At 39.9% G+C, this 260,224-nt stretch overlaps 1 protein-coding gene and 1 non-coding gene across 2 annotated transcripts; both read right to left on the reverse strand.

Annotated features, from left to right (window-relative positions):
• Window positions 1-59,019: 59,019 nt before the first annotated feature.
• LOC126100209 (merlin) lies at window positions 59,020-229,612 on the reverse strand. Its single transcript, XM_049910771.1, has 12 exons — window positions 229,368-229,612; window positions 199,449-199,578; window positions 193,266-193,471; window positions 181,352-181,579; window positions 170,520-170,729; window positions 163,811-163,917; window positions 151,683-151,812; window positions 137,195-137,326; window positions 131,855-132,055; window positions 122,075-122,367; window positions 91,202-91,361; window positions 59,020-60,274 (listed from the first exon to the last, which is right to left on the reverse strand). The coding sequence occupies exons 1-12, from the start codon at window positions 229,509-229,511 to the stop codon at window positions 60,224-60,226; spliced, it is 1,992 nt and encodes a 663-aa protein (XP_049766728.1). The 5' UTR covers window positions 229,512-229,612; the 3' UTR covers window positions 59,020-60,223.
• Trnai-gau (transfer RNA isoleucine (anticodon GAU)) lies at window positions 141,692-141,764 on the reverse strand. The gene has a single exon. It is a non-coding gene; the product is annotated as a tRNA-Ile (tRNA).
• Window positions 229,613-260,224: the final 30,612 nt, after the last annotated feature.

Consider the following 260,224-nt stretch of genomic DNA (forward strand, 5'->3'; position numbering starts at 1 on the left):
TGATGGAGCCATGGACCACAATGGGAGAACGGTTGGCGGCGATCAAGGTGAGGTAGAAGGGGATAGCGCATTGCCAGCATGCTTGGCCGGGATGACACTAACATTGGTGCCAGAATTGACAAGAAAGCGGATGTCGGTCGAGATATCTGTGGTACAGAGGCGTCGCGTCGCTGAAGTGGGTGGTGCAGCATCAGAAAATAGGTGTGGTGAAGGTACGTGGTGGGATGTGGCACCTAAATGTGCCCGACAGTCATGTTTGGGTAGGTGCAGGGCGCACGGCAGTTGTTGGCGGTGTCCCTGTAAGTAGTGTGGAACCAGCACAGTGGGAAGGCTGGGTGGTGGGCCAGCGCAGAGTGGGTGGGGTTAGCAGCTGACTGTGGTGGGGCCGGTAACCAATCGGGCTGCTGCTCGCGTGAGGTCAGTGGCTGTCGGGAGGCCGCTGGCAGTACATCTTGTAGCCCACTAGGTGGAAGCTCCTGACGGGCAGCTGAGGCGCCGAGATGAGCGCACCTTCCTCTGTGGCAGGGCATGGAACCGGAAGTGCAGGTGTGCCAACTGAGTGGGATGGTGGAGATGTCGGTCGTGACAGGTGGTGTCGGTGATAGATGATGGCGTAAGCCTGATCTGCAATACGTAATCGTGTGTCAGCAACATGAGACAGGAGAGGAATCTGCAGATTCAAAGTAATTTTGACCATCCACAACGTCCAAAGAGCGATGTCAAGCAATGCATGGATGTCCATTAAAGCACATACATGCTGTCAAAGTTGCGAAGGAGTGCGGCCATCGAGATGCTCCTCATGTGTAATGTGATGTATGGCTTCCACCGGAGGGCAGGAAAGGTGCTCGATGAGCAGTGATATGGCCGTCAAATATTTGTGCGAGGCAGGTCGTGAGAGGAGCAAGTCACTGATGAGGTCCGTATGTGTGTGGAGATGGCTCACCAGGCAGACAAAAGGGGCGCTGTGGATGTCCAGGAGAGAGCCCACTAAGGCGAACCAAGTTTTTAGGTTGTCTTTTTGCAATGCAGGTAGCTCAGGGAACCTGCCTGGTAACACATGTTGAGTCTGCACCAGCAGCTGGAGATTGGTGCGGGCGGAGCAGGACGCCTCCAATGCCGAAAGTGCAGTAGTGGTGAACAGTGCATCGCCTCAGGTCTGAGTGGGGCGGTGGCCGCATGCAGCACACAATACGAATGGAGCAGAGGTGGGGGTAAGCGTATAAGCCGGCAAGGTTTAATGTGCTGCGAATACATAGAAAGATAGATCCCTTATCATTTAGCTACAAAATAGCAGGTCAGCAACTGGAAGCAGTTAATTCCATAAATTATCTGGGAGTACTCATTAGGAGTGATTTAAAATGGAATGATCATATAAAGTTGACCGTCGGTAAAGCAGATGCCAGACTGAGATTCATTGGAAGAATCCTAAGGAAACGCAATCCGAAAACAATGTATGTAGGTTACAGTACGCTTGTTCGCCCACTGCTTGAATACTGCTCAGCAGTGTGGGATCCGTACCAGATAGGGTTGATAGAAGAGATAGAAAAGATCCAACGGAGAGCAGTGCGCTTCGTTACAGGATCATTTAGTAATCGTGAAAGTGTTACAGAGATGATAGATAAACTCCAGTGGAAGACTCTGCAGGAGAGACGCTCAGTAGCTCGGTACGGGCTTTTGTTAAAGTTTCGAGAACATACCTTCACCGAAGAGTCAAGCAGTATATTGCTCCCTCGTACGTATATCTCGCGAAGAGACCATGAGGATAAAATCAGAGAGATTAGAGCCCACACAGAAGCATACCGACAATCCTTCTTTCCACGAACAATACGAGACTGGAATAGAAGGGAGAACCGATAGAGGTACTCAAGGTACCCTCCGCCACACACCGTCAGGTGGCTTTAGGAGTATGGATGTAGATGTAGATAGAAGGTGTGTTTGGCCAGCAAACCTGATGATGAACGTGGCAGAGGCGTAAGGGCTGATGCCGTTGCAACAGCAGGCAGGGGGTGGTCGTGGTGGAACCATGGGGCAGCGGACCAGGGAACCAGCATGGGTGGAATGGCCAGCACCATTATGAAAGCGAGCAGAAGGTGGTCACGATGCAACCACAGTGCGATGGTTGTGGAAACCAGCGTGGTCGAGGTGACTGGCATCGTCGAAACGGTATGCTGGGTGGGGGATGCTGCAACACTGTAAATGAGAATGTGGTATCCCATGAATTGTAATGTTCGATTCACAGTCCAGGAAATGTGCTGGCATGCCAAGCCATCCTGAAGGTAACATTGTACATGAAGGATAGACTGCAATGTCTTAAACTGGAATGTCCTCCATGTTGCAGTTAGGCGGTGGGCACTGTCCATGTTGTGACTGTTGTTGTGCTTCCACGCTAGGCGGTAGCCATGTTGAATCGGGTAAGGTTAAGTGGCCGCCGACATGGACACATTTTACCAAGTTCAAAGGAGGTACACTTGTCCACTCATGGTTGCAACCGGCAGAGTTAATGGGGCCCATTATACTTGCACCGAAAGTCACAGGTGGATGCATTGTGTTTTAAATAATGCAGTCTGGCTCGCAATGTGAGTAAATGACGAAAACAAGCCCAAATATTGCTAGATGAGACGTCGACAGTGTTAGGGTCATCACTGTGGTTATCACGGGAAATTAGTCGAGAGGTAACTCACTTCAGTATGAAATATACATTTATTGAACACTTTGTACATACGACAGTTATGGCTTTTACACATATCACGAGCAGAAAGTTCAATCCAATCTAGTTAGTCCAAAGAAAAAGGTTCCCAAAGATAGAGCAATCTGCACCAGAGACACCACATATGTAATTTGAATGAACAACTCCGAAATACAGCCAGCTTTTCAACACACTGAGTGAAACTTAGCATTTTAGAGCAATATATCCATGGCACAGTCTTGCATATGCACAAAGCTTTTCATTCGTAATAGGTTTATCAAAGAATTTTTTTAAAATTAAATTGAAACAGAAAAATCCATCAAAAAAAGGCCCAGTTTTAATTATATCCACCAAGAAATCCTTACTCGTCACACAATATGAAATTCTGTCGAATTTTAAGGGAAATCCATGAAGTTGACAGGGCTTTTTCTAGAAGACTGTGGCAGTTGTTCATGAAGATATAGTATTCTCTATCTCTTTGGTTCTCCAACATTGTAAAACTACTATCGAATTATTTTACTCACTGCAGAAGCATTCTGAAGTGCGATTCACAGTAGATTGTAGAATGTACGTCACGTCAACTTCGGAGAGTATTCACAATGGACGCCGTGTAACGTCATGTCACGTCACGTCAAATCAATTCGCTTTTAGCCCTGTAAAGAAGACTCCTCTTTTTGGGAACAAATAAACACCGACATGGTTAGGACACGGGGTCTGGCTAAAGACACACAACACAGTGTTCAACTCGTTTTGCAAAAGAAAAAGTCATTTGTAAAACCTAAATTATACAAAGTAGATTAATATGTGTGTGCAGTGCCCTCAGAATGCAAAAGAAGGAGGATCAGTCACAACAAAACATGATAAGCCATCAGTGCAGGACTTCATACAGATTGTTCTACAAAACCATATAATGTGAAATCACCTTTTCAATTAACAAAACATGCCGTCACAGAGGTGCCGAAACATGTTTGGGTAACAAGAGAAGAAAACAGTGTTTTTGCATGAAAGTCGGAACTTGTATCCAATAAAAGACTCCTATGATTCACACATCACAGAATAAAACGGGACGAAACACAACTCCAATCATCCACAAGACACTTTAAATAGCGACTGGTGATAGGCTTGCCCTTACAAAACCAGCAGCCCATCAGATAACAGGTAACTTGCAACTCACCTGTCTGCCAGACCAAGCGAGTATTAGCATCTGTTTTATGTGAGACATGAACCAAGGACTCAGAGTTTGTGAATTAAGTAGTGGTTCCGACACATCACTCCTTGGTACTTGTGTCTGAAGTGGTAAGTGGGCGTGAATGCTTGCAGTTGCATGTACAGGGTCCTTTACCCTGAGGTGAAAAAAGTCATGGAATAGTGATATATACATATACAAATGGCGATAGTACCACGTACACAAGGTGGAAAACAGCAGTGCATTGGTGGAGCTGTCATTTGTAATCAGGTGATTCATATGAAAAGGTTCCTGACGTGATTATGGCCGCACAATGGGAATTGACAGACTGAACGTGGAGCATACCAGAAGCTGTTAGGGAATTCAGTATTCCAATATAGTGTCAAGAGTGTGCTGAGAATACCAAATTTTAGGCAATACCTTTCACCAATGACAAATTAATGACTGACAGTGTTCATTTAAGAACCAAGAGCAGCGAAGTTTGCGTAAAGTTGTCAGTACTATCAGACAAGTACACTGTGTGAAATAACCACAGAAATCAATGTGGGACATACAACGACCATATCCTTTAGGACAGTCCGGCGAAATCTGCCATTAATTGGCTATGGCAGTAGATGACCAATGTGAGTGTGTTTGTTAACAGCACGAGATCACCTGCTTTACCTCTCCTGGGCTCATAACCATATTGGTTGGATTGTAGATGACTGGAAAACTGGGCCTTGTCAGATGAGTCCCAATTTTAGTTGGTAAGAGCTGATGGTTGGACCCGAATGTGGTGCAGACCCCACGAAGCCATGGACCCAAGTTGTCAATAAGGCATTGTGCAAGCTAGTGGTGGTTCCATAATGGTGTGAGTTCCATGGAATGGTCTTGGTCCATTGTACAACTGAACCAGTCATTCACTGGAAATGGTTATGTTTCGCTACTTGGAGACCATTTGCAGCCATTCATGGACTTCATGTTCCATGTCAACAGGGTGCAATTGGTTTGAGGAACATTCTTGACAATTCAAGTGAATTATTTGGCCACTCATTTCACCCAGTATGAATCTGATTGAACATTTATGGGACGTAATTGAGAGGTCAGATCGTGCACAAAATCCCACTCTGGCAACAATTTCACTTGTTGAGTCCATGTCACATCGAGCTGCAGCACTACACTGGGCAAAAGGAGCTCCAACACAATACTAGGAGGTATCCCATGACTTTTGTCACCTCAGTGTATACATGTTGGTTTGAAGTCTTCAATTGGAACAGTTTCTAGCTTGCTGTTTTTTTCTGTTGTGAACATTTTATCACTTCCTTTAGTGACCCTAAAGGATCTGGCAAATGGTGGAGTGAGTGGAGGTCTTATGGCCATCATCCCTCAGTCACACACAGTCACACTCAAATAAGCACTTAAAAAGAAAAATTTTCTTTCTCTGTGCCCTACAGGGATATACAGCACAAGAAGACACACATGTGAACATAACTGGTGTAGGAATGCTGCTAAATAATGATGGGGAAGCTGAGGAACAGGTGTGGTCAAGAAGAATTCTTCCGTTACTTGTGGGCCCATCTGTTCACCATACGCAAGATGTGCAGCTGAACAACACAATCTTTTTTCATCTCCATGTGCAGTCCCAATAGCACCAAATGCAGTGTGTCTGACCACACTCCTTGAACAACTGGGCCGCAAGTTGTCTGCCTCTGTCCATAGTGATTACCTACAGAATTTCAAATCTCCCAAAGCAACAATGCAATAGAGAATGGGCGACTGATTCCATAGAAATGTCTGGAACAGATAATACTTCAGACCAACTGGTAAATCTATGATTCACAGTAAAATAGAATCAAAATCCGTCAGAATATGGATGGGCCCACAATATCTATATGGATCTGCAAAAATCTTCTGTAGGTGGGGAAAGGCTCCACAGGTGGAAGGACATGCCTGGAAACTTTGCAGCTTTGACATTTCCTGCAAGCACACGACTATCGCCAGTAGTCCTTTTGAACCCTTCATCAGATGACCTTATCTACAACCAGCTTTGTGGATGTTTTAATGCCAGGATGTGATGGTTTGTGGTAACCATTTTAAATGCTGTCTCACCATCTCTTAGGAACGAAGGGATGTACTCTGTTACTCGATGTGTCACAACGAACCCCTCAATGTGTGTTTTGCATCAGAATGTGTTCTAGCCATAACACAGTAGAATCTGGGTCAACTATAATCTGCTGGAGGAAAGCATCTGTTTCTTTTTACGCTGCCAACTCTGCCCAGTCAACTACATTAAGGCATGCTCTGTTCCAGGACAGATAGTCTGTTACAACACTGTTTTCATGTGCAGTGTGATGAAAGTCAGTCACAAATTGTGTGATGAACTCAGTGTGTCTGCACTGGCAAGGCAAATTGAGTTCTGTCACTTATTGAAAGATCTGGGCCAGAGGCTTGAGATCCATAAAAACTATGAAATTCTAGCCCTCAATCCAAGGTCTAAAATGTTTCACTGCCAAGTACATTGTGAGTAATATTGATCAAATGCACTTTATTTTTGTTGTTGAGCCAGCAGATTTTTAGAAATGAAGGGTAGTGGTTGCCAGTTTGCAGAAACAAATTCTGGCAATATTGCACCCACAGCTGTCTGGCTCACATTAGCCACCAATGCCATGGCAGCACCTGCAACTGTATGTGCTATAGTGGTAGCACTTGACAGTGCTGTTTGTAGGTCATGAAATGCACCTTCAGCCTCTGTTGTTCGAGGAACCTTCCTACTGGCAGCTGAGTTTTTACAGATGAACAGTCTGTTTAGAGGTTTCTGTATGCCTGCCAAATGTGGTAGATGTCATCTATAATATCTCAGCATTCCTAAAAATCTTAACAGGCCTCTGAACGCAGGAGGCAGGGGCATCTGTATAATATTGTCCACCTTCTCAGGAAGAGCTGAGTTACCTGTGTAAGATACTGCACAGCCCAAACACTACACTTCATTTGTAGCAAAGACACACTTATCGCAACTGATCATCATCCCATAATTCTCTAGTCTTTAAAACAGCATCTGTAAATGCTAAATGTGCCACTTCCTAGTTTCAGTAAACACCAAGATCATACATGCAGCAAATAAATGAAGGCAAAGCCATGCAGCACTTTGTGCATGAAATGCTACTGTGTCTGGGCTGTGTTCCTTAGGGTGAATGGCATAGTATTATATTCAAATAACTTGAGTGCAGTGGTGACTTCAGTTTTGTGCTTAGCAGCCTTTGCTACTAGTTTTTGTGAGGATACCTTCACACAATCTATCATCCTAAAAATACCTACATCAGACACATTATTGTTAAAATCAGCTACATTTGGAACTGGATATCTGTCCAGAATGGTATGTACATTTAAGTCTCTATACTCTTTGCACATTCTCCATGAGCCACTATTTTTCTTTACAATTTGAAGAGGTGATGCCCAAGCACTGCCAGACCTTGTGACTGTCCTCTCCAAAAGCATACTGTCGAAATCTAACTGTGCAGCATGTAATTTATTTGGTTGTAAATGCTGGGCTGCAGTAGCCACAGGTTGCCCCACAGTGGACTGGATGTGATGTTGTGTGGAACAGCACCATTTGCTCTTAGCCAATACTGAGTACATGAATGCAGGAAAATCTTGGAGCAGCTGTTGACAGTCATCATCTATGTCCAGCATGACCTTGGTAGCCACCATAGGGGTATCCATATAGCTCCAATCATGTGACTCAACAGAGCGGTGAAATCACTGCAGTAATTCCCATTGTCCAACCCTGCCTGTGTAGTAGCCACTTTAGCTCTAACTCCAGCATTGCTCTTTTGTAACTCCTCTGTGATCACATGCACCTTGGTGTGCTTCTCTGCAATCTCACAGATGCTTGCATTTAGTATGAGGCAAGTTTCTCTCCATGTTGAAGTTTCTTTAACACTGGCTGTTGTCATTCTGAGTGTTCTCATGTAACGCATGTGAGTGTATTCTGCACTGTGACAAGTGTGGCAATGAGTCATGTAGAATGGCGCGGAAGCTGTGGGCTGTTTGGAAATCAACATATGGTGTGTGTTGGTGCCATCACACACTTCGCTGCCTGGCATGAAAGAGAGGTATGGATGGTATGGCATATAGATTAAATAGTGGTTTGTGAGGTCTGGCACCATGGAGAAATGACAAAGGAAGTCTTCTCCAATAATCACACCACTCAATTCTGCTGTCATAAAAGTCCACATGGGGCAGAAATATGTATATAAATCTAATGCAGAATTATTCATTGCTGTAAGTAAGGGAAGTGTTGGAGATGTAAGGTGTTCATATGGGCCCTTAGGATACAAACTGATTTCTGATCCTGTGTAGATCAGAAAATGGTCACCAGTTGTACTGTCTTGTAAAAATGGCATCCAGAGCTGATAACTATGGATACCATGGCATTTGTATAGCGAGAAAGGCAATTTGTCTTTCTTGGATGAACATGCATTTCTACTGGCACCTTTCATTGGAGTTTGGGTAGCGGCATGGGGTTGCGGATTTCCTGGCAGCATCACCAAAGTTCTCTCATTTAGAACTGTGGGGAGGTGAAGTTTTCCTTCATCCATACATCTCTCCAGCTTCACACTCAGTCTTACAAGTTCAGTGATCAGTCGGCTAACAGATGGTTCTGTCTGCTTATGTCAATAGCTGGTATGGCAGAGCAGTGCATGGTTCCAGGCTGCCTGATGTGGTAAGTGTTGGGAATTGTGATTCAGCTCCTTCTGCCATAACCTCTCTAATCGATGCACATGAACTGTCATCCTTACAAGCAACAGTGACACCATCTGCTTTGCATGTCAGATCATCAGTTGGAAAGTCTGCAAAAGTGGACATAATTACACTAATACTTGCAGGTGATCCACAAAGCCAAAACATCTGTAGTGTCTGTTCTGACAGTAGTTCATTGCCAGACAACTAGCACAGTGATCAAAGTATCTCAGAAAGAGAACCACTGATTTAAGTTTCACTTTCAGTAAAATTATACAGGAGAGGTTCAGGTGTAACAAAAATCATTTCAACAGAGTCTTTTTAAGAGCTGTATAAGACTGCTGTTGTAGTAAATCATTGATTTGTTTGATTACAGGTCCAACTGTGACACACCAATGGTCTGCATCAGCATTGATCCCATGTACATGAAAGATGGCCCCCATTGGTGTGTGGCACAGCTGTTTTTGGTGTGTCAGAAAGGTTACTGTTCTGTTCCAGTAGCCTACATTGTTGTTGTCGTTCGGTGTAGGTAGTGGTGTCATGACGTTACTAGTCAAGGGAAAAACCCACTGTTCTTGTTTTGTTGTGGTGTTGTTACCAGGATCCATTGTTCCATGCACACACAAAATAACATGGTACATCTATTCGCAAACAGTTCAGTATAGGGTAACCACTGTTGGGATATGCTTGCCCCAGATCTTTTACATGTACACCGCAAAATTGTTTAATACACTTTATTCATATTAATTACATTCACTACATGAAATCTCTGGAATTACACAGTAATAATACACTGAAGCGCCAAAGAAACTGGTATAGGCATGCATATTCAAATACAGAGATGTGTAAACACGCAGAATACGGCATTGTGGTTGGCAACGCCTATATAAGACAACAAGTGTCTGGCACAGTTGTTAGACTGGTTACTGCTGCTACAATGGCAGCTTATCAAGATTTAAGTGAGTTGGAATGTGGTGTTACAGTCAGCACATGACCAATGGGGGACAGAATCTCTGAGGTACCGATGAAGTGGGGATTTTCCCGTGTGACCGTTTCACGAGTATACCATGTATATCAGGAATCCGGTAAAACATCAAATCTCCTACATTTCTGTGGCTGGAGAATGATCCTGTAAGAATGGGAACCATCAAAAACTGAAAAGCATCATTCAACATGACAGAAGTGCAACCCTTCTGCAAATTGCCTGCACTAAATAAAGTCTTATGCTTTGCCTGGGCCTGTCAACATGAGCATTGGATGGTTGATGACTGGAAACATGCTGCCTGGGTCGGATGAGTCTCATTTCAAATTGTATTGAGTGGATGGACGTTTACGGGTATGGAGACAATCTCATGAATCCATGGGCCCTGCATGTTAGCAGGCGACTGTTCAAGCTGGTGGAGGATCTGTAATTGGGTGGAGCATGTGCAGTTGGAGTGCTATTGGGTCTCTGATACGTCTAGATATGACTGACTGGTGATCACCTGCCTCCATTCATGTCCATTCTGCATTATGCATTCCGATGGACTTGGGCAATTCCAGCAGGACAGTACAACATGCTACACATCCAGAATTGCTACAGAGCGGCTTGAGGAACACTCTTCTGAGTTTAAACACTTCCGGTGGCCACCAAACTCCCCAGACATGAACATTATTGAGCATATCTGGGATGCCTTGCAACATGCTCTTCAGAAGAGATTTCCACCCCATCATACTCTTACAGAGCCTTGCAGGATTCATCGTGTCAGTTCCCTTCAGCACTACTTCAGACATTAGTTAAGTCCATGCCACATTGTGTTGCGGCACTTCTGCATGCTCATGGGTGTCCTACATGATATTAGGCAGATGCACCAGTTTCTTTGGCTCTTCAGTGTATAACCATTATCGAACACAAAAAACACAAACAAGAGAGATAATTTTATACCATTATGATATTAAAGATAAGTCATTGCTTGAATAATTGCACCTGGACTTGTATCGACCCATTCTCTATTGATGTTGCCTCAGTGGCATTCATGTAGGCCACCAGTGGAATGGAGTGGGACATCAAAGTTTCTTGGAAAGAAAGTTTTACCATTGATGTTGGTGAGAGTGGGCAGATGTGTCATTAACATCAGAAAATGGCCTCTTTTTGCTGTGCTCAATAATTTACCGTAATGGATTTCATGCTTTAGAGCCTCCTCAGCCTTTGTTTTATGATTTCGCTTTTTTTGTGATGCATTGCAGATGTGACATTTGTACTATTAACTGTTACAGCAGTAGTTCTGTTTAAATTAAAATGATCAGCTGCTTTTCTGTGATGTAGTCATTGCTTAACGAATGAAATTTTGAATCAAAAAATTAAGTTCTCAACTGTCTGAGTACGAATATTCCTCCATGAAAGTATGCTGCATCAAAGTACATACTCAGGTGTGACTGTCAATTTAGCAGCTTAACCAGAGAGTGGCAGTTTCACACCTGGTTTTGAGGGAGAAACACTTGTTTTGGTCTCAACAAGATGACAGATCGCCCTGCCTCCTGGCTTCAGCCAATGCTTGTTCTCAGCCCCAACGAGCTGGTCTCTCAAGGCTTTGGATCCCTCAGTGTGCCCAGTTGGCAAATATTGTACTACACTATGAACCAGGGAACTTTGTGCCACTTTTGAAGGTTTTCTTCAAAAAACCTTTTTTCTAAAGAAGAGTTTATGATAAATTCTGAGAGTGTATATGTCACAGTCAAAACCCGTTTTTAGTTAGAATGCGTTCTTACTAGTTAAAACTAGTTCATACTGAGCCACTTCATCAAAATGTGTTTTGCCTTCTTAAAACTAGTTTTAACTGAATTTCGCTTTTGACCAGCAGTAAATTCTAGTTGAAACTAAAGCTATCAGTATCAACTAGTTTCAACTAGTAAGAATGTGTTCTAACTAAACTAGACAGAACTAGTTTTCACTAAATTTATTTAGTGGCAAATATTAAAATTAAGAGCAACTACATGTTAACTGAAATAAAAAACAGCATTTTTGTATTGTGCAATGCAATATTTATTGAGAATATTGATCATACATCTAAGTTATTAATATTAACTACAGCAATACAAAAATAACCATACACTGAAGGAAGATTTTAACAAACATTACAGAGCCATATTAACAGTATTAGTCATACAGTAAAACTATATTAATTACTCATACATATGACAAAAGTTGCTACAGTCTTAATGAAAGAGAAATGTACCAAAAAATTTAACAATTAAATTTTGATTATTTGTTATAGCAAGGCAAACTGTTGTGACATTTTGAGTTACAAAGGTTTCCTTTTTTCCTACAAAAGCACTTTTTTGAACTACATGTCTTCTTACACACACAGCGAACAAATCCTTGTCCTTGGCAGCAGTTCTTAATGATACCTTTGTCTCTGGCACATCTTCCAGCAGCAAGAATTTATCTTTGGACACATTGAATTTGGATCTGGAAGAGAACTTTTAATTAGCTTGTTTGAAAGGTGATTAGGTACTTAATACATATTATAAAATATATTACAATGCAAGTATTAAAACCTTAGCTCGAATGGAAGAGGGCAACGCGCAGAGTACCGGTAGGGCACTTAGAGGGAAAACATCCTGTGGGGAGACCGAAGCATAGATGGGAGGACAATGTGGAGGCTGATTTGAGGAGCCCAGGTACTGAAGGTGTATGGAAGGAAATAGCCCAAGACAGGGACAGATGGCGAAAATACGTTGCTGCGGTAATGGACTCTCAAGTCCGGTATGACCAATCTGAGTGTAAGTATTAAAACTTAAAATATTAATTAATTGAATAATTAGCAACATTTTCAGAGTATTAAATCAATGAAGTAATCTATATTCTGACATTTGTCCTTAATTATTGAAATAAATTGAGAAATACATACCTGCAATACAATTTGTTGAGTATCCCATGTCTCATTCCATTCTTGTGCAAGCCCTGTTCATCTTTCTGAAGAACAACCCCAATAATATTGGAGTAATCTGTTTTTGCTCTGTCAATAACAAGAATCAGTATAATTATATTGTCACTGATTTCTGCAGTGGAGTGTATTGAATCTGAAGCCATCTTCATTCTTTTGGCCTGTTTCGTCAGGTTTTCATGAGTGTTTTCTCTAGCTGTTCATATTTGAGATTGTTGTTTTGTAGTAGCTTCAGCTTCTGGATCTTTGTGGCAAGCTGGAGATATTGGAGGCTCAGCACTCATACTAACTATGGCTTCTGAATCCTCTTGATTGGCTGCTGCTGTTGTTGGAGACTGTATACTTGTACTGGGCGAAGCATCTGCATTTTCTTGTCTGGCTGCAGCTGCAATCTGTCCATTGCTACTAGTCATAACTGCTATCTCCTCTGAGTCGTGAAATAGTTCCAGTTCATCAGGTGTCTCATTTACTGCATCTACCACATTAATTTTATTTAAAGCCTCTTTAAGATCATCTTCATCTTGTATCTCCTTAATAACATCTAGAGGCAAACTCGAAGTCATAAGCGCTACAAGCACTACTCGTGGTTCTTTGCCAAACATAGCTTTGTAAGGTGTTTTCTTGATACCAGAATGATATCCCTTATTTTTCATAACCTGTACAAAGTGAAGACCATTTGACCAGTTGGTGGTAATGTTGTCTTGCATCCATGAAGCCAATATTTTTTCAACTCCTTGGTCAGTGCGTTCAACAGAATGTTGGCTTTGGCTGTGCCTCGGTTTTTTGTGAACCAGTTTAAACTCAGGCCAAAATACAGCTAGCTCATTTATGATAGAATTAACAAATTCTCTGCCATTGTCAGAGTTTAATATACAAGGAGCACCAAATGTCAAAAATATATCTGCTAAATGATGTGGCACTTCCTCTGGCCTTTTGCTTTGCAGTGCAAGTAATAAAACAAATTTTGTCAAGTGGTCCTGATACACCATTATATACTTAAATCCATGATCTTCTTGAGTTTGCATGTTGATCAGATCAACTTGGCAACGACTGTTCATTGCTGAATGAAGTATAGGTTTCGAAACATGCCCCCTTTTCTTAATGCTCCTTTTGCGCTAACAAGTTTTACACATAGACAGATGAATGTTTATCATCTCCACTGTTATGTTTGCATATTTTTTTGAAGTTTCAACCTTTAATCTGTCTCGACCTCCATGACCAACGACCTGATGAACTGCTTCAATAATGTTGAAAATTTCTTCGACACATAAGTAGTACTTCACAGGCTCTTTTCTTGTCTCTAACTTCCTGGTCCCACAAATATTAATAACCTTGAATCAATTTAATCTTCTGTAATGCTTCTGTGTCTCTTTCTCAGCTGATTGTGCTTCTTCAATTTCGTCCACTAATTTATCGTAAGATTCTTTTGTCATAACATTATAGTGGTTTTCTCTTTTGTCGTGTTCTTCAATCTGTAACATCCTTCTCACAAATTCTTCTTTCCATTGCCTTTCTTGATTTAGACCTGCCATGATAAATACGTACAAGCTGATCTGCACATGCTTAACCCCTCGACCGTGTTGTTTGTTGTGGGGAAAAGTGCCCAGTGGCAGGCTATTGTCGGCCATTGCAGCGCTGCTCAGGCAGGGAGTTTTGGCAACTAGAACTGTTCCTGTGCATATAATTTTTTCCGTGCCTCTAGTACTTATGGTGGCGGCACGTATTTGACACGCTTATGTGCGATTGTTGTGGAGGCAAGTGATTATCTGACACTGAATCTGACAACAACAATTCGAAGGTTTTTGCAGTAGCAACGCTGTTGCAGAATTAAAAATTATTTATTATTAATTTTTATTTAGTTGTAGATCTAATGGAAACACAGTTTCTTGAAGAATATTTATTAGAAATGACTCTTTGTATGGTATAGCTCAAAGCATGGTATTGCATCCAATCCGACATCGCACTCTTCACAATACACACACATTTCTCTTCTTACGTTTTTCCCATTGTCATCCAGTTTGCAGCAACACTCACCATTTTCATGTCAGTGCCTCCTTGTTTTCACTATCTGAAATGTGTTTGGATGTATGATCACTATTCCAATAAATATTCCATTGCACAATACAAAAATGCTGTTTTTTATTTCAACCAACATGTAGTTGCACTTAATTTTAATATTTGCCCCTAAATAAATTTAGTGAAAACTAGTTCTGTCTAGTTTAATTAGAAAGCGGTCTTACTAGTTGAAACTAGTTGATACTGATAGCCTTAGTTACAACTAGAATTTACTGCTGGTCAAAAGTAAAAGTCAGTAAAACTAGTTTTAAGTAGGCAAAATGTGTTTTGTCGAAGTGGCTCCGTAAAAACTAGTTTTAACTAGTAGGAATGTGTTCTAACTAAAAATGGGTTTTGACTGTAACATATATAAGTTGAACAAATGTGCCATACAATAAACTTATTACTTATTTCCTGGAGTTAGGTTGGTTGGTTTGGGGAAGGAGACCAGACAGCGTGGTCATCAGTCTCATCGGATTAGGGAAGGATGGGGAAGGAAGTCGGCCGTGCCCTTTCAGAGGAACCATCCCGGCATTGGCCTGGAGTGATTTAGGGAAATCATGGAAAACCTAAATCAGGATGGCCGGACGCGGGATTGAACCGTCGTCCTCCCGAATGCGAGTCCAGTGTCTAACCAGTGTGCCACTTCGCTCGGTCCTGGAGTTACCTGCCAGGTTAGCCGAGGGTGCTAATGTACTGCTTCCTGGACTCGGATCAGTGTACTGGCCCTGGATCGAATCTGCCCAGCAGATTATCAACAAGGGCCAGTGTGCCGGCCAATCTGGATGTGGTTTTTATGCGTTTTTCTACATCCCACTAGGTGAGTACTGGGCTGGTCCACATGTCCCGCCTCAGTTACATGACTCACAGACATTTGAAAACGTTCATACTATTTCACGGATTACTCTAGACGCAGACAGCTGGGGTACACTGATTACGTCCCAGGGGGGGTACAGGGTGGTGACAGGAAGGGCATCCGGTCACCCTCTGACACTAACTTCACCACATCCATAGTTACAGGGCCAACCCTGCATTGAAGTGGGACAAAGGCCCAAGGAAATGATGATGACTTATTTCCTGGAGTACACTTTCTACAAAAAATGTTGTCGGAAACTTGGCACAAAGTCACTTCGCGGGGGGAGGAGTGACTTTGTGCCTCCGGCTTGTTCTTGGGTTTTTCAATGCTAAACAGCATGTTGCTTAATGGTAACCACCTAAAAACTAACTATATGACATTAAAAGGCAACAATTCCAAAATAATTATATTTTTTGAGTATTTAATGCAATCATGTCATTGTGCATCCAGTCAGTGTTCTATAGGGGCACAGGCATGAATCCAAAAACTAACAAGGTATCTTTTCCTTTTAGGTGTGCCTGTCAATGACCCAACACTTCTGCTCTTAGGTGAGTGATCTCCATTACTCCTAAATTGTTCACAGTCTACTGGAACTTTCCTACCATATCTATTCTCTTCTGACGTATTTTTAGCACTACTCTTAATCTTCTCTCCTTCCCTCCTCAGTTAGTTGGTTTCCACATGAAAAGTTGACCAGGTGCAAGAAGGACTTGTGTGCTGAGAGTTTTCTTCAAACTTAATTATGTATGTAGACCATTCACTATTCTAGGAACCGAGAATCTCAATCATTTTTGCCTGTTATCGACAATGGTACTGGCAAGATATTGGTCCTAGGTATACCAAGACTTTTGAGAATATTTTAATTTCAATAATATAAATGTGATATAAAGTTATGCAGTAGGTAGGTGACCATTATTATAATAATCAGCAATTCTCAATTCAGGATGACTGGATTACCACGGCAAAAATCAAACATCTTGCAAGGAATGACTTTATTGCTCATATGATATGTTCCAGAATTTATCCATCATCTGATATCTGGGAAAGATTACTGCATGTAGATATGGCATTTCAAGTTGTATGCAAAACAAACACTCCCAGACTAATATGTGACATAAATTTCAATGTGGTATGTGTTCCCATTCTTGAGAAAAAGGGGTCTTAACAGATCGACGGATGGACAATCAGATAATAAATGACCAAATAATTTTTTTCATTTGATGTAATTACAAATTTACAATTTTCAGATTTTTGCTTAGGTAGTACTGTGAAACATTGCTTTTTGTGAAATTTCATGATTCTAGTCCAATGGGAAGTATCCTATAGGTTCTTATGCGTGATTTTCTGTCCTACTCAGTTCCAAGTTGGTAAACCCTTGGAACCTGAGCAACCCTGTGGAAGACTGGGCTGGGTACCCAGCCTCAATGGGAAACAGGGAAGGGGAGATGAGAGTATGAGAAACGGTCCTCTGAAGAATATGTGTTGGGCTATGGGCTGATAACCCATACCCGGAAAAAAGTCTTATTACGGAAGCTCAAGGAAATACAGCCAGACAGATACTCAGGCAAAGACATGGCAAAGGAACGAGAAATATGAGAATTGGATCATGGAATGTACAGAAGTTACACTATGTGATCAAAACTATCTGGACACCTGGCTGAAAATGACTTACAAATTCTTAGCACCCTCTATTGGATATGCTGGAATTCAATATAGTGTTGGTCCACCCTTAGCCTTGATGACAGCTTCCACTCTTGCAGGCATATGTGCAGTCAGGTGCTGGAAGATTTCTTGGGGAATGGCAGCCCATTCTTCACAGAGTGTTGCAATAAGGAGAGGTATTGATGTCGGTCGGTGAGGCCTGGTGCAAAGTCGGCATTCCAAAACATACCAGAGGGGTTCTATAGGATTCAGGTCAGGACTCTGTGCAGGCCAGTCCATTACAGGGATGTTACTGTCGTGTAACCACTCTGCCACAGGCCGTGCATTATGAACAGGTGCTCGATAGTGTTGAAAGATTTCATGGAGCACCCGAATATGCTCTTTCACGATGTCTAATGACTACTGAGGCTGCTGATGTGGAGCACCTGGCAGTAGGTGGCAGCACATTGCACCTAATATGAAAAACCTATGTTCTTGGGGTTGTCTGGATACTTTTGATCACATAATGTATATAGAATTTGAGCCTTTGGAAGACTGATTGAATTAATGAAAACATAAAAGATAGATATCAAGGCCTTACAAAAAATAAGGTGAGTGGAAAGGGTACCTTCCAGAAACAGCTGTCTGCTATGTACTACAGTGGCCACAATAGTAAACACATACACTGAAGAGCCAAAACATTATGACCACCAGCTTAACAGCTTGTTTGTCTGTCTTTGGAAAGAAATACATCACTGATTCTGCATATCAGGAATCTGACAATTTATTGGTAGGATTGCAGAAGTATGTGGCATTAGATGTCTATGCATAGGCCACATAATTTGCATGAATAAGTGGCTGCTGATTTGCATCTGCAGTGATGACGCCCAATAGTGACCCAGATGGGTTCAATAGGATTTGCATCACAATAATTTGGTTTTCAAGTCTCTGTAAAGTTCCTCAAACCACTACAGCCTGGTTCTGGCTCTGAGAGATGTACAATTATACTGCTGAAAGATGACATCACTGTCAGGGATGACATCAAGCACAAGAGATACAGGCTATTCACAGTTGTTAGTATGTCTTCGATTACTAGAACAGGTCCAGTGCAAGCAGGGGAGAATGTTTCCCATAGCATAATACTGCTCCCATCAGCCTGTTTCCATGGTGTGCTGCATGTTTCAAGCCATTTACCTCGATGATGTCATTTGTGGAGACAACCACCAACCTAGTGTAGCAAAAATCTGATTCAGCCAAAGAGCCAACATGTTTCCATTGATCAACAGTCAAATCCTGATGGTCTTGTGCCAACTGGAATCATAACTGACAATGTTATTGGATCAACATGTGAACACATAGGGGTGGTCTGCTGTGGAGCTCCAGGTTCAACAGTGTACTATGAATGGTGTGCTCTGAAACACTTGTGCATGTTCCAGTATTCTTCTCTTTCAGGGGAGATGCCACATATCACCATCTATCATACTTTACAGAGCAGACAAGCCTCCAAACCACATGTTTTGTGAAGAGTAATGGATATACAACCATTTAGCGCCTAGTGGTAGTTTCACTATCCTCCTACCTCTTTTTGTAGATGCTCACAACAGAAGCATGTGATCATTTGACCAACTTTGCTGTTTTCAACATACTCGTCCACAGGCTCAGTGTAGTAAAAATCTGATCTGCTGGTTTCAAAGTCACTTATCTCAGTGGATTTCCCCATTTTCAGCCTGTATCTTCGCTAGCGTAACCCCCATCTGTGTCTGGTCTGCTTACATACTTTTGTTACTGTGTCATGTGACACCAGGCAGCATCCAATGCTGCAGTGGGCAGTGGTCATAATGTTTTGGCTTATCTGTGTATTTGATGTAAGATTTACAGTCAACCAAAGCACTGAACAACTAGTGATAGTATTTAAACCAATAAGTCTGTGGAAATCGAGATGTTATGTACGGTAATATCAAACCCAACATTAAGTATTCGCTCATTTATAATGAATTAACTTTATTTTGATCATGTCGGTACAAACACATCTGCTCAAATACAGAGTTCGGAACACACTGAGATCAACAGTTTTCAAAGAAGTTCGTTCTCAAAGATGAGGCAGTCAACTCTTGCAGTCGATAACCACCACAGAGCCCCCGCCAGCAGTGCGGAGCTTGGTAAGGATGATGAGAGGCGTGTGTGCACCCGGCAGGCTGATGGCGCAGGTGCGCGTGACCGATCGTGTCGTGGCAGGCACTACCGCAAGGCGCGATTGTACCGTTTCTCGATGTCTTGGTAGGCATGACCAGCGGAGAGAAGGAGGCGCGGAAGGCTTCCACAGGCTGACCGTGCCATGCTGCACGGTGGAAGCAGAAGGCAGCGGCGTGTCAATGGGGAGAACATCGTCGTGCTGAGGCCGTGCGGGGCAGCGGGGTTTTGATCCGATCAAAGGCGCGGAGTGTGTCGAAGATGCGTTGTGATGTATTGCCAAAGTATTTGCCGGCGAGCACCACAGTAAGTGCAACGTGTCTGGTAACAGTTTGTTATTGGCCATATGACAGAAAGGAGCAAGCATACTGTGGCTTAACAGGTTGCGTAGGAGATGCCAGATGAGCAACATTCGCGGTAATGACGGAGTTATAGAGACACTTGATGTCGCTACAGGAGAGAAAACAGCAAGCTGCACATGACTGACCTTGGCAGCGGATGACTTTGGTGTAGACGGAAGCGGCACCTCAGAGTCCGTGGACGGTGAGTGTGTTACAGTGGTAGATGGCAGGATGTTCCAAGCGGAGTTGACAGTGTCGATGTTTTGATGTGTGAAACAGCCATGATCGAAGGTTGGGGAGCGTGGCCGTGAGCCCTGTGCATGAGGCATGGCGACGGCGAAAGGTGATGGAAGGCGGATGTGGTCGGCGAAACCCTGGCCAGAGCAGGAAGGCGATGAGACGTAACGTGAACGTGAAGAAGTCGAATCGATGGATGAACTACTGGTCCATGGTGGAGAGGCGACACAGTTCGATGGAACTGGAGCTGCATGTACGCTGTTGCTGTCGGCTCTGCAGTCGAGTCGTAAGGCTGCAAGCTGCTCGCGTGAAACTGCTGCACGGTCGTGTGTCAGAGCGGAAAGGTGCTCACTCGTCGAAGCAGAAACGGCAGATGTGTTGGTCGTACATTGCGGAGGTAGTGAAGAGGGTGGCTTAGCAAGTGGCACTGGAATGCGGCTGGTTATGCCATGGTACAGAAATGAAGTTTCTGGAACTACCAAGGAAAGGTAGCAGCAGTGTAAATAAGTTGCTTGTATCACATCAGCAACGTAGAATTTCCACTTGAGGCGACGTGATGATCACAGTTGTGACATCTGGGACATGGATCCATGTAGCGTGATCATCAGGGTATTAGTTGCAGCTGGTACTAACGGCAAAGGATCATCAGCAGTCAGAGGCGGAACAATGACAGGAGATCTCGTTGCATGTCGTGCTCGGTTGGTGTCGGCTGCAACATGTGTAACTGATCTTGTACAAACAAGTTCTATGTCGCAATTTGCTCACATAGCTGTCGCAGTTGTTCAGGTGAAAATGTATGTCGTGAAACAGTCTGCTGTGTATCACTGAGTAAGATGGGGTCGAAATCAGAATCTGTCTCTATCAAAGGGTAATCTGGCGTACAAGGCAAGGTCGGCGGCACAGTATTGACGTAACAGTTCGAGTAGAAGAGATCGTGTGTGCGATCGCGTATGTGAAACTCAGTACTCAGTGGCGGCGGAGTGAGAACACGTTCACTGCTGTATGAAGCATTGATATGGCTGAAATCATTCTCTGGGGTGGGTGAACAAGTTGCAGGCGTGATCAAGTAGTGAACGACCGGGCGGTAAGCGTGCATAGTGTCAGCAAGTTGTTGACAAGATGCGGGTGCGGTAGCCGTGGCAGGATCGTATGATGCGCAGCTGTTTGTTTTGACTGGGCCGAGGTCAGTGAGCCAGCAGGCGGTGGCCGTGACGCCGCTGTCGGTAGCGGTCGAGCAGAGTCGGTGCGGCTCGGGTGCTGTGTAGAGGGAGGCATGGCACATCCAGTGTTTCACTGAGAAACAGCCATCATTGTCGTTAGTGTAATTGGCGCATTGTCATTGATCGGTAGGATGTCCTTGATGAAATTGTTCCTGTGAATTTGACCAGGCATGTGATTTAGCCGTAGTTTGGAGTTCGTGTGAACTGGGATTTGCAACATAGTCCCTGTTTGTTGCAGTCCATTGTTTGGCATGATTGTCCGATGTCGAAGCACTGCACAAAGTTAATGCATTACACAAAAGCAAGTCAAAATTGTCCAAATTAATCGGCGAAGGAGCACTGCACTGTCCGGAAGTGAAATTACCGACACGTTGAGCGGGTTTCGACGGATGACGTGTGCGCCTCGGTCACATTGTCGATGCGTGAGAAGGTGACGGAAGTTACCAAAAAGCATGATTCACACAAGAGTTGGGAATTTACACACTAATTACACTTCCTGTACGCTGCATCCAGATGCGGTGCGATGCGAAGTCGATGGACATAGAAATCTGACAAAGGGTTGCTGCATTGTTTGTCCATGGCAATGTTCCAGTACACATTTCTGGCATTGTAAGCGGCGTTCATGAGCGTCGGGGTCACCAGTGTGGGCATCAAGATGTTACATATGGTAATATCAAACCCAACATTAAGTATTCGCTCGTTTATAATGAATTAACTTGATTTTGGTCATGTCAGTACAAACACATCCGCTCGAATACAGTGTTCGGAACACACTGAGATCAACAGTTTTCAAAGAAGTTCGTTCTCAAAGATGAGGCAGTTGACTCTTGCAGTCGATAATCGCCACAAGTTCAAGGATATGTTATATGCAAATAAAAGGGAAATTCCAAACTGCAGTCTCCTAAATCAACATGCCCCTACTGGAGAGAAGACAGCAGAAGAGAAGGAGATCTTCTATGAGGAACTGGGGCAAGCTTATCGACAAAATGATATAAAAATGGTGGTAGGAGATATGAATGTTAAGATAGAGAGAGAGGGTTGTTTCCTCTGCCATTGGTATATACGGCCTCCATAAAGAGAATAACAGTGCACTCCACGTGAAAAATTTCGTAGCACCACTTCACATGACAGTATCCACCACATGGTTCCAGCATAAGAATATATGTAAAATGACCTGGGTGTCACCAGACAACAATACTAGAAATCAAATTAATCATATATTAATAGATACCAGGTATGGTTCTGATATACTACCCTGCTGCAGTTTCATAGGTGCTAATTTGGGATCTGATGATTAACCTGCTCATAGAAAAAGTTAGAGGGAGAATTTCAATTGTACATAATGTTAAAGGAGAAAGACAAAATAAGTGTAATATCTCAGAACTTAAAGACCCGAAAGACAAAATAAGTGTAATATCTCAGAACTTAAAGACCCAAGGAAGGCTAAAGACGTAGCTGTTAATTTGGAAAATAGATTGACAGAAATCCTGCAGAACTATACTCATAATGTAAATGAGCAGTGGAATAAAATCAGAAATTAAATTCAGGTCATTGCAGAGGAAGTGATTGGTATGGAGCAACAGACCAGAAGGAATGAACATTGTGATGAAGAGTGTGATGAGGCAACAAGAATGAAGAAAGAAACAGCAGATTCTGAAAGCAAAGAAGAGTAGCCTTTTAGAAAGACAGTTGCAGGACACTGAATCACTGCATAACACTATTGAAAGCAAGAAATTCTACAGAAAGGTCAATAACCTTAGAAAGGAATTTAAACCAAAACAACACAACATAGAGGAAATAATGGTAAACTAATAGCATCACTGGAAGGAGTGTTACATTGTTGGGCAGAGTACTTTAAGGAAATATTATACTTTGAGAATGCTCAAAAGTGGGAACTAACTGAAAACCAACACGTGGAAGAAGAGGAAAATGAGATTCCCTTGATGCAGAGATTTAGCTAGCAGTAAAGAAACTAGCCAACAATAAGTCACCTGGCAATGACAACCTGCCAATATGAGCTTATTAAGAGTGGTGGAGAATGTCTGGTTAGATTCATGCATGCCCTGATCTCAGATATATGGACGCAAAAATTCATCCAAGACAATTGGAATATTTGTGTGACATGTGCTATACACAAGGAAGGGGACATCCTGGAATGTACAGACTGTAAAGGAATTACATTATTGAGCACCTCATATAAAATATTCAACTCCCTGCTTTGTGCCCTTGTGAAACATTCTGCAGAAAAAGCAATTGGGAGATATCAGTCATGCTTTAGATCTAGTAAATCAACTATTGCTGGATATTCACCCTGAGGCAGATATTGGAAAAAACAAGGGAATACATCATACAAACACATTGTATATTTGTTGATTTTAAAGCAGCATATGACACCATAATAAGAAATAAGCTTATTGAAGCCATGAATGAACTGGGCATACCTCAACATTTAATACGCCTCATAAATCAAATAATAGAAACTCCAGGTAGCAATATCAACAATGTAGGAAAAGACAGATTGCCACTTACCATAAAAAAGATACATCAAGTTGCAGACAGGCACAATTAAAAGACATTTAAATAAAGTTCTCGCCACAGCCTTTATCAGTAAAAGAAAGACACACACACAAACAAGCACACCTCATGCACCTCTCTTTTCCTGATGAAGGCTGTGGCCGAAAACTTAATGTAAATGTCTCTTAATTGTGCCTGTCTGCAACCTGACATGTCTTCTTTATGGTAAGTAGCAATCTGTCTTTTCCTACATTGTTAATACACCTCATAAGTTTGAATATGGAAAAAGTAGTATATAATGTACAGATACAAGGAAATCTAACACCAAGTTTTGAATCTAATTGTGGGTTGATGCAAGGGGATATACTATCATGTATGCTTTTTAACGCAGAATTAGAGAAGATAATAAGGACATAACAGGCACAATGTACAACAGAATGGTGCACCTTCCGGCCTATGCAGATGATGTAGATATAGCAAGAACAGAACTGGCTGCTAAAGAAACATTTAGGGCACTGGTGGTAGCAGCAATAGAAATGGGACTGGAAGTGAACATCAATAATACCAAATACATGTGAATAATTCAACCAGAACTAAATACAATGCTAGAAACTGACCAGGCACAAATAGAATCTCTGAGTGACTTTGTCTGTCTAGGAACACTGGTAATATCACAGAATGATATTAGTATGGAAATAAATCAGCACATCCACATAGCTAATAAAAGCTATTATGAGCTGGCCCAACAACTTAAGAGCAGAAATCTGCCCAGAACAACAAAGTGACTGCTGTATAACACTTTAATACATATCCAGTATTAACATATGTCTCAGAAACCTGGACCTGACACACCAGTGTGAAGAGCTAACAAAAAGTTTTGAACTAAAGGTATTACGCAAAATTTTTGGGGCAACTAGTGAAGATGGAGCATGGCGCAGATGATATAATTTTGAACTTTACAGATTATATAAACATCTTGAAATCATTAAGTCCACTAAAATAAACTACCTAAAATGGGTTGACCGTATTTTTTGCATGGAACATGAGAAGCTTTTACAAAACCCAGTGAGATGAAGAAGCAGGGGAAGACCAAGACCTTAATACTTGGATGACATACAAGAAGATTGAAAAATTATTGGTGTCAGAAGATAGAGATGTAAGACACTGAACAGGGACAAATGAAATGATGTCCTAGAGTTGGCATCAAGACCCATCAAGGGCTGTAGAGCCAGGAAGAAGAAATCCAATGGGAAACCCTACAAATTTTGATGAGTGACTTTGAGAGTATCAAAATATGTGACATAAATTGCCATATATTTTGATTGCATTGACTCCAAAGTTTCAAATTTTTACACCACCAAGGGACCACAGCCCTTAGTATGTGATGTAAATGTTAATTTGGTACACCCACTCGTTCCTAGGAAAAATGAGTCTTAGCAGGTGGATGAACAGTCAGTCAGACAATAAACGACAAAAAATTTCTTTTGTGTGATGTAATTACAAATTTAAAGTTTTCAGATTTTTTCTTCGCTTGTACTGTGAAACCTTCCTTTTTACCAGATTTTGTGATTATATGCCAACAGTGTGTACCCTATGGGTTTTGGAGAGTGAGTTTGCAAATATTAAAATATGAGATGTAAATGGCCATGTCCTTTTGTTGCACTGACTTAGAAACTTCAATATTTTACACCACCAAGGGACCATAGACCTCATTATGAGACATAAATTTCAACATGACACATTTCCTCATTCCTGAAAAAAATTGTTTTTAATCATTGGACAGACAGAAAGACGAACAACAAATTGATCCTATAAGGTTCCGTTTTTACTGACTGAGGTACAGAACCATAAAAAAGTGCTTTACATTATTCCAATTTAAAATTTACCTTTGTTTTACGAATTTGTCTGCAAGCATTGCTTCACTTTACACCAACATCCAGAGATGAGATTCTTCTTCAATTTTCTTTTGAAGTTGTTCAGCTCCCTTATGCTCTTTATACTAAGTGGCAATCTGTTACAAAATAAACTTCCTGCATTTCTACAGTCTCTATCTGTCATTTTCATCCTTCTACTGAAGATATGGTAATTTTCCCTACTTTGTGTATTGTGCTAGTGTAAATCTTTGTTTAGAGGTGTTGTACGATTCACCATCAAGAGGAATACTGTTTCATATATGGACAAACTAGGTACAGTGTTATCTCTGACGCCTTCATGTGTACTTCATGGTTTTGTATCCAGTGGTTTCAGTTCTCTCATTGACTCACCTTGATGATGGCTGTATGGTTATCAGCCAAAATATCAAAAAAGGATTTAATACTGCCACAGATGCATGCTAGTAAAATGATTTAATATTCCATCCACTGTGAAAACTCCAAGAAAAATGTATGCTGGTGGTAGTAGGATCATTCTGCAGTCTGTTGCAAATAACAGTTCTCTGAACTTTCTCAATAGTGTTTCATGAAAAGAACATCAGATTTCCTTCAGGGCTTCTCATTTCAATGGTGGAGCATTTATGTAATATTTGCATTCTGATGGACTGCATTGGTATCAAATCTCGTAGACCAACTCTGAAGTGCTTTGATTTCTTCCTTTAATCTGACATGTTGGTGACCCCAAACACTCAGGCAGTACTCGAGAATGGGTCATACAAGTGTTCTTACACAGTATCCTTTATAGATGAGCTACACTTTCCTCGAATTCTCCCAATAAATTGAAGTTGAGCACTTGAATTAGCCATTGTTATACCTAGATATGTAATTACTGTGTCTGTGCACCACTAATACTATATTAGAACATTACAAGATTACTTTTCCTATTCGTCTGTATTAACTTATATTTTTCCACAATTAGAGCAAGTTGCCATTCAACATACCAAATAGAAATTCTATTCAAGTTATCCTGCATCCTACTGCAGCCCCTTAATGCTGACACTTTCCAATGCACTACAGTCTCAGCAGCCAACTCTTGCACATTCCTGTTCACACTATCCATCAGTTGGTTTATATACACAGAGAACAAGAATGGCACTACCACAGTGCACACACAATCGATAGACATTGGTTCTGAGGGGCACTTTTCACAGGTGCACACATTTCATTCTGGAATCCCCTGAGCCAAAATTCTACAGCTGTGATTGCATGTGTGGGTTTTCTGGCTATAATGACTAACTGCATACAGAAAACTCCAACTTGCTTCGATCAGGCACTTTTATTAAGGTTCATATAATTACACAAAACACAAGAAAAACAATACAGAAACTCACAACATGCACATCGTAACCTCTGTTCCACGAGACCCAAACAAAGAACAACAAGTCCTCCAAAGACCTTTTACTCTGCACTTCATAGATGGCAGTTACTGGCAGTCGATGGTTGCCACAGAGCCACTCCCCCCCCCTTCCACCCGCCCCACCTCCCTTGGGAGAGCAGAGCACTGGGAGAAGGACGTGGGCGTGGCGTCTTTCTGTGTAGTGGTGTTTTGGGATGCTTGCTGGTTGATAGAGGCGTGTGCGAAGAGTCCATGCTGTCAGTGCAGGGTGGACTAGCGCTGGTATAGTCCACCATCCAGTGGGGGTTATGGACTGGTCGACCTGCACGTGTGAACTGGACTGGCACGGAAGATGTCGGTGTTGCAGTACAGGCAGAGAGGGGGATGCGAATCTTGAGCATCCTGTAGGTGCTGAAAGTTGCAGCTATACCAGCCGTGTCCATCCCATTTGGGATGGGGACTGTGAGCAGGATGGTGATACGTGACGTGGGAGTGGACTCGCACGTAGTGTCCCCTATGTGGAAGACAAAGATGGATCTCTCGTGGAGCTGCAAGGAAAGCTCATCATGTGGGCACTCAGAGGTGCTGATTGAGATGCAAATTTTGTCAACAGTGGACATAAGGGGCACTAGGGAAGGTGGTGGGGAAAAATAATGTAGTTCAGGAGAAACACTGAAACACTCTGTGGTGGCACTGGGTGGCCGCCACTTGCCATGGGGTAATGTCACATGCAACATGTTGTTGGGCCTGAGGTTGTAGATTGTCACATGCAGAGCTTGAGTGAAAAGAAGGTAGAGTATCGTTACACGCAACAACTGAGTTGCCCTCAGGTGTAGGCTGGGTGCACATATGATAACAGTGGGGCACAGGGGAGTGTCCCATCTGTGTGAGGTCAGAGTTGTCACCTGATGGAGGAACACTTGATTCGAGAGGGTGTGGTACAGATTCCTCGATCATCCAGGCTGGTTTCATGCATTGAAGGGAAACTGTGTACTGACGGCCACTGACGAGAATATCCATAGCATTGTCTGTGCGAGCCACTACTTGATGTGGGCCAGAGTAAGGTGGCTGTAATGCCAGTTTGACGGTGTCATCCTGTAACATAATGAACTCGCAACAGTCCAGTGCCAAATACAGAAAGACCTGAGGACAGGTATGTGGTCATGGAGGGGGACTGCGGATCGCAGAAATGTGTCTCTGGACACGCTCAACTAGAGTGTGGAGGTTGGACAGGTTGATGATTGACTCATCATTGATGAATTCTGTGGGGAGAACTAGGGTCTCACCACACAGGAGCCCTGCAAGTGAAGCATGGAGAACTGTCTTGTAAGCCATGCGTATTCCTAACATAACCCAGGGAAGGGAGTTGGACCACTCACCGCCATGGCACATGAGGGCCTCTTTCAGAGTCCTGTGCCACTGACCAGTCCGTTGCTCTGTGGGTGGTAAACCATAGTGCAGAATATATCCATGCCACAGAGTTTGTTAAACAGCAGGGATTCAAACTTCCTTCCCTGGTTGGTGGTGATGGATGTAGGGTAGCCGAATCGAGCTATATAGGAGGACACGAATGTGCTTGCTACAGAATCTGCTGTGATGTCCTGCAGGGGTATTGCCTCCACACAACGGGTAACACAGTCAATGACAGATGGGATATACCTGAACCCATCAGACACGGGTAATGGTCCTACGAGGTCCAGATGCACATGTCAGAAGTGCCCTTACGGGATGTCGAATTTACCTAGGTGGGGTTATGTTTGCCTGCCGACTTTGCTGCACTGGCACTGTAGACAAGCACTAGCCAAAGTACGACAATCCCTCTTCACACCTGGCCACACCAAGCATTCTGTAACAAGGTGCGTAGTAGCCTTAGCACGGGGATGTGAAAGGTTATGTAATGTAGTGAATACTTTATGACGCAGTGCAGGGGGAACAATAGGCTGCACGGCACCCATTGATGTGTCGCACCACAGTGGCCTGACCGAGCCTGGTAGGTTGCAGGAAATGATCTAGAGGGAAGTATCTGGGTTCTGTTGTAGGTTGTGCAATTCGGTATCATTGTCCTTTAAGCGGGCCAATTCATCAAAATTAATGGGAGCCGAAACAGCAGTGATACATGATAGGTAGTCAGCCACCACATTTTTTGAACCTTGGATGTAACAGATGTCTGTTGGGGATTGGCAAATTAAGTCCATCTGCCGAAACCTACCTGGGGGAAGGTCAACAGCAGGGTTATGGATAGCCTCTGGCAGGGGGTGACGATCTGTGAAAATTGTTATGTTCCTTCCCTCGATGTCTGTGCAGAAATATTTTACAGCTTCATAAACTGCAAGCAATTCTCTATTGAATGCTGACCATTTACATTGAGCCATAGATATTTTTTTGGAAAAAAAACAGAGTGGTTGTGTCATGCCACCAACGTGCTATTGTAGTACTGCACCGATTGCAAAATCACTTGCACCTGCTGTAATAGAGATGCAGGCTTCTAGCAAAGGGTGGGCGAGAGTGACACCATGTGCTAATGCTGACTTAAGGTCTTCGAAAGCTCTCACCGTGTTGTCAGACCACTGTACTCGGCAATTGCCCGAGATTGGTTTCCCAGCCAATGCGTCAGTCAAAGGGCTTGAACTGCTGCCACCATCAGCAGGTTACAAAGATTGAAATTGATAGTTCCTAAAAACCAGCGTAATTCACGGAACAACACTGGGAGAGGTAGATTGCAAATGCAGTCAACCCGCTCCTGAGGGGGGTTTATACCTTCCGAGGAGATAGTGTATCCCAGAAAACTGACTGCGGTGCAGCGAAGTTGTGACTTGTCATTATTGATCTTGACTCTGTTACGTGTGAATAAGTCCTGTATTGTGGCCAGGTGGAGTTCATGTTCTCTGTCAGAGGAGGAAAAAATGGGTATGCTGTCAAGGTATGCGTAACAATATACTTCGATCAGGCACTTTTATTAAGGTTCATATAATTACACAAAACACAAGAAAAACAATACAGAAACTCACAACACGCACATCATAACCTCGGTTATACAAGACCAAACCGAAGAACACTGAGTCCCCCAAAGACCGTTTACTCTGCACTGTGTAGGTGGCAGTTACTGGCAGTCAATGGTCGCCACATATGTAACACATTCTGATCCATTATCTCCTCTGCCGGCTTGTAGTTGCCTTGTCATTGGCGCAATGCTTTGACTACTCCTGCGTCTTCTGTAACTGAGGAGTTTGTGATAGTTATCCTGTTGTCTCATTCAGTGTTCCGTGCTATGAGCATGTTGAACTTAGTACAGAACTTGCGTTCTTGTCAATAGTCAGTGTTAGAGCAAGTGTCATCAGCAGGGCTTGGCAATGCTCTGAGACTCATCCCCTTATTAGGGTGTTCAGTCTGTTCCAGGCAGGGTCCAAGTCTGGGCTGTTAGTGAGATGAAGTTTTGTATGAAGTCGTCTTTCTTCCCACATGTGTAACAGTACATCATGGGGGGGAGGTCATAAATTTCCAGTTATGTGTAGTTTTATTGGTATGACAGATGATAATTGTTCTGTGTCTTCCTTGTGTAGTTTAAGTCTTTGTAATCAGTTATCATCAAATGAGTGCAGAATTTGTCATTAATTATTGCCTGGCTTTTCAACCGCTCTGCAGTTGAGATGAGATATAAGGTCCTTGTAACCAGCGGTGTTGATGGAATCATTAGTAACCACCATCTTGAATACAATGTGGACACAGTCACTTGTAATGCTGTCCATCACTGTCTCAGATGTGTAATCAGCTAGTTTTGGGCTGTGTAGTGGGTAGTCACGATAGGAGTCACCAAGGTGACTAATGAAAGTGTAAATCATCAAGTGGCAGTTTGATTATGTTCTCTCCTGTTTAAGTTTGTTGTCATGTCATCCATTAGTATGTATTAAAGAATAATAAAGCATTGTAGGAAGACAGTAGGCTGGAATTCATTAGAGGGCATACAAGCTGTTTAAAAGAAAATTGTGTCATACTCTTACAGGAGACAGCACTGGTCAGAACCAGGCAAAAAGTCCTGTAAACACATGTCCAGAAATAAATACTTGTTCAGATATAGGTCATGGTAACTGTATTGAGAATTGTCAATATTCTATGGTGTTCACTGTTTGCTTTCTCTAACATTCTGTCTGTGTTATTTATAATAATCAAATGTCCTGTTACTGTTTGGCATAGCCCAAGTCTCTGCTATGCCTTCAATTTCAGTATATTGTTTAGGTGTGTCTAGCACAGTGGATATGTCTGCCTTAAATAGATTGCACTTGTCTATTTCTCCTGCTCCATATTTTGGACATGCTTTCTCTTTACTTGCTAAGGAGTGTGATATTTAATCATGTAGAGTGTGGATGAAAGGACATTCTCTGGCAGCAGAAGGGGACATTTCTTGTACCTCAACTCTCAATGATCTGCTGTTAGCGTCTTGAAAAGAGGTAGAGGATTTGTCAATCAGTGGTGGGTATTTGATCAGCACTAAATGACTCTTCAATCGATAGTGGGTGAGGCATCTGCTACTGTCTACCCATTTCAGTACATTTTACCGACAGTAAACAGGACAGTAGTTTGCTCTTTTTTATGTACATGATGGCCTACTTGACCAACGGTGCAGCAACAGGTTTGACAAGAAGCACCTCTCAGGACCACACCACCTCTAAAGTGCTACTGCTGTTGACCTTCATCTCTGGAATTGATCTTTCCAGGCTGTGGAGTTCAAATCCTTCTGTTGTGCATCGAGCATTCAAAAGTGATATTGTGATTTCAGTTGTCTGTCATCTGCTTTTGTTCTTCTTGGATACTGTTGGTGGCATGCATTTATTTAAAGCAAATTTCGTCTCTCAGTGTCTCACTATGTCCTTTATTTAATTGGATAGATAAAAAAATCTACTCAGCAAATGGTGGCAGAACACACACATAAAAGACTGTTGTGATTGGCAATCTTTCGGAGCCAGTGGGTCCTTCTTCAGGCAGAAGCATTGAAGGGGAAGGAAGATTGTTGTGGAATGCAATGGACAAGATTTGAAAACATGAGAGATTGAAGGTGGAAGACAGGGTAATATACATATTACACAGTCCCCAACAATCTGTCTTTCCTTCTCATCCCATACGGTAAGTCTTCCCTGACCCACGGTTCTGGGTGACTTTCACGAAATCTACCCCTTTTCCTAGACCTTTTGAGTCCTTTTCCTTCACCCTTCTTCCTTCCCCTTCAACCCTTCTGCCTGAAGGAGCCACTGGCTCTGAAAGCTTGCCAATCACAACGGTCTTTTATGTGTGAATTCTGCCACTGCTTGGTGAGTAGATTTTTTTTTATCTACCAACTAAATAATTTATCAATAATTGATTGTTTTCATTATGTTCTTTGATGAATATTTGTTTTCTTGACCTTTGTCACTATCCCATGAAAACCACATCACATTATTTGCTGGCTCTGATGGATGAGATTATCTCTGGGATATTAATAAAGTGAGTGCTGGATCCCAAACATTCCTTACATTGAAACCTCTGCCTCTGGTTATAAGATCTCACACATCCTTATTTCAATAGTCTTTAATTCTTATGACCCAGAAACATGGATTCTACACCACACTATCTCACTTCTAGATCATGTCCCAGGCAGTGCTTGGTGACAGACAGTCTGCTTGCTGTGTTGGCTGGTTGTGTTGCTAATATCCCTTGCACTTCTAAATTGTTCTGATGGGCTTCACACTTATGACCAGCAGCATTCACATCCAATGCACTGCACTTCTGCTTTTCTTATGCCTAAATCACCTGTAAAATATACACTGTTCACTCACATTTATGTGACCACCTGTCAAAAGCCTAAATAGCCACCTTTTGCAGCATGGATCACTGCGAGACATGCATAAAGAGAATCAGTGAGGACCTGCAAGGTACCGATAAGGATGTGGAACCATGCTGATTCCAATGCTCTGGCCACCTGAACTACGTTTCTTGGTTGAGGACTCATGGTACAGCCCAATTGAGTTGGTTCCACAGATTCTTGACTGGGTCAAGTCCAGGGATTTTTGTGGCCAAGGGACACTTTGCACTGTTATGCTGGTAGAAGCCAAACTGCATGTAAGGGAATACCATGAAAATATTCCCCAGACCATAATGCTCCCTCCTCTGGCCTGCACCCTTCTGATGATTGTTGCAGGGTGTTTTCTTTCAGCTGTTTCACACCATACACACCAATGACCATTTGACTGACAGAGCATAAAATGCGATTCATCGGAAAAGGTCACGAGCCACTGCTCGGTGTCCAGTTGCGGTACGATCACGTGAATTCCAGCCTTCGTCACTCATGAACAGCAGTCAGCATGGATGCATGAACCAGAGCCTGCTGTGGAGACCCATATGCATCAACATTGGCTGAATGGTCATTGCGGAGACACTGTTGGTAGCCCATGTTTCGCTTGGCCAGTCAGTTGCTCGACAATTGCATGTCTGTTTGCCTGAACACATCTCTGCAGCCATCATGCACCCCCATCATCTATGGCCCAAGATGCACCACAGTTGCCTTGGTGCTGATTTTGTATAGCTCCATTTTGCCATGTATGAACCGTGGACTTTGCCACTGGTGGGGAGGCTTGTGTGCCTCTGCGATACAGTTAGCTGTACTGTAGGTGCAACCACAATGGAGGGATACCTGTTCAGAGGCCAGAAAAATGTGTGGTTCCTGAACAGGGGCAACAGCCTTTTCAGTAGTTGTAAGGGAAACAGTCTACATCATTCACTGATCTGGCCTTGTAACATGAACCAAAACAGCCTTGCTGTGCTGGTATTGCACTTGGCTGAAGGCAAGGGAAAACTACAGCCATAATTTTTTCTGAGGGCATGCAGCTCTATGGGTAATTGAGGATAGCATCCTCTCGGGTAAAATATTCTGGATGTAAAATAATCCCCCATTTGGATCTCCGGGCAGGGACTATTTAGAAGGAGATCGTTATCAGGAGAAACAAAACTAGCATTCTAAGGATCAGATTTTGGAATGTTGGATCACTAAATCAGGCAGGTAGGTTAGAAAATTTAAAAAGGGAAATGGATACAATAAAGTTAGATATAGTGAGAATCAGTGAAGTTCAGTGGCAGGAGGAACACAACTTCTGGTCACATGAACACAGGATATAAATACAAAATTAAATAGGGATAATGCACGAGTAGGTTTAATAATGAATAAAGAAACAGGAACTTTGATTAGTTGCTATGAACAGCATAATGAATGCATTATTGTAGCCAAGATAGACACAAAGAATGCACCCACCATAGTTGCACAAGTTTATTTGCTAACTAGCCCCGCAGATGAGGAGGAAATTGAGGAAATGTATGATGAGATAAAAGAAGTTACTCAGATATTTAAGAGAGGCGAAAATTTAATATTCATGGGGGACTGGAATTCAACAGTAGGAAAAGGAAGAGAAGGAAAAGTAGTAGGTGAATACAGACTGGGGTAAAGGAATGAAAGAGGAAGCCGCCTGGCAGAATTTTGCACAGAGCATAATTTAATCACAGCTAACATTTGGTTTGAGAGCCATGAAAGAAGGTTGTATACATGGAAGAGACCTGGAGACACCAGAAGGTTCCAGATTGATTATGTGAAGGTAAGACAGATATTTTGGAACCAGATTTTAAATTGTAAGACATTTCCAGGTGCAGATGTGGACTCTGACCACAATTTATTGGTTATGAACTGCAGATTAAAACTGAAGAAATTGCAAAAAGGCAGGAATTTAACAAGATGGGACCTAGGTAAACAGAAAGAACCAGAGGTTGTAGAGAGTTTCGGAGGGAGCATTAGGGAAAGATTGATGAGAACAGGGGAAAGGAATACAGTAAAAGAAGAGAGATGAAATGGTGAAGGCAACAGAGAATCAAGTAGGTAAAAAGATGGGGGCTAGTAGAAATCCTTGGTTAACACAAAATATATTGAATTTAATCAATGAAAGAAGAAAATATAAAAATGAAATAAATGAAGGAGGTGAAAGAGAATATGTCTAAAAAATGAGTTCAACAGGAAGTGGAAAATGGCTACGCAGGAATGGTTAGAGGACAAATGTAACGATGCAGAAGAACATATCACTAGGGACAAGACAGATGCTGCCTACAGGAAAGTTACAGAGACCTTTGGAGAAAAGAAAACAACCTGTATGAAAATCAAGAGTTCAGATGAAAAACCAGTCCTAAGCATAGAAGGGAAAGCAGAAAGGTGAAAGGAGCATATAGATGGTCTATACAAGGGAGATGTACTTGAGAAAAATATGATCAAAATGGAGAGGTCACAGATGAAGATGAGAAGGGAGATATGATGCTGTGTGAAGAATTTGACAAAGCACTGAAAGACTTAAGGCTAAACAAGGCCCCAGGGGTTGACAATGTTCTGTTAGAACTACTGGTAGTCTCGAGAGAGCCAGCCACGACAAAAGTCTTGCATCTGGCGAGCAAGATGTATGAGACAGGCAAAACCCTCAGACTTCAAGAAGAATGTAATAATTCCAATTCCAAAGAAAGCAGGTGCTGACACAAGTGAAAATTACCGAACTATCAGTTTAATAAGTTATGGTTGCAAAATAATAACATGACTCCTTTACAGAAAAATGGAAAAATTGTTAGAAACCAATCTCAAGGAAGAATAGTTTGGATTCCAGAGAAATGTGGGAACACACGAGATGATACTGACCCTACAACTTCTTATAGAAGGTAGGTTAAGGAAAGACAAACATACATTTATAGCATTCGTAGACTTACAGAAAGCTTTTGACAATGTTGACTAGAATTCTAAAGGTGGTGGTAGGGGGGTAAAATACAGGAAGTGATAGGCTACTTACAATGTATACAGAAACCAGGTGGCAGTTCTGAGAGTCAAGGGGCATGAAAGGGAAGCAGTGGTTGTGAAGGAGGGTAGACAAGCTTGTAGAATATCTCTGATGTTATTTAATCTGTATATTGAGCAAGCAGTGAAGGGAAAAAAAGAAAAATCTGGAGTATGAATTAAAGTCCAGGGAGAAGAAATAAAAAGCTTGAAGTTTGCTGATGACATTGTAATTCTGTCAGAGACAGCAAGGGAGCAGCAGTTGAGCAGAATGAACTGTGTCTTGAAAGGAGGATAAGAGAAGAACATCGACAAAAGCATGATGAGAATAATGGAATGTAGTTGAATTAAATCAGGCGATGCTGAGGGAATTAGATTAGGAAATGAGATACTTAAAGTACTAGGTGAGTTTTGCTGTTTGGGAAGCAAATTAACTGATGATGGGCAAAGTAGACTGGTGATGGCAAGAAAATTGTTTCTGAAGAAGAGGGATTTGTTAACATTGATTATAGATCTAAGCGTCAGAAAGTCCTTTCTGAAAGTTTTTGTATGGAGTGTAGCCATGTATCGAAGTAAAACAAGTGCAATAAATAGTTTAGACAAGAACAGAATAGCAACTTTTGATATGTGGTGCTACAGGAGAATGCTGAAGATTAGATGGGTAGACATAACTAATGAGGAAATATTGAATAGAATTGGGGAAAAGAGAAATTTGTGGTACAAGCTGACTGGAAGACGGGATCGATTGATAGGACACGTTCTGAGGCATTAGGGGGTCACCACCAATTTAGTATTGGAGGGAAATGTGCGGGAGGGGGGGGGGGGGGGGGGTTAAAATCATTGAGGGAGACCAAGAGGTCAATATAGTAAGCAGATTCGGAAGGATATAGGTTTCAATAGTTACTCAGAGATGAAGAATCTTGCACAGTATAGAAGTAGCATGAAGAGCTGCATCAAACCAATCTCTGGACTGAACACAACAACAACGATATACTTTAAGCACAGCAGCAAATAGACAATTTACAAACTTAGCCATTTCGGAAATGATTCCACCCTTGGCCTAAAAGCAAGTCATTGTGCCCGTTTGGATGTCAGATAAAGTGTTCTGTTTCCACATTATGACACCAACAGCACTGTTTTCCATGTCCCCTTGACAAGCTTTGTACACCCTCCATTGTTGTCACCTGCCATCTGTGACTGGTTATTGCATGTTGATGACAAACAGAGGCGGTGGTCACATTAATGTGGCTGGACCTGTATCACTTCATTGCATGTGTTTCAAGATACTGTAAAATTTTTGCTATGACTAAGAAGTGTGTGAACTGTCATAGGTTACTGAGTTGCAGATGGAGACATGCTATGTGCAGTTAGCCCACTGCAGACTGCCACAAGCCTGCAACTGTTTACTGCGCTAGCCATCCAGGGGCTGTGAGGCTGCTCATTAGGCCACCTGTTTACCTCAGTCTGGTGAGTCTGTGAATACTCCGGGCTGGCCCATAGCTCGCCCAGACACAAGCTGCAATGCTCGCTCCATGTGCTGCATCTCATTTACATGCTGAAGACCCATAGTAAAAGCTATTTTTCTATAGGATAAGCAGGCACATGTATTTTTACATTTCCATTCATGAGAGTCAATGATACATAATTAAAAATACATACATTATGAAGATAGCTACCACAAAATAAATCACCTAGGTAGGACGCAGTCTCAAAAAGTAGGGAGCTTTTTTTCTTGTTAGCTCTCTGCATCAGTTTCAGCTTGACAAAATAATTATTAATGCATTCTGTACACAAAAGAAAGCTATGCAGTTTTACAGTCAACAATTGTGTTGAGAACCTTAACAAATAATTGTGTCTAAGTAGAATGTCACTGATATTTTGAGCACTTAATAATACTCTTTCTCTCTGAAACAACAAGTCTTGAACTATTGAAATTATGTTCTGTCAAGGAACTAGTAGCAGGAATGACTAAAATACTGCATTCAGTCCACAAAGATTTAGAAAGCAATGCTGCTGTAGTTTCCACCAGCAAAAACAACATATTTGGGTCTTCACTGTCAGGCTCCTCTCTCATTAAGTACAGTCTGAGAGTGCCCTCAAAACACATACTGACCTTCTCAGAATCCCAGTCCCCAAATCTGCTCATCTTGGATGATAGGCTTTTATTCTCTGACACAGTTTCATTCTGTACATCTAAACATAAAACCAGGTATCTGTATTTACAAGAAATCATTGTCAAGGGATTATTGTAAGAGTTAAAACTTCAAAGCTTGAGATTGCATTCTAGTGTGATGCATAAAGTTAACTGAGAACTTTGATCTCTCCCTCCTGATGTATTTCCTTGAGTACTTTTCCCCTTTTACTGTCTAAAAGTTCACATATTGACACACTGAGACAGAGTCAATAACTCGTAATTATTTTATTTGTGTAAGTGTTTCCAAAGCATTCATACATTATCACTCGGTGATTGCCCTTGCTCTCATTAGGTAAAGTTCACATCAAAGCAGACAAACAATAGCAATTCAAAGAAGGCATCAGTTCCATTTGTTCAATAATAGTAGATACATAACTGTATAGTAGCTGCCCTTTTATTTACTGATCAGATCCTTCAACTGTAATGGATAAAAAATCTGTGGATGTGCTGCTTTCTCTGCGGCTCAGAACATACAATTTCCAGCAACTTCCTGGGATGATTGTTGGAGGACTCTGCTTCTGTGCTGGACCAAGTAGTAGTTTCATATCACTGGTCCGAGATGTTCTCCTTGTTTCTGCCCCTCAAAACTGCATCATCTATCGTGCTGTGCAAGGCACGTTTACGGCAATTATTACTTTACTTTTCAAACAGTTAATTTCATTGCCATTAACAATTAAATTTACCAAACATTCAAATATTGTGCTAGGTGCACATACTGCAGTTAGGGATGACAAATCAAATGAAATACCCAGCTGGATTGCCATAAATTCCTTCTAATAAGGGACAGCTAAAAAACGTGAGCAATAGCAGTTTATCATAAAAGAATCAAAAGAAAAACTTAATTCTTAATTATCAATAATGAAAAGTCAGTGTACACACTGGGGATCACCCCAACTTGAGATGACAGGTGACATCAGCTCTGCAGACTATTGAGGAGGTTGGAAAGTTCACGTGAGCTGACTGTTCAGAGTGCCCTGGTACAGCAGGGCCTGGTGACACCGCTGTGGTCTGAGCCGATATACACTGTGCAAACCACCACATCTGGGGAAGCTAGTTCAGGCTGGCAGTGCACGATGCACGCCTCTCCGGTTGTCAGGCATTGTGAGTTATGGGGCGAGGGGTTACACTGGGACGAATATGGAGGGGAGCTAGTGGGGAATGTAATGAGGCCCACTCCTGGGGCTGGAGGACATGTAGTAAGAACAGATTAGTGGTGAAGTAGGAAGTCAGAGTCTGTGACCTGTAGGCAGAGTTAGAGGAATCTCGATGAGAGCTGGAGAATCTACAGAGGGAGAAGATGGGGCATACAGTGTGTACATATAGGTGAGAAAAAAAATTCCTGAATTTTTCCCAGTTAAAAATACACTTTATTCTGGGTGAAAATATACAATACTTTGGGTGAAAGTACAATTATTCTGTGCTCCCTTGGCGCTGTAAAACTTACCAGTCTTTGGAATGGTGAAGGTTTTAAGGGTTTCATACACAGGCATAGAACTTCCTGGCACATTAGAGGAAGGGGTGGGGGAAAGCGTTTTGGGAAGACCTTTGATGCACGGCAGCATATGCACTGCATTATTTTCACATTAAGAAAGTATAAATATGAATTCCATCAAATACAGCACACTAGCTTCCCCAGAACCGAAATCGAGTTCAACTCGTGTCACACGATCTTGGCAGCCAGTGACAACAGAGATTCTGCATATGGTACATGATGTAGTCAGCCAGTAGCAACATTAAAGTAGCTCGAACACACAATTAGGAAAAGATAATCATTTAGATTAAGATACATACAGTACAGCGTACCAAGTCACCAGCATTTTTAAATCAAGTGTAAAGCTGAGTGAAGTGACATAGTACTTGTTGGCTTTGTATAGGGCCTTCACCAAAGACATTCAGGTAGCGATTTTAGGAGGAACTTGGCACAACTGTAGTAGGAACCAGGCTTGTGATACAGGTGGTGAACTGGGCACAATTGCTACTCATACCAAGACCGTTACTGTTCACTTTGTACAGCTGGTCCAGCATAATGATGAGCCCCATCTTGGCAGTGCTGTGAGGCAAATTAAATATAAGACTTGAGCTAGGGTGGTTCCAGATCAGCAAAGTATTCAAAGTTCAAGTTGTACTGTACACAGCCTACATTCAAATAGAAGTGTGAGGTGATGCTTGGTTAAGCTTATTAGTGACAGTATAGTGAGTGGCTTTGTGTTCACGCACGGCTGAATTCGTGTGATAATGTGTAGAAGGACTCGAGCCTTTTTAGGATGAACTCGTGTACAGGGGTATTTCTTCTAGAGGAGGAACAACAATATGGGAAGCAAAGACCATCACTCAGCATGTAGAAGAGGTGTTGAGTCACAGACAGACATAATGAAAAAGAATGCTAGAAATATTTAGCTATAGGGCTAAGTCCTTCTTCAGGTCTAAAAGACTGACACACATTTACATAAGCGCAAAACACACACACACACACACACACACACACACAGAGCCATGACCACTGCTATCTCTGGTGTCAGGCCTAGTGCCCAGAAACGACAGTGACCACGTGTATGTTAGTTGTGCTTGTGTGAGAGTCTTTTATGTTTGAAGAAGGAATTAGTTCAATAGCTGAACATATCTAGAATTATTTTTCATTATGCTTGACTGTGACTCAATGCCTTCTCTACGTGGTGAGCAGCAACATATTCTTTCCATTGTTAACAATGTAGGAAACGACTGATTTCTACTTACCATAAAGAAGACATGTTAAGTTACAGACAGGTACAATTAAAAGGCACTTACATAAAGCATTTGGCCACAGCCTTCATCAGTGAATGAGGGACATACACCATTCATATACAGAAGCAAGCACACCTCATGCACACAACTAACAATTCCAGCATCTCAGGCCAGAATGCAACTATCACGTGGGTACAAGCACTGATCTAGAGGCAGCAGAAAAGGGGAAAGGATAGTAGTGTACGGTTGGTGGGAGAGAGAAACGTTGTCTGGTGGAGTGTGCAGGGACTAGAATGCCAACAGGTGGAGCGTCAGAAGATTGTGGGGCAGGGAAATGGGGAAAAAAGAAGAAAGGGAGAGGAGCAGGGAAAGATGGGTGGATATGTTGGAAGAGGACAGCAAATAAGCAGGATGGGAGATGAGAATGGGGAGGAGATGATAGGACTCGATTGGGAGTGGCATAGGGATGGACTAGGATGCTGTGGAGGTTGGGTGGGTGACGGAACACCACTTTAGGAGGGGTGGGAAGTAATTTGGGTATGATGTCCCTAATTTCAGGGCACGATGATAGGCAATAAAAAGCCCTGGTGAATTATGTGGTTCAGTTTTTCCAGTCTGGAGTGGTCTGAGTGATGAAGAGGACATTCCTTTGTGGCTGGTTCTTGGAGGTGGTGGGATGATTTGGGGCAATGAGCAGGAATGGCAGGGGAGATCTGTTCACGGGCTAGGTCCGTGGGATAGTGCCTGTCTGTGAAGACCTCAGTAAGACCCTCAGCATACTGAGCAAGGAGTTTTTGTCACTGTAGACACACCGTCCCAGATAGCCAGGCTGTACCAGAGGGATTTTTTGGTGTGAAAGGGATGACAGCTATCAAAATGAAGGTGCTGTTGGTGGTTGGTGAGTTTAATGTGGACAGAGCTGCAGATGGAGCCATCAGAGGGGCAAACGCAACTTGCACACACATGACCACATTCTCTGGCACCTGACACCAGACTAGGTTCAGCTGCCAGAGAATATGGTCATATATGTGTGTTCGTTGTCTATTTTTGACGAAGGTCTTGTGGGCCGAAAGTTTATTGTGTGACAGTCTTTTTGTTGTGCCTATCTGGAACTCAGCATCTCCACAATATGGTGAATAGCAACTATCCTTTTCAATATTGTTAGGTTAAAGTTAGTAAGTTGTTTGAGGAAGGAGGTAGTGTGTTTGGAGTCTGAAGGACAATGGGAAAGGTAGTGTTCAATAGTCGTAAGACCATGGGGATAAGGGATTTTGATGTATAGGGAGGTGGTGTTAACAGTGACGAGTACGGACGCAGGAGGTGAAGGGATGGGTATGATTTTGAGTCCTCCCACCACCCCCAAGAACTAGCCACAAAATAGTGTCCTCTTCATCACCCAGTACCACCCCATACTGAAAAGACTGAACCACATCATTTGCCAGGTCTTTGATTACCTTTCATCATGCCCTGAAATGAGGGTCATTCCACACAAGATACTTCCCAACCCCCCTAAAGTGATGTCCCGTCGCCCACCCAGCCACCACTACATCCTGGTGTGTCCCTATGCCACTCCCAATCCCAGATTCAGATTTAGATTCTTTATTGGTCATTCAACATTATTACATAAAATACACTGTCAGTTAACTTAACCTATTAATTTTACAAAATAAATTTTTAAATATTTAAGTTGATATTGGGCATTTCTAAAAATTCTTCTAATGAATAGAATGGATTAGTTAACAAGATGTTATGTACATTTTCTTTAAATAATTTGTCAGGCTTGATTGACACATTCTTAAACAATTTGTTATATATTTTAATTGCCATATCCTTATGACTATTGTTAGTTTTAGCTAATCTATTTTGTGGCAACAGCAGAGAAATACGGGTTCTTGTATAGTAGTCATGCCTTTGATTTGTTGAACTTAAATTAGGTAGTTCAGCAAGTATGTAGTTAACGCTGTCAAGAATATATAAATTAATAACTGTTAAAATTCTATATGTAGTGAACAATGGTTTATAATGAGTCCTATTACCTACCTTAGCCATTGCTCTGATTGGATTCTTATGGATCACCATAATTTCATTTATGTTTCTGCTGTTTCCCCAGAGTATTAACCCGTACCTTAAAACAGATTGAAAAAAGGCAAAGTATGCTGCCCTTACATACTTAAATGTCACACAACACATCAGTCTCTTCAACAAATATATAACTGGAGGAGATTAGTGTTTAACATCTCGTCGACAACGAGGTCATTAGAGACGGAGCGCAAGCTCGGGTTAGGGAAGGACGGGGAAGGAAATCAGCCGTGCCCTTTCAAAGGAACCATCCCGGCATTTGCACTGAAAGGATTTAGGGAAATCACGGAAAACCTAAATCAGGGTGGCCGGAGATGGGATTGAACCGTCGTCCTCCCGAATGCGAGTCCAGTGTGCTAACCACTGTGCTACCTCACTCGGTAACAAATATATAACTCTTGACAACCTAACCACTATGTGATCAACATGAGAGTTCCAAGTTAGACTGTTGTCAATTATGATACCTAAAAACTTTGACTTTTGTTTTTCTATTTTTGTAGTCTTTGATAGACTGAACCACATATTCTGTGTCTTTTCCTCATTTAATAGTAGACCATTTGCATTAAACCATGATGTTGCATTTTCTTTTGCCACTTTCATACCACTTACAAGGTTATCAAATACATGGTTTACTGATAGAAAAGTTGTATCATCTGCATACATATACGTCTTTACATCTATATTTCCTGGTAAGTCATTTATGTGTACAAGGAAGAGAAGTGGTCCCAATTTAGATCCCTGCGGTTCTCTGTGTTGAACCTTGAGTGTGTTTGACAGGTGACTTCCTGAACTCACCACCTGTTTCCTTTTATTGAAGTACGATTTGATGAGTTTTAAATTTTTATCACATATTCCATAGTACTCAAGTTTAGAGAGAAAAAGTGAGTGGTCAACACATTTTTATCACATATTCCATAGTACTCAAGTTTAGAGAGAAAAATTGAGTGGTCAACACAGTCAAAGGCTTTGCTCAGATCACATAAGGTTACCTCTGGGTGAGCATGGTCCTTGAATGCTGCTGACCTTCTTTTCTGTAACCAAACTGTGATGCACTTAACATATCATTTAGTTCTAGGTACTCACACATCTGCTGATATTTCCTAGTACTGGAATTAGTGAAATTGGTCTGTAGTTTGCAGGATCTGGTTTGATACCCTTCTTAAAGACTGGAGTCACCTTGGATAGTTTGAGAGGATCAGGGGAAAAACCTCTTCTATGAGGCACAGGTTTGTCGAATATGTTAATGGTGCTGCAATGTAATGTATGATTTCTTTCAGTAGACAGTTTGACATATTAAAAATATCTGTACTGTATGAATTTTTCATTTCTTTGACTGTTTTAAGAACTTCATATTAGCGTACCTCTTTAAAGTGTTTCAATGATGATCTGGCCCTATTATTATTTAGGTTTGGACTCTTAAGATAACCTATATATGTAACATTGGGTTTACTGGTCAACTTTTTGATATCATCAGCACAGATCACAAAATATTTATTGAATGTATCTGCTGGTATTGGGACTGTCTTGTCAAAGTTTCTGACTTCATCTTTAACAATATTAATTAAGGACCAGGCTGTTTTGCATTGGTTTTTACAATTTTTTATGAGATTTGTGTTGTATCTTTGTTTCGCCAATTGTAACTCTTTCTTATACAGTTTCTTAGTGGTTTTTTGAGATCCTTAATTTCATTAGAATTATTTCCTTTTCCACGGCACTTCAACAGCAGTAGCTTATTTTTTAGATTCTCCAGTTCTTTGGTGTACCACAATTTACCCTTTCTAGTTTTATGATATTCCTTTTGAACAAGATGGGCTTTTAAAGTACCTATTAAGTAATTGTGGAATGTTTCATAAACTGTTTGGGCACTGGAATCACAGTTTCAAAATAATTTGTCCCAGTTAGTTATGCTCAGCTGGTGTGTTAGTTTTCTGAAATTGTGTTTTGATAATATTAAGGTATTGGATTTTGTTAACTTTTGTGCAGCCTTGCTCTCATCCCCTTTTATAAAAGTCTTAATGCTACCGTTAACATGGAGTGGTCTGAGAAAACAAATTCCTTTATCTTGGTGGAGTACATATCATGAGCACAGTTGACAAAAGCATTATACAAGTAGGCTTTTAGTCTTGTTGGTTCTGAATTTACATGATGGAAGTTGTGCTGCCTTAGCATATTCAGTAACTAATTTACACTGGGTTTGTTACATGTTACATCAAAGCTTGAATTAAAGTCTCCCCCAATTACAGTTACATATTGTTTCCACTTCATTATGTAGCAGAGTATACTGTCTAAATTATCTAAAAAAGTTTTATCATCTGAGTCAGGGGAATGGTAGATACATACTATGATAAGTTTCATTATATCCCATATGATCCCGGTAATTTCAAAGTGTTTCTCTACACATGCTTAACTAAGATCTAGTGCTGTACACTCTATTTCATTTGAAACGTAGATAACAGTACCACCATTACGGTACTGAGGCCTGCAAAAACTGTTTCCATGTTTATTACCTTTTGGTTGGTACATAGTATTGCATTTGTTCTGGTTTAAGCCAATGTTCAGATAGACATAAGAAAGAATACTTATTCTGTGGCAATGACTCCTCCAGAATTCCAACTTTACTTTCAAGACCCTGAATGTTTAAAAATAAGATGTTGCTGTGACTTACCTGTGAGTTAGCAGGCTGGTTTTTCACATTTTTATATTCTTCTTGGCTTGAAAGGAAAAAAAAAAATCACTGAATGACACAGATGTATTTTTCCTTTGGCTCCTTCTTAAGCATTGCAGTGTTGCTGCTCCAGTTGTTGTTGGTTCTGCTACTGCTGCTGCTGTTTTAGTTGCCGTTGCTGTTGTTGCTGCTTCTGATGATAATGATGGAGTTGCTGCTGTTTCACTTATTTCTGGTGTTTGTTGTTCCACAACTGCTGTGCCTTTCTGTGAATTGTTAACATTTGGGGTGTTCACTTGCATTAATAAAATTTCACATTTGTCTTCGAGAGATGCAGCTTCACTGACAGCAGATTTCACATTTGAGTCTCCAGGTAACACACACTTCCTGTCCATGAGAAGTATGACTTTTCTATCATCACACTGCACATTTGAGATTTTATTTACTAGTTCTAAAATTTTTGTTACCATTACGTTTTTTCCAAGTACATTTAGATGAGAACTGGGTGTTGTGTGAAATCTTTTCCCTAAATTGCTGATGTTCACTAATGTTACATTTTCAAACCGGTTGCAAATATTTTGCATCTCTTTATTTGCAGTTTCAATTTCTTTATTTACACAGGACCATTCTATCAAGTTGTAACAGTGTGGTACTGAAAAAACAGTAAGATTTGTGCCTCTCAGCTCATACAGTTTTCTTTTTAGCGAGATTAAGAGATCGTTTTTTTCGTTCCTAGTGACATCATTTGATCCCGCCAGGAAGATGGAAAAGTCCTTTTTGCTCAATGAGGAAATTTTTTCTTGACTCGTTGACGTAGCAGCACTGAATTTTGCTCCTGGTTTTATTGTACAATTAAAATTACAATTCTGACTGCTTGTATGCCAAAATTCAGTGGCTATATTTTGTCCTTGACTGTCAGCATACAGTTCAATTTTACCAGTACTTGCTGTTCCGAGATTACCTGTTTTCTGCCTACCTTTGCAGTAAGCAAAGTCTTGTTTGGCACTATTTATTATGTCTTTTTTGTTAACACACATCGATATTGTCTCAGCAGAACAGCTTAATGGTGGAAGATTTTTTGTGAACACTTTTGAATATGATCTTTTACTTAACTGTTGCTGAAATATTCCATGTTTTACCTCATTCACAAAGTCGTTTGGTTTTCCACATGGTAAACTCAAACTGTTAACAACACTGTCACAATCTGTAGTCGAAAGAGATTGAAAGTAATTTTCGTTCACTATATTTATGTTTCTTTCACCGTTTTCTGTATCTTGTATTATCTGTTTGCGTCTTTTGTACTTCACTTCCATCCAATTCTCCGACATATTCGTACTTTCATGGCACGATTTTGTCATGTTCCATTCACTTTTTTCTTCTTTATGTTTCTTGATTTCCATCTTCAAGGAACTGATAATAAATTGTAAACTAGACACACGTTTACTGATCTTTGTAATTTGATCCTTACAACTGTCACAATTTTTCTTTTTCACAGCAAAATTCACACTTTTTCTCGGAGACACACATCGAATTTTTACACTAGCCGCCATCTTGTTAAGAGAAAAATGAGGGTAATTTAGAGAGACCTAAAATACCTGTAGGAGTTTTGCTACCAGTTTCTAATAATCGATGCAATAATAATCAAGGTGAGGGTGGTATTAGCTATGAAGAAGTTGAGAATAATATGTTATTTGAAAAAGAAGGTCAAGACGATGGCGCATCACAGGGGAGTCCTTACATCTTTGTTTATGCCCATGCCACAAGGCTCATATCCCTGTGGAAGACCCAGGTGCAAAACCTGCCCAGTCCACCCACTCAGCACTTCCTATTCCAGTCCTGTCACAGGTTTATCCTACCCCATCAGGGGCTGGGTCACCTGTGAAAGCAGTTATGTCATTTATCAGTTCTGCTGCAACCACTGCAAAGCTTTTTGTATTGGTATGACTACCAAGAAGCTGTCCACCATGGTGGCACAACACGCAGCCGAACATAACATACCTGATTTAATGGTTGGTTCACTTCTTGAGCCAATCCGTTCCTCCACCACCAGGTTTTCTGAACTGGCAGATTAGATTAGATTTGTTTTTCGTTCCATAGATCCGGCTAAGGATATCCGCGTGAATGTGGAAACAATACTAATAGTATGAATTATACAATACATCATTTGTTTCTGTTTAAAAAATCGTCAATGGAGTAGAAGGAGTTGGCCACTAGTAAGTCTTTCAGGCTCCTTTTAAACTGATCTTTATTTGTAACTAAATTTTTTATGTTTGCTGGCAAATTATTGAAGATGAGTGTTCCTGAGTAGTGGGCTCCTTTTTGAACTAAAGTAAGGGCTTTTTAAGTCCTTGTGCAGATCATTTTTGTTCCTGGTATTGTATGTACGAACTGAGCTGTTTGTTGGAAAAAGAGATATATTATTTAGGACAAATTTCATTAAAGAGTAAATATACTGAGAGGCAGTAGTTAGTATACCCAGTTCTTTGAAGAGGTTCCATGAATTTACTCCACAAATAATATGTATTACACGCTTTTGGACTCTGAAAACTTTTGTTTGACTTGAAGAGTTACCCCAAAATATCATACCATATGAGATTATGGAATGAAAGGAGGCAAAGTATGCAAGCTTTTTCATTTTTATGTCACCTATGTCTGCTAACACTTGAATTGCAAATACAGATTTGTTAAGCCATTTCTGCAGTTCTGTGGTGTGCTCCTCCCAACTGAATTTATTATCAAGTTGTAATCCCAGGAATGTAAGACTGTCAACCTCCTCTATCTGCTCTTCTTCATACTTTATGCATATGCTGGGTGGAAACCTCTTACAGGTTCTGAATTGCATGTAGTGAGTCTTTTCGAAGTTTAATGTCAGTGAGTTGGCTTTAAACCATTTATTAATATCCATGAAAATATCATTAGCAGATCTTTCTAGAACTACACTTGACATACTATTTATTGCAATACTTGTGTCATCTGCAAACAAAACGAACTCTGCTTCTGGCAATGTAACTGATGAGAGATCATTAATGTACGCAAGAAAAAGCAATGGCCCTAAGATGGATCCTTGTGAGACACCACATGTAAGATCTTCCCATTCTGATGATGACTTAATGCACTAGTCCCTTGCACTGACACCCTTTGTTTCCTGTTCGTGAGGTACAACTTGAACCATTTTGCAGCACTGTCCGTGACACCATAGAATTCTTATTTATTTAAAAGGATGTTGTGATTCACACAATCAAATGCCTTTGACAAATCACAGAAAATCCCTGCTGCTCGTAATTTGTTATTTAATGAACTAAGGACATTTGCACTGCAGGTGTAAATAGACTTCTCAATAGCAGAACCCTTCAGAAATCCAAACTGTGTTCTTGGTAATATGTTATTTGTGGTCAGATGGTTAAGAAGCTGCCTGTACATTACTTTTTCTAAAAATTTTGAGAATGCTGGCAAAAGTGAAATTGGTCTGTATTTTGATGGAATCTCTTTATCCCCTTTCTTGAATAGAGGCTTAACATCTGCATATTTTAGCGTCAGGAAATGTCCCAGTTATAATTGACTGGTTACACAAGTAACTTAGAATTGTATTTAACTCACAAGAACATGCCTTAATTAACTTTGTTGATATTTCATCGTAACCACTAGAATGCTTTGTTTTTAAAGATTTTATTATGGAAGTTATTTCTTTTGGTGAAGTGAGTGACATATTCATGTGCTGGAAGCTATTTGTAAAGTCTAGTTTAAGATATTCAAGGGCATTATTTACTGATCCTGACAATCCCTTTCTATCAGTAATGGATATAACGTACTTGTTAAATAGATTTGCCACACTATGCGCATCGGTTTCTAATGTGTCATCTACCCTTAATGCTATTTACTCCTGTTCCTTTCTGGTTTTACCAGTATCCTCTTTCACTATATCCCATACTGTTTTTATTTTGTTCCCTGACATTGCTATCTTCTTCTTGTAGTGCATTTGTTTAGATGTTGGATTACGTTTTTTTCAATATTTTACAGCATTCCTTGTACTTAGCTAAATCATCAGCATTGGAACTATTCTTGGTCGACAGACACATTTTCGTTTTTGTCTTACAGGAAATCCTTATTCCTTGTGTAATCCATGGTTTTATTATAGGCTTCTGTTTAATTTGAGTAACTTTTGGAGGAAAACAGTTTTCAAACATGGTACTGACATTGTTCATGAATGTGTTATATTTTTCATTCATTCATGAGCACTATAAACATATTTCCGGTTCATATCTTTGAGCAGTTTTCTAAAACACTCAATTTTTGGTTGATTGACTACTCTCCTGTACTCAAATTTAGCAGTCTTGATAATCTGCTTAGAATTTACATCTAAAACGAGGAGCTGCATGTCATGATCTGATAGTCCATTTATAAGAGGTTTTATGGTATGATTTTGTTCCTTTGATTTGTCTATAAAAATGTTATCAATGACTGTCCTTGAGGATTTAGTGATCCTAGTTGGAAAGTTTACAGTGTGAGTTAGATTGAAATACAACATTACCAACTGCAGTAAATGTTTACTGGAAGATTGCATTAGAAAATCAGTATTAAAGTCACCAGCAATCAAAATTTCTTTGTTTCTTCCTGTTAAATAACCCAAAAGAGCTTCTAGATGATTTATGAATAGATTATAATTTCCTGCAGGTGCTCGGTAAATAGTTACTATTATATAGGATCTGTTATGGAACTCTTCTTCTGTTGCACATGCTTCTAGATGCTGCTCTAAACAGAATTTATTAATGTCAATGTTCTTGAATTTATGGCAGTTTTTAATAAATGGAGTTATCCTTGCAACACATTCTCCACTCCCATAATTATCCCGGCCTCAACCTATAGCAACATACTGTCCCTACACCTTCCATCCAACAGTTTCCACCCTCATTGTCCTATCATCTCCTCTCCATTCCCATCTCCCGCCCTGTTTATTTACTGCTCTCTGCCAACACATCCGCCCGTCTTTCTCCACTACTCTAGTTTTTCCCCACTTTCCTGCCCCACAAAGTCCTGATGCTGTGCCTGTTGATATTCTAGTCTCTGCACACTCCACCAGACGGCATTTCTCTCTCTCCCCACCCGTACGCTACTATCCCTTCCTCTTCCCTGCCCCTTCCAGATTGCTGCTTGCATCCCACACGATAGTTGCATTCTGGCCTGAGATGCAGGTGTTGGTGGTTGTATGCATGAGGTGTGCTTGCTTATGTGTATGAATGTTGTGTGTCTCTCTTTTATAGATGAAGGCTGTGGCTGAAAGCTTTATGTGAGAGTCTTTTCATTGTGCCTGACTGCAACTTAATGTGTCTTCTTTACAGTAAGTGGCAATCTGTCTTTTCCTACACTGTTGATATTCCTACCTGGAGTCTCCATTGTTTGACTTTCCATATTGTTGTTATTCCATCCTGGATTTTCCTTCTTGAGGGGGGGAGGGGGTCTTTCAGCACTGGAAGTTAGTTCAGTAAATTGGGAATGCCGAATAGAAGGCTCAGTAAGCTTATTTCATCAATATGTCAGGCCCAGTTCTTAATAAACTTAAGAAAATTTGGTGTGGACATTTAAACATAAACTTTCTGACTCAATCTCTAGAGGAGAGAATGTTTATGGATTTATCTGAATCTTACAACCTGCTACAGTCTACTTTTCAGCTGGAGTTCAGAGAAACTGCAACACAATGATAGACATTATCTTCATTGCTTGGTCTCTTGTCGGTGCACACAGTGTGAGAAAAATTAGAAATGGTATGTTACATCATGAGGCACAGACAGTAATGCTGAAAGGAATGTTTGGACTACTCAGTGATGAAAGAAATGTGTTTAAGTTGTTTTACACTGTGTAGTCATTAACAAATATATATTATTAATCTGAAACATAAAGTTCTTTCACTATTTAATTCTCTCAATAACCTCACTGAATTTATGAATACACACCTTGGAGTCACATTATAAATATAATTAGTCATTACACACATCTGGCATATATAATCTTGATTTAATGTAATTTCTTCATGTCAACCATTGAAATGGCAGAATATATTAACAAAACTATTTATTTGCATATGTAAAACATGATGCATAAGTATTACATTCAGTCTACATCATGGGCTAATCTGTGATGAACAAATGCCACTGGTGAGGCACTTTCTGTCAAATTCTAGAGACCACAGCTTACAAGACAAAAATGAAACACTTTTAGTTTAAATGATAGCATTCAGACCTACCAAATGTACAGAGATGTTAAAAGCAATTTTAACAACAAAATTACAAATACCAATACAGTAATGAAATCATTCAACTCAGCTAAAAGCTATGTAGAAAATTTATAGCATTTTGAAATAAGGTGTGAAAAGCAAAGGACAAGTTAAATATGTATTATGATTGTTGTCTTCAATCACACTGCAAATACTGTACATTATGCAGTGCACAAAATGACATCAATAACAAATGTAATGGAATAATAGATGCAGAATGTAAATCATATTCAAATATAAATAATTTATTTATCAATGAAACATTAATCCACTGCAAATAATTTATTTCCTATAAACTGCACATAAATAAAATAGTTTCTTCAGGAATAAAATAATTAACACAAAAACAGGAAAAAGTATGTAATTGTGACAACGCAGGGAATGTTTTTATAAGCGTAAAGGAAATATGGTTCAATGAATACGAAGTTCACTATCTGTGGCACATAACAGTGTGAGTAAATATGTAAAGATGTCACAGCATGAACTTAACACCAGACATAAATAATGCTTCAAGACAAAAACACATAGTATTTAATTTGAGGAGAGTTACACATGACCTTTGCAGTTTATGAGATAAGTTCAGAATAAATCATGTCAGTTCCATACAATACCACAAAATAAACAACTACCAGTTAACTATTCATCTTACATGAATGTTGTGCTGCTTGTATATGCAAAATTGTATGTGATTAACAAAATATTGAAAAATGTCTGTATATCCACTGTAGTTCTTTTTATGTAGATTGGACAGCAAGTAACTGGAACTATCAGCTGTGAAAGCTTGTATTGTATGATTAGTACACATAACTGTTACAGTGCCTCTCTCATTGGTTCATTCCAACATTTCTCTACTGTAATTATTAATATCTAAAAAACATTTTTAAATATTTGGCAACAGTTACAATTGGTGATTACTAAACAAATGCACACATTATCAACTTGAAAAGAAGTTCATTACATTTTTTAAGTTATCAAATAATAAGGTGAAAACAACTGCTAACAATTTTGTTCATGAGAATACATGAGGGCTTTTTTCTTTTAATGATAAGTGCACACAAGAAAATTATTTTCACAACAGTTCCAATGCTCCATTTGTACAAGGAAGTAAAACTAGTGTGAAATACTATTACTTTTTCCTTGATGAAGCTCCAGTTACACAATAAGTAACAGATACGCCTGAGAAGTGTTTTACAGAGCCACAAGTGGAACCCATTAACCAAATAAAAAAGTCAAAACTGAAGATATTGTCTTTTACAAAGATTAAAAAAGTATGCATAAATAATATTTACATGTACAAGGTTTACAATATGTACACAGCTGAGTATAAAGTAATGAATGGACTTGTGACAAAAAACAATGCTTTTAAAATAATTCTTTTCTACAACGAAGCACCAGTCATCACTTAGACATTAATAATAAGAACTGATAACTCTGAAGACAGAGATGACATGTGTAAATAAAATAACATATTTCATTTACTTGTAGCTTACTATGTGGACTATACAATGTACTACTGATGACAGTAAACTACAACAACTTTTATCTATGTGGCATAAAATAGTAAAAATAAGAATTATATTTTGGGAAGGGAAAGATAGACCGAAAGTATATACAACAGTAAATTCAGTGTGATTCAATACTTCAGCATACATACATTTCATCAACTTGAAGAAGCCATATACAACAAACAAGTATTTAAAATGATTCCAGATGATAATATAATAGTTGAGAGAAATTTGAAAGATTGTGAGATAGAGACAGCGTTCCTTGACAGGATGCACTTTTTTACAACCAAAAACCAAAGGAAATGGGTCGGAGGGGCAGTGTGAGCAGGTATTTGTAGTAAAACAAGAGTAATGTGTGTAGATAATAGTACAGATGGTGAACAAATGCACAAAGCTCATAAGTACTATCTAGCATGAGTAATATATGAGAAATTTTTCAGCTAAGGAAAAAATCAAGGAAATTAGAGAAATTTATGAATACAAATACTAGAATACTTAGAAACTTAATTAATGAAAGGGCAGTTTGGTCAAAGAAACAATAATATAGTGACAGCAATAAAAATGAGATTAATCATCCAAATTCAATTGGAAAACTGAGAAAATATGTACAAAATGCACATTACAACGATAACAATAATATGAAAAGGAAAATTGCTACTCACCATGTAGCAGAGATGCTGAATCACAGATAGGCACAACAAAAAAACTGTCACAAATTGAGCTTTTGGGCAGTAAGGCCTTTGTCAAAAATAGACAACTTCTTTTTGGTTGTGCCAATCTGTGGCTAACCATCTCCACTATATGGTGAGTAGTGACTTTCCTTTTCATAATATTGTTACATTCCATCTTGGATTTTCCATTGTTTGACTATAACAATAATATGCACATGAGTTGCAGAAGGAAGGAACACAATAATATGAAAGCAAAAATAGTTGAAACACAACTAAATATAAAGCAAAAATAAAAAAGATGTAAAACAAAAGAAAAAAAAAACATTATGATAAGGTAGTTCTACAACACAGTCAAATGGCTGTAAATGTAAATTGGAAGGACGAGAAAAAAGAATAAAAGGAGTGGTACGTGACATGGAAGATGTTGACGCATGAACACTTGGGAACATTTGGAATCTTGGACTTGTTTTATTAAGTTGATTTGGGCACCAAGAGTATGAGGTTATCTTACACAGATAGCAGCACAGACAAAACAAAAATTAATCATAAAGGAGCATTACTTCCAATTTTGTTAGAAAAGTATTATGGCCTCGTGTATTATCTATCACACAAAGTCTATGACACATTCAAGACAAAGTGCAGGATGACTTACTTTAAATGTACTTCCACAAAAGAAGTGAGGCAGACTATGAGTAAATCTACATGCTGAAGAAATAATCATATTAGTTAACCTTTGAGTAAAAGAAGAGCATCCACTTACATAAAGCACTAAGTCTAGTATCACACCTTTCCCTTTGGATAGGAACGGAGAGATAGCTTGCATTTTCCAGAGTCAAGACAAGAATTCAGTCAAGTGGGGAAAAAAGCACAATCGGTGTTAAGAGTGTGTCAAGCTCAACAGATCATCAATTATGGGGAATAGTAGGTGGAAAACAGATGATTCATAAAGAAGATGGAAATACTCCATTTTCAAGATTAGTAAGCCCCTTCATCTGGAGCAATACGATGAACTCAAGAATAAACAAAAGAATAGGTGATGGTAAATAAGACAAAAATGGCACTGTTATTCAATGTTAAAAATCAATGAGTGTAGAGGGTGAAGGGCATCTGTCACATAGAGGGTGCTTCAAATATGCTAGTCTACTGTTTGCCATTCACATACAACTGATCATTAATGCATTAAAGGTATATCACACTGATTTTCTCCTTACGTGTGGGTGCTGATAAAGAATAACACATAAATATGTTTGTGAAAATCACATTTAATATTACACATCCAAGAGCAGTGTACATGAGATCACTGGCGATCAGGGCATAATACCATGTTACCAAGCCTAATGCAAACAATGTAGCCTGGGTTGTAACAAAACAAGCACTTTTACCAAAGTCCTTTCAGTTGGTTGTAGATGCTAACACGAGTGATTTCACATGACAAAAAATATGTATTTACTGGCAATTTTATATTACATACTGTGGGAACAGTTTATCTTAACTACACAGGCATTCCAGTCAGAATTCATAGTTATCAGGAAAGAACATGATTTTGTGGAAACACTAAAACAAACACAAACAGGCTTTTTTTACACTGTATGTGCATTTCCTCTAAAATTGCACATGTGAATATGCCAATGTCCCAAAATAATGTTGAAAGATAATACCATCCTTCAACACTATAAATACAAGAGACTACAATGACAAGTCAGATACTCTATGGCTTTCTTTCACTTCTGATGGTAATAGAACACTTCAGATGTATGCACAGTTGAGGAACAATTTTTATGTGATTCCATCTCATTCCATAACAGTGCAATGAAATACTGTTTTTCTTGATTATTTGAGCATTTTTTCCAGCAATGTTAATATATGGACAATATGTATAAAGTTCTTAATGTTAAAGGTTCAGAATACATTCATGCCAAGATTTTTGTCTTTACTTAACTGGAGGGACCATTGTTGTACATATACAGAGCTTTCAGCACTGCTATCATACCAATTACAAGGCTCAAATTAGAGGACAACAGCATAGTTTCAATGGTGAACAATTTAAATTTCCTTGCATTCAACAATGTCCCATTACAGTTAAGTATTTAATTCTTATTTCCAGCTTTGAGTTATAATCTTCAAATCTCAACTGATTCTTTTCATAAGTCTTTCAAATAATACTGTAATAGCACACCTAAGAAATGTAATACTTATCCTAATTCCTTATCCATTATACATCATGCTCTTGCATATGCATGTCATCCTCACTGCCTTGTATATAAAAGTAAAGTATTTTCAGCAACTGTAATAGTTTGATGATTCACAACGGCCAATTAAACTGCCAGTAACAGTTCCATGTCACAGAACAGAAAATTTTGCATTATGGAAATATACCTTTCTAAATGGAGATATCAGAGTGTAATCATCTCAGACTTGCACAGACTAAAATGTCCATGAAAAGGTCCCCCCCCCCCCCCCCCCCCCCAAAATATAGGCAATAAAATTCTACTAGTAATTATTCATTCACTCAGTCCCAATTTTTACCTAATAGTATGCATGAAAGTCATTTCTTTTCTTTGGCACTATCAAACTTATTTCTTCAAAGGCTACCCAAAACAGCTTTAAGACTGCATTTTGTTTTATGCACTGTCAGAACAAGGATAGCATCAAGTACCAAATGAATTCCATTAGTTTCATACAGTGCCCCCCCCCCCCCCCCCCCACTGACCCTGTGAGAGGTCACTAAAGCTCAAGCCAAGTTCTCAGCATCTGAGTGTATGGTACATCCTGATATTCAAGAGAATGTAGCAGCTGACAGTGTATTCAAACTGCCAAACTTCTTAAAAACTTAGCTTTATTCAAGGTTGCTTGTTCCCTTACAACAATTTACAATGGAAGATTCATCATTCTGTGCATATCTTGCATGACAATAATAAAAATTTCTGGATGGAGCAATGCATAGAATAAGGGAAAGGCAACCACTAACACACATAGGATCAATGTATGGAGCACAGAAACATATAACAGAAAACACACTAGCTTTCGAGCACTACCTCCTTTTCTAGCAATAGTACATACATTCCCACACACAACCACACAGACGCCCTAAACACACTCCCATGGCCACTTGCAGTCTTGCCTTGGCCACAGGAGTGTGCATTTGGGTATCTGTCTGCAAATGTGTCCGCGATTATTAGAAAAAGAGCTAGTGCCCAAAAGCTAGTGTGAATGCTGTTCTCTGTTGACATAGCACCAATATATTACACATTGAGAGATTTTGAGGGTGTGTGGGTGGGAATGTATTCTGTCATTGTTTGTTTCCGTTCTGTTTGGCACAACATTTATTCAAGGAAAATGGAGATATGTTGTTTGGGCTCAAGATTTTTTTAAAGCTGTTTCAATGTCCTCTTTTTCTGAATGGAGAAAAAAGGTAACAGGTACGGTATGCAAGGCTAAGTATGGTTGGTACTCAAATAGTTTATGGAGGTTTTAATACTGAAAATCACAAAACACTGTTTAGTAAAATGACCTGTAGTAATACTTGTCATAAAGTTACTTAACTGGACCAAGAATGGGAATATGACAGACAGAGACTATTCTTCAGATTCTGTGGATCACCTTTCAGTGAGTAAAGCCACAATAACACAATCAGATAATTAAATAATCAGATTCCTTTTTACATTGCATACATGAAATGGTAGAGATTCAAAAAATCAGGTACCCTGCACAATATACTTAATCACAAATATGAAACATATGCTATTATACTTTATAATTATAAAGAAAGATAGTTGTAATTATGAATTATTGACACAATTATTCATATGTTCAGTTTCTTATAAAGAAGAAGTTCATTCACAGTCACAACTGCTACCACATTTTATGTGGAGGATCTGCACACATATAAAGAAACCTAACAGCACACTTATGATCGCTCAAATGTATTTAATTATTTCTCACTGGCTGTTATCATAAATACAGTTTAATTGAGAAAAGTAAGTGTTTTGTATAATGACTATATCGGAAAGCACTAGGAGGAATGCAAAGAATGGAAGGAGTAAAGGTAACCATTCACTATGTAGCTGAGGTATTTTTGTATAATGGCTATATCGAAAAGCACTTGGTGGAATGCAAAGAATGGAAGGAGTAAAGGTAACCATTCACTATGAGGCTGAGGTATTGAGCTGAAGACATGTACATAAACAAGACTGAAATCTTAGCTAAGTCTCTGGCTAATATTCTCTCTTGGAGCACACAATTAGAGTGCAGTGTGTGTGTGTGTGTGTGTGTGTGTGTGGGGGGGGGGGGTGGAAGGAAGGGGGATGCACACCTCTAAACTATAGAATAAATGATTACCTTTATTTCTTCCATTGCTTGTGTTTTATTTAGTCAATCTTTTCGTGAGAGCAGCAGAGAGTAAATGAAAATCTGTTTGAAATTCAAGTCAGTGAATATTTTACATAAAATGTAAACCTTATGAAAATTGCCTCAGCTCATTCATACTGTGCGTTCTTTATAACAATTACCACAGTTCATATTTTCATGTATCAATGAACTACAAGATCTGCATTTTTTAAATATTCAATCCAGCTGCTTATCCAAAATTACAAAACACAGGTACAAGCTCAGATAAAATGCCAGTAAGTTATGCAAATCAAATGTTTACGTAGTTGTTCCGAAACATTGTCATTTCCTTCTCAGCCCCTAGCCTTGCATATATCTGCCATTAATGATTCTCACATAATGGCAATACATTTATGTACTTTATGCAAATTTGTTTTTGCTTTATCTGAAAGTACCCATGAGCACGCATAACCAAAAATCATTAACTGATCAATTATCAAACATGAGTGTCCTGACAGGTTTACACCTTGCATCCAAAAAGTTCTTTGACTGGTTTTATTCCTGACATAAAAGCAATGTCAGTCAGGAACTACAGTGGCAGTTCAAACTAACAACTGCAGTGGGCAAAATTTGTCCTGCACACATTAACTCCTGAACAAAAATGACAACACTCAGATGTGTGCTACAGCTTTATTGAAATGAAAAATGCGGAAAAGTCTTTTCTTGAAAAAAATTTTTTGCAGGTGATGTGACTTGGTGTTATCAATATGAACCTAACACAAAGCAACAAAGTGGAGAAATTCACAGAGAGGGTCAACAATTTGATGATATAATCAACATTCAAGTCAGTGTGATATGCAAGTTGAACAACATCTCAAAGAAAGGTATTTCTGACAGTTTCACATGCTTGTATGAATGTTGTGTGTTAATACCACCATCTTAATGTTTATCTAGTTTTTATTAGTCCAGTCTCGAAACTTTTTGGACTGACAGGGTACACATGTGCCAGACTGGAATTCGAACCAGTATCTTTTCGTTTTGCCACCAATTGAGCCATACAGCCCACATAAATATCAATATGACAGTATGTCCCTTTTGACTCCAAAACAGTTATTTTCATTCCAGATATGATGCTCTTATATTGTACTGTGTGGGGGAAAAAAAAAATTATACCAGTAACTATAGATGGCAGTGAACTCAGATTTGCAAATTTCTCCCTGGAGCATTCTATTCTTTGTTTAGTTACAATGGCTACCTACAGAAAACTGACTTGATGATTTTCTTTCAGCTAGAAAAGCTAGTATTTCTTGGAGATCCCAGATGGAGAGAGAGGAAAATATTACAAAGTTTGAACATTTGTCAATGCAGAACAGTAAAGTAAATGTAGATATATTTGCAACCACATATTATAGACAGCTAGATGAAATTAAATGTTATATTCAAAATAAAACTACAGTGCAAATAGATTGCACACCACGCCGGTGTTACTAAATACTGATGACCACCAATGCTGACTGCCTCCAACAAAATATTCTGTCATGAAGAGAATGAGATAGGGGACAGAAAAGGTATCAGAACCAACATGATAGATCCTGTCCTTCAACAAAGTGAGGAACATTCATAATGATTTTTAATACCTTAATCATTAGGCAATGAATTTTGAATTATACGTGTATGGTGATGACAATATAAAAATGTATATAATAGCAACACACTCTTTATAAACATTGCTCAAGTGGTGCAGTTATGATAATTTCCTTTTTGTCCCACCCTCTCTTTCTCATGAACTACGTTGTGTGTGAACACACAAGTTCCCTCTTCTTCTCTGACACACAAACACACACGCGCGCACACACACACACACACACACACACACACACACACACACACACACACACGAGTATTTTTTTGTACACCAAATGAGGCAGAATATTACAATTTTTTCACAAAAATAGTGTTTTTCATATAATGTAAGTCAATAGAGAATATAAAAAAATAACATTTCTACAACATCTTCAGATGCCACTGTGATGTGAAGTCTGTGAGCACAACACACAGTTTAATGTCATCCTATTCAACATTTGGCTAAATTAACATACACTGAAGTGCTTACTATGCACATTTGGCATCTCTTCTTAGAGTTCTTCAAAGAAGGCCACGCGAGCTTTTGTTGAACCTGACTTGACCTGTAAAAGGAATAGATATCAAAAGTAATACACAAGTACATCAACAAATCAGAATTTTGATACTTTTAATGTACCAAATAATAACAACAACAGTAATAATTATAAGACTTGTAGACATGTTCACTGATTCTTGGAAAAATATAACGTTACAGTACTTCCAGTTAAAAGAGACTTTTTAGTGGAAATGCAATCAGTCTGCTCCTCCCAGTACTACCTTACCATGAAAACAAACTGATTGTAAGACGCAGTAAACAAAACTAAAGGTAGGTAGAACAGAATTAAATTCCGTGACATTAAACTGTCTCTTTGTTGTGTATACAACAAGAGTGGTGTATTGTCTTTTGTATTATCCTATGTGTCTCCTATTCTGTGTTTCCCTTTTTAATGTGAAACATGAGTGTTTATAAGAAGGGACATATCATGATGAGTTCAATAGATTATGTGACAGAATCACTTTGAAGGATTCCTAAATCATTTCACAATAAAATTGACATCAGCAATACCTAAAAAAAAAAATTGTACATAAATTAATATATGACTCAGAAATGGCCCCCCCCCCCCCTGCTCCAAGATGCTCTCCTTCTCCTCTTATTATTATTATTTAATGGGATGACACAATAAACTAATTGGGCAGAAACTATGACAGGAATGGTTTCAGTGAAGGTACCATCTCGACATGCATATGAAGTTTCTCAGGAAAAACATCAACAACTTGAATCAGAATGATTTTAGTTGGATTTTACTGTATCATCTCCTGAAAAGGGTTCTAGTGACTCGACAGCAACCACAACTCATTGAGAAATATGTGAGCAGCTGTTGACACAGCAATTACCAATATCTCTTCATAAGTTATGAGGATCCTGTATCTTCAAATGTATGTTTATTTGCTCTTTTTTATAATTCCATTCACTTAGTCTTTTGTTTGCCTACACATCAAGCTGCAGAATATTGATAGTGAGTTAGTAATACCACATTAAATATATTCCAAGAGTTGAAAGAATGGGGTAAACTCCTCGTGCTGCATGATTTTTTAAAATTACATTTCTGAAAACAATACGCATTAACATTTGTATGCCTACTGTTAGTAGCGAGCTCCCACAACACGCATAGAAATATGGTGTGTGTTGTGATATATCATAAAAATCATCACTCTTTCTGACAGGATGCAATGGATTAAACTTATCATTTGCACGACGTTTTCCACAGATACGTCTGTATGAAAAAATTGAATATTTAGGCAACAGCCATTTTCCAGAAGAATATATTAGTTATTGGTGTTCATGTATAAACACAGAAATAAATGAGAAGTTTTTTCCCCATAGTTAGCTGTTCTAGTTTGTAACCTTCTTTATTGGCCTCAGTACCTGACCCCATGTAGATTCTCACAGTATTATTAAAATTAATGCAATCTGTTTCACAGTGAATAATAGTTTTCACCCTGTGCCTAGGGAAAGGTAAGCCAGGCTTGGAACTGCAGATTGGAAGATAAGAGGGATTAGGGGGTGTAAAGAGGCATATAGACAGTCAGTTTTCTCCTCATTCAATATGAAAATGGAATAGGACAGAACATTTATAATACTTGTATGATGCAATGCCCAATAGTTTTTCAGGGTACACTTTTATACACAGGTGCAAATGTAGATTTAAGTGTAGAAGGGAACTAATGTACTGCCATTTCATTGGGTGTGTTACGAGGCTTTTTTCTGTTTGTACAAGATGAAATAGTGAAGGCAGCAGAGGATCAAATAGGTAAAAAGACAAGGGTTAGTAGAAATCCTTGGGTAACAAAGAGATATTGAATTTAATTGATGAAAGAAGAAAATATATTTAAAAAAGCAGTAAATGATGCAGGCAAAAAGGAGTATAAACATCTCAAAAAAGAGATCGACAGGAAATGCAAAATGGCTAAACAGGGATGGCTAGAGGACAAATGTAGTTGACTAGGGGTAAAATAGATACTGCCTGCAGGAAAATTAAAGAGACAACCTATATGAATATAAAGAGCTTGGAGAGGACACAGATGAAGATGGGAAGGGAGATATGATGCTGTGTGAAGAATTCGACAAAGCACTGAAAGACTTAAGTCTAAACAAGGCCCCAGGAGGTGACAACATTCCATTAGAGCTACTGATAGCCTTGGGAGAGCCAGCTATGACAAATGTCTTGCATCTGGTGAGCAAGATGTATGAGACAAGCAAAACCCTCAGACTTCAATAAGAATACAATAATTCCAATTCCAAAGAAAGCAGGTGTTTACGCTTGTGAAAATTACTGAACTATGAGTTGCATAAGTCATTGTTGCAAAATACTAAAATGGCTCTGAGCACTATGGGACTTTGCAAAATAGTAACATGAATCCTTTACAGAAGAATGGAAAAACTGGTAGAAGCCAATCTCAAGGAAGAGCAGTTTGGATTCCGGAGAAATATAGGAACACGCAAGGCAAAACTGACCCTACAACTTATCTTAGAAGATAGATTAAGGAAAGGCAAACCTACGATTCTAGCATTTGTAGATTTAGAAAAAGCTTTTGACAATGTTGACTGGAATACTCTCTTTCAAATTCTGAAGGTGGCAGATGTAAAATACAAGACAGCAAAGGTCCTGGAAAAGCAGTTGAGCGGAATGGACAGTTTCTTGAAAGGAGGATATAAAATAAACATCAACAAAAGCAAAATGAGGATAATGGAATGTAATCAAATTAAACCAGGTAATGCTGAGGGAATTAGATCAGGAAATGAGATACTTAAACTAGTAGATGAGTTTCGCTGTTTGGGGAGCAAAATAACTGAAGATGGTCAAAGTAGCAAGGATATAAAATGTAGATTGACCATGTCAAGGAAAGCGTTTCTGAAGAAGAGAAATTTGTTAATGTCGAATATAGATTTAAGTGTCAGGAAGTATTTTCTGAAAGTATTTGTATGGACTGTAGCCATGTAGGGAAGTGAAACATGGAAGATACACAGTGTAGACAAGAAGAGAATAGAAACTTTCAAAATGTGGTGCTACAGAAGAATGCTGAAGATTAGATGGGTAGATCACGTAACTAATGAGGAGGTATTGAATAGAATAGGGGAGAAGAGGAGTTTATGGCACAACTTGACTAGAAGAAGGGATTGTTTGGTAGGACATGTTCTGAGGCATCAAGGGATCACTCTAAAGTGTAGCGTGCACTGGTATGAAACTTCCTGGAAGATTAAAACCGTGTGCCAGGTTGGGACTCGAACCCAGAAGCTTTGCCTTTCATGGGCAAGGGCTCTACCAAGCACAAACACTGATAGAGCACTTTCCCTTGAAAGGAAAAGGTACCAGGTTTGAGTCCAGATCAGGCACACAGTTTTAATCTGTCAGGAAGTTTCAAAGCGAACACCAGTTGATGCTTCATTGTGTAATTTTGATTAATTGTTAATCCATTGCTTCTTTTTCTTTATATATAACTTCATGCTTGGTCACATTTAAATAACTTATTTTTTAATTTCTCTTAGCAAAATATGAAGCAGAAGAACACAAATAATATGCATTTAACAGTAGAAAATAGTGCATCTTCTAAATTCATGCAATGGTGTTTGTTGAAATCATTACAAAAAACTAATGAAATTTTCTTGGAAAGTCAGCCAACTAAGGTAATTAATGAGGTGATATATTTCAGAAAGTTGCTGTTTTCTGTGCATTGCTTTCTAATGAAGAATAAGACCCTTTCTGGAATGTCACATTTCATCAACAACTGCACTATGGTAAGTTAACGGTTTAAGGAGATTGAATCAAAAGTGGAAACTACCTGGCAGGCTGTATGCGAAGATATTTGAGCCACTGATAATCCACATTAAGCACATTCAATTAGGATTTTTACCACAAACTACTTACAACATAATTCAGGAAAATGCTATACCTGGTCAAAATTGAAAGTGTAACAAAGATATTCTGAACTGGAGAAATGATCAGTAATGGTGAAGCTCTCAACTAAAAATTTAATATATAAACCAGTAATGAAGTATGGCAAAATATTGACAATGGCCTTACAGAGAGGGAAAAGAGTGTAACAAATGGTAGATTACATGAAATAGGACTACTATAAAGGAAGCCACTGGCTATTAATGTAGAGTTTTATGAGCAGAAAAACTGGCATAACATTTATTCACAGGAAATGTCAGATAACTTATTGGATATGGTTGAAGGCAAAATGTAAATAATGAGAAACTGAAGATTCTAAAATCTCTACATATCTGCCTACTGAAACAAAGAACTGACCACAGCATCACTTAATAAAAAACCACAGACTTCTCAGGTGCAATTCACAATGACAAAGAAAAAGTTTAATCATAAAGCCTAAAATGCAAAGAATATTAACAATGTAGGAAAAAACAGGTGCTACTAATCGTAAAGAAGACAAATCAAGTTACAGACAGGAACAATTAAAAGACACTCACGTAAAGGTTTTGGCCACAGCCTTCATCAGTAAAAGAGAGACAGACAGACAGACAGACAGACAGACAGACACACACACACACACACACACACACACACACACACACACACAACTGCCAACTCCAGCATCTCAGGCAAGAGCAAAGTAAATTTAAATGGCCACTTCACCACCCGAGCCATCAGGATCATTCCAATCTTCGCCAGCTTTTCCAAATGGCGCAGATGGGTGTTATCCTTATAACACATTCTCCGCTCCCATAATTATCCTGACCTTTAACATATGGTAACATACTGTCCCCACACCCTACTTTCAACAGTTTCCACCCCTTCCGCCCTATCATCTCCTCCTCATTCTCATCTCCCACCCTGTTTATTTGCAGCTCTCTGCCAACACATCCACCTTTCTTTTCCTGCTCCTCTCCTTTTTTCCCCCCACTTCCCTGCCCTACAATCTCCTGACGCTGCGTTTGTTGGCAGTCTAGTTCCTGCACACTCCACAAGACAGTGTTTGCTCTCTCCCCATCCATACACTACTATTCCTTCCCCTTCTCTGCCCCCTACATATTGCTGCTTGCATCCCCATGATGTTGCATTCTAGCACAAGATGTTGGAGTTGGCAGTCGAGTTCATGAGGTGTGTGTGTGTGTGTGTGTGTGTGTGTGTGTGTGTGTGTGTGTGTGTCTTTTACTGACAAAGGCTGTGGCCGAAAGCTTTATGTGAATGTCTTTTAATTATGCCTGCCTGCAAGCTGACATGTCTTCTTTACTGTAAGTAGCGATCTGTCTTTTCCTATGTTGTTGATATTCCTACCTGGAGTTTCCATTGTCTACTTGTTCCATTACACTTCATTAATGGGCTGTTCTATTCTGTGTCATGCAATTATCATTTATTCTCAGCCAGTTCAGACTTCAAGTACAACTACATTTCAAAAGTGCACAATTTTCCAATACCTATACATCAGCATCACATGAAAAGATGATCTCTTTTGCAAAATAAATAACAAAAACTGACAAGTAAGACACAAGAAAAAAATGGAATCAAATTAATTGCTGATGGCAAAAGTAAATAGTGGGAAACTGTTACTGAAAACAGCATGCAGAAATAAAATTTCAAAATTACAATACACATACAAATTCAGTAAGTAAGTAAACAGTACAGTGCAAGTTTCACGCAAAAGTAAAAAATATCCATTAAATGGTATACCAACATTTCTGAAAATCCAAAAGTGGCATGACTGGAAAATAACATACAATACTTAAATCTTCAAATAATACACTATGCTTAAATTTGCACACAAGTAAGGATAGCAAAAATATCACTGTAAAAGCAGAAGTGAAAATGAAATATCAATGAACAAGATCGCTTTGAGGGACAAAATCTGATGGTGCAGTATAAAATGCCTACTAACTAAAAAAAGTATTTAGAACATAAGAATGAGGTTGTTTTGTGACATTACACTTGGCAACATAACATGAAACTCAATAAACAGATTCTGCATTTGGTACATAATGAATAAATGGACAACTGTACAGACAGGGTTTTCTTAATTTTGATTTTAGGGTCATCACAGATAAAACAAGAATAAGAATTCCACAAGACACATTCCATCCAGCACATCCAGCACCCCTCACAAGCTTATTGCAGATAATAGCTGCTACCATGTATGTGAAGTATAAACACAAAGGCATACTTGCAACAAAGTCACACTTAAGTAAGTAAGCTATGATACATGAACCTTCTAGAATTAGTGGAGATGATTCAGGCAAATCATTACACACTGACTAAAATAGTCAATTGGGAATTCTACAGCGCTGCTGATTATAGCCAAATAAGAATTATACACTGAGAGGTTGTATGAAAGCTCATAAGACCTTCTCTCAGTTGCAACCAGTTTGTAAACACAAAGCCAACTGTGCTGCCTGTTGTTTACGCTGCAGGTTCAGTAGTGATGTCACAGTCTGTTGCGCACTCACTTTTGGAGCTGCTGAAGAAAGCACTATGCTTTTGGAGATATTGGGGTTTTTCGTGTTTATGGCCATTACCGAATGGCATCAGAGAGTTGTAATTCAACACAAAAGTTTATTTCATATACAGAAAGCATGCACCATGCTCATTTAGAAATATCTTTTAACTTGTATGTTATTATGTAATTAATGATTTCCACAAAAATTATAAAACCTGTTTAGATTAACTACCCTTCGTTTTAAGGCCCTGATATATATATTTTGATGTGTTGCATTGTACTGAAATTCATACAGGTGTGTTGTCTTGGAGCACTATAAAATTATTACGCCAGCTAAAACGAAGTCTTTAAGAGTTCCTTCAGAGACCACAGCCTACTATGTCATATCTTTAAATATTCCTCCGTCTTTGTTTTTCAAACTACAGTGACACTTTTCGCTGGTTTTCACTCAACAAAATGCTTCAAAATGTTATATAATTATCAAGCCATAGGAGAGATCCATTCGCAAATGCTATGATTGATACAGTTGGTCTGATGGAGCATATTTTCCTCAGGTGAAACCAGTCACTAATGAGTTGTGGGCATATGTGGATGAGACTACCAAGGCTGCACCCCTCGCCAGGCAGAGAAAAGTCACAGTGGTACACAGATGCTGTCATGACACTAATCTGCACTCTGCCTTGGATACTGTGTTGTCTGTAAATTTAAAAGATTCTTCATCCTGACAGGTGGTGGTCTTATGACGAACCTACTTGATTTCTGACTAAATTCTGTGGAGTGGGTGAAGTGCTGTAAATATTACAAATAGTTTCTTGTGTAATGTCAACATATACTATGACATGGCAAGTATCTTCCTTTCATATTAAGGTCCTATAACTGAAATTTATGTGTTTAAGAATCCGTTTCAGGACAACCTGTCTGAATGAATTTTGCTGTCATGACTTGCAATTTCTCCATCAGTTTATAAAGTTACGGCAAATGCAGGCTCTGAATGTCAACAGCAAGAGGAGAACTCTGTTGTATTTTTTCATAATATATCTAATGATCTACAGAGTGTGTTTTTTTTTAAATTCTATATAGTAAGTTGCCACCACACCCACTCCCCCAATCCCAAAAACCTACAAAAAGGTGCAAATAGTTAGTCACTTTGTAATGTGTTTAGTGGACTAACATTTACTGGTATCGTTTGACAGTTCAAACTGCTCCCTAATGCCTGCAGCGCTCTACTGGCCTCCGTATCTAAGTGTTCTCCTCTAAACACCTCCACATCTGTGTGTTCTCCTCTAAAACTTACATCTTTGCATATTATTTAGACCTATCATTCTGTTTAAATTTCCTGTTATTCTACTTACTAAATAGTGTCCAATAACTTTCAAGTTACCAGCAGAATATCATTTTCAAGTTTATAATATAACTTAACTGCCAAGGCCACAATTCTATAAACTTAATATGAAAGAGACATGTATCAAGTTATCAGGCATCATCCAACTGGGAACTAAATACATGTGGAGTCCCACAAGGTTACAATTTAGGGCCCTTACTTTTTCTTGTGTATATCAATGACCTTTCATCAGTAACATTACCAGAAGCCAAGTTCGTTTCGTTTGCCGATGATACAAACATTGCAATAAATAGCAAATCAAGTGTAGTCTTAGAAAGGTCAGCTAGTAAAATATTTGTGGACATTAATCACTGGTTTCTAGCCAATTCTTTGTCACTAAAACTTGAAAAAACATACTACATGCAGTTCAGAACTTGTAAGGGGTGTCCCATGAGTATATGCCTAACATACGATGACAAGCAGATAGAAGTAGTGGACAGTGTTAAATTCTTGGGATTACAGCTTGATCATAAATTCAACTGGGAGGAGCACACCACAGAACTGCTGAAGCGTCTTAACAAATCTCTATTTGCAATGCGAATTGTGTCAGACATAGGGGACATAAAAATGAAAAAGCTGGCATACTATGCTTACTTTCACCCCATAATGTCATATGGGATTAGTTTTTGGCGTACTTCATCAAGCCAAGCTAAAGTTTTCCAGGCACAAAAACGTGCAGTAAGAGTTATATGTGGTGTGAACTCAAGAACATCCTGCAGAAGCCTGTTTATGGAACTAGGGATACTAACTACTGCTTCCCAATATATTTTTTCCTTAATGAAATTTATCATTAAAAATATATCACTTTTTCAAATCAGCAGCTCAATTCATGGAATCAATACTAGAAATAAGAATAATCTTCACAAGGATTTAAAGTCACGTAGTCTTGTAGAAAAAGGTGTGCATTATTCAGGAACACACATTTTCAATAACTTGCCAGCAGCCATAAAAAGTTTAACAACCAATGAAATTCAGTTTAAGAGAAGCCTAAAGGATTTATTGGTGGCCAACTCCTTCTACTCCATTGATGAATTTCTCAGCAAAACCAACTGATATATATATATATGGTTATAATAGAAGGAAACATTCCACGAAGGAAAAATATACCTAAAAACAAAGATGATGTGACTTACCAAATGAAAGTGCTGGCAGGTCGACAGACACACAAACGAACACAAACATACACACAAAATTCAAGCTTTCGCAACAAACTGTTGCCTCATCAGGAAAGAGGGAAGGAGAGGGAAAGACAAAAGGATGTGGGTTTTAAGGGAGAGGGTAAGGAGTCATTCCAGTCCCGGGAGCGGAAAGACTTACCTTAGGGGGAAAAAAGGACGGGTATACACTCGCACACACACACATATCCATCCACACATATACAGACACAAGCAGACATATTTAAATATGTCTATCGATCTGCCAGCGCTTTTGTTTGGTAAGTCTCATCATCTTTCTTTTTATATATATATATATATATATATATATATATATATATATATATATATATATATATATATAATAGAGGGAAACATTCCACGTGGGAAAAATATATTTAAAAAGAAAGATGATGAGACTTACCCAACAAAAGCGCTGGCAGGTCGATAGACACACAAATAAACACAAACATACACACAAAACTCTAGCTTTCGCAACCAAAGGTATATTTTAAAGAAAGATGATGAGACTTACCAAACAAAAGCGCTGGCAGATCGATAGACACACAAACAAACACAAACATACACACAAAATTCAAGCTTTCGCAACCAACGGTTGCCTCATCAGGAAAGAGGGAAGGAGAGGGAAAGACGAAAGGATTTGGGTTTTAAGGGAGAGGGTAAGGAGTCATTCCAATCCCGGGAGCGGAAAGACTTACCTTAGGGGGAAAAAAAGGACAGGTATACACTCGCACACACACACACACATATATCCATCCACATATACACAGACACAAGCAGACATTTGTAAAGGCAAAGAGTTTGGGCGGAGATGTCAGTCGAGGCGGAAGTACAGAGGCAAAGATGTTGTTGAAAGACAGGTGAGGTATGAGCGGTGGCAAATTGAAATTAGAAATTAGCAGAGATTGAGGCCTGGTCGATAGCAAGAAGAGAGGATACGCTGAAGGGCAAGTTCCCATCTCTGGAGTTTTGACAGGTTGGTGTTAGAGGGAAGTATCCAGATAACCCGGACAGTGTAATACTGTGCCAAGATGTGCTGGCTGTGCACCAAGGCATGTTTAGCCACAGGGTGATCCTCATTACCAACAAACACTGTCTGCCTGTGTCCATTCATGTGAATGGACAGTTTGTTGCTGGTCATTCCCACATAGAACGCTTCACAGTGTAGGCAGGTCAGTTGGTAAATCACGTGGGTGCTTTCACACGTGGCTCTGCCTTTGATCGTGTACACCTTCCGGGTTACAGGACTGGAATAGGTGGTGGTGGGAGGGTGCATGGGACAGGTTTTACACCGGGGGCGGTTACAAGGGTAGGAGCCAGAGGGTAGGGAAGGTGGTTTGGGGATTTCATAGGGATGAACTAAGAGGTTACGAAGGTTAGGTGGACGGCGGAAAGACACCCTTGGTGGACTGGGGAGGATTTCATGAAGGATGGATCTCATTTCAGGGCAGGATTTACATTCCCTCCCAGATTCAACCAAACAGCCCTTGTCAAAGATTTACTGTCCTACACCCGTACTCTCTGCTGGAAATATCAATATCACTTTGCCACGAAGAAAAATGATCCTAATCCTACTCCTAATGATCCAACTCCCCAAGACACTATCAAATTGAACCCAGCCTGGAACAGTCCGTCACAGCGGGACCCACCTCCTCTTCCTCAAAATCACCCTCTCCAAACTTTCCAGGAATTTCTGACTTCCAGCCTTGCCTCTCAATCCTTCTTAAAAAAACCTTAATCCTACTCCCAACATCACCACTGCTGAAGCCCAGGCTATCCGTGATCTGAAGGCTGACCGATCCATCGTTATTCTTCCGGCGGACAAGCGTTCCACGACCGTGGTACTTGATTGTTGAGAGTATGTGGCTGAGGGACTGCGTCAGCTTCCAGACAACACTACTTACAAAGTTTGCCAAGGTAATCCCATTCCTGATGTCCAGGCGGAGCTTCCAGGACTCCTCAGAACCTTAGGCCCCCTACAAAACCTTTCACCTGACTCCATCAACCTCCTGACCCAATCAACACCCTGCACCCCTACCTTTTACCTTCTTCCTAAAATTCACAAACCCAATCATCCCGGCCGTTCCCTTGTAGCTGGTTACCAAGCCCCCACAGAACGTATCTCTGCCTACGTAGATCAACCCCTTCAATCCATTACATGCAGTCTCCCATCCTTCATCAAAGACACCAACCACTTTCTCGAACGCCTGGAATTCTTACCCAGTCTGTTACCCCCAGAAACCATCCTTGTAACCATTGATGCCACTTCCTTATACACAAATATTCCACACGTACAGGGCCTCGCTGTGATGGAGCACTTCCTTTCACGCCGATCACCTGCCACCCTACCTAAAACCTCTTTCCTCATTACCTTAGCCAGCTTCATCCTGACCCACAGCTTCTTCACTTTCAAAGGCCAGACATACCAACAATTAAAGGGAACAGCCATGGGTACCAGGATGGCCCCCTCGTATGCCAACCTATTCATGGGTCGCTTAGAGGAAGCCTTCTTGGTTACCCAGGCCTGCCAACCCAAAGTTTGGTACAGATTTAAGGATGACATCTTCATGATCTGGACTCACAGTGAAGAAGAACTCCAGAATTTCCTCTCCAACCTCAACTCCTTTGGTTCCATCAGATTCACCTGGTCCTACTCTAAATCCCATGCCACTTTCCTTGACGTTGACCTCCACCTGTCCAATGGCCAGCTTCACACGTCCGTCCACATCAAACCCATCAGCAAGCAACAGGACCTCCATTATGACAGCTGCCACCCATTCCACATCATACGCTCCCTTCCCTACAGCCTAGGTCTTCGTGGCAAACGAATCTGCTCCAGTCCGGAATCCCTGAACCATTACACCAACAACCAGAAAACAGCTTTCGCATCCCGCAACTACCCTCCCGACCTGGTACAGAAGCAAATAACCAGAGCCACTTCCTCATCTCCTCAAACCCAGAACCTCCCACAGAAGAACACCAAAAGTGCCCCACTTGTGACAGGATACTTTCAGGGACTCTGAATGTGGCTCTCCAGCACTTCCTCAAATCCTGCCCTGAAATGAGATCCATCCTTCATGAAATCCTCCCCACTCCACCAAGGGTGTCTTTCCACCGTCCACCTAACCTTCGTAACCTCTTAGTTCATCCCTATGAAATCCCCAAACCACCTTCCCTACCCTCTGGCTCCTACCCTTGTAACCGCCCCTGGTGTAAAACCTGTCCCATGCACCCTCCCACCACCACCTACTCCAGTCCTGTAACCCGGAAGGTGTACACGATCAAAGGCAGAGCCACGTGTGAAAGCACCCACGTGATTTAACAACTGACCTGCCTACACTGTGAAGCTTTCTATGTGGGAATGACCAGCAACAAACTGTCCATTCGCATGAATGGACATAGGCAGACAGTGTTTGTTGGTAATGAGGATCACCCTGTGGCTAAACATGCCTTGGTGCACGGCCAGCACATCTTGGCACAGTGTTACACCGTCCGGGTTATCTGGATACTTCCCACTAACACCAACCTATCCGAACTCCGGAGATGGGAACTTGCCCTTCAGTATATCCTCTCTTCTCGTTATCCGCCAGGCCTCAATCTCTGCTAATTTCTAATTTCAATTTGCCGCTGCTCATACCTCACCTGTCTTTCAACAACATCTTTGCCTCTGTACTTCCGCCTCGACTGACATCTCTGCCCAAACTCTTTGCCTTTACCAATGTCTGCTTGTGTCTGTGTATGTGCGGATGGATATGTGTGTGTGTGCGAGTGTATACCCGTCCTTTTTTCCCCCTAAGGTAAGTCTTTCCGCTCCCGGGATTGGAATGACTCCTTACCCTCTCCCTTAAAACCCACATCCTTTCGTCTTTCCCTCTCCTTCCCTCTTTCCTGACGAAGCAACCGTTGGTTGCGAAAGCTAGAATTTTGTGTGTATGTTTGTGTGTCTATCGACGTGCCAGCGCTTTCATTTGGTAAGTGACATCATCTTAGTAATGTGTTCATTGTAAATGTGTGTGTGTGTGTGTGTGTGTGTGTGTGTGTGTGTATGTGTGTGTGTGTAAAATGATTCTTTCATATATGTTCATTAAAAAATGACGAACATTCCACTTGTGACCTGTGGAATGGTACATTAGCTTATTTGTTTTAGTTGTAAATATTTGTCATGTATTGTTGTTTTTCTGACAGTTCCACATCCTGGAGGACCTCCTCACTATGGATCACTTGGAATGAATCTAATCTGGCCTAGGAAAACAGCCATTTGCAACACATGCCATGACTAGACAACTTTGGAATGATTCAGGTGAGTGCTGATAATTCTTTAAAAATGTCTGGAGCCATATGGGATTATTTTTTGGGGTAATTCATCAAGCCAAGCTAAAATTTTACGGGCACAAAAACGTGCAGTAAGAGTTATATGTGGTGTGAACTCAAGAACATCCTGCAGAAGCCTGTTTAGGGAACTAGGGATACTAACTACTGCTTCCCAATATATTTATTCCTTAATGAATTTTGTCATTAAAAATATATCACTTTTTCAAATCAGCAGCTCAATTCATGGAATCAATACTAGAAATAAGAATAATCTTCACAAGGATTTAAAGTCACTTAGTCTTGTACAAAAAGGTGTGCTTAATTCAGGAAGACACATTTTCAATACCTTGCCAGCAGCCATAAAAAGCTTAACAACCAATGAAATTCAGTTTAAGAGAAGCCTAAAGGATGTATTGGTGGCCATCTCCTTCTACTCTATTGACTAATTTCTCAATAGGACCAACTGATTTGTGTGTCTTCTGCACAATTTCAGTGCAGTAATGTGTTCATTGTAAATAAGTATTTAGTAGTTGTATTTATTACCTTATAAATAAATAAAAAACTTTTTTATTTTAAAATCAGTGCATTAGTATTTGTAGAATGATTCTTTCATACAGCGTTCATTAAAAAATGACAACCATGGCACTTGGGACCTGTGGAATAGTACATTAGCTTATTTGTTTGAGTTGTAAATATCTGTCATGTATTGTTGTTTTTTTGACATGTTCTACATCCTGGAGGACCTCCTCACTATGGATCAATTGGAATGAAAGTAAATCTAATCTAATCTAGCCTAGGAAAACAGCCATTTGCAACACATGCCATGACTAGACAACTTAGGAATGATTCAGGTGAGTGCTGATAATTCTTTAAAAATGTCTGGACCCATACTGTCTGCTCTGTTTCACACAGCTAAACAAGATGGCCCAGTGAATGATTTACACAGTAATCACCATGGATAAAAAAAGTTTCACAGATATTCAACTGAGTTAGTATTCAAGCAATTTGAGCACCAGGAAACTACTTTTATGTCCTTTCTCGATGTTATAACCATTTATCACCGTTTATAGCCATGTTGTAAGGTCTCTTACCCTTCTGAAAGAGCCCACCTTTCCTAGACAAGACAATCATCATGCAATCTTCATTCATAACAAAATTGGTCATGAACGGCTTCCACACCCATCAGTAATTAATGATCCTATAGAATGAAAATATCCACCAGATCATGATGCTACCTCGTATTCTTAAAGAAATGGTTGTATAGTGGTTGTTTTACAATATTTCCTTATCAATATGTTGATGCCCTCTTGGTTTATACATAAAAATATGCAACCCATCAGAGAAGGGCATCTGTTGCAAAATGGTAACAGTTTTTAAAAAATTTCAACACTTCACGCAAATTCCATTAGTTTTTGTGGATACCCCATCATTAGTGTGGGTGCCAATGTCATATGCTTGGTTTGTAATTTCATATGAACACGGGAAATGTCAAATAAATGTGGGAAGAAAGTAATATGTATAGATGAGGGGAAGAAATTTTGGATGGATTGTATGGAAGAGTTATACAGTGCAGAAATCAAACAATGGAAACTCCAGGTAAGAATATGAACAACGTAGGAAAAGACAGATTGCTATTTACCATAAAGAAGACATGTCAAGTTGCAGATAGGTGCACTTAAAAGACACTCACATAAAGCTTTCAGCCATAGCCTTCGTCACTAAAAACACAACACAACCCACCCACCCACCCACACCCACACCCACACACACACACACACACACACACACACACACACACAACCAACTTCAGCATGGCATTCCGGCCCAAGATGCTAGAGTTGGCAGTTGTGTGCATGTGAAATGTGCTTGCGCGCGCGCACGTGTGTGTGTGTGTGTGTGTGTGTGTGTGTGTGTGTGTGTGTGTGCGTCTTGTCCTACATTGTTTATACAGTGCAGAGGCAGACAACACCAGACTGGTTTGGGATATGAAAGGGGAATGGAATGAAGAAGACTGAGGTCTTAAAATATTGAGATGGCAATTGGAGAAAGCAATTCAGAAGCTCCAGGAAAAGAAAGCATTGGACTTTGACAGAATACCTTCTGAGCCACTAAAAGTTATAGGTCCAAATTCAACAGCCAGACTGATTGAGATAATAAAAAAGAATTTACGACACATGAATCCAACCCCAAGATCTACTTAAGACCTTTCTAGTACCTTTAGCTAAAAAGTGCAGTGCAAAAGAATGCAAAGCCTACAGGACAATTAGTTATGATAGTTAAGTTACAAAAGGTGTAGTTGGAGATACTAGGGAGAACTGAAAAGAAAATTGAAGAAAATCTGGGCAAGAGCAGTCCTAGTTCAGAAAGCTTGCTACAGGATGTCTGGGGTTGATTGGAGAAAGAATCAAAGAAATGAACAAGGAGGTATACATTTGTTTTATTGATGGGGAGAAGGATTCAATCGAGTCAACTAGAGTACACCGCTGAGAGTTTATAAGATGTTGGTATGGACTTTTTTTAAAGATAGAAGGTTACAAAAGGAGCTGAATGCAAAGCAGGAAGTGACATACTAGAGAATGCGGAGATGGAAGAGATGAGCATTGGAAGGGATGTAAGGCAAGGTTTCCCACTATCACCAAAGCTGTTCAACATATACGGAGAATTGCTAAGATACACCATACAGGCCATAATCGGAGGAGAAAGGATAAAGAGTATAAATTTGCGGATGATCAAGCAATGCTGGCAGAATCAGAAGATGAATAGCAGCTGTTGAAAAGTACTGCACAAATGGATGAGGAAGCAGGGAAAAATATAAATACAAGAAAGACAAAAATGATGATAATAACCAAAAGAAGTGCCAGTTAACATATTCTTAGATAGAAAACAAGACAGAACAAGTGAAATCCTTTGTGGGCATGATGAGAATAACCAAAATAAGTACCAGTTAACATATTCTTAGATAGAAAACAAGACAGTACAAGTGAAATCCTTTGTACACATGTTAAGTTTAATGACACGTAATGGAAGGTGTACAGAAGAAATAAGGAGGAGGATACCTATGGGAAAGAGAGCTTTTGAAAAGGTGAAGCAGTTACTAACATCTAGAAGAATTCACATGGTGCTGAGGGAATCATCTGCTAAATGTTATCATGGGAATGTAGTGTTATATAGCAGTAAATCATGGACAATTAAAAAGAAAGAAAGATGTATAGAAAGTTAGAAATGTGGCTATGGAGAACAATGATTAGAGTTAAGAGTCATAAAGTAACGAAGAAAATATAACAGGAAGAAAGAAGACTATACAAAGTGATCCACAAGAGGAAAAAGCCTTGACTGGGACATCAAGTGCATAGAAATTGTCTGCAACAAAGAATGAAGAAATGAGAAGAAGAAGTAAAAAGAGAATTGGAATCATGGATGACATTAGAAATGGATGAGCTCACAAACAGAGGAAGGTTCATGCTCAGAATTGAACACAAAGAAGGAGGAGGAGGAGGAGGAGAACAACAACAATATAATTGGCTGAACTGTTGTAATGGATGAGTGAAGTGTTCCAACAAAGCATGTCATTCGGCCTTTATGCACTAGCAACCAGCATTCACCTTAAACATCAATGAGCCACTGATATTGCAGTTTCCATTTACACACTGCAATATAAGTTTACTACTGAGACACATAAACAGCGCATCATCCATGTCATTTCAGAAATTCCACACCCTCTTGACCCAAATATTGATGATCGTCCTTTTTAGCAACTTGCACATATTCTTCCTTCTACCCATAACAGCAGTGAGCAAACTGCTTCTGGACTATCAGGCCCATTATCTAGAATTTTCTAGTCACAAGACTTATAATGTACTACAGATGTCTTGTCTAAGGGACTTTTTCATAATTTGATTATATCACAAATAGGTGGTATTCATAACAATATAAATGGTGTACACCACTGGTGATTGATACAGATGTAGTAATATATGTGGCTTTACACCAACTCCACCTATAAATTATAAAGCATAGAAATAACCCACAATGTTTCATTATTGTTCTAAATTAAATTTAAAAAATTACTACAAATAGCTCTGTGACACTTTGTACATCTACATATATACTCCAAAAACCACCACACAGTGTGTGACAGAGGGTATTTCATACCAATGTTTTTTATTTTTTGTTCGATTCCATTAGCACATTGTGCCTGGGAAAAACTACTGTTTATGTGCCTCTCTATGTACATTATTTTCTCTTACTTATTCTGATAATCCATAGATAAGATACACAATGGTGGCAACGTAAGAGTTCTTCGAATACAGGTATGCTCCATTTACCCAACAAGGCTCACGAGAACTACGTCATCTTTCTCCCATAGCACATCATCTCAGGATTTTTTTTATATACACGATGTTCGGAGCATACGTACAGATATTTTTATTGGTATCTGAGGACAGAGCACTGAACAACATTACACAGTATTCACTTCATTTCTAGACTAATAATTCTAGCTATTAGCAGTAGCATGTTTTTAGGTTGGTTAGTAAGTCAAAGTACGTGTGGCAACAGCAAGCCATTAATGCTCATTTTTCCCAGGGCAGCATGTCAGGTGTTGAAGAGTGGACACAAAATGGTTAGTCTGTAATGATGTGCGTAGTCCACTTAATGGTGCAGTTACGACCATGAAGAAAACATAATTTAATATATTATGTGATATGTTTGCAGGAAGACTAATTAGATACAGAGAGAAAACAACTAATGCACTGAACTGGGTACATATTAAGGTACCAATGAACACAATATCTGCACTTAAATCCCTCACACACTGTATATTCAAATAAAAATATGTGGTTCCAGAGACCTTTTCAAGTCTCAAACACCTAAGATATATGGGGCGTTCAGTTTATCTGAAGACAATGAAATATCTCAAAAACAACACATTGGATCCAAAACATTTATAATGAAAATTTGTGTGCCTCAGAGGGGACATCCAATGACACCAAACTGAACAAGGTGAAGCCTCCCATGGTGCAGATGATGCAGAATTTGCATGAATAGAGGAAGAATGAAACAGTCTGAATCAGTCAACTACAGAGGTAGGCGTTAGTCCAGTTAAGAAACAGTGGTCAGTGAAGTCGAGTCATAAGCTCTATGCATCAAGAAAGTGCAGAGAAATTACTAAAGCTATAGATGAATACACTACAGCAAAAGTGACCACAATCTTCAAAGTAGAATTTCCATCTTCAGAAGAAAATGAACCAAAGCACTCTTGCATCTCTTGATAGGAATTTTTCACAAATATCAATTCAGCTGTTGCATACTGTGCATCTTACAGTGAAAAGGTGCAAGTTTTAACTATTATTCCAAAGACATTTTCAAAGAAAACAATCTTGAACCACATTCCATCACTATCGAAGTAAATGATAAACAAATCAAGAAATGTGAGGTCTGTAAAAGGAGTCTTTGGAAGACCAAATCCTTACTATGGTCATCCTGTAGAAACAGCTCAGGTTCAAATAGTGCAGTCATTTTATCTTCTGGGAGATAAATGGGACTGTTCTTGCCAGAGTGCCAACAAAAAAGACACTATAACTGTAACAGTTGAAGAACAAAAAGTTGTGAAAGTTAAGAGGTACATGACTTGCAGTATTAAAGAAACTTTTGCAGTTAATAAGGGCAACTATACAACTTCACATATTGGAAGATCAAAATTTTATGCACTAAGACCTAAGTGGGTAGTTCCATACCCACCTAGAGAAGTCTGTTTACGTGTGTACTGTGCAAATTTTGAACTCTTGTGTGGTAACTTTGAAGAACTTACTGGAGCATGTGACATATGGCACCTTGGTTGGGTGTGTGAAGTCATTAGTAGTCTGTGATGTAAAGCGAGAGATTTCTTTGTTTCAAGCATGTGGTGACTGCCCTGGAAAGGGAGGACTGTCTTTACAGACAATTGGCCTGGAAAACGTAGCATAAAACTCTGCAGAAATTACATATGCAACATGGGAAGAAAATAAACTAATTAAGGAAACTGCTGTCTTTGACAGTTTCATTGATGAACTTTGTAAATGGTCAATGAAAGCAGTAACACGCCAGCATCTGAAGAAATTGCAACAACAGCACATTGCAGAAGTGAAAGGTTGTGTACAGGCTGAAGAACTATGTTTAGTGCTTCACTGTGATTTTCCTGAGAACTGTTCTGTAATTCTCCAACAAGAATTACAAGGGTATCACTGGAGTAATGACCAGGTTTCAATTTTTACAGGAGTGACATATTTTCAAAACAAGACCACAAGTGTTGTAGTTAAAAGTGATGACACAGGACGTGACTCAGCACATGCTTTGCTAGCAATGCGCAAAATTCTTCAACTGCAAACAGAGGCAGAGAAGATCATCATTATTTCTGATGGTGCTCCTAGTCATTTTAAAAATCGTTACCAGCTGTTTCAATTGAGTAAGCTGCTTGTGCCAGTTGACTGGGTATACAGTGCTACTGGTCACGGGAAGGGGCCTTGTGATGGTTTAAGAGGCCTGCTGAAGTACCATGCTACAAAACATAATCTTTCCAGAACAAATACAGCTGCGATTCAGAATGCTGAGTATTTTACGAGAGTCATGAAATCTTACACATCGGCAGCCCTCATTCTTTTGTCCAAAGACGAAATTGAAGAATTCTGTGTGCAGAAATAAGAAGAATGGTCCAAACAAACTACCCCTTTGTCAGGAACTCTGAAGACACATTTTTGGATTCAAAGTGATGGATGAACTCATAGTGTACGCACTTTAAAGAGCAAGAAAGAAGAAATTTTGTTCTTTCGGCCAGCTCCTCAGAAACAGCAGGATAATATTCAGATTCACAACCTGAGAAGGGGGATGTTTGTGGCGTGTGTGTATATGACTGTGACTGGTGGATTGCAGAGATTACAGACACCATTTATAAGTTAAACAAAACTGTAGTGAACTTTATGCTATCACATGGACCAGCTGCTAGATATAGGTTTCCAGCCGAAGGACAGCAACAAAGCCATCAGTGCTCACTTCCTGTTCACAATGTTTTGAAGACTGTAAGTGCTCCAGATCCTATTGGTTCAAAGGAAGGCATCACTCTATATCAAAGGAAGATACTGAAGCAGTGGAACACATTTTTAGTTCAGTGAGTGGCTAATTTCAGTACAAAACGAAGTGCACAGAAGTTGTATAAATTTAAACCTTACATTTTACAACCATTTAAAATGCTTGCAAAATGAGTCTCTTACTCATCTTTCAAAACTAAAATTATGTTAAATCAGGCTAGGTTTCAATTTTTATGAGCCTGTTATGTGATAATGGGGTAATAAAACAGGTTTTATGTATGGCAAAAATTTCAACTGTTTATAAAAGCCTGTTCAATGTGAAAGTGGAAGCTGTCCTTTTCAGGGAATGTAGAACTATGTGGTACTAATCAACAGAAAAAAAATATTAAAATTTTATGCACTGGCATTTTTGAAAAAATAAATAAATAAATAAAATAAAATTTTTCCCCAAATTATAAAAAGTTCAGAACTTGTACATATAAGTCCAAATGGAGGATTTCTTTGTAATCATAAAGCAATTATCTTTGAAATAAAAAAACCAAGAAAATATCAACAACTGTTCCAGAGATATGGCATTTTAAAATATTTTACCAAAAATCCTATCTCCAAAATGGTAAACGCAGTGGCATCTTTGGAGGGCTGTACCTCTAAGCAGAATTTTTTTTGGAGAAAATAAAAAAAATGTGTGCTCTTTACTTAGTCCTTCATTTTAACATATGCTAAATTCAATAGCAACCGGAACTATGAATGTAAGATTTTTTCCTAGCCTACCTGAATTGATATGGACTGTGCCTGTTATGCTTTCTTGGGGAACACTTGGTGTGACCTTCATTTCTGCAGAACATTGGTCCAAACAGACATCAACTCAATTACATACATGTGAAGATATGCCTTCTACTATATCTAGTAGTTGATGCTACTGTCCACCTGCACCTACTGTTTGCAAGATGGCATGTATGAATGAAGCAAGGCATGTTCCACATGAGTAGCTTTTCCTGAATGAGTAGCTTTTCTGAGAGAAGCTTCTTTCCTCCAGGAAATTCATAATGTCGGGTTTTAGAATATGCCCTAGGATCTTGCAAGAGATGAAAATCAGTGATATTGATCCATAATTTCATGTGTTCTGTCTCTCATCCTCTTTGTAAACAGGAGTCAATTGTGTTCTTTTCCAGCCACACTAGCCTATCTGTAGTGCATGAGGTTCTTGATAAATGGTTCAAATGGCTCTAAGCACTATGGGATTTAACATCTGAGGTCATCAGTACCCTAGACTTAGAACTACTTAAACACATACATCCATGCCCGAGGCAGGATTCGAACCTGTAACCATAGCAGCAAGGCGGTTCCAGACTGAAGCGCCTAGAACCACTCGGCCACAGCGGCTGGCTCTTGGTGAAGCAAGGAAAGGAGTTAATTCTGCAATGTATTTAATGTAAAATCTAACTGGAATTCTGTCGCGGCATGGTGCTTTGTTCATTTTAAGTAGTCTCAGTTTTTTTTCAATAGTTGGATCACTAATATTGATGTTTCTCATTTGTGAGCCAGTGTTGTGGTCGTAGATTGGTACTGTTTTATCATCATGTATGAATACATTTTAAATATGCAATTTAATATTTGCACTTCCTGTCATTTGTCTTCAGTTCCAACATTAGACAAATCTTCTATGGGTGAATGGAAGGTTTGAACTCATTCATTGACTTTATGCATGAACAGAACTTCCTAGAATTTTCTGATAGATCTTTAGCGAGGCTTCGACTGTGAAAATGATTGTTGATTTCATACATGGTTCTTCTTATGGATGCACAAGTTGCTATTAATTTATCAGTTTCCTTGCAGTCTCTTTTGTGACAAGAGTGTAGCAGTTATAAGTCTTTGGAACAGTGTCTGAATGGTACCATTAAACCAGGATCAGGGTGTCTACGTGGACAAGGAAAAAAAATTCCCGGATTTTTCCCGGATTTCCTGGTTAAAAACACACTTTCTCCCGGATGACAGTATATTTTCCCCTATCACTCCTTTGAATGGTTATGGTTTTGTACACGGGCGTACAATCTCCCGGCACTTTAGAAAACGAAACTCAGAGAAAAAGACACGTTTTGGAAATATCTTTGATGTGCAGCAACATGTACGCTGCGTATTTTCGTATTACAAAAACATACATTAGAAAATCCACCAAACACCGCATGTTACTTTCCGAACGATTGAAACCGAGATTTCGATGCGCTTTTGTAAGCAGTTCGCAACTCATGTCACGTGATCTCACCAGCCGATGACAGAGGATATTCAGAGCATAGGACACGTGATGTAGTCAGCCAATAGCAACTTCAGTGTTAAGTAGCGCGCCAAACAGGGAAAGTTAACAGTTTAAATTAATATACATAGTGTTGTTACAAGAAAAGCAAAGCTTTCACATAAAATATTGGTCTCAAGCTGCAAGAGAAGCTAAGCTTTCGCATATATTGTTGATCTTTTTTTGCGCGTGTTACACTTTAAGAGATATCGTACAAATGTGCCTGTAAAATTTTTAATAATGACATAAATGTCTGATCTTCAGGGTTCGAGGGTTCGAAATGCTTCTAAATGGCTCGTCATCAGACACCTGATTTTTAAATGAGAGTCAAACGCTTTGTGATTTAATAAATTCACGGTCCATTCTTGTACGTAGTTCAACTTACGTAAAAGGATATTTACTTTGAAAGTAACGCTTTTCAAACCACCAATCGTAATATTTTCCCGCGACCTGTTACAAATAGGTTCGTTTCAGCAGTTGCCAGAGAGCTCAGGTAACAGGCGACACCGTGCTTGGGTAGGTATCATGACGTAGCAAGCCCGTATGTACGTACGTGTAAAAGATCATCAATGAAAGATGATACTGCAAGAGCATCGGAATTTCGTGAACCATATTAAAATGTGCACATCTAAAGTGCATACTTAAAGGCACACTCGTATTTCCAGATTCCCAATGAAGTACTGTAGACCCCGACCTGATATTAAGCTTTTAAGTGTGGTTTTCAGGATGTAAATTTTCTTGGAGCACCAGTACTGTATTATATCATGTTTGGTTCTTTATTATGGCATAATGCCATACGTGCTAGAAAATGAAAATGTGAACTTGAAATGCAGCGAACAGTTGAAACTACCCAGTACTGTGGAGTTAAACATTTCGTTTCAGATACACTGACTGCCTCTGCGGAAAAGATTAGTAAAGGTCAAATTTCTTTAGCAAACAGACAAAAATAACTTCATTGTTCCGCAAGGCGATTAATGCTTGACTGTCAGAAAGGTGGAAATAAAATAAAATCTGAAACTAATGACATATTTCAGCCTTTAGTAATTATGTGAATGTGTTTTAATTCACTTGATAGCTCCCGGCTACGGATATCCGTTTTGTTTTCATTTGACATGAGAGTAAACGAAGGGGAAACAGCAAAAACACTGAACGTAAACACGGGTCACGTGGAGACTACCCACTATAGCTCAGATTGCTCTGCGCATCAGCCCCGGATCTACGACATTTGCGAACCGGTCAATACTAAAAAAAATCGAATTTTCAAAATATGTTCATCTTCTAGCACACATCTTTCTGAAAAGTCTGAAACATAAAACGTATGTATTCGAGGAAATGTAAGACATATTATTTGGTCTTAAGTATGCCCAAGTGCACTTCCATGCCTCTTCATAAAGCATTTTTCTACTGCACGTCCAAACTATATTCAGGAGAGTGGAAATTGAAATGTCCTGTGGTGCCTCTCCTGCTCCCAGTCGGCCGGTTTGGCAGCCCGCCTCTCTTAAAAAAAATCTCGCAATTAATAGCGGATGGGATTATTTGTAATCGAGAGAACAAGAACTCTTCGGAAAATCTGAACTCTTCATTGCCCATTAGTTAATAACTTGCTGTTCTGCGTGTCATAAAATTAAATATAGGATATGTAAAACCAGTACTGACAAGAGATAAGCAAGAAATTACATATTTCTTCAAACCTTAGCTCCTAGCATTTTTTTCTTTCTAATCTTTCTACAGCTTTACATGGCGTGTTTTCCTTTCTGTGAAAGAATCTTTTACCTCATCAAAGTTTGTCAAACGTTTTGTTACATGGAAAATCGAAATGTAGTTATCTAATACTGAAAAAGCTGTTAATACAAATAATACCCAAGACTTGTGTGGTTTCTCGATCTGATTACGTCTATTTTGTCACTGTCTGCTAGATAAAACAAAATAGGCCTTTCTAATACAGCAGCAATTTTATAACACACCAAAAAAACGAGACTGTTTTGGCACAAATGGTCATTTTTATAACACGACAGAATATAATCCAATAAGTATCAATATCAAATGCCTATTAGGCCTACTACAAGCGAAAAGCTTTATGTTAGGAAATAGTTTCACGTTTCATTCATATGCACCAGCTTCTCTAGCATGACATCGAAAACTAGTATTACGAAATTTTTATATAAGTTTGGAATCGTCTTATTCTTCCATAATTTGTGTGATGTCCTCGTTTCTTCTCCGTCCTCGTTCTAACAAACAATCCTGTTATCACCAATTCTGTAGCTATTGCTGCCACTGTCAAAATTTGTTCGCCGATTAACTTCACTAACCCTGCCAGAATCAATGGTTTAGTTCTCCCGCAATTATTCTCCGGTTAGGCGTTCTTACGTGTTCGTACAACACGTTTTCCGCGTTTCTTCCATAATAGAACTTAAGCGGCTGGTAGCCGGGGACTGTACTACTGGTCCTTACTAGTGCAGCGATTTGGCCAAACATTTTCTGTCAAAACTTCATTTTCTTGGACACACCGAGAAGATAATACATAATCTTTCTCACCTGTTATTCCTGTCAGTCGTTTATTTCCATTCTGATAGTATGAATCTATGGATTTCGCTAGTAATTAAAACAACGCTGATCATTCCCACACCCAATCAGCTACATAATCAGACAGCGATTGCCATTCATCCATTCGGCTTTACTCCACTCAGCTCGTATAGCCCCGTCCCCTTTTGTCTGTGGAAAGTTTATTTCTAGAATCGACGAGGATTCTCTTGACAGACACATCACGTAGACTATGCATGCATTCAAAAGTCAGCTTATGATTCATTCAGAAATCAACTTAAAATGTGTTCAAATACCAACAGAGAAGCGTTTCAAAATCATATGACTAATTGATAGGCAAATGTGCGCTGGATGCTAGGTGCTTTGTGAAACAAGTTTTTTTCCCCTCAAGAATATGAATTAGGCGCCCCCTTTTCCCGGAAGTATCTAGCTGCTTGCTGTGACTGCTTGCACAGCCAACAGCCACATTCCTGTTGACAGAAGCGGGAGAATCTACTACTCAAACGTGACTCTACTGCGCATGCGCATGAGCTTGCGCGTTAACTGCTAAAACCAATCGAATGTAAACAGTTACGACTTCACACTCATTGGAGGCAACATGTTGCTATGAAGCACTGCATAGTCTTCCTAAAGCCTTTGACACATTTTGAGTCGGCAGACGCTTGCATGAGCACTTGTGTCGTCGTTGTATATGGCGCGTTTCCTTTGCAATTTAAGTTATTTTCGTTTTTTTCCCTCGTTTATGTTTTATTGTTGAAGTATTATTCTGCAGTAGCGGGATACAGTAATATCCCTTGTTAGTGTGTCGGTTCTTACTAGTCACAATTACAAAAATTTAACTGAAAACTAAAACAATGAAAAATTCCCGGAATTCCAAAAATATCCCGGGTTTTTCCCGGTTTTCTCCCGGATGAAAAAAATCCCGGGTTTTTCCCGGATCTCCCGGTTGTCCCGGGTCGTAGACACCCTGCAGGATACGTCTGTCACTTTTTTAAACTTTACTTGGGATGTATTTATCCAGGCCATGGTTTGTAACATTTTTTAGCTTTAACCATAATTGTTCTGTGCTTGCCAGATCTGAACTACATGTTCTCAGTCATCCTTTAATAAACTGATAGTGACTCACTCACACAGTCTGACCGAATGCAAACACTCACCTAGCCTTGTTGACGACCTATTTGCCTTTGGTGAACCTCTCAAAAAAGACTGGCCTGTTTGTAACTAGGAGGTCTAAAATATTTCTCTTGTGTGAATAATCAGATTGTTGTTCTTGGAAGTTGTTAGACAATGTATTCAGAATTACTTTGCCAATAATGTATGATTACTTTCCCCAGTTGATACTGAATACGTTAATGTCACAACTTGCTACTACATTATGTTCCGAGTATTTCTCAGCTACTGACTTTGGCTCTCCTTGAATGAATGTATGACCAATGCGCTGAATCTGGCAGTTAGCAGAAACATCTATCTGGTAATCGAAGTCCACCAATCCTAGTTACTCTTGTCCATACTAGTCCACAATTGGAATTGTTTGCAGCTCGCTTGGGCTCAGGCTTGTGGTGGTTGCTACAAATAATCCTCCTCCTTGAGTCAAATCTACACACATAAAAAAAAAAAAAAAAAAAAAAAAAAATTGCATCACCCCAGTTCCCAGAACTCCTGAAGATAGATGTTGACTGTGGATATTGTATCAAAGACACAGTCCCTTTGACTCTTCAGAGATGCCACTAAACCTGCCCAAAGATGTAAACAATCATGCATGAGCAGCGCGTATTAGATGGAGGGGGTCCAACAGCCGATCAGTTGCAGTCATTCCACCAGGAAGGAGGTACACGGCTCGTCTCGTCTGTAGTTCAACCATGCCTAAATGGTCAATACTGCAGTTCGATCGTGTCTGCATTGTTACTTTTTGTGCCAAGAAGGGCTCTCAACAAGGAAGTGTCCAGGCATCTTGGAGTGAACCAAAGCGATGTTGTTCGGACATGGAGGAGATACAGAGAGACAGGAACTGTCAATGGCATGCCTCACTCAGACCACGCCAGGGCTACTACTGCAGTGGATGACCGCTACCAATGGATTGTGGCTCAGAGGAACCCTGACAGCAACACCACCATGTTGAATAATGCATTTTGTGCAGCCACAGATTGTTTTGTTATGACTCAAACTGCATAATAGCTGCATGATGCATAACTTCACTCCCGACATCCATGGCGAGGTCCATCTTTGCAATCACGACACCATGCAGCACGGTACAGATGGGCCCAACAACATGCCGGATGGACCATTCAGGATTGGCAACACGTTGTCTTCACCGATGAGTATCGCATATGCCCTCAACCAGATAATCATCGTAGATGGAACCCGGTCAGGCTGAATGCCTTAGACACACTGTCCAGCATGTGCAGCAAGGTGAAGGTTCTCCGTTGTTTTGGGCTGGCATTATGTGAGGCTGACGTACGCTGCAGGTGGTCATAGAAGGTGCCGTAATGGCAGTATGATACGTGAATGCCATCCTGTGATCGATAGTGCAACCAAGGTGGAGGTTCTCTGTTGTTTTGGGCTGGCATTATGTGGGGCTGACGTACGCTGCAGGTGGTCATAAAAGGTGCCGTAATGGCAGTATGATACGTGAATGACATCCTCTGATCGATAGTGCAATCATATCGGCAGCATATTGGTGAGGCATTCATCCTTCATGGATGACAATTCACACCCCTATCGTGCACATCTTGTGAATGACTTCTTTCATGATAACGATATCGGTCAACTAGAATGGCCAGAAGTTTTCCAGATGTGAACCCTATCAAACATGCCTGGGATAGATTGAAAAGGGCTGTTTATGGATGACGTGACCCACCAACCCCTCTGAGGGATCTACGCCGAATTGCTGTTGAGGAGTGAGACAATCTGGACTAGCAGTGCCTTGATGAACTTGTGGATAGTATGCCACGACAAATACAGGCATGCATCAATGCAACAGGATGTGCTACTGGGTATCAGAGGTACCGGTGTGTACAGCAATCTGGACCACCACCTCTGAAGGTCTCGCTTTATGGTGATACAACATGCAATGTGTGGTTTTCATGAGCAATAAAAAGGGAAGAAATGATGTTTATGTTGATCTCTATTACAATTTTCTGTACAGATTCCAGAACTCTTGGAACCGAGGTGATGCAAAACTTTTTTTGATGTGTGTATCTAATCAATATACAGTGCCTGGGTGTCAACCAACTCTCTTGTCCTAGTGTGATGTGGAAGTGACTGCTTTCTATAAGAAATGTTTGTTCTGAAACTTAGCTGCAAATTCTCTGGCAGTTAACAATTAATATTTTAAGATTCTCATGCTCTGCGTATACTATCCAGTCTGTTGAAATAATTGTTGATATTATACTGGTTTTCATATTTGGTGTATTGGTGTTTGAAACTGGTATATCAGAATTTTGAAGTTTAAATTATAGCCATACAAATGAAGATTTATTACCAATATGATTTGCAACTATCCAGCAAACAGTATTTCTTAATCTGTTGTGACTACCTAGTATTTCCAGTGTTCTTGGTGTTACAACTGTACAAAGGACACAGTACTATATGTTCATGGATGACAACATCTGCCAAGCTGTATATGCCAGCAATTTTCTAGCCACTGCCCTACCCAGAAATTCAGGTGGTGGGCTCAGTACATTGACTGCCTGTTAAACCATTTACAATTTCCAAAATGAGATTTTCACTCTGCAGCGGAGTGTGCGCTGATATGAAACTTCCTGGCAGAGCTGTGAGTATTGGGCGTGAGTCGTGCTTGAGTAGCTCAGATGGTAGAGCACTTGCCCGCGAAAGGCACAGGTCCCGAGTTCGAGTCTCGGTCGGGCACACAGTTTTAATCTGCCAGGAAGTTTCATATCAGCGCACACTCCGCTGCAGAGTGAAAATCTCATTCTGGAAACATCCCCCAGGCTGTGGCTAAGCCATGTCTCCGCTATATCCTTTCTTTCAGGAGTGCTAGTTCTGCAAGGTTCGCAGGAGAGCTTCTGTAAAGTTTGGAAGGTAGGAGACGAGATACTGGCAGAAGTAAAGCTGTGAGTACCGGGAGTGAGTCGTGCTTTGGTAGCTCAGATGGTAGAGCACTTGCTCGCGAAAGGCAAAGGTCCCCGAGTTCGAGTCTCGGTCGGGCACACAGTTTTAATCTGCCAGGAAGTTTCATTTACAATTTATTGTTAATACAGTGAAATAGAGTTGTAATAATTAAGCTGGCTGCAGGCAGAATTTTGTTGAAGATGGAGGATGGGTTGTGTCTACTAGTTGCAACAGAGGTGAAAAAGTACTGATTAGACTGACTTCTGTTAGGAGTTATGGCAGACTGCATTAATGTCATTTCAAAACAACTACTCAAGAGTAAAAGCTAAACCTTACTAAATTTTGCTGTTGTTTTTGATATGTGGCATTATTCCAGTAATTATTAACTTTCTAATAGTAACTAATATCTGATGTCAGCCTTGTGCAAATGAAGCTCAGTAATTTCTTTAATAAAGCAATCTGATGTTACAAATGGCAACAATCACAGTTCATTGGACTTCAGAAATGTGTTTACCTTGTATCATTTTTTATTACTGATTGTAAGTGTGGTACAATATGAAATTGTTAATAACAATGTGCAAGTGTGAGTGTGGTTTTATTCCAGGCATCCTCTATAGTCCGTTCATGACTGTATTTGCTACAGCACACTTTGTTGCTGTTGTTGAATCATATTATCTGTCTTATGCTAAACCCTGACTTTCTTAGGGAACTATAAGAGAATATTTCATGATATTTTTGGGTTAGTAAATGTTTTTCAGATATCTAGCTTCAGGTTATTTGAGTGTTTTGGGAAGAAATTTGAATTAATTAACGGAATTATGAACGTTTCTTCGTTGTCTGAAAATGAAAATCTGTCTGATGCAAACAAAAGTGTTTCGCCTGGCAGAATCTCATATCTCAATTCTCGCCCTACTTATAAGTGAGTTAAGCTCTAGTTTTTCAACCACTGCTCTGCAAATTAAAAATTATAGGGTGATATATCATGATAATGTTCAATTATGACACTGACATTAGTTATATCAATTGATTAAATCAGTTAAATTAAAAAGTTGAGCCTATTTGGCAATTACCTTGACATGACTTGGTAAAAGTGACTGTTGCCTTACATTGCATATAGTGACCATTATGTTACATGTTGTCTTGACAACGCCAGTTGTCATATAGCAAAATCTATTGTGGACTGTCTAACAGAATATAAAATTATCATACTTTGCTGCCACAAGAAGTCTTTACTTTCTTTCTTTAAAAATAAAAGAAGGAAAAAACAAACAAATCACATTATGGCTCAACTCTGCAGGAAAGATAGATTGTCCTCTCTGTAGTGATGATGAGAAGCTTTATAGTGCAAATTGTCTGGCTCTTTATTTAATGTCTCACTAAAGCCAAGGAAGTTATCTAGTGACATTTATATAAAACATGATGAAATATATTAAATGTAGATATTAGTGATGACATATGGCAAATGCCTTTGTTGCACAATATTGGCACTTACTAAAGATGACATATTAGCTATGATAATAACCCTAAAAAGCAGATGTTAAATAGTAACCATGAATGATATGCTATGAAACAGAATAGTTTATAGTCTCATCTTTGCTCACATATGTCGTCAGAAAATCATGACTAATAATGCTGAACATTGTTTAATGGAAAGAAAGATTATTACCAAATTCTGGAATACAACTAAGACACATGTTTGACACACTTACCTTACGTAAAGTTGAATACTTGGTTTCACCAAGCCGGACTTGCTCATCATGCAGTTGGTCAAGCTGGCTTTGCTTCTCCCCAACCTTGAGAACTTCTATCTCTGAACGTAACTCTCGTAGCTGCTCTTGCAGATGCTTACTCTTTTCAAGGTACTCAACCCTGCAAGTAAATCAGTACTACTGGTCAGATATGTCTGTTTCATAATACCACAAACATTAAACTGTGTGTCAGTGCCACATACGACCACAGATGGGAGATTACATTTCCTTGTCAGACAGTCAGTGACAATCCGAATAGCAAGTAGCACATATACTGTACAATATTGAATGTCATAGCTAAAAAATACAGAAAGAGCATTCTCCCGAAATACAAAACACACACATATTCACACAAGGACAATTCACGCATATGTGGCCACTGTCTACGGGCACTGGAGCCGAACTATGACTGCGTCTGACATGAGCAGCAATCAGGTGGCAGGGGTAAGGAGGAGGCATGTAGACTGTGTGTCTGAGATATGTTTCAGTGAATGTGTGTGTGTGTTTTCTACTTCTCAAGACGACTTGACCTGAAAGCTGAAATATTTCTAGCACGAATGACCTGAAAGCTGAAATATTTCTAGCACGAATGGCCTGAAAGCTGAAATATTTCTAGCATTATTTTTCATTGTGCCTGTCTGCGATCCAATGGCTGCTCTTGTGGTAAGTAGCAATCTATCCTTTCCATATTCTTGTCAAAGGAAAAGTGTTACGAGAAACCTAAAACATTTTTAGGAAAGGCTACTTAATATTGTCTGTCATATGTGAGCTAGTGCATACACTGTTAATGAAATTAGATGAGATAGAAAGGATGGCATGTTTATTTCTAGATATATCACACGCATTTGGCAAAGTATTTTATTAGCTGATACTTGATAAACTGGAATCTTATGGTATTAGAGGAGTAGCTAAAGTCTCTTACAATCATGTCTGCAAAACAGCTACTAGGTAACACTAGTCACACACAATTCATTATTACGTATAATTATTACGGGGTACAACTCAAATCTAGCCACTTTAAAGTGTGGTGTGTGTCCCAGGGGTCAGTTCTGGGGCCTTTATTGTTCATGTTGTATATTAACACACGAACTGCTACAAGTGTAGTGATAGGTGTTTCACTGCCAGGCCAGACAAGAACAGGCCTTGGCGTGAGGCTCTGCTGTGGCCAGCGATGTGCACATGGCCTGAGGTGTAAGGCTCTGCTGTGAGCAGCAGCAACCTCATGGCAGTCAATATGTTAATGATCTACCCACAATGCACAATAGCAAGGTACTTAACTAAGCATATGACATAAAAGTCTGGCCTTTAAATGTTTCTGATGTCTTACTTGGCTTGAATAAGTACTTCCAAAATAACCGCTTAAGCTTAAACTTTGGTAAAACAAGTTCAAATACACCACCAGGCTGACGGAGTGCAATGGAATATTGTGTCTGATGATGGTTCAGAAATGAAACTGAACTATACGCTGACATTATGTTAGGCAGAAATCTTTCGTGGGAAGCCAAAAATAAGAAAATCAATTTGCTCAATGAGGACAATGGCACAAGTTCTGAATTATGAGCCAATGGATATGATCTACTATTCTTTACCATACCAATACCTTGCATATGGAAAAATGGCACTGTGCTGCTGCCAAGCATGCAAATAAGAAACAGGGTAGTCATCCATAACAAAAAGGCACTTAGGATTCTGTGCAAGCTTATTTATTATGGGTAGTGAAAAGCGATGTTCAAAAGTAAGACTTCACTAATAAGTTTATAAAAATGCTAAACTAATTTTATAATACAAGCCATACAATGGTGTAGATATGTACACATTTATAATACTACAAGGCATTGCAATTATTCTCTGGAAAGGCATAAGACAAAAGCTGCAAACACAGTCCCTATTAGATAGGGATCAAATTTTGTAACAAACTTCCAAAGATCATACAATGTAAGCTTTCATGGCCGGTATTCTCTTCACTTAAAACTTTTGGGCTGATAGGCCACGGTCGAAGTATAAGACTCTCCCCTGACGTTTCGTCTCCGACTGCGGGAGACGAAATGTCAGGGGAGAGTTTTATACTTCGACAACGGCCTATCAGCCCAGAAGTTTTAAGTGAAGAAACTTCCAAAGAATTTAAAAAGATCTAGTGGAAGCAGCATTGAAATGGCTTTGAAGGAGTTTCTTTCAATAAATGTTTTATACTATTAAGCAATTCCTTTCAGAGTGGTAGAATACTTTCATTTGTACCACAAAGTTATGATAGGTAAAATATGTCCACAGTCCAAAACAAATCCTGTATTTGTCCATGGAGAATAAATGAAAGTACACATGGAGTTTCACTTTCTTATGCTTTTTCAAGGATATACCTTCTTTCGTACATTCATCTGTTACAGCCTCATACAATATAATTGTTCAGTTTGCAAAAATTGTAGTCTGTTCCTAAGCTATTTACTTGTCATCTTTCTTCTTTCAGTGGCTCGTCTTTCGCCTTTCTTGCTGGATTGTCATCACAGTATTTCCCATAAGACATTAAAAACATACTTTTCACCTGGGCAACATAATATAACTGCTTTTTCCGATATGCAAATCACTTATGTTCTGGGATTTTTCAGGAAGAAAAACTGCTGTTATGTTACAAACTACCAGATTCAACTACTGTTTGCAATAAAGTATTGATGACAGTGATAACTGCCAATTAATAATGGACAAATAAGGCATAGTGCATCAAATCACTCACAAATAATACGCTACTGGATGACAACCAATAAGCGACCGTACCTCCCAGGACAAACACCTAACTATGTGGTACACATGTGAACCTCTGCTCACTTTATGTTACAGGGCAGATTAGCAAAGGTATAGGAATCCTGGCACTAGACACTCCAGTCACAGAAAAGTATTACCTAGAATGCTCTCCATACACATACACAAGCTAAATAATTTAGGAGTGAAGGAAACTGCTCACTGAATAGCAGAAGCAGTGAGTCGTTGAAAGGCATACATAAAAGAGAATGACTGTAACAGAATTCTTGGAAAATGTAGGTCACCTATAAGGGAGGCTGTGTACAGAACATTTGTGTCATCCATTCTTGAGTACTGCTTGAGTGTTTGGGATTCCCACCAGATCAGGTTAAAGGGAGATATTGAAGCAATTCGGAGGTGTGCTGCTAAACTTGTATCCCGTAGGTTTGATCAAGTGAACTCAAAAGAGAATCCCCGAGGGCAAGAAGACTGTTTTCATGAAACAATATTGAAAAAGTTTAGAGAACCCACATTTGTGGCAGACTGCAGAATGTTTCCTACTGCCATCAACATACATCTCATGCAAGTAATTGACGATAAGATAAAAGAGAAATCAGTGCTCATACAGAAGCACAGAGACAGTCACTTTTCCTTCATTCATTTTGTCAGTTTAACATGAAGGGGGAGACTAACAGTGGCACAATGTACTCTCTGTCATGATGGACATATCCATTCTTTTCTGCACATCCCCATCTGTTCTGACATGAAGGGATTGTATAAAATTCCAAAAGCTAGAGATTCCATTGTGTTTTTAAACTTGTTCGGGTCACCTGGTGCTCTGGTTGATGTCGTTTTGACGGCTGCTTAAGAAGACTCTTTTCTTGTATCAACAATGTTATTAGTACTCATTTTAATGAGCTTAATAATTAGATATGATGCATTGGGGAAAAAATATCATCTTTGCTGCAAAGCAAACGGTGAGAAAAGCAATTTTTTTTTTGTTTTTACGCTGTGGAAAATTTGCTACATAGTGTATGATCTGCAGCTATTGTGGTAGTGTCTAGACTGTCATAAATAACAATGCAGTTACACACGTAGTATTCCTATAACAACTAATATCAGTACAGAGGAGGGGGGGGGGCGGGGGAGGGGGGGGAGAGAGAGAGAGAGAGAGAGAGAGAGAGAGAGAGAACACTTCTGAAGAAGTTGTACCTTTTGTGTTGAATAGGATTAAATAACTTATGAATTTGTTTATGGTCACGTTAACTCATAATCGCTTAGTACATGGGCACTGCTCTGATTTGTGATTGACATGCTCAGAGCTTCAGTATATCAGAAGACATACATTTTGGGAGATGGAAGAACATATCTAAAATCAAAAAGTTTCTCTTTGAGGACACTGCTGCAGCATGTATGCAATATAGCGTAACTTTGATGCAGGTGTACAAGCACCAACAGGTAGGCAAGGGATTAATGTGGCATTCGTGTCTTTCTGATGTGGGTGCAGTAAATGCAGAAATGTGAATTATGGTGACATATTACCAAATGTGTCCAACAAAGACCAACGTTCTTTTCTCGGCTGCCGAAGGACAAACACTGGTAGACATCCACTAGAGAATGAAGAACGTATGTGGGGCAGCATTACTGTTGTGGACAAGAGTTACTGCTGTTTCATGATTTCATGTTTCCCTTTATAGCAAATGTCGTAACACAAAAGTTATGCCAACTCGAGGGGGAGACACTAGAGCACCCACCCTATAGTCCTGATCTCTCCTTATGTGATTATCAGACCTTCAGTGCCTTAAAAAAGGCCTAGGAAGGTTGACAATTCCCACTGGATGAGGATATGCAGCAGGCAGTTACAGACTTCTTCATGAAGCACGACACACTGTTTAAAGAAACGGGTATCTTCAACCTGCTGCGTCACTTGGATGATTGCCTCAATGCTCATGGTGCTTTTGTCTGATGGGATACTGTTTCTGGACCCTACAGTCTTTGAACAGAAACTTTTTTGTCGCCCCTTATACTATAGAGAAGTCACAGAAAGGCTGAAATGCAAAAGACTTAACTTTTCTTTAACAGAATTAATTTAATAGAATTTTTTCCACTTGATACAGCTTGTTTAGTTCTAACTCGAACATAAAGCCATTCCTGTACCTGTTCACAGTTAGCACAATAATAAGGCCTCAGACAACCCACTGATCCATTGGATAAATCATCATCAAACAATGTCACATGCACTCACTTCTGGAGACACTGTGAACACAATGGCACAAAGCCTAGATATGTTAGCTATGTGTGTTGTGTCTAGACAAGACAGTCTAGACACAGGGTGAGGTTACCGAAAGGGCACACGCCAACTCACGCCGACTGGCGTGAAGTCTGGAACAGGATAAGTTGTGAATGCTATAGAGAAAAGTATGCAGCTTAGGTTATACTTAACTTTTATTCCATCATTGTGGTACATCGCTATTGACGATACAAATTAGACTCTCTCCAGATAGGGTTAATGGCGCCTTGCTAGGTCGTAGTCATGGACTTAGCTGAAGGCTATTCTAACTGTCTCTCGGCAAATGAGAGAAAGGTTTCGTCAGTGTAGTCGCTAGCAAAGTCGTCGTACAACTGGGGCGAGTGCTAGTCCGTCTCTCTAGACCTGCCATGTGGTGGCGCTAGGTCTGCAATTACTGACAGTGGCGACACGCGGGTCCGACATGTACTAATGGACCGCGGCCGATTTAAAGCTACCATCTAGCAAGTGTGGTGTCTGGCAGTGACACCACAATGTGAGTACATACATTTGATTGATACAGGTTATCAATCTTTAGAGAAAAATGTTGGTAAGTCCTATGGGTGGAGAAACTTTAGTTAAAGTTACTGATGCCTAATTTAATTTGTTGTACGAAAAATTTACAAGTGCCCTTATATGTTAATTCATAAAAATAGAAAGCCCTAAAGTGACATTCATATCTAGAACTATTCTGCATGTGTGAAAAATTCCAAATCACACAATTACTAAGATTCCCGTCCAAACTCTTAGGTTCCTCTTCATAACTGACTTGGTGAATGGGTTTTCAAGTGCCAAGAAGGCAAGAGTTGCCAATTTCTCATATGACCACGCCTAATAAAGTTTTGTAATGAAATGAACAAATATTGTGAATCATGGTTTATTTGTCTCATAATGCACATAATCTAAATCATTTGATTCAGGTACAGGAGACACAGCAAATTGCGGTAAAATTTCACTATAAACAAAGAATAGCTGATCTTGACAGACAGCATAATAACAACAATAATAATACAATTTTGCTAGACATAAATGCAATAAAATCTAACACTTAATTACCCGTTGCTCAAATTATCATTTCATCCTCCATGAATTCTTCTTTTGAATAGCAGCTTTTCTATCGCAAAATCAGCTGTGGCCTTGTTTTTAAAATTTCTGGCTTCATATTAAATATTTTTTTGCCCATTAACTTGTTATGTATTGTCATCCCCATATACTGTGGAGTCCATGCATATAATTTCAACTGGTGTGTAGGTAGCATAAAATTATTTTTATTTCTTGTGTTATATGTATGGTTAAAATGATTCTCTTCAACTAACGTTTGTCTGCCATGTAGGAAGATTATAATTTCATAAATGTATATGGAGGGAACATTTAGCATTTCCAGTTTCTGAAATAATGGGCAACAAAACTCTGTTTGCTGTGCAGTACACGTGTATCGGATAATTTGTTTTTGCAGTTTCAGTATTCAAGATGCACTACTTAAACTTCCCCAGAAAATTATCTTGTATCTAATGACAGATTCAAGTCAGTGGAACTAGCTAGTACTTGCATTACAAATGCAAAACTGCTTAGTTTTTTTGAGAGGAAGTCAATATGTTTATTCCAGCTTAAGTTCTTGTCCACATTTACACACATATAAAATCTTCTCAGTTACTGTTTCACATGCCATTTGATTACTGTGGCATTTTTACAGTACTCACACTGAAACTGGTCACACATTCTGGTGGAGCTTTAAAAAATCAAACACTCAACTTCATTAGCTTCGAAAATTATAAGAGGAGCTTACAAAGTGGTACTAATAAGCAAAAAATTAAAAACAGACAAAATATAATCAAAATCTACTTCAAACAGAAGTGTAACATTCTTTGTCCAAATGAAAAACACACACTGTGTCATTAAAATATTTATCAGAAATTGTGGGAGAGAATTTTATTATTTTCTGTTTTGTCAAAAGAGAAAAGCAAGAAGAAATGGTTCTGGAAATTTCTTTCTAAGTCATAATAATGAAGCTTTTTTGTGTGGCTTGTGCCTACATTAAATCCTCTCTAGTTTAGAATGCTTGGGCAGTTTGCATGTGATATGTCGTAATTGTGATTGTCTTCAATAGCTGACTGATGAGAACATGTGTAGTGTGGTGTCATGTTTTTGTTGTTGTTGTAGTTGTTAGAAGAGAAGAGAAGCTGTGAAAGCCAGTACTGGCACACTGCCTGCTTTCCAAAAATAGCACCAAGGAGGCTATATAGCTTAACATCCCTATCAGATGAATGGACCACTATCAAACCCCATGCACTCATTTCTCGAGACCCTGGGAACATAATGGAAGAAAGTCTAGATATCTAAACTTAAGAGTATGTGAAAATTCCATTTTAAAATGAACATGTTGAAGAATACCAACTGTCTCACACAGTGATGAATATTTTCATTTGTTTTTTCAGACATCATTTGCATGTAAGATTGGGGAATGTAGTTTATTATCAGATTCCACTGTAATGAATCTGAGGAGTGAGAGACCTGATAGTTGATGGCTGAAAGTACAACTCTTATCTTTTTCAAGAATCAAAGGCAGAACTGTCAATTTCCTCCAACAAGTACTACTATATGTTCAGAGAGTGTAGTTTATGCAGCATTATTAGTGTACAGGGTATGTCAAACAGAATCGCCTGATTTTAAAAAAATCATAATTATTATGTTATTTGATATATGTGCGTGAACAATGTACTGTTAGAAAGAGCAAACTTCCACTAGGTAGCACACTGGCATCTAGAAGTGCGGGAATTTTTAAATCAAAGGATTATTGAACGATGGATTGGTCACACTGGACCAAATGATTCAGCCTTACATTACTGGCCTCCAAGGTCACCGGACCTGACTGTATGTGGTTATACCTTGTGGGGGTTTATAAAAGACGATTTATGTGCCTCCGTTACCAACAACAATGAATTAACTGAGGCATCGCATAACAGCAGCTGTGGAAGCTGTAACTCAAGACAGTGTGAGAACAACTGAATACCGCACTGACACATGCCGAGCATCTCAAGGGGACATATTCAACACTTATGAAAAGGTATGAAAAAAAAATTTGTTTGTTTCCTGTTCATCAAATAACAAAAATTCATTGTACATGTTTATTAAGTTCAGAAATATAGATGTGTCAAATTAGATGTTTCATTTTGATACACCCTGTACGTTCTCCACAATTGGAAAAAAAGGGAGGGGGGGGGGGGGGAACCACATCAACAATTTTCTCATTTTGGTTGCTTTAAAGTGCACCACTGTCATTATGTATCATGATAGTATTTTTATTTTCTTTGTGATGTGAAACTGCCTGCTGAGTCATTTTCTTAAGAAATGCAATAAAAGTGAACAATTAAGAATACAAGCACAACTCCATTAAGAGAAACAAGAAATGCTTTATTTCTCAAAACTGAGATGATGACAATGTGTCTGTAGGAAGACTACACATCAAGAAGATACACATAGATCCTGCAGAAATACATGCTGATGTGATGCTGTCGGTTCCTAAAGTTGAGGACTTGTTATTGTCAGGCAGTTTTGGAGTGGAGGGGGTGGGGGAGGGAGAGGTGTGCTAGACTTCCACTGTTTCCAGGGGGGAAAAGTATTTGTGGGCAAGTGCTGGTTACTGAAGAGAAATTAGCTACACAGCTCAAGAAACAAGTTCCTCACTTTTTATTAAGTTAAGCATCACAATTTCAGTAAACTTGTCAGAATTATAATCAGTGAGCATGAGGTGTTACAGCTGCTGTGACTCTGTTAACATTAATCTTACAGAACAAGTTAATAGATAATGCTATCATCACATGTACAGAGATGCAGCTGTGTAAGCATGTAACAGACATAACACACAAACTTCTCAGAAGCACTTGACTGAAAGATCACAAAGGTTGACACAAATAACTAGATCAAAAGAAGAATGTTACCCTAGTTTATACTACTGTGTGCTTTTAGGTTAAATCAGCAATCCTCATTGTGCATCCATTTACTTGAGCGCACAAATCTACTTATGTGCAAAATGATTTCAGTGGCATGCAACAATCATCAAAGCAATTCTTTCTACATATTACTACAGGGGTAGTAATAACTGAACTACTGATTAAAGTGTTGCACTACATCTGCACATCTTCACTTCAGGCTTTCATGTTTATGTTTTACACAAACAGCTGGTTATGCAAAACTGACTGCCATTGAAAACTGTACACTATCATCAAGTTAACTGCAAGAAAAACAAAAAAAGATGATCCTATATTGATTTGGAACCACTGTATTAGCATTTTGTGTAAGTTTTGTAGCATTTTATGTATAGCCTGTGTTTTCCATCACATAATGCCTGCCACTCTTCTTTTACTTCCCATTAACAGCACCTAAAACTAGAGCATTGATGAATACTCATTTTAAGAATCATGTTTTTATACCATTTACTTCCATTACCACAACAGCATTTACCATTTATGTTTATTTCACAGATCATCATCCTGAGTGCATTTTGCAAAAGAAATCTCACATATCTTTAATTTTTTTGGTGCATGGGAATCCTGTGTAGTTTCTAGTCACTGAACTGCTATCAAGTCTTTCTACCTACTTCACAACCAAAAAAAGGTAACATATGAGGAGATCTGCTTACCAATGATCAAATCAGGAAAAATGGCGGACCAACTGTGTCAAACACTTGAATTGATATTTATCTTTATCAGAACAAAGGTTGATAACAGGAGAAGCAATTGGTAGATGCACAAGTGCAATTTTTGCTTCTAACCATTTCCTTGTGTCCTTCCTGACTAACGATTTGAAGAGCACGTTTTATTTCCCATCAGTAGCTGTGCATGTAGCTTTCCTTCTTTTTCTGTTTTACCACATTTATCCTGATTTAAAAAACTGATTATTTCTAAAGCCATAGATTTAATCATATTTTATGGTCATACCTCTCACAAACACCAAGTTACTTTGAAATATATTTGCCTGAGGAGTTCTGATTTTTTATAATACCAGTAAGAGCTTTGAAAAAAGCAGTGAGTATGTATTTTGTATTTTTATGAATACTTTGCTATACAGAGCTACTATAAATGAGTCACTCATTTTCAAAGCTATATATTTTTCAAAATATTACATGAACAAATATTGATGTATGTATAGAACTGTAAATTCACCAAGTTTGCTTTGTGCCCACCAGTTCGCATTACGAGTGCAGTGCCTTGACAAAATGGTGACAAAGCAAGAAAAGAGGTTTTGTGTTAGGAATTGGTGAGATGTTTATCTGTTACTACAGCACAGTGTGCATTCACAAGGAATTGTGGAAAAGATCTGCCATTTAAACAGAGTGTATCCACAGTTTAGGGATGCAGGTTGCCTTTGTAAACAGAAAAGTTACTGATCAACCCAGTATGCCAGGTGGAACTGTGGTGAGGGTGAGGGAAAATTTGGTGTGCAGGGTATTTAAAAACAGTCCATGGTTGTTTTCATTATCACTACCCAAATGACGAACTTCTGCATCACTGGATTGGGAGTAATGCAGTTCCCTTTGCCTATCAGGTCGTCTGACCTAATGCCCTGTGACATTTTCCTTTGGGGGGTACATTGAAGATCATGCTTACATATCTCCATTGCCAAGAACTCTGGAAAAGCTCAGAAAACACACCAATGCTGCCAATACAAAACAAGGATGATTCTCATGTGCAAATTTCAGTGAAAAAAGATGCAGAGGACTTACCGAGTGGAAAATGTGTAAACAAATACACTTGGAAAACAGTTACGTACAAGAAAAAGAACAAACTCGAAAATACCGGGATCTCATCAAAACGGGTTGACGAAAATGAATTTCTCGTTATTGGCGACTCCATACTGAAAAATGTGGTAGTTCCGAACTGTGATATCGATGTTCGCCCTGGCATTCAACCTCAACAACTCGCAAAATATTTTAAAAATATCAAAATGCATGATTCTAACACCAGAAATAATGGTGGTCCTATGACAAATTTCAAAGCTGTTATAATACATGCAGGGACAAATTCATTACGAAGCAACAGTCAGTAAGAAATAATAAATGAAACACGAAACATAATTCGCTGTGCTAAAAATCTTTATACAGGCTCAAGACTGGTAATCAGTGGAATTTTACAAAGAATATTGGTGAGTAATACTCACATAAACAATTGAAACAGTGGCATTAAGGAACAGTGCGATGAACTTGGTGCAGTTTTCGTTGACCCAAACAAATTCCTGAGTGACAAATGTCTGGGTAGGTATGGTGTTCATTTAAATAGACTTGGGTCAGTGACTTTTAGTAAAATGCTTGTTGACATGTGTAAAATAATTGACAATAAGGGAAACTGATACTGTCTGTAGGGGGTGACAAATCAAAAATATCTTCTCTAAGTAAAAATTGTGAAAGTAATCGAAATGTAGAAGCTTCTCAAGGATTTTTGGAGCCTCACCAGGACACAGAACAGGACATGACACAGAATATGACTAAAAAACTTTCTCATATTAACAAAACACTAACTGTGATGCAAGTGAATTTATGTAGCATTAGGAATAAATTGGAACTGGAGCATTTCTGCATTGATAAGAAAGTAGACATTGTTTGGCACTGGCTGAGGAGTAATGAGGTAGATTGCTTTATTCCTCAGGGATATGTTGCTGCAGATGTAATGTGTCGGGAAGTGGAGAGAGAGAGGGGGGGGGGGGGGGGGGAAGGGGGGGGGGGGGGCAGGCATTTTTTGTTAAAGAGGGGACAATATTCAGAAAAATTGATATTAGCCCATACTGTTCCGATATGGATGGGGAATTCACCTGTGTAAATCTTGTAAATCTGTGTAAATTCGGAGTAGGTATTAAAATTCATGGAGAAGTAGTAAAAACTTTGAGGTTCGCCGATGACATTGTAATTCTGTCAGAGACAGCAAAGGACTTGGAAGAGCAGTTGAACAGAATGGACAGTGTCTTGAAAGGAGGATATAAGATGAACATCAACAAAAGCAAAATGAGGATAATGGAATGTAGTCAAATTAAGTCGGGTGATGCTGAGGGAATTAGATTAGGAAATGAGACACTTAAAGTAGTAAAGGAGTTTTGCTATTTAGGGAGTAAAATAACCGATGATGGTCGAAGTAGAGAGGATATAAAATGTAGACTGGCAATGGCAAGGAAAGCGTTTCTCAAGAAGAGGAATTTGTTAACATCGAGTATAGATTTAAGTGTCAGGAAGTCGTTTCTGAAAGTATTTGTATGGAGTGTAGCCATGTATGGAAGTGAAACATGGACGATAACTAGTTTGGACAAGAAGAGAATAGAAGCTTTCGAAATGTGGTGCTACAGAAGAATGCTGAAGATAAGGTGGGTAGATCACGTAACTAATGAGGAGGTATTGAATAGGATTGGGGAGAAGAGAAGTTTGTGGCACAACTTGACTAGAAGAAGGGATCGGTTGGTAGGACATGTTTTGAGGCATCAAGGGATCACAATTTTAGCATTGGATGGCAGTGTGGAGGGTAAAAATCGTAGAGGGAGACCAAGAGATGAATACACTAAGCAGATTCAGAAGGATGTAGGTTGCAGTAGATACTGGGCGATGAAGAAGCTTGCACAGGATAGAGTAGCATGGAGAGCTGCATCAAACCAGTCTCAGGACTGAAGACCACAACAACAACAAAATCTTGTGGATCATAACCTAATTATTAAGTCTCTACAAATCACCAAGTGGTGACGTGTGTTTTCTTTGTGAAATTTGAATTAATAATGGAAAAGTTGTTAAAATCTAAATAAAAAATTGCTACCTGTGGGGACTTCAATATAGAAATGGGAAATGATTGCAAGCACGACACAAAGTATTTTTTTAACCTCCTCAGAATGTTCAATCTGTATTGTATCAATAGAAATGCCACACATGATGGAGCATGTATAGATAACATCATTGTTAACTCTGATAGGGATTTGTACACTTGTCAGTATTGTAGGTGGGGGATTTGCAGACCATGATCCAATACTCCTCACACTGAACCAAAACAAAACTGAAGGACTCCCCTCCAACACAGGTGCCAATGCTAACGAAAAGGTAACGTGGGTTAGAGGGCAGAAGGAAGAAGTAGTAAACCAGTTCATTCAGAAACTCGGAGATATTAAGTGGACTGTATATATAACTGTCAAGTGGGAATAAGTAAAACAAACTGCTTTTGTGAACTTCATTAAAATTTATTTAGATTTATGGTATTATTGTTCTCCTCTTACAAAAATCAGTCATAAAATCCAACCTATAAAGAAAAACATCAAGTGGTACACAGATGAACTTACCAATATGAGGGAAAATACGTTATTGTTGTAAAAATTCTCTTAAATATGGAATGGAGCAGAAAGATGAATTGTACAAAGTGTATCTTGAATGTAAGAGAACCTACAGAACTAAGTTTAGAATGGCAAAAAGAACAGCATGCGAAAGATACATTGAAGGGGCTCCTAATAAGTGCAAAGCTGCATGGAATGCTGTTGCACAAGAGCATTGCAGGAATGATGAACATAGCATAGCTCTTGACCCAGATAAAGTTAATCATTTTTTCATGGACTCTGTAAGTGATATTAGGAAAAAAATTGAAACAACAAACACTAATGCAAATGATCTACTTGAGCAACAGCAACCTGCAAACAATACCTTTAAATGGAGGACAATCACACCCACTGAGATTACAAAAGTAGTGGCAAAGTTCTCAAACTCCAAGAGCATGGACTACTCTTGGTTGTCCAATTACATAATTAAAAAAAACAGTGCACATAATTATTGAACCATTGGCCTTTCTGTTTAATAGGTGTCTAGAGTTTGGAGTCTATCCTACAACTCTAAAAATATCATAAGTTATCCCATTGTATAAAAAAGGGGACAAACATGATTTCAAAAATTACTGACCAGTTTCAATAGTTCCCATTTTCTCGAAAATATTTGGATCTATTATTTATAACCAACTAAACTACTACTTTGAGTCGCGTAACTTACTCTCTAATAGTCAATTTGGCTTCCGCAAGGGAAGAAATACCGCCACTGCTGTTCTTTCAATTGTGAATGAAGTAATAACAGCCTTCGAGAATAAAAATAAAGCCTCACTTCTTTTATGTGATTTAAGTAAGGCATTTGACTGCATTTCTCATGATATCTTACTTGCTAAACTCAAATTCTATGGTGTACAAGTCTCTGCATTGGCAGTAATTGAATCATACCTAAACAATAGGAAGCAGTTTGCCTCTGTCAGAAACAAAGACTCACAATTGCTAGAAGTTAAGACATGAGTCGCACAAGGTTTTGTCATTGGGCCCTTCTTTTTTATAATTGCAGTCAATGATTTACCCCATTGTATCCCCAATACTGTTATTTGTTATGCTGATGACACAACTTTGCTTGCTCAGCATGAGAACATATCAGTTCTGCAAGATATGATGCAAGATGGCCTGGAAGAAGCACTAAAATGGTTCTCATCAAATACACTGCTTTGCAATCCTGATAAAAACCAACAGATTATACTAGGATTGTCAAAAGAGGTAGAGGTGAAAGCAATTAAATTATAGGAATCCATGTAGACTCTAAGTTAACGTGGGAAACACCCGTCGACCATACCTGCACAAAATTGTCTCGAGTTACGTTTTTAATGTGGAAACTGAGAAGCCTGGTGACAAAAGAATATTTAAGAGTTATTTATTTTGGACTCTTTCAGTACAGACTGCTGATATGGGGACACTCTCTTCACATCACTGAAGTTCTAACATTCAGAAGAAAGCGATACGGGCAATGAGCAATTCTGGTAGATCAGAGCACTGCCGGCCACTGTTCATTCAGCTGAAAATTTAACAGTTATTAATCTTTATATATACGGCTCAGCACTGTATGCAAAAAACAATCTAGCAGATTTTGAAATGAGGGAAAACATACACCACCATAATACCAGAGGCAAAACGAAATTAGACATACCTAGGCACTGGCTGACAAGAACAGGGAATTCCCAACTAATCAATACTCTAAAAATATTTAATAAACTTCCATTTTCTTCTCGGTCAGCTCACATAAGTAGCTTCAGGAGCAAGCTATTAAACTGGTTACTAATCAATCCTTTTTACAATATAACAGAATTTATGAATATAAAATCAATTGACATTAATTTTTACAGATTTCATTACGTGATGTCACTGAATGTATTTATCTTATGTTATGGTGTATGTTATCATCTATGGGCACTATTTGCAATTCTCATTTAGTTTTAAGGTACTATTCAAGGAGAATGTTATATGATATCCATGTAAATTGCCTATTCCACATCAGGTGGTCAATGGTGAATAAAGAATCTGAATCTGATGACCACTGATAGGATGTTGCTACAAAAGGTGTTGAACAAACTTGACTACCAATATGGACGTGTGTCATGTGACCAGAGGGGGCACTCATAGAACATTTGTAGAGTTGAGAATGCGAACTGGGCGAGCCTATGGTTCTATTCATGCATCAGTCATACTGGTACATATAATATGTTGAAAAATATAGACCTTTGAAAACAAGTGAATCATTTATACTAGCCATGTACTGAGGAGTTTTAACATGTCTACAACTCTGCAGGAGCCTTCATTTTTGGTAGTTTAATTTACATCCAGTAGTTTGCAACGGTCTGCTATGGCAAATAGGAATAGCAGACTTCAACAGTTGTAGCTGGCACTATGCAGAGCAATTCGAGAATCGTTTTAAGAAAAGCAGACTTTATTCCTTTCATCTACATCTTTTTTGACACAGGAATTAAGTGTTATAGAAAATTTGTGAATAAAAAGATGGAAAAGTTCAATACTAATGATTGAAACACATGCAGCACAAACTCAGAAATCCATTAGTGGTTTTAAACATGTAAGAAGTGACACAGATTACGATAAGAAAAATGAGCAATCTTGTACGTCTAGACTCCTGTAGTAGGAAAATTCTGGTAGAATGTAAATACTTTAGGAGTACAGGGAAATCACTCACCAAATAGAAGAAGCACTAAGTCGGCAACAGGCTCACACGAAAACAAAAGAAAACCTGCTAGCTTTAGAGCTAGAATGCAAATATGAACACTATGAACACGTGTGCACCCACCCACCCACCCACTCACCCACACCCACACCCACACCCACACACACACACACACACACACACACACACACACACACACACACACACACACACGTGCTTTTGTCCCTACATCATGCCAGTGCCCAGGCAGGAACCTGGGGGGGAGGGGGGGGGGATGTGTGTGTGTGTGTGTGTGTGTGTGTGTGTGTGTGTGTGTGTGTGTGTGTGTGTCCCTTATACTCTAGCTTCTTTCCTTTTCATGTGTACCCTTATCGACAACTCTACACTTCTGCTTTTTTGGCAACCGGTTTCCTTTACTCCTGAAGTGATTACATCTACACTGTGTAAGCCACCTAATAGTGTGAGGTGGAGGGTACTTCTGGCAGTGGCATAATTTTCCATCATCCTTGTTTCACTTGTTAATGGTGTATGGGAAGAACGACTGTCAGTACACTTCCATATAAGCACTAATTTCGATGAGTTTCACATCATGTCATTCCATGAGACGTTAAGTGGGAGAACGTAATGTTACTTGACACTCCTTGGAAAGTAAGCTTCAGAATTGTAACAGTAAATCCCTTTGTGATGCAAAACTCCTCTCTTCACCCTGGCTCATCAGTGATGTTTTCCCTCAACTGAGTTTGAAATGTTACAAGTAAAACAACAGAAAGTCCAGAAGGGAATAACAAAAACATGGAAAGGACAGATTGTTACTCAGCACAGAGTTGATGTCAAGTCACAGACAGGCACAATGGGAAAGAGTGCTAGAAATATTACAGTTTTTGGATGTAGTCCTCCTTCAGAAATTGAAAACCAACTTACTTTCACAATGCCTACTGTTTGACTGAGTTGTGCTTGTGTGAATGTGTGTGGATTCTCTACTGTTGAAGGAGGACTTTGTTCAAAAGCTGAAATATTTCTAGCATTCTTTTTCACTGTGCCTGTCTGTGATTCAATGTCTCCTCTATTAGACGTTAAAAATATATATTTGTTATTGGTCCGAATGATAAGGTAATGTCTGTCAATAAAATGACTTTGCTTGTCAGTGACAAAGCTATCGCAATAATGTAAATAATAATCAGCTTACTGTATGATTAGAAACACCTCTTACAGTTTTAAAATGAACATGACCACAACATCATGTCCTGAATATGATGTAATTACTGATAACATTGTGGCTCAAGTTTCTTACATATTTGCAGCTGACTGTCATTGTCTCAATTCTGTGAGTTACAGTAGTATGAGCTCATTTTTTTCAGCCTCAGTTGAAGAGTAGGAGAATGGAAGAACATTAGATATAAAGTTACAGCAATTAAAATTAAGTAAACACTTACCACCACGGTGGAAAAGAAGTTTCTTTTACTCTCTCAGATGTTCCATACAACAGTTTCTGGACGACACATCACATCATACACATACATCCCTTATAATGATAAAGGACAATGGGTTCATTTGTCTAATGGCACTTCAAATATTTTCAGTGATTTACTCCATTTGTAAAATGAATGTGTGTGTGTGTGTGTGTGTGTGTGTGTGTGTGTGTGTGTGTGTGTGTGTGTGTGTGTGTGAGTGTGTGGGCGAGAGAGAGAGAGAGAGAGAGAGAGAGAGAGAGAGAGAGAGGAATTTAGTAAATTTATATAGTAAATAGAAATTACATGTTATACAATAAATAGGGATTACAGGGACAAATGAATTGAAGGTCACTACTCACAAGAAAAGAAACAAAAAATGTGGTGCCACTGATGTAAAGGTATCTGTACACTGCTGAAAACAGATTTTAAAGTGAGGCCAAGTGTAGCTACACAGTGCAATCCCTGCCAAAGGCTGTCTCTTTGTGAAGAGGACTGGTAACCAGAAGAACATAATGATGATCGATTATTATAAAAAATGACAACAAAACATTTCCCAAGCAAGAAACTGGCTCAAAACAATGGTTATATTTTTATGGAAAAATGATCTAACGATGCAATCAGATTTTTCTCTGCAAGTTTTGTTTAGAATCCTCAAAAGTTACAAAAGCAGTAACAAAGTATTTGCAAGTGAGATTAACACATGCACTTATAGAAGGTGTGTTTTATCAGTAAGAGTCCCTTTTTTAATATGACTGCTATAGCACTGCAGTCAGCCAACGTGCAATAAGTACCTGCATGTACTGGCTAATTACTGACTCTATAATGGAATCATCTATCTGAGCTTATGTTAATTTGTGCTCATTTAACTGAAAATCCCACCACATGTGAAATATGTGCAACTATCATCTCCTGTGTGCAATATCAAAGTGGTCAAAATTCACCAACATATTAGTGAAGTTGATGAAGATATGGAATACTAAGAAAATGGATTTGCATCTTTAAAGATGGCTGTTCTGAAATTCATGATGAACTGCTAAGTGCGTGACCATCTCACACCACCATATGCTTGGTGCAAAAATTTTATCCAGAATTTCAACAAAACAGATGCTTTACAATTTTGTTCTTATCTAAAGAGTCTTCTCAAGTTTCAAGTAGTATATTTTATGAAATTCTTACATATGGTTTACACCAGAGCACATACGGGTGAACGAGCATCCGTGAACTGGAATATTCTCTGGTATAAAAGCTAGGCGAGTGAACTGCATTCTGTCGCATTCAGTTCACATTTGCTAGCATTCACATGTGTTCCACTGGTTGTCAACATTTTAGTGAACCTTCAATGGAAATTCACGTCCTCTCCACTTTAGTGCTGGCAGTACACAAACGCTTTCATCTGCTATGTTTTCTATTTCTGTTATTGACACATCTTTCATTAGTGCTGAAGTAGTCTGAAGAGAAAGTAATTTTGTTGGTAAAGGAATAGAGATATTGTAGGTGCTTTTGGAAACCGAGATATTCACAGCACAAATGCTAAAGGAAAAGAAATATGATTGGCAGAAAATTGCTGAAACACTCAAAGTCCAACTGGACATGTGAAAAAGATGATAAATTCATTAAATGCTTGCATCAGGTGCGAGCGAAGTGAATAAGCACAACCTATGTGTATCTTTTTAATAAAACTGAAAAAGCACAATAAATTTCCCTGAAAGAAAGCAAGTGCATATCTGTGTCTATTATGCTGAATAAAATTAAAAATATACTAGAGATCGTATTATTCTCGCTCCCTATGTTCAGGGTAACTGTAATTACATGACAGATGTATCACTGTTACATTAGAGACTTTTGATTATAAACAAAAATAGTTTACATAGGATCAAGCCTTCTACCCTCTAACAAATTATGCAGTGCATTTTATCAAGAAGCCTATGAGACAAAACATAAGTACATTTCAAATTTCATTAACAACACTTTATTGACTATCTTCCTTTTACAAAATACTAATGAGCCCAGTGGTACTCCACAATTGCAAAATATGAATGGGAATTGGAGAAACATCCTAATCTCCTCCTCCTCCTCCTCCCTATCTCTGTCCATCACCTCCTCCTCCCTATCTCTGTCCCTATCCATCTCCTCCTCTTACTCCCCCCTTCTCCCCTCTCGCTCCATCTTCTCTTCCTCATTTCTCCCTGTTCATCTCATCCCCCCCCCCTTTTTCTACGACCATTTCCCCTCTCCCCTTTCTGTCCATTTCCTCTTCCCCCATTTCTCTGACCTTGAGCCTTGTTTATTGTTATTGCAAATGAAACCTAAACTGGGAATTAAAAGTAACTTAAAATGAATAGCTAAATCAGTTGGGATCTGTGCAGATGGTAACTTCAATGACAGATTTCACTTAGTTTTAATCTGCAAACTGGTAGGATTACATAGTTAGCTACAAGCACAACTTCCCTGTTTTCTGTTACAACTGACATTGAGAAAGAAAACAAAATAGTGCATTGTTGTGTATATAATTTTGTGTAAAATTGTATATAAAGAGAATGAATATACAGGGTGAGTCACTAGCTATTGCCACCAAGAATAACTCCGAAAGTATGATAGCAGCTGAAAAGTTTGTGGGACAAAAGTTGCATGGGACAACAGAGGCCATAATATGACTCTGGTTTTTTATTGCTAGGTAGAGTTGCTTCAGAGACATGAAGGTCAACTTTGTTTTCTTAAATGGGGTGCTATAGTTTGGTACTTATTTTTTGATAGTGGCTATCGAGACGAATCCAATGATGTGTAACAGTAAGATCTTTGAAGGTCAATGAAGGTCACAAAGGTGGCATTAACATCCATTTACAGAAGCTGTTGGAAGTGATGACCATTGGTATACATGCAGTGCTGTAATCTTCTTATCATGGACTGAATGGTATTACTTATCACATCGGCACTTATCGAAGCACATGCTCTGACAATTCTGTCTCGCATATCTTCAGGTGTAGTTGGAACGTCTTTATAAATAATGTCTTTTATGAATCCCCACAAGAAAAAAATCCAGAGGCTTCAAGTGTGGTGAACAAGCCGGCCACAACACATCTCCTCCATGTCCAATCCAACGATTTGGGAATTGTCTCTGCAACTTATTCTAGCCATCGGCAAAATATGTGCGGGACACCCATCATGTTGATACCACATTTTGTTCCTTGTTCCTAAAGGTATTTCTTCCAATAATGGACCTAATGTTTCTTGCAGGTATGTGGTGTACTTTCTACCATTAAGATTTCCTTCGATGAAATAGGGGCCTATAATTATATATAATATTTATATAACGACAAATGTAAGGATGTAGAGACTTATCTCATGAGGGGTAAGATAGATACTGCATACAGGAAAATTAAAAAGACCTTTGGAGAAAAGAGAACCACTTGCATGAATATCAAGAGCTTAGATGGAAACCCAGTTCCAAGCAAAGAAGGAAAAGCAGAAAGGTGGAAGAAGTATATAGAGTGTCTATACACGGGCGATGTTCTTGAGGACAATATTATGGAAATGGAAGTAGATGAAGATGAAATGGGAGATATGATACTGCGTGAAGAGTTTGACAGAGCACTGAAAGACCTAAGTCGAAACAACGCCCCAGGAGTAGACAACATTTCATTAGAATTACTGAAAGCCTTGGGAGAGCCAGTCCTGACAAAACTCTACCATCTGGTGAGCAAGATGTATGAGACAGGCGAAATTCCCTCAGACTTCAAGAAGAATATAATAATTCCAATCCCAAAGAAAGCAGGTGTTGACAGATGTGAAAATTACCAAACTATCAGTTTAATAAGTGACAGCTGCAAAATACTATCACGAATTCTTTATAGACAAATAGAAAAACTGGTAGAAGCCGACCTCGGGGAAGATCAGTTTGGATTCCTTAGAAATGTTGGAACACGTGAGGCAATACTAACCCTACGACTTATCTTAGAAGAAAGGTTAAGGAAAGGCAAACCTACATTCCTAGCATTTGTAGACTTAGATAAAGCTTTCGACAATGTTGACTGGAATACTCTCTTTCAAATTCTAAAGGTGGCAGGGGTAAAATACAAGGCGCGAAAGGCTATTTACAATTTGTACAGAAACCAGATGGCAGTTATAAGAGTCAAGGGACATGAAAGGGAAGCAGTGGTTGTGAAGGGAGTGAGACAGGGTTGTAGCCTATCCCCGATGTTATTCAATCTGTATATTGAGCAAGCAGTGAAGGAAACGAAAGAAAAATTTGGAGTAAGTATTAAAATCCACGGAGAAGAAATAAAAACTTTGAGGTTCACCAATGACAATGTAATTCTGTCAGAGACAGCAAAGGACTTGGAAGAGCAGTTGAACGGAATGGATAGTGTCTTGAAAAGAGGATATAAGATGAACATCAATGAAAGCAAAACAAGGATAATGGAATATAGTTGAATTAAGTCTGGTGATGCTGAGGGAATTAAGATTAGGAAATGAGGCACTTAAAGTAGTAAAGGAGTTTTGCTATTTGGGGAGCAAAATAACTGATGATGGTCGAAGTAGAGAGGATATAAAATGTAGACTGGCAATGGCAAGTCTTCTGAAGAAGAGAAATTTGTTAACATCCAGTATTGATTTAAGTGTCAGGAAGTCGTTTCTGAAAGTATTTGTATGGTGTGTAGCCATGTATAGAAGGGAAACATGGACGATAAATAGTTTAGACAAGAAGAGAATAGAAGTTTTTGAAATGTGGTGCTACAGAAGAAGAGTTTGTGGCGCAACTTGACTTGAAGAAGGGATCGGTTGGTAGGACATGTTCTGAGGCATCAAGGGATCACCAATTTAGTACTGGAGGGCAGCGTGGAGGGTAAAAATAGTAGAGGGAGACCAAGAGACGAATACACTAAGCAGATTCAGAAGGATGTAGGCTGCAGTAGGTACTGGGAGATGAAGAGGCTTGCACAGGATAGAGTAGCATGGAGAGCTGCATCAAACCAATCTCAGGACTGAAGACTACAACAACAACAACAATTCTGTCCTCCAGAATCCCACACCAACATTCACCGACCACAGTTTTTGGTGTGCAACTTGCCGCAGCCATTATGGATTTTCAGTTGCCCAATAATGCATGTTATGTAAATTAACATTTCGATGGTTCATGAATGTAGCCTCATCAGTAAAATTAGTAAATGTGTTATTCCTCAGCTGAAGTTGAGCCCATCGGCTGGATTCAATGCGACACATACAGTCCGTACCAGTTAATTCTTGGTGGAGACTGATGTGGTAAGGATGATATTTATGGCAATGCAAAACATGAACAACATTACTCTGGCTCAGCCAGATTCCCTTGCAACCTGATGCAAACTAACACAAGGATCTCAAACCGCAGTGGAAAGAGTACCAATTTCCATTTCCTCGTTAATAACTTTCCTTTGCCTGATACGTTTCCAATGCATTAAAGATCCTATAGTTCTCAGTTTGTCATAAACATATTTAAATATATGACATTTAGGATGAGTACGTTGAGGATATCTTTGAGCATATCGACTTGTTCTTTGAAGGAATATATGATTCACATTTGCTTGATTCAATGGTACTAGCCGTACCAATCCTATTAGTGTTGTATTGTGAAGCCATTGAATGGTGTTTATGTGTCAATGGCACGTTAGATGGCTAAGCCATATTTGGCAAATATTTAATATTGAACGATATACGAGAGAGAATTGTCAGAGCATGTGCTTTGATAAGTGCCGATGTGATAAGGAACACCACTCAATCCATGATACGAAGATTGCAACACTGCATTGATACCAATGATCATCACTTCGAACACCTTCTGTAAATGGAGGTTCATGCCACCTTCATTGACCTTCAAAGACCTTACTGTGACACATTATTGGATTCGTGTCAATAGCTGCGATCAGAAAACAAGTACCAAACTATAGCATACCATTTAAATAAACAAAATTGACCTTCATATATATGACGCGACCCCACCTAGCAACAAAAAACCAACGTCATATTATGGCCCCCGTTGTCCCATGCAACATTTGTCCCACAAACTTTTCAGCTAATATCATACTTTTGGAGTTATTCTAGGTGGCAATATTAGTGACTCACCCTGTATATGAGAGAAGCGATTTGTCTAATAATTTTAATGCCCTTCTATCATAGTTGAAACTGGCTGTGAGAAGAAAATGAAACCACATATTTTATTGGCACAGCTTAAAACTTTCTTTCTTGCAGTTGGTTATAACAGGAAACCTGTACATTGTTCTTTAAAAAAAAATTTAGTCTACATCCACCTCAGTTTAGAGTATCATGTAAAAATTTGGAGTAAATCGGTCACGAACTTGGCGAGATTTTTTGATAACTTTTCCCGCTTTGTATTATATAGCCTATGTCTTCCAAACGTTGTTAAAGTTGTGTAAAAATTTCATGTAAATCTGTCAAAAACCTTTTAAGTTTTTTGGAAACAACATTAAACAACAACCTGTCTTTATACAGTAGTACAGATAATAAAACCCTTTAAGTGCTTCACATACATCACTGCAGACATCAGAAACTATCAAAGATACAGCAGCTATTGAAATGTGAAAGCGTCAATGTAAAATTCTACAATTGCTAATGCTCAGAGTTCTTCAGTATTCTGCTCGTAAATGCCCTTCTCAAACTTTATCAAAAGCCTGCAAAAAAGTCATGTGACATACATACAAAGCTTTGGAATAATGCTACAAAAATATGAAGCTGCAATTGTGTTAAGTGCACTACTTCCACATAATTCACACTTGTGTACAAATTCAAAAGCCTATATTATTCTTTTGCATTTTGTTTGCCTCATCAAAAACATCTCCCTCGCCATGCAAAATAATCCTCTCTAAGTACTAGAGTTTTGCACTATGCCTCTAATTATACACATTATACCTTGTGTGCTGATTATTAGTGCCAAAGGACAAACACAGTATTCATTGGCTATGCTTATTATATCTATTTTTTCTATTCTCTCCAATGTAAACACTTGTTCACAGATACCGGCAAATGGTAGCGTAAACTGGCAAATTTTCTGCGAATGCTCATTCACTTTTATTTGCTATTATTCGTTCCAGTGTACACAACTATTAGTACTCATAAGGAAAAAACTATTCTGCAGAGGTTGGAAATTCAAATGGCATATATTTCTTGGGACTGGAACTCAGATGATGGCTATTCATTACAAGTGCCTTAATACTGCTGCAATTTGTGTAGAAAAGTATGTTAAAAATAGGCTTTCATGTAATAATAAAATATTTTTAAAATGTACTTGTGTCTGTTTAATGTACAGATGAATCTTATTAAAAAAACATACTTTTGAGTATTGTTTTTGTCTTGCCTTATTACTTTCAGACCCTCTGCAATTTGTCTTGCCAATTTTACATTATCTTCATTTGTTTCAGTGAATGCACTCTTTGATCACAATACAGTTGTAATTAATCAGATTTCTAACTCTATGAAATTATCAGTGTTTCTTTCTTCTGTGGTATAAAAGACAGATCATGATTTATCAAGCTCATAATTCATGCTTGTTTCAGTTTTAGCATTATATGAATGCATATGTGTTCAAATTAATTTAACTATTTCTCCAGGACGACTTTTCATTCTCATTTTGTCTTCTCTGTCTACATACTATAAAGTAACAATACTTAATTAAAATTTCTATCTGCGGCACACAACATACATATAACTGAACATAGAACACTTCGTGTACATGAAGATAATTTTAACACACTTTGAAATGTTTGCAATACTGAACCATGACACAACTCTCAAAAAGTCAGTTTGAAAAAATATAAATGACTTTGCAAATGCTACTGTAAAATAGTTTGAGGGAATACTCCTCATTATATAAGCTTTATAAAACAGAGTGAAGTCAAAAGCAGCTTTCCATCTAAACACAATGTGTAGTAGATTAACTGTGATGTTTCAGCAAACACCTAAGGGGAAGAAGTGACCATTTTGTTGAAATATTTTTCATGCCTGAGAAGCAGTCACCATGTGCAACTACAGCAGCAATAGCACTAGCCATACACCTACAGCTTTCAATCTTTGCAATCAGAATGATAACACACACAGCTGAACAACACAGCAGAACAGACACCATGCAATGGTTTAATATTGGATCAGGGTTACAGTGGAATGGGTACACACAGAAATCTACTCATACACTAAATATTGTGAAGCAAGTAAATGGAGAGGATGATTTATTAGATTTTTATTTAGCACAGACAGACATGAAAACATGTAAAAACAAGCAAATGCTAAAAGAATAAATGGACATCAACTTACGAAATAAGCAGCATTAAAAATATCTATTTAATATATGTACATATTTGATTAAAGCTGTATCAATAAACATCATGAACATATACTACAATTGCTTACAGTTGTTCTGGTATATTACTGTAGTCATTGTCACCAATGGTTCTACATTCATAATGCAAGTGTTTTTTTATGAAACAAATCGCTAATTTTAACACAGCTCATGAGACATGCCAGCTGCATTACACTTTTTTTTCTTTTTAAAATTAAAAATTTTAAAAGATATGAGAGAAACCTGGGCTGTGAGAAATTGGCTGCATACCTATTTCCTCAGAAAGTAAAGCAGCACTTATGGGCTTTAGGAAAAAAGCACTTTTCATCTTTTTAAAACAAAGAAGATTAATTTTCCAGAATAAGTCCAGTATTCATTCTGCTGCATTCCGTGCTTGATAAACCTCTGAAGAAACAGAGGAAGTTTCAAATTTACCATCTCACTGGCAGTCACTTCATAAGAGAACATGCAATAACTTAGTTGGAAAAGAAGAGGGATGGAATTACCCAAGACTTTAAAAAAACATTCTGGCATTCACTTGAAGTGACTTTGAAAAATCATTAAAATCAGGAAGGCCAGAGAGGAATGCATTTGAAGATTTATACTCAGACAAGCATTAATTATCAATGAATACCCTTATAATTATTACAATGAATATGTATTCATGAACTGCATGACTCAATTTAGGGTACAAAATTCATTGAGCAGGTTATGTAAACTTACATTTTTAGGACAGCATCAGCCTCACGTTATTGAGAAAAGTACAACTGCATAAACATAAGAGCTATTCCAAGATCAACTTGACAGATGCTGTAACCAAAATGTTGAGAACAAAAGGATGACATCATAAGTAGAAGACTGGTCCATAGTTGAAGAAAGAGTTCTCCAAGAAAAGCAATCTAATAACATGAAACTTAAACTTAGAATGGAGGATGAAGTTTCTGAAAGATACTGATTGAGACACAGCAGTGTATGCAAGTGAAATAGGATCAGGGAACAACCCAAAAAAAGAAGAAATTGGATGATTTGGAAAGTGATGCTAAAGAGTGACACACAAAGACATTATGTAAATAAGTAGCAATTGAAAGTAAGATAGAACAGGCAACATGTGGAAGCATACTCGACTAGATGTTCTGGTAATAAAGGGAGATGTAAGGGGCAGAAAGCAGAGGGCAACGAAAACAGTAGATATTGATTACAATGTTATGTGAAATACAGAGATTATTGTGCGACAAAATGAAAGCCTGGACAAAACTAAAATGTTTGAAAGACTGACTTAGTAAAAGAAACTGAAGTTACAGTATCTGGTTACAGAGGGTAAGTGCCTACTAGCTTTTGGTTAATGTATGACAACACCAAAGGTGTTTTTTTGAATGAACGAAGCATACATTCACCAAGGTAGTAGCCACACAGCCAATTCAGCTCTATTGTTCAGAAGGTTTTTCTACAATGTGAGTTTTCATACATTTCTATCATCTTGTACCATAGATGATGGCATTAATTAGATCAAATTCCTTGATCAGAAGTTATGTCTCTCATTACAAGGTAAATATTCCATCTTCAGAAACACTGATGGCAAATTGAAAATAGTTAAAATTTGTTAGAACTTGTACTTTCTACAAAATTCAGATTTAGTGATGACAGCAGAGTAAAAACATGCCACACACATAGAACAAGTGCTTACACATGTGGTTGTTCAACATCACTAATAATTTGTAAATGGGTACCAACTGTAAAGAATATTTAAAAGCAAAAGCTAAAATGGTCGACTGAATTACAAACCTTAATATAATCATTTCAAAAGATAAGTTTTGTTTGTCACAGGGCAATGAGCAAGCAAATTTAGGATGTTCCTATGGTACATTTGGTCAGCAGCTGTGCTGAGGTATTGTTTTTGGCATTTGATAGGCATGTCTTTACAGAATAATTACATTTTAGTCACGGAAAAAATATACATCACATTACTCCAATTCATGTAATGCAAACCAAGTTAATGTTAACAATTTTTTCACGTAATACAGTCAGAACTTTATGTTCTTTTATAGAAATTATTTTTTTAAGGTAAAGCAAATTTGTCACTATAGTTTGGAAGTCTATTATTTCACTAGTTTTAATGTGGAACGTGCACTTTACTAAAAATTCCTTAATCTCAGGCAGTCTACTAAAGAATATAACCAAGAGAAATTTCTCTAAAGGAACCAGAAATTCTCGAATGAAAATTTTAATTTATATGTTATAACTGTACCAATGTGCAGATATATAATTTATATTTCAGAAATTATATATCTGTACATTGTACAAATGAAAGTAAGCATGATGAAATGCATGAGCAATAACAGAAAAAGCTACAAAAAATAAACAATACATGGACATAGCAAACATAGGTATTCATTTCTCATGCAAGATCTCTGAGAACACACAAAACCAACTCTCACTCTGCAGCTACTTCAATCAATCTTGATCAAACACAATAGCGTGAAACACAGGGAACATCATTTTGCAATTATTCCCAGACAAGACATTGATGTTTTGCATAGCTGATTCTCTGTAATCTGTGTTTATGAAGCTAATTTTTATTTTATATTTCATTTTATAAAACTTTAATTTAACCCTGCAAAATCCTACATAACTTATTAAACAATCTCACAAAAATTTTATTACGTGGCATCTAGACAATTAAAGTAATATTCAATAAAGATATTAACTTCTTATTCCTTGCAAAAATATGGATGCATAACAAACAAGGGTTTCAAAATATGCCAATTTAGATATTTCTTGAAGGATTTCTGGCATCCTCCCTTTCTCCCCATTGTATCTTCCTGTCTCTCTAGCCATCAATAATATTCAGTATTATGAAAAGTATAGATTACTATTCACCAAATAGTGAAGAAGTTGAGTCGCAGTGCCCCCCCCACACCACATACATGTGCATGTGCAAATGCAACTCATACACACATCAGCACAATCCAGATACTGTATGCGAATTGTGTTTGCACGTGCACGTGTGTGTGTGTGTGTGTGTGTGTGTGTGTGTGTGCGCGTGTGGGCTAATTCTGATGAAGCCCTTTTTGGCTGAATTTTTACATGTTTGACAGTCTTTTTCTTGTGCCTATCTGGGTGATTCAACATCTCCGATACACGGTGAGTAGCAATCTACCCTTTTCACAAGATTGTCATTATTCTGGCCTGGATTTTCCACTGTTTCATCAATAATGTTCTTAACATACAGGTTGTTTCCGGAGGAACAGTAAATACTGTAGGAGGTGATAGTACATACTAAGTGAACAAATACATTAAATGATATGTTCCCCTTCTCAGCACTATGTCCTTAAATATAATATGATAGTATTAAGATGTATATTACCACCTCTTCATGTCATGTCTGTGCTGTCATTTCCCATTTACCATTGTATTCTTTAACAGTGTGATAATTATCAAATCTCTATCATAATCTGATTAACAGTTCATGGCAGAATGAGGTATGAGAGTAACATCTCAGAGAGAAGACAATAACTTGCTGCTTAAGAAATGAAGTTTTGGATCTCTGTCTTCTGTGATAAAGGTGATTATTTTCATTTCAATAATATTCACCTTAAGTTTAGTTAATATTTGTACACAAACCTTAAATCAACTATATCACTTACTATTGAGTTTAAGCTCGTCATTTGTCAACACCAGTTTCTATGTGAACTACACTGAAAACTATGTAACTGCTTACAATAGAGACAAAAAAAATAATTACATTCAAACTAAGGTAAAACTTGTATGTAACATGTGTCTCTTTGTACTTTGTCAGGAGGTTCTCTAAACGTAAATGTTAATAATAAATATGGAAACAGATTTTCCTGCATTTTTCAAAGACCTCATGTTTGCTTTCTAGTTACAATTAATATACTGCGGACACACAGGCACTTTACGACAAGAGCTAAAAACAATTTGCAACTAATCTTGTCACAAATCAAAGCTCTCTTGTTCTACACATACCTCATAAAACGTCACTTGGCATACATCAGAACGAAGGATTTTCTGGTATTCTGAAAATGAATGTAACTGCCTGCACAAAGCTGAGAGGAATCTTCTATGACAGCAGAATTGATGACTAACACAACTGAAACATTTTCTTTGGAGTTTTTGTTTTTTTTACCTCTACGATCTTCACTTCAGTATACTGTACTTAGTGCCCACTTAGCTCTAGGCAACACTATTGTTTCCCAACACAACTGCTTGTCCTATACTCATAGGATACTTCTTATGGTTTGGCAGTTCACCAGTTGGATCTGTATTTGCACACTGAACATAAAAATTTATTCCATATTGATTGATGGAATGTATCTACTACTCTTTCACAACTTTTATAGACACTGTGCAACCTACTGAATGATATGACCTATAACAAGCAAACTGTAAAAATTCTGTTAATGTAAAACATGTTCAAATAGTTGCCCAACATCCCTTGAGGGTTAAACTATGGTATTCATTCTGGTTTATTTGAAAGTACCCTGAAGTACAATTTCATTGCAAATTAGTAGCAAGACCAATAATAAGTGAATAAATCTGTCAACAAAGAAAATCAAGTAAAATGTAATGTTTTTTTTCTCACTTAATGGTTACATCACTAACAAACAATGGCAACATAAATGTAAGATGCAAGCTACACAGAGCACGTCCACTACATTCAAGATAACATTACTCATTTATTCCTGAACAATATCAAACCTTCGCTTCTTTGGTACTTCTGAATAAAAAAGACTTTGGAAGTAAGACACTAAGGATGCAGATAATTTAAGTGCAACTAGAAAGCAACTAATGGCACACATCCACAGCACACAATCTGGCACTGCCACCTCATACCACCAAACATTTGAATAGCACCCAAGTTTTAACACATATTGGGAAGCAAAAGTGTTCTCGATATTTGTGGCCACAACAATCTACCAGCGACACAAAATCAAGCAAGCAGTGCAACAAAGCAAGCAACCAGTGCATTTACAAGTGCGTGCTGACAATTACGGAATCACAGTGCGAGCCACATGCAGATGCCGGCTGTGCACCTACACACCTCTCTTTCTCGATCTCGAGCGACAGCTGTTCCACATCACCATCTGCCATCAAATCGTAGGCGTTCAGGTCATGCGGGGCAGTTGTCAGAACAGTGCCAACACCGACGGATGCAACTGCAGCGGCAGTGGCATCTGCGAGCTGGAGAGCTCGGAGATCGGCTTGCAGCTCTGATGGCAGGACCTGCCCCCCGGCTGGGTACAGTGGAGGAACGGCAGTGGGTGGGGGGAGCACTGCCAGGAGACCACCGCCACCATCCATTCCGACACCAGTCTGCGACGATAGCGGTTGCAGCTGCATTGCAATGATAGAATTTGATATTTTTGTTGTAAAGTACAATATGTCAACACAAATTATCAATTATTGATAATATAATGTAATTGGGAGGATAAAAAATCTACTCACCAAGTAGTGATAGGAGGAAACACATAGAAGGTTTTAAGGAGTGGTTGTTATCCAAATACTGCAGCTCTCCATGCTACTTTATCCTCTTCATCTTCAAATAACTAGAGCAACCTACATCCTTCTGAATCTGCTTAGTGTATTCATCTCTTGGTCTCCCTCTATAATTTTTACCCTCCATGCTTCCCTCCACAACTAAATTGGTGATCCATTGATGCCTCATAATGTGTCATACCAACCAATCCCTCCTTCTAGTCAAGTAGTACCACAAAACCCTCTTCTCCTCAATTCTATTCAGTACCTCCTCATTAGTTACATGATCCACCAATCTAATCTTCAGTATTCTTCTGTAGCACCACATTTCGAAAGTTTATATTCTCTTCTTGTCTAAACCAGTTATTGTCCATGTTTCACTCCCATAAATGGCTACACTCCATGCAGATACTTTCAGAGAAAGACTTCCTGACACTTAAATCTATACTCGATATTAATAAATTTCTCTTCGTTAGAAATGCTTTTCTTGTCATAGCGAATCTACATTTATATTCTCTTGACTTTGATCATCATCAGTTATTTTGCTGCCCAAATAGCAAAACTCATCTACAACTAAGTGTCTCATTTCCTAAACTAATTTACTCCAGCATCACCTGATTTAATTCGACTATATTACATTATCCCTGTTTTGCTTTTATTGATGTTCATCTCATATTCCCTTTTCAAGACACTGTCCATTTCACTCAATTTCTTTCCCAAATCCTTTGCTGTCTCTGACTCCCTTCTCAACCACTGTTTCCCTTTAATGCCCCTTGAGTCTTATAACTGCCTCTGTTTTCTGTACAAATTTTAAGTAGCCTTTTTCTCCCTGTATTTTACCCCTGCCCCCTTCAGAATTTGAAAAAGAGTATTGTAGTCATCATTGTCAAAAGCTTTCTTTAAGTCTACATATGCTATAAATGTAGGTTTGGCATTCCTTAAACTACCTTCTATGAGAAGTCGAAGGGTCAATATTGCCTTGTGTGTTCTTACATTTCTATGGAAACCAAACTGATCTTCCCCGAGGTCGGCTTCTACCAGTTTCTCCATTTGTCCGTACAGAATTTGTGTTATTATTTTGCAACAGAGACTTATTGAACCGATAGTTCGGCAATTTTCACACCTGTCAGCACCTGTTTTCTTTGGAATTGAAATTACTACAAGGTGTACAACTTTGTTTCCACCGTTTTTTCCCCAACATTTGAGGCTTTAATGAAACAAATTGGTAACACATGTATCATTCGATGCATTTTCCATTGCTGGCCTCTACTTTTTCCCATCTTTGGAGCAGTGTACAAATCCAACGTCGAAAAAATTGTTCATCTCTTGAAGTGATTCACGAATCGATCCAATTTGTGACTTTTTCATGAGATTGGAAGTGTTGGTCAGCCACGCCATGCGCCACTGATCTAAAAAGGTAATAGTCAGAGGGAGCAATGTCTGGAGAATGACGGTGGGTGGGGTAGGACTTCCCATTTTAATGTTTCCGAGTATGTTTTGACCTCTTTTGCAACGTGGGGTCGAGTGTTGTTGTGCTGCAAAATCACTTTATCGTGCCTCTCACTGTATTGCAGCCATTTGTCTTTTAATGCTCTGCTCAAATGCATTAATTGTGTTCAATAACGAGCACCTGTGATTGTTTCACATGGCTTTAACACCTCATAGTACATGACACCAAGCTGGTCCCACCAAATGCAGAGCATGTTCTTGGAGCCGTGAATATTTGGTTTGGCTGTCAATGTGGATGCATGATTTTTTGCATTAAGGGTTATCGTAATGAACCCATTTTTGACCCCAGACACAATGCGACAGAAATCCCTTCCATTTTTGCCTCTGAAGCAACTGTTCACAAACACACAAATGCCATTAAACGTCTCTTGGTTTCAGCTCATACGGGACCCACGTTCCTTCTTTCTGAATCATGCCCATAGCCTTAAGATGTTTTGAAATGGCTTGCTGTGTCACTCCCACTAATCATGCCAATTCTTCTTGGGTTTGACACGAGTCTTCACTCAGCAATGTCTCGAATTCTGCATCTTCAAAACATTCTCTCTTCCACCACTGTACCGGTCTAGGACGTTAAAATCACTGTTCTTGAAGCGTTGAAACCACTCACGACACGTTCTTTCATTAATAGCATCCTTACCATACATACCTGAGGGCATTCAATGAGACTCAGCCGCTGTTTTCTTCATATTGAAACAAAACAGAAATACTTCCCGCAAATGACGAGAATTAGGCTCGTAAACTGACATTTTCAATCAAGAACAACTTTATGATGCAGACACAAATCCTTTGTGCTTTCTCTTCTTTGCTTCGGACTGGTTTTCCATCTGAGCTCTTGATATTCATACGGGTGATTCTCTTTTCTCCAAAGGTCTCTCTAATTTTCCTATAGGCAGTATCTATACTACCCAGAGTGATATCTGCCTCTACAGCCTTACATTTGTCCTCTACCGATTCCTGCTTAGCCATTTTGCACTTCCTGTCGATCTCATTTTTTAGACGTTCTGCTTCATTTACTGCATTTTATATTTTCTCCTTTCATAGATTAAATTCAGTATCTCTTTTGTTACTCAAGGGTTTCTACTAACTCTCGTCTTTTTACCTACTTGATCCTCTGCTCCCTTCACTATTTCATCTCTCGGCACTACCCATTTTCCTTCTACTGAACTCCTTTCCCCCATTCTTGTCAATCATTCCCCAATGCTTCCTCTGAAACACTTTACAACCTCCGTTTCTTTCAGTTTATCCAGGTCCCGTCTCCTTAAATTCCTAACTTGTTGCAGTTTCTTCAGTTTTGATCTGCATTTCATAACCAATAGATTGCAATCAGAGTCCACATCTGCCCCTGGAAATATCTTACCATTTAAAACATGGTTCCTAAATCTCTGTTCTTACAATCAATCTGAAACCTTCCAGTGTCTCCAGGTCTTTTCCATGTATGCAACCTTCTTTCCATGTTTCTTAAACCAAGTATTTAGTTGTGATTAAATTATGCTCTGTGCAAAATTCTACCAGGGGGCTTCCTCTTTCATTCCTTTCCCTCAGTCTGTATTTACTTACTACTTTTCTTTCTCTTCCTTTTCCTACTATTGAATTCCCGTCCCCCATGACTATTAAAATTTCATCTTCCTGAACTAGCTAAATAATTTATTTTATCTCACCATACATTTCCTCAATCTCCTCCTCATCTGCAGAGCTAGCTGGCACACAAACTTTTACTACTATGGCTACAATAATGCATTCACTAGGCTGTTCGTAGTAGCTTATCCATGTTCCTTTTTTTTTTAATTCATTATTAAACATATTCCTCCATTAGCCCTATTTGATTTCATATTTATAAGCCTGTATTCACCTGATTAGAAGTCCTGTTCCTTCTGCCACCGAACTTCACTAATTCCCTCTATATCTAACTTTAACCTATCCATTTCCCTTTTAAATTTTCTAATCTATCTGCCCAATTATGGGATCTATCATTCCACACTCTGATCCGTAGAACACCAGTTTTGTTTCTTCTGATAACAATTTTCTCCTGAGAAGTCCCTGCCCAGAGATCCTGAATGGGGGACTATTTTATCCCCAGAATATTTTACCCTAGACAACGCCATCATCATTTAACCATACAGTTAAGCTGCATGCCCTCAGGAGAAATTATGACTGTAGTTTCCCCTTGCTTTCAGCTGTTTACAGTACTAGTACAGCAATGCTGTTTTAGTTAATGTTACAAGACCAGTTCAATCATCCAGACTGTTGCCGTTGCAAGTACTGAAAAGGCTGCTGCCCCTCTTCAGCAACCACATGTCTGTCTGGCCTCTGAAGAGATACCCCTCCATTGTGGTTGCACCTATGATACGGCTATCTGTATTGCTGAGGCACGCAAGCCTCTCTACAAATGGCAAGGTCCATGGTTCGCAGTAGGGTGAAGGATAGAGCTTGGGAAAGTGCCCCGGAACCCCGTGTAGGGGAGACTTACTGGATGGTAAGGAGTTCTGGACAACTCTTCCCAACTGTACTACTTTTCCTAAACCTCACCAGTCCTTCCCAGTCCTTTTTCTTCATCCCTTTTTCTTTACGCGCCAACCATTCTGCCAGAAGAAAGAGTGACTGGCTCTGCAAGCTCGCAAACTTTCATACTTTTTGTATGTATGTTCTTCTGCCACCACTTGGTAAGTAGATTTATTATCTATCCAATTACATTAGAAGTACAATATGTGGTGTACATAGAAACACAACATACGGAATCCCCACGTGGCCAGTTACGAAAGGTTGGACTACCACATCTATAGCTACTTTATTAGTTTCTCGGTGAGCATGCCCTTCAGTATTTTGTCATAACACAAACAAACTTTTTTTGACCCTCATGACAGCCATTACTATTTTTACCACTTCTATGATAACAGTTTCTGGAATCTGTACTTAATTTATGACCTCTTGTAACATGTGTATTATAAGGAACATAATAAAATATGAAGAAAACTTGGTTAAATGTTACCACAGCATTGACAGACAGTTGTAAATAGTGAAGCAGAATATATTATTGATGACTGTCTGTTATTTATATCTGTTGTCTTTATTAAACTTATGGAAAAACACTATGAACTTGTCCACCAACATAATATTTGTGTAGACACTGTCAGCGAAGTACATTGCAAACAGAGTTAGTGACAAAGAAGAAATGAATTTAAACTTCCTGTATGATGTGGCAGTTTTTCACGTATCTTCTTGTTTGTTTATTATGTCATATATCATGAACTATGAGAATTCTTCTCTGTGTGCAAACAAAGGATACATATTTTAATTTAACTCCCTCTCACTTTCTATTAAATCTGTCATTAGTGACTGTAAAATTTACATCGCCTAGCTATACAAAGGCACACGATTATATGACACCATGGCTAAAATGTTAGTTAAAAAAAAAATATTTTCAGATAAATCCTGTACTTGATCCAGGTTCCGTCCCAGGTGTTCTCTTGCCCACCTAAATTATGCCCATGCTGCTAGGGGTTTGTACTGTTGTCTCAACGGATACCTAGGGGCCAAATTGATTGCAACGAGACAATCGTGTATTGTATCAATTTACACAGTCTTCCCAGTTGCCTGCAACATGGCCTCATGCAGTTCTGCCATATCCTGCTCTGGTTGCCGGCTGGTGTTGCTGACAATGAGACAGGTTTTCAATGTTTTATGATACAGGGGAGCAGCTGAACATTTGTATGACATCATTACGATGCACGAGAATTCAACACGCAACTTCGCACACCAACAACCATTCTTCACAATAGAGTCACAATATGTGGACAGTTGTAATGTCAGAACTTACTCAACTGGTACCACTATCAGCAGTTCACCTTATTTTGTGCATCTCTTTTTCTGCAGTTTACTACTGATTTTATGCATGTGCTGCTTGAGAGACAAATCACATACATCAGAGAAGGACGAGAAAGTCCCGACTCTTTAACAAATCACATTCTAAAGTATAAAATGGTTAAAATGTCTGATTACTTTACAAATCAGTTGATGTGCTAAATATTTGACGTTAAAATGTTTGAAATTATGCTTAAAGTTTGTTGGAAGTCACTAAGTGCTACCATTCTCAAATAATGGATATAAAGTACAGGCATCTGGTGCCATCATTTATGCTGCATCAAGACAAACACAGTTTCCACTTGAAATACTTGTGTTAAACGTATAATGTAAGATTATATCTCTTAATGAGCAGATTATAAGTGCATTTTAATTTTTTAAATTTGGTCAATAATTGTATGAAGTAATGAAAAATTTTTGTTGTCCCTGGATGTCGTAAGATAGGCCACCTAGAACTGGTATGGGATTCCAGGATAGTTGCTTAGGGATATAGATTATTGGGGATAAGATAATAACCTTAAAGGTAATAGGGAATGCACTACTAGGGCCATACATTGACACTTTTTTGTCTATTTTCTTGCTCTCTTGTATTAGAACATATGGAAGCAGACAATGGGGCAATGCAGCAGTGCTGCAAGGAACTAACCAATACATTTTACTGATCACAGATGTCAGGCAGTAACATTGATATGCAGCTACACTGTTTCTTTTTTTTTTTTTTTTAAAAAAAAAAAAGATTTCAAGTAAAACACCAGCAATATCAGTGATTGATTAGTTATCATTGTCTGTATAGAAGCATCTGAGGAAAACAGTTTCATAATCCTGGGCATATTGTAACTTAGTCCTCTTTTTCTTATTGACTTGCTATTAGGCAAGATGTACCAGGTAAAACAACATAGTTAAGAAAAAAACTTCAAGCACTATTTAGAAACTAATTGCCAATTTTTAAAATGTTTGATTTTTGATTTTATGAGAGATCATTATTCCTGCTGCAGTTAGTTACTTGTGCATTAACTCAACTGTACAAAATGGCTATATGCACGCAGTATAACATTGCATTTACATTCCCAGAATTAATATTTTCCCACTGTTTACGGCTATTTTTATTGCTAGCATCAAATTTCCTATGTCCACAATGATGACTTGGAACCGATTTAGTGTTAATATTTTTATAACTTTCCTGCAATTTATGATTTATGAAAAAACATCTCTGGAGGGGGGAAAAAAAAAGATATAAGTGATGCAAAATGGCGCTGGCATGGCAGTTGTCCATCAAGTAGTGCTTACAAACATTACATGGTTAAATTTCTTGACACCAGGGCGCTCTACTTAGAGGATCTGAACTGTAAATGGATAAAAGTTTGAACATTTCCTGCTGCTGCCAAGCTATACTTGGCACGGTGGCTGATGGGAGTAACTAGGTTTGTTTGAATAAAGATATCATGACCAATCACAACAATTTCCAAACTGTCTCTACCGCGAATGTGTAGCTTTGTGATTATCGTGACTGTCATGACACCTTTGTTGAACCACATTTAGCGTGTTTAATTGATTGGCCACTTGTAGCACTAGTTAACACCTTCATTGACTTTCCTTTACTGAAATGTTTTTGGTTTACACACAGCACCAATTACGTATTTTTACATGCTTAGCACCATGGGTTTCGAGTATTTATTCTTATTACGAAGAACAACATTTCCTTATGTATTTTTTGTGACGTTTCACAAGCAAACAATGTGAGTGATAGTTTGCATATAAATGGTTTCTACATAGCTAAGGAGGAACAGTACCTGATAACCTCCAAAAGACAACTAAAGACAACTACAATGCAAGACACATTAAAAACATCTCCCCAAAATCTTGTCAAAAATGTGGGGTAATTCACAAAACTTTAAAACATGAACCACATTCGTTTGTGTTGTGGGTTGGCAGGAGAGCCAACACCGGGTACTAGAGGAAGCCGAAAGGCACGCGTTTTAGCTCACGCAGGCTGGTGTGAGGTCTGGAACAGGACAAGGAATTTAGACTTTAGAAAAACGGACGTAGCTGGTGGAATACTTAACTTTAATCCATTAATGATGAGCGTCGCTCTTGACTGTACATGATTCAGTATCAATAGTAACTGGTAATGGCGCCTTGCTAGGTCGTAGCAAATGACGTAGCTGAAGGCTATGCTAACTATCGTCTCGGCAAATGAGAGCGTATTTTGTCAGTGAACCATCGCTAGCAAAGTCGGTTGTACAACTGGGGCGAGTGCTAGGAAGTCTCTCTAGACCTGCTGTGTGGCGGTGCTCGGTCTGCAATCACTGATAGTGGTGACACGCGGGTCCGACGTATACTAACGGACTGTGGCCGATTTAAATGCTACCACATAGCAAGTGTGGTGTCTGGCGGTGACACCACAGTTTGATCATTACATAAAATAGACTGCAGATCCGCTGCCAAATACTCTTGACAAAGGCAACATATGGTTTGTGTATCCACTCTGCAGTAATCCAATACTGAGAGTCAGTCATAATGTCACCTATATCTTTAACACGAGCTGATCCATTTGGCTATGTTTTAATCACTTAACTGAAGTGTCAAATAATTCCACATTTATGACTCTTGTCATAAACTGTGTCTATTCAGTGACTTGCGCTTCTGTAATCTTTACATACGTTAACCTTCAAACATTGATGTTAATACATGCTGTACTTACAGAATCATATTTCCCAAAGTAGAAGTTACTATTTTCTTGCATGCTATTTGTTATTCATCGTCAAAGAAGTGTTTAAAACATTGCTGAATGAAATAGTAAGCACACTTGACAAAGGCAAAATGTGAGCAAACAACATCATTTTTGTGTATCAACTCTATGTTAATTCAATACTGAGAATCACAGTGACAACACCATCTATATCTTTACCACAAACTGTTCCAGTCTGCTATGTTTTAATCACATAACTGAAGTGTCAAATAATTCCATACTTATGACACTTATTAATATGTCTATTCAGTGACTTGTGCTTCTGTAATCTTTTACATACATTAGGCTTCAAATATTGATTGTACACATATGCAAAGTTTTACAGATAAATGGTATACTGTAAAAGGCAGGCTTTAAGTAGGGCTTTTTTCTAAAATTTTAAAGCGTGCAAATGTAAATTATTTTAAGAAAATTTTATATTTTACTACATACAAACAAGATCACGTCAGTCAATTGTGAGAGTAAATAATACTGATAATGTATTATTTGCCAACAGCATTTGGCAGCTTACAAATTATGAATATGGATGAAGATACTCATGTGTTTTCTGAGTGATGCATGTGAGAAAATTTCTTGGGCACCAAGCCTTTTCACTAATTCAACTGAGCTTTTTACACTCAATAACAGGAAAGTTTACACTTTCTGAATTTAATGTTAGATGTAATTCATTAGAGCCAAAAGGCCATCATATTTTTAAAGAAAGAAAGAAACTGCAATCAAATATAAAGGAAAAAAGTGAAGATGGTGAAGAGCAGTTACAAAAATAGTTTAAAAAATTCAGTCTGTTACACAGGAAAACTTGAACAGTTATATTGTCCGAGTATAATGTTAGTATGTTTGAGAGATGAATGACTAGTCTATTATGAATGGTGAGCGGGGAAAAAAAAATCAGTAACAGGAAACAATGAACATTCAACAGAACTGAATATGTAACAATAAAAAGTTCTACTGTGTTAATAAGTAAACAAGAAAACAAAGTAATTATATTCTTATATTACAACAAAAAATAACACTACAAAGGAAAAAGCTATACCCAAATTACTTTAAAAAATTCAGCATATAAACATGATCATGGTACATTGAAGTAGCTTTGTGATGGCTAGGTATTGTTACTAAATATTTTGTGGCAAACGCCTCTTATAAAGTGCCATAATAAATTGTCATAATTGTTCATTATTATGAAAAAGAAAAAATGATGCCCAAGAATGAGCTATCTAAACTGTTACTCACAGCTATATTTGTATAGGCACTGCGTGACAGGAACTCTAGTAATTTTTCCTTGGCTTGCTTCTCAGCAAGACGAGCTTTGATAAGCTCATCCTTTAATCTCTCTGCTTCTGCTGCCCGTCTCTCTGATTCGTCAACTAACCTTGCAGTCAACATTTCAGCTTCCCTCGTCTTTCGTTCCAAATGAACTTTCTCCTCTTCTGTCTGTAATGAAGTTCAGAACAGAATTATTACTACATGACCTGCCACAGCCAAAGCTGTTGTTGTGAATTATTTGGTCTCAAGTATAAAAACAGTGCACTGAGAGATTAAATAAGAAGAAGGCTGAAATTTCTGGAAGAACTTGGTATGTGAGAACAATCAACGAGAAAGGTCAACTAGAAAATATGAAGAAAGAAATGAAGAGATATAACATGAGTGTTTTAGAACTTTGTGAAGTGTGATGGGAAGGAGATGGAGAGTTAGTTTCTGGAGAGTATAAGATGATTTACAAGAAGAATCTGAATAAGAACATAATCCAGATAATGCCTGTCAGTAACACAATGAGACTAATGAAGGTACTGAGTTACCCTGTTGGCACCTGATTTGTTCAAGTGTAGACACCTACATTGGAAGCAAATGAGGTAGAGGTTCAGACAGAAGAAGTGTTTGAAGAAAATGGGAAAGGTCAAATAGGAACAGTGATGATGGGGCACTGGAACAGTGTGGTGGTGCGCTGTACGCATGAAATGTTGTTGGAGATTATGGACTAGGACAATGGAATGAAAGAGGAGATAAACTGGTAGAATTTCGTTAGAGCCTTGGCTTTGTAATTACCAACACCTGATTCAGGAATCATAAGCAAATACATGGAAAAGCCCAAGTCATAAAGCCAGGTATCAGATAGATTACATTTTAACCAATCAAAGATTTAGAAATAGCATCACAATGTCTAAGACTTTCCCTGGAGCCGATGCCAATAAGATCAAAACTTGCTTGTAGCAGATATAAGAGCTGGGCTGAAATGTATTAAAAACAAACAACTTTTAAAGAAGTGGAATCGCTATACATGGAATGAGCCATATAATTGGATCCGTGAATCAAATCACTATGCAACAGCTCTTGGTGGCCAGGCGACACAGACTGGGGCGGTTTGCAAATTCCGTGTATAGCGATTTTATGACTATGATGTCATATGGCATCAATGTAATACCAAAACTGGTAACATACAAGAAGTTCATAAAATTAATTTCTACAATACATATGGCTGTTGGTAAATTATTGCATCAAGAAATTAACTGATCTGGATCAACCGGACTTCCACTTTTGATACAGCAAACAATATTCTACAATACATAAGGCTGTTGGTAAATTATTGCATCAAGAAATACATGCCAGCCGTTGTCCCACAATCCATAATGGATCAACAGAGATCAGTTAATTGTGAAACTTGTGTGTTTTTGTTCAGCTTTTATTAAAGTATTCTGTTAGCTTATTTAATAATTTTTAAATGCTTTTACAGGTTTAAAATCATCATAGAAACACTCTGCATTAATATTGCTGGTTATCTCATGAGAAGTACAAATTATTTAAAACATTGTTGATGTTCAATATAAAAAACAACACAAAAGCAGCAAAAATGTATTTCTGGGGAATAACTGTCTTGATTATGGCAATATGTTATGATGCAGTTTCTCAGAGAGCAATATTCATGCAAATTTTCTATACTTTTTCTGGCGAGAACAACTTTAGGGTTAATTTTTGTATAATTGGACCTAATTACATTTCTTTTTTATACTAACAATATTAAACTCAGATGTGCCGGTTCATGTGCATTTAGTTCAGACCAAGATTTTAAAATAGGCATAAGGATCGAAAGCAAAGGCCACTCACACAGACCTTTACTTGCAAGCCGCTAGTTGCCACCATCTGGCACAGACAATGGGTGTTTTGAAGACATCGATTCACTGAGCCCATGTCATATCTGATACCAATAGTTTGCAAATGGAACTGGCGCACCTGCACATTGTGTTTCTGAAGAACGGGTATTCATCCCAGCAAGTGGAGAAAGTGCTGCAGTCCTGTAAGAGACAGAGCGAAGAAGAGGAAGAGGCCTTTAAAACAACTGCCTATTTACCATAATTGGTAATATCTCACTGCAAATAGGCAGAATACCAAGAAAATATAATGTGAAAGCAATCTTTTGCCCTCCTGCGAAAATTTCGTCACTGATGGGATCTGTCAAAGACGACCTAGAGTAGTGCAAAGCAGGTGTTTACAGGATTCCTTGCGAATGCAGCAAATCTTTTGTAGGGCAAATGACATATTGTGCAGGATTGCATTGTAGAACATCAGTGACATACTCACTTCCTTCAGCCTTGTAAGTCTGCCATCACCGAACACTGTACTTCCACTGGTCATGTAATGAATTGCTGTGAGACCAAAATTGTGGCCCATACGTCTGTTCTGTTATTAATGAATCCATGGAAATATGACTGTCTGACAGTGAGTCTCTTATTAATTGAGACGGTGGTTTTAAATTGAATTCAGCATGGAATCCAACCATTGAAAAACTTCAAATCCTCCGTAGCCAGTGTAGTACTGTGATCGAATTGATATCGATGCAGTGAGTTTTCACTAAAGAGGGCGCGTAGTGCAGCGGAATCTAACACGCTCAAGTAGTGGATATGCAATGCTAAGTGAATCCACCACGCATGTGCTGGCAGGGCTGTAAATACCAAAGCTCAGTGCGTTTTCGCCAGTATCACCTGACGATGGCCAGAAGACTTTGGGCCAAAATATTGTGGCAGGAAGTTACAAACATCTGGCAGTTGGCCTGAAATTTTGCAGAACAGTAATAAGTTACTTTTACTTTTACTTTTAGATTTTCAGTAAATGTACGTTAGACATAGTACAAAAACAGATTTACGCATTACATTCACGTGCCCTTTGCAAGTTAACCTTTTCATAACATATGTAAATTACAAAAAATGTAAACATGTCAAAGGAATAACTACATACAAATATATTGAACATTTTTAATCTATTTATATTAGAAAAAAGTTCAATATCTTTTTAAATGTAGTTACTGGTTGACATGTTTATATTTTTGCAATGTGCACACAGATTGAAAATGTTGGTGAAGAGAAATCAAATCTACTGTGTCTATCCATGTTTGTCCAACATGAATTACCAAGACTGCAAGTCTCCACAACAGCAGACAGAAAAAGTAAATTATTTTTGACAACTGCTTTATTTTAGTCACATTTATTTCATCATGAGACTAAAATATATTTACATGGGTGAATAAAATATAAAGGGGATTTTATTCAAAAATCATTTATTGAAAAACAAAAGGCAGTTACAGTTTATGTTTCCACACAGTTTCCAACTTTAGAAACACATTTTTCCCAGTGACAAGGGAGAATGAAGCTTGTTTCTTCAGGAGCCAATCACACACAAATTCCTCCACACCCTCATAATCTTCAAATCAATGCCTTCTAGAACTTCTTTCAGAGGTCCAAATAGAAGCTGCATGGTGACAGGTCTGGGCTATACGAAGGATTGTCAAGTTGAGTCCAGTGCATTTCCTGACATTTGGAGACAGAGTTTCAGTATGGGGCCTGACATTGTCTTGGAGGAAGGTGACCTGTCAAATCAGTTGGTCTCATCTTTTGTGGTGATATGCATCCCTCACCTCCTTCAACAGCTAGTAGCAATACATAGCACTGAGCATGCGTTACTAATGGAAAAAAAAAAAAAAATCAATGAGCAAAATCTTTGCCAGTCGGGAAAGGGGGGAGGGGGGGGGGGGCAAAAAATATAATAATAATAATAATAATAATAATGATTGAAAGAAAGTTGCCAGATGACAGCTGACTCTTGGCTTTCACTGGGGCTCCCTCCCTTTTCCTCCACCCTGACTTGTTTGTATTTGGGTGTTTCATCGTAGGTAATGATCAGATTAATAAAATGAGAGACCTTTTTTCATAAACCTTGCTGTAAACCCCTGACAGACTTCCAAATGTCTCAACTTCTTTTCGGTCAAAAGGCAAGGGACCTATCTGGAACACACTTTACGAAATTGTAGGACATTTGTGATGATCGCTTGACAGCTCCCATAACTTATTCCGATCTGCTATGTGATTTTCAATACTCTCGCCTGTCAGTCGCCTTAAAAAATGTCAGGAACAGCATGAATATTTTCGTCTGTAATGTTGGTCTGAGGACAGCAATTGTGTTGCCAAATTTTCCACACGTTCTCAATCTTCCTGGAACTCTTTAGGCCAGACAAAAACATGTGACCTTGACAATGATCACTGAACTGTGCACTCAGCCTCCGGAAACTTTCCAAACTTTAACTCCTTCACAAGACAGAAATTTTAAAATTATGCATAGTACAGAGGAGGGGTCCACCTTTTGCTCCTGTGTCATTAGCATTACTGATGAAGCTGTTATATGTACGTGATGGCCAGCTCCCCCCACTCCTAATAGCACCACACAACAATACTAGAAGTGTGGGTACAGTCCTACCACCTGTTGATGCTCAGGAACAAAAATCCCCTTTATATTTGATTCATCCTTGAATTTAAAAGGGCCAATGGGAACTACCATGTAAGAATAAAAACAGAATATGTTAAGCGCCTGAAGACATGACTTCTTGTCTCAAAATACATTGTGCCTTAAATAAAACCACTTTTGTTACTAAAGGCTGAAGTTCTTTCCTTTACATTTTATGAATACCACCTTTCATATTTTCTTTGGTAATGTTTGCAGTTTTGTCATACAAGAAAAACATAATGCCTATTATGTAACAAGCTGTGATGTGAATATAGTAATGGATAGTCCTTAGTAGAATACAACTAATTTATGGATTAAAGGTAACCACTCACCAAAAAGCTGACATGCTGAGTCATTGATAGGCATAGAAACAAGACAGAACATTGCCAGCTTTTGGACGAGTCCTCATTCACAGTAACAAGGTACACTTATATCAATACTGCTATAGTGCCCAGTTGAATAAACTGTGCCAGCACTGCAGCTCCCTCACTACAAGCAAGCTGCATTGTTAGTACAATATAATCCGTCAGAAAAATGTAGCTGTACAGATGTATGTTTATTCTATAGATCTAAATAAGTATTTGATTGAAAGCTAGCAACATTCTCAGTCCCGTTTATGTGCTTGTCGACAACTCGACGTCTCAATTATTCAGTAAGTTGTGATGTCTTATAGCTTAACAGAGTGATTGCACTTTAGTATCTCCTTATATCTACAGAACAAAAACAAAATTTATAAATATTACATGCAGACATGTAGCAATCAAAACACGTTATTTCATATTTACTGGCAGCCTACACACTCACTTTCATAGCCCCAAGCCTCAGCCGCGTAATTTCCTGTTCGGCTTCTGCAGCCTTCTGACTGAGCAGCATCGCTTCTTCTTCAGCTACCCTAGACTTCTCTGCCAGCAGGTCGGCTGTTTCCTCTGAGCGTCTCTGGAAAGAGTGTCAAAACATAGTTGGTTTCACTAACAAATGGCAATGATTTTCGTTTATATTTTGCTATATTCAGTGCAGCTTAGACTACAGCACCCACACAATTATGTAGTCACAGAAGCAGTACTAAATATTTACATAAATATGTGCAAATAACAGACCATGAGATCAAGGAAGACTTTATGACTTTCACTCATAATTATGCAAATATCAGTATATACAAAATATGGACTACTTGTGCATCTCACATATTGAACACGTCCATGAAGTATTTTATGGCTGCAACAAGGCTGGTAAATACAGGTAAATAACAGCAACACAACTGATTTCTCAGATGAATGTTGCTAGAAGAGGAAAATATTTTGTGCGTAGGACTGCATTAGATAGTACTTTTTTTTTTTTTTTTTTAGCACCATATATCAACAAACAAAAGAGTAAGGGATAGACAAGCAGGGAAAATCCACATCCATATTTAGACTCCATGCGTTGACGTTATTTCTAAAGCGGGCCGGAGTCACTTACATACAATCACTGCTGACTTGCAGTCATGAACGTAGCACAGGAAAAAGACATACTTGTTTGTCTGTGTAGGTATTAGGATCAATAGAGAGAGTTCTTCTCAATTGCTGTATGATATATGCATTGTGAAAAGGATAAAGCCCTTTTGATGAAAATGAAAATTTATGACACTGAAGATGCCACTAACAATCGTTTTAGATTGTATTTAACACTTTGTAGACCAAGCTAGAGCACAGCTTAGGGTACGACCCTGTGTTAAAAAGACCACCCGAGTATAGGTTGGGCCGCAATTTTCTTGACACACAAGCTATCTGTCACTCGAAAACTGGACTCATTGAATATGAGAACAATGTACAGAAGTCTCATTACCTGTCCCTTGACTGGTGCTGCCTTCTGTTGTTACTTTTTAGAATTATTCCAAAAGAAACATCAGCAAACATAACAGCTGCTGTCGCATCACACTGATTCAGTATTGTGGATGTATTCATTAGGTTTCGCAGTTCACTGTAATTCTGCTACAACTACATCATGTTTTTTAAATAAGCAAGAAAATTTTGATGATCTGGAGGAAGGCATTGCTCAATAATTCCCCCCCACCTTTTTTTAAGGATAGTTATACTTTCGTCATCATTATTTTATAAAATTTGTAATCTATCAAAGAACTAAGTAGATCTTGAAGCTTTGTCTTTTTTTTAGCATGAAGATACATCTGTTAAACATGTGCCAGTAACGTTTTACATAACGGCATAAATGGCCAGATTCCTAGGCCCGATATTCTTGTAAGTGGCTGGTCAACAAAGTGTTAACTAATATGAAGCAGCAAGTGATGTTATATCACTTTATCAGTTGCATAAAAGAATACCTTCCAAGGTAAGGAAGACTCCAGTCCTTGTAACACATACGGAGTATCTGAGCATTACTAAATCTTCAATTCTGTGAAACAAATCTCTTCTACTGGAAGCTATGAACCAAAACAAGAGAAAATAATTCAAATAAACATGGGCTTTTAAATATTATACAGAAATGTGCAACACGATTAGACATGATGCATATCCTCCAACCTATTTCAGGAAATAGGCATATTTACAACTGTCCGTCAACATAACAGCAATGTGAAAAGTTGCCAGACACAGAGTTTAATAAAAATTGTTTTTGTTATGCTGAACAAAGTCAGTCAAGAGTCAACTTGATCTGCAGAACAGTTTCATTTATACAGCCTTTTCAAATACCATAGTCATGTTGTGTGCGTGTTTTGGTCAAATTGACAAAGTGATGCCTTGGACATAATAAGGTGATTCTTTTGCCCAGTAAAGCAAATTCATCTGTAATGGATGTAGGTCTACAAGATGTCTGCTACTTCAGTTTCAACAGTGAAAAAATAAATGACTGAATTAGAATATGACTGTATTTCTCCTCAAGATGATCCACATGAAGGACATACCAAAATTACAACTACATAAAAAAGTCAGGAATCTGTGCAATATGGTACTAGATAATCAGCAGTTAAAATGTGTGAAATAGCTGACATCATAGACCCCCTAGAAGAGAGAACATAATGTATCTTATATGAAGAATTAACAGTGGAAACCTTTTATGCATGATTGGTGATCCATTTGTTGAAAGCTGACTGAAAGCAAACATAACATGCACATCCTGAAAGTCTTAAAAAGAATGCAACTGATTTACTGTGCCAGTCTGTTACTACTACTGAGATGTGGACCCACCACTCCATGCCAGGAATGCATGAGTAATCAAAGCAGTGACTGGAAGCTCATGGCCTTGAACAGTTTTTACAAGAACTCAAAATAAATATTTATTATTGATTATCTGGAAGATACTTTTGTGTTGGAAGATGGAAATCTCAGCAGATTGTGTGTGCAACAGAAAACAGTGTTCGCCAGCTTTCAAGCATGACTCCTTTTCTAGTAGAAAGTACACACATTTACATGCACTGCCATGGTTGTGGCGAGACTGTTTATTGATTATTTATTATTGAGAGCAGTTCCCTCAGCTGATGGAAGCAAAGAGGGGGGTAGGGAAAGGCACAAAAGGCAAGGAGGATGTAGCAGGATAGTACGAGGCAGCACAAGTGGGAAAGACAGATGACTCTTTGGTTGTACAACAAGACAGAAGAGATTCTGAGGTGCTGGAGAAAAAGAGAGAGAAAGAAGGGAGAGGGGGAGAAGAGAAGAAGGTGTAGATGGAGAAGGAGAAAGTGAGAAGGATAAAGAGAGGGGAGAGGGGAGGGGAAGAGAGGGAAAGGGGGAAAGAGGGAGGGAGTGGGGGGAGAGGGAGGGAGTGGGGGGAGAGGGAGGGAGTGGGGGGAGAGGGAGGGAGGGGGGAGAGGGAGGGAGTGGGGGGAGAGGGAGGGAGGGGGAGAGGGAGGGAGGGGGAGAGGGAGGGAGAGGGGGAGAGAGAGAGAGAGAGAGAGAGAGAGAGAGAGAGAGAGAGAGAGATGCATGGAGGGAGGAAGAGTGGTGGGAGAAGGCAGAGCACACTCTGGATTGGGAAGTAGTGGTGTGGACAGAAGAGAAAATGAAAAAGATAAGGTGAGGCAGTGAGAAAAAGGTTAGCAGAGGTTAAGGCCAGGCGGACTGTTGTGCGGAAGAGAGAAGTTCCATCTACGTTGTTCAGAGAAACCTGTTGCTGGATGGGAGTATATAAATAGCATGCAAAGAGAAGCAGCTCTGGAAGTCATTTGTGTTGTGGTGTGCACCGTGTCTGGCAACTGGATGGTCAAGTATGCAGTTCACCACAGCATGGCAGTAGCCATTCATGAGAGTAGGTAGTTGATTACCTGTAATGTTGACACAGAATGCTGCATGGGAATTGCAGCAAAGCTGATATAAAATGTTGCTGCTTTCTCACATACTCCTGCCTTTTATAGGGTAGGAACCTATGAGTGGGATGCAGTAGGACATGGTGGGTCGGTGCACAAGGCAAGTTTTGCACCAGGTTTGCCAACAAGGAAATGAACCATGGGGTGCAGGGTTGGGAGAATAGGAACAGGGATGGACAAAATATTCTGTAAGTTGGGTGGGCAGCAGAACACAATTTTGAGGGATGTATAGGAGACATGCCTCCATCTCAACAGCTGTCCCCAATTCTATGTCAAGAAGTCTCCTCCAAACGGCCTCACCCCTTGTAGTTGCCACATCTGCAGTGGAAAGCAGGAGTTATTTAAATATACTGATAACCCTACCAGAGCCTCTGCTGACAGAGAACACCCTATCAATATCATCCATAAGTGAATTTCCCATGCCACCTCTCCCTCTTACATTAGTAAACCCCTTAACTAGCCACTGAGCAGCACTCCTATTTTCAATCAGTGCAGTATCGATGTGGTCTTCGTCAAAACACCCGACACACTGCTCACAGCTACACAGGAGAACATTTGGACCCCCCACCACTAAGCCATCAGAAGGTCACTCTTCTGTCGCCTGCTGTCTCTGACCAGGGGTAAATACAGGCCACCAGTTAATGCCGAATTAAAGGGACCCCACTGCCTGCGATTCTGATTGGGCAGTCCATCTTTTTAGGCAGCCACACTCAGAGCTTTGTTTAGACTCAGTGAATCCTTGAGCTTATATCAACCTTAGTATGGAAGATTGCTGTGAGGGAATTACACTGATGTATCACAATGCTTCTAAGCATTGCTACGTGTCAGTAACTTATCGGGTTGTATCAGCGTTCAAGACCATTATATATGTGGTGTATGTACTTTCAGGCATGTACAAAAGAAGAGACACCACTTTGATCCTGCATCCATCATAAATCAAGACACAAAGGAATGAATGACATTTAACTGCATAGACTGATTTACATCAGTGGGGAAAGTTGAAGAAGTGTACCGGACCAGGGTTCAAACCTGGGTCTCCTGCTTATCAGGTAGATGCTCTGACCACTAAGCCATCCGATCATAATGGTCATCACAACTTCACGGACTACCCTAGCATGACTCTTGTCAGACCCAAATTCTCAACTTAGTAGTGCCTCTGCCAGTTATCCTCATTACTCATGGTGTTTCACAGATGCCTGTAAGAGTTTGAGTGTGGTGTGCATCTGCACTGAAGGTATCACAGGCCAGTCTCATCTTAATTATATATGGCGGAATCAGCAAAATGCTGCGAATAATGAGGATAATGGGCAGGGGCACTACGTCAGTAGTGTGGGGATAAGTTGACAAACTAACAGAAGGCACAGTAGTGTAGTCTGTGAAGTTGCGTCCTGATGGCTTAGTGGTCAGATAATCTGTCTGGTAGCAGAAGACCTAGGTTTGAATCCAGATCCACCACAAATCTTCAACATTCCTCATTGATGTAAATCAGTGACTACTATGGAGCTAATTGTAGTTCATTCCTTTTTGCCACGATTAAAGACTATTTGTTTCTATCAAGAATATTACTCTCAGTACCACAGAAGGACCTACAGCAAAATGGCTCTGAGCACTATGGGACTTAACATCTATGGTCATCAGTCCCCTAAAACTTAGAACTACTTAAACCTAACTAACCTAAGGACAGCACACAACACCCAGCCATCACGAGGCAGAGAAAATCCCTGACCCCGCCGGGAATCGAACCTGGGACCTACAGCTCTTCAAAGTTATGTACATAGGTTGGAACTTAAATAATGGCAACACTGCTGTGGAGACACTATGCGATGGAAGCTACTATTGTCGCTGATAGCACATGTTGTTGACATACCAACCCTATCTCCGAGCAAATGGACTCGCCTGTCCCATGTCACCAGTGTGCACACAATCAAGGAAAAACAGTCACTTGTGAGCGAGCAGTCTAATGTAACAGTGTCACTATGTTTTCGAAACAGAAAAAACGGAGTTGGATCAAGATTGACTTTACCAGAGGTCATACAGCATAACAGTGTCATCAAGGTCTTCAAGAGGCATGCAGGGAATCGGCATTGCCGTACAGAACAGTGGGACGTTGGGTAAAAGCCTTCAATGAAGGTCGGCAGACTGTGGCAGACATGCATCGGACAGATTGTCCTAGCATCTCTGAAGAAGTAGTGCATGCTTTTGCCGCATTAGTGGACAGTGGTCGACGCCACATGATTCGTAAGCTCGCCCATGGAACCAGATTAGTACATATGACTGTGCTTCGCATCCTGAAGGAACAACTGGGCATGCGAAAAATTGCATCACGATGGGTTCCACATGACTTCACGAAAACGCAGAAATGGACGCACGCATTACAAGGCTGCTCAGATGCACTTGGAGTGCTATGAGCATGAAGGAGATGCTTTCTTACAATGTATCATAGCACTGGATGAGATATGGACTACATCATATGAGCCAAAACTGAAATGCCAATCCAATGAATGGCATCATTATGGGTTGCTGCGAAAGAGGAAAGTGCATCAGAGCCCCAGTATGGTGAAAGTTATGGTGATTCTCACTTACAACTGATGGTGTTATCCTAACGTATTACATTCCTCCACGGCGTTGGAGCATCACCTACGACCAGCTTTGTGAAAGAAGTAGCAACTCTTTCTGCGCAACCCACCCACCATTTTGCACGAGAATGCACGGGCGCATACAATGCAAGCTGTAGCTGCTCTGTTTGGTCGATGAGACTGGGAAGTACTGTAGCATCCACCATACTCCCAGACTTAAGTCCTTGTGACTCTGATTTGATTCTGAATATGAAGGAACCACTTCGTGGCATTCGCTTCAGAACTGTTCCAGAGATTTGACAGGCAGTAGACCGCTCCATTCGCACCATCAACAGAACAGGCTCTGCTAATGGTATACTATACCTTCCACATCACTGGCAACGGGTTCTCCACAACACTGGTGACTACTTTGACAGACAGTAACAGGTGCAGACATGTAACTCTCTTGTATCGGCTGTGAATAAATAGTTGCCACTATTTAAGTTCCAACCCTCATTTTTCAAATTCTGAAGGTGGCAGGGGTAAAATACAGGGAGCGAAAGGCTATTTACAGAAACCAGATGGCAGTTATAAGAGTCGAGGGGCATGAAAGGGAAGCAGTGGTTGGGAAAGGAGTAAGACAGGGTTGTAGCCTCTCCCCGATGTTATTCAATCTGTATATTGAGCAAGCAGTAAAGGAAACAAAAGAAAAATTCGGAGTAGGTATTAAAATTCATGGAGAAGAAGTAAAAACTTTGAGGTTCGCCGATGACATTGTAATTCTGTCAGAGACAGCACAGGACTTGGAAGAGCAGTTGAACGGAATGGACAGTGTCTTGAAAGGAGGATATAAGATGAACATCATCAAAAGCAAAACGAGGATAATGGAATGTAGTCAAATTAAGTCGGGTGATGCTGAGGGAATTAGATTAGGAAATGAGACACTTAAAGTAGTAAAGGAGTTTTGCTATTTAGGGAGTAAAATAACCGATGATGGTCGAAGTAGAGAGGATATAAAATGTAGACTGGCAATGGCAAGGAAAGCGTTTCTCAAGAAGAGGAATTTGTTAACATCGAGTATAGATTTAAGTGTCAGGAAGTCGTTTCTGAAAGTATTTGTATGGAGTGTAGCCATGTATGGAAGTGAAACATGGACGATAACTAGTTTGGACAAGAAGAGAATAGAAGCTTTCGAAATGTGGTGCTACAGAAGAATGCTGAAGATAAGGTGGGTAGATCACGTAACTAATGAGGAGGTATTGAATAGGATTGGGGAGAAGAGAAGTTTGTGGCACAACTTGACTAGAAGAAGGGATCGGTTGGTAGGACATGTTCTGAGGCATCAAGGGATCACCAATTTAGTATTGGAGGGCAGCGTGGAGGGTAAAAATCGTAGAGGGAGACCAAGAGATGAATACACTAAGCAGATTCAGAAGGATGTAGATTGCAGTAGGTACTGGGAGATGAAGAAGCTTGCACAGGATAGAGTAGCATGGAGAGCTGCATCAAACCAGTCTCAGGACTGAAGACCACAACAACAACCCTCATATATCTCAATCATTAAGTGTAAATATTGTAAATAAAATATTAATGCTTTACCTTTTTGCAGATGTCTTTAAATATGTCTGCTTGTGTCTGTATATGTGTGGATGGATATGTGTGTGTGTGCGAGTGTATACCCGTCCTTTTTTCCCCTAAGGTAAGTCTTTCCACTCCCGGGGACTGGAATGACTCCTTACCCTCTCCCTTAAAACCCACATCCTTTCGTCTTTCCCTCTCCTTCCCTCTTTCCTGATGAGGCAACAGTTTGTTGCGAAAGCTTGAATTTTGTGTGTATGTTTGTGTTCGTTTGTGTGTCTGTCGACCTGCCAGCACTTTCATTTGGTAAGTCACATCATCTTTGTTTATATATATATATATATATATTTCCCACGTGGAATGTTTCCCTCCATTATATATATATATATATATATATATATATATATATATATATATATATATATATAAAAACAAAGATGATGTGACTTACCAAATGAAAGTGCTGGCAGGTCGACAGACACACAAACGAACACAAACATACACACAAAATTCAAGCTTTCGCAACAAACTGTTGCCTCATCAGGAAAGAGGGAAGGAGAGGGAAAGACGAAAGGATGTGGGTTTTAAGGGAGAGGGTAAGGAGTCATTCCAGTCCCGGGAGCGGAAAGACTTACCTTAGGGGGAAAAAAGGACGGGTACACACTCGCACACACACACATATCCATCCACACATATACAGACACAAGCAGACATATTTAAAGACAAAGAGTTTGGGCAGAGATGTCAGTCGAGGCAGAAGTGCAGAGGCAAACTATTATAACTATATATATATATATATATATATATATACTATATATATATATATATATATATAAAAATAAAAAGAAAGATGATGAGACTTACCAAACAAAAGCGCTGGCAGGTCGATAGACACACACAAACAAACACAAACATACACATATATATATATATATATATATATATATATATATGGTTGGGGAGGGGGGGTGACGGTGAGGGAGCTACTACTCGTTTCATAATTAGTTTTCATTGCTTGTACTCTTGGGTCAGTTTTTTGGTCCATTCTTCATTCATAGGGTCCTCTGGTTTTTGCTTCAAATTGTCACAAAAGGGTGAAGGATGAAAGACATCTGAGAATTCTCCTCATGAAATACATCTGAGAAGGAGACTTCTCAGATGTATTTCATCCTTCATCCTTTTGTTCCACCTTGGTGTTTCTTGCTCTCTACTCTCATGGTTGTCTTCTCAAAGGTCTTTGTTGCTTCTGCAACAAAGGCTTCCCGAAACTCATTTCACTCTTCTTCACCATTTCTTGTGGTACTGGTAAATTATCCACTGTTATTTGTACATACGCAGTCAGCTTTTCCACATTATTTAACTCCTAGCTCTTTCTCTTCTGTTTTCTTTGCAGTCTCACCTTGCAACCGCAGTGTATCTCCTTGTTCTATCATTTGTAAAACAATGGAATGCCAACAACTCGCATACAGCCGAATAATGTGTGGCACGTAGGACTACCAGGAAGAGTGTTCACTAGCTTTCAAGATCTGGCTCTTTTTCTAGTTGAAATTACACACATTTATGCACACAAACACACACTACCACAGCTGTGGCAACACTCATTATTGATTATCGATTACTGAGAGCACTTGCCTAGGCTGATGGGTGTTAGTAAGGAGTAAGGAAGAACACACAAGGCAAAGGGGGTGCAAAGGGGGTGGGGTAGTGTGAGGCAGGAGTGGGAAAGACAGACAAATCAGTGCTAGCGGCTGCACAACATGACCAAAGGAGTTTCGAGGGGTACAGGGGTAGAGAGAGAAAACATGGGGATTCGGGGGGGGGGGGGGGGGGGGAGGGGAGAGAGAGAGAGAGAGAGAGAGAGAGAGAGAGAGAGAGAGAGAGAGACCGACCCTGCAGGGGAGAGGAAGAGGGGAAAAGTTGGTGGGAGAAGGCAGTAAACGATTTGGATATGGAATGAGTAATGTGGACAAAAACAAAAGAGAAAACAAAAAAAGCTGGGGTGAGATAATGGGAAACAACTTAGCAGAGGTTTAGGCCAGGGGATTAGCAAGAATGCAGGGGAGACAATTGTCACCTGCGTGGTTCAGAGAAACTTGTGCTGGAAGGAACTAAGTGAAGTGAAGTAACTGTTGAAGTCATTTGTGTTGTGGTGTGCAGCATGTTCAAGAACAGGAGGGTCAAGTTTGATGGTGGTCATTCATGTGAGTAGACAGTTGGTTACTTGTAATGTCCACATAACCACATAAAATACTGTACTGTAATTAAGCGTAGCTGCTATATAACATGGTTGTTTTTTTGCATGGCCGTGCCTTTTATATGATAGGAACATGTCAGTGTGCTTTGGTAGGAGGTGGTGGTTGGATGGAACCGGTCTCGCACGTGGGGTTATCGTCAAGAGAATGATCCATAAGGGTCCAGAGTTGGGAGGAGGATTGCAACAGGGATGGACAAGGTTATTCTGTAGTGTGGGTGGGCAGTGGAACACTACTTTGGGTGTTGTGGGCGGGATTTTGGGTATGATATCCCTCATCTTAGGGCACAGTGAGATTGTTGAAGCCCTGCTGGAGGCTGTAGTTGAGCGTTTGAAGCCCAGGATGATACTGGGTGAAGTGTTAGTTTAGTTGAGTGGTCTTTAAATATGTCTGCTTGTGTCTGTATATGTGTGGATGGATGTGTGTGTGTGTGTGTGTGTGTGTGTGTGTGTGTGTGTGTGTGCGCGCGCGAGTGTATACCCGTCCTTTTTTCCCCCTAAGGTAAGTCTTTCCACTCCCGGGACTGGAATGACTCCTTACCCTCTCCCTTAAAACCCACATCCTTTCGTCTTTCCCTCTCCTTCCCTCTTTCCTGATGAGGCAACAGTTTGTTGCGAAAGCTTGAATTTTGTGTGTATGTTTGTGTTCGTTTGTGTGTCTGTCGACCTGCCAGCACTTTCATTTGGTAAGTCACATCATCTTTGTTTTTATATATATATATATATATATATATATATATATACATACCTAAAAACAAAGATGATGTGACTTACCAAATGAAAGTGCTGGCAGGTCGACAGACACACAAACGAACACAAACATACACACAAAATTCAAGCTTTCGCAACAAACTGTTGCCTCATCAGGAAAGAGGGAAGGAGAGGGAAAGACGAAAGGATGTGGGTTTTAAGGGAGAGGGTAAGGAGTCATTCCAGTCCCGGGAGTGGAAAGACTTACCTTAGGGGGAAAAAAGGACGGGTATACACTCGCGCGCGCACACACACACACACACACACACACACACACACACACACACACACACACACACATCCATCCACACATATATATATATATATATATATATACATACCTAAAAACAAAGATGATGTGACTTACCAAATGAAAGTGCTGGCAGGTCGACAGACACACAAACGAACACAAACATACACACAAAATTCAAGCTTTCGCAACAAACTGTTGCCTCATCAGGAAAGAGGGAAGGAGAGGGAAGACGAAAGGATGTGGGTTTTAAGGGAGAGGGTAAGGAGTCATTCCAGTCCCGGGAGCGGAAAGACTTACCTTATGGGGAAAAAAGGACGGGTATACACTCGCACACACACACATATCCATCCACACATATACAGACACAAGCAGACATATTTAAAGACAAAGAGTTTGGGCAGAGATGTCAGTCGAGGCAGAAGTGCAGAGGCAAAGATGTTGTTGAATGACAGGTGAGGTATGAGTGGCGGCAACTTGAAATTAGCGGAGATTGAGGCCTGGTGGATAACGGGAAGAGAGGATATGTTGAAGAGCAAGTTCCCATCTCCGGAGTTCGGATAGGTTGGTGTTAATAGGAAGTATCCAGATAACCCGGACGGTGTAACACTGCGCCAAGATGTGCTGGTCGTGCACCAAGGCATGTTTAGCCACAGGGTGATCCTCATTACCAACAAACACTGTCTGCCTGTGTCCATTCATGCGAATGGACAGTTTGTTGCTGGTCATTCCCACATAGAATGCATCACAGTGTAGGCAGGTCAGTTGGTAGATCACGTGGGTGCTTTCACACGTGGCTCTGCCTTTGATTGTGTACACCTTCCGGGTTACAGGACTGGAGTAGGTGGTGGTGGGAGGGTGCATGGGACAGGTTTTACACCGGGGGCGGTTACAAGGGTAGGAGCCAGAGGGTAGGGAAGGTGGTTTGGGGATTTCATGGGGATGTACTAAGAGGTTACGAAGGTTCGGTGGACGGCGGAAAGACACTCTTGGTGGAGTGGGGAGGATTTCATGAAGGATGGATCTCATTTCAGGGCAGGATTTGAGGAAGTCGTATCCCTGCTGGAGAGCCACATTCAGAATCTGATCCAGTCCCGGACAGGATACTTTCCGGGACTGGATCAGATTCTGAATGTGGCTCTCCAGCAGGGATACGACTTCCTCAAATCCTGCCCTGAAATGAGATCCATCCTTCATGAAATCCTCCCCACTCCACCAAGAGTGTCTTTCCGCCGTCCACCGAACCTTCGTAACCTCTTAGTACATCCCCATGAAATCCCCAAACCACCTTCCCTACCCTCTGGCTCCTACCCTTGTAACCGCCCCCGGTGTAAAACCTGTCCCATGCACCCTCCCACCACCACCTACTCCAGTCCTGTAACCCGGAAGGTGTACACAATCAAAGGCAGAGCCACGTGTGAAAGCACCCACGTGATCTACCAACTGACCTGCCTACACTGTGATGCATTCTATGTGGGAATGACCAGCAACAAACTGTCCATTCGCATGAATGGACACAGGCAGACAGTGTTTGTTGGTAATGAGGATCACCCTGTGGCTAAACATGCCTTGGTGCACGACCAGCACATCTTGGCGCAGTGTTACACCGTCCGGGTTATCTGGATACTTCCTATTAACACCAACCTATCCGAACTCCGGAGATGGGAACTTGCTCTTCAACATATCCTCTCTTCCCGTTATCCACCAGGCCTCAATCTCCGCTAATTTCAAGTTGCCGCCACTCATACCTCACCTGTCATTCAACAACATCTTTGCCTCTGCACTTCTGCCTCGACTGACATCTCTGCCCAAACTCTTTGTCTTTAAATATGTCTGCTTGTGTCTGTATATGTGTGGATGGATATGTGTGTGTGTGCGAGTGTATACCCGTCCTTTTTTCCCCATAAGGTAAGTCTTTCCGCTCCCGGGACTGGAATGACTCCTTACCCTCTCCCTTAAAACCCACATCCTTTCGTCTTCCCTCTCCTTCCCTCTTTCCTGATGAGGCAACAGTTTGTTGCGAAAGCTTGAATTTTGTGTGTATGTTAGTGTTCGTTTGTGTGTCTGTCGACCTGCCAGCACTTTCATTTGGTAAGTCACATCATCTTTGTTTTTAGGTATATTTTTCCTTCAGGGAATGTTTCCTTCTATTATATATATATATATATATAGAAAGATGATGAGACTTACCCAACAAAAGCGCTGGCAGGTCGATAGACACACAAATAAACACAAACATACACACAAAACTCTAGCTTTCGCAACCAATGGTTGCCTCGTCAGGAAAGAGGGAAGGAGAAGGAAAGACAAAAGGATTGGGTTTTAAGGGAGAGGGTAAGGAGTCATTCCAATCCCGGGAGCGGAAAGACTTACCTTAGGGGGCAAAAAGGACAGGTTTACACTCGCACACACACACATATCCATCCACACATACACAGACACAAGCAGACATTTGTAAAGGCAAAGAGTTTGGGCAGAGATGTCAGTCGGGACGGAAATACAGAGGCAATGATGGTGTTGAAAGACAGGTGAGGTATGAGCGGCGGCAGATTGAAATTAGCGGAGATTGAGGCCTGGCGGATAGCGAGAAGAGAGGATATGCTGAAGGGCAAGTTCCCATCTCCGGAGTTCTGACAGGTTGGTGTTAGTGGGAAGTATCCAGATAACCCGGACGGTGTAACACTGTGCCAAGATGTGCTGGTCGTGCACCAAGGCATGTTTAGCCACAGGGTGATCCTCATTACCAACAAACACTGTCTGCCTGTGTCCATTCATGCGAATGGACAGTTTGTTGCTGGTCATTCCCACATAGAACGCTTCACAGTGTAGGCAGGTCAGTTGGTAAATCACGTGGGTGCTTTCACACGTGGCTCTGCCTTTGATCGTGTACACCTTCCGGGTTACAGGACTGGAATAGGTGGTGGTGGGAGGGTGCATGGGACAGGTTTTACACCGGGGGCGGTTACAGGGGTAGGAGCCAGAGGGTAGGGAAGGTGGTTTGGGGATTTCATAGGGATGAACTAAGAGGTTACGAAGGTTAGGTGGACGGCGGAAAGACACTCTTGGTGGAGTGGGGAGGATTTCATGAAGGATGGATCTCATTTCAGGGCAGGATTTGAGGAAGTCCCACGTGGAATGTTTCCCTCTATTATATTCACATCTTTGTTTTTAGGTATATTTTTCCTTCGTGGAATGTTTCCTTCTATTATAACCATATATATATATATATATATATATATATATATATATATATATGAGAGAGAGAGAGAGAGAGAGAGAGAGAGAACCACTGATGTCTCCGCATGCAGTGGCACCACAATGCTCGAAAGATGACAGTGGACCTATGTGAATGAGTTTTCCTTGTATGAGTGTATGTGAGTTTGTCTCCCATATGATGAAAGACTTCGTCTGAAAGCTGATATTTTCCAAGAATCGACTTTTAAATGTGCAAGGCTCCTGCTAAATATCTCATCCATGTGATGTGCAGCAATCTATCCAATTCATGCTAGTACTAAGGAATTCAGTTTTTTTTTTAATTTCAGTGATTTTGTTTAAGTAGTATAATTGCACTCACTCCATAGGATGCACCTTGAAAGACATTATGCGACACTCACAAGAGCCTCATTGGCGAGCCGTATCTCCTCTTGGTACTGCACCAGCCTTTGTTCCATGGCAGCGCGTTCCCTCTCTGCTGCCTCCCTCAACTGCTTCTCTCGGGCAAGTTTGTTTCGTTCGATCTGTCGCCTGTTGGTAAAATTTATTATTTAAATTAGGGGCAAATGACAAATAATGGTAAATATTAACTACAAGACTGAAAATCTATTCTAAATGAAAACAAAAAAATAATATTTTGGATGAGAAATGAGCTTCTCCTAATCAACTAACGAAATCAGACCTACCTGAATGAGGCATGTGCACACCCATGGATTCCCCCCCCCCCCCCCCTCTCTCTCTCTCTCTCTCTCTCTCTCTCTCTCTCTCTCTCTCTCACACACACACACACACACACACACACACACACACACACACACACACAGAGGAGGGAGGGATTGTTAAATCTATAACTTTTAGAACTTTTAAAAATCATTTAACTGGAATAGAAATTTAAAGATAAAAAAGAGGAAAAATCCTGGTTCTATACGTGGAATAATAATTTTTTTAATGTTTTCAGCTGCAGCAAGTTGTTGTTCAATTCCCACAAGCTTGCCAAGTGGTAACTGACTACCTTGTTGTCAAAGGAATGGCTATACAAGGACCAGGCGAAAGCAGCAGTCTGTTGCCACCTGGCAATGATAAAGGAGGACTCACGTCACAAGCTTGTTGAAATTTAACTGCTTGACAATCCTGGAAGTCTAATAAGATTTTACTATGAAACATGAAGGGTAGATGTTCAGGTGCTGAAGGGGAACCTGTGCTATTCCAAGCTCTGAATAGTGAGTGACACATGTACAGGAAATGAATATGAAATAACAATCAAGTTATAGCTAAGATTAAAGTAGATTAAAGGTCTAGAAGGCCACTAAAAATTAAATTTTGCCTGCTGATAAGTAACAGATGTAAGTTAGATTACAATGAAATGTGAGAGAAAGAAATGGAAAGCTACAGATGCAAATATGTATGTGGGGAAAAGATGGGAAGGAGAGAGGAGACTGGTGTGTGTTTGTGTGTGTGTGTTTTATATGATGTAATTGAACAGATAAAAGATGTACTCACCAAGCGGTGGCAGAACACACACATAAAAGGTTATATAATTAAGCAAGCTTTCGGAGCCAGTGGCTCCTTCTTCGGGCAAAATAGTTGAAGGAGAAGGAAGAGGGGTGAAGGAAAAGGACTGGAGAGGTCTAAGAAAGGGGTAGATCTCAGGACAATCACTCAGAACCATGGGTCAGGGCAGACTTAATGGACGAGATGAGAAGGAAAGACTGATTGTTGGGGACTGCACCAGACAAGATTTGAAAACCTGAGAGCTTGAAGGTGGAAGACAGGGCAATATGCAAGACAAAGATTACTGTTTAAACAACATGCATGACTTAATAAGAGTGAAAAGCTAAGTGCACTGTACATAACAGAGGCGAGATGGGGGTGGTGAAAAATAGACATGTAACATAATGTAAGATGTAGAAAACTAAAACAGAATGAAGAAAGGAGCAGACACTGAGACGGAATGGTGAGACAGAAGAAATTAATGTAAAATAAGGCCAGGTAGGTGGTGAGAACCAAGGACATGTTGTTGTGCTAGTTCCCAACTGTGGATTCTGAGAAACTGGTGTCTGGGGAAAGAAACAAGATGGTACAGGCATTGAGGTCATGACTGACATGTTGTAGAGCATTCTCTACGACAGGATATTGTGTGTTGCCAGTATACACCCTCTTCCTATGTACATTCATCCTAACTGATAATTGATGGTAGTTATGACAATGTAAAAATCTGAGCAGTGTTTACTAACAACTGGTATATGACGTGTCATTTCACAGGTGGCTCTCCCTTTCATAGTATATGTTCTGCCAGTTACACGGCTGGTACAGGTGGTGGTAGGAGGATGCACAGGGCAAGTCTTGCAGCAGGTACGGTCACAGGGGCAGGAGCCATTGGATAGGGAGACGGGTGCAGAAAGTGCATAGGATCCTTAAAATCCTTCCAATAATTCCTCACACCCAGCATTGCTTCACAACCCTCAGGTCCCTACAAAATAAGCCTAACCTGTTCTCTGCAGAACTCCCCAAGCCCTACATTCCCTAAAAGCTGATGACTCCATCATTATCCTGCCAGCCTACCACTATGGTACTTGACCGACAGAAGTATGTTAGTAACGGACTACGTGAGCTGTCCGACACCTCTAAATAATACAGCGTCTGCCATCGAGATCTCATCCCTGTGATTCAAACTGACCTGCAGTCCCTCCTTGAAACCTCGGGCCCCTCACAAAGACTAACACCGCAATCCGTAGAACTTTTTACCCCACCCAAACCACACACGCCCATCTTTAACCTTCTTCCTAAGATCCACAAATCCAATTGTCCTGCTATCCTTTGGTGGCTGGCTTCAAAGCACCCCATGAACATATATCTGCCTTAGTTGATGAGCACGTGCAGCCCATAATACACTCACCATAGTACACAGACTTGCTTCCTATATCAAAGATACTAACCATTTACTAGATCATCTGAAATCTGTGCCTGCCCCATTCCCACCACACACCTTGCTTGTCACCACTGATGCAACCTCCCTCTATACCAACATCACCCACGTACATGGTCATCTGCTGCTGAACATTTCCTCAGTCAGTGCCCACCTGATCCGAAACCTATGACATCCTTCCTATTCACCTTAATCAAATTTATACTTACCAACAACTACACTCCTGGAAATTGAAATAAGAACACCGTGAATTCAGTGTCCCAGGAATGGGAAACTTTATTGACACATTCCTGGGGTCAGATACATCACATGATCACACTGACAGAACCACAGGCACATAGACACAGGCAACAGAGCATGCACAATGTCGGCACTAGTACAGTGTATATCCACCTTTCGCAGCAATGCAGGCTGCTATTCTCCCATGGAGACGATCGTAGAGATGCTGGATGTAGTCCTGTGGAACGGCTTGCCATGCCATTTCCACCTGGCACCTCAGTTGGACCAGCGTTCGTGCTGGACGTGCAGACCGCGTGAGACGACGCTTCATCCAGTCCTAAACATGCTCAATGGGGGACAGATCCGGAGATCTTGCTGGCCAGGGTAGTTGACTTACACCTTCTAGAGCACGTTGGGTGGCAAGGGATACATGAGGACGTGCATTGTCCTGTTGGAACAGCAAGTTCCCTTGCCGGTCTAGGAATGGTAGAACGATGGGTTCGATGACGGTTTGGATGTACCGTGCACTATTCAGTGTCCCCTTGACGATCACCAGTGGTGTACGGCCAGTGTAGGAGATCGCTCCCCACACCATGATGCCGGGTGTCGGCCCTGTGTGCCTCGGTCGTATGCAGTCCTGATTGTGGCGCTCACCTGCACGGCGCCAAACACGCATACGACCATCATTGGCACCAAGGCAGAAGCGTCTCTCATCGCTGAAGATGACACGTCTCCATTCGTCCCTTCATTCACGCCTGTCGCGACACCACTGGAGGCGGGCTGCACGATGTTGGGGCGTGAGCGGAAGACGGCCTAACGGTGTGCGGGACCGTAGCCCAGCTTCATGGAGACGGTTGCGAATGGTCCTCGCCGATACCCCAGGAGCAACAGTGTCCCTAATTTGCTGGGAAGTGGCGGTGCGGTCCCCTACGGCACTGCGTAGGATCCTACGTTCTTGGCGTGCATCCGTGCGTCGCTGCGGTCTGGTCCCAGGTCGACGGGCACGTGCACCTTCCGCCAACCACTGGCGACAACATCGATGTACTGTGGAGACCTCACGCCCCACGTGTTGAGCAATTCGGCGGTACGTCCACCCGGCCTCCCGCATGCCCACTATACGGCCTCGCTCAAAGTCCGTCAACTGCACATACGGTTCACGTCCATGCTGTCGCGGCATGCTACCAGTGTTAAAGACTGCGATGGAGCTCCGTATGCCACGGCAAACTGGCTGACACTGACGGCGGCGGTGCACAAATGCTGCGCAGCTAGCGCCATTCGACGGCCAACACCGCGGTTCCTGGTGTGTCCGCTGTGCCGTGCGTGTGATCATTGCTTGTACAGCCCTCTCGCAGTGTCCGGAGCAAGTATGGTGGGTCTGACACACCGGTGTCAATGTGTTCTTTTTTCCATTTCCAGGAGTGTACTTCACATTTGAGGGGCAGTCATACAAACAGGTCAGGGGTACGGCCATGGGAACCAGGATGGCTCCTTCCTATGCTGACTTTTTCATGGATCACTTAGAGGGAGCTTTCCTCGGATCCATATGTCTTCAGCACCTGGTCTGGTTAAGATACACCGATGACATCTTCGGTGAGTGAGACTGATCCGTTAAAATACCTAGAATCTCTGAATACCTCCTCCCAATTAATTTCACAAGGTCCCATTCCAAATCCTGTGCCACTTTCTTTGATGCTGATCTCATCCTCACCAAATGCCAGCTACACACTTTAAACCTACTAACAAACAACAGTACTTACATTTTGACAGTTGCCATCCTTTCCATTTAAAATTTGCCCCCCACAGAGCCTTGGCATTTGAGGCAAACGTATTTGTTTGTGTGCTGGTGTAAGCTGGCGCCAGCACACCGTGTAGCAAAGAGACTGCGAGAAGATCAACAGAGGCCAAAAACAGACTTGCAGGCAATACACCACAAACACCCTCTCGGCTGCCACTATTCAGATCGCTGCCACAGACTGGATGGCAGAGGTCATTTCACCCCCTTGTTCACGACCGCCCCAAGCAGCCACAACAACGAGCGAGTACGTAGCTGCGCGGACAGACATGTAGACAGGTAAACAGACCTGTGAATTTAGTGAAGTCTTGCCCTAGAGGTTTTGCTCACCATGAAATACAGGACTTCCCATCACATAATGCAACATGTTACACGTGTTGAAAACAAGGCCACATCCAAACAGTTTGTTTTCAGCAACACAAAAATGCCGATTTTGCCCACTCCCATAAAAAACAGGCTCATGCACATGCACTGAACATTGTATTTTCTAAACAAACAATAGGTTCTGACAAAAGTATGATTAAGGTTGTGCCACCTCCTCTCCCTAGTACTGTGCAACAACATTCTAACAAACTATTTGTCTCCTTATGAACTGCTGGCCATCGTGTGAACTTTCAGTTAGACACACGTGCCGCAGTAACTTTGCTAAATTGTGCCACAAATGAACAGTTAGGCTCACCATGCCTTTCTAAATCTAACAAGCACCTCACTGCTTACAACAGACAGGAAATTCCAGTGCTTGGATAGGGTTGTTTGCCTGCCACTCACAAATATCACACTAGGACAGTGAATTTTACTGTGATGAAATCCACAGACAGTGAGTACATTTTGAGTTTAGATGCCTTTCATTTGTTTGGCCTTAGCATCCAAGACAACATATTTTCCATATCAGCTTTTGATCCAAAAGACAGTGTTGCTAGCTTGCTTAAAGAATTCCCTGAACCATTTTCAGAAGGAATGGGAAAAGCAAATAACTTTGTAGTGCATGTTACATTGAAAGGCAAAGCACAGCCTAAGTTTTTACGGGCCCGCTCCGTTCCAATTGCTTTAAGAGACAAAGTAGCCACAGAATTGAAAGAACTGCAAGGTAATGGTTTGATTCCTCCCATTCAAGCTAGTCAATGGGCAAGTCCTCTCGTTTTGTTGCCTAAGACTTCTGGTCACATTTGCATTTATGTTGACTTCAAGTCTACAAACAGTAGTTGACACTTATCTTTTACCTTGCCCACAAGAACTTATGAACAGATTTGGTGCAGGATGTTACTTTTCTAAGATAGATTTGCGTAATGTCACTTGTAAATTCCACTGGACGGAGAGTCACAGAAAGTGTTTATTGCCAATACACACTTAGGAATGTTCAAGTATTTGTGTTTGCGTTTTGGCAGTGCTTCCGCTTTCACCATTTTTCAAAGTTACTTGGAATAGCTGACTGCTAAAGTGCCATTTTGTTCAAACTACCTTTATGATATTGTCATCTCAGGTTGTACACCAGAGGAACACATTGCCAATTTGTGTACTCTTTTTCGAGTCCTGTCAGAAGCAGGACTCAAATATCGTCTAAAAGTGTGACTTTTTTCAAACTGAACTACAGTATTTAGGTCATGTGATAAACAGTCATGGTGTGCACCCCCTCTAATCTCATTTGCTTGAAATCCATGACCTGCTTGTTCCTTGCAATGTGTCTGAACTGCAGTCAGTACTAGGCAACATGACATACTACATTCGGTTCATACAGAATGCCGCTCAGATCGCGGCTCCGTTGCGTCGCTTGGGTCACAAAAATGTGCTTTTTGTGTGGACTAAAGACTGTCAAGATGCATTTCAGAAACTCAAAAATCCTTTGCTTGTGACAGTTGTTTAATACAGAATCTGCACTGTGCTTTCGCACATAATTGATGCACGAGACAGGCTTATTTTTTTTGCCTCAAAATTGCTCACTCAAACTCGGTGATTGAAAAAGAAGCTCTCATTACTGTGTATAGTGTCACATAATTCCATCACTATTTGTATGGTCACAAGTTCCATTTAGCGACAGATCACAAGCCATCACAGTCCTCGTTTCATCCGTCAAAGCCAGTTCCTGCATACACTGCTCAAAAATTGCAACATTGGGCTTTGTTGCTTTCACAGTATTGGTATGAAATAGTGTACAGACCTGTGGTAAAGCAAGGCTGCAGATGCCCTATCTCGTCTTCTGATTGCTCCAGACTCTGATCAGGATTTTGAATTGCTGGAATCTTTTCCCTTACACTATAGAAAAATTGCCCATGCTGCAGATGCAGACCCATATCTCAAGATTTTGCTGCAATACATTGACACCTCTCGGCCTCATTCATTGAACGGTATCCAGAAATCAGCTGTGCGCTGATACTTTGCTCGTCGGCATAAACGTTCGGTACAACAAGGTGTGATTCTAGTTCAAAATGGCAGTGGACAATCGTGTGTGCTTATTCCCAAAGTGTTGCAATTGCTCCATCAAGGACATTGGGGGATTATTCGCACTAAACAGTTAGCGCGACGACATTGTACTTGACAGGGCATGGATGCCCACATTGAACAGATGACAACACAGTGTCGTGCATGCGCAGAAAACCAATCTGCTGTGCCACAGACGTTCCAGCTTGGACCGAGACTCAATCGCGAAGTCAAGGAGTGAACATTGACTTTGCAGGACCATTTTGGAACACTCTTTGGCTCATAGTGGTAGACTCTTTTAGCAAGTTTCCATTTGCGGTGCCTATAAATTCTACCATGTCACATAGGACCATTCAAGTGTTGTCCTCCATATTTTCCATCAAAGGTTTGCCCGAGGTACTTGTGTTGGACAACAGACTGCAGTCCACCACACGTAATTTTGAAGAGTTTTGTGAATGCAATGGCATTCATCATCTAAGAAGTGCTCCGTTTCCCCGCAGTCCAACGATGAAGCAGAATGGTTCACAGGCATTTTCAAGCAACAGATCGCCAAGCTTTGCACCACCCACACAAGGGAACAGGCACCGCAACTCTTTCTCGCCTCCTATTGCTCCCACCCATGAGACGGACCATCACCGGCAGAACTTATGAATGGCTGATGCCATTGGACACTGCTACACTTGTTACACCCACTGCAGCATCCGGTGCCGCCAATGGTCCACAAGTATCACTTTGCACCAAGCTATCTCATTCTTTTTAGGGTTTATGGAAACTATGGGCACTGGGAAAGAGGGATGATCCAGGAAAGCATTGGCTCTTCTGTGTATTTAATTGCAGGTCCCAATGGTTTGAAGTGCCGCCTCCAGAATCAAATTCGAGCATTTCATTTGCCCTGTGATTCGGATGATTTTCTCCCCCCAGATTCACAGCTTCACAGGACTGCATGGCCTTTGCAGCCACCTGCTGGTGCCACCAGGGCACCCTAGGAGGAGCGGATCGATGATGCACCATTGCCCTTACTAACCCTGTTCGCCAATCCCACGGACCTGGACCCGCCATCGCCATTGCCATTGCCATCACCGTCACTTTCATCAACCCAGCACATGCCCTCAGGCCTGGACGTGTGCCCTGGCAGCAGTTTTCCAGAGGATGTTCCTGTTGCCTCACAAGCCAGATGGCAGGGTACAGTTAGGAGTATGCCATCCTCCACACATATGGCTCCTGGCTCACGTCTACGTCCAGTGACTGCCTCCTCCCCATTGTCAATCACAGCCTCACTACATGACAACGGTGCAGCAATTTTTTTTAATTTTTTTTGGGGGGGCGGGGGGGGCGGGGGGGGGGGGGGGGGGAGGAATGTGTTGGCATAAGCTGGCACCAGCACCATGCGGCAAAGAGGTTGCCAGAAGATCCGACAGAAACCAAAAATAAAAAATAGACTTGCAGGTAACATGCCACCAATGCCCTCTCGGCTGCCAGTATTTAGATTGCTGCCACGGACCAGACTGTTGCAACCAGCGAGTCATTGAGTCTGCCGCTAGCTCAGAATCAGGCAGCCCATAGTGACCAAAATTGTGTAAATAGTGTACTTTGTACTTCACGATCAGTGAGGCTAAAGTGGACTAGAACAGAAGAGCTTGTACAACAACGCCAATGTAGAATTAAGTAATTTTATATTTTTATGAATAAAGAATCCAGTTAATATATGCGTGCAGGGTACTGGCCACCAATCAACATCCTCTCCTTGCTTCCTTGGTACAAGCCTGCAAGAGACAAAGAGATGACATAACAGTTTGGATGCAGACTCTTTACAGCAATACACCACCATTTTCACCTCAGCCTTCACTGTACGTAATTACCCCACCAGCCTAGTTCAAAATCAGATTTCCCAGGCCATCACGTCCAACACTGGTACTGCTGATCCCTCCAAAAAAACAACTTCGGAGCACACTACTGGTCATTCAGTATTATCCTGGTCTGGAAAGTACTAATCAGATACTTTGAAAAGGCCATGACTTCTTAAAATCATGCCCTGAAACGAGATTCTTTCTGTCTGAGATTTTGCCCACCATTCCTAGAATAGCTTTTTGTCACCCTCCCAATCTCCACAATATTCTTGTCAGTCACTACGCTCCATCTGCACCCATCACCCTACACTATGGCCCCTACCCCTGTGACTATTCCCACTGCAAGACTTGCACCATCCTACCACCACATATATCAGACCTGTAACTGGCGAAATATACATATGCTATCAAAGGGAGAGCCACCTGTGAAATGACAGCTCATATAACTGTTGTTATGTAAACATTATTCAGCCTTTTACATTGGTATGACTACCGCCAAATTAACAGTTAGGATGAATGGGCATAGCAGAGGGTGTATAATTGCAACACAAAATATCCTGTTTCAGAGCATGCTCTACAACATGACAATCGTGACCTTGGTGCCTATTTCACCGCATGCACCATCTGGGTTCTTCCCCCAGACATCAGTTTCTCACAATTAGCAGTTGGGAACTAGTGCTGCAACATATACTCTATTCTCGCCCTCCACCTGGCCTTAATTTATGTTAATTTCTTCCGCCTCAGCATCTCTTCACAGCAACTACTATCTTCACTCCATTTTAGCTTTCTACATCTTCAATTTTCTTACCAGTCTATTTTTCAATGCCCTCTCCCACCTCTCTTACATACTACAATGCACTTAGCTTTTCACTCTTATTAACTCGTGCAAGATGTTTAAGCAGTAATCTCTGTCTTGCATATTATCCTGTCTTCCACCTTTAAACTCTCTGGTTTTCAAATCTCATCCAGGGCAGTCCCCAACAGTCAGTCTTTCCTTTCAATCCCACCTGGTAAGTCTCTCATGACCTGCAGTTCTGGGTGACTACCCTAAAATATACCCTTTTTCCGACATCTCTCCAATCCTTTTCCTTTACCCTTCTTCCTTCCCCTTCAACCCTCCTGCCTGAAGGAGGAGCCACTGGCTCCGAAAGCTTGCCTAATTATGACCTCCTTTTACGTCTGTGCTCTACCGCCACTTGGTAAGCAGATTTTTTTATCTATTCAGTTGAATTATTTTGTCAAAATTAATTGTTCTCTCTCTCTCTCTCTCTCTAGCCCACTGTCCTCTACCACGCGCGTGCGCCCCCCCCCCCCCCCCACACACACACACAGGGAGAGTGAGAGAGTGAGAGAGGGAGAGTGTGTGTGTGTGTGTGTGTGTGTGTGTGTGTGTGTGTGTGTGTGGGGGGGGGGGGGGGGGGGGGCGTGTGGGCGCACGCGCATGGTGGAGGACAATGGGATAGAGGGAGAGGGAGCCATGACTCTAGTGTTTTCTGTAAATCTGTAGAACAAGTTCTGGCAATCTGGAGTGCAAGCCTCTGTCCTGTCTCATTCTTATGAGTCAGTTACGGTGAACAGAGGCATGAGCAGTTCCATGGCTGGTTCTCTTGACTGAAGGTGGTTTCTTTCTAGGATAGCCATGACTTGAGGGACAGGGAGCTGCAGGTTACCTCGCATGTGTTCAAACTCACAGCCAAGAGCTGTTTTTCTTGAAGGCTAGGGGGTGGAATACGGCTCAATCATATTCTGCAGTAGAGTAGACCAGTCTGAATGCTGAAGTGTGCACAGTTTCAGCAGTAGAGCCCCAGGCTGCTCCACACAGCTTATGTAGAGCATTGTGCCTACATCATATCTTCGCTGTGGTGTTTTTCAGATGCTTCTTGTAGGACAGTGTCTGATCCAGCATAACTCCTGGGTATTTTGGATGCTGATTGCGGTGAAGCAGTCTATCACCAAAATAGACCTGAAACTGTCCATTTGTTGCTCTGTTGAGCAAATGAAAGCACGCCATCTCTGCCTTGGTGCAGTCTGCTTTCAGTCTCCATTACCACCAGATCAGATGCTAAGATGACTCCCATTTCTCCAATATTTCAATGTACTGCTGCCAGCACTCAGTCATTAGCATATCAAATTAAGTGATCTAATTTCAAGCATATCAGCAGATTAAACAGCAGTTGGACGAGGACAGATACAGAGGTCATTTAGCGTCTTTGAAGAGCTTGTCCTATTGCCCGGCATGACCCAAAATGACCTGCTGCCAAAAATGCTATTAATAAGTTGGACTGCTTTTCTGGATGGGATGACTTGAATGAGTTTGTACAGAATATCATGTCTCCACACTGTATGACTACTGACAGATCTATAAATGCAGTTGAAGCTTTAAAATTCTTTTGAAAGCCTGTGTCTATTTAGGTTGTGAATGACAATCTGGTCTGTACAGGTTCTTTCTGGACAAAAATTGACTTGTTCACTTGGAATTTTTCCAAGTACTATGGCCGAGATTCTTTGTAGATGACTCTTTCAAAAAGCTTGTATATTGAGCTAAGAAGAGTTGTCAAACAATAGCTTTTTGGCTCACTTCTTGGCTTTACTGGCTTAAGGACAGCGATGATGTTGGGCTTTTTTATTTCATAGGGGATTCTCATACTCATCATGATATTGGCAAAGAACTCCACTAGCCATTTTTTGGTACATTTATCACAGTTTAGGATGGATTCGGAATGAATTCTGAAGGCCCTGGTGTCTTTCCCACTTTAACATCTTTGAGTGCCAATAGACACATAAAAAAGATATAACACTGTCCTAGCATTTCAAACTATTAGTTCATTCCTTGGAGACAGCAGGAGAAAGTTAAAAAGGAAGGGCAGGTAACTCAGACCTCAGGTCGAGAGGGAGTCACCTGCTGTGAGTACCAGGGAATACAATGATGAATAGTTGTTTCCCGTCATCTTACTTCTGACTTTGTAAGTCACAGTCCTGAAAATCAGTGGCTATGGTTTGATAACTGAAAAACTAGCCACTTGTGAGAAATAAACAAACACAATGACCATCATGTTCAGTTGCATCCCTTTATTACCGTTGGGGATTTCACAGCTGGAAGTAAAAAACATTAGCAAAGAGTGTTCTGCTTCCTCCTCCTACACAGAAGGCGCCATAAAAATGGTACTGAAGTTTCCATATAGTATTACACCAATATTTTCCAATAAAAGGGGGTTATCATAGTTCCAAGGTTACCCAAGGAATAACCTGAATTTAAATTAGGGTACCTAAATATCTATTACTAAAAATTTACTTTCTGCAAACTCAAATATTACCGCAAAAAATGCTTACCTCAGCTTTTCTTCCTTAGCTTGGGCCTTCATTTGTTGTACTTCCATAGTATCGGGCTTCCTACGTCTCATAAATAGATCATGGTTCCCAATACACAGATCTAAAATCTATCAAAAGAAATATGTCAACATCTCATACAAAATTTAGATTTAACATTGATATGTATTACCTCACAAATGTAAAATACAATTAATGGAATTTCCCCATGGGAAGGTATTAAATCTGATCAAAACACCATATACTGCCTAAAAAGATAGATTTCTTTCCTTCTCCTCTGGTTATTATTCTAACTTTACACAGCATTGCTTGCAAATATATCTCGAAGACAATTAAATAACATTGGAAGAATAAAATCTCTTTCATTTGTCTATCATTTATATGCAAAAATGATAAGCAAAGGTTAAGATGATAGCTATCTTGAGAACAGTTTATGACATGTAAAATGTGAATGATGCTATCCAGAAGTGAAATGACCATTGCACTTTAAGACAGTGAAATTTGACCTTTGAGTGAGAGAGACCAGAGTTGTGTAACAACTTTCCCATTTGTCACAGGTCTTTCATTTTTTTTTATTTAATGTGTTACATTAACTGGAGTGTACAATTAATCATCAATCAGAAATCTATCCTTGAATTTCACGTAAAGGTACGTGAAAAGGACAAGAAACTTTTAAAATAATGAAAAGAAGCATATGATATAGAATTCCCAAATTCAGGTGCAGGGAGCATTTTAAATATGTTAAACATGGCATGACACATGAGATTACAAAAGGACATTAATAAAACAATGGAAACTCCAGGCAGGAATATCAGCAACAGTCTTCCGCTTCAGTTCCTTCAGTATATTTATGACGTCTCCCACAGATTAAATAAACCTGTGACCATTCATGCTGCCCTATTCTGCATTCATTCAATATCCCCTGTTAGTCCTATCTGGTACGGGTCCTCCACAATTGAGCAATATTCTAGAACTGGTTGTGTGGTTGACTGTTGAGTAATCTCTTTTGTAGACTGGTTGCATTTCCCCAGTATTCTAACAATCTGTCTTCTCCTACATTGTTAAAAGAACATTAACAGACATTTATGAATGAAGTTTCATTACGAAGAATCATCTGCTACTGTCTGAAGACAATAGCAATTAGACAAAGTATAAGCTAAACAGATGTATGCAATGAAATCATACTGATGCAGTGGCCAATGTACTCTGCCACCTTGTCTAAACTACGGATAAAACATTAAAATCTGTTGAGCACTATCAATAATTTTCCACTCTTTGAGAGGGAAGTATGTAGGGCAATAAGAATCAGCACATTAATAGGATGAGGGAAGTATGTAGGGCAATAAGAATCAGCACATTAATAGGATCTAGCAAATGCTGTTACACAAAATATTAATATTTCAACAAACAAGAACATATCACTTGGAAACTTGCAGCTCAACATACTACAGAAACTTTTGATATTTTGGTTCATCATAAACAATTATTTCTGTTTTTTATCTGTGGAGTAATGTATACAATATTAGCTGATCATGAAACAAACTAAACTTAAAACACACTGTGCCACAGGCAAATTGCAAGAAATAATGAGAAAATGACATTTTTACATTATATAAACTGTAGTGGGTGGATGAAAAGATATTATAGTACCACAGAGCACAATTTAAGCTTTGCATCAAAGCTCATTAAAGAAGTTGTATATGTAATAGAGACCTGCGGATACCTGAAGTTTTCAGATAGCAAGAAGATACTGCAAAACCAGTTTTAAACTGCAAACAGGGGCATATCTAGGCTCTGAACTTAATTTACTAGTTACCAGCTGCAGATTAAAACTGAATAAATTTCAGAAAGACAATAAATTAACAAAATGGAGCTTGAATGAATAGAAAGAACAAGTAGTTAGAAGGGAGTACTAGGTAATGACTGGGTGAAACAGGGGAAAGGAATAGAATAGATGGTGAGTGAATAACTTCGAGAGATGAAATAGTGAAGGCAGCAGAGGATCAAACATACAAAAACACAAGGCACAATAGAAAAATTTGGATAACAAACAATATACTGAATTCAGCCATGGAAAAGAGATAATACAAAAATGCAACAAACGAAGCAGGCAAAAGGGAATACAGACGTATAAAAATTGAGACCAACATTAAGTGCAAAATGGCAAAGCAATAATAGTTAGAGGAGACATGCAAAGCTGTAGAACCATGAGTGACTATGGGAAAGATAAATGTTGCCTATAGGAAAACTAAAGAAACGTTTAGAGAAAAGAGAAGCAGCTGCATGAATATACAGGACTGCTGGGTTGAAGGATATTGGGAAGCATACAAAGAATGTGTGCTGTCCAAACCATCGAATCCCCCAACAATCTAACCATAACACTCCCCTTTCTGGAAACCACCTCTCATTTCACAATGGGCTTCAAAGATTTACATTCTGCCATGTTCTATTCCTCACTAACCTGATGCTACAGAAACAAATCACAATGATGAAGGCATCCCTGAACCTCCTCTGCTCCCTGATAATGTGTACCACCAACTACCAACACCGTATCTCCCAAATTGAAAACCTTGCCCTTCAACAACTGGAAGATAATCAGCAACATCTCAAAACTGTGTCCTAACATCCCACAAATCCCAAAACCTAAACAAAACTAAAACACAGTTCTCAATCTATTCACCAGAACAAGCAATCCTGCAGAAGTATCATCTCTATTCAGAGGTCTCACCTTCAGCCCCTCACAAAGATTGATCATGATGGACTCATCCAAGACCTACTCTTCTTCTCCCAATTGCTATAACTGAAACACTTTTTTTGCTACCAATACCTTCAACCAAAGACACATTAATTGCAATGCTGAACCTTGCCTCTCCTATTTCATACTACCATCCAAATGTGACCTTCCCACTCTTCCACCTAACCTATGCCTGGTTATTCCTTACCTGCAACATATCACAATCCTTCCCAGTCTCTCTCTAAGAACACAACCCTCACAACAAAAGGAAAAACCTCAAAGCAGGCTTTGATTTAATCATCCTTACCAGGGGCAAAGGTTCCATCACTATCATAATGAATCACAGCAATTAACTGACAGGAGGAATATGCCATCTGTCTGTCTCCTTCACCTACAAGCTCTGCCATATTGATCCCATCCCAGAAGTTCAGCATAACCTATAATCCCTTTTTAAATCTTTAGTCCCATTCCAGAATCTCTTATTCGAATCCTTCTCCATCATGAATATGTATGTATGTACATAAGTGTGTGTGCGTGTGTGTGGGGGGAGGGGGGGTTATCAGGGTAATAATCCACCCATCAACCTCATGCCCACATTCTACATGCTTCTCAAAATCTATATACCCAATTATTCTGGGTGCACTATTGAACTGTTTCCAATGATTTTGTCAAGTGATACCACTTACCAACTGAATGTAACCTAGCCTTCCTATATTAAAGATGTGAACCACTTTCTTCAATGACTCTAAACCATACTCATCCTATTACCACCCAAATTTCTACTTGTTATTACTTATGCAAACGTCCTACATACCAACATTCTCCTTGCCCCATCCCAATGTCTTCAGATTCCAAGCCACAACCTCATTCCTTAGACATCTAACTACATCTTCACACATAACTACTTCTCTTTCAAAGGGAGATCTACAAACAAACCTGGCGTGGTCACAGGCACTCACATGGCATTTTCCTATTCCAATCTGTTTGCAGACCATCTACAGAAAATCTCCCAAGCTTTCCAAAACACTAAACCCCTTGTCTGGCTCATGTTCATTGAGCATTTCTTCATGCCCTTGACCAAAACATCCTACCCTCATGTCTACAATGTTTACATGTTTATCTCATTTGCTTCACTGGTCCTCCTCAGCCCAATGTGCCATCTTCCTAAACAATGACCTCTACCTCTCTGGTGGTTCTATCAATACTTTTGTCATTAATGAGCCAACAGACCATCAAAGGTACCTGCATTTTGACAGCTCACATTCCTTCCACACCAAAAAAATCACTGCGGTTTTGTCTCACTATTCGTGGATAGCACATGTACCGTGACTGGAGTTTCCTTACCCAGTGCACTGGATGTCTCACTAAGGCCTTCACAAACAGGCACTATCTGCCACACGTAGTCCACAGATAGATTTCTCACAATATATCCTCAAAAACTCCTTATCCTTCCATTACCCCCAAGAGCCAGCAGTAAAAGAGCACCCCCAGTGTCACCCAACATAATTCTGGACTGTAACAACTGAGCCATACCCTTAAATGGAGACTGCTTCAATTACCTATCATCATACCCAAAACACCTTTCCTTCTGCCGCCCACCCATCCTACACAGTATATCCCACACATCCTACGGGCTTTGACAAATGAGCTCACGAGCATTGCGGTTGAAAATTTCCCTGTTTGCTTCCAAAACCTCCAGAAACATTGGCAACTGCTTATAGATAGCCAAGGGGACTCTTTGACAGGAGCTAGCATAATCACTAGGTAAGTGCAATTTTCTATTTTTTTAAAATAAAAAAAAACCCATCCTGGAACTTTTCTGACAAAGGGTGTACATTCCCTGATTCATTCATAACTGAAATACATGGTTTTTAATATTCCTATGTTCCTCCAAGTACCAACTGAGTATTCCATAGGTGTTGTTGCTAGATTCATCACTTAAAGCTGGTTCTCTAAACACTGTAAATAGGAGTTCTCAAATAGTTTGCATCTTTCTCCAAAAGTCTTACCAGTTCAGTTTTGTAAGTACCTCTGCAATGCTCTCCCAAGGATCAAACAAAAGTGTGACCATTGGTGCTGCCTTTCTTGGTACACACACAATATCCCCTGTTGGTCCTATTTGGTATACATCTTTCAAACTTCAGCAATATTCTAGGATGGGTCGCACATGTAATTTTATTAGCAGGCTGACTGCATTTCCCTCGACCTTAATCTGCACATGAAATGTTTGAGAATGTATGTTTGGAACATAGTGCTGAATGGAAGTGAATCATGGACTGTGGGTAAACAAGAAAAGAAGATAATTGAAGCATTTGAGATGTGGCACTATTATGTGGACAGGTAAGATAAGAAATGAGTTGGTGCTCTCCCAAATCAGTGATGAGGAGAAGAACATATGGAAAACATTACCAAAAAGAAATGACAGGACATGTGTTAAGACATCAAGGAATAACTTCCATATTATTTAAGGGAGCTGTGAAGACAGAATGGAATATATTGTGAAGATAGAGCAATGGAGCATATTCAACAACTAATTGAGGACAAAATTAAGCTGTGGAATGTCCAGAGTGGAGGTCACTGGGTTCAAGTGGTATTCTAGGGTGAAGAGATAGGCACAGGATACAGAATCACGGGGGAGTTGCATCAAACCATTCAAAAGATTAATGAAAAAAAAAAAATTTCTAGCAATGAAACGAAATCTGGTATCTGCTTTACCTGGAACTTTAGCTATGTGACTGTTCCATTCCACATCCCTACAAACAGTACATCCGGGAATTTGTAAGAGCTGATTGATTTCAATTGTGACTCACTGATATTGTAGTCACAGGATACTACATTTTTTATGAGGGGACAATTTCAAGCAAGTTGTCAATCTCTGCATCACTTTAAAATCTTATCAAAATCCAACTGAACATTTATGCAGCTTTTCTCAGGCAGTACTTCATTAATGATAATCACAGCTGCAAAAAGTCCTGAGGTTGCTATTAATGTTGTCCACAAGCTAATTAATCTACAACAACAACAACAACAACAACAACAACGATGGCCCTAAAACATTTGCCTGGGGCACACCTGAAGTTAGATTTACTTTTGTCGATGATTCTCCACCAAAGGTAACATAGTACAGCCTTCTTACTAAGAAATCCTAAATGCAGTTCCAAATTTCACTTGATACCCTGTGTGATTGGACTTTTGATAATAAGCATAGGAGTGGTACAGACTCCAATGCCTTTTGGTAGTCAAAAAATGCTTTGTGTACCAACTGCCTTAAGAAGCTGGATGCACAGAATCATTACAGCAACAAAGATTATACAGTGGACTAATAAGAAAAGAAAACAGGGGGCTCAGCAGAATCTGTAAGGAAAGAAATATGTGGAAAATACTAAATAGAAGAAGGGTAAGGATGATGGGACATGTGTTAAAACAACAAGAAATAATTGCAATAATACCAGAGGGAGTCATAGAAGACAAAAATTCTACTGTAAGACAGAGACAGGAATACATACAACAAATAATTGAGGACAATGAATGTAAGTGCTACTTTAAAATGAAGAGAGTTATGTAGTACAGAAACCTGAGGCAGGCTGCAGTTAGAAGGTTGGTGAAAGAAAAGGTAAAACTATTCAGTAGTGAAAATGGAAGACATCTCCTTTTCCTCAATGTCCAGCAACAGCTTTAAACGAATTCTGGGTGGAACAAATAAACAGATATGAACAGTGGAATACTAATATTTCAAAATATCCCTGCACTACCATTATCTGTATGGAAGCACATTTTAGCAGTGTACCACTGCATAGAGAGTTAAAAAGATGCTTGTAATTCTCTGTACTATCAGTCTTCCATAAAAATGGAGCACTGCAGTTCAGTCTTTTGATTACTCTAGTTTAATATTTTCCAGTCAGATGATTTTTTTAATCACTAATTTCTCACATACTTAAATTTGAGTTCTATATTTATAATTGGTGGATGTGAACTTACCAATTTGTTCATTCGTACTTTCTGTGAGAAAAACACAAAGTTCGGTGAGGATTTTTCTACTGGTTTTATAATAAACTTCTTATCATCAAAGCTTATGTGCCTAATCTCAGACCACGTAAAAGTTGTTTTTGGTGTAAGCTTGTTCTCTTTTTCATATATGTTTAACCCTAATGCTGTCACTCCTAACCAAAGTTCTGTATCCTTTTTGTTCTGAAAAAAATAAAAGTAAAATGCATTAGTAAACTTAATTTTAAATAAAAACACGTTTCAATAATTATTTTCAAAACAACTGCTCAATATTTTCTGTATTTAAAAGTAAAGTCAGAGCTAAAAAAACAGTTAAAGCACGGGAAACTACTAAAAATTAGCAGCTTATTTTTGGATTTTTAATTAAAAAAAGACACTGCCAACCTACATCCATTTCAACTTGCTTACTGTATTCATCTCTTGGTCTCATTCTGCAATTCCCTCCTCCCCAACACACACTTCCTACCATTAGCAAACTCAATGTATCAGGATGTGTCCAATCAACTAATCCCATCTCTTATTCAAGTTGTAATATAAATTTCTTTTTTACCCAGTCTGATTCAGTACCACCTCCTCTGTTATTCTATGTACCTGTCTAATCCTCAGCATTCTTCTACAGCATTACATTTCAAAAGCTTCTGTTTTTTTCCACTTCAAACTGCTTATCATCCATGTTTCACACCCATACAAGGCTACACTCCAGGTAAATACCTTCACAAAAAACTTCCCACCACTTACATTTATATTAGATGTTAACAAATTCCTCTTTTACAGGAATTCTTTTCTTGCTACTGTAAGTCTACATTTTATAACCTCTCTGCTTCTGCCATCATCGGTTATTTTACTACTCAAATCACAAAACTCATCTACACTTTTAGGTCCCATTTCCTAATTTAATTCCCCCAGCATCGTCTTTTTTATTTGACTACATTCCATTACCTTGTTTTACTCTACTGATGCTCATCTTACAATCTCTTATCATGATGCTGTCCACTTCATTCCATTGCTCTCCCAAGGCCTTTGCTGCCTCTTACAGAATCACTATGTCATCAGCAAACATCAAAGTTTTTATTTCTTCTTCCTGAACCTCTTACCATAATGCTATCCATTTCATTCCACTGCTCTTCTAACATTTTTGCTGCCTGTGGCAGAATTACTATACATTAGCAAACATCAAAGTTTTTATTTCTTCTTCCTAAACTTAAATTTCCTCTCCAAATTTTTGTTTGGTTTTCTTTAATGTTTGCTGAATGAACAAGTTGGATAAGACTGGGGATGGATTACACCTCTGTGTCACTGCCTTCTCAACTACTGCTTTTCTTTCATGTCTCTTGACTCTCTTAAGTGCAGGCTGATTTCTGTATGAGCTGTATAAAACCTTTTGCTCCCTGTATTTTATCTCCTCTACTTTTGGAATTTCAAAAGAGTAAATACAAATCTACTTTGTCAAAAGCTTTCTCTAAGTATAAAAATAGTTTTTCTTTCTTTAAGTCGTAGAGTCAGTCTCTCTCTCTCTCTCTCTCTCTCTCTCTCTCCACCATCCCCAGAGCCCACCAACTCACACTTATTTATTGTTTTAATTCTAATCAACATACAAAATTATTACAAAATTACAACTAATAATAACAATCAAAAACATCATTGCACTTTATTATAATTATACTGACATGCTCCTATTCAACACAAATACACCTCAAACTAGGAAGACCTTTAAAGAGCAGCCATACTGTACCATTTTCAGAACACCACAAACAAAATGTTAACAACTTTTAATTGTTAAATGCAATGCGAAAAATCTTCGATTTGTTTACACAAAATTAGGTAATTAAAGCTTGACTTCTTTTTGCTGCTTTAAGAAAATGTTTTTTTCACTTATCGACTGCTTTCTATATCTCTTCTACATCTTTAATTTTCTTCACTTTTTGTACCCTGACTTTCATAGCACTCTGCAATATCATTTGAGCCACACTAATTCCCACCCTGTCCTTTTTATTCATTGCTTCTTTTAAGCACTTGTTTGCATCATCCACTTGTCTGTCAACAGTCAATCTTTCCTCCTTTTCTTCTTCTTTCATTTTCTTCAACACCTGTACACCAAGTTCAATATTATTACTTCTTTTTCAAATTTACTCTTCATACTTGCCTGTAACAATTTGTCTTCTTCCTGTTCTTGTTTCTTCAGTTTTTACTCAGCCACTCTCTTCTCATCTTCACTGTAATGGCTGTATCTAATATGAGCTGAACTGTGCAGGCCAACTCAAGATGTTCCTGAATGGTAATTACAAAGTGAACCTTCCTCCAAACACATTAATTACAGCATCTCACATAGTCAAATGAGCACCCAATGATCTTTCACACATATTTATGGAGTCTTAACAATAGGGTATTTCTTTTCTCAAAAGGTATTATTTCTTCTCAAAACACTGACTCCAGTAAAAAATGTCCCCCAGCTTCTTGCCACTACCAGACTTTTCTTCTTCGGTCAACAATTTCCACTCATCAACTAGTGCATGTTTGCTGTGCTCAGCAGGAAGAACTGCATACAATTTCAAGATGTTTTTATATGTTCCATCTTTCACCCTCTTTACAGGATGCAAACATTGAAGACACCAAAACACAAGTTTATCCAAAAAAATACGTTTCCAAAATATGTATCCAAGTGAACACACAGTGCTTTTTAGCTTGCATGGAAATACAGCATATTTCTTGTGCACTTAGCTTCTTGAGACATTCACTTCCTCAAGTACCATGCACTATGTTTCTTTATGGCAAATAATACTTATCATAGAATGCTTCCAGACTCTGTGAGTGGAGCAGTGCAAACACAAAATTGGTTCATGAGTCTTCCGACAAGGTTTGTAAGTTCATTGTGGATTAGATGCATTAAAGGACCTCTCTCTTGAAGGAAACCAGTAAATCTTTAACATGTATGAGCACTTGCACAAACAAATATAATTTCTGCTTTGGAAATTTATCTTTTAATAGTTTAACACTATTTTTGTATTTCAAATAACTCATCAGCATGCTTTTGTCCTAGGGTATGGACAGAAGAAAGTATTTTTCAACAGCTGACCACCGTTCTAAAGGTCTCTCCTCTCAAGCTGGTTCTAATGTCAGCCACCTAGAGGAAACATGCTTCGATAACCAACAACTCAGAAGTATCACAATGGACTGTATTTTTTCAAAATCTTCCCAACAAGATGTTTGGTTCCATCAATAAAATTAGAGATAACAAGATTACGTCCAAAGCATTTTCACCAAAGTCTTGTCATCCTTTTTTGAATGCATTATGGAAATATGTATTTTTTTAAAATTTTTTATCACCATGTCCATCACAATCTGTCATCAATAGTTCTGAATGAGAAAGTTAGGCATTATCCAAAGCTCCATTTAACTTGGTTTTACCAATGAAGAAAGTCTATAGATGTCATAATAATTTGTTTACAATCAGACAAGTATTTAACTATAGTTGAAACTCTCTCTTTGAAGCTGTATCCACAGTTTCATCAAAACATAAGGGAGAAACATGCTCCTCCAATATCATCCACTATCTGCTTTTTAAAATATGAAGCTAGAGCAGCATTACCTTTGTCCTTGTAAGGCTGAACTTTGAACTCAGAAGGGACTCTTACCGAAAACATTGCTTCAAAGGTTTCTTTGAAACATCAGAAGCTGGGTGAAAAGCAAAGTTCCCTCCAATCATTTATAAACACCAGATTAATTATACTGTTGAACCAATTTATCTAGCAAAATAAAGCTGAATTGATGGTGTAGCTCTGGAAGATGAAATTACACCATCAATGCTACATCCAGAATGGGCTGAAGAAAAACAAAGTTGTGAAGTATGTAGTTTCTCTAACCATATGTGTAGAAGCACACCCCCTTCTAGCACTAAAGCCCCAATAAACTGAAAATTCCAGACTTATCTTGAGATTTGTTAACTGTCTTAATGTTTTCAATTACTTCACACCACTTGAATAACATTCCCAATACAGAGATCAAAATTACACTCTGGTGCAAAAGGCCATTAACAAAGTTGTAATTCAGAGTCTTCTCGAGGGCATTTTCTAATTTACCAATCCACTTGCCACATAAAGCAATACCTTTTTTTTTTTTTTTAACACACAACTAGTTCCTTAAGACCGAACTAAGAAGCAAATTTCCGAAGTCATGGAATGTGACAGTACATGAAATTACAACATATAAGTAATAACAGATAAAATAAAATGTTTATGAACCCAAAAAAGGCAAGCCACAAGTTTATGTAAGTGCAATCAACACTACAACACAGGAATCAGCTTAATTTTTCAAGGAACTCCTCGACAGAATAGGAGTGACCCATGAGGAAACTCTTCAGTTTTGATTTGAAAGTGCGTGTGTTATTGCTAAGATTTTTGCATTCTTGTGATAGTGTACTGAAAATGGCTGCAGCAGTAACTGCACACCTTTCTGCACAGGAGTCAAGGAAGTACAATCCAAATGCAGATCTGATATTAACTGACTGAAATCTGCTAATTCTTGGGAATAAGCTGATATTGTTAACAAGAAAAGTAGAGAGAGAGAGAGAGAGAGAGAGAGAGAGAGAGAGAGAGAGAGAGAGAGACCAATGTCAGAATACCCAAACTACTGAAAAGGGGCCAACAAAAGAGTCGCGAACTTACACCACTTATTGTCCAAACTGCGTCTTTCTGTCTAACTATCACTTACTTCAGATACCATTCAAATAGTAAAAATGGCAGCATCAAGTCTTTGAACAAGATCCTGAACGTGGACTTTCCATGACAGTTTATTACATCTGAACACCTAGAAATCTGAACTGTTCAGTTTCACTAATCATATGCCCATTCTGTGAGATTAAAACGTCGGGTTTTGTTGAATTGTGTGTTAGAAACAGAAAAAACTGAGTCTTACTGTGATTTAACATTAGTTTATTTTCTACAAGCCATGAACTTATGAAATGCACTATTTGAAACAGTGCCAATGTCACACACAACATCCTTTACTATCAAGCTAGTGCCATCAGGAAACAGAAATACTGTAGAATCACATGTAACACTAGAGGGCTTGTCATTTATATAACTAAGGAACAGGAGTGGCCCCAACACTGATCCCTGAGGCAACTCCCATTGGAAAATGCCCCATTCAGACCACCACATCTTAGCCATTCTCGGTACTGTGGATAATGACCTTTCGTTGTCTGTTGTTAAAGCAACCAATTGTGAGCTACTCCCCTATTCCATAATGGTCCAACCACTGGAGCAATATTTTGTGATAAACACAATCAAACACCTCAGTTAAATCAAAACAGATGTCTAGCATTCAAAACCTTTAGTTTAATTCATCCAGTACCTCACAGAGAAAAGAGAATATAGAATTTTCAGTTGGTAAACCACTTCTAAAACTAACCTGTACATTTGTAGCAAAATATGTAAAATAAAATGATCAATTATCCTTGCATACACAACCTTTTCAATAACTTTAGCAAAGACTGACCACATACCTTTTTTCATATCACATAAATATTTTTAAAGAAGCTATGGAATAAAAATGACTTTACTGACCAAAAACTGAAAAATACAGATTAAAACTGACCAATCTGAAAAATACTTACTTTTAATGATTTTAATGAATGTTTTCCATCCCTGCATTCTTCTGTAAATAAGACATCACTATTTTGCACGTATGACTTATTAAACTATTGGAGCTGGAATTATTACATTCCTCTTGAAGTCCGAGGGTATTTTGACTGTCTCATATATCTTGCACAACATGTGGAATAGTTTTGTCATCACTGGTTCTGCCTAGGATGTCAATAGTTCTGAGGTAATGCTGTCTACTCCAGCGGCCTTGTTTCAATTTAGATATTTCAGTGCTCTGTCAAATTATTCTCACAATGTCGTATTTCCCCTCTCCTTTCCATCTCCTTTCTCTTCCATTTTGATAATATTGTTTTCAAGTTCATTTCTCTTGCAGAATACAGCTATATATTTTGTCGCTCTTTCGCTTCTTAAGTTAGTACTGACTTGTCATCTGAATACTTTATATTGATACATAGTTTATATTCTTTTCTCAAAAAGTCTCTCTAATCTCCCTATAGGCAACATCTATCCTACCCTTTCCTTAGTTACAAAAGCTTCTATAGCCTTGCATTTGTTCTCTATGCACCCCTGCTTAGCTACTCAGCACTTCCTCATTTTGCAACATCATTTTTTATACATCAGTATTCCATTTCACATGCTTCATTTGCTGTATTTTTATATTTTCTTTCACTCACATACATTATCTGATCACAAGCATCCAGACACCCTTATATAATGTGGAAATGCAAGGGATGGGACCACTAGTATAAATGATAGAGGTTGGGAGTATTGTATAGTCAATAGAGAAGCAGTAACAGAAGAATGAGTTGGTCAGGAGAGCCGACTGACTTCCAACATGGACTAGCCATTGAATGTCACATGAGTAAATCCATCCGGAACATTTCAACCCTTCTAAAGCTGCCCCAATCGACTGTTGGTGAAGTGACTTTGGGAATGAGGAGGAAGAACAACAGCTAAACCAAGACCAGACGGACCTCATGTACAGATAGATAGGGACTGTAGAGCACTGTGGAGGGTGTTACAAAAAAACTGCATGAAATCTGAAGAAGGAATCACTCATGAGATCCACAGTGTTACCAGCAATCCAGCTAGCACAGTGACTGTGTGTAGGGAGTTAAAAATAATGTCATGCAATGGTCAACCAACTCCACAAAAGCCACACATTTCTGTTGTCAGTGCTAAGTGACAATTGAGGTGGTGATGACACTGGAGTGTGGATGATTGGAAATGAGTGATGAATCATGCTATACCCTATGGCAATCGAATGGAAGGGCCTGGGTTTGGCAAATGCTGGAGAATGTTACTTGTCATCATGTGAAGTGCCAACAGTGAAGTATGGAGGAGGTGGTGTTACAGTATAGGAGCAATTTTCATGATTAGGTGGTGGTACCCTTATTGCACTTAAGAAAACACTACATGTGGCACATTATGAGTGCATTTTACAGCATACCGTGTGGCGTACAGTAAAGGAACAGTTCCACAACAATGGTGGTTGTTGTTGTTGTTTTTGTTGTTGTCTTCAGTCCTGAGACTAGTTTGTTGCAGCTCTCCATGCTACTCTATCCTGTGCAAGCTGCTTCATCTCCCAGTACCTACTGCTGCCTACATCCTTCTGAGTATGTTTAGTGTATTCATCTCTTGGTCACCCTCTACGATTTTTACCCTCCACGCTGCCCTCCAGTACTAAATTGGTAATTGATGCCTCAGAACATGTCCTACCAACCGATCCGTTCTTCTAGTCAAGTTGTACCACAAACTCCTCTTCTCCCCAATTCTATTCAATACCTCCTCATTAATTATGTGATCTACCCATCTAATCTTCAACATTCTTCTGTAGCACCACATTTCGAAAGCTTCTATTCTCTTCTTGTCTAAACTATTTATCGTCCATGTTTCACTTCCATACATGGCTACACTCCATACAAATACTTTCAGAAATGACTTCCTGACACTTAAATCAATTCTCGATGTTAACAAATTTCTCTTCTTCAGAAACGTTTTCCTTGCCATTGCCAGTCTACATTTTATATCCTCTCTACTTCGACCATCATCAGTTATTTTGCTCCCCAAATAGCAAAACTCCTTTACTACTTTACGTGTCTCATTTCCTAATCTAATTCCGTCACCATCACCCGACTTAATTCGACTACATTCCATTATCCACGTTTTGCTTTTGTTGATGTTCATCTTATACCCTCCTTTCAAGACATTGTCCATTCCGTTCAACTGCTCTTCCAAGTCCTTTGCTGTCTCTGACAGAAACACAATGTCTTCGGCAAACCTCAAGGATTTTATTTCTTCTTCATGGATTTTAATACCTATTCCGAATTTTTCATTTGTTTCCTTTACTGCTTGCTCAATATATAGATTGAATAACATCGGGGAGAGGCTACAACCCTGTCTTACTCCCTTCCCAACCACTGCTTCCCTTTCATGTCCCTCGACTCTTATAACTGCCATCTGGTTTCTGTACAAATTGTAAATAGCCTTTCGCTTCCTGTATTTTACCCCTGCCACCTTTAGAATTTGAAAGAGAGTATTCCAGTCAACATTGTCAAAAGCTTTCTCTAAGTCTACAAATGCTAGAAACGTAGGTTTGCCTTTCCTTAATCTTTCTTCTAAGATAAGCCGTAGGGTGTTGTTATCAGCACAAAAATGCACCCTTTCATAAAGCAGCATCTGTGAGGTAATGGTTTGTGAACAACAAAATTCCTAAAATGGACAGGTCTGCCCAGAGTCTCAACTGGAACACACCGGAACACCTCTGGGATAACTTAGAACACTGCCTTCACTCCAGACGCCAGCATCTCACATCACTACGTTCTCTGGCTTCAGCTCTTGAAAAAAAAAAAGGGCTCCCATTCCTCCACAGACATTCTGACATCTCACAGAAAGTTTAAGCTCTCATAAATACAGCTTTAAGGGTGGACACATTCCATATTAATGTCCACTACATCGGGATACTTTTGATCAGATAGTGTACACTTCATGAAATGACCATTGTAGTAAAATCACAGAAATTTGACTTCATACTGACAGTAATTGACAGTCATTCTTCCCACAAACAAATTGCAAATGGAGAAGGAGTGAGGGGAGATGAAAGCAGTACTTGAAGTACCGTCCACTACGTACCACAAGCTGGCTTGTGCAGTGTAAAGGTGGATTAATATTTTTTAAATTTTTTGTTATATATGTTTTTGGGTGATACTTTATTGTCATGCTCTGGTGTTATAGTGGAACCATTGCACAAGTCAATATGTTGGTTTTTTTGTGGAACAGGTTGCTTCTGGAAGGTTGGCAATTCATATCACCTCACCCTAATTTTTTAACAATGCAGGTTAAATTTAATCATCTGCTTAGTCAAAGAATAGCACAAACACTTTGCTCTTGCTGAAGGAATATTCTGATACCAGCATAAGTTGATTTGCAAACCTATGCAGAATCCATAATTCAGACTTCTCAGTCACAAATGTGATCACTGTTTTGTGCACTTAGCTGTCTGTTGGGTTGCTTCGTCTACATGTGTGTACTTTTGCTAAAGAAAGGGCAAAAACTCAAAAGCTAGTATAAAAACTACCTTCTGTTGCATGTTCTACGTGCTATAGGAGAACAGTTGCCGTTCCTTATTTTACGTATTATTTCATTCAGGAATTTCCACTGTTGCGAATTTTTGCACCGTACTCTTAATAAATGGTATTGGTTACTTCTTATTGTGTTGATACGTTTCCCTTCTAGAGCCACTGGTTATTGTGTTGACACATTTCCCTTCTAGAGCTACCTTGTCAAGCACATATATATTATGTAAATTGGAGCTGGAGGGGGTACAAAAGAAATTAATTAATGATATTAGCTGCATTGTAACTTCATATATAATTCGACAGTGTGCAACATGCCACCCATTTTAAAGAAGTCTAGCAGTAAACATGTTTTTTGCTATCATGGATGCCTGGGGTAAATCAAATAGAAACATTCAGTTACAACATCGCAACAGGTATAAGTATATCAAATATTCAATTTGCTAAACCATACTTGATATTAATTACAAAGGCTTTCACAATGGATTTATTGTATGAAATGTTCTCAGTCCACTTGGCATTGCTGTAATATCTGGTTGTAGAAGGAACATTATCATCATTTTTATCTGCTGATTCTCATCATCTCTTCGATAGTTGCTTTCCTGTCAAAGACAGTGGAGGATATGGCTCAAATATTGGAACTTTATACCAAACTGATGCAACCCGTCTATTTACTATATTCTTGATATTCTCTGCAAGCATTCTACAACATAAAAATAGACTGGTGATGTATCTCTAACCACAAGAAAGTATTTGTCACAAAAAGCTTAAATCAGAATGGCCTAACAGGGATAGGAACCCCTTGAGTAACAGGCATGCTTGGTAAATTATACCATAAATTACGAAATGGATGCATCAAAAGTGTAGCATATAAATGTGGATATTATACTGCACGGCATGAGCTGTAAAACTCTAAAGCAGTATAAAAAACAATCCAGCAAATGGATACTAAAGCTGGCTTTACAGCCAAAGACACAGCTGTATATAATTGTGATCACATGATATGGTCCTTCAACAAGAATGGGAATTAAGTCAGCCACAGATTCAGTTATATCACTCCTAAGAATTCATAAAGAGAAATATAAAAAATCATGGGAGATTTGAATAAGATTCTTTGAATTACAAGCGGCACACGTCTACTGTCTCACCTGGGCTCAATTTCTACAAGGTGTTCCATTTCTTAAATAATGGTTTACTTGCAAAGGTGAGTTAACTAATGTCTTGGTTGCCAATTCTGACACATACCAATAATAAAAAATAGAATACATCCACCCAGTTTGTCCATAAAAATTGTTATATAATGTCAAATTGAGTAGATATCACACATTATCACAGTGCTGCACACGGCTGTTAAATAACGTTGAGTCTGGAAGAAAGTATCATAGCTCAAAGTAGATGCACAATGAAAAAATAACACACAGCTAACAAGCAGTACCTCTGATCTTGCATAATGAATTTCTACTAGTAACTGAACACAACTGTAAAGAAAAGGCAAGAGAAAATTATTCAACTAATAAGGCACTCTTTTGCAGTAGACATAGTGCACTTGCAAAGGTTGTTGTCTAGATAAGTTATGATTAAAATTGTGATGCCAGAGATTTGATGGATATTACACACTGTACTGACTCACACAGATAGGAAAATAGTTGACTCCATACATCTCAAGATCCTGAGCAATCTTAAGATATTCCATCTCTGCTTCGTCTCTGGACATACCACGATGATCGGCGTACCAGATTTTTATTCTGTCTTCCCACATTTCTGGCGTCATCTGGTACTGATCAATTACTCTCTGAGGTAACAAATCTTCACTTGCCAGCATTCCTGGCTTATGAGTTGCTTCATCATAGTCACCATACTACAACAAATATGTAAAATTTTTGCATAAGATATAATACATTACAGATTATAACATTTTATTTATTTGGCTGTAACATTCTTCAATATATCAAGATTGGTTAAACATTCTTAAATATATCAAGACTATAAGTTTTTCAACTTGATTTAAATATTTTCTTCAGCCAAATGGAAATGGTATCTCACAACTGTACCAATTTATTGTGTTACATCTATTAATAACTTCAAGATTGAGAAGGCTGTAATTCACTCACAGAAATATGGAAACAGAGAGAGAAATGCAGGCTTGAACATAAATGCAGATGTCAGCCAAGCCTGCAGGTTATGCTGATGCATCTCACCATGAATGGCACTTGTGTAACATCCTCACTGCATTGTAAGTGTCAGAATAGCGTTTGTGTGAAGCTGTGAGTGCATTATGTTGGAAATAAGTGAATCTGAATGTCGGCATATTATTGGTGCTATGTAGTGAGTGGGTGCTCCCATAACCAAAATAGCTGAGTGTTTGGCATTTCAAAATTCATACCACATGCAGGGATAGTGAAAAAAAATCATCCGCTAAGTCACAATGCTGATAAATGTGTATGTTAAAGCCATAAAATATGGGCTGTGGAGCAATGGAAGGAAGTCATTTGAGGATGAGTCTCATTTCACACTGTTTCCAACTTCTGGCTGAGTTATGTACCGAGAGTGAAATGTGGCAGGGGCTTGGTGATGATTTGGGCAGCATTTTGTGGTATTCCATAGGCTCCACGGTTACTCTGCAAGGTTGTGTTATTGCCAATGTATAATGTTTGTTCTCCAATGGTGATGTTGTGTTCCAAGACAACATGGTCTCTGCTCATACAGCCTGCATTGTCTAGGACTGGTTTTGTGAGCATATGGACGAAATTGTCACATCCCCCCTAGTCACTGTAGTCACCAGACCAATCACTGAGCCTTTGTGATCTACTATGGAGAGAAGGGTGCGTGGTTGCTATCCACCTCCATCACTGTTACTTGAACTTGCCTCTATTTTGAAGTAAAAATGGTAAAACATACCGTATTTACTCGAATCTAAGCCGTACTTTTTTTCCGATTTTCGCTATCCAAAAAACCGCCTGCAGCTTAGAATTGAGTGCAAAGTAAGCGAAAGTTCTGGAAAATGTTGGTAGATGCCACCACAACTGACTTCTGTCGTCGAATATATGTAGCGCTACACAGGCATGCTTTGCAGGCACAAAGATAAATACTGGTGCCAAAACCTCTGCGTCGGTAAATAAACAAAAAGAAAAGATAGAAGAATGGAAACATTATGCCATGTATTCTTTCGTGTTTGCTGCTATCTCATTTAAATTCTGTCTGCCTAATAAACTACGAAACTAGAGTGAGACAACAGCAAATGCGGAAGAATATACATATCACGTCATGTTTATATTCTTATGCTGAATAATGATACAGTCAGAAATGAAGCACGGCAACTGACTACATTTTAAAATCTAAGCTGACTCTAATTTCTGTGCAGACTGTAATGTACTAAAGAGGCGTCTGCAAAGATTTTCAAACGGAGAAAAATTTTTGCTAAATTCTCGTTCAGAACATCTTCTATCATACGCAGTCTATTATTTGGTTCTTGTTGATCATTATCAAAGAAAGCAGCAGTGTAAGTAACAACCAATAGCAGTCTCTTGCCATTGTTTCACTTATGAGACCATTCCTTTCTTTTTTTATTGTAAGCGGCGGTAACACGCACAAAATCAAGCCATGACGCGAACGGCGACAGGTCGTAAACATTATCAGAATGCGACAAACAATGCATGACACAGTGCAATAATGCATTTTCTGTTTAGAGTGATGTAAACACCTATAACAAAGAGAACGGCACATATCAGATCAAAGCAAAATAAGCAATCAATTGAAACCAGACGAAGCACGTGAAAAAGGAAGGGTACCCATATAAATACAGAAGGAGCACCAGACGCATAGCAATGCCTACCTGGTAAAGCTTAACTGCTAAGCTTACGACTCGAACCAAACTACTGTAGCTGTACCTTCATCCATTCGACCTAAATTGTGTCTCATGTTACAATGGACCAACTTTGTTTCGATTTGGAGGTGCGGTCTAAAACTTCCCTCTCCCCTTGAATTTCGAGTCTCAAATTTCAGGTACGGCTTAGATTCGAGTGCGGCTTAGATTCGAGTAAATATGGTACACATGAAAACCATACGGGACCTGTATTTATCGATTTTGAGATGACTGGAAGCTATTTTGAACACCAATTGATTTTTTACACCATATTAGGCAAGATACTGTGTTGTATTTTTGGTGTTTCCATATTTTTGTTCACCCGCTATACTTTATTATTATTGTGGTCTTCAGTCCAAAGACTGGTTTGATGTAGCTCTCCTGCTAGTCTATTCTGTGCAAGCCTCTTCATCTCCAAATAACTGTTGCAATATAAATCCATTTGAATCTGCCTACTGTATTCGTCCCTTGGTCTCCTTCAACAATTTTTACCTCTCCATTACCCAACTGGCAATTCACTGATGCCTCAGGAAGTGCCCTACCAATCAGTCCTCCTTTTATCAAACAATGGAAACTCCAGGTAGGAATACCAACACTGTAGGAAAAAGCAAATTGCTACTTCACTCAAAGAAGACATGTCAAGTTGGAGACAGGTACAATTAAAAGACGCTACCACACCTGCATTTTGACATCTGTCATCACCAAGGCCTTCACTGACAGGCGCTATCCCTCAGACCTGGTCCACAAGTAGAACTCCCTTGTCATTTCCCTTCACACCCCCAATCCTCACACCACCCTCAACAACCAGCCACGAATGAGTGTCCCCTGCTCACCCAGTACCACCCCAAACTGGAACAACTGATCCACATCCTTCACCAGGGCTTTGATTACCCTAAAATGAGGGACATCCCACCTGAGATATTTCCTACCCCTCCTAAAGTGGTGTTCCATCGCCCACCCAACCTCCACAACATCCTAGTCTGTCTGCATGGCACTCTCAATCCCAACCCCTTGCCACAAGAATCATATCCTTGTGGAAGACCCAGGTGCAAAACCTGTTCCCAGTTTATCCTACCCCGTCAGGGGCCAGGCCACCTATGAAACTAGCCATGTCATTTACCAGCTCTGCTGCAATCATTGGACAGCTTTTTATATTGGTATGACTACCAACCAGCTGTCCACCAGGATGAACGGCCACTGCCAAACTGTGGCCAAGAGCGAAGTAGACCACCCTGTGGCACAACATGCAGCTGAACATACCACACTTGACTTCAATGGCTGCTTCACTACCTGAGCCATCTGGATCCTCCCACCCGCCACCAGCTTTTCTGAACTGCGTGGATAGGAGTTATCCTTACAACACATTCTTTGCTCCCATAATTATTCCTGCCTCAATCCATGGTAACATACGGTTCCCACACCCTCCACCCAACACTTTCTACCCCCTCTGTCCTATCACCTCCTCCCCAATCTCATCTCCCACCATGTTTATTTGCAGCCCTCACTCGTCTACTTTCTTTCTCTTTTTTCCCCTTCTCCATGCTCTGCCACCCCCCGACACAGTACCTGTTGGCAGGTTAGTCCTGTTCTTCTATACAGTTAAAAAGCTGCTGTTCTCTTATTGTCTGAACTGCTTATCGTCCATGTTTCACATCCATACAAGTCTACATTCCAGACAAATACCTTGAGAGAGAGAGAGAGAGAGAGAGAGAGAGAGAGAGAGAACTTAAACTTATAATCAGTGTTAAAAAATTCCTCTTTTTTTTCTGAAATGCTTTTCTTGTTACTGTCAATCAGCAATTTATATCCTCTCTACTTCGGCCATCAGTTCTTTCATTGCCCAAATAGTAAAACTCATCTACTAGTTTTACTGTCTCATTTCCTTATCTAATTTCCTCCGCACTGTCCGATTTACTTCAGCTACAATCCATTACTCCTGTTTTAACTTTGTTTATGTTCATCTCCTAACCTCTTTTCAAGATACTATCCAGTCTGCTCAACTGCTCTTACTAGTCCTTTAAAGTCTCTGACAGAACTGCAATGTTATCAGTGAATCTTGGTCTATTACATAACACCTTTTTAGAATTTTTACAAGAAAAGAAGACTGTTGAGAGAAAAATAATCAAAATAATTTATCACAAAAAGTATAGCTAAACACCTGTTAGACTTTGACATAACACCAGAAATATTAAATCAACAATTTTTTACTTAAAATAAGACATCTTTTAGAGCTTCCAACTGTAACTTCAAATGTGTAATGAAATCATAAAGACTGATCATTAATAAAGATTCTTGCAGTTCAATTTTCAATTTTTTTAAAAATTTATTAATTCAAAAATAATCTTGTTGTTTAATAAATACTACTGCTCATATATTAAGGAGATACAGTCGACTCTGAATATTAAAACAAAGGTTTAAGAGATTAAGAACAAATAAAAGGCACTTGCAAAAGTGCGAGTGTATTATATACCATGCAGCCAAGGAAAAATGTATGTCAAAATGGAATGATGTTCTATAATAACATGAATTAGAATAGATTGCTACTCACCACGTAGAGAAGCAGTTGAGCAGAGGATGGAAACAATTAAATGTAGACTCTTTTACATTTTTTAGCTATTGGGCAGTCTTTTATTATACAAAGCACACACATGCCGAAGTCACATACAAAAGGCCACTGTTGTCTCCTCTTCTAGGGCGAGTAATGATATCAGCTACACTGTGTAGTGTAAGTGCAGAAGAGATTTGTGGTGGAAGAGAGAGGTATAGAAGGGTAAAGGGTGGGGAAAGATACTGTAGTGCTGCCCTACCGATGAAAGCAGCCCTTTAGTTGCAAGTACTGGGCAGAATTCTACACAGTCATGACCGCTGACAAGCTGTCTGTTCACGTGAGTGGCTACTGCCAAACTGTGGCTGGCTGGCTGTTGAACATAGTATGCCTGACTTCAGTGGCTGCTTCACAACCTGTGCATCACAGTTCTTCCTATCAACATCAGTTTTTTGGACTGCGCAGGTGGGAACTCTGCCTGTGACGTGCACTTCATTCCTGTAACCATCCTGTCTTCAACTATCACTAGTCCCTGTCTCCACCTCCCTCTATCCCCTTCTCTATCCCACTCCAGACTCCAGCTTCTTCACATAGCCCCCCCCCCTGCCCCCCCCCTTCAGCTTCTCTGCTCTCCCCTCAACCTTCCCGAGCCAACCAATGCTGCGCACCCTTGCATCCCACCATACTCTCTTCATCATACCTCTGCACACTCCCATAGGCAGCACTATAGCATCTTCCACCACCCCTACCCTCCTCCTCTCTGCCTCTCACTTCACTTGTGCACGTATGAACGTGTGAACGTGTGCAGGGGAGGGGGCTGTGCACATGCATTTTTGTCTGAGAAAGAACTTTTCCCAGTCTGACAAAGGGCATTGTCCAATAGCTAATAAATATCCAACAGTATATGTACTTTTAAATGTACCTATCACAGGGTGTATACGTGGACAAAGAAAAAAAATTCCCAGATTTCCCGGTTCAAAATACACATTCTCCCGGGTGGAAACATAGTTTTCCCCTGTTAATTGACAGTATATTTTCTCTCGGAACAGTATAACTTATCAATCCTTTGAATGATTATGGTTTTATACATGGGCGTAGAATTTACCGGCGCTTTAGAAAAAAACGAAACATCTTTTGGAAAGATGTCTGATGTGCAGTAACATGTACCCCGCATATTTTTGTATTATGAAAGTATAAATTCGAATTCCACCAAACACCGCATGTTACTTTCTGAAGCATTGAAATCGAGATTGCGAACCGTATTTGTAAGCCAGTCATAGCTCATGTCACGTGATCTCGCCTGCCGATGACAGCGGATATTCAGAGCTTCGGACACGTGGTGTAGTCCGCCAATAGAAACATCACTGTTAAGTAGCGCGAACACACGAACAGGAAAAGTTAATGGTTTAAATTAATATACATAATGTTGCTACAAGAAAAACAAAGTTTTCACATATAATATTGGTCTCCAAGGCCAATACACTGTGAGAGAAGCTAAGCTTTCACATATAATGTTGGTCTTTTACGCACGTATTACATTTTAAGACATATCACACAAATGTGCCAGTAAATGTTTTAATAATGACATAAAAGTGTGATCTTCTGGGCTATAAATTCTTCTAAGTGGCTCGTTACCAAAGAGCTGATTTTTAAATGAGTCCCAGATTCCCAGTGAAGTAGGCATCGACCTGATATTAAGCTTTTCAATGTGGTTTCGGGATGTAAATTTCCTTGGGTACCAGTACTTTGTTATCTCATGTTTCGTTCTTTGTTATGGCATAATGCCATACATGCTAGAAGATGAAAATGTACACTTGAAATGCACCGAACAGTTGAAACTAGCCAATAGTTTGAAATTAAGCCCTTTGTTTCAAATATATTTACTGCCTCAGTGGAAAAGATTAATAAAAGAAAATTTCTTCAGCAAACCGATAAAAATAACTTCATTGTTCTGCATGGCAATTAATGCCTGATTGTCAGTAAGGTGGAAATAAAATAAAATCTGAAACTAATAACGTATTTTAGCCTTCCGTAATTATGTAATTATGTGAATGTATTTTAATTCACATGATAGCTCCCACCAAAGAAATCAATTTTGTTTTCATTTGACGTGAGTGCAGTAGACAAAGAGGAAATAGCAAAATCTCTAAATGTAAACACGGGTCACATGGAGACTACCCGCTTCCCTATTGTAACTCAGACTGCTCTGCGCATAAGACCCATATCTACGATATTTCCGAAAGGGGGCAAATGTAGATAGTGGCGTCCCTCGAGCGTTTGAGATAGGAAGCCAAAATTAAAAAAAAAAATTGAATTTTCAAAAATACGTTCATTTTGTAGCGCACATCTTTCTGAAGACTCGGATGCATACAACATACGTGTCCGAGGAATTGTAAGACATGTTATCTGATCTTAAGTGTGCCGTGCCATCGAACTATATTCAGGACAGCGGAAATTGAAATGTCCTATGGTGCCTCTCCTGCTTCCAGTCGGCCAGTTTAACATCCTGCCCCTCTTTTTTTTTTTTTTTTTTTTTTTTTTAAACTCTTCAGAAAATTTGCACTCTTTATTCTGTATTAGCTAACAACTTGCTGCTTTGTGTGACGTAGAATTAAGTATAGGATACATAAAGCCAGTAAAGAGAAGAGACAAGCAAGACAGTACACATTTCTTCAATCCTTAGCTCCTAGAATTTTTTTCTCTCTAATCTTGCTACAGCTTTACATGGCATGCTTTCCTTTCTGCGAAAGGATCTGTTACCCCATCAAAGTTCGTCAAACGTTTTGCTACATGAAAAATCGAAATGTCGTTGTCTAATACTGAAAAAGCTGTAATTACAAATAGGCCCAAGATTGGCGTGGTTTCTTGACCTGATTACCTATATTTTGTCACTGTCTACGAGATAAAACAAAATAGGCCTTTATAATACTGCAGCAATTGGAACACAAGCCAAATAAATGAGACTGTTTTGGCAGAAATGGTCATTTTTATAACATGGCAGATTATAATTCACAAAGTACCAATATCAAATGCCTATTAGGCCTACTACAAGCAAAAAGCTTTATGTTAGGAAATAGTTTTACACTTCATTCATACGCTCCAGTTTCTCAAGCATGAGATCGAAAAGTAGTAGTGCAAAATTTTTATAGAAATTTGGAATCGTCGTATTCTTCGATAATTTGTGTGATGTCCCCGTTTCTTCTCCTTCCTCGTTCTAACAAACAATGTTGTCTGCACTCTGGTAGTCTGAATCTATGGATTTCGCTGGTGATCGTAACAACGCTCATCATTCGCAAACCCTATCAACCACATATCAGACAGTGGTTGGCTTTCTTTCGATCAGCTATACTCTGCTCAGCTCGCATAGCCTCTTTTGCCTGCAGGAAAGTTTATTTCTAGATGTGACGAGGATTCCACTGACAGAGACATCACGTACACTATGCACGCATTCACAAATCAACTTATGATTCATTCAGAAATCAACTTATAATGTGTTCAACAATGTTGAAAAACTGACAGGGACACGTTTCAAAGTCATACGAATAATCGATAGACCAACGTGCTCTGGATGCTAGGCGCTTTGGAAAACAAGTTTTATATCAATTTTGTCCCCCCCCCCCCCCCCCCTCGCACTCATAGATCCAGGGCTGCTGCGCAATCTTTTATTTTTACTGCGACTGCTTACATAGCCAACAGCCACATTTCTGTAGCCAGAAGCGGAAGAAGATACTACTCAACTGCGCATGCGCATGATCCCATTCGTAACTGCTAAAACAAATCTACTGTTAACAGTTGTGACGTCATGCTCATAGGAAGGAATTTGTTGCTATGAAGCACTGCATGGTCTTCCTAAAGCAGGGCTTAACAACTGGCCGGTTTTGAGCGCAAGTACTCGCGGCTGCTCAGGCACGTGCTCGCGAGCATGTGCAAGGTCGCGGAGTAGGGAGGGAGGGGAAATACGCGCGCACGTATGAATAGGACCGCAGCATGCCTATTGAATTCGCGCCGACTGTGTAACGTTAAAAGTACTACGATCAGCTCTAACAGTCACTTCGCTGGTTAAGAATCATGTCAAGTCGCCGTTGTGTAACCCCAACCATGCTTTCGCAGTTCAACCCCCATCGGGAGGAGTTGTATCTGTTTACAGAAAAAGATGGTGTTGCAAAATGTTTAGTATGTCACAAAACACTGAATTCTTTCAGGAAATTTAATTTGCAGCGACATTATATGTCGTACCACGCGAAAGACTATGGAAGTGGAAAATGTGATGGACCAGATCGTGCACAGGAAGTTATTAAACTTAAAAGGAAGCTATCCAAAGAAATCTGGTTGACGAAGAAAAATCAACTGAGGCAGCTCTCAGAGTGAGCTACAAAATTGCTTTGTTTTTAGCAAAATTCCTGCGCCCTTTCACTGATGGCGATTTAATAAAAGATGTTCGGTAGTTGCAGCGGAACATTTGTGTCCATCTCAAGTTGAACAGTTTTGGATTGTGCCATTATCTGACATGATAATTATGCGTCGCATACAGGACATAGCAGACGACGTCCAGAGCCAGCTAGCAAATATCTATAAAGAATTTATGGCGTATTCTATAGCTCTGGACGAAAGTGTTGATATCACTGGAACAGCACAGCTTTCCATATTTATTAGAGGTGTTAATAGAGATCTTCAGGTGAGGAAGGAGCTCCTCGATGTAGTAGCCATGAAGAACACTACAACCGGAGGTGATATTTTAAGTAGTGTTGAAGAAAGTGTTGAAAATATAGGTTTGTCGTGGAATTCTTTAGTTTCAGTGTCTACAGACGGTGCACCAGCGATGACAGGGAAAAAATTAGGTTTCGTTGCGCTGTTGAAGGAGAAAATGCAAAAACTGACCATGCCGAATGAAATAAGGGGCGTTCACTGTGTGATCCACCAGGAAAACTTACATGCAAAGAGTATCACTCTAAAAAATGTGATGAGTGTTGTTGTTCGTACAACCAATTATATAAGGAAGCATGGGCTACAACACATACAATTTAAAAGCTTTCTTGAGGATGTAGAAAGCCAGTACGGTAGCCTGCCTTATTACAGCGAGGTCCGCTGGCTTAGTCGTGGCGAATTATTAAATCAAATTTTTGCCTATAAGATGAGATAAATATGTTCATGGAAATAAATAACATGTGTGTTCCTGAATTGAAAGAGCCTTCATGGAAATGTGATCTCGCGTTCTTAGCAGATTTAACTAGCCATCTGAATGCTTTGAACATTTCACTACAAGGTACAGTTCTGCTTATTACTCATTTCATAGATCGAATACGAGCTTTTAAAATGAAATTGACACTTTGGGTGAGTCAGCTGGAAACAGGAAATCTAGCTCATTTTCCTAAATTATCATCCATGCAAGATGTTCACAAAGACTGTGAACATTATTCACATAGTTCAGTTGCCCTTAAGGAAGAATTTGATCAACGCTTTCAAGATCTGACAGCACTAGACAGTGATTCTGATCTGTTCTCCTCTCCATATTCAGCGAATATTGAAGAGATTCGTCCTGAGCTGCAACTAGAAATTATTAACCTGCAGTGTGACAGAGAATACAGAGACAAATTTCAGAACAAGAAAAACATTTTGGAATTTTACAGACACTTCCCTCAGGATAGAGTTCCTCATTTGCACAAACTGGCGGCTACAATAATATCAATGTTCGGTTCCATGTATGTTTGTGAATAACTGTTCTCTGCAATGAAATGTAACAAGACGCACCTGAGAAACGCATTGTCTGATCAAAATTTAAACTGCACACTACGCCTACGATGCACAAGAACAATTACTCCGAACATAGACGCAATTGTAAAGGGCAAAAAGTACAAGATAACAGAGAAAACCACACTTCAGTGACACCTTTTATTGTGTAACAGTTCACAAATTAATACAAATGTAGAGGCATACACTAAGCTAATAAAATTATGTGGCACGTGTACATTCTCCTTTATTTGTTTCATTTGTCACAGTAATAATTCGTGAGTGATATCCCTGCAGGTGGCCGCAGATTTACACTGACTGGCGGCAGCTGTTGTGTGCCCCACGTGACTCTCCCCACTCTCCGCTCTGGTCCGGTAGTGGGGGTAGGGTGCTCGTGCTGCTCCGTGCTCGCGCCTTGCTGCTCACAGCTTGCTCCGCGAGCACGTATGTTGTGAAGCCCTGTCCTAAAGCCTTTGACACATTTTGCTGTTGGCAGACGCTTGTATGAGCACTGTATTCTGTTGCTGTAAATTGCGCACTTCCTTTGAAATTTAAGTTTTATTTTAGTTTTTTCTCTTGTTCATGTTTTATGGCTGCAGTATTATTCTGCAGTAATAGGATACAGTAATATCCTTTGTTAGAGTACTGGTTCTTACGAGTCAAAATTACAAAAATTTAACTGAGAACAAAAACAATGAAAAATTCGCGGAATTCAAAAAAATTCCAGGGTTTTTCCCGGATCTCCCAGTTGTCCCGGTTCGTAGACACCCTGTATCAGAAACTCAATGCCTCTCCTATGTGGTGGGTAGCAATCTGTCTTAATTAGTTTTGTAATTACATTTGGGATTTTCCACTGTTTGAAAGATTTTCTACAAATATTTAAGATTCAGTCATACACAGAAATTTGACCAGTAATGTTTGCAGTTCTGACTCTGTAATAAAGATATCATCAAATAGATTCTTGCCAGTCCTATAGCTCCACAGTCAGAATGTACTTCACCCACCATACCTTTATTGATTTTATCAATACAGAATGAAGAAAAAAAAATGACATATAATAGTTTTATAATATTGATATTGGTGCCTTTGGCTTAACAGTGGTTGAGAATTATTTCTTACTTACCAGTATTTCAGGTGTAAGAAAGTATTGATTTCTGTAGAAACAGAGGACCTTCTTACAATTCATTTTCCACTAGGGTCAGAGGGGAGCAGGAGGAGGTGGGGGGGCAACATTCAGCAGTATATTTTAATATGCAAACTCTGCAGACTTGGCATTCTTTCTCCTAAGTTAATGTTTTGGATTTCAGATATGGATCCCTCTGGCACATCTGGGAATGGTAAATTACTGAGTACTGTCACTTTAGTATACTTTTCCTGATGAAAATTAGTTGTATACTGCTATGAGCTCACCTTAGCTTGCACAGCATACGATGCAAGCAAAACAGATGCCTCTGGAGGGCAGTAGATGTCCATTGATAGGATCGCTTGTTTAACTTGCAGAAAGAACAGATGCTGAGTAACCTCTTGCACCAATTCTTCCGCCACATCTTCAGGATAGAACTTCCCCAGAAACATGAATGCTGTTTGAGGCTGTTGTGGGATGCCTTGGTCCTGCACTGAAACCATTTTAAGGGTGAAGGTTTCTCTCTATTTTTATTCGTTCTCTCTCTCTCTCTCTCTCTCTCTCTCTCTCTCTCTCTCTCTCTCTCTCTCTCTGTGTGTGTGTGTGTGTGTGTGTGTGTGTGTGTGTGTGTGTGTGTGTGAGAGAGAGAGAGAGAGAGAGAGAGAGAGAGAGAGAGAGAGAGAGAGAGAGAGAGGCGTGGGTATGTTTATACACACAAACAATTGTGTTTCAGACAGTAGAAATGAAATTAACAACAATCATCAAAATGAGGGCACACATACTACATTTGGAATTGTTTTATAGTTTGTTTGAACACTTTGTGGTCTTTGTCTTGCATGCACATGGAGACATGGTGAGACCTGCCATGTCGTGTACAACACACTATGTCTATAAGGTACAGTAAAATGAAAATGAGAAACTATATAACGAACATGGTGTGGACATTGGTAACACATGTAGATGTGTGTATTGAAGTGTCCTCACCTAGGAATCAGTAAGGAATAGTAAGATGTTCGCCACTGTGCCATTGTCTTTAAGACATGCTTTATGTGAGGTCAACAAGTTGTACGTGCATTTGACTTCATTATGGAGACCGGGAAAGAGGAACAGTGAGGTGTAGTGCAGTTTTTGACTGCGGATGGGATGTCAGGAAGTGACATTAATGATTAAATGCCTGCTGTGTATGGTGAACACATGCACACATGTTTGCATGGAATAAATGACTTCAAGAATGTCGGATGTCATTGAAAGACAGCAGTCGGCCAGGAGAGGCTCATCATGTAACTAGCCCTTTTGCCATTGCTGTAGTGGATGCTCAGAGATGACCAACATATGGTGGAAGACATTTGGTTCATGTTGGGCATCAGTCATGGTTCCACTCCCACCATCATGTCAGAGCATCTGAAGTTTCAGAAAACCTGTGCACAGTGGGTTCCCAGAGCCTTACAGAGGAGCAGGAATTGAACAGAATTTTGACATCACCGCAGCATCTGGAATAGTATCACAATGAATAATATCATTTCCTGTCACATACTGTCATGGGAGGTGAATCATTATGTCATCATTTTGAGCCCGAGTACAAGTGTCAGAGCCAATAATAGTAAAAACACGAACTCACGCTAATGAAAAAATCCAAATCCATGCACATCAGCTCTAGGAAAGTCTTTGACAGCTAGGATCTCGCTGCTTACTGACTTTCCGGAACATGGTATCACAATTAATACTTACACGGATACTTCGCAAAAACTGAAGTGCGTCATCAAGTCCAAACATCCCAGAATATCGACAGATGGCATCATTTTGTTGCCCCCCCCCCCCCCCCCCCCCCCGGCCCAGCCCACACAACCTGGTCACAATTATCTGGATCCCTATTAGTGAACCTTACGATGGAGTGTGTTCTTCTTTGGCATTTATGACAGCTTGCACACTGCTGGAGGAGACACTTTTAATGATGCGTCTGAATGTCTGTGGAGGAATGGGACCCTATTCCATTTTAGGAATGTTATTGTTCACAAACCATTGCCTCATAGATGCTGCTTTATGACATGTTGCAGTGTTGTGCAGATACAAACTACCATCATCTCGAAACTGTTCTGTTTGCATCCTTCTGCAATTAACGTTTTCTTAAGCTCAATAACGGGACCACACCCTAACCATGAAAAACAGTCACATATTGTAACAAAACTTTCTCCGAAATTTCCAACAACTTGTGTTTATCTGCTCTGGGTGGTTATTGCAGATATGATGTGTTAGTGGAATAATGTGCTCCATTCCCACAAGATGATGTGTTAGTGTGATAATGTGCTCCATTCCCACAAGACATTAATTTTGTACCAATTATATCATGTTAAGCAAACATGCTGAATTGTGTATATGTCATCTTGCACAGTACACAGCAAAATACGTTAATAGGCTAAGATCACTATACTCGGTATAGTGTGGAAGTCAAAATCTAGATTGCACACAGGAAATAGACAAAAACACAGAGCCAAAGGGTGGTGTATTCCTCTAAAAAACATTGCCAGATAGTTATTAGTGATTACTGAAAGTTTCGCTAGGAATGAAAACAGCATACAAAGGAAACTGATGATTTTTGTATTTTTTAAGAAATAATATGCAATCATAATACATTGTAACACAGCTACTGCAGATAACTTTAAAATGAAAGTTCCATCTTCACTGTTGCCCGTCACCATTCCATGCCATTGTGTGATAACTTTAAGGATATAAGAAACCCACACAGGAACATTGTTTCAATCTGTTGTCACTTGAATGTAATATCAAGACACTACAATATAGAATGGAGGCAGGAACTATTATTAAGACAGCAAAGAGTTCTTTCAAGGCAACAGAAATGAGGCTCTTTTGTTACTGGCTACAAAAGACAAAAATGGACCAGAGAATGGCAATATTTTTCATGAAGACATAGCAGCCCAAGAACTTTAACATCCAGGCATATGGATTGAGATATATGACAGCATTTAGGATGGGAAAAAATTCTCCTGTGGATCCTTGAAGTAAAACAATTACAGCTTAGAGCCATATGGAAAGAAAAGCTCCTCTTAGAAGTTCTTGCGTATACTTCGATCAGAATGTTTCTGATAAGAGACCAAGAGGGAGAATTTGTTATGGCTGAAGAAACAGATTTTTAATGACCCCAAAGCCAGATATGCCACCTGATATAAAATATACAAACAACAATTACAAACAGGCACAACAATATGAAGGAGGCTTTCACAGAACTGCAACTGACTTGTCAATGTGGAGAAATAACACTGATGACAGTTTGTCTAAAGTTAACAGAAGAAATTAAATGTAACACTCCAAGACCACGTAAACTTGACACAATCTAAAGAATTTTGCCACTAGTTCTACAATTCAATGCTATTTCTCTTTATCAAACACAAAATATTAACATAAAAATTGCAAATTTGATTTTTTCCTTCTTATGATGTAGCTACTACAATAAATGAAATTCCAAGGAGGAATCAATAAACAGAAATGAGCAAAATCAACTGCTCACCTGTTCCTCAGTGACAGTTGCATACAGATGATGAGTAACAGTACATAGATGTAACTAACCAGTGAGCTGCAATTATTTTCCAGTCTAAGACTGACTCTCTCTCTCTCTCTCTCTCTCTCTCTCTCTCTCTCACACACACACACACACACACACACACAAAGGCAAACTCCCAAATGCTTCTATCTGTGGCCATGGTGACACTGTCTTTGATGAGTGTTTGCTTAAGCTGACAGAAGTAGGGACAGAGAAAAAGTGTGAGGCAACTGGAAAGGTGTAAGATGTTATTCAATCTGTGCATTCAGCAAGATGTGAAAGAAATGAAGGAGAAGTTTGAAATGGAAATTAAAGTTCAGGGAGAAGAAATAAAAACTTAGAGGTTTGCCAACAGCTTGGTGATTCCGTCAGCAATGGCAAATGACTTGAAGGAGCAGTTGAATGGAATGGATAGTGTCTTGAAAAAAAGCTTATTATACGATGCACATTGACAAAAGTAAAACACGACTACTGGAATGTAGCCAAATGAAATCAGGTGATGCTAAAGAAATTAAATTAGGGCATGTTATTTGGGCGGCAAAATAAGTTATGATGCGCCAAGTAGGAAAGATACAAAATGAGGACAGGCAATAGCAGAAAAAGCGTTTCTGAATAACAGGAATTTGTTAACATCTAATATAAATTTAAGTGGCAGGAAATCTTTTATTAATCTTTTATTTGTCTGGAATATGGCCTTGTTTGGAAGTGAAATGTGGATGACTAGCAAGAATAGAATAGTGCTACAGAACAATGCTGAATATTAGATGTATATATAGAATAACAAATGACGAGGTAATGAATCAAACTGGGGAATAAAGAAGTTTTTAAGGCACAACCTGACTAAAAGAAGGGATCTGTTGATAGGACACAGCCTGAGACATCCAGGAATAGTCAATTTGGTGATGGCAGGAAATATGGAGATAAAAATTGTACAAGCTTGAATACAATAAGCAGGTTCAAATGGATGTAGGTTTGAGTAGTTATGCAGAGATGAAAAGGCCTGCACAGGATAGACTACAACAAACCAGTCTTTGAACTCCTACAAAACTCATCTACATTTGCATGTGTCTGTTCAATAGAGCTCCTTGAAAATGTGAATGGGCTATGCATTTTTCACTCCTCCAGCAATCTACAGTAAACTGCTGCTAGAAGAGGAGCAAGTTCTTTAGCGTAGTCTAGGTGGATCATTTGGGCAGATCACTCTGTCCTGTCACTTTTCCTTTGCTGAGTGATTTTTAGCTAATGTTGTGTCCCATAGACAGTTATTTAGTTATTTGTCATTTAGATGTTTAAGCAATGGTTGAAAGGAGGAATTTCAGCATGATCTTCCTCGGTGAAATAATTTTGGGAAAAAAAATTTAGTGTACCGGCATTATCTCTATTATCCTCAACTTTGATGCCATTATTGTCACCAAGTGTCTCAATCAAATTGGTAGATAGAACTTTACTTTAAATACAACAAATGCTTCAGACATATCAATCATATAACACTAATTTTGGCTTCTTTCAGTATTTGTTCATGTATGAGATTTTGGTTACATTTAAACCTGTGTTCAAGTGCTCTTTGCTATTGAAGCAGCTTTAAAACTTCAGCAAAGGTTTCTGAATATAGCCTATAATATTTATTTTAAGCTTGTGCAAAGCCACCCCCACTATCATAATAAATTAAATTCTCCTCTAACAGTAGTTGCTACAATGAACCACTTTATAAATCCTGTTTTTATAACTGCTTCTTCATTTTCAGTCCTCCTTTTACCACAGTTTGCCTCCTACCATAAAACCATTAGCCCTTGCTGTTTTTACCTCTATCAGTGAAAAATACTTGTTTTTGTCTAAGTTAGAATTCAATCTCATATATTCTTTCTGAAAACCTATCTGATAACTAATGACCCTCCCAAAGGACTTACCATCAAAATCAGAAGATTAGAATACATAAGTAAGTAACAAGTCACCAGCAATAGTTAGCATTTTTCATAATATTCTTCAAAAATGGTATGAAAAACAATGTACATAATGATAGTTCTTTCACTTCTTGTTATTTTATTATTTAGTTCTTTTTCACACTTTGGTTCCATCAACAAATATTCATATATGTAAAAATGTCTTACTCATGTAAAAAAGGTATTGGAAATTACTATTTATAGCGTTTTCTTAAGCATGACCCTCACACATGCATCAAGAGATTTGGTAAAACAACATGGGAGCTGAGTCAAAACAGCCAATTCAGTGAGTAAACATATATATTCAATTTTCACTTTTTTCTATGCCCCACAAGCTTAGTTTTATCAGTTTTTGAAGCTCATCTTTTGAACATTATAAAGTTGAAACTTCCTGGCAGATTAAAACTGTGTGCCGGACCGAGACTCAAACTTGGTACCTTTGCCTTTCGCAGGCAAGTGCTCTACCATCTGAGCTACCCAAGCACGGCTCACGCCCCGTCCTCACAGCTTTAGTTCTGCCAGTATCTCGTCTCCTACCTTTCTTCCAGGAGTGCTAGTTCTGCAAGGTTCAAATGGAACTTCTGTGAAGTTTGGAAGGTAGGAGACGAGGTACTGGCAGAACTAAAGCTGTGAGGATGGGGCGTGAGACATGCTTGGGTAGCTCAGATGGTTGAGCGCTTGCCCGCGAAAGGCAAAGGTCCCGAGTTAGAGTCTCGGTCCGGCACACAGTTTTAATCTGCCAGGAAGTTTCATATCAGTGCACACTCCACTGCAGAGTGAATATCTCATTCTGGAATCATTATAAAGTTAATTATTAACTGTCAAAACTTCAAGTAATAAACCTGGCAGCAATCTGCAACAATAACTGATTGGCAGAAACTACAAGAAATACATCTGAGTTTTTATCACTGTACGAATGCTGTATCACAGAATACTGTTCCCACACTATGGTGCTTCAGTAAATCAGAAATTACCTTTCTTGTCCAGTTTCAACCATGATATAAAGCCTTTTGAATCTTCATACTGAAGTCCAAAATACCATGTTTCTCTTAGTCCAATAGTGCGGCACACCAAATCGAACAGATCTCTTCCAGTAGCACGCCACTGAAATTAATATGAAGGCCCAATAAAAATAAAGTGCAAAAAAATTACACTACACATGATTACAATTTATGTTTATAATATTTTATTTCTAGAAAAAGGCCACTATCATTCAAATATTATGCATGAATAAACATATCTGAGTGTGAATATGATATTTCTAATGTCAACCAATTTTATTAGTTGCAATTGCAATTTTGACTACCTAGCAAGCTTAATGGGTACTATAGTATATGTTGATAAAGCTGTGTTATCTATATGAGTTGGATCCTAATGGAAACTTGAATGACATAATGACAGCACAAAAACTAAATTTCCCCACTCGTATATCTCCCAGCCAGTCAGATTAAAATGACAAGTGAATCCCTAGTCGTAATGCGACATCACTGTACCATTTCACATATACAGAGCCCTGCTACCTGTGAAATTCTGCTGCAGCAATCAGTAGTGGATTACTGCTGTTGTTGTGGTCTTCAGTCCAAAGACTGGTTTGATGCAGCTCTCCCTGCTACTCTATCTTAAACAAGCCTCTTCATCTCCGAAATAACTACTGCAACCTACATCTTTCTGAATCTGCTTAGTGTATTAATCTCCTGGTCTCCCTCTATGATTTTTACCACCCACACTTCCCTCCAATACTAAACTGGTGATCCCTAGATGTCTCAGAATGTTTCCTATCAACTAATCCCTTCTTTCGGTCAAGTTTTGCCACTAATTCATTGTCTACCCAATTGAATTCAGTACCTCCTCGTTAGTCACATGGTCAACCCATCTAATCTTTAGCATTCTTCTGTAGCACCACATTTCGAAAGCTTGTATTCTCTTTTCATCTAAACTGTTTATCGTCCATGCTTCACTTCCATGCATGGCTACACTCCAGACAAGTACCTCCAGAAAAGACTTTCCTAACACATAAATTTATATTCAGTGTTAACAAATTTCTGTTCTTCAGAAATGCTTTTCTTGTCACTGCCTGTATACATTTTATATCCTCTTTAACTTCGGTCATCACCAGTTATTTTGCTGCCCAAATAGCAAAACTCATCTTCTACTTTAAGTGACTTGTTTCGTAACCTAATTCCCTTAACATCATCTGATCTAATTTAACAACATTCCATTATCCTTGTTATGCTTATGTTGATGTTTGTCTTATATAATCCTTTCAAGACACTGTCCATTGCACTCAACTGGTCTTCCAAGTCCTTTGTATCTCTGACAGAATTACAATCTCATCAGCAAACCACAAAGTTTTTTTCTCCCTTCCCATTCCAAATTTTTCTTTGGTTTCCTATACTGCTTCTTCAATGTACACACTGAGTAACACCAGCGACAGGCTATAACCATGTCTCACTCCCTTCTCAACAACTGCTTCAATTTAATGCCCCTACAAGTTGTAAATAGTGTTTTGCTCCCTGTATTTTATCCCCGCTACCTTCAGAATTCCAAAGAGAATATTCCAGTCAACATTGTCAAAATCTTTATCTAAATCCACAAATGCCATAAATGTAGGTTTGCTTTTCTTCTCTTTACGGGGGGATTGTGACCAAAGTTACTCAGGTGGATGGAGGGGAGGACATAAAAACATGCATGGGGCATAGTTGCATGTTTACAGGACAGAGTGAGTTTTCCAATCAGACTGTAATGAGTGCCAGATGCATAGCAGTATGTTCACGCTCCAGCAGTCACCAGATGTCTAATGTGAGCAATGATGCAGTCCAAAATTACATTGAAAGCATAAGTTACCTGCTGCAAATTGTGTGTATGTCAAAGAACACTGTACAATGAACCGACGCAGTGCAATTGTAAAAACAAACAAACAAACACACACACACACACACACACACACACACACACACACACACACACAGAGAGAGAGAGAGAGAGAGAGAGAGAGAGAGAGAGAGAGAGAGAGAGAGAGAGAGAGATCACATTCAGGAAGATAGAATTTACTCCGTCTGGCTATCATGATTTAGGTTTCCCATGTTTTCTTAAATAATTTCAAGCAAATATTGGGATGGTTCCTTCATCAAGACCATAGCTGACTACTTGTCCTATCTTCACATAAATATTATTTCATATTTGGTGTATACGTATAATTTAAGCTATCTATTTTCATTGTTATAATGAAGAGAAATCTTAAATTATTGTGAGATATCTGGACGAATAAATGAATCAAATGAAATACTTTCAGAGGACCTTACAGTACAATGACACACAATATTCCTCAGCCTAAGAGTGAAGGAATGCGTTACTTTAGAAAACAGTGAATTTATTTTTGTGATAGTTCTCTTTAGATCAATTCGTGTTGTTTAATGTTTTTCTACAGAGTAGATTCTAACCCTGAAGCACAATTATGTAAAGTACACAAATTATTTATGTACAGCTGTCCTAAGTCCTTCAGTGGATGCAAAACACTTTGCAGCCACTAATGTCTTTAGCTGTGAGAATTGGTGGAAGTCAAGGAGTGTGACATAAGGTGAACAGTCCAGATGTACAAACAAATTACACTTCAAAATTTGGTTTTCTCACTTATGAAGAACTTTTGTGGGCAAGTGCACTGTCAAATAAAAGATGATTTTTTTTTCTTTGGTCTGTTTGGCTCTCAAATTAGTTATGCCTAAATAAGTAAATAAATAAAAATGGATGTTAAAGAGTGTAAGGTGATAGAATGCAGGGGAATGGCGCATTGAAATAACTGGGGATCACGGCATGCTGCCTTGGCTGCTATATGTGTCCTTTCATTCCCCATAATAACCACATGCCCTGGCACCCAGCACGAAGATACCTCCTTCCCCAGCTGTTGTAGTTGGAGGAGAATGTCCTGAATATTACGGACTATTTTATTTGCCGGGTACTAGTATTGTAGAAAGGGAATAGGGCACACAGAGAATCGCACAGACGTGTAATTTAGCACTTGAAGTCTATCTCATCTGTTCCAGTGCCCACAAGATCAGACATAATTCCGCATCAAAGACAGTGAAGTCTCGAGGCATTTGGACCTTGAGGACAGGATCAGGGAAAACGACAGAGCAACTAACCGAGTCACCCTGTTTTGACCCATCCTTAAAGACAGCTGCAGAGTTGCAGTGATCAGTTAAAATGTCATAAAATAATTTATTAAAAACATAGACAGCAGTACAATCTGTCCTGCACGGCACCAAATCTGAAATTAATCTGGGTGGTAGGCAGTTAAAACCCTGAATTTGGGGTTGTATGTTTGCTCCACACCAAGTGACTTCAGCACACACTACACGTGGATACTGAATGGCATCGTTGTCCGTGGGTGACTAGAGAAAAAGCATTCCAGAGGTGGACAAGCAACGTAATGGTATGTGAGGAACTCACATGGCTGATGCACCATGAGCAGTTGTCACTCGATGGTGAGCGGAGGTTCCTCAGCCTCAGCACAGAGACTAGATACGGGGCTGGTCTTGTAAGCATCTGTGGCCAGTCTAATCCCCTCATGGTGGATAGTGTCAATAACCTGCAGGTAAGAAGGCCTCACTGACCCATACACTGTGCACCATAGTCTAGCCACAAATTCACTAAAGGCCTATAAAACTGGAGCAGACATGCCCTGTCTGCTCTGCAAGATCTGTGGCTAAGGCACTTTATGATACCGAATTCCTTCTGGGTTCTAACTTTCGGGTCTCTCAAGTGTGGTAACTATGATAGTTCGGGGGCAAAAATGAGCCCCAGGAACCTCAAAAAGTCTTTAAAATGTGGTAGGTGTCCCTCATATGCAAGTCAGTTAAAATAAAAATACAATGAGTATGATTAAAATGAAGACACACACACTTATCTGCAGAAAATGGGAACCCATTTGCTCAGCCTACTCCTCTAACCATCTGCACAGTAAGCTGCAACTGACATGCAACACTGGAGGAGGAACAGAAAATACCAAAATTGTCCACATATAAGGAGAACTGTACAGGGCTTCTTACTGTAGACGTGATGCTGTTCATGGCTATAGCAAAGAGAGTAATGCTCTAAGGAACACCAGCCTGCCACTCAAAACCATGCAACAGTACACCACCAATCTGAGACCTAAAATGTGATTAGAAAGGAAGAAATGTATGAAAGTGGGGAGATGCGTATGAAAGCCCCATTGACGGAGTTGCTCGAGAATATTGTGTCTCCAAGTCTTGTCGTACGCCTTACTGATATTGAAGAATATGCCAAGACAGTGATCTTTACATAGAAAAGACTGCTGAATAGCTGCCTCTAGTAGGGTCAGGGCATCAACAATGGATACAAATCTCCGGAATCCACACTGAGAATGGCTAAGGAGTTGCCTGGTCTTTAACAACCAGACCAGGTGACAGATAACCATTCGCTCTAGGGTCTTTCCTACACAGCGCTTTAAGGCGATGCTCTGGTAACTACTGGGATGTGTGTGGTACTTCTCTTGAGCTGGGTAAGTTGCCTTTCTGCCATATAAAATTAAAACTTTCAAGGAGGATTTACTTTGACACTGCTGGCAAATGCCAATGCATGCAGTACCGGTTCTGGATGTGACCGGGTGCAGTATCATGTGGCTCAGACAGTGCCAATTCCAGCTCCCAAACAAAGAAAGGGCACTTGTAAGACTAAGAATTGTGAGATCTGAATTCCAACATTCCCCTCTCTACATTCACAAGGTAATGGCAAAATGTCAGATCATGGCTAACATTGGCTGTAGTCACTGCAAAATGTTCTGCAATTGTCTGAGCAATGCCTTTGTGTGTTATTTGGAGACACACGTTTCAGCTCTGCTGCTATTAACAAATGACTGTTTACCGGAAATACTCCAATGGATTCCCATACTTTTTTTGAAGTGGGACAGCTGATGGAGTCTAGGAATACTTCCCATACCATTTTCTTGCTCTCTAGCACAGGGCATTCCTGCGCTAGCAGTTTCCGTTCTTCCACATGTGTCTTGAACTCACTAATGTTCTACTGTAATATGGGAGCTATCTATCACAGAGGTTGCAATTTCACTCTATTTTTCTGCCAGGGAGGGGAGCCCATCATGGATGAGGCTCAGTCTTGGTGCGAGATGATTGTCCCAGTCCGACCTCAGGGTCCATTAGCTCTACAGAAGAATCACGAGAGACGTCAGAGAGGACGGCATTTACATTGTCACACTGTTTACTTCCTCACTCCGTTGGTAGTGGATGCGTGACCTTTGATTATTGTCGGTGTAGGCTTCAGAGCCACAACCATGGCAGTGCTAATTGCAGCGCTGGGCAATGGACTTGACTGAACCTTTGGAGGAGCAGAGAGCTCAACAACATCAGCTACTACAGCCTCGTCTGATGTTCTGGGAGGAAGTGTAGGCTTTGAAGTAACTGTAACAACACAAAAGTACATTGACAAACACAGGTACCAGTTCTGACACTAGCAATCTCTATTTGTGTAGCAGCATCAGTTTTCTGAACTGACAGTTTAACAACTGAAGCAAAGAAGTAGCGAGCATGGGGTAGGGTGGCTGCATGGCCTTATAAATCTTTTTGGCCTCACCATAGGGGATCCGTTCTATAGTTTTGTCTCCTGTGTCTTCCATTCTTTTTGGCCTCACCATAGGAGATCCGTTCTGTAGTTTTGTCTCCTGTGTCTTCCATTCTTCAAGGAAGACACAGCAGTCCCTCCTCCAGACAGGTTGAGCCCCAGAGCATTTCACACACTTTGGAGGAGATGAACATCCGACTACCTTGTAGCCAGCCTTATCACATTTGGCCCAAGTGACTTCTCCCTAACCTCCAAGAGTGGTGTGCCCAAAGTGCTGGCATTTAAAAGATAGCATTGGGTTTGGGACATACAGCTGCATGGTTAGCAAAGAAAACCTGCCTTAATATGTTCTGGGAGTTTTAAGCTATTAAAAGTGAAGATAAATGAGTTGGATTTAATCGGATTGCCTTCCATCCTTCTCTTAATATTCTGTACATCTACAAGGCTTTCTTGGGCCCACTCAACTTTCAGGTCTTCTTTGGGTATGTCCAGGAGGTCCTTGCGTATCAAAACACCTTTACTGTAATTTAATGTGGTGTGGAGCTCTGTCTCAGTGGCATATTCCCTGAGGTTTTTGACCTTCTGCAGGCTTGTCACTTGCTGGGAACTTCAGGTTTCCACCAACAGTCTCCCATTTCAAAGCCACTTAACAGATTTTAACTTATCTGCAATCCCTTCTAACCTCTTTTGAATCAAAGACAGAGCTTGTCTCTTTCCTTTTAACTGATTCTGAAGTGAGAGAACTAGCTACATGAGCCTTCCTATTAGATTGGGTTTGGTACCTTCCACTGGCCTACACTTTCTGCTGGAAGGAGGAAGGGAAAATTTCGAAAAATCCATCATGGTCCCACAAGCAGCTAAGGAAAAAGTCCACCTTAACAGGGCCCCCGCATGATAGGTAAACCTTACACAACTGAGGTGCAGCAGGTTTCCCAGAGGTTCCCCGCTAATGTCTGTTTCATATCAACAGCCATGCATTTTGTCAGTGCACAGCAGACCTTGAGATTGACGTTTAGTTTTTTTGATAGAGATTTTTACCATCTTTGCTATCTGGGCAATTAAGTAAAGGTTCTTGTTCCCTGTGACACACAACGTTCCACTGCCGTGCCACACGGTGGTCGTTCAAGCATGCCCATAGCTTACAAAAACAAGGAACTGTGGCATTTAACAGTCCCCAGCTCAGAAACCCCAAGGTTGCCAAGCCCGTACACAGCAATTTAATGCTAAGCCCCTGAGGGCTACAATGTAAGTATTGTGTGGGACCCCAGAAAAGCATGAAGGCAAGATTTACTTGATTGTCAACTTTAGAAACATCAATATACACAACTTCTGAACAAAAATTTTGCCAAGAATAGAGAGGAACATATGGTGAAACACAGAGGAGCTCTTTGCTGATGAGACTGTAGTATATGTGCAAGTGTGGTCGTTGAGTGACTCTAGGGGACACAGTGACTGAAGACAAAATTTCTGTCTGATGTGATGAATGGCAACTTGCTCCAAATGTAGAAAAATGTAAGCTAATAGACTTAAGTCAGTGTAATGGCCAGCCTGGATGTGGCTTTTAGGTAGCAATACACACCACACTAGGTAGAAAATGGTATGGCAAGTATTCCTTGACTCTATCAGCTGTTCCACTTCTACAAAAGTATGGGAACGCATTGGAGGATTTCCGGTAAACAGTCATTTCCTAATAGCAGCACTGCTGAAACGGATGTATCCAAATAACACACAGAGGCATTGCTCAGACAATTGCAGAACATTTTGCAGTGACTACAGCCAATGTTAGCCATGATCTGACATTTTGCCATTACCTTGTGAATGTAGAGAGGGGAATGTTGGAATTCAGATCTCACAATTCTTAGTCTTACAAGTGCCCTTTCTCTGTTTGGGAGCTAGAATTAGCACTGTCTGAGCCACATGATACTGCACCCGGTCACATCCAGAACCGGTACTGCATGCATTGGCATTTGCCAGCAGTGTCAAAGTAAATCCTCCTTGAAAGTTTTAATTTTATATGGCAGAAAGGCAACTTACCCAGCTCAAGAGAAGTACCACACACATCCCAGTAGTTACCAGAGCATCGCCTTAAAGCGCTGTGTAGGAAAGACCCTAGAGCGAATGGTTATCTGTCACCTGGTCTGGTTGTTAAAGACCAGGCAACTCCTTAGCCATTCTCAGTGTGGATTCCGGAGATTTGTATCCATTGTTGATGCCCTGACCCTACTAGAGGCAGCTATTCAGCAGTCTTTTCTATGTAAAGATCACTGTCTTGGCATATTCTTCAATATCAGTAAGGCGTACGACAAGACTTGGAGACACAATATTCTCGAGCACCTCCGTCAATGGGGCTTTCATACGCATCTCCCCACTTTCATACATTTCTTCCTTTCTAATCGCATTTTAGGTCTCAGATTGGTGGTGTACTGTTGCATGGTTTTGAGTGGCAGGCTGGTGTTCCTTAGAGCATTACTCTCTTTGCTATAGCCATGAACAGCATCACGTCTACAGTAAGAAGCCCTGTACAGTTCTCCTTATATGTGGACAATTTTGGTATTTTCTGTTCCTCCTCCAGTGTTGCATGTCAGTTGCAGCTTACTGTGCAGATGGTTAGAGGAGTAGGCTGAGCAAATGGGTTCCCATTTTCTGCAGATAAGTGTGTGTGTCTTCATTTTAATCATACTCATTGTATTTTTATTTTAACTGACTTGCATATGAGGGACACCTTCCACATTTTAAAGACTTTTTGAGGTTCCTGGGGCTCATTTTTGCCCCCGAACTATCATAGTTACCACACTTGAGAGACCCGAAAGTTAGAACCCAGAAGGAATTCAGTATCATAAAGTGCCTTAGCCACAGATCTTGCAGAGCAGACAGGGCATGTCTGCTCCAGTTTTATAGGCCTTTAGTGAATTTGTGGCTAGACTATGGTGCACAGTGTATGGGTCAGTGAGGCCTTCTTACCTGCAGGTTATTGACACTATCCACCATGAGGGGATTAGACTGGCCACAGATGCTTACAAGACCAGCCCCGTATCTAGTCTCTGTGCTGAGGCTGAGGAACCTCCGCTCACCATCGAGTGACAACTGCTCATGGTGCATCAGCCATGTAAGTTCCTCACATACCATTACGTTGCTTGTCCACCTCTGGAATGCTTTTTCTCTAGTCACCCACGGACAACGATGCCATTCAGTATCCACGTGTAGTGTGTGCTGAAGTCACTTGGTGTGGAGCAAACATACAACCCCAAATTCAGGGTTTTAACTGCCTACCACCCAGATTAATTTCAGATTTGGTGCCGTGCAGGACAGATTGTACTGCTGTCTATGTTTTTAATAAATTATTTTATGACATTTTAACTGATCACTGCAACTCTGCAGCTGTCTTTAAGGATGGGTCAAAACAGGGTGACTCGGTTAGTTGCTCTGTCGTTTTCCCTGATCCTGTCCTCAAGGTCCAAATGCCTCGAGACTTCACTGTCTTTGATGCGGAATTATGTCCGATCTTGTGGGCACTGGAACAGATGAGATAGACTTCAAGTGCTAAATTACACGTCTGTGCGATTCTCTGTGTGCCCTACTCCCTTTCTACAATACTAGTACCCGGCAAATAAAATAGTCCGTAATATTCAGGACATTCTCCTCCAACTACAACAGCTGGGGAAGGAGGTGTCTTCGTGCTGGGTGCCAGGGCATGTGGTTATTATGGGGAATGAAAGGACACATGTAGCAGCTAAGGCAGCATGTTGTGATCCCCAGTTATTTCAATGCGCCATTCCCCTGCATTCTGTCACCTTACTGTGGTACAGAGTCATGCATTGCATGGGGAATGATTGGCTGGAAGTGACAGATAATAAGCTGTGTCTAGTAAAGCCCACTATTCATCTTACCTCCTTTCAGCCAAAAAGACGGGATGAGGTCCTCCTATCTCGCCTTCACATAGGCACAGTCTTCTGACACATGGCTTCTTGATCTGGCCCAACAACACTCCAGTGTGTAGCACATGTGGCATAGAGACCACGTTTTAAGTGACTGTGTTATGTTTTTGGATCAGAGGGCAGTGTCAGATTTGCTGGCAGATACGCCCTCTATTTTAAGTGATGTTCAGATGAATGTGGTGAAGCTTTTAACCTTTTTGTTATTTGTCCAATTTGTTTCCAGAAAATTTAAGGGACATTTTCTTAATCTGTTAACAGGGTAAATGGCTCACCCAATTTTTTTGTAAGTGGTAAGCCAGTCACATATATTTGTGCCATTTTTTTAGCTCCAGTATCATTATACCTTTCACACTTTTTCTGTTGCCTTAAGGCATGACAAATAGTGAGTGTGTTAGCGAATGTGAATTAGGCGGGAATGAGTGCATGAGTGTTATTGAGTAAATACAATAATTTTAGTGATTTTGTGCGCATTTGTTCCTTTGAAAATATGTCAGGGAGTTGATAATATCACTGTTGAGTACCTATAAAGTACGCGCACGCGCGCGCGCACACACACACACACACACACACACACACACACACACACACACTTGCTGCGTACGAACGCCTACTCCTCCCCCCCCCAACCACCACACACACACACACACACACACACACACACACACACACACACACACACAAACTTACATTGCAACTTAAGCTTTTGGAGACTTGGAACAAGGAGTGGCAGAGTGGCAAGCCATGGATACTGCAAACAAGCTACAAACAATGAAAGGAGCCACGAACACATGGCAATCTTCTCTGCACTCTTCCCAAGGAGAATCTACTATCCATTACCAGTTCTGTTTCAGCCACGCCTGATTGACTCATGGTCACATCCACAGGTGAGAGGACCCATCCTGTGTCATTGTGATGACCCTTTCTTAGTGATGCAAATTGTGTGTGTGTGTGTGTGTGTGTGTGTGTGTGTGTGTGTGTGTGTGTGTGTGTGTGTCAGGTTTACTGCTTTACAGTGAACACTGAAGCCTGAGGACTTATTGCCTCTACTGTTGACTTACTATGTTCAAGTGGAAGACCTGGTTTAAAACTAATGTAGAAGTGGCCACTGTTGAAATACATGCTACCGTTAGAATTCTAGTGCCACCACATATCCTCCACAACACTTATTATAGTACATCTCTGTCCCTTCTTGTTATCTGTCAAGCACTTCACAGTGGTATGCTGAATATAGATATAGATGTAGATTTGAAAGTAGGTAATTTGCTGTGAGGCTCTACCTCCACTTTCCCTAGTGGTCATGTAATTTGAAGTCTTGCTCAAAAATAACAAGTTGAAGTCTGGTCATATAGGGTGTCCATTGTTGCAGGAAATAACTCTTAAACAGCCACTTGTTATGGTACTTAGAGGGTAAGGTTTTTTAGTAACCTATATATTTTAGATGACTTAAGATCCAGCTATATTTTTCTTCTAGCCATAGCAAAGTTTATTCTGGATTCCTTTAGCAGAGCCTGTGTCATTCTGATCATTCTGGCCATAAATTGCCTATATTCCAACCCCCTCCCCCTTATGAATTTCAACTGCAGCACTGGTCAAAACATTGATAAATGGAACAAAGTGTTATTGCTATATATCCTAAAATATCTATATATCTTGTATGTATGACTATGGCCCTTAAAGCCTTCTCAAGCAAATACTGGGTGATTCAAGAAGAAAGAACATACTTCAGTTGCTTATTACAGATATAACATAGCAGATAGAAGTACACTGTGCCTGTCACTGGATAGACGAACATTCAAAGTTTTGATCCAGATGTGCTGTTGTTTGTAGCAACATGGTGACTACACAACAAGGGAACTAATTCTGTGCATTGGAATTCGTGCAACGTCAATCCATTGTTCGAGTGCAACACACAGTCCACTATCAATTTTGCAACAAGCTGCCTCTACACAAGCAAATGTATAGATATACAAAATTCTTGGACTGGTCGGCCATGTATGTCTGATGAAAATGTCGAGCATATCCAAGATGTGTTCACATGGAGCCCTCTGAAGTCCAAAAGATGGGTACCTCAGGAACTTCAATTTCAGCAAACAATGGTGCGGTGTGTTCTGAAATGACACCTGCATTTGAGGCCTTACAAGATACAGTTACTGCAGCAATTGCATCCCAGTTACTGTAACAGAAGGTGCAAATTTTGCATTTCAGTTCCTCAGGATATGGCAGAGGACACTTTTTCCAGACAACTCATCTTTTTGGATGAATCAACAATTCATCTATCGGGTAAAGTAAATCACCACAATTGAGGGTCACAAAATTCTGGCATCGTATTTGATCATGAAAGAGACTCACCGAAACTGAATGTGTTTACTGCCATTTCTGTACTCAAAGTTGACAGACCTTTCTTTTTTGTACATGAAACTGTGATAGGAATGTCATACCTGGACATGCTGTATTGCTGATTGTTTCCTCAGCTTAATGACGATTCCAATGATTTCATTTTTATGCATGACGACGCCCCACCTCACTTTCATTAGCATTTTCTTAACACTTCCATCCCACAATGTTGTACTGGAAGAAGTAGACAACTGGATATTGTTAATTTCTTTTGGCCTTCCAGCTCACTAGGCCTCACACCTTGTGATTTTTTTCTGTGGGGGTACATAAAAGACAGAGTCTTTGCCCCACTTATGGCAACTATTCTTCAGGAGCTGAGAAACCTAATTTTTGAAGCTTTCAATCTAATAAACTGAGAGGGACCTGTTGATTCCTGTGTGAAATGAAATGGACTACTGTTGCGATGTTTCTCGAGCAACACGTGGTGCTCATGTGGAGTGTATGGTACATACAAATATAAAACTTTGAATCTTCCACTATCCAGTGAGATGTGCATTGTGTTTCTGCCTTCATAATTCATATGTAATAAACGACTAAAATCTGTCCTTTCTTTTTTAGTCACCCTTTAAAATGTATTCATGGAGAGAGTAAATAGTAGATTAACAGCAAGTGTGTAACATAACTGATGAAACAGCAGCTGTTCTCGAAACAATGGCTCTCGCCTATTAGTTTTACTATGTTAAATTTAGCTTGAATAAGCAAACATAATATATGCTGCAAGAGAACGATTAAAAACTAAAATAGTTTCTAATAACTATTTCCCAGTGTTTAAGAGTACACTCTTTCTCCCACATACCTGATGGTTTCACTATTATGATCAATGAGACACAATAAATGACTTCTGTTTTGCTTTTTTATTGTATTAATTCATGTAAAGTTTACAATGACACATTTCTTTACAAGGTTTTTTGATTTTAAATCAAACTGTTTCTTGTTTATGGGAAGGATTTCAAAAAAATTTAGGGATCCAAGTGACAGAGGAAACATTCAAAAAACTTCTCCAAAGTTCATTTTTTTGCTTCATACATCCTTTACATTATAATTCGGTTGCTTATTATTGTGTAATTTTGTCTCCCTACAGTTCCTCTTTGCTCCTGTTCTAATTGCATTCTGATACACTTTTTTCTGCACCTTTTAGAGGACTTCATAGTCTGTATTTTAACTTTATGTTCCTATTACTGCTTGTGTTGGAACTTGATGTCCTGAAGTTGTTTTGCACTTTGTTCTACAAGTTTTGCTCCAAGCATCTTATTCACATACTATGTTTGTGATGGTCTTTTGTATTCTTCTTAGAATGCTCAAGAGTTTTGCTGTTTGACTTATGAGAGTCCGTTGAAGGTGCTGTATATATTAGGACTGGCCTTATAACAGTGGATTATTGCAGTATCTTTGGCACATGTCTTGTCAATTCTGGTCAATGTCTAGTGTGCTCTGCATGTTGAACTTCAATGTGTTGGCTTTCTAGAGTATCTGGTTTTATTTTATGCTTCTCAAATCACAGTTCCAATTTTGAGATATAGTTATATATACTAGATATTTTTATCAAGTTTGCCATTTTCCAGTTGACATAGGTATTATGTAACATGATACTACATTAAATAAAATCTGTAGTGCTTCTACAAATTTTTTCCTGTGGTGACAAGTGGAGGTGATCTCACCTACTCAATGTAAATTGTTTCTTCCACTAACCAGCAAAGCCATAATTTTATCATGCCATAATTTTATCATGATAATTAATTTTGTTCCTTTAGTGATTGCTGGAGGGTCTATACAAGAGCAATGTACTTGAGGGCACTATTATGGAAATGGAAGAGGATGTAGATGAAGGTGAAATGGGAGATATGATACTGCATGAAGAATTTGACAGAGTACTGAAAGATGTACCACTAAACAAGGCCCCGGGAGTAGATAACTTTCTTTTAATACTACTGATAGCCTTGGGAAAGCCAGGCCTGGCAAAACTATACCATCTGGTGAGCAAGTTGTATGAGACAGGCGAAATATCCTCAAACTTCAAGAAGAATGTAATAATACCAATCCCAAAGAAAGCAGGCGTTGACAGGTGTGAAAATTACCGAACTATCAGTTTAATAAGTCATGGTTGCAAAATACTAACACAAATTCTTTACAGACAAATGGAAAAACTGGTAGAAGCCGACCTCGGGCATGATCAGTTTGGATTCCATAGAAATTTTGGAACACGTGAGGCGATACTGACCCTACAACTTATCTTAGAAAATAGATTAAGGAAAGGCAAACCTACATTTCTAGCATTTGTGGACTTAGAGAAAGCTTTTGACAATTTTGACTGGAATACTCTCTTTCAAATTCTAAAGGTGGCAGGGGTAAAATACAGGGAGCGAAAGGCTATTTACAATTTGTACAGAAACCAGATGGCAGTTATAAGAGTTGAGGGGCATCAAAAGGAAGCAGTGGTTGGGGAGGGAGTGAGACAGGGTTGTAACCTATCCCCGATGTTATTCAATCTGTCTACTGAGCAAGCAGTAAAGGAAACAAAAGATATATTTGGAGTAGGAATTAAAATCCATGGAGAAGAAATAAAAACTTTGAGGTTTGCCTATGACATTGTAATTCTGTCAGACAGTAAAGGACCTGGAAGAGCAGTTGAATGGAATAGACAGTGCTTTGAAAGGAAGATACAAGAGGAACATCAACAAAAGAAAAAAGAGATAATGGAATATAGTCGAAATAAATTAGGTGATGCAGAGGGAATTCGATTAGGAACTGAGACACTTAAAAGAAGTAGATGAGTTTTGCTATTTGGGGAGCCAAATAACTGATGATGGTCAAAGTAGAGAGGATATAAAATGTAGACTAGCAATGGCAAGGAAAACGTTTCTGAAGAAGAGAAATTTGTTAAAATCGAGTACAGCTTTAAGTGTCAGGAAGTCTATTCTGAAAGTATTTGTATGGAGTGTAGCCATGTATGGAAGTGAAACATGGACGATAAATAGTTTAGACAAGAAGAGAATAAAAGCTTTCGAAATATGGTGCTACAGAAGAATGCTCAAGATAAGATGGGTTGACCATGTGACTAACGGGGAGATACTGAATATAATTTGATAGACAATAAATTTGTGGCAAAACTTGATCGAAAGAAGGGATTGGTTGATAGGAAACATTCTGAGACATCTAGGGATCACAGGCAGCATGGAGGGTAAAAATCACAGCGGAATACTAAGAGATGAATACACTACACAGATTCAGAAGGATGTAGGTTGTAGTAGTTACTTGCATATGAAGAAGCTTGCACAGGATAGAGTAGCATGGATAGCTGCATCAAACCAGTCTCTGGACTGAAGACCACCACCACAACAACAACAGGCGTACTGGCTGAGGAAATTCTCATTGCTGCAGATGCACTGTCTATGGGTGGCTTGACTACGGTATACAGAAGAGATTTTTTGGTGTGGCAGGGATGTCAGCCGTCAAAATGCAGGTATGTTGATGGTTCATGGACTATATATGGGCAAAAGTACGCATGGAGCTATCAGAGAGGTGGGGAACAAAGTCCAGGAAGGTGGCTAAGGAGGACCAGGTGCAGCAAAAGGGAGAGGTATCAAGGCTGTTGAAGAACGAGGACAGGGAGTCTTTGCACTGGGTCCAGATCATGAAGAAATCATCAACGGACTTGAACCAGACAAGGAATTTGGTGTTTATGGAGGCTAGGAAGTTGTCTCTTGATAGCCCATAAACTGACTGGCATAGGAGGACCTCATTTGATTATCCATGGCGATGCCACCAATTTGTTTATATATCTCTCACTCTAAGAAAAAGTAATTATGTGTGTGGATGTAATTAGTTAGATGTATTAGGAATGAGGTGGTGGTTTTGGAGTCAGAAGTATGTTGGGAGAGGAAGTGTTCCGTATCAGCAAGGCCATCAACATGGGGGATAATAGTATACGAAGGGTGGCATCCACAGTGAAAAGTAAAGATCCAGGTGGTACCACAATAGCTTGGCGACGGTCAAGAGTAGGTGAAGGAATTGGTTTGCATCTTTAATATGAGAGCCTTGACTATTGTTTTGTTTTAGGGCTCAAAAGCAACTAGGGTCATATGTGCCCAAGCCAGAACCATACAACACTAAGAAAAAAAGGGTTAAAAATGACTACACGTTAAGCCCAAGTGACAGAAGGAAACATAGCTAAAACAATAAATTGGGGAAAGGTCTATAAAATATGCCATAGAGAAACGGAGGTCCTGAACTGAAGATTAAATGTCCTTTGTCACTTTGCTGCGATGAATAAAAAGTAAAACACGGTCAACAGACCAAGCGTTGTTCACTAAAGCAGCTGGTCACTCAGATGACAAACATAAATGGTTAAAAAGAGGGCATCCTGTCAGGAAATGGTGAACCCGACACCACAGTCAGTCCGAGAGTCATCAGTGTACACAAAAGTACTATCACAAAGTTCTCTTCGAAGGTCATGAAATGTATGGCAATAGAATGAGGCTGGAGTAGTGTCTTTAGGATGTAAATGAAGGTGATTAAGGGTTCACACCCATTGGGAAAGTGGCAAGTATAGTGAAGTTAAGCTGCTGGAGCAAGAACCGAAAGCGAACTCCAGGAGGTAACAGAGAAGAGGATGTGCTCCATACTGGTGATCAAAGGAGGAGGCATGGGATCGGTGGCCAGGCATGGCAGACAAACGGCATGCATATCCACCGAGAAGAAAGTCACGGCAGTGTGACAGCGGTTGTTCAGATCCTTCGGCATACACACTCTCAACCAGGCTAGTGTCAGAGGCACCAATGGCCAATTGTATGCCACAATGGTCAGTAGTATTGAGATGGCATAAGAGGGACGGATGTGCAGATGCATAAACAAAATACCCACAGTCTAGTTTTGAACGGACAAGGGACTAATACAAATGGAGGAGGGTGGTCCGATCCGCTCCCCAGGAAGTACCACTGAGGTCACGTGGGACCGCGTACAGTGGACAGCCAGATAAGACACGTCAGAGGACCAAGAAAGTTTCCTATTGAGGATGAGCCCCAGGAATTTTGTAGTTTCAATGAACAGATGACCAATAGGTCCAAGATGTAAAGACGAAGGAAGAAATCAATTGCATCACCAGAAATTCATAAAACTGTTTTGTCACTGAAAAAGCAAAAGCCATTGTCAATGATCCATGAATAAAGGCAATCGAGATATTGCTGAGGATGCCGCTCAAGGATACAAGCCCATGGAGAACTGCAATAGATGGCAAAATCATCAACAAAAAGGGAGCTGGAGATGACCAGCAGGAGACAGGCCATAAAAAGGTGAATGGCGACAGCATTGAGGGCGACACTCAGAATGGAACCCTGGGGGACACCATTTTCCTGGATAAAGGTGTCCAACAAGGCAGAACCCAAACATACCTTGAAAACTCAGTCTTGTAAGAATTCCTGAAGGAAAAGGGGCACGCGGCCCCGGAAGTCCCCATATAGCTTGTACGGAGGATACCAGTCCTCCAGCAGGTGTCGGAGGCTTTCTCCAAATTGAAAAACATGGCCACAGTGTGGTATTTCAGCAGAAAACCATTCACAACATGGGTTGACAAGATGGTCAACTGCAGAAAGAGGCACGCTCAAAATCCACGCTGTAAAGAGGTAAGTAAATTGCAAGACTTGAGCCACCATACACACCGGCCAGGCATGAATCATACGTTCCATCAGCTTGCAAATACAGCTGGGGAGAGAAATGCTGTGAAAACTAGAAGGAAGGTGTTGTTCCTTGCTCGGCTTAGGTATGGGTATGACAGTGGCTTTGGGGAACATGCCCTCTGCCCAGATGCAATTGTACGTATGAAGGAGAAAGTGCAAGAAAAAGGTTCTGCAACATCTGAATGTGAACATCATCCGGCCTTGGGGCGGAGGATCGGGTGAAGTGAGAGCATTATCTAGCTCCCTCATAGTAAACACAGCATTGTGGCACTCACAAATCTGAGAAGAGAAGGGTACTGCCTGAGTCTCCTCCATTCATTTCTGATGGAGGAAGGCACAATGATAGAGGGTAGAGCTCGAAATCTTCGCAAAATAGCAGCTCAAAGTGTTGGAGATAGCATTAGGGTCTACTATGACATGATCTGTTACTGTCAGGCTGGAAATTGGGGAATGGACCTTGGTCCCAGACAGCTGTCAGAAGTTGGCCCCCACACGATGGAAGACGGAGTGGAACTGTTAAAAGAACTATTAAAGGAAATCCATCTAGCCTTTCTGCTATCCCGAAGAATGTGACAACACTGTGCATGTAACTGTTTGTAATGAATGAAGTTGGCCATTGTAGGATGGTGGTTAAAAACACGGAGAGCACGTCTCTGCGGCATGCCTCAGTCTACCAAGGGACTGGGACATGGCGTGGTAAAGAGGAAGTGCGAGGAATGGAACTTTCTGCGATGGTAAGGATAAACACAGGTTACACATTTGGCCAGGTGTTGAAAGGACATTCAAGTGTGATTGTAGTGATGGCACAGACAGCAGCCCATCGGGTTCAGAATGTAAAGTCGGACTGTGATAACTTCATAGCCTGCTTTGATCTTTGATGGCAGCACCACTCTATCAAAAGTGAGAAAAAGTGTGCGTATGGGCACTAAGGATGCATCTACCTTTTTCATCACCCGATGGACTGCAATGACATCCTGATCAGAGATGTACATTTGGATTTCTGCCTTGGACGGACCATCGAGCAGCCTAGTATAATAATGTCATGGGAAGAATTCAGTGTTCGACGGGCCTCGACACAAACAGGATAGCCATGGAGGAGAGAAGCTGCAAGTAATTGTTGCACTTGAGAATCAGAAATAGTCTCCAAAAGCAAAGTCCCATTTTGTGAACGAGAGCAAGATTTTACAGGGCCAGAAATTGCATTGACACCTTACTGAATAATAAACGGATTTACCATAGAAAAGGACTAACAATCTTCAGTATGTGAAACCACGAGGAACCATGGTGCAGCTGGCAGCGGCTCTGAATCGTTGGCCTCATTCCGTTTATGTTTGGTAGACGTTGACTGTAAAGATAATGACTGGCTCATTAAAATCCCCCATGATTTCAAGCATCTCCGATGGTGCGCTTGCTTCTTCCAAATAGGGACCCCTTCAGAAGGGTATGCACCCACCTTATATGATTGTTCACACCACAGGTCACCCCTCCTGAACACCTGACAGAGGGACCAAACGGCAATTTGGGAAGGCAGCAGCTCAGGCAGTCACCTGTCATTGTGCCTGGCCCGTACCAGGGGGTACGTGTGAACCCTACCTGTCAGCCCGGGGCTGGGAATTATGCTTTATACAGTCACTTGTTATGCATCAGACGCATGAGCTGGCCTTCAGGAGCATGCATGGAGGAAGAAGAAAAAGAGGAACCTCACAAATGGCAAAGCGGAGGAAGGATAGGAGAAGGGGAATGAAGAGAGAACAAAGGAACAAAAAACAGTGGAGAGTCTGTTCTGATACTGGCTACTGAATATGCAGAACACATTTCCAAAAACACCCCAGACATGTTCCCCAAGGGAGGGGAAAAAGAATAACAAATGGATAGACATGCAGCACGGATGGAAAATTATGACGCAAAGGCTGGGGCTCATGTTAGCCAAACATGAACCCGCCAACGAGTGGTGAGTCCCATGAGGGTAGAGTCTTGGTTATGGGAAATTGGTAAGAGCTATTGACCTGTTGATTCATGTATGGAACGAAATTGACAACTGTTGTGCTGTTTCTTGAGCAACACATGGTGCTTATGTTGGGTGTATGATATTTGTGAACATACAACTTTGAACCTTTCTCCATGCAGTGAAATGTGCAATGTGTCTGTGTGTCTCTCACAGTTCATCTGTAATAAACCACTGAAATCTGTTCTTTCTTTCTCAATCATCCTGCACAATGTATTCATGGAGATACTAAACTAGCAATAGCACATTAACAGCAAGTGTTTAACATAACTCATGAAGCAGCAGCTGATCTCAAAATAGTGACACTCCTGTTAATTTTATTATGTTTCATTTAGCTTGAATAAACAAAAGTAGTGTAGAGCTGTAAGTGACGATTAATTAGTAACATAATTCTAATAACTATTTTCCACTGTTTATGAATACACTGTCTATAGCACATACATGTTGATTTCCCTAAGTATTGTGATCCATGAGACACAATAACTGACTTTAGTTTTGTCTTTTTTCTTTTATTAATTTGTGAAAGGCTTAGAAAAACACATTCCTTTAGAAGAATGAAAATAATCAATTTTTGACAATATAATGTAATTGGATAGATAAAAAAAATCTACTCACCACACAGTGGCAGGAGAACACACACGCACACACACACACACACACACACACACACACACACACTAGAATATCTAGTCTTATTTTCTGCTTTTCAAATCACAGTTCCAACTTTGAACTGTAGTTATATATACTAGATTTTTTATCTAGTTTGCCATTTTCCAGTTGACAGAGGTACTATGTAACACAATGCTATATTAATTAGATTTTGCAGTACTTCTATAAACTTTTTCCTGTGTTGACAGGTGGAGGTGGTCTCACCTACTTCATGCAAACTGTTCCTTCCACTAGCCAGCAAAGCCATAATTTTATCATGATAATTAATTTTGCTTCTTTAGTGATTGCTGGAAAGTAGGAAATAATGAGAGAGTTGAGTTTGGATTGTTCACTCATGTAGTTTGTTGAATTTCTCACCCTCTGACAAGATCTAGAATATTTCTAGGAACACTCCAAAGAATTTTGCCTTTTTCCTTAATAGACATTTTACTGCCACTCGTAATATGTGATTCACATGCTGCATCACACCTACTTCCTTGAGTACTTTCCAGTTATATTTGGTGTGTCTATGGTCAAGGTTTCTGCAGTCTGAGAATTCCTTACTCAATATTATGCAAATTGTTTTCTAGTGAGGAAGTTTAGCTTATTTCATCTTCATTTGTACTGTGCTTAACTGAAAATCTTCCATAATCTCTTTTTGAGACTTAGATTGTCCAAAACTTGTGTTCAGATTTCTGGTATTCTTTCAAAAATTATTTCTCTATAATATGGCACAGGACATTTGCCAGTCCATTCCACTCACTAAGACTTTCTTCTTGATTAGTTAGTTAATTAATTACATGTTCCAGTGATTGTTTTAACAATTCTTTTATCGAAATGATGCAGAACGAGTCAGTTTACAGGATATGTACAACATGAATATGTTTTGCATCATTACCCGAATAAACAACAACGAGGCAGACGTTCCAATGTTACTCCTTAAACATACCTCACCACAGTAGGTGCTGACACTTCTAATATACATTATGTTGTTATGGATGGAGCTACCATCATTGTTCATGATGTTGGAGCATTAGATTTAAACCACACAATCTTTGTGCCTTCTAGGAAGATTTATGCTATTTGTATTCGGTGTTACAGCATGCTGGTGAATGGAATCGATTTAGTGTTCAGGCCTTTTATCCATAGAGAATGGGCTGACATAGAAGCTGGCCTTGGGGAAGATCAGTTTGAATTCCATGGAAACGTAGAAATACAGAAGCAATTTTCAACTTGGAAGGTAGGCTGAAGAAAGCCAAACCCATGTCTATAGCATTTGTAAATTTCAAAAAAAGTTTGATGACACTGACTGGAACAAACTCTTTGTATCTTTCAAGTTAATGGAAATAAAACATAGAAAGCAAAAGACTGTCTACAAATTGCACAGAAACAAAATTGCATTGTAAGAGTCGAAGGATGAGAAAGAGAGGCTGTAATCAAGAAGGAAGTGAGGCATAATTAGCAGGCTATCCCCCATGTTAATGAATACGTCAGCACAACAATCAGTGAAGGAAGGCAACAGAAATTTGAAAAGGGAATTAAAATAAGGGAGAGGAGACAAAAATTTTAAGGTTTGCAGTTAATATTGTAATCTTGTCAAAGACACCAAAGGACTTGGGAAATCAGCTTAACAGAATGAGCAGTGTCTAGAAAATAAATAAAACACAGAGAATAAAGTTTATAGGAGAAAAATCAAGTGGTGCAGAGGAAATAGTGATAATATAATTTTTGAGAAAGATGGTAAGGAATGTAGGGATCCAAACGATGTCAGCAATATTTTTAATCTACACTAGTTGAAACAGTGGAAAAACTTATAAAGGATAACAATAGGTCCCAAAAGCCAAGTAATATGTATAACATATTCAATATTACAGAATGTATTTTTCTGATGCCAACAAGTGAAAATATTATTTTCACTATGAAGCTCAAAAGTACAGAAGGTCTTGATGGGATATCTACCTGTGTAGTAAAGAACTGTTCTCAGTGGTTAGGGAGATCTCTGGCTGATTTATTAAACTCAACCTTGGAAAATTGGGTATTTCCTAAATGTCCGAAAGAGAGTAAGGTTGTGCCCATTTATAATGGTGGTGAGGTGTTGAAAGAAGACTCCTGCAAACTATGGACCAGTTACTATCATAACTGTCTAATCTGAAATTGTGGAAACAGTATTGAAAGATACACTATTTAATTTTAAAGAGAAGGATAACATACTAAATGAGGCTCAGTATGGTTTTAGAAAATATAGATCTACCATCACAGCCACAACTAACTTTGTAGCCAATGTTATTGGAGCATTAAACCAACAAAGGAAAGTCTGTGGTCCCTTCCTTCAGCTCTCAAAGGCATTTGATTGTGTGTCACTGCAAACTAATTCACAAGCTGAACTATTTATGGTATCAGGGGTAAAACAGCAGATGCCATAAAATCATTTATGTAAAACAGAGAGCAGTGTATAGAAGTAAAAAATTAAAAGAGTGGTGCTATTGTAAACATACACTCTAATTTTCTGGCAGTTAATTATTATGTACCTCTGGGATCAGTTTTGACCTCCCTTCCTTCCACTCTGTATATAAACGATATTGCATCAGCAGTAGGTGACAATGCAGTAATTTGCAGATGATACTTCACGCATAATAAAAAGTGACTCTGTAAAAGAACTGGAATCAAGTGGTTCTGCAAATCTCACTGAGGCTTACAAATATTTCAGTGAAAACATGCTGCAAATGTTAATAAGTCAACATGCCTACAACTATAAGCAAATAAAACTTCAGAAACTGACAACATTTCTCTGTAACTGGGATGCAGTTCTCAAAGGAGTAAGAAATTACAAATTCTTGGTTATCATCACTGATAAGCATTTGACATGGGAGGACCATATCAGCAAAGTATGCTGAAAAGTAAGCATCAACATATTCCTAATGAGGACAATGTCTAGGACAGTAAATAACAACAAACAAACACACACACACACACACACACACACACACACACACACACACACACACGCCATTAACAAAGTACTACGGTCTAGTCTACTGCCACTTATCCTACAACATTTTAGTCTGCTGCACATATGCATATCTATGGGTTAGTGAAGCTTCAAAAGAAGGTTGTTAAATGCATTGCAAATCTAACCTCAAGACAATCCTGAAGAAATAAATTCAGGGATTTCAATAGCATGACAGTCCCTCCACTATATATAATAGACACAAGTATGTACATGAAAGCGTTACAGTACTGGTGGTGGTGGTTAGTGTTTAACGTCCCGTCGACAACGAGGTCATTAGAGACGGAGCGCAAGCTCGGGTTAGGGAAGGATTGGGAAGGAAATCGGCCGTGCCCTTTCAAAGGAACCATCCCGGCATTTGCCTGAAACGATTTAGGGAAATCACGGAAAACCTAAATCAGGATGGCCGGAGACGGGATTGAACCGTCGTCCTCCCGAATGCGAGTCCAGTGTGCTAACCACTGCGCCACCTCGCTCGGTCGTTACAGTACTATCTCGCTGAATACAGATATATACAATTATAATTCGAGAAACATCTACACAGGAAGCGGCTCAAGTTATCTGAAAAAGATCCAGTAACAGCTGGGAGCATTTTTCACAATAAATTGCCACCCAGAATAAAAAGCATTGAAAAGGCACGTATTTTCAGAAACAAATTAAAAGATTATTTAGTCTCCTTAGCCCTACATAGTTTAAATGAAATCTACATCAAAATTGTCTACACATGGATTAAGAAATAAATAAATTAGGCTTGGAAATGATACACTATTGCAGATGGCAATATCAAGAAAAGAATTTTTTAAAATACAGAAATATGATAATATCAATGATGATGGTCGAAGTAGAGAGGATATAAAATGTAGACTGTTAATGGCAAGGAAAGCGTTTCTGAAGAAGAGAAATTTGTTAACATCGAGTATAGATTTAAGTGTCAGGAAGTCATTTCTGAAAGTATTTGTATGGAGTGTAGCCATGTATGGAAGTGAAACATGGACGGTAAATAGTTTGGACAAGAAGAGAATAGAAGCTTTCGAAATGTGGTGCTACAGAAGAATGCTGAAGATTAGATGGGTAGATCACATAACTAATGAGGAAGTATTGAATAGGATTGGGGAGAAGAGAAGTTTGTGGCACAACTTGACCAGAAGAAGGGATCGGTTGGTAGGACATGTTCTGAGGCATCAAGGGATCACCAATTTAGTATTGGAGGGCAGCGTGGAGGGTAAAAATCGTAGGGGGAGACCAAGAGATGAATACACTAAGCAGATTCAGAAGGACGTAGGTTGCAGTAGGTACTGGGAGATGAAGAAGCTTGCACAGGATAGAGTAGCATGGAGAGCTGCATCAAACCAGTCTCAGGACTGAAGACCACAACAACAACAAATTTAAGTGTTAGGAAGTGTTTCCTGAAGGTATCTGTCTGGAGTGTAGTACAGTATGGAAGTGAAGTGTGGCCAATAAACAGTCCAGACAAGAAGAGAATAGAATCTTTCGAAATGTGGTGCTACAGAAAAATGCTAAAGATTAGATGGGTAGACCATGTAACTAAAGGCGAGGTACAGAACAGAATTGGAGAGAAAAGAAATTTGTGGCACAACTTGAGTAGAAGAAGGGATCGGTTGATAGGACATAATCTGAGACATCAAGGAATCATCAGTTTAGAATTGGAGGGAAGTGTGGGAAGTAAAAAATACAGAGAGAAACTGAAAGATGATTACAGTAGGCAAGTTCAAATGGATGAATGCTGCACTAGTTACATTGAGATCAAGAGGCTTGCAAAGAATGAACCAACATGGAGAGTTGTATCAAATCAGCCTACAGACTGAAGACCACAACACAACATTAGAAACATAATTTTTATACAGATTTAAACAAAATGTGTTACTGACATGTACAGATGTACTGTGGAGCCATTAGAGAGGTTGAGGCCAACATCCAGGAAGGCGGCTGAGGAGTCCATGTGGAGCGTATGGGAGAGGTTTCAAGGCTGAGGAGGAATGAGGATAGGGTGTCTTGGCACTAGGTCCAGATCAGGAAGAAATCATCAATGAACTTAGACCAGACATGGAGTTTGGTGTTTGGGGAGGCTAGGAAGGTTGTCTCTTGATGGCCCATAAAAAGATTGGCCCAGGAGGACCTCATCTGACTATCCATGGACATGCCATGGAGAAATAATTATCTGTGAGGATGTAATTAGCTAGATGTATTAGGATTGGAGTGGTGGCTTTGGATCCAGAAGTATTTTTGGGAGGAAGTGTTCCATTGCAGCAAAGCCATCGACATGAAGGATGTCGGTATACAAGGGGAGGCATAAATAGTGACAGGTAGGGATCCAGATGGTAATGGCAGGAAGATGATCAATAGTTGATGAAGGAAGTGGTTCGTATTTTTAATATGAGAGCCACGGCTCTGGGTAATTAGTAAGAGGTACCGATCGACAAGAGTGGTGAATCTCTAGGTGGGAGCACACTAACCAGCTCCAATGGGGTTTTTGAGATTGTGCATTTTATGGATTTTGGAGAGCACATAGAAGACAGGTGTACAGGGAGCCATTGGGGTAAGGAGAGAGATGGATTTAGGGGAAAGATCCTAGCATGAACAGAATTGGAGAGAAAGATTCTGAATAGTGATTGGAAGTTATGGAGGACTTCTGGGATGGGACCACTATAGCAGGGTTGTGGGGGAAGGTGTCAGACACCCAGCAGATTCCTTCTGTCAGATACTCATTGTCATTCATCATGACATTGGTGGAAGCTTTGTCTGTAAGGAGTATGATTAAATCAGGGTCAGTTATGAGGCTGCAGTAGGCTGTTGTTTCGTCAAGTGAGAGGTTTGTGTTTTTGAGCAGGGACCCAGGAGAGAATGGTGAGGCCGAGTTGGAGGTAAGGAATTCCTGGTAGATAGTCACGGATGGTTAGGTGGGAGAGAGATGTTGGATATTGGTCTGAACTGGAAGAGGCAATAATCAATGTTGGGATTAGGTTGGCTTTGGTTGGAGGAACTGATAGCAAAGAAGTGTTTCCATTGAAGGGATACGGAGACTGATAGATTTTTGACGAGTCCGGCATCACTGGGGTACCATCAACAGTGCCTGCAATTAAACAGCTGCCATGCCTTAAACACACACACACACACACACACACACACACACACACACACACACACAATCTCAATATATATCCTCCAAAGCTAGTCCACAAACAGATTTCCTATTCCACATCCTTAACCATCCCTAATCTGCCCACCAACTGCAACAGGCAGCACTAAGAGAGCAACCCGCTCATCACCCAGTATCAGGCTGAACTGGCACAATGGAACTATGACCTTTGCCAATGCTTCGACTATTTAAGATTGTGCCCAAAAATGAGGGAGACCCTACTGCCAACTAGATGCTGTATAATCATATCATGAAGCTACCTTCTATATTAATGTGGGTTTTGCTGCCAGTGTCTGGGCGCACAACCTTCATCTGCAGTACTAAACGATGACACTACAATGTAGATAGTGGATTATGTTTCCGAGGTTTACTGGGGACTTCTGTGCAAGGGCTTATTGGCGATGCCCGGGATTGTACTACTTATGGCATACGATTGGGCATCAGATGGTTTGGTTTGGTTGTTGGTGGGGGGGGGAGGGGGGGGAGGGGGGGGGGGAGACCAAACAGCGATGTCATCGGTCTCATCGGGTTAGGGAAGGATGGGAAAGCAAGTCGGCCGTGCCCTTTCAAAGGAACCATCCTGGCATTTGCCTGGAGCAATTTAGGGAAATCACGGAAAACCTAAGACATTCTCCCTTTCAAAGGAACCATCCTGGCATTTGCCTGGAGCAATTGAGGGAAATCACGGAAAACCTAAATCAGGATGGCTGGACGTGGGATTGAACTGTCGTCCTCCTGAATGCAAATCCAGCGTGTTAACCACTGCGCCACCTCGCTCAGTGGGCATTAGAGATCACAGGAACTCATAAATCTAATATCAGATGTCTTCAGATTGAGAGACTGGAAAAACAGCAATCTGATTGAGACAGTAGGAGTATTGTGAGTTGCTGATACAACATCTACCCTAGTATGAAGAACAGACATAGTATACAAACACTGATCTCCAATAAACTATGGCATACCCATTGACAGGTCATGCACCACATTGAGTGGAGTATAAGAGTACATCAATCTGTGAACAGAAAAAAGAAATTCCCACTATTTACTTGATTACTAGTCGCCCCCATTTCCAGAAAGAGATGGACTGTGGGCAATTTGTTAAATACAATATGCAAAAAACCATAAACGATCCCTATCAATAAATTATATTTAATATTATTGCAAATCACTGTTTAAAAAGGCAATTGTTAACATTGAAATAAATTAAATGCATTAACAGGGATGCAGTGAATGACGACATGATACCATGAAATAATATTCATTAAATTGGTACACTTTCAGTCTTAAAAATCTACTAGAGGATATTTTGGATATCAACTAAACATTATTGGAGCTGATGAATCAATTTGGATGGGAGGGATAACATGAAGCTTCCCTTCTACAGTCAGTAACATAGTACCTAAGACTACAATGTGATGCAAATTCAAATTGTAAAATTATTTGTATAAAATTCCATCCACATGGGAATACACAGACTTGAGGAGCACCAAGGCATGCATGCACAGGTAAAGATTATGTAGTTGCTGGAGGATCTTCTATGTTGTCAGGCTGTACTTAATTTAAATTTTTTGTTCCTGACATAGGCCTATTGTCATGTTCAGAAAAAATTTCATGGCTCACAACCATAAGTCAGAAAATTCATCAGCAGCTATGACAACCAGATGTGAAACCTTTAGTGTGTGATGAAGATCATGTAGAACAGTTTATGCAAGGAATTGGTGTAGATATAGAAAAGATAACTGCATTTAGTATAAGTCTGCAAACCTCAACCACTTCCAAAGTACCTTTTTGTGAAGAAATAACCAATAACTAAAGATGACAACTACTTTGTTAAGGTTTTCTTTACCAAATATTTTGCTTTGCTTCCTTATTATAAATTGATAAATTTCTACAGCCTAAATATAAGTTACAGCAATAACTTATGTTGTATAAACCAAAGACAACTATAACTTGGCATAAAAATTGTAAAATATATTGCCCATTTCAGAGTTTATAAGTTATAGTATAAGAATTTCTGGCAGTAAATTCAACTGAATGGCTTAGAGTTCAGATGTTGGAGCACTTCGGTAACACTAACCGGCCCGTAAAATAAGCCAGTGAGCCAGTGATCATAATTACTGCCACCTCCTTTTAGCTTGACTTGATACCAGGAACTTGAGAAGTATTCCTACAATGTGGTACAAATGTTCTAGACATTCATTAAAATACACAATCACTTTCCAATATCTTACCAATGAATCAAGCCTCAATCCCCCTGAACCTATGTGGTAGTTCCACTTCGTACCTGCACGTGCTGTTAGGCCTGGGCCCACTTATACATTACTGATTCATGTTGTAATTCATTAATCATGTAGCTAGTAACTAATTATAGCATACTACACAGAGAAACATGGGCTACTCCAGAATAACTGAATGCAAAGGAGATAAAATGCAATGTGCCAGTAAGTGAAGTAATCTGTTACAAAGGATATAATCTAACATCCACCTTCAAACTGCACAGAAATGAGTTCTGTTATGATACAAAAAAGTTAGGACTCTAAACATCTTCTATTCAATACATGAAACCTTCAGTCAATATCAAGTACACCTTCTTCAGTATGTTGGTAATTAGAAATATTGCTGGATAATGTTACCACAAAATTTCAGTTGCCAGTATCAATGTATTATCATTTCCTCATCTAAAAATAAACTAGGAAAAGGTGCTGATGTGATACACAGGGGTGTACATAATTGCATTAGGGAAGAACATATCACCACCAACTTCAGCAATTTAAAGTTGCTTACAGAGGTGCCGTGGAAGTCGAGCATATTTCTACAACTATGGCGCCAAGCCCACATGAACCTACAGGCTAATAAAAGGATGCAAAAACAAGTATTTTGCTCTCTCACTCCCCATAACTTGGTAAGAGTTACGCACTGCTTGCCCACCCCTTTTCTAGCACTTTTCATTGCTGATGTACGGTATATTTACAAAATATGTCAGCATTCTAATCGACTATCTCTAATAAGAAAAAAACATAGTGCGAACTTCACGAGAGGCTTTAACTACATTGTCAAAAAGTGTCAATTAGGTCTAGAAATGAAAGACAGCCGAAGATTCCTGAAGAAATATTTATGAAACGGTCATGGTTAACGTACGGTCATCAGGAGAATTAAAGTGCTTTCGGCAGACTTAAATTACCCCTGCTGCAACCATTTTGATTATATTTAGAGTAAGTTTATTATACCAAACTATTGTTTGTTCGGTATACTAACACACTGCTTGACTCAATGCATAAGTCGTTTTCTATGGACCGCGATGTTTGTGTGAGTAAAATTCGTCTAAAATTTACGCTATCACAGTAACTTATGTGCAATTTCTGTAAGCTTCACTAAATAATCCCATCCAGAGTTCTGGGTACTGAGGTCACTGAAGATGTTGACTAAACTAGTTGCTACTGAACTGGATGACAATAGCTATATCAGTAACAGTTATTGCACAAACCTCTAAATTAAATTCGAGTTCAGCATCCAAAGTACACACTTTTACGGGGAACGATTTTCCCGCTTTTTTTCTTCTGAATGGTGGCATTTTATCCTTCATTTTCTTATCACCGACCATTAGGCCGCACTTCCCAAACTTCGACATCTCTACCGATGAGGATATACATAATTTCGCCGTGCACAACAACCTCTCACATCACTGTACACACTGAGTCCATCTTCCACTGAACTAATCGCAGACTAGTATTTCAATTGTTGTTTACAAACAGGCAGGAATGCCAATACTCCGCGGAGCACGTTTGTTCATAGATTTTGGATGAATGTTTTTCATAAAAGAGGCTTTAAATAACACTGTTTGGCGATCTTTGACATGTGACTATGCACTTCTGTAGTTTAGTTCAATGTTTGAGAGACATTCGAGGTCGGATGCATGTGACCTGTAAACAAATCTTTTATCTCAATATATCTTTGTAATTGTAAGTATGGCATTCCTGTTAAAAGACAATTTCTATTGTCACTTGCAGACGTCAGGATCCAACAGAAAGCGTGAAGAAGAGAAGGAATTTGCGAAAGGCAGACGGAAGGATCATCTTTTTCTCTGTGAGACATGGAATTCACGTTACGTAAAGGCAATCAACGAAGAATTTATTTGTAGTCACCTCCTGCAGTCACTGTCAGTTCTCCATAACCGATGAAAGAGAATGATATATGTAGTCTGAATATGGTGTATACTGCTTTGTATCAAGTCTTGAACCAGTAAACTGAGGTTCAGAATTGGAAACCTGTAACAACTCCATTGTATAGTGTGCGGATTAATTCGTATGTTAAGTGGTTTTTAGTTTTTAATTTAAATTACTTAAGCGTTAAAGCTGTTTATCTAAACGGAAAGTGCAAAGAGAACTTGTAGGACCAGGTTTACTTGTATTAACAGTACCGGCAATGTTGATGTTTTTTAATTTTAAAATTTAGGGCTACCAAAGACAATTCCACAACAGTATCTCACTGTATAAATCTCACATTGTAATTTTTTTATTCGCTTTTAAATGACTTTGTTAGCATTATCAAATTCAGAAAATTGTCATTAATATTTGAACTTGTTTAAGTGAAGATAATAAAACGAATGAAAAGTGTCTATGCCCTATTGTAAAACCTTCAATAGTATGGGTATAGGCTACAGAAAATGATTTCTTTATTGGGAAGCAGTAGGGGGTAATACAGAGGTATAAAAATAATAGCATTGTCAGAAATATGTGCAACCCAATGCAGCTTGGGCGACACTGACTTGATCCAAATTTAATGAAACCAGGCCCATGAAGAGACTGTTTGTCAGTGTTGCCAATCTGTTACTGTACCATAAGTTCTGCAAATTCAGCCTGTTATTGAATCAGTAGAATGTTTTGTGTATAAAAAGTGGGAATCTTCATATCAGTGCATGGATTATGCATGAGGTAGAAATTTACAACAATGAACCACAGACTGAACATGAGCAGCATCCTAAGAATGTTAATGTGTGCTGAGGTAAAATGCTTTGCTGCACACAAGTTCAGAGGCATCAAATAGGTGGATTCACATGGCTTTATTTTATTTTATTTTTTGCTGGTTATTTGTGTTAGGGAAGTGGAGCATACTTAAAATCATGCCATTTCCACTCAAATGAAGCATCACTGTTGAGAAATAACAGCCACCAAACAAGTGCAGTTTGAGACATCAGAAAAACAAAGTCCAATGCATTACCAGGCAGGTTTATGTAGTGCAAAATATACAGCTTAATAGGTACTTCAACAGTCATTTCCCTTGATCAAATGTGCAGCCTTTTAAAAAACATTTTTGTTATTTTCTGTATAATTTATATGATGTGTTCCTACATTTTATTGTGCAGCACATACAAATTGTTCAACAGAATATATATAAAGTAAATAGGAAGATTAAAAATGGCAAGTAATGATACCTAATAGTAAAGCATTATGAAAAAGAATAAACTATGAACCTAGAAAGAATGCTGCAAATACATCACAGTTATTAATCCAAGTCCGGCAGTAAATAACACACCTTCTCTTTCTAACTTAAGAAACAGATGAGGAGGAGAAAGGCAGTTTTTTTTTGGGGGGGGGGGGGAAGGGGAGAATTTTGAAAAGTAAAGATCATCATCCAAATTCCTGGATGAGAGAGACTCACCTGTAGAGAAATGATACTTTTGGTTGAGGTTACGAGTGAATGAGAGGATATCTTTGACTGATGCAGTATGGTTTCATTTGGGTGTGGGGCTGAAGGTGAGGCCTTTGGAAAGAACAGATGTACCAGGCTTATGGAGGGGACTGAATGAGGCCTTGAGGACTGAATTGGGACCTTGGTGTTTGACTATGATTGTTTGTTTGTGGGTGGAGATGTGCTGGACTTTGGGAATTTGGAAGTCAAGTAAGGAGACCTGGCTGAGCTTGTTGGCCAGAAAAAAAAGGTAGGGGGGGGGGGGATTGTTGGAATTATTGTGGGTGGTAGTTTAGAGAGATTAACATCACTTCTGAGACTCCCAGACTATACAGCTTCTTTAAGAGGTGTGAGACATTTTGTTCAAGTTCATGGCTAGGTTCAAGGAGTTTGTACTTCAGCATGATAGCACATCTAGGGGCTAAAAGGTGATGGATTTCATACAGAGACAGAAGCTATTGGGGTTGTTGGTTGGTATAGGCAATGTATAGTTCAAGGACAAGGTCGGCAAGGGTTAAGAATTCTTCAGTCAGAAATTTGAGGGGGAGTTTTTGGAAGGATGGATTGCAGCCAGATATTGGCACCTTTAATATAAGGTCATCTTAAGCAATGCCAAAGGTTAAGCAGGACTGGACAAATAGTAACTGGAATTGTTGTTTCGCTATGATGAGAGCATGTTTGGGAAAGGAAACTAGTTATTGTGGTAAAGGATTTGGAACATGAGAGTACGTATGAATGAATGACAACTTCGACTGGTGCACCTGAAGAAAAAAAGGAAAAAGATAGTGAGATGAAGGATTTCTGTATATGGACACATGAAACATTGATAGAATGAACAGAAAAGGGATTATCATTAACTACAGTAAAGATTGCTTAAAAGCATATGACGAAGCCAGCTGGGATCTTTTTACTTCCTCTTATTTTGCCATCTGACTCCTGAACTTCATTTCATTTTCATTTTTGCCTAATTACCATTAAAGCACATGAGTGTAATCTGCATTTTCATAGAAGAGAAAGATTGGCCCTCAGTCTTACAAAATTTAGCACCAGATTTAATTTTGTGCTTAGCTTTGTGGATGTAATCAATTTCCTAATTTATTTTGACTGTTCCTAGTCAATATCTTTTATTATAGGGTGAAATCAATAATTGTTTCATGACTTAAATTCTATTGTTGACTTATTAACAAATATAAAATCTGTAATAATTTTAAACATTTGGAAGAACTACTACTCAGATTACTAAAGTATTTGTTTGGCTCTATTTGAAAACATATCAGCAAAGCCAACCGATAATTAGTTCCAAAATAATTTCCAGGTTTGTCAAAAGTATTGTTTGTGTAGCGATATCTGTTAAATTCATCATTTAACCAAATAATTCGGCTTAACCCTTGTAGTAGAAGAAGCTTAAAAAGAAGGAATTTTTCTGTATATTCAGTTAACTGAATGAATTATGTTTTAATTGTAATTTCTGAAAATTAAACATTGAAAAGTGTATAGTTTCAGTACCTATTATTGTGAGGATATATAAAGGCCTGATTTTTGCTCCTGAGACAGTCCACGGCTGATTTTCAGATGAGAAACCTGTATTGGTTAGGTCAACAATAAAGCATCAGTTTAACCACGAAATAAGTCTAACACAAATAGGCTGCATGTTAAAACAATAACATTGTCTGTTCAGTAGTTTCACACATTCCATATTATTCTGCAAGAACTGTGCGGTCAGGTTTTTACTGCTCATAGATGTTAAACGGTAAACTATTGTAGCAGTATGCTGATGTTTGCCTGCAAACTATTAATGAGGCGTATCAAAAGTTAACCAATAGTGAACTGGACTTATTGTTGTGTTGTGGTCTTCAGTCCAGAGACTGGTTTGATGCAGCTCTCCATTCGACTCTATCCTGTGCAAGCTTCATCATCTCCCAATGCCTACTGCAACCTACATCCTTCTGAATCTGCTTAGTGTATTTATCTCTTGGTCTCCCTCTATGATTTTTAGTCTCCATGCTGCCCTCCAATACTAAATTGGTGGTCCCTTGATGCCTCAGAACATGTCCTACCAACCGATCCCTTCTTCTAGTCAAGTAGTGTCACAAATTTCTCTTCTCCTCAATTCTATTCAGTACCTCGTCATTAGTTATGTGATCCACCAATCCAGTTTTCAGCATTCTTCTGTAGCACCAAATTTCGAAAGCTTCTATCTTCTTCTTGTCTAAACTATTTAACATCCATGTTTCACTTCCATATATGGCTATACTCCACACAAATACTTTCAGAAACGACTCCCTGACTCTTAAATCTATACTCAAGTTAACAAGCTTCTCTTCCTCAGAAACGCATTTCTTGCCCTTGCCAGTCTACATTTTATATCCTCTCTGCTTCAACCGTCATTTGTTATTTTGCTCCCCAAATAGCAAAACTCATCTACTACTTTTACGTGTCTCAGTTCCTAATCTAATTCCCTCTGCATCACCTGATTTAATTCGACTATATTCCATTGTTTTTGCTTTTGTTGATGTTCCTCTTGTATCCTCCTTTCAAAGCACTGTCCATTCCGTTCAACTGCTCTTCCAGGTCCTTTGCTGTCTTTGACAGAATTACAATGTCATCGACAAACCTCAAAGGTTTTATTTCTTCTCCAAGGATTTTAATTCCTACTCCAAATTTCTCTCTTGTTTCCTTTACTGCTTGCTCAGTAGACAGATTGAATAACATTGGAGATAGGTTGTAAACCTGTCTCACTCCCTTCCCAACCACTGCTTCCCTTTGATGCTCCTCGACTCTTATAACTGCCATCTGGTTTCTGTACAAATTGTAAATAGCCTTTTGCTCCCTGTATTTTACCCCTGCCACCTTCAGAATTTGAAAGAGAGTATTCCAGTCAACATTGCCAAAAGCTTTCTCTAAGTCTACAAATACTAGAAATGTAGATTTGCCTTTCCTTAATCTATCTTCTAAGATAAGTCATAGGGTCGGTATTGCCTCACGTGTTCCAAAATTTCTATGGAATCCAAACTGATCTTGCCCGAGGTAGCCTTCTACCAGTTTTTCCATTCGTCTATAAAGAATTTGCGTTAGTATTTTGCAGCTTTGACTAATTAAACTGATAGTTCGGTAATTTTCACATCTGTCAACACCTGCTTTCTTTGGGATTGGAGTTATTATATTCTTCTTGAAGTCTGAGGGAATTTCGCCTGTCTCATACATCTTGCTCACCAGATGGTAGAGTTTTGTCAGGACTGGCTCTCCCAAGGCTGTCAGTAGTTCTAATGGAATGTTGTCTACTCCTGGGGCCTCGTTTCGACTTAGGTCTTTCAGTGCTCTGTCAAACTCTTCACGCAGTATCACATCTCCCATTTCATCTTCGTCTATGTCCTCTTCCATTTCCATAATATTGTCCTCAAGTACATCACCCTTGTATAGATCCTCTATATACTCCTTCCACCTTTCTGCTTTCCCCTCTTTGCTTAGAACTGGGTTTCCGTCTGAGCTCTTGATATTCATACAAGTGGTTCTCTTTTCTCCAAAGGTCTCTTTAATTTTCCTGTTGGCAGTATCTATCTTACACCTAGTGATATATGCCTCTACATCCTTACAGTTGTCCTCTAGCCATTCCTGCTTAGCCATTTTGCACTTCCTGTCGATCTTATTTTTGAGACGTTTGTATTCCTTTTTGCTTAATTCATTTACTGTGTTTTTATATTTTCTCCTTTCGTCAATTAAATTCAATATATCTTCTGTTACCCAGGGATTTCTACTAGCCCTCGTGTTTTTACCTACTTGATTCTCTGCTGCCTTCACTATTTCATCTGTCAAAGCTACCCATTCTTCTTCTACCATATTTCTTTCCCCTGTTCCTGCCAATCATTCCCTAATGCTCTCTCTGAAACTCTACAACCTCTGGTTCTTCCAGTTTATCCAGGTCCCATCTTCTTAAATTCCCACCTCTTTGCAGTTCCTTCAGTTTTACTCTACAGTTCATAACCAATAGATTGTGGTCATAGTCCACATCTGCTCCTGGGAATGTCGTACAATTTAAAACCTGGTTCCTAAATCTCTGTCTTACCATTATATAATCTATCTGAAACCTTCTAGTATCTCCAGGCCTCTTCCATGTATACGACTGTCTTTCATGATTTCTTGAACCAAGTGTTAGCTATGGGTAAGTTATACTCTGTGCAAAATTCTACCAGGCGGCATCCTCTTTCATTCTTTACCCCCATTCCTTATTCACCTAGTACGTTTCTCCTTTTCCTACTGTCGAATTCCAGTCACCCATGACTATTAAGTTTTCGTCTCCCTTCACTATCTGAAAAATTTCTTTTGTCTCATCATACATTTCATCAATCTCTTCGTCATCTGCAGAGGTAGTGGGCATATAAACTTGTACTACAGTCGTAGGCGTGGGCTTCGTGTCTGTATTTGCTACAATAACACGTTCACTATGCTGTTTGCAGTAGCTTACCCGTGCTCCTATTTTCTTATTCGTTATCCCTATTTGATTTTGTGTTTATAACCCTGTATTCACCTGACCAGAAGTCGTGTTCCTCCTGCCATCGAACTTCACTAATTAACACTATATCTAAATTTAACCTATCCATTTCCCTTTTTAAATTTTCTAACTTGCCTGCCCGATTAAGGGATCTCACATTCCATGCTCCAATACGTAGAATGCCAGTTTTCTTTCTCCTGGTAACGACATCCTTCTAAGTAGTCCCCGCCCTGAGATCCGAATGGGGGACTATTTTACCTCCATAATATTTTACCCAAGGGGACGCCATCATCATTTAACCGTACTGTAAAATTGCATGCCCTCGGGAATAATTACAGCTGTAGTTTCCCCTTGCTTTCAGCTGTTCACGGTACCAGCACAGCAAGGATGTTTTGGTTAATGTTACAAGGCCAGATCAGTCAATCATCCAGACTGTTGCCCCCGCAACTACTGAAAAGGCTGCTGCTCCTCTTCAGGAACCACACGTTTTTCTGGCCTGTCAACAGATAACCCTCCATTGCGGTTGCACCTACGGTGTGGCTATCTGTATCACTGAGGCACTCAAGCCTCCCCACCAACAGCCAGCTACGTGTTTCATGGGGAGGGACTGGCCATATAACTGCGTAATATTGTGGGGTTGTGAACTGCGAAAGTAAACAACTGTGAAAAGCAATTGTGCAACTGTCAGCTACATCATTTAAACAATTCCAGGCACCCATGACTATTAAATTTTCGTCTCCACATTTTGAACTTCCACTCCCCATTTTTCAGCACAGTACATTGACACCAAGGACTATCTTTGAAGAAAGAAAGACTGTGAGAAAATGGAAGGAGGTTGCCCAGACAAGGAAAATTGTTCATAACATGGGGAATAACCAGCACTCAACAAAGAAAGGAGATAGTGAAACAAGGAAGCTCATTGAACAATGAAAAGGTGTAACGAAACAAAAAACTTAATAACAAAGGAAATATATCAGATCCCCTTTCATCTCTGTCTATCCTCATCCTCACTACAGTTCCCCCTTTGTCCTGAGCTCTCGGTGACCTGCCCTTCCTTTTTTACGTACCCAAATACATCCCCCTCTCCTCCTTGGCAAAGGATCTTTTAGTTCCAAAAGCTAAGTAGAGTGTGCCTTTCACTTTTATATGTGTGCCTATTGCTGTACTTAACATTTTGCCTCCTGTAGGTAAGTCCTTTACAACAATTATATGTCATAATTTATTAATTTTCTCAGTTGACTTTTCCTTTGCTGCAACAAACTTTCTCATATGATTTAAATGTCATTAATTTGATACCATCTTACTGTGCAAAGATAAAATAATGTATGGAAGTTCCACTTTATGTTGCCACAGGCATAATACACGATCTTGACACTATCTGTCTTCAGCAGCTACTCATGCAACCACTTGACTTTAGTTGGAAAGCTCTTGGCTTGTGGAGAGGAAACCTTAAAATCCAGTTTTTTATAATGTGACTTACACAACATGTTAAGAAGGTATATGAGATCTTGAAGTCTTGCAAGTTGATTTTTTTCCCCACAGACCTGAAGTAATGAACTCTGAAGATCACTGCTTATTCGGAAACAAAGAAGTCTGCAAATTGCAGAATACATCAGTCACAGTATCTCTTTGTACCAGCAGGTAAAGAGAAGAATGAGGTGGTACAGTTGTTAAGACACCAGTCCAGGATTCAGAGTGATGGATGTTTGTACTCAGTCAGTACATCCTGATTTAGGTTTCCCTAAATTAATATCGAAAAGGATAGATTACTACTCATCATGAAGATGACATGTTGAGTTGCAGACAGGCACAACAAAGCAGTTGGAGGCTTTTGGCCAAAGCCTTCTTCTTGGGAGGAGGAGGGGGGGGGGGAGGTAAAAACACACACACACACACACACACACACACACACACACACACACACACACACACACACACACCTCATGCACGCATGACCGTTATCTCCAGCTGCAGCAGCCAGAATCCAACTGTTACATTGAATGAAAGCATCAGTCCGGAGTGTGGTGGGGAAAGAGAAGGGATAGCAGAGTGTGGGTTAGAGGAGAGAAGAGTGCTGTATGTTGGAACATGGGGGGACTAGATGGCGGCCAGATGACTTAGGGCCAAGACATCCAATCCTCATTCCTTCACAACCTCAAAACCTTCTCTTCTATCCGGTTCACCTGCCCCCCCCCCCCCTTCCCTCAATCCAGCATGCCACCTTCCTGGATATTGACCTCATTCTCCGTGATCGCTCCATCCACACCTCCATCCATATTAAACCCACCAACAGTACCTGCATTTTGACAGCCACCATCCCTTCCGCACCAAAAAATCCATCCTATACAGCCTGGCCACCCAGGGATGGTGTATCTTCAGTGACATGAACTCCCTTGCCAAATATGCTGAAGGTCTCACAAAAGCTGTCACAGAGAGGTACTGTCCCGTGACTTAGTCTGCAAACAGATTTCCCGTGCCATATCACCACACACTCCTAATCCTTCCACCGCTCCTAAGAACCAGCTACAAAGGAACACCCTCTTCGTCACCCAATACCACCCCAAACTGGATCATCTGAACAACTCCTTCATCAGGGCTTTGACTGTCTATCATCATGCCATGAAATGAGGGACTTCCTACTCAAGATCCTTCCCACCCCTCCTAAAGTGGTGTCCTATTGCCCTCCAAATCTCTGCAATATCCTAGTCCATCCCTACGCCACTCCCAGTTCTAACCACTTACCACAGGGGTCATATCCCTGTGGAAGACCCAGGTGCAAGACAGTGCATATTTGTTAAGTATCAGGTGCTGCAATGCACCTCTTCAGCCATAGCCCCACTCCTCAACTCAGTCATAAAAGTCATGAGTTCTTATTTCTGAAAATATTATAGAGATGCTCATTGACACACATATGAGACATTGCCATACTACTGGACCACTGAGGGTGTTCACAGCTGTAAACAAAAGGCTATATGTACCGATCACAACTTCGTTCTGAGGTTGTAATCGGTACATATAGCCTTTTATTCAACTCTTGGGTATACTGTGTGTGCACCAACACTACGCCCCCCCCCCCTCCCACACACACACACACACACACACACACACACACACAGACAGAGTACATCGCCCCACATCTCTGTCCATCACATCACATTGACCACCCATTGTCACATTCACTGGTGCTGGTGCAGTGGCAAATTATAGTATATAGTTAACATTGTGATTTAATACACATGTATTTTTTTTTAAATTTACAGTGCCATCTTGTTCAAGTGAGTTAAAAAAATTCCCTGGGAGGTGCCAGAATACTATTCCAGCTGAAATTAAGACCTGCCCAATCCACCTGCCCAGCACTTTCTGTTCCAGTGCTGTCACCAGCTTATCCTATCCCATCAAAGGCCAGGTCACCTGTGAAAGCAGCCATGTCATAAACCAGCTCTGATGCAATCATAACACAGCGTTTTACATTTGTTTGACTACCAACCAGCTGTTCACCAGGATGAATGGCCACTGCCAAACTGTGGCCAAGAGCAAATTAGGCCACCATGTGGCACAATACGCAGCTGAACATAATATGTTTGATTTCAGTGACTGCTTCACAACCTATAGCATGTGGATCCTTCCCTCAACCATCAGCTCTTCTGAACTGTGTAGATGAGAGTTATACATTCAGCACGTTCTCCACTTCCGAAATTATCCCAGCCTCAACCTGTGGTAACCTACCATACCCCCACCCTCCCCCAACAGTTTTCGCCTCCTCTATCATAGCACTTCCTCCCAATCCACAACCCATCACCTTCATTGTATGTCACTCTATGCCATTGCACCCACCATTCTTTTCTCTTTTTCTGCTCCTCTCCTTGTCCATTCACCATTTCTCCAAACCCCCCCCCCCCCTTTTCTCCTCCACAGCCTCCCAACACTGCACTTGGAAGCCTTGTCTTACTGCCATTGAATCCCTGCACACACTGCCAGACAGCACTTATCCCCCCTCCCCCTTTCCATACCCTGCTATTCCTGGCAGCCTTTCCCTGTCCTACTGCCTGCTATTCCTGGTGGCCTTTCCCTATCCTACTCTGAATTGCTGCTTGCATTCAACATGACAGTTGCATTCTGGCTGATGACAGCAGTCCTGTGTGCATGAGGCATGCTTGCTTGCCTGTCTGCAACTCAACATTGTTATTTTTACAGTGAGTAGCAATCTGCCCTTTTCATAATGTTGTTGATATTCTTTTGTAAATTGTTTCAGACAAATGCAGGTATGGTTCTTGAACAAGGCCATGGCCAACAACCTGTTCTATTCTTAAACACATTTGCCCCTATGACTGTATGCATAGTTTATGTGTTTTCCTTGTACCAAGCTGACAAAACCTGTATAACCATAAAAATTATTGCAGGATGAAAAAGTTATTGTACGTAATGAACTGCAGCTGCAACTGTCTTTTCACTGCATCAGATCAGATAACACTGTTCAAATCAAATTCTGTTCATCCGACATAACCCATGAGCAAAGACAGTTGATGGATGATCTGTAATACTTAAGAACTGTCTGAAAAAGAGCAATTCTTGATGTAATCCGCACCCCCAATGCTAGTTCCTTGTACAGTCCTCCCAGCCTGAAGGGGAACCTGTACAATGACATGGAGGAATGTATTGAAAGGTGAAGATAGAACAGAGGAGGGGAAGATTGCAGGGAGAAGGTGTGAGTGCAGGATGAGTCAAGTTGGGTTTTGGGGAAGGGGTGGATTTGGGCGTTAGTATAGCGCTACTGAAGATTGAGGCCAGAACAATTATGGGATTGAAGGACGCATTCCACGCGCAGCTCCCATCCACATAATTTCAGAGAAGTTTTTGTTGAGGGGAAGAATCCAGATGGCATGGATTCTGAAGCATCCATTGAAATCAAGTGTGTGTTCAGCAGCTTATTCTGCCACTGGGTGTTCAACTCTGTATTTGGTCATAATTGGGCAGTGGTTGATCATTTGGGTGGATAGCTGGTTGGTGGTCATGTCCACATAAAATGAAATTATAACAGAGCTGGAACAGAACATGACTTTCAGAAGTGGCCCTGCCTCTTGGCAGGATATTCCTGTGAGAGAAACTAGAGCAGTATGGACTGACTGGATGTATTGGGCAGGGGTTGCACATAGGTAGAAGTTTTTTCACTTCTAAAGACAATCAACTGGCTAAAATGGAAAATGAGGTTTATTACAACATATTCCAAGAGTGGCAGTCCTGCAGTATAGGGCAGAGTAAGTGGTCAATCTGTACTATGCTCATAGAACACCATAGAAACTGGAGAGTGAAGCTAGATTTATTCTTTGGTGAACATTGCTTAAACCAAGATCGCAAGTATGTCAAGGTATGGCAGTCATACACATAGGGGGAAAGGGAGCAATGCTCAGCCAGTTATAATTAAAAACCAGATATGTGTATCCACACATTTACTATTAAATGAGGAGAATCAGTTCAATTAGTCATTTCTTTTAGATAATACTGTAACTTCTGCATTGGAAGGGAATGTGGATGCTTTCATTCATAAATAGGTAACTGCACAAATACCTTTTTCTGTGTATGTAACTCTATTCTAGTGTAGTTTTATTTGTAGTCAGAGTAAATGCTGCCATAGTATTGTACAATACAAATATAAATGTGTCAAAATAATCAACAGAGATACTGTGATAGTGTTGCCATGTTTGGAATCAGTTGTGTACTGGAAAATAGGCTTACGACCTTAAACCTCAGTTGTACATAAATAATAAGACTTTGTGAAACAAGGCAAAAAAGTGTTTTATGTAGTTAAAATTAAAAAGGAAGCGCAACTTCAATTATGTAAGAAGTTGTCACTTACTTTGAGGATATAATCAAGAAGAAAGATACTCAACTTGAAAACAAATCAGGGAATAAGTGGGCACTTTTTTGCTGGAGGGGGGTTGGTGGTTTGTCAATGAAAGTGCCATAGTGCTGTACAAACTTTTGAATGCACTTCTTCTGTGAGAAACAATTCAGGCCAAAACCCAAACATTCAGCATGGGTCTCAAAAACAGGGTAAACAAAATCACTCTTTCAAAAGTTGAAATGCTGATACTGAGAAAAGGTGCTGACTCTGAAAAAAGAAAAGATGCAACAAAAACACAGTTAGTAGTGCTTATTTCGCATTTCTTTGCATACTATATTTAGAACTAAGGATTTACATGTTTATACTGTGAAACTAATTATTGTATTATGCAGAAGTTTGTGTTGTTATATCGACTGTTGCAACAGGCTGTTGGACATTCTGCTTAAGGCAGCCAAGAGAGTATACTTACAAAAGTGGAATAGTGGAGAAAAGTTTAATATAAAATTGATACTAATCACACTTGGCTACATGTGGTTGGACCAACACACTGGCTGGAAAACAAATTAGGTGACATCTAAAGATAATTCACCATGTAACTACAGTAATGATCCTGTTCTTATTTCTGCCAGCACTTTGAAAGAAAGGGCACATCAAAAACTTCCAAGTAAGCTATCAGTCATTTTCGTGTGCAAAACAGATAAAGCCTAACTTCTAAGTATTGTAATTACACCAAAACAGGTAATACAATTTTGAAGAGTGAAATGCCATTGAATAGGCCTCTTAGAACTACTGTACTAGCAGCATAAATCACTATAGTTTCACGTGAAAAAATGAAGTTGATAACGATATCACTGTTTATAATAAAGAGAGGACTTTCTCTCAATTCATCTGGGTGAATATATAATTACAGTATCTGAAACAGGTCCAGAAATATCTGTGCTGAATCACCCTGTGTAGTGGTAGTGTAATAACAACTGAATCATTTTTAAACAATAAATACTAATGAAGTTTAATTGAAGTAATTTGTTACAATTAATCAACTGAATTTCTTGGGGAAGTCTCAGCTCTCAATCAATAAATAAACCTCTGTGTAAGTAAAGTGGAGCATATATGTATGGATATGTCCCGAACCCTTGTATCGATTTCAGCAAAGTCTGGCACAGAAACCACTGGCATCACGTATATCAACACTGTGGGGTTTATAATCTCATAACTCCAATAGGGACAGAGAAATTGGCAAAAATATGTTTTTCCCAGCTGCCTGTGGTGTAGGTGTAGAGGCTGCCATGCATGATAGGTAGATTGGTTGAGAATGGTAAAGACCTGTGGTGCAGTCTACACATCAGGTATATGAAACAGTTTTCAGGCTCCTAACATGTAGGCTGCCCTGCACGACATGTGTGCGAGTAGTATCAGCCTGCTTTGTTGACCTCCTTTGCAGGGGCTACATGTGCAGATGGACATGGCTGTAAAGGAAGATTGGAGGGGAGGAAGGAGGAGGAGACAGATAGTGAGAGAGGAGGAGGATGAGGTGGACAGAGAAAAGGGGGAGGAGCATATGGAAAGACAGGGAGTAGAGTAGACGTACAGAGAGAGAGTGGGAGGATGACATGAACAGAAAGTGTGGGGAGGAGGTTCGTTGTGTGCAGACAGCAACAGCATGCCTTGCAAAGCCTACACCTGTGGGTGGGCATGGCTAAGCTGAGAGAGGGGGGAGATGTATAGCAATAGAAATGGGAGAATGAGCTGCACAGGGAAATGAGAGAGAAGGAGATGGACAGAACGAGGGGTCAGAGGAGATGGACAAAGAGTTGGACAAGGTGGAGACAGATAGGGAGAAGGAAAGTAGGAGATATGTATTGAGAGGCAGGAGGCACATGGAAAAGGAAGAGGGGCAGGAGGAAATGGACAGAGGAAGGGGGAAGAAGATGTGGTAAGAGATAAGGGCAGAGGAGATGGACAGAGAGAGGGGAGAAGGATATGGAGAGACAGAGTGGCAAGAAGCAGATAGACATATAGAGTTGGGAGGATGAGGTGGGCAGAAAGATGGGAGGAAGGAGGAGGTGATTTCTGCACATATGGGTTGAATGCATTTGTGAGCAAAGCTGTGCAGAAAAGACAAGCAATATGTAAAGCATTGTGTATATGTGTATGGTCAGGATCTCCTCCCAAACTCGTGGATTGATTTTAATCAAATTAGGCCCCGAAACAGCAGGTCTCTTGAGTCTCAGCCCTATGGGATATATAACATTGCAGCTACCATGGGAATGAAGATAGGGCAAAAAGTGTTTTTTTCAGCCTCTAGTGTGTAGACTGCCCTCCACGAACGGCATATTGTGTGGGAACACTGTCAGTCTGCCAAATCCGTCTGCTTGGCAGGGCAGCCTAAATGTCGGGGGCAAGAAATGGTATTCCGTGTCCTAACATGTAGGCTGCCCTGCCCAACAGACGTGTTGGAGTACTATTGGCCAGGGTCATTGACCTGCTTTGCTTAGCAGCCTGTACACAGTGGGAAATGAATGGTTTTCAAGCACCTGATGTGTAGTCTGCCTTGCATGATGGGAATGTTGGGAGATAGTATTGGCGTGCTTTATGAACTGTATTGTAGGGGCTACATGTGCTAATGAGCATTGCTCAGAACAGGTTGAGATGGGTAGAGGAGGGGTGGACAAAGGGGAAAGAGGAAATGGACAGAGAGAGGGGAGGAGGGGGAGGTGCATGAGGAAAGTGGAAGGTGTAATGGGCAGGTGGAAGGTGTAAAGGACTAGTGGGCAGGTGGAAAAGGAAGAGGTGGAGAAAGATGGAAAGAAGTGGGGAAGGAGGATATGGTTAGATGGAGGTGGGAAGAAGATATGGTACTTGAAGACATAAATATACACACAAATATCATAGATGAAATCAGTAGCATGGTCATGAAATCCTCCATAGGTTCAATTTCTCATGTATAATCAAATAGGAAAGATCAGTATATTGTGAGTTAATTTTTCCAGTCCTATTGTACTTGCTAACAACTGATTCTCTTTTGTTAATGTGTGCTTTACTAAGCCATCAACCTGACAGTTCTGCCTAATGGACCAAACATGGGGGTGAGGCAGTGAACTCACATTCAGGAGGGCTGGGGTTGCAGTTCCGATCTTGATTTCCACGATTTCTCCGTTAAAGCAGACACCGGTATTATTGCTTTGAAAAGGGCACTAGATAATCACACATAGTCCCTATCTTTCCCTAGTCTGAGCACATGCTCTGTCTGTAATGGACTTACCATTGATGGGACATTAATCCCTAACTGTTCTTACTTCATCGTACAACATTAAGTCCAGGATGGGATAGCAACAATATGGAAAGGAGAGATTGCTGCTCACCACATAGAGGAGGCATTGACATGCAGACAGGCACAATGGAAAAGAATGCTAGAATTGTTTTCAGCTTTCAGACCTTCATGTGTATGTGTGGTTTTTTTTTTTTTTTTTTTTTTTTTCATCATAACAGGACATTCAGAACACAGTGAATGAAAATATGAGTGAATCTCCCAATTTGATCCATATCACTATTTTCTGTTATCAAGCTGATGATAGAATTGAAGGTTATTTCTTATACATGTTTAATGCATACAAGATTATGTGTGTAGAAAGTACAATACTCGGAATAGTAGTTACGTATAATAACAACTGACAGGCCATACAATTCCATACAAATATATATTTTAATGTCTTCTAAGGTACAAAGCATGTCGTCATGAATATCAGAGTGAACTCCTGCAGGTCCAGAGAGGTTAGTTGAGCTACCTCAGTGCAATGATATTGTTTCAGCTGATTCCAGGGAGTTACATCCCCACAGAGATGGAGAACATGGGAGAAAGCTGTATGCACCAGTGGGATGTCGGTGTAGTGGTGGTGTTAATTGTTGAAATCTCTTAATCGGTGAGGTACGCTGGTGGGCACAGGGTGCAACCGAAGTAGGAGGAGCTACTGGAGGCTGAGGAGAGGGGGATGGTGCGGTGTAGGCGATATAATGATCCCCAACCTGGGAGGCAGCAGGAGGCGTGATGTCAACATTGGTGATGGAGGAGGGGGCACTGTACCAGATGCGATGATTAGCGGCTGACGAGGTGGTGGTAGAGGTGGCATCATCCCAGGCATCGGTGGCTGGAGTAGTGTATACAGGTTTGTTGAGAATAAGGGCTCCATCGGTCCGAAGCGAGATGTTAAACCCCCTTTATCAATGAAGGAGAGCAGGGGTATGGCAAGTTCAGTTGACCTGGAGACAACATTGGGGCCTGCCTGCCTATTTGCGAAACTGAAGAGTGACATCAGTATCTTCTGGCAGAAGGTCACTCATATTTAGTTCTGCTTTGAAGTTAGTGTCTGTTGGCTGTGGAGACCGTGATGCAGGGCATACCACCAGGGAGATGACTGAAGTCCATGATGGTTTAAGTCTGTTTAAGGACACCTTACTGGTGTTTCCTGGGATGATAATGTCAAACATGTTAGTGTCCCAGTTAACTATGCAGTATGGTCCACTGCAGGAGGGGTGAAAAGCCGGCTCGATAGCATGTCTGTGCAGCATAACATGGGAACAGGTGTTCAAGTCCCTGTGAACAAGTATTGTCAGCTTTGCATGATGGGTAGCTGTTGGCATATGGATGATGCATCTATGGTCAAGCACCCACTGCACTATTTCCGGCAGATCATAGTCCTCTGTAGCCACACCTTGAGTGACAAATTCTGCAGGGAGGCAGAGTGGCTCATAATACACTGTGCAACAATGAAAATGTAAAGTGAATGAAAATAGCCAATTCCTATCAATTCTAATGTGCTGATCGCGAATTTCACAAAGACAATTCAAATTAGCTCTAGTTTTCATTTTACACTGTTTTATTACAGTGAGATAATTATATATGGCTTGTCAAAGTCATAATAACTGCTAACACTGGATTATATTATTGTCCCTGGTCTTACTTGTGTGCAATATTTTTGATATAAACATTTTGATACCAATTTTAGTGATCCTTTTGTCTCCCTCCTCTTCAACTTCAGTGACTTTATTAATGCATGTATTTATTTTTGCACATTTGTTTCCAAATTAACTACCAGTAGTTCAAGTTGACTGCTATTGAAGTGAACAAAAATGCCACGAGTTTGTGTTAACAGTGCCGACACATTTTGCTATGTGTGCGGAGAAGTGACATTTGCTTCACAAAAACAGCAAATAACTCCATTGATTAAAAAAGCTTACAGTTGTTATTTTGGGTGCAAAATAGGTGATCAGGATAAACCCTGGGCTCCACATGTGATCTGCAACACTTGTGCCAGCAACCTCAGGAATTGGATGCATGGGGAAGGACGTTCAATGCCCTTTGCAGTGCCCATGATCTGGCGTGAGCCCACTAACCCTGTCAGTGACTGTTACTTTTGTATGGTTCCTCCTCTCAAGAAGGGAATATCAAAGAAGAAGCAGACAGTGATCTAGCCTAACATTCCATCTGCCATATTTCCAGTTCTACATGGGGAAGGATTACCAATACCTGAACCACCGACAGAGTGTGAGAGTACTTCTGATGGGGATTCTGAATGTCCTGAACCATGTACATCACAAGATCCAGAGTTTCTTCCAAATATATCATCAACTGATGATCCACAAAAATGGTTTTAAAATGAGTTAAGTGATCTCATTAGAGATTTGGAGCTCTCTAAAGCTAAGGCTGAGATTTTAGCATCCAGATTGCAGCAGCGCAATTTTCTGGAAAGCGATATAAATGTTTCATTCTACCACAGAAGAGAGCAACAGTTCACTTATGTGTAGACATAAATGCTCAAATGAAGGCTCTCAGAATTAATTACAACCCTGATGAGTGCAGACTCTTTATTGATTTGTCAAACTTGAGCTTAAAAGCAGTGCTTTTACATATTGTTAATGAGCTTCCTTCTATTCCAGTTGGGCATAGTATGCATATGAAAGAGTCATACCAAAACATGAAAATTTTACTAGAAGCCATCAAGTTTAATGATTCTCAATGACAGTTTTGTGGTGACTTGAAAGTGGCTCCACTGCTATTAGGTATGCAGTTAGGGTATACTAAATATTGTTGCTTTCTCTGTGAATGGGTTAGCCAAGCTTGTGCATCTCATTACAGTAAACATGAATGGCCCACCAGAAAATCTCTTCAGCCAAATATAAAGAACATTAAGGGTGAACCTCTAGTAGACCATAAAAAGATTCTGCTCCTGCCCTTGCACATCAAGTTGGGTCTCATAAAAAACTTTGTTAAGGGAATGAACGAAGGTGGTGACACATTTAAGGTCTTAAAGCAAAAATTCCCTTAAGTAATGCCAAAATAAAGGAGGGCATCTTTGTAAGCCCACAGATTCGAGAGCTTTTTGGATAACATACTTTTGATGGAATCATACAAGGTGATGAGATGCATTCATAGGAATGTTTTAAGACAGTCTGTTTACAGTTCTTAGGGAACAAACGAGCAATAAGATTTCATAAGATAACATGCTGTCATCTAAAACTTGCTTGCAACATGTCATTGAAAATGCATTTCTTACATAGTCATCTTGACTTCTTCCCCAAAGATTGTGGTGCAGTAAGTGATGAACTTGGGGGAAATTTAATCAAGATATTGCCACATTTGAGAAGAGGTATACCGGAAAGTGGAGCCCTAATGTTTAGCAGATCACTGCTAGACTGTCATAAGGGATGTTCCAAGTTTGTGTATAAACGTCAAGCCAATCGAAAAAAGTCATCATTTGAATGTATCTCTGAACAAAATATGTAATTTTATATACTGTACAAATGGACATTTAACATTTGTAATCCTTTATACACATTTGTCACCAGTTAATTATATTTTCTTTTGTGCTTTACATAGTTCTGGTACAAAGTATTTTCATTCATGTAATATTTTCTTCATTTTTTCTTAATATTTTACTTTTGTACTTCCAGAATGGCATTGAAATTTATCAATGCATAACAAATAACATAATTCAAGTAATTATTCACTTAAAATTTGTTATGCTGAATCTTGGAACATGACTGCATATTTAGTTAGTGAGTGATTTATACAAAAATGTAGATTACTTTTTTAAAAAAAGAACTAGAGCTAAATATTTATGAAGAGGATGATTTTGTATCATTTTATACTGAAATAAATGTAACTAACTCAAAATCATGCAATTTGCACACTTTCACTTCAAATTTGTTGTTCAGTGATATAGAACCTTAGCAAGCAAGGCTTTCAAACCTTCTTTATGAATAGTCGTAATTCTGAGACGCAGTCAGGACAAGGCATTGGTCCACAGCTGCGAGTGGCAGATTAACGCTGCCTTGAGCGTGCAGTGCCATCGTTCCACTAGGACATTCGATAAGGGTTGGTAAGCAGTTGTATGGAAATGATGGCATCCGCAAAGTCAGTACATTTCATTGAACTAAGGAAACTCAAATTGCCAGTCTTGGTCTGTCATCAGTGATGTAGGTTGTCTGTTGACAAGGGATACAGCCCCTGGTCCATGAAATGCAATCACACTTTACATTGGGCCAGATAAAGCATTCTGTGACTAACTTGAGTGTGTAACATACGCTGGGATGTGGAAGATTTCACAGCAGATCAAACAGAGTTTCGTAATAGGACTGCGGGATGACTGGTCATATCCTCTCTTGTAACACATCACACCAAAAAGGTTTGGTGGTTCCTGGCAGTGTGCGCTGTAGTAGTTGTAGCCCAATGTCTTGTCTTGTCTGGTGAGTAGGTGTTATAGGTCAGGATCTGTGGCCTGTGTGTCAGTGAGTAGATCAAAGTCTAGCTGAGCATATATGGTGAAACAGGTTGTCCATGCCTATATTTTCTGCACCTTGGATGTGTCTGACATTGTTGGTAAATTATGAGACCAGGTTGAGGTGGTGAAAGCACCTTGGCATCATGTTAACAGAAGAGTTTTTGATCACATTTGCAAGAGGCTTGTGGTCAGTGTTAATGGTTAGAGGGCATCCTTCAATGTCATCCTGGAGATAGTGGACTCCTCATAGTTGCCCAAGAGTTCTCTATCAAAAGTCAACTACTTCTTTTGAGTATTGGTCCACTTTCGAGGGAAGAAAAGCAGCAGCTGTGTTACGCCGGTGATCTCTTGTTGCAGTACCAAACCCAATGCACAGTCACTGGGATCTACGGTGATCATGAGTAATCTTGTCAAAGGCCATTTGCATTTTTTGTCTCTACACCAGGCATCATTTGCCAGTGCTGTTCTTGCCACACAGTGCCTCAGTTAGAAGCAAGAGTGTTTCAGCAGCATGTGGGAGATGATGCCTGTAAAACCGATGACTCCGAGGAAATGTCGTAATTTTTTATTCTCTAAGGGGGGGGGGGGGGGGGGGGGGGGGGAGATTTGTTCCCTAAGTGTAAACCACATGTCCAGCAAAGGTTACAAACAATTGCCATGGTTGACATTTATCATTACTAATTATGATGCCATGTGCTGCTAACTTGTACAACACGGTGTGTAAATGAATCGCGTGTTGATCAGGAGACTGCAAGAGAATTATCACATCATCGAGGCAAGTATAGCAGAAGGACACATTAAATAGGAGGCCGTCAGTAAACCTCTGCCAGGTATGGGCCATGTTTTTTAACTAATATGGCATAAATAAAAACACAAACAGGCTGAATGGTGTGATTGTTGCAGTTTTTGGTATATCCTTGTCAGCCATAGGTATCTGTAAATAGGCTCTTTCATAGTCAACAACACTGAATATAGAGGCACCAGCAGGTTCATGTGCAAAGTCTTGTAAGTTCGGTACAGGGTAGCTGTCTATTACAATCCAGGCATTGAGGTACCGATAATCACCACGCAGTTGCTAAGTATTATCCTTTTTGAGGACAAGCATAATGGGGGAAACCCAGGCACCGTTGAATGGCTGTGCAGTATCAGCAGACAAGATTTTATAGACAGTAGTTTTTGCCGCTTTGAGTTTGTGGTGAGGTAGGCAGCGGGGCGACAGTGGACTGACGGGCCGTGGGTGGTGTTGATCTGATGAACTGTCCCATCATGGAAAGTACAAACAGTCTGCGGCCAGATGGGCTGGCATGAAATGTGGGCTGAGGGCATAGTGATAGGTATTATCTCATTGTCAACTGACACCATGGTCATGGAGGTACTGTCGGTAACTCTGGGTGTTGTCAGGTGGGCACAATTGTGTAATGGCACTTGACTGACCTGTTTTAAGGCTGACATAATGTCTTTGTCGTCAGGAAGTGGGTGTAGATGTTGCGGAATGATGAGTTGCTGTTGAGCCATATGAAGCTCGCTAGATGTCTCAACGATGCGTGAGTGGAGAAGACCTTTGGTTGCTCACATATCTGAGTTGCAACACTGGAGTTTGGAGTGCATGGCAAATGTTATGCAGTGCTCATCCAGAGGCATTTGCCATTTTAAGATAAGATTGAGAGGCAACTGTGACTGCCAAGTAGGAGACGGCAGTTTATCACTGGCAGGACGGGAGTCGCTAATCTTTTTGCTGATCAGCCATTGGCCATCGTGGTGCAGGAGCAGAGTAAGCTTCAGGTCTGGCAGTAAACTGTAGTGCGTGAGGAAGTCGGTGCCTAAGATGGGTTTCATTTTTTCAGTCACCAAGAATGTCCAGGGCATAGGTGCACGATTGCTGAGATCGAGAGTGATGGAGGCGGTGCCAACTACCAGTCTCATGGAGTCATCAGCTGCGTGCAATTGTAAGGGTGGAGATGAAAGTGTAGCAGGAATGAGGGATGGTGGAATTGTGCTGATGTCAGCTCTGACGTCAACTAGAAAGTAAGAATTTAGTTGTGCATCATAAATGAAGAGCTAGAGCCATGCGATTGTGGATGAGACTTGCGGACGCTATCCAGAATGGTGATTTGTGGTGACTTAAACAGGACGAATGATCTGGTGCATTGGTACCAGGTTGCAAAATTAGTTCGGGTATGAGCAAGGCTGTTTGCAATGTAACGTCTTGGACTCGAAGCGAGTGTGGAACCAGTAGAGGCAGTGGGCATAGTGCCCAACAGACTCACATTGTTTTGACTGGCAGGCATGGTCTGTGACCAGGTAGAGGCACACCAGTGTTAGTCCACACTGGTAGGCATTTTCTTATATTCATCAGCCAGGAGACCACAGAGAGTAGTAGTGGATGCTGGCTCCGCAAGGTTTAGTGAGTCCCGGTAGACATCGGGTGGCTGCCGTCTGCACGGTAGAAGTTGCACAGTACTGGCCTGGAGTGCAGGCTGGGCATCGGCTAGGTTCATTTGTGGTCGTGTGTTGTCGTGTGTGGTCGTGTGTGGTCATGTGTTGTCACCTGTAGCATGGACACAATGAGAATTTATCAACAAGCGGTGATGTGTGAGAACCAGCATTCTGTCAGCCAGACATAGTTTGAAATCTAGTGGAGCATCCTCATTTGTGAGTATCACTGTTTGAATGTTCTCTGGCAGTTTTAATAGCCACTAAGTCCACAGGGTACGATCTGGAAGTAGGCGCATATCAGTTTGCAGATGAAGCATGCGCCACCATTTGGAAGGCATATTGTTACCGAGTGAGGTTTGACTTATCACTAGATGAAGTTGTTGCTCTGGTGAGCAGGATAGGTGTTTAAGCAGAAGTGCCTTGACAGTCTGGTACTTATTTGTTTGTGTGTGTTTCAAGCAGAAAGTTAACTAAAGAGATCAGTTTTATCACCAAGGTGGTTGAAAAGTACTGCAAATTTGTCATTGTCCTCAGTGTCACCAGCAGACTCCATTATGCACTCACTAAGCACGAACCACAGCACAGGTGAGTCCTTTTTCAACAAAGGGAGCTTCAGCCAAGGATTTACGGAATAGTAAGGGCCATTGTTTTTTGAGGCTGGCAGCATCATTAGGGCATTGCCTGGTGTGGTCAATGCAGCAGGAATGGAGACATCGCGGAGTGGCACATGGTAAAGCGGCAAAGATATATTTGGCATAAAACACCTGTCTGACCCAGAAAATGTGAATATAGGCGTCCCACAGGGAAGTGTATTAGGCCCAATATTGTTTCTTATGTACATTAACGACTTCCCACAAAGTATCAGACATGGAGAAAAAATACTTTTTGGTAGTGATGACAGCAACATAGTAATAACAGGTGAAAATCCAACACAACTGTGAAAAAGAGCAAACGAGGCTCTCAATAATGTCCACAACTGGTCATTAAAAAATAAAGTAACCCTAAATGTAAAGAAAACTAACTATATTAACTTCCAATTGAACAAAAAACACAATGCGACTAGAATAAAAGTTAATAATAATGAATTAGAATGTGTAACAAGTACCAAATTCTTAGGGATGAATGTAGACAGCCAACTGAAATGGACAAATCATGTCAACATTTTGGCAAAGAAATTATCCACAGCATGCTATGCTCTTAGAATCCTTGCACCGGTATGCAATAATACCTGTCTGAAAATAACATATTACGGATATCTACACTCAGTCCTCAGCTATGGGATCATGTTTTGGGGAACAAGTGCCAGTAACATACAAACTGTGTTCAAAGTACAAAAAAGAGCCATAAGGATAATAACAAACAGCAACAACAGGGCCCACTGTCTAGAATTATTTAGAAAGCTAGGCATTCTAACTGTTTCTTGTGAGTATATCTTTAAGAACATAATGTTCATTAAGAAAAATCTCAACATGTACAACACAAACAGCCTAATACATGACCATGAAACAAGAGCTTGTCACCACCTCCATCTAGATCGAAAGAACAAGGCAAAGACGCAAAAAAGTATATTTTATAATGGGATAAAACTGTATAACAAATTACCACAAGAAATTAAAGAAATAAATGAGCCCCTCACTTTCAGACAAAAGCTTAAAACCTTTTTAGTAAGTAAAAGCTGTTATACTGTAAAAGAATATTTAACATAGATGTAGATTATTAGCAACATATGACATTATCACCAAAATATTATGTAATTATAAATGTGTGTATGACTAGTTATAAAAACTACACAAAATATGAGAAACCTGTTTCACTGTAAATGTAAATGTGTGCTCATGTGTTGTAAACTGACGACATCCATACAATATTTATTGTTCCACGGATGAATAAATAAATAAATAAATGGTAGGAGCGGCAGGTGCAGAAGCATCACAGAATGGTGCGTCATAAAGCAGTGAAGAAAAATGCAGCACGGAAGGCACAGCAGATGTGGAAGCATCAGGACGGAGCATGTCATGAGGAGATGAAGGTACATGTGGTGCTTTAGACGTGAGGAAAGCCTGAAGATGGGTGTGACTGGTGGTAAGTGGTGCTTGATGCTGGTCCCCAGGAACTGCTGGTTGCTCTGAGTACCTGGTATGCTCATGAGGTAATGAATCTGGTGAGGCAGTTGTGCTGAATCCAGATGTTACACATGGAGGAGTTGTCGTGTGTGCATGATGTGTGTTGCAGTGATGGCTGCGTGAGATCACTCAGGTGATACGGCGGTGGTATGACGTGGATGATGCACATAGATGTTGCATGACAACATAGTCTGTGTCGAGTAGTTCACTTTTATGTCCAGGAAGAACACTCAAATTCAAGATATTTTGTCCGGGAGACGATAAATAGTTGGGAATGGTTTGAGGATCATTTATGGGGAGCCACTGGCGACCAACTATCATGGCACTCTGGTAGATGTTTGTATAGTTTTGCAAAACACTGATAATGTTAATGCCCATAGGTTCACTGGCACTAAAGGAGTGTCCACGGGAATAAGTGTCATTATTTCCTGCATGGAAGCTCGGAGCACTATGTGTACTGACAAATGGGGCAGCAGGTAGCTACCTTTTGCCCAGGATCACATTCATTGTCACAGCAGAAATGATAGGCAAATAGTAACCCAGACACATCATTGGCCAGTGTGGTTTGAAGTGACATGAGTCTGGCATGGCTGATGTTGAAACAATGGAAGCATTGTCATCGGTTCACTACACACTGCTGAATGAGACACTTTATCTAGGTCTTGGCGAATTTGTACCAAACTGAGGCACAGAAAGTTCATGGAATTCTCAGACGTTGACAAAGAGGTGGGACTGACGTCCCTCGGAGCAGGAAACAGTTGAGCTGGAAATATCTGCGACATTGTTGGACAGCAGATCGGCACGGGAGATTTCACATTTTATAAGTGGCATGGTTGAAAGTTTGGAGTCATCACTGTAGAAAATATGGTACACAGGATAGTAGTTATGTTTAACCCATTTCTGCCTAGCGTAACATATATGTCATGGAACAGCCTGTCATTGTTTTCTCTCGTTGGCAACAATGCCTGCGTTTGGAGTGGCTATTGTTGTACGGCTTTCAGATAAGGAGGCTTCATTGTTCATGTTTAGGTAGGTTTCAGTCAGTTGCAAGCATTAAGTGGTCAGTGACTGATGCTTCAAGTACAGAAGACTTTTCTGAGTGAGATTATGTCTTGGAATAAGAAGTAGTATCATTTTTTATCACAAATTATAATACAATTTGTTTAAATTATGGTTGATTATAATGTTAAAAGTACTGAAATTTATGTTAATCCTTATCTACAGAATGCAATTCTTATTTTTGTGGCTTCAAGTACAGTTTTAATTTTGTGTTGCATATATCTCACACTAAGCAAAACAGTGAAAATAACGATTTGTTCTCTTTAGGGGTCTATCTCTCCATGAAATCCTGGCTATTCTTGAAGGGGAGGAAGAGGTTGCAACAGATTGAACCTCCTGAAGCTAATGTGGATTCGGATGAAGATTCTGGGGAAGAAGATGGGGAGGAAACATCAATAATCTTGGACCAAGGCAACTCCAGGCTGGTGCAGAAGTGGTTTTAGCAAGTAAAAACAGTCTAGGTAGTGAACCTGAGATTAATTTCTCTCCTGATGATAAACCAGATGAACAGGAGAAGTTACAGATCTTAAAAACTGTAATCAGAGATTGGAAAAAAAGACGATCTGCGTAGTGTTAGTTCTTTATTTCCTGAGAGTGATTATAGTAAATACAGAAGCTTGTCTCCAGTTCAGTGCTTCAAATTATTTTGGAACGACAAAGGAATTGAATTTCTTCTCACTGAATCGACGAAGTATGCTTTGTTCAAGAACTGCTCGGATCCAAAAACAACATATGAAGAGATAAAAGGTTTTCTAGGAATTCTAATTCTTTCTGGCTATAATTCTTTACCTAGCAGAAGATATTACGGGGTTCTGGATTGGACATGAGAAATGAAATGGTCCACAGCACGATGAGAAGGGACAGGTTTGAAACAATTATGAGACTCATTCACTCGTGTGACAACACAAAAATAGATGCTAATCATAGAATGTGGAAACTTCGCCTATTAATACATATGCTAAGAAAAAAAGTTTGCTCTCCACTTTCAGCCTGAGCAAGATTTGTCTTACGATGAGAGCATGATAAAGTATTTTGGCAGACATGGATGTAAAGACTTTCTGAAAGGTAAGCCCATTAGATTTGGGTACAAAGCATGGTATCTAAACACAACCATGGGTTATCTAGTGGACTTTCAAATATACCAAGGAGCTAATCCTCAGAGGAATGAAAAATATGAGAAAGCATTTGTATAATGTGCTGCTCCTTTGGTTCAAATGATTGATTCTCTTCCTGAAAAGAAGAAACATCTTCCATAGAGGTTTTATTTTGACAACCTGTTTACATCACAAACATTGTTGATTTACCTGAAGCAACGAGGTTTTGGTGCAACTGGAACTATTCGTGAAAACTGTCTGCCTAAAGAGTGTCATCTCATACCTTCTAACACTGTGTCCAAAAGGAATAAGACAGGAGATTTTGATTACAAGGGAAGTGGAATAATTGTTGCCAGATGGCTAGATAATTCTACAGTAACAATTGCTTCCACAAGCCATGATATCAGTCCAGTCAGCACTGCTGCCCGATAATCTAGATGAGAGAAGAAAAGAATACTTGTACCTTGAACTAATGTAATTGGAGAATACAACTAAAATATGGGAGGAACTGACTGAATGGATGAAAATGTAGCGTTATATTGAGTGAGTGTCAGACAAAAGAAATGGTGGTGGCCAATTTTTACATGGCTTCTAGATGTCTCTATACATAATGGGTGGCTTCTTCATAGAAGGACTGGTATAAATATGCCTCAGCTGCACTTCCGGCGCTACATTGTGAAATGTTACCTGACTTCCAATGCTGCAGTACCAAGAGGTCCTGGACGCCCTGCAGGTAATTCAAACCAAGGCAGAGTGCTGCATGGCCAGCCAATGACACTTTCCTGTGTCATTCTTGTTGCTATGTTTTCCCTTCCCTTAGGTTTTACTTTCTTATGTAGTAATTTCCCTCTTTTCCTGCTTTCTTTGAATGTGTTTTTCAGTTTTATTAGGTCTCTCCACATTCGTTCCTTTTAATGTGTGTCAGGGCGCTGATGACCTCGATGTTGAGCGCCCATAAACCCCAACACACACACACACACACACACACACACACACACACACACACACACACACACACACGCACACACAGAGAGTGTTGCATTATATTAGATATGGTGAAACAAATCATCTGATAGCCACGGTGCCACAGAAAAAAAGAAGATGCTGTGCAGCAGAAAACTGCAAAGGAACCCCAAGAACAATGTGCTGCAAATGTGATGTTGGTTTGTGCATAGAATGTTTTTTACCATATCACAGAAAGTGAGTACTGTCTCCTGAAGTTGATGTAAATCACATACAGTGTATTATTTTACTTGCTGTCATATCTTCTGCCTAAAATGTATGTTCTGCCTAGCGTGACATATATGTTACGCCCTTTTTTGTTTCAATTATTGATTTTTGTTTTGTTTTGATTGTTGTATTGCTTTTCTTTGATGACAATAAACACACAAATATCTAATTTGTAGAAATCAGAAGAAAAAAATAATTCAGGCAGAAATGGGTTAATAACTAACAGGTTGTACTGTTCCATACAAATAATTATTTTATTGTTGTGCAAGGCACAAAGCATGTCATCACAAACATTGATCAGAGCATACTCCTGCAGGTTCAGGGAGGTTACCTAAGCTACCTCAGGGCAGTGATGATGTTCTGGGTGACTCCACAGAGTTATGTCCCCACCTGTGTTTGTGTATTTTGGATGTACCATCAAATGATATACAGAAGTTGTTCATCTTTAGCATCTAATACCACTCTCACTATTAATTATGGAAGTGAATGCTTCAAACATAATGAGACTCATTGTAACTTTTATTTGAAAACTATTTTGTGATCTTATTAATTGGTAATAAAAATATCCACGGGTGTACTGCCGGTCTACAGTGTCCAAAGGGCACAATATTTTGGCTATCATACATGTCGCCATCGTTAGGTGAACTGACGGACTGAGCTCCTGTGAACATTCTCGCACGGAGATCCGTACGCTATGGCTGCTCAGGGGGAACTGGGTTCGGTCGCGGCGGTGGCCAATTTAAATACCTTCCGCCCGCGGTGCGCTCACTCTGCCGTCCGCGCCACGGTTGCGAGGTGGAACAGATTGCGACGGCGTCTGAGATGATGTCGGTGTGATGGCTCTGTCCGCTGTGGTCATCACAACTATACGTTTCCTCGATTTACTCTTCATAAACCCAAACGCTGGTTCTCAAGCCTTGCTAAGATTATAGCCACAGTCACAGTTTATGAGGTCATCAGTGGTGCTAATTTCGATGGCCTTTCTAACAACGCTGTCCCAGTATCTCGACGTCTGTACCAGAATCCTCGTGCGTTCATACTCCATAGCGTGATTTTCCGACAAACAATGTTCAGCGACCGCCGACTTGCTCGGATACATCAGTCGAGTGTGCCTCTGGTGTTCACGGCATCGATCCTCGACGGTACGCATCGTCTGACCAATATACGACTTGCCACATTGACACGGAATCTGGTACACGCCAGCCTTCCTCAAACCGAGGTCATCTTTGGCGCTCCCCACCAGTGCACGAGTTTTATTCGAAGGACAAAACACAGTTCCGACCAGGTGTTTCTTCAAAATGCGGGTGATTTTCCCCGAGAGTGTGCCTGTATATGGAATAAACGCAGTGCCTACCTCCTCCCTCATGATTTCATCCATCTCCACAGGTTGTGCTGTAGGGGTTGGGCGGAGAGCACGTTGAATCTGCCACTCTGAGTACCCATTTTTGCGAAATACAGTTCTCGGATGTTCCAATTCCTGGGGTAGACACTCTGCGTCGGAAATAGTGCGCACCCTATGTACTAGAGTTTTAAGTACCCCATTCCTCTGTGGAGGGTGGTGGCAGCTGTCTGTGTATTTAAATCGGATGCCGCCGCGACACCCGTGGATATTTTGATTATCAAATACGCCGGGAGAAACTCAAGAATTATTAATTGGTGTTTATGGTCTGTTCCCATCACAGTTTTCTTTTTATTACTTTTTTGTACCTGCGAGTTTCATTCTCGTACAATGACAAACTTATATATCATCATACTAGCTGATTACCTGGCATTCTCTAGCTACATGTATTTATGTTATACTTTTCCCACTCCTACCTCAACAATAATGCTGAAATATCATTGGAACTGTCTGCTTTCAGACGGTGTCCCCAAAAGCTTTTGAGTATGACACTAACGTCAGTCATTTCACCCACACATAAGGATGCTAGAAATGTCCCCCCCTCCCCCCCCCCCCCCCCCCCCCCCCCCCATTATTTTATCCAGATAGCAAGTGATATGTTCACAAAGTTTTATTAAAATTGTTCCACAATTTCCACACTAATGGCTTTCATGTCATCCCTTTCCCTCTTTCCATCCACCCCTATGTATCAAATGTCATCAGGACAGTTACTGTTCACTGTAGCAACTCTGAATATGGTGGATTTGACATTAATATTTACCATTTTTTTGTTATTTTCATCTCAGTTCCATCCCATCCCATCCCATTCCCAACCAAAACTCCTGTGGGTGGAATGTCTTTGTAACTTTCATTGCTCATCCAAGCAAATTCCAAAACTATGAATTCAGTACTAATATTTGCCATTTTTAATTAGTTTCATATCATCATCTTAGCATCCTAGGCCTAACCCTATGGGTGGTATGTGGTGTTTTCTCAGCAACAGTAAATTTTCACATACATCTATCTTTATGCATGCAGGTGGTTTCCTTTTCTTTTTTGCCTTTAATCTGTACAAAGTAAAAATTGGTGTAAGATAATCATGTAAATTGCCAGCATGTTATCATATTTTTGCTGAAACAGTGTACTATAATTTTTAAACAGACACATTCTAAAATTATAGCAAGATGTCAGAACTATAATCCATAGATCATACAGGTAACTAAA

This window comes from Schistocerca cancellata, chromosome 9 (genome assembly GCF_023864275.1).
Source record: "Schistocerca cancellata isolate TAMUIC-IGC-003103 chromosome 9, iqSchCanc2.1, whole genome shotgun sequence".
Taxonomy (NCBI): domain Eukaryota; kingdom Metazoa; phylum Arthropoda; class Insecta; order Orthoptera; family Acrididae; genus Schistocerca; species Schistocerca cancellata.

Bases quoted from the DNA above. Each gene is read 5' to 3' on its own strand.
- LOC126100209 (XM_049910771.1), bottom strand. From the start codon at position 229,511: ATGTCGAAGTTTGGGAAGTGCGGCCTAATGGTCGGTGATAAGAAAATG. The intron at 199,579-229,367 runs GTTTGTGCAATA...TATTAATTTCAG, and splicing joins AACTCGAATTTAATTTAGAG to TGGCGTGCTACTGGAAGAGA. The intron at 151,813-163,810 runs GTAAGCATTTTT...TTTTACCAACAG, and splicing joins GCTAAGGAAGAAAAGCTGAG to GCGACAGATCGAACGAAACA.